This window comes from Poecilia mexicana, unplaced genomic scaffold (assembly GCF_051168715.1).
Source record: "Poecilia mexicana isolate PSO_F unplaced genomic scaffold, ASM5116871v1 scaffold_4, whole genome shotgun sequence".
Classification (NCBI taxonomy): Eukaryota; Metazoa; Chordata; class Actinopteri; order Cyprinodontiformes; family Poeciliidae; genus Poecilia; species Poecilia mexicana.
The window spans coordinates 2,543,553-2,811,230 of NW_028263373.1; the positions used below are offsets into that span (position 1 = coordinate 2,543,553).

The 267,678-nt window shown below is 45.1% G+C and overlaps 4 protein-coding genes and 1 long non-coding RNA gene across 19 annotated transcripts; 3 read left to right on the forward strand and 2 right to left on the reverse strand.

The window, feature by feature from the left end:
- Positions 1-10,892: 10,892 nt before the first annotated feature.
- LOC106924188 (hydroxycarboxylic acid receptor 2-like) lies at positions 10,893-13,412 on the forward strand. Its single transcript, XM_088004765.1, has 2 exons — positions 10,893-12,191; positions 12,970-13,412. The coding sequence occupies exons 1-2, from the start codon at positions 11,436-11,438 to the stop codon at positions 13,174-13,176; spliced, it is 963 nt and encodes a 320-aa protein (XP_087860891.1). The 5' UTR covers positions 10,893-11,435; the 3' UTR covers positions 13,177-13,412.
- Positions 13,413-24,868: 11,456 nt separating this feature from the next.
- pde4dip (phosphodiesterase 4D interacting protein) lies at positions 24,869-99,456 on the forward strand. 5 transcript variants are annotated; one of them, XM_088004769.1, is made up of 41 exons: positions 24,869-25,140; positions 26,651-26,703; positions 28,671-28,738; positions 56,473-56,583; positions 58,924-59,000; positions 59,531-59,654; positions 59,739-59,884; positions 60,017-60,131; positions 68,520-68,657; positions 68,742-68,861; positions 69,374-69,451; positions 70,083-70,292; positions 70,368-70,526; positions 71,369-71,464; positions 71,545-71,682; positions 71,789-71,968; positions 72,267-72,461; positions 72,946-73,197; positions 74,556-74,679; positions 75,880-75,968; positions 79,101-79,234; positions 79,368-79,674; positions 80,507-80,678; positions 80,884-81,000; positions 81,417-81,789; positions 82,643-82,878; positions 82,954-83,002; positions 87,747-88,012; positions 88,346-88,477; positions 91,834-92,085; positions 92,175-92,306; positions 92,520-92,636; positions 92,705-92,912; positions 93,476-93,591; positions 96,171-96,281; positions 96,366-96,452; positions 96,524-96,681; positions 97,213-97,344; positions 97,417-97,570; positions 98,076-98,122; positions 98,229-98,440. In XM_088004769.1, exons 1-41 carry the CDS (start codon positions 25,115-25,117, stop codon positions 98,325-98,327), a joined length of 5,898 nt encoding a protein of 1,965 aa, XP_087860895.1. In that variant the 5' UTR covers positions 24,869-25,114; the 3' UTR covers positions 98,328-98,440. The 5 variants fall into 5 exon arrangements, with proteins under 5 accessions (XP_087860895.1, XP_087860896.1, XP_087860894.1 ...); XM_088004770.1 differs by lacking the exons at positions 24,869-25,140; positions 26,651-26,703; positions 28,671-28,738; ... (3 more) ...; positions 59,739-59,884; positions 60,017-60,131 and adding exons at positions 60,606-65,034; positions 88,552-88,686; positions 98,451-99,456 and having other exon boundaries at positions 98,229-98,300; XM_088004768.1 differs by lacking the exons at positions 24,869-25,140; positions 26,651-26,703; positions 28,671-28,738; ... (3 more) ...; positions 59,739-59,884; positions 60,017-60,131 and adding an exon at positions 60,610-65,034 and having other exon boundaries at positions 68,520-68,609; positions 98,229-98,442.
- On the reverse strand, positions 80,223-82,649 carry LOC148159883 (uncharacterized). Its single transcript, XR_015762632.1, has 2 exons — positions 82,487-82,649; positions 80,223-81,840 (listed from the first exon to the last, which is right to left on the reverse strand). It is a non-coding gene; the product is annotated as an uncharacterized LOC148159883 (long non-coding RNA).
- Positions 99,457-101,745: 2,289 nt separating the features above from the next.
- mast2 (microtubule associated serine/threonine kinase 2) lies at positions 101,746-179,234 on the forward strand. 11 transcript variants are annotated; one of them, XR_015762633.1, is made up of 33 exons: positions 101,746-102,554; positions 117,615-117,765; positions 118,234-118,400; positions 146,185-146,216; positions 154,999-155,090; positions 158,826-158,901; positions 160,091-160,111; positions 160,551-160,629; positions 161,061-161,215; positions 163,511-163,586; positions 163,734-163,943; positions 166,539-166,640; positions 166,714-166,846; positions 166,931-166,998; positions 167,072-167,172; positions 167,252-167,460; positions 167,747-167,885; positions 167,955-168,087; positions 168,184-168,349; positions 168,425-168,526; positions 169,039-169,161; positions 169,243-169,349; positions 169,838-169,992; positions 170,524-170,666; positions 171,698-171,874; positions 173,121-173,336; positions 173,405-173,631; positions 174,134-174,256; positions 174,382-174,518; positions 175,097-175,284; positions 175,354-175,859; positions 176,348-177,602; positions 178,271-179,234. XR_015762633.1 is itself a non-coding variant. In XM_088004771.1 (33 exons), exons 1-32 carry the CDS (start codon positions 102,474-102,476, stop codon positions 177,233-177,235), a joined length of 5,283 nt encoding a protein of 1,760 aa, XP_087860897.1. In that variant the 5' UTR covers positions 101,746-102,473; the 3' UTR covers positions 177,236-177,270; positions 178,271-179,234. The 11 variants fall into 11 exon arrangements, 10 of the variants coding, with proteins under 10 accessions (XP_087860897.1, XP_014822637.2, XP_087860900.1 ...); XM_088004771.1 differs by having other exon boundaries at positions 176,348-177,270; XM_014967151.2 differs by having other exon boundaries at positions 176,348-179,234.
- A 19,978-nt stretch (positions 179,235-199,212) lies between these two features.
- Positions 199,213-211,772, reverse strand: pik3r3b (phosphoinositide-3-kinase, regulatory subunit 3b (gamma)). The gene is made up of 9 exons (XM_014976865.2): positions 211,300-211,772; positions 206,554-206,671; positions 204,350-204,448; positions 204,086-204,266; positions 201,970-202,095; positions 201,560-201,888; positions 200,822-200,896; positions 200,588-200,749; positions 199,213-199,842 (listed from the first exon to the last, which is right to left on the reverse strand). The coding sequence occupies exons 1-9, from the start codon at positions 211,403-211,405 to the stop codon at positions 199,644-199,646; spliced, it is 1,395 nt and encodes a 464-aa protein (XP_014832351.2). The 5' UTR covers positions 211,406-211,772; the 3' UTR covers positions 199,213-199,643.
- Between the last annotated feature and the right edge of the window lie 55,906 nt (positions 211,773-267,678).

Consider the following 267,678-nt stretch of genomic DNA (forward strand, 5'->3'; position numbering starts at 1 on the left):
ACAGTGTGTGGTTGGAGCGAGCAACCAGAGGAATGTCCCAAGATGTGGAGTTTCCACGCAAACTGCAGTTGACTCAGAGGTTGCGCTGTTTGTGTGATTAAGTCACTATTTTCACCAACACAGGCTGCGGCCTTCAAGATGAAACTTTTCTCCAGGAAATCTGAGCTGCTGCGGAGCGTTTGGCCCAGAAACGTCCCGGAACCACGCGGACGGACCGGGCTGCCCAGCCGGAACGTCGGCTCGGATGAGGAACCAGAACCTCCCGCTCTTCAGCGGATAGAAATACAGAATAATCTCTGCAGGAGTTCAAATTAAACACTGCTGCTGTTCTCTGAAGATAAACGTTTCCCTCTGATTCAGATCCAGATTTCTGACAGCGGATCTTTTTGCAGGTTTTTCTGTGGATAAAAACGATGATTTTACTCAGTTCCTCAAACCAACAGCGAAAAAGATTCAGAACCAGCTGGTTTAGACCCGGAAGCAGAAATCTGGGGGAAAATATTTGTAGCATTTTTATATTTCAGTAACAGAATCCAGAACTTTCCAACATTAATGAAATACTCCAACCAGGAGCTGATTTTGGCCACAGAGTTACATAAATTGAAATTCTGAAAATAAATTTACTTGATGGAAACAAACAGGTCAATTTTGAGACCTTTCTAAAGCAGGAAGTGGACTACAGCACAGGGCATTCTGGGTAAATCAACCAAAGCTAACGTGCTAGCCTAGCGCTAGCAGCAGAAATGGCTCCTGGTCTTTAGAGAAATCCTCCAACACTAAAATCTGAGCCTCCATCTTGTTTCCATCTGGTGAAGAAGGAAGTTGCTCTCAGTGTCTTCAGAGGTTTTTGTGTCGTTTCCTTCAGTGGTTCTTGGTGCAGCGCCCCCACAGGCCAGGAGGGGAACAGGTTGCTCAAAAAACTTCCGGGTAAATTACAAAAACAAACGTGAGTGTTCAGCCGAGCGGGAGAAATGGATTGTGGGTCCTGGTACAACATTTTCCTCGTGCCTCAGCTGTAAGTTGTTCGCCATATTTTGTTAAATAAAATTGAATAAAACGTCTGTGAAGCAGGAAAGTTTCAGCCTTTCTTCAGACTGAATGTTAAATACTTTCTGCGCTGCATCCACAGGCTTGGAATAGGCCGGTTGTGTTGTTTTTCAGAGAGTGGATGGATTGTTTTTGGTGACAGAGCGAGTTGTTAGCCTGTCGCCATGGCGACAGGCGGACATGATGAGTCTGAGTCAAAGCTGTAAGTATTCTCAGATCCAGCTGGTTCGAGTCTCAGTGTTGCGTTCCGACTTCATGTTTTCCTGATTTGTTTTCGTCTTCTTCTGTTTCAGCTCCAGACGGCAGTGCTCTGTTTTTCAGCTGCCTGGAACAGCGCCACCTGCTGACCAAGGTAACTCGTTTGGAGGATGATCAGCAGACCCTGATGGTTTTCTGCTTTATGAACTGTAAGACGTTGTCATCATCAAAGTGTGCAGTAATTAATTTGACTAAAAGTTTAATTTTGCCTCTGGTGAGAGAAAATGTGTTTCCTGGTTTGTTTAAACTTGCTGATAAATCTGTAAATGACAGCCTTCCAGAGAGCGAGGTTTAAAGTTTCGGTCTGCCTGCTGCAGCCTTAAATTACACGTTGACTTCTCTCATGCAGACCGACATATTTTTATTTTTGTCCTGGAAGGAAATTAAATCAAAGCCATTTCTGGTTGGGCTGAAATAGCTGCTGCTGCTGCTTCAGCTTCTTGAAGCAACCAAAGCAGCCATCACGCTGAGCGACGGGATGCTGCCGTGTAATCATCATGACCCGGACCGGTCCGAACCTCCCAGCGTCACGGCCGACCTGGGAAAGACGCAGGAAGTCATTTCAGAGAACGTTCCTTTGCTGAACTGATTGGAAGAAAGCAGCGAAATAACAAGCAGCTCCACTTTGAACTTTAAATTTAAATGTTAAAGTTTCAAATTAACTCTCAGCATCAGGTCAAATTAAAACTTTAAAGCTTTATTGGAGAAATAAAAGCTGAATCTGGTTGGTGGTCATTGGGATTTTCCCTGTTGCTTCCAACTGTGGAACAGGAATAAGGTGATGTTTTACTCCCCCTGCTGGACGCTGTGAGAACTTGCAGCTGCGCATCAGAACATCTGTCAACAGCAGAAAACTAAAAACCACAAGATGATTAAATTCACAAGCAGATTTACAGCCACTGACAGAGAGCTGAACTAACGTGTGAGTTTTTACAGTTTTGTTTTGGTTCAGTGATTTTGAATGTTTCCATTAATCTCTAAAAACGATGAATATTCAGTCTTGTTTAATCTGCTGACCCAGTCAGCATTTTCTAATATTTCTTTTCTGGATCAGCAGTTTTCCTGCTGATTTCCATCTCAGCTTGTTGAACCATTGAACTCTGATTTATGGATCATCCAGGCAGAAATAAAACCTGAAGCCGATTATCAGACGTCCAGATAAAAACGGTTTAATGAAGTTCAGTTCAGTGAAATCGCTCATAACTGAAGTTAAAACTAACAGATCCAATTCATTTTAAATGTAATTACATAAAGTCCAAACCAATCAAACTCAGAACCACTGACTGGTGAAAGGATTCAGTCTGGAAGTTCAGCTGAGCGCAGCTTGTTGCTGATTTTGTTGTTGGAACCATGTGGTGACAGGAAATATCTGAACGGAGGCAGTAGGAGAAAGAAGCCGAGTACAGGAAACCTGGTTTTAAAGAATGAAAAGAAAAACTCAGCTGCTGATAAATTTAGATCAGTAACAGGAGCAGACATCTCTTCCTGAATCTCACCCAGACGTCTGAATGGACACCTGTCTTTACCAGGCTTTTTCCTTCCACTTAACTTTCCATGAACATATTTGGACTACTGTGCGAACAGCTGAGTTCTTAAAGGCTCGACTTTTTGTTGCTCCTGCTGCTTGTGTAGGAAATCAGCATCAATCTGATTAGTTTGAAGGTTTCTGTGGTTTTGTAGAAAACTTTTGTAATTTTAGCCTGTAAATGGGATTAATTTAGCTAAATATTCAAAGTAAATATTTAGCTTTGTAATGAATATTTAATTAGAAAGCTAAATATTTACTTTGAAACTATTTAGATGGTAACCTAAATATTTTGTTAGCAAGCTAAATATTTAGCTTCAAATTAAATATTTAGTTTGAAACTAAATATTTAGTCTCTAATTTTTATAGATTAATGGAAACATTAAAAATATTAAATATAAATATTTAGTTTGAAACTAAATATTTAGTCTCTAATTTTTATAGATTAATGGAAACATTAAAAATATTAAATATAAATATTTAGTTTGAAGCTAAATATTTAGCTTGCTGGCTAAAATTTGACTTTGATGGTAAATGTTGTAGTTATTTATGAAGCTGAATATTTAGCTTCAAAGTAAAAATTTTGTTAGCAAACAAAAAACTCAGTTTGAAGTTGAATAATGTAGTTAGCATGCTAGATATTATATTAGGAAGCTGAATATTTAGTACAGACTGTGACATTTATTAGTAAATGAATGATAAAAATGCAGCTTTGAAAAATAAACTCCCATTCTTCCCAGTGACGACAGAACCAGAATTATTTCCGTTAACTTCTGACTCTGTAATCTGCACCCATGTTGAGTCTCAGTCGATATTAATTTAATTAAAGTCACACTTGAAGAAATGACTGAAGTCTCTCAGGTCGTCTGCTGACCTGATCGTGTTTCTTCCTAAAGGTTTGAAACTCCTGAAGGTGGAGAAAAGTTTCAGCTGGTCGAACGCAGAGCAGCGACGTCCAGACTTCAGTCCAAGCTGCAGATGTTTCCTGATGTTTCCAGGTGATCCGATCAGGTGGGTTTTTTGTTTATTAAGGAATCTTGAGCAGAAACTGTTTCCTGTTTGGTCGGCTGAAGCTGCTGCGATGTGGAGAAGGTGTGAGACGACCAGAGAGACGCTGCACAGCTGGAGACCATCATGAGGAGAAACAGGACACTGCACGGTAGAGCTGTGTGTGTGTGTGTGTGTGTGTGTGTGTGTGTGTGTGTTGAATGAGAAAGGAACATTCAGTCTGAGCCTTTTGATCAAAGTCAAAACTTGAGGCTAACAAGAGCGTTTCTTTTCCTCCTTTGAAGGCGGTTTGAGTTTTCTCTAATAGTCCCGTGTGTGTGTGTGTGTGTAGGTGAGTGTGTGTCTTTGTGCCCTGAAATGAATCTCATTGTCACATCTTGTGCCAGAGCAAATTCTCCGTCCAAAATGAGCAATTTGGAGCTGAGCCTGCTGTGGAAAATCTGCCTTCAATTTTCCCCCCGCTGGTGGCTGAGTGCACTCTGTCCCACTCACACACACTCACACACACACACACACCCCCACACCCACTCACACTCACACACACACACACTCACACACACACACACACCCCCACACTCACTCACACTCACACACACACAGGAGATCCTGCTCCATGTGGACCCCACAGTTTATTTTTCCCCCAATTATCCATTTAGTGTAAGTGTTGGCGGCGGAGGAAATGTTTGTATTGTCTTTATTTAGCGATGCTGGTTAAGCTAATACCTGATTAGTGAGTCAGAGCTGGAAGCAGCTGCTCCACTTGTTTCTTTGTTTTTCCAGTCCCACTCGGTGTTTTTCTGCGGCGGTGACACCTGGATGTGATTCTGCTGCTCCGTGTTCAGATTTACATCCCCACTGTTTGGTTATGATGGATGGCAGAGAGCAGGAGCAAACCGGGTCTGACCTTTGACCCTTAATGGCTGCTCTGCTGCAACAGCAGCCACAGATTTTTGATGGTTTTAAAGAGTTTTGTTTGAAAGTTTTTGGTTTCTGACGTTCGTCCTGTTTCTCAGCAGGAACGCTGACACTTCACTCAAAAACGTCTTACCAAGTCATTTTAGTTTAGTTTTTAGTTTCATTTTAAGCTCTAAGGTGAGAAAAATGTCTTGTTAGGTTGGCAGACTATTTCACTTGTAACTATACTCTCTCTTTAGTTGCTGAAAAGTTTTTTAGTCTCATTTAAAGTGTCATAAAATACTTGGACTAGATTTTAGAGGAAAATTGTGTTTTTGCAGTGATTTGACATTAAGAGCTAAACTGCTTCTCAGTTCTTATTATTGTTGCAGGTTTATTTGTAATGTAATCATTTCCAGAGTTTTAAAGTTGCAGTTTGTAACTTTTTCTAAAATATGTTTTTTTTCCATGTTTATAAAGTTTTTCACCATGTTGAGACAGATAATCTGTGAAGAAATGCACCAAAAACAACCAATCAGAGCCAGTAGGCGGGGCTTAACGCTGTCACTCATCTTCATGTACGCGCTGCTAAATGTGCTAATGGAGAGAAATAACTTACCATTACAGAAAAACCGTTTAAACAGTCTTTGGTGGCTAGGCTAACTAGCATTAGCATTCAACATAGCAGAGACCAAGACAAGGTGTGAGCATGAGGATGATTGACAGCGCTAAGACCCGCCTCCTGGCTCTGATTGGTTGTTTTCAGACAGCACAGGGTGAAAGCAGAGGAGCTGGATGTTTTTCAGATTATTTGTCTTATATGATAACATTTCATCAAATATGTAAAATATATTTTTAGTAAAGTTTCATACTGCAGCTTTGTTGTTTTGTGGAAGCCTGCCTGCACTGCAAAAACACTAAATCTTACAAAGCCTTTTATATTTTCTGGTGTAAATGTCTCATTAATCTGGAAATATGACAAAACTAACTGAAATGTGACTTTTCAGCAACATATGGGAGCTTGTTTTAGTCAAGAATTACTTTATATTTATGAAATATATCATAGTTTCACTGGCAGATGATTTAACTTAACCAGACATTTTTGCCAAGTTAAAACTGAAACTACCTGCCAGCAAAACTGTGATATATTTAACCAGTTAAGGAATTATTGATTCAAACAAGCTGTTTTGTCATATTTCCAGGTTAATGAGATATTTTCCCCAGAAAATAGAGAAAACTTGGTAAGAGTTTGTTTTTTAGTGTGAAGTTTATTTTCTAACCTCACAGAGAAAACAAACTTTAAAAATGTTAAAATCAAAAGTTTCCTTGAAGCAAACAGAGAATGAGTGAAGTGTTTCAGGCCCAGTGTAATTTATGGAAATCAAAATATTAATACCATGATAACTTTATCCTTAATTATCTGAACCTAGAGAAGTTTTAAGGATAATCCCTAATGTGTCGAATGTTTCTTTTTATCCAGTATGAATTATTACAGAGTGGAAGTCTGGTAGAAATCCACTTCATAACTTTGTCTTTTTAAGAAGATCCACCAAAACAAGGTTTCTACCCGACCTTTCTTCTGGACAACAGAAACCTCCCAGTGAAATTTAACTCGTCATCTGAGTTTCTGCATTTCTGTGTAAAATCATCAGAAAAAGCAGAAGTTCAGTTTCGGTTTGTGTTTCTTCAACGGAGCCGGTTTCGTCTCAGTCATGCTGACTTATCACCAGGTGCTGACAAAAATCATTTTCAGAGTTTTTACAGTGAAGATACGACAAAAGTAAGTTAACTGGGAAAATATGGAGTTACCCAAAAACATCGTTTAAAAACTGCATCATCACATGGACCAAATATAAAATTAAGTGGAAACTTTGGTATTTTAAGAGGAAAACGAAAATTATTTATATAAAAATGTGATGACAAAACAACATCAAGCAAAAAAAACAATTTCTTTCTAAACAAAACGCAGAAAAACAAAAACTGCAGCCGTGTGTCAGAGTTTGGTGAATATTTGGTTGTTGGTGGGTATTTTACTCAAGAGTAGAAATACTTCATAATAAAATCATTCAAGCAAAAGTACATATTATCCAAAAAGTTACTGAAGTAAATATGACCAGTTTCTACTGACTTCTGTTTTTTTAGTGTTTATAGTCATATTTGGCCTGAAGGACTAAAATATGGAGGTTTAACCTGTAAACTCTAAGTGCTGTAAAGTCCTGATTTTAGCTCGTTGCCTGGTTGTGGCTGTTTCAGAGACGAGCCGCCGGACCGTCGGCGCGCTGCAGCTCATCCTGCAGCCGGTTCTGTTCTGCTCCTCCAGGTTTCCAGGACTGAAACCAAACTGGAACATGACGGTTTTATCTGATTCAAACAGCAACAAAACGGCCTGATGACGACCTTATCATCAAACATCTGGATCCTCCGTGTCTCTTCATGAGACGCCGGAATAAAAATCCGTCCAGGTCTTTATTTTCCCCTCTGCGCTCGTTATTCGTGTTGCATCGCGGAACATCTTCTTTCTCCAGAGAACGGTTCGTTTTCCTCCTGCGTGTGTCGGGCTGGCCGGCCTGCAGACGTCTGAACTCTTCAGTGACAGCAGGAATGAAGCGTGACGGCCAGCAGGCCAACGAGGGGAAACCAGAATAAAACCAAACCGTTAGCATGAGGCTAAATTCACATTTAAGTAAGAAAAATCACCGATTTATTTTTACCCTTAATGCAAATTAAAGTGATTCTGTTGTACTTATTTCTGGTTTTGAAGGTAATTGTGGGATTTCTTTTCTTTAAAACTGCAGTAAACTGATAAAGTTTTTCATATATTTGTCCAAAGTGTCACCATGTTGTAACAGTTTATGAGAAAAGATCAACCTCCTCCCTGAGCGACGGTCTGACAAACAACCAATCAGAGCCAGGAGGCGGGGCTTAGCGCTGTCAGTCACCTTCATGTACTCGCTGCTAAATGTGCTAATGGCAGAGAAATAACTTGGTTACAGGAAAACTTTCTGTAACTTATCCACTGGTTAAATGATGATAAAGAACTGCTTAAAAACATGTATCACTAGCTAGTTAACTTAACTAGCTAGTGATAGTTAACTGTCACCAGCTAACTAGTGGTAGTTAACTATCACTAATAGTTATAGTGATAGTTATATCACTATAACTAGTTATATCATCCCCCTCGCCCTCTCCCAGTCGGCCGACTGGGAGAGGGCGAGGGGGATGAGCAGCGTCACATGGAGGGTGATTAACAGCGCTAAGTCCCACCTCCTGCCTCTGATTGGCTGATTGCTTGTTTCTGGTTAGCACTGGGAGAAGGTAGAGAAGCTAACTTCTTTCCCTCACAGATTATCTTCCTCAGAGCTTCAGCAAATATGTAAAAAATATTTCTTATAAAGGTTACATGGCTGCTAACAGTGCTAATGCTAACGGACAGAATGAGAGTTAAATATTAATTTCCACTCTGCGTGTTTTTCCTGTTACTAATCATCCGCCCCGGCCTGAAAACCCCCAGACCTGTCAGCTCTTTCTCAGATCCCCTGGTTTGTCCTGCCTGTCGTCATTCTGAGTCTTTATTTGCCGTTTCTGGTAATCCTCATGTTCTGCCGTTTATGGTCCAGTTAAATCCTTAGTTATTATAAATCCTGCTCATGTTGGGATCCTCCTTAACCTCAATGCATTCTGGGATATTCATCTCTCATCTCGAGCCATTAGCTAATATTTACCAAACAAAAGATACTATCTGTGTTTTCCAGGTATTTTTGCAGTTTGTTGCGTCAGAACTTTACGTTGCCATGGCGTTCTCAGGTGTTCTGGACAGGTAGATCCTTAAAGCTGCAGTATGTAACTATTATGAAAAATATTTTTTACTTTTTAGTTGAAATTGTCACCATGTCGTCCCAGTTTATGAGACAATTTGTAAAAAAAAAATTAAACTCCTTCACCTTCTCCCAGTTCTAACTAGAAACAACCAATCAGAGCAAGGAGGCGGGACTTAGTGCTGTTAATCACTCTCTGGAACGAGGCGAAGAAAGACGGTCCTGCAATCTCCTCTGGAACTGAGCGATCCGGTAACGTGTGCTGGTGGTTCTCCTCCAGAGCCAGCAGGCGTGTTCGGCTCAGCGCCGCTGAGTGGTTCTGGCCGACCCATCCCACTCAGTTATGACAGATCCAAACAAACAGAGCAGCCGGGCCGGGATGTCTTCTGCAGCTGAAGCGTTCATCAGCCAAACATCACTCATCTGCGCACTAAACCTGCTGAAGAGCCTCCAGATTTTCCCAACAGGCCGTTCAGCCTGAAGCCGCTGATTTCAGCTGCAATAAAACGTCTTTCACTGGATTTAGTGGGAAAACCTCAGAATCCCAGCCTTCCTGTTTTACTAAACCATCTGAAACACAAACGGTTTCTAAAATGCATCAACCAAGACATTTAGAAAGCAGGTAAATGTGACACAGCAGACTGAACGACCCAAAACGTCCAATCTGCTCCACTTCCACTAAATCGTATCCGATAGTTTTCAAAGCGTCGTGTCGTATTTTACTTTTCCGTCATTGATGTGAGACATGTTTCATAATTCAGCAGCAGAAGAAGCCAGACAGTAAATTTGGACGTAAACAATGTCTGAAAATGATAAAAATGAAAGAAGAAATCAGTCTGAGTCAGTGAACACATCCCAACCCCACCACTCCTGGTCCGACTCCACATCCAAACAGAACCGGGTCAGAGCTATCAGCTGTTCTGTTTACCATCTTTAGTGCCAGAGCGCTGCTGGGGAGCAGTCTGACTGCGGTCGGGTTTAATCAGCAGCATGAACAGAAAATCCAAAATAAAAATCGGAGTTGAGCACCAAGACCTTCTCTGTTAACGAAGTCAAAGACGAACTGGAATGGATGGAAGCTACTGATCAGCCACCTCCTCCAGTAAGGACCGGGCCGTCACACCTGATGGTCCGGTCGACCCGGTTCTACTGGAACCAGAACATCTGCTCCACCTCCAGCTGCTGTGGCTCTGAGTCAAACCAACCTGTTCCCCTCCTGGCCTGTGGGGGCGCTGCACCAACAACCACTGAAGGAAACGACACAAAAACCTCTGAAGACACTGAGAGCAACTTCCTGTTTCACCAGATGGAAACAAGATGGAGGATTTCTCTTTAGGCTAAAGACCAGGAGCCATTTCTGCTGCTAGCGCTAGGCTAGCACCTTAGCTATGGTTGGATTTACCCAGAATGCCCTGCGTTGTAGTCCACTTCCTGCTTTTGGAGCGGTCCGCTTGGCGTTCACATTCAAACTGAACCAGAGTTCACTTCAACCGAACCCAGACGAGGTCTGGAGGCGGATCGGAGTTTAATTTGGAGTTTGATTCAGTCGATGACGTATTCCCGCCTCCATCCAGGGAGTGATTCAGGCCTGGGGAAGTTCAGATCACGGCTCACATGCAACACTTTAAATGAAGAAACTCATTCAGGACCAGAAACATGCACGTTCATTTCCTGGTTGTTTTATTCTGTGAGCTTAGAGAAGAACCGCTCAGATCAGCCCCACCCAAAGCTACGTCAGGTCGGTTTATCTGGGCTTTGAGACGATGCAGATCAACTGGGAATCAATAGACCTGAAAGAAGAAACCTCAGAAATGGACCGTTTTATCAAGTTTCCTCAGATCCATTCTAACCAGCAGAACCAGATCTGCTAAGTGTTTAATGCAGGAACTGTTCCAGTGGTTTTCACTGCAGATTAAATATGACACACTGGAGATGAGAAGCCAGAAATGAATTATACTGGGATTGTTTGGAAATGACCTCATAACTCCTGCCAGACTGATGGGAGCAACAGTTGCATTAGATTTATTATTTATATTCTAGAACGGCGGCGCTCATGTCAGAGACTCGTTAGTTCTGATTTATTCTTTGTCTGGACTTTGGTTCGTCGTTTGGTCGTTTCCTGTTTGGAGAATGAATCCTTCTGGTTCTGGATGGTGGGAGGATTTTTACTCGTTCTTTTTCACTTTTGACTGTTATGATGTGTAACCATGGCAACAAGGTGTTGCTTATACAACTCTGAGCAGCTTAGCATCTCAAAAGCTCAGATAACATGGAGGAGTTGAGCGGACGCTCCTCTCTCTGAGGAGGCTTCAGAGAGAAACAGGAAGTTCAAACCGACACTTCCTGCCATCATGGCGGACAATAGAAGATCTTTGGCAAACAAAATGGATGAACTTCAAACCCAGCCAGGGTTTTAACGTTACTATGGATACAGGATCAGATCCAACATCTCTAACCATAAAACCAGACAGATTTAAAGAGGAGCGGCAAAAGCAAAGGAGGTGGATCAGCAGGTTGTGCCAGGACAGGTGAGAGCTATCATGGCTATGCATGGTAGGACTTCCCTCTGCAGCTCTTCTTCTCCTCCAAACAGGTTTGCTGTGAAACCCGTCACTCTGCAGTGGTTGAGTCCTGGAGTTGGTCTCCCATGCAGACAGCTGTTCTGTCAGGTTCCTCTGGTTCCAGCTTCACTCTGATCTGGGTTCAGTAATCAGACAGGAATCTGCTGAAGCTGTTGGTGATGAAACACTGCAGCTGTGCTGATGTCAGAGGAAGCAGAGAAAGTTGGAGGATATAAAAGGCCTGAGAAGGAAGCAGTGAGCAGCTTCCTGAAAGCTGAGGTGTGACTCCAGAGCGGTTTCTCTGCAGGCGCTGCGTCGTCCTTCAGCATGCTCTGCAGCCTGAACGCCAGCGTCCTGATCAGCGCCCTGCCGCCGCTCATCCTGACAGAGTTTGCGTTCGGGTTCCTGGGGAACGGCCTGGCCCTCTGGATCTTCTGCTTCCACCTGCGGCCCTGGAAGAGCAGCACGGTTCTGCTCTTCAACCTGGCCATGTCCGACTTCCTGCTGAACGTGGCGCTGCCGCTCAGGGCCAGCTACTACTTCTCCGGGCTGCGCTGGAGCTTCGGCCCGGCGCTCTGCAGCGCCTGCCTCTTCATGCTGGCCATGAACCGCAGCGGCAGCATCTTGTTCCTCATGTTCATCGCCGTGGACAGGTACATGCACGTGGTGCATCCCCACCACCCCGTCAACTCGCTGAGCGTGACCAAGGCGGCGCTGGGCGCGCTGGGCGTCTGGCTGCTCGCCATCGGGGCGGACGCGCCCATCTTCGCCCTGCAGCACGGCAACGGCAGCCACTGCGAGAGCTTCAACACGGAGGTGGACGAGCGGCACAGCCTGACCTGGCACGAGTTCGTCTTCCTGGCCTCCTTCTTCATGCCGCTGCTCGTCATCCTCTACTGCACCGTGCACATGGTGCTGCAGCTGCGGCGGCGCCAGCTGGCCCACAACGCCAGGATCAGGAAGGTTCTGTGCTTCATCTCGGTGGTGGTGGTGGTCTTCTTCGTCTGCTTCCTGCCCAGCAACGTGACGCTGCTGATGATCTGGATCAGGTCCAAACGGGCCGCCGGCTCCTCCAGGACGCAGGTCCAGACTTCTGTTGGAACCAGAAACGTTTTGGGAAAAATGCCCCTTTAGGAGTATTTTTATTATGCTACGGAAGACCATTAGGGACACTGAATCAATTAAAAAAAAATTCTGATTATTTTCAAAATCAGAATTTTGAGTTTAAAGTACAAAATTTTGAAAAAAGTAAAAGTTTTGAGAAAAAAATCACAATTCTGAGAAAAGGCAAAAAATTCAGAGGGAAAAATTAATTTCAAACTTCTGGGATTAAAGTCATGAATATATATTCTTTCAGTGGCTCTAATCCTAGTTTTTTTATGAAGGTTGCTCCTCTTCAGTAACATTTCTGTAAAAGTTCTGGAGTAACTTCACTGAATGAGGAACAAACTTGTTTTAACCAAAGATTCACCTGCAGGTTTTATTGACATTTTATCAGTTTTATATTGAAAAAAGTCATTTGGATATATTTTGCCTTAATATGAATTATTTTCCTTTTAGCTCTCTAAACTGCCAAAATTTCCACATAACTTTATATCATAGTCTGACACAATTATTTAGTGATTTTGTGAATTAAATTTTTTGATAAAAGGAATAGTGCATATTAATGAAACATGATGTAAATATGCCAGGTTTAGTCTGAGGCAGATTTTCATTTGTAAAATGATGGAAGGATTTAAAAAAACTTAAAATGGAAAGCTAAAAATAGTGAAAAAATTACATAATTGACGTTATGACTCTGTCGCCTTCTCACCAAAAACTTCACTTTGACTATAATCCTGTCGTCTGTCCACCTGTGCAGGTGTGTCCTGCGTCGGAGGAGCTGGCCATCGCCTTCTACGTCTCCATCACGCTCACCTACCTGAACAGCGCTCTGGACCCGGTCGTCTACTACTTCTCCAGTCCGGTCTTCAAGAACTTCTGCAGGAAAACTCTGCGTCTGTCTCCGGAGGAAACAGCCGAGAAGCGGACCAGGGAGACGGCGTCGCAGTCCATCAGTCAGCTCTGATCCCAGAACCAGAACCAGAACCAGGGAGTTGTTATCCTCACTTACATACAAGAGAAAAAACTGTTTTACTCAGGGCAGTAAAAAAAAGTATAAATAAAAGCCTTAATTTCTTTATTAATAATGAAAAAATAAAATCGCTGAATATTCAGAAAGACTCGGAGGAATCGTAACGTCTTTAAAAACAAAAACTGTTGAACTTATTCAGATGTGAAACTTGTGGTAGTTTGTGATTTAGTTGTGATCTTTTATTATGTTTTATTTTTTAACTAATGAGGCTAATTTTGTGTACTAAAGATTATTATTATTATTATTCTAAAATAAAACAATGCAGAGGAAAAGAATGAATTTTTTCTAAATATGTTTGGAAATGTCCTCAAAACATTCAGAGCCAAAGTTTATTCACTTCACGATCAACTAGTTGATCAAATCCACTAAATTTGTTCAACTATTTATCAGTTTAGGATCAACTAGTTTGTCAAATAAACTAAATTCAGCTTTTTGTGCATTTCCAAGAGGAATGTGTTTTTCTTGTGTAAGCTCTAATCACCATATTTAAATAAAAAGGACATTTAGTCAATTTTAGTGAATTTATGTCACGATTTCTTTTTGTGATTTATTCAATGTTCAGATGAATTAAACTTTACAAACTGCAGCTGTTCTAAAGGATGTTTCTAGTTTTATTTTAGTCACTTACCAATGACATGCTTTCACAGGAAATGCTCCATCTATTCAGGGAGTTTTTAAGCATCACTTTCATTTCCGTTTCTAAGTTTGATATTTTTGAGTCTAATTATTTCACCTGAACCAAAAATAAACCTCCTGGGTTAGATGGGCTGATTTGCTTTTTCCTGTGAAGGATGAACTCCGGTTCTCTGATGCAAAGAAATGATGTTGCAATATGTACACAGAAGTTGTTTTGGGTTCCTGAAGAAGTCCAGATGAGTCGGCGCGTTCAGAACCAGAACCAGCCTTTCAAATGGAAACTTTCTGTTTTTGGTTCTGAGTGACGCTTCAACTGGAAAACCAAGTTTAGAAGATGTGATTCATGAAATACAGTAGAAGCTAAAAGGAAGTAAAGAATGACTCAGCAGGTCAGTTCAGATAAGTTCAGTTCATTTTCAGCGACGGAGCCAAGTGGAAACTCAGTAAAGTACATTCCCTACAGGGAAAATCTGCATTAGTATGGGAACTGGTCCAATAAGTAAAACTGGTCTGATATTAAGGCGATTCATGATTAGCTGTAACCAGGGGTGGACATTTGAAATTTTCTCTGCCTGACAGAGAATTTTTTTTTTTACCAGTCACTGTTTTTTTCTTTTGATTACAAACCCCACCAGTACAAGCAAATTATATAAAATACATTTTTTATTCTTAACTCTATGAAAACCAATTTACTGACAAGAAGTTTACCGTACATATGTACGTATGCAGACTAATTCAACTTAAAGCATGGATAGCTTAGAGGTTTAACTACACAGCTCTAACATTCTTGCAATCATTTCCTATGTTGAACATTTCCACATTTTGGCAACAACTCCCCCAGACAGTAATTACTAAAGATGTGTCCAGTCATTTTTAAATGGTATGAGTAGATGGTTTCTAACTGTTGTATTTGTTTTCCCTTACTTATTACGTTTTTTATTGAAATTCAGAGTTTTTCAGTCTGCCTGCTAGCTTAGTGTTAGCTTAGCTTCCTCCTCCCGGACTCACTCTCACACACCTGCCCTCCTTCCTGCTTGAAACGCTCTTCCTTCATGAACATTTCCACTCATCATCCTGACGGTAATGAATCCCGCTCCTGAATCTGCTCCAGCGGGGAAAGTTTGTGTGATAAGTAACATATCGGTTAGCTTGACATATTTTTCTGAATGGGCTTATGCGCTTTTTAGCTTTTGTAGTTTTTCTCATATCCGCTCACTTTTCTCCTGTTGGCTAAAATGGAGAGGAGGGGCGGGCCAAGGAGGACCGAGGGTTTCATTGGATAAGCCCAATGTCCGTCAATAAAATCAACCAATGGGCTGGTTATATATATATATATATATATATATATATATATATATATATATATATATATATATATATATATATATATATATATATATATATATATATATATAGATATAGATATATATATAGATATATATAGATATAGATATATATATAGATATATATAGATATATATGGGTTTTTTTTTTTTTTTTTTTTGTGTGTGTATCTGAAGAGAGCTCTCTGCAAAAAGCGAATAAAGTGGTACAACTTCTCTGAAAGACATTTTTTGAGCTTTCACGGTGTCCGTAGTTCGCTAGATTAGCGGCTGACCAAGCACGCGCGTATTTTGCCTCCCGGGAGGTGCGGAGCGGCGAGCAGAACCGGAGCGGCGAGCAGAACCGTATCTGAGTCAGTCTTTTCAGCCCTGGAGCGCATTGAAATAGAAAAAGTGTAGAAATGAGATGACAGATGAAGATTAGGAGGAGCAAACGGAGGAAAAGGAGAGAGTCGGCTGAAAAATCTGGAGTTTGCTTTACTGTTTGGGAATGCTAACCCAGGAGTCGCTGCTAAACGCTCCGGTTTCTAACTCCAGCTGCTAACGGTTAGCATCTGGGTCAAAACATTTTCTCCTACATATCGGAATGGTTTGTTACAAAGACTTATTCATTGCCTTCCAATTTGTCTTGATTTTGCGTTAATGCTTGCTAATTATGTTCGCTCTCGCTAATTTTGTCCGCTCTAGCTAATGGAGTTAGCTCGTGCTAATGGTGTTAGTTAGCTCCTGCTAATGGAAAAATTACCTCTTGCTAATGATGTTTACTTCTAGCTTATGGTGTTAGCTCTTGCTAATAGCATTATCTCTAATTAATGGTAGCAATAGTAATGCATCCATAATTCCCAACGTTAAAGGGGCAGCATCCTGTAAAATTGACTTTTTTTTTTATCTTTCCATGATGTTATGTTATTCCCTCATCATAAACAAACTTGCAGTGTTGCTTTGTTCATGTTTGAGGAATCCTTTAATCTCCATGGCAACCATTCAGCTATGTAAAATGCCTGGCTGGACCTAGCCCAGCCCCCAAGGTGCAGCTCTTCCCCCACTCAACTCCTTCAGACTAGCCAGCAGCAATTAGCAAACACCTGGTGGAACTGCTGCTCAGAGCAGCACTGGTAAAAAAACGTTAAAGGGTTAATAGAGAAGCCATGTTGGGATGACTTCCTGGAGGCGGAGCTTCAGAAACTAGGAATTTTTAAAGAGACAGAGGCCCAATTTCAAGGAGTCAAAGCAGAGAATAAAGTTTCTTATAAGTCATATTTAAAATTGATAGCATTTTTATAATAGCTGAAGGTAACAGTTACTTTATTATGCTGTAAAATGGCACAATGTGCTGGAAAACACATGATGCTGCGCCTTGTGTTAGCAACCAGAGTGGGAAGGAGAGTTTATTTATGTCATCATTATGTTAGCTAAAGCTAATCTGTTAGCTAAAGCTAACGTGTTTCCTCCTCTGTGTGGGTGCAGGGTGCCGCTGGGAGGCAGGCTGCACATCTCATGCATGTAAATCTGCTCTGCCCCGTGTTGCACTGTGGAGGGAGATGATGAAGAGGAGGATGAGGAGGGGGGTTCCCCTTCACGTGAAGCAGCCAATCAGCTGGAAGCGGAGCAGCGGCGGTGAATTGTGAGCAGCAGCAGCATCCCTCTGCCTCCAGATAGAGGTGATGCTCAGGGATGGAGCCGGACTCCTGGATCCGGACCAGCATGGCGGATCGGGTCAGGCTGCTGTAGACGGGACTGGAGTTGGACGGGACTCCCAGCAGGAAGTGAGGTGAGATGTTTGAGCTGAAGCTGCTTCAGGGACAGACATGTTCTATAAATATCTCAGCTTCCTGCAGACTGTCTGTCAGAGCTGGTAGAGTTGGTGATGAAGAGGCAGCACAGCGTCGCTCCTCTTCCTCCTCTTCCTGTCTGGATGCTGCTTCCTGTTCACTATTGACGTATTGCAGTGGGAGCTGTGGTTCCCAGTTGGCCCTGTTCGCTCAGGTTGAGGCTTCCTGTTTGTTGTATTTGTGTTTGTTTGCGTTATTCTGTGTTTTCCAGACTGAACTTTGTGTTCGCTGCAGGTTCTCTGACTCACCATGCTCTCTGTCATCACTTCCTCTCCTCTTGTTTTCTGCTTTTATTGCTTCGGGTTGATTCTCTGGTTCTGGATTTAAGTTGCAATTTTTTTCTTGTTCCTGCCTGGAATCGTTGCGATTTGTTTTAATTTATTTCACTTTTGAACCAGTTGGGATTGTCCTCCTCTCTGTTGCTTGAATATTTGTGTGAACTATCTCTGGATGTTAGGAAAATGGAAGCGGATCATTTTGATGATATTTATGTGCCGTCTGATTGGTCAGTGACTCCTCTGTGCGCTGAGGAAGCAGAGTGAATGTGTGTGTCAGCAGCTGGCCACTGAGCATGCTCAGTAGCATCCATTCAGACAGACATGAGGTCTGCACTCTGTTTGAGACCTGTTTTATTTTTTAGCTTTTCATTCTAGTTTTTGGGGGTTTATGGTGCAAACATTTGAGTTTAACATCAAAACGCAAAAACAGTGAATTATCTAATTAAAACTACTGTAGTACTTGCAATTAGTAGTCTTAATTTAATTGCTTCCCTTCTGTTTCCATGGCAATTGTTTCCTTTTTCTGAGTGTCAGGGTGAAGTCCAACAGATTTACTTTCACTAGTGGAGAGTTACAGCATTTTAAATGATGCTCCACCTGATATAAATATAAACAGCTTTATTAGAAATTGCTTGTATTGTAATTTTAAATGTAACAGAGACTGAAAAGAAATCAGAAAGAACAGGAGAAATGTCCGAAGGAGAAGAGAAAGAATCAGAGAGAGAATACCAGCTGACGCCGCAGAAATCTGCTTCTACACCTGCAGAGAGAGAGAAAAACCAAACCAGACGTTTATCCTGATGTTTCCTGCTGGGTTTAGCGCACAGCCTGTCCTGTCAGGGTTACTTTAACCTCTAAGGTTGATTTAGACTCAGCGTGTCGATGATTGCAGAGGAAAACCTGAAGATGGTTAAACAGATTCATGTTAAATTGTCTCGTCGTAGCAGCGTTCTGAGATATTTTACTGACTTTAATCTGTAAATCATTTATTTACAGTTTATTATGAAGTCAGTTAAATTGTGCAGTGATGATGGAAGAAAAGTGAGAGATTGTAGCAAGAGAGTGAAAACATTTGGAGGCGAGTTTTGTGCCATCTGCCCAGATGTTTGGTGACAGAAAACATTGTGTATCGATAAGCTGCAGTCGGTGCGTCGTCTGTCCCCTGGTAGCAGAATGCGACGTAAAGACCCGCCTTCCTCCTGCAGGAAGTGAAAGGTCAGATCAGCTCATATGAAAGAGCTGCAGCTCCGGTCCAGAACCAACGCGGCCCTGACCTTTGACCCCACCAACACCAGTAAGCCTAATGCATTAAATCCAACCTGATGTTTGTTCCTCCCTGAATCAATCGGATGTTTTTCAGTAACTTTCCTCCCAGACGAAGCGTTTGTTTCTGTCAGGACACTGAATCAACACCACCGCAGTCTTTAAAGCTATTATTGTTTCTCACATATTTTTCTTTTAATGTTTTCACTGAAAACAGCTAAAAATCGTCCATGTGTTCAACCTTTGCCCTCTTGCTCAGTTCTTATTACCCAGAAAAGCAGAAAGAGCGAAGCTAACCCCGCTAAGCGCTCAGATCCAGTTTGGACGCAGCGGTTTTGCTTTAAATAACTCCATTTATGTCGCTGTATTTGTTCCCTTCCTGTCTGAAGAACGCGTCTGGCTGCAGATTCGTGTAATCTGAGCCTAAACTTCACTCTGAGTTATTGATTATTTGGGAAAAGTGCTCTTTAGTAACGTGAGCCCTGGACGGGGGGGTCGTCATGACGCTTATTAATAATGCATGCTTGGGCCTGCTGGGATGCCGGAGTGGAAACACATGCAGCCCGGTAATAAAGGCCACATGGTCCCACTGAACCGAACGGAGCTGCAGAAAACTGCAGATGCATTTTAAAGATGGAGACTTTTACAGTGAAGTCATCAGGCCTCAGGTTTCTGAAGGTTGATGTTTCCTGGATGAGAAACAAACGGCTCTTCAAACTCCTTACAGCAAAAACAGGCAAAGTGTCTAACATGAAAGAGCAGAGCTTTATTAACTGAAACTACGATAAAGATAAATTCATCTGACTGTGTTTCCACGGAGTCTCATTAAGTTACACAGTCAAAACTTAACAGCAAAGATTTGATTACTTAGCCTTTAAAGAAAAAATGGGTTCATTCTGCAAAGTCTTATTTTCAACATCCAATGTTTAGCTAAAAGCTAATTAGCAGCTAGCAAACCAACTCATTTATTTAAGCAAGCTAAATATTTAGTTAGCAACCTCAATATTCACTCACCAAGTTAAATAGTTAGCAAGCTAATCATTTAGTTTATAAACTAAATATTTGCATCCAGACTAAATGTTTAGTTAACAAGCTAAATAGTTATAAAGCTAAACATTTATTTTCTAAACTGAACATACATATTAAAGCAAGTCTTCCCAAAGCAGCCCAGATCATCACTCTGCCACCACCATGTCTGACTGGTCCTGGGATCTTCAGGATCCGTTTTGATTTCTGAACATGTACATTTTTCTAAAGACAAGTTATTTTATCCCCAATGTAATGTTGTATTAATTTAGAAAAAACATTTTTTATGTGTGAAACTAACAAAAAAGTAAAATTAATATTAATTCAGAAGGTGAAAAATTGAACCACTGTTTGTACTTGCAGAAGAAGTTGGCTGTTTATTTTCATAAAATATAGATATTACATATCTATGTTGGCCTTTAATACAAGTCATTTAATAACATTTTAATGCTGTAATATAGAAACAAAAGTAAAGGAAAATGTAACAAGTAATAGAAAAAATGGACTTCAGCTGCTTTGGAGGGAACAAAAACCATCTTCTGCATCTTTAAATAAAACAATCATCAATGATTTTCTTGTATTCAGGGCTGAAAATCAACATTTTTCTCCACCAGCCAATTTTTAGTTAAATTCTGACAGCCTGGTGCCGCTGCGGTACGTTCATCAGTCTGGACTCCAGACGGTCAGAAGTTCAAACTGGATGCAGTTTTTATTTTTTCTGTTCAAATTGTCAACAGTGCGTTGCTCCAATTTACGCGCCACTTCAGATTTTTCCTGCATTTGTCCAGTTGCAGCTGCTAATTTCTCCCCTGATTGTATTTATTTGAAAATAAGTAAAAATAATTTTAAATCAAGTAAAGATAATAACTGTTAACGTGTTTAGAGCAATAAAATAAAGCAAAGTTGTAATAATGAACGACTGACTGATTTTGTTCAGAGTAAAGAATGTGTTCAGAAGAATCTGTTCAGAAGAATCTGTTCAGAAGAATGTGTTCGCTCGTTCTGCATCATGACGATTCGTTGCTTTTTGAAATCCTTTGGCCTACTTCGTGTTGTTAGTCCTTCACCGGTTATCATCAGCTGATTTCCATTTCCACACAGGTTGGTTTGGCCTCAGTAATTTAAAATGAGATCATATTTGTTGGATATTAAACTTTTTGTTGTGATGTTTATTTTGAAAGGCGTTTCGTGCCTCAGATGGAGCAAAGGCAGAACGTGTCAGCAGGATAATTACAGGGTGTAACTCTGACTGCGGCTCCTCCTTCCTGGGCTTTCCTCAGGCAGAGGAGTGAAATAACGACTCCATCCCACCAGGCGCTGGGAAACCAGCAGGACATAAAGTTTTCACGGCTGATTTTAAACCCTGAGCAAACTGAACCGTCCCTCAGAGCATCAGCCGTCTGGAGCAGGAAGAAAACCTGGGCTGAGTAAATCTGACGGAGGATCCGGGCTTCCAGCCGCAGCAGGGAGGGATGGTCATTAAGTTCATACAGGTGGTTTATTACTGAGCCGTAAAGAACAGAACGGAGCATCCAGGAGGAATCGCGTCTCGTGTCTAATTTATTCACGGAGAGTCCAACAACAAGATGATAAAATATCAAACCACTAAAATACATAAAACCTTCAACAGGAGGAGCAGACCTGCTGCTGCTAGGAAACATGTTGGGTTGTTTCTGTCGGAGCAACTGCTGCAGGCGGCCCAGAGTCTGGCAGACGGTCCGCAGATGGCCCAGAGACCTGCAGACGGCCTTGAGTCCGGCAGGCGGTCTGCAGACGGTCCGCAGATGGCCCAGAGACCTGCAGACGGCCTTGAGTCCGGCAGGCGGTCTGCAGACGGTCCGCAGACGGCCCAGAGACCTGCAGTCGGCCTTGAGTCCGGCAGGCGGTCTGCAGACGGTCCGCAGACGGCCCAGAGACCTGCAGACGGTCTAGAGTCCGGCAGACGGTCCGCAGACGGCCCAGAGTCTGGCAGGCGGCCTAGAGTCTGGCAGGCGGTCTGCAGACGGCCTAGAGTCCGGCAGACGGTCCGCAGACGGCCTAGAGTCCGGCAGACGGTCCGCAGACGGCCTAGAGTCCGGCAGACGGTCCGCAGACGGCCTAGAGTCCGGCAGACGGTCCGCAGACGGCCTAGAGTCCGGCAGACGGTCCGCAGACGGCCTAGAGTCCGGCAGACGGTCCGCAGACGGCCTAGAGTCCGGCAGACGGTCCGCAGACGGCCTAGAGTCCGGCAGACGGTCCGCAGACGGCCTAGAGTCCGGCAGACGGTCCGCAGACGGCCTAGAGTCCGGCAGACGGTCCGCAGACGGCCCAGAGTCTGGCAGACGGCCCAGAGTCTGGCAGACGGCCTAGAGTCCTGCAGGCGGTCCGCAGACGGCCCAGAGTCCTGCAGGCGGTCCGCAGACGGCCCAGAGTCCTGCAGGCGGTCCGCAGACGGCCCAGAGTCCTGCAGGCGGTCCGCAGACGGCCCAGAGTCCTACAGGCGGTCCGCAGACGGCCCAGAGTCCTGCAGGCGGTCCGCAGACGGCCCAGAGTCCTGCAGGCGGTCCGCAGACGGCCCAGAGTCCTGCAGGCGGTCCGCAGACGGCCCAGAGTCCCGCAGACGGCCCGCAGACGGCCCAGAGTCTGGCCGACGGCCCGCAGACGGCCCAGAGTCTGGCAGACGGTCCGCAGACGGCCCAGAGTCTGGCAGACGGTCCGCAGACGGCCCAGAGTCTGGCAGACGGTCCGCAGACGGCCCAGAGTCTGGCAGACGGTCCGCAGACGGCCCAGAGTCTGGCAGACGGTCCGCAGACGGCCCAGAGTCTGGCAGACGGTCCGCAGACGGCCCAGAGTCTGGCAGACGGTCCGCAGACGGCCCAGAGTCTGGCAGACGGCCTAGAGTCCGGCAGACGGTCCGCAGACGGCCTAGAGTCCGGCAGACGGTCCGCAGACGGCCTAGAGTCCGGCAGACGGTCCGCAGACGGCCTAGAGTCCGGCAGACGGTCCGCAGACGGCCTAGAGTCCGGCAGACGGTCCGCAGACGGCCTAGAGTCCGGCAGACGGTCCGCAGACGGCCTAGAGTCCGGCAGACTGTCCGCAGACGGCCTAGAGTCCGGCAGACTGTCCGCAGACGGCCTAGAGTCCGGCAGACTGTCCGCAGACGGCCTAGAGTCCGGCAGACGGTCCGCAGACGGCCTAGAGTCCGGCAGGCGGTCCGCAGACGGCCTAGAGTCCGGCAGGCGGTCCGCAGACGGCCTAGAGTCCGGCAGACGGTCCGCAGACGGCCTAGAGTCCGGCAGACGGTCCGCAGACGGCCCAGAGTCTGGCAGACGGCCCAGAGTCTGGCAGACGGCCTAGAGTCTGGCAGGCGGTCTGCAGACGGCCCAGAGTCCTGCAGGCGGTCCGCAGACGGCCCAGAGTCCTGCAGGCGGTCCGCAGACGGCCCAGAGTCCTGCAGGCGGTCCGCAGACGGCCCAGAGTCCTGCAGGCGGTCCGCAGACGGCCCAGAGTCCTGCAGGCGGTCCGCAGACGGCCCAGAGTCCTGCAGGCGGTCCGCAGACGGCCCAGAGTCCTGCAGGCGGTCCGCAGACGGCCAAGTAAACATTTAGCTTGGAAGCTAAATGTTTTATTAGCAAGCAAAATATGAAGCTTGTTTTGATTGTCCACTTATCTTCAGCTGAAGTTTCACATTAGTTTAATATTTAGCTCAGCTGTCTAAATATTAATTTGAAGCTCAATATTTAGTTTCTAAACTCTAATGCAGAAAACCTGACATGTTTATGTTTGTGATGGTAGGAGAGCCAATCAAGAAGCTCATGCACAGGCACATTTTTACGTTTAAGGTACAATAGTAGTTCTAACGGCCTGGCGTCGGGGTCTGTCTGTTCAGACCTGCCGGCCGCCTGCGGCCCACGCCCCTCATGTTTGGCCTCTCCTCATCTTTCCTGCATGTGAGGAATGTGGAGCCGGTATTTGAGCGGCTCCAGCAGATTCCTGATGTTGGACCAGGAGGCAGCGGGAATGTTCGTGAACGGAGCGAACACCCCGTCCTGAACCAGGAATGTTCCGGATCAGAACCGCCCGGCTGATTGAAGCTGCTTCTCCTTGTTTTGTGTTTGGCCTTCATTTCCTCTGAGCGGCTCCTGTTATCCCAGCTGGGCCCGTCGGCCTTGTCGCTCAGCTGCTTCACTTTGTTTACTGTCCTGGTTGATGAGGGAACTTTACGCAGAGCGCCATGGTTAACTTCAGCTCCACGAGGTCCAGGTTTCACTCGGGACGAAACTGTTACTCCAAATTTGGGGTGCCCAAAGTGCGGCCCGGGGGCCATCGGTGGCCCTTTGAACGATTTTTTGTGGCCCCAGAAAGCTACAAATTTGTCCTCCAGTGGACAGTTTGGTCATTTTTTAGAAGGAAAATTTCAATAACAAATTTAATTCTTCTTTAAATTATTAGACGCAAAGTATTTTAGTTTTAACATCCGTGATTTAAAGTTGCAGTAAGTAGAGCTGTAAACATTCAGCCTCTCTTCACTAAAGCAAACCAAAAATAAAACACATTAATTCTTCTGTTAAACTTGGTTGATAATCGGTTCTCATTTCATTGCTGGGAAAAGACGAAAAGATTTTCTAGACCAAATAAACTCGGCAGTTTTTACCCAAACAGTTAGCAAACGGTTCTGCCGTTTATCAAGACAAAAGAAATCCAGCTTTTTTATTGTAATTTTTCTATCATGTTCTAATTTTATTTCCTTATTCTCTAATTCAGGTTTGGGTTGATTTAAATCCAGTGACTGCAGGAAAACTCTGAGTCATAAATGAGATGATTTTATTATTATTTTTGCTTTGGGCGTTTTGTTTGCTGGAGCTCCAGTCCAGCCCAGTTCCTCAGGTGAACTGGGCTGGACTGGAGCTCTGATGTGGGGAGCCACACCTTCCTGTTTGTGGAAGAACAGAGGAGGTTCTGACCCGGTTCTGATCCAGTCAGAGCAGAAACAATCGAGTCTGTTTGTGATTCTCCTGCACGACTGCCAGCCAAAGATTAAAGACATTCCAGCTGGTACCTGTTCAGACAGGTACACACACACCTGTAGGGGTGGGGGGGAGCAGGGGGGAGGAGGGGGGGGGGGCTCCACCCTGCATTCAGGATGAACCACAAGCAAACAGTCTGACTGTCTCAGAATCTGAGTGGAAAGACGTTATGGTGGCTTGTGCACATGTTGACTCACACACACACACACACACACACACACTCTCTCACACTCACACACACACACACACTCACTCACACACACACTCTCTCACACTCACACACACACTCACACACACACTCACTCGCCCCAGTGAGGCGCTGAAACAGACCGCTCTCTGTACCTTTTGCTCCCCGGAGCCGCTCACCTCCTCTCCGTGCCGCTGCTCTGCCACGTCGGCGGGAAGCTCCTCGCTGCTGCTCCGGGACCGGACCGGACCGGGTCAGGAGTCCAAACCAGCTCAGGTGTTCAGGTGTTTACCTGAGGAGACATGAGTGGATTCCTCTACAGGGGCCGGTAAGCTGCTGACTCTGGACCTGTGGGGATGGAGGTATTTCTGCGCAGTGGACGGGTCCGAATGCGGCTCTCTGCGGCCGTCCTGCGTTAGACCGGCCGCTAACGGCTTTAGCTCTGCACATGTTCTGCCTCTTCAGCTCAGAGGTTCAGGCGGCCGCAGATGATCCTGTCAGGAAATCATCTGGGTTCAACTCTGAGCTGCTAGAAATGAGCTCAGGTTTTATGACAGAACCACAGTAACAATGTTATTAAAGAAATAACTTTCATGTAATGATAATAAATGTTACTGTGTTACATTTGTTATTATTATTTACATGCACTGTGCCTTTACAGTAGTGGAGTCCAACGTTTTTGCCAAAAGTGGCAAATTTAAACAGCAAGCAGGGAACAAACATTATTAAATTAAAAATACAAAAACTTGTTTTTCTGTGATTTTTGTTGTTTTGTTTTGCCTGCTGGAAAACAAACATTTATCAAATCTGTACATTATTAAAGACCAAAAACATGAACTGCTTCAGACTGCTAATGCTAAAGCGCTATATAAACTGTTTAGCGTTAGCTAATGCTAAAGCGCTATATAAACTGTTTAGCGTTGGCTAATGCTAAAGCGCTATATAAACTGTTTAGCGTTGGCTAATGCTAAAGCGCTATATAAACTGTTTAGCGTTAGCTAATGCTAAAGCGCTATATAAACTGTTTAGCGTTAGCTAATGCTAAAGCGCTATATAAACTGTTTAGCGTTGGCTAATGCTAAAGCAGAAGCCTAACATGGTATTTTGTGGAAGCTAATGCTAAAGCGCTATGTAAACTGTTTAGCGTTGGCTAATACTAAAGCGCTATATAAACTGTTTAGCGTTGGCTAATGCTAAAGCAGAAGCCTAACATGGTATTTTGTGGAAGCTAATGCTAAAGCGCTATGTAAACTGTTTAGCGTTGGCTAATGCTAAAGCAGAAGCCTAGCATGGTATTTTGTGGAAGCTAATGCTAAGCTGCTGATTTGAACCATACTGGTATGGATGTGTGTGTTTGTCAGGCTCTGGGTTTTTGTTCGTGTTTCTTCTTTTCATTTGTTTTTTCAGCAGAATAATAAATGATTTCATTATGAAGATGCTGCATCAAAACAGACTGAAGAAACGCTGAAGCTAGTTTTTACTCTGTTCATATGAGCTGTGCTGATTTCTGTATGAAGTCCAGTTAAAGTAATCCAGAACCGCTGCTGAGGTTCTGAAGCGGAGCCTGCAGTCTCCTCTGGATCCAGCCGGTAATGAGCGGTTTGGGGAAACTCCTCTGACTGGAGGATCTGTCTGTTTACTGCGTCTTCATTGGTGAGTGACGGCGGTGTGACCTGAGGCATGCGCTGACTCAGAACCCGCCGCAGCCTGACGGGTCGGCGCGGCCCGCCTGCTGCAGCGCCTCTGGAGGGTTTCTGCTCCAAACCAGGAGCGTCTGGACGATCCGCGTGAGGAGACGGGTTCTGGGACGGCTTGGCTGATCCTGTCTCTGGTTTCAGGCACGGCGCTGCAGAGAGACCGGCCCGGCCCAGGAGCCTCGGACCCATGATGGGTAAGAACTTCCTGAAACTTTTCCCTCCTCGCTGCGACGCCCTTCACAAAAAGCAATAAATCAATGAATCGCATCGTAAACTAAAACAATCACTTCCTAGTCAAACTGATTGATCATTCTTTGCTTTTTTCTCTTTCTAACAAAACCTGGATGGTAAAAGTTTCAGTCTGGTGTTTTGCTCTCATCTAAACTTTTCTTAAGGATAATTTTGTTTACAGAAACTTCATAATTCACTTAGTTTTTCTGTTGCTTTATTTATTTATTTTAGATCTTTAAAATGTTTTCCAGTTCCAGTGTTAAATATCCATCAGAATTTAAAGTTTGTAGATCTTTGAGAATGAGTTCTTGTGCTACTATTATCCTCATTACCATCAAATTACTGGAAATTTGTCTCAAAACAATATTATTGTTTATTTCAGTAACTTCTGGGTCGATTCCAGTAAAACTTATCATGACAGAGCGACTCGTTGCTGCAGCATCAACACCTGATTTCAGTTTGGCTCTGGAAACTTTTTTCCTTATTTAAAGTTAAACATTATCATATTTTACTTGTTCACATCTAAAATAATGTTATTTTATGTTAACTAACAGTTTCTGTTTCTGGTTTATAATGATGTTAAAGACAAGCACCAGGTGCACAGCTGCTCTGATCTGCATGGCTCATAATTATACATACAGAATCTAATATGGAGGTAAATTTGGTGCAGCTGCTGGTTTCTGGTCGACCAGCAAACAGAACAACTGGAAGGTCCAAGAAACTCAACAGTTTATCACATACGTTTGTAAATATTTCAGATTTCAGATGTTCTTACCAGAAAATGCCAGCTACTAAAATCCACTTTGTCCAATAAAATAATCTTCCTGAAATCTCATGAGACTTCATCATGAACCTCTTTCATAAATGTGTCCAGAACCGTCGGACCTTTAAACCAGTAAAACCCAGATCCTTCCTGTTGCAGATCTGCTGCGTCTGTAAGCGTCATGTGGACGTATTTATTCACAGATAATCACTTTATAAACATATGAACGAGTCATATGTTCCTCAGGAAGCTCTGAGTTTTCCAGCTTCAGCAGCACTAATATCAACCTGCCAATACGGAAGCCCAGATGTACCAATATTCTAAAAATAAAAACTTTTAAAATAAAATTGTAACAAATACATGAAAACTGTTAAAAATGCTGAATTTGCATCATAATTATAAACTAGAATCATGAAAATTCCCCACAAATATTTTTAATATTTCTCAAAATATTTCACATTTACAGGCCAACATGAAATAATTAAACAGCTTATTTGATTGGTCAGCCTTTCCTGGGTCAGTCCGTTAGTCCCGCCCACTTCTCTATATAGGATATATGAGTATCCTCATATATTTATGAAGATAAATAAATTAACAGTGTGTTCCCCTGTTACAGCTGGTTAGCCTGAAGTCGGGTTGTGCTGATGAACATCTGAACCTTCAGAGTCACAAAGACGGTTACAAAGTCGGCCTTCTATCACCCTAATGATAGATTCAAGAGCTGACGTTGTTTTTAGATAAATCAAATCTAAAACTTGTTTAGAGCTGCTTTTGATTCATAATAACTGGATTATCATTCATTTTAATCTGGATTACATAATTTTATGACTTTTGTTTATGTTACTACTGTAATGCAGCACTTGTAAGTTGTTTGTTTTTGTCATGTAAAGCTCTCTGAACTGCCTTGTTGCTGAAATGTGCTGCAGAAATCAACTTATTTAGCTCTTTTAGAACATGCTTCATCTCAGCAGATGTTTCTAGATCACAACATTCCTATTAAAACGGGACAAATAAACAGTTTGTTTTCATCTTTTCTTGCTTTTCATGACATTAATCTAAAATGTTAGAGTTCAAAGATCTGCTGGAAGCTCGTAAGACAAACTAAATGAAGAACCTTTGAAACTTTGTAGTTAAATTGCAGCTTGTTTTTCTTCTGTCTTCCTTCAGATTTCTCATATGATGAAACAGGAAAAGGTCCTCCGGTCCAGATGCACAGCCTCAGAGAGTTCGAACAGGTAAGAAACATTTCATGAAACATATCTGCGTGATGCAGGCAGCTGAAGGTTTGGCCTTCTGCTGCCTGTCAGAGGCGTTCAGGCTTGTCTCTGCTCGCTCTTAATCACTGGTTAGGTGTGTTTGGAAAGATGAGGTGGCAGCTGGAACAATGCATGAGTCTAAACGCTTCCCTCTGCAGAAGCGCCACTGTAATTTCACTGCTGACGTCGTTTTCTCCTCAGCGTTTCACCATCCAAACACATTTCCATGTAGCCCTCAAATTTACCGTCTTCATGCTTTTCTAAGTGAAGTATGGTTTATTTATAGAATGCTTTTCACAGACAGAATCACAAAGCCTGGGAAAGTAAAAGTGTTTTCAGTTGCTTTTTAAAAACCACCACAGAGTCAGCAAAACAGAGGGATACGCACACAAGCTAAGCTAAGCTAATGTCAGAGGGGTGAGAGGAGCCAAAAATTAGACTAAATTAGCTCAACATTTTTACTCAAGTAAAAGTAAAAAAGTATTTTGTAAAATGGCTACTCAAGTACTGAGTAACTGATCAAAACATTAATCATTTAATATTTAAAATTTGCATAATCAGATAGACCAAAATCTAAAGTTGTGTGGAATTTTTGATATTTTAAAAATTAAAATTAAAATAATTCATATAAATTAACAAAATTAGAAAATAACAAAATCAGGCAAAGGAAAAAAAATGTTTCAAATAATTTTTTTTCAATATAAAAGTTATGAAACTTTAACAAAAACTGAAGTTTGTTCTTGATTCAGTAAAGTTTCTCCCAGTGGCTAGAGGATCCAGAAATTTTAGTCAAGTGAAAGCTACAGTAAAATTACTCCTAAAAGCACATTTCTTCCTCAGAGTAAATGTAACTAGTAACTACCCAGCTTTGGCTAACGCTACTGCTAAAGCAGTATAGATAATTTCCCAATGAATATAAACCTGTTGCTGCGTGACATCAAGTGCGCTGCAGCCCGCGCCCACCTCTCTGCTGGAGGGCAAAAAGCTGCTTGCTAACGATGACTAGCATTGAGTTTAGCTATTTTAGCTACATAATGCACAAAATCTTAAATGTATGCCTGATATATAAAAGAAAAAGGGATGCATTGCTTTGCTACTAATTGTCAACACTAAGACAATTAGACAACAAGGTCAGGAAAAGTTTTAATTAATAAAAAAATAGCGAGGGAGAGGGAAGTAGTTCATTTATGCTAGCTTGACTATGACAACTTTAACATGTAGGTGTGCTGTGGAATTCTGTGTGTTTTGGTTCAATTAAAATAAGAAAAGGCGACCTAAACTCCCCCTCATCAGTAGGGCAGGTGTTTGATCAACCACTGCTGTGTTAGCTTGGCTAATGGCAGCAGTAGCTAATCTACCACAGTGTTCTGCTCTTTGTGTGGGAAATTTTTGAGTGTTTTTTTTGGGTGTTGAATCCTGAAACATAAAGCGGCGTTGTTAGTTGCTATGGCAGCGAGTCCGTGTGTAGCGTAGCCGATTCAGGGATAGGCCTGTCACGATAACAAATTTTGCTGAGCGATTGTCTAAAAAATTATTGCGATAAACGATAATATTGTTTCAAGACCTTTTGACACTGATTTAATGGAAATGACGTAATAATGTCTCTGATTTCCTGCCATAGATGCACTTTATTTTGAAAAGAACACATAACACTGGAACTGATAAACTAAATAAACTAAACAACCAAAAATAAAATGGATTCTCAGTCTCCATTAACAAGAAACGTACTTGAATAAAACCTAAACAACATGAAGCCAAAGTGGGAATAAATACTACATTCAACCAAAAGAGTGCAGATTATGAAGTCTGTATTGCCCTTCAGTAATCACTAGATTTAAATAGAGAGGACGGGCACATCCGACCACCTGATGCAGTAGTTCATACTTTACGATTTTCTGCCCCCATTTTCCCCTTATAACAATCTTGGATCGTTGGCCGATCTAAGATTGTCGCTGGTGATTTCGTAACCGATCATCCTGCAGCGTGATGTAGATCGTTGTGGCTCCGATCTAAATCAGGGGTTTTTCCCCGAGTTCAACGCTGAATGTGACAGGTAGCCAATCAGAAAGCCGGATTAACGGAGGGGAATCCCAAACAGCTGACACGGCGCAACACGAAGTCCAGCATCGGAGATGATATGTGGAAACAAGATTAGTATTTATTCAACATTTTGTGCAAAGAACATAGAAAAGACAAGGAGAGGAGTTGGAGCCAAATTGCTACCGCAGCTGATGAACCCGGTAGGTTTTCAGCTGTTCTTCATTAACGTGACATAAATAGGTTATAATGATTTTCATTCAGTCAGAACTTCACGCTGACTCTAGCCACATGCATCACAGGTAGATTCTAGTAAAGCATTGATTAATGCCTGGTTTTAAAATTAGTTAACTGGACTTGTAGCCATTATTTTGTGCCCATGTGGCTGGAAACCACACGGCACGACGAACCCGATCGAACGTTATACTCAGGATTTCTGTCTGCTAATGTGTCTCTCAGGTTTAGAAAATGGGCCGACAGTCGGCAGACAACTCGTGTGAGCTGGACATTAGACTGAGGAAATGAGAAAGGGAGGGTCAGTGGAGAGACCGGAGCTGAGCCTGTTTTCATTCAGTGTCATCAACAGAAAGGAAAAAAGGCAGGAAGAGACGATAAAGCCGATAATTAAAATTAAGTCGATAGGTTTAATTTATCGTGCGATTAATTGATTTATCGTTTATCGCGACAGGCCTATTCAGGGAGCAATCAAAGTGGTTTTGAGTTGTTCTTTAATGGTTTTTCTGCGTTGTTTTTCCTTTGCTGTGGCGCAGTGCCGCCATGGATGGCATGTAAGGAATCATGTTTTTGGCCTCCAGCGTCAGGCGCTAAATTTCCTGACATGTCCCAAGAACATGAAATGGATCTATTTGAGCAGATTTCTTCAAACCGGGTGAAATGTGCCTTTAATTTCACCCAGAATAACTGGGTTATTAACTGTTTATGACCTTATTATCTAACTGTGCTCATATTGATGCAGGGAATCAGTAGAAAACTTGTTGGGGTTTTTTATGAGCCTCCCCTGATGAGGTGGAGCCCTGGGCGGTGAGCCATGTAGTCCAATCAAAAACAGCCGTTTATAGCGAACAGGCAGGTGGGCTGTTACCTTTAAACTTTGTCAGCTCTAATTAGGCCGGCTGAGGTAATTACTGGGGGAGTGACTCACCTCCTGGACGCCTGCGAGGATTTTCTGGAAACGCAGGTGAAAAAATCTGGACGGCGTCCTGAGACTGGCAGCTTTTAGAGCGGCTCCGGGTCTTTAACCCGGGGTCAAACCGTTTCTAACGTTTAATGGCTTCAGAAGGCTGAGTCATGCCTTTAATGCATCCAAACGGGCCGCGTGGCGTTTCCATGTATGAGCTGTGACTTACGGAGCGGGTTTATCTGGGTGACTGTGACTTTAAATCAGGACTAGAAGCAACACGAGTTTAATGCGCCTGCAGGATCACACAAATGTTTTTATTAAAGTTTACAAAGAAAAAGATTATTTTATTAAAAATTAGAAACATCAGATTGAAAACATTAAAAAGCTTTGAAAGTTATTTTTATGTATCCTTCCATATTAAAAACATGAAATATGCTGCGGTTGATTTGGTGACATGGAGTCAGAGTGTTGGACTCTGACCAATCAGAGGCCAGGGTTCAGAGGGACACGACCACTCTCATTAACTCCCATTATATTCCAGTGAATGGTTCTGGAGAAACCGGACCTGAAGGTTCTGTTTGACGTCTCAGATCTCCCACTGGAAACATGGAGGTTCTGATTCTCTGAATTATTTTCACTCAGCTCTTCATAAAGCTCCTTTTTGTTTCCTGCTGTTTGTTTCTCTTCCTGTTTGGGCCTAAAAACGATGCAGATCACCATAGCAACCAGTTAATTGATTACCAGGACCTTTACCGTGATATAATGTAAAACACAATTTGTTCATGATACTGACGGTTCTGTTATTTTACATTGGAGCCTTTTTTCTTTCCACTGCAGTTTTTCTCTGGATTTTTAAAATGTTTCTGTTTAGTTTTTCTTTTGTTCACCGGAAATTTCCCCACATTTTCCATTGGAATTTATTTTGTTCTTTGTTTTAATTTCACTGGGATTTTTGTGTTTTTCCTTTTATTTCTTCTCAGGCTTTTCTTGGTGTTTCTCTGGGGTTTATTTTACATGCCTGCTTCTCAGAGCAGATCATCCCAGCAGCTCGGCAGTAGAAATGAAAGCCTGAGCTCTCCGTCGTTATGGCCGCGTACCGAGGGAACCGGCTTCCTCCCGTTCCGACCCGATGACGAAGCGGTTCTGCTGGTTTCCATCAGCGCAGAAGGAAAACCAGCAGAGATGCTGGGATCCAGTGTTCCTGAACGCTGGAGGACATCGGGCCGCAGTGGTTCTGCTTTCCTCCCAGGGCCGACGGGTTCTGGGAGCCCAGCCAGGATCGTCACAGTTCTGATATCGCTCAGGAGGTTCTGCCCATTTACAGAACCAAAGAGGACAGGGTTCTGGTTCTGATGAGCTGGGACTGGTCTGGGAGAGTCCGGGTCGAATCACAGAGGAAGATGAACAGATGGGAAACCGGAGCAGAACCTGGACTTTGATCCAAACGCCGGTTTCCTCCTGAAGAACCAGAGCTGGTTCTGTTCGAGTCAGAGAATCGTCTTCTGAAGAACCTCACGACGTTTTTCACACGGATCCAACCGCGAAGCACAGAGACCACACGTTGTACAGATGGGATATTTTAGCCACCAGAACATCTTCTAACACGCAGATCATCCCGACCGGGTCGGGCCGGAGTCAGGCCGGGTCGGGCCGGAGTCGGGTCGGATCGGATCAGATCGGGAGTCGGATCGGATCGGATCGGAGTCAGGCCGGGTTGGGCCGGGGTCGGATCGGATTGGAGTCGGGTCGGAGTCGGGTCGGGTCGGATCAGATCGGAGTCGGGCCGGAGTCGGATCGGGTCGGAGTCGGGTCGGGGCAGACTGAACAGTGTTGGTGTGAATGCAGCCTTACTGGTGTGAATGCAGCCTTGTTGGTGTGAATGCAGCCTTACTGGTGTGAATGCAGCCTTGCTGGTGTGAATGCAGCCTTGTTGGTGTGAATGCAGCCTTACTGGTGTGAATGCAGCCTTGCTGGTGTGAATGCAGCCTTGCTGGTGTGAATGCAGCCTTGTTGGTGTGAATGCAGCCTTACTGGTGTGAATGCAGCCTTGCTGGTGTGAATGCAGCCTTGTTGGTGTGAATGCAGCCTTACTGGTGTGAATGCAGCCTTGCTGGTGTGAATGCAGCCTTGCTGGTGTGAATGCAGCCTTGTTGGTGTGAATGCAGCCTTGTTGGTGTGAATGCAGCCTTGCTGGTGTGAATGCAGCCTTGCTGGTGTGAATGCAGCCTTGCTGGTGTGAATGCAGCCTTGCTGGTGTGAATGCAGCCTTGCTGGTGTGAATGCAGCCTTGTTGGTGTGAATGCAGCCTTACTGGTGTGAATGCAGCCTTGCTGGTGTGAATGCAGCCTTGCTGGTGTGAATGCAGCCTTGTTGGTGTGAATGCAGCCTTACTGGTGTGAATGCAGCCTTGTTGGTGTGAATGCAGCCTTGCTGGTGTGAATGCAGCCTTGTTGGTGTGAATGCAGCCTTGCTGGTGTGAATGCAGCCTTGCTGGTGTGAATGCAGCCTTGTTGGTGTGAATGCAGCCTTACTGGTGTGAATGCAGCCTTGTTGGTGTGAATGCAGCCTTGCTGGTGTGAATGCAGCCTTGTTGGTGTGAATGCAGCCTTGCTGGTGTGAATGCAGCCTTGCTGGTGTGAATGCAGCCTTGCTGGTGTGAATGCAGCCTTGCTGGTGTGAATGCAGCCTTGCTGGTTGCATCCTCACCAGTAAGGCTGGTTAGTATGAGTCTGTCCCCAGAGCCTCATATTAAGTCATTAATCATTTAAGCGCTAATCTTTATGAATAACCAAAGAGCCACTGGGCTGAAACATCAGGTTGGACTAAATGTGAGAAGGTCGCCTGTTTTCTGAAACGACTCGGCTGAACGCCGTCTGACTCCCGTCAGGACGCTGCTTTGTTTACAGGTTAGCGTCTCGAGGCGTAACCAACGGAAACACGTTGATTTCTGACAGGAAGCAGAGTCCCAGCGCTGTGATGGCGCTCATTAAAGCCGCGGCGGCGTCATGCTAACGTCTCCTGACAGCGGCGGCGCGCTGCTCCCCTCAGCCGAACAGGCTTATTGGATCCAGGCCGCGGCCCGCTCTGTTTGTCCTCCGTCCACATTTGGGTCGGGTTAGAGAACCGGCTAACTCGGGTGAAACGTGAACCTGCCGGAGCTGCTTTTGGAGCTGTCAAACATCCAGCGGAGGTTCTCAGAACTGAGAGGAGAAAAATCACCCAGTCAAAACGCCCGCCGCCTCAAGTGGTCTTTATTAGTCCTCAGGAGAAATTGGAAGCACATGGCTGCCTATAAATGTGAAATCAAACCGACCACGGAAACACTTAGATTGATGGAAGATGGGGGAGGATTGCATATAATTTCAGCCATTAAAACCTCAGGACAAATTAGGGTTGCTAATCTGTTATTCTGCCCTCAGTGTCGGGGCTGACTCCTGAAAAGCCTCACATGGTTTGAAGCGTCTGTCAGAGATGGATTACCGCTTCCAGAAACAAACGTTCGCGCCAAACGCATCCTATCTGCAGAGGTTTCATCTCCTCCAGCTTCTCCTGGATCCCACAGCTTGTTGAGGCGTATTGAATGGGTCAGAATGAGTGTGTGTGTGTGAGTGAGTGCGTGTGTGTTTGTGTGTGTGTGTGTGCGTGTGTGTGTGTGCGTGTTTGTGCGTGTGTGTGGGGGTGTATGTGCGTGTGTGTGTGTGTGTGTGTGTGCGAGTGTATGTGCGTGTGTGTCTGTGTGTGTGTGTGTGTGTGTGTGTCTGTGTGTGTGTGTGTGTGTGTGTGTGTGTGTGTGTGTGTGTGTTTGAATTGAGCCCTGAAGCTGCTGGCTCTGATTTGCTGCTGCTGAATTAAAAAGCGATAAAACACGGAGTGTGTGACGCTGGAGCTGAAGCAGAGGTCCAGTTTTCTCACACGGTGCAGAACCTCAGGAAGTTCTGCCAGGTGACTCCATGTTGGAATGTAATTATCGAGTTAAAACAGAGTTTAAGTTCTCTGTGACACTTAAAAGGTCATAATTCCTTTAGAAATGGTGAATCCATTGTTTTTTTGTTTTGTTTTGTTTTTACCTATGGAGGTCTCTATTTTGTCACCTGTGCAATGCATGCTGGGTCAACGGCGTGGGCAGGTCAAAGTGGACCTAAAGCCTCCAAACAAAACACAAGTCAAGGTGGGGAGGAGGGTGAAATGTCTGGATTGATTGGAAAGTTTTCATGTTTTGCTATAGATATCGACTGAAACAAGCTAACATCATCGACTTGTGATTTAGTATGTTAGCTAGAGCTAACACAATAACCAACAGCTAACTCCACTAGCAGGAGCTAATTAATTACCAGGGGCTACCACAATTAGCAGATGCTAACACCATAGAGAAGAGCTAACACCATTACCTTGAGCTAACATCAGTAGCTAGAGCTAACATCATTATCCTGTTAGCACCTGTCATTAGCAGGAGCTAACATCATTAGTAGGAGCAATCACCAAATCAGAACACAGATAATTTGGGGAAATGTTTTGATCCTGACGCTAACCGTAAGTATCATGAGTCAGGAACTGGAGCTGCTAGCAGCTATGCTCTCCTTCTGGCTAGCATCGCCAAGCAGCTACATCAGCTATTTCAGTGATGGTCTTTTCTCTTCATCTGTTTGGTCCTCCTCATCTTCATCTCTCCTTCTCATTTCTGTATTAAATTTTATTTCAGGGTGCTCTGGTTCAAACTGGAAGGGCTAAATGTTTTTCATTTGCAAAAAATGTGTTGTTTTGGCTAAATGGAGCTAGCACCTAGCATGTGTCATCTACCCAGGATGCATTGCAGCATAAACAACATGGCGACGTCCATGTGAAAATATTTTATTTAAATTTGTAAAAATGAACCTAAAGTATTTTTACTGTGATGTTTTTAAATCTGAAATGTTTCTGAAATATTATCAAATGTTTACAACTCTTCTAGATTAGTCACCAGATTACATTTTTTTCTCTATTAAAATTGTGAGAAGTTATGAGTGTTGAATTAGCGCCTGCAGCAGACTGTGGCTTTTTGAAAGGAGGACATGTCGGTGCAAATCAAATCCTCACCACTGGCTGACAGAACTCACTGTTTATTGTATGTATGGACTGGAAAATTCAATAAATCTGTAGAATAAAGTATTCTGCTTGTGGATTTCAAGACTGATCAAAATAGCACAAAAGAAATGTCATTTTGGACATGTTTATTTATGAAGATCCACAGGTGTTGTCCAAGTGTGCCATTCGGAGACTCCAAATGGCACACTTGGACAACACCTGATATAACTAACTCCTCAGAGCTCCAACATGCAGTCATCAGTGAGGCTCTAATGAAAGATAATGACCAGAGGAATCCTCAGGTAGATACATTGCTGATAGTGGAAATTACTTAGAATTATATAAATAAAGCATATCTGGAGGGGCAGGGGGCTTAGCGTACAGTCAGACCTCCTCTCCCTTCTGGCAATACGCTGTCCGTCCCCCAGCACTCAACGGTACGCTAGACCCCCCCACCATCCTTCTTTGCCTCCCCTCCCTTCTAACGGTGCGCTGCCCCCAGAATTCCCCCTCCCCTGCACCACAGCCCACCACCACCTCTCCTTCGACCCCCCACCCCCGGTCCCCTTCCTTCTTCGTCCCCTCCGCCCCCAACCTTCTAACTATACGCTAACCTGCCCTACACCTTCTCTCCTTCTTCTTCGAACCCCCACGGCCCGTTCCTCCTGCGCCACCGTTCCCTCGGCCCCCGTCCTCACGCTTCAGTTCGCTCTACCCGCTCGCTCCGACTGTAACAGCGGGCGACTAAAAGCTTCCGGTATTCTCAAACCCAAAACTTGTCAGCTCTTACGGCCATGATCATCCACTCCCGTGAGTTGTGAAGTTCTGCTGAAGAAACACATCCAGTTTTGACACGTTCTGCCAACGTGGCTCTCCGTTGGAAAAAGTCCTGTAAACACCATTATGCATGAGGGCGCACAGAGCGCAACAAAGGCGCACACATTACGCGTGGCTACGCATGCAGCTGGTGGATTCATGTAAAACAAACCTCAAAATGCCTTATATCCTTATGACAGGACACGTGTTGGCTACACATCAGTGGCTTTAGATTTGGTTTCCGAGTTGACCAGTCAGAAATATTCCAGAAAGAATACGGGCATGTCAAAACGAGCTCGAGTCGCTCTCTGGATATCATTGGCTCGGGAAAAGCCATTTCATAACATTATTGGTTGAATGCGGTGTCAATCAAAGGGGGAGGCTCTAGGCTGCCCAATAAAAGCGTCATAATGGACACCGGCAGAGTTTAAACCCTAAAATTTCAGCCCTTCAAAATACAATGGAAAAACGGCATGTGGGTTAAGGGGTTAAACAGAAAAGCAGAGATCTGAACAGCAGTGCTGAAACATCAGATCAATGAACCCTGATCACTAATCAGAGAGAAGAGAGGAAATCTATCTGGGTTTACAGAACTCTGTGGAGGATCCAGCAAGCATCCCCGCCCCAACCCAAACCCCAGCATGCAGCGGCTGAGTGAATCTGGTCTGGACTCTGTGCAGGAGAGTCATGGTCTTAGAGACGCTGTAGAAGGACAGAAGACCTGCTCCGTGATCCAGGAACACTCCCACTCTGGAGGAAACTGGACCTGAGAGGGGGGTCCAGATGTTGTGACCAAATCTAAAACTGGAACAACTCAAGATTTGTCATTACATCCAAATCCACATTCTTTTCCACTTGCTACTCTGCTGATGTTCGACATAAACTCTCCCGTTCCGCCTCCCAGTAGCATCGTCCAGTCAGACTCTCTGCTCAGAACCTGAATCTGTCTGGATGACTAGAATGACACTGATGCTGCTTCATCAGTGTCACCTTCCTGTTCCCCTCTGATGGTGTGTGTACTGTCTTTGGGTCCAGGGTGATTTCACAAAAATATTCTAAGAATCCAGCTCTGGTTGTTGGTTCTGGTTCTGTTATTAAATCGTCCGGCCCCTGGTAAAGGGTTTGTTTTACCCGGCGGATGGGCCTTAATGGACGTCCGGTCGGCAGACGGCTCGGCTTTCAGCACTCAGAGCGGCGGATCGATACGCAGCAGCTCAGCCAACCAGCACATCCGAAACACCAGCACACACAGAAACGTTCTGCTGATTCCACCTGCAGTCACTTCACCTGTCCTGCATCCAGTTTGCTGTAGAACCGTCTGTGTCTTCACTAATACGAACTCGACATACTTTGGTTGTGAATCACAGGAGATCATTTCCCATCTGGTGACCTGAGTCCCAGCCTGGATCGATCCTCAGTGGAATTAACCAAACCTATTCAGAGCATTTCTGCTTCATCCTCAGACGTTAACGTGTTTTATTCATGGAAAATTATCTTCTCCAATCTGCTCTCCTTCCTCCAGTTTTACTTGTAGTATCTCAGATTTAGGTTAGCAGAAGGAAAGATTAGCATCTGGTAATCTATTCAAAAGTTTTAAAGTATTTCTGAAAGATCTTTAAGTGTTCTCTTCAGAGATTTACAGCTTATTAATTAACTCAGGTTTAGATCAATACTTGAACATTTACTAAAAATAATTCGAGATTAACACTATTTTAAATAAAAACTAATTTTGATCTGCATTTTCCAAGCAGTTTGTAATTAATTTGTCCTATTTTTTAGATTATTCTACGTAAAAATTCAGAATATTAAGACATTTTTTGCATTTTGTAAAATTCAACAGAATCATTCATGTTAAATGGATTGTACTTAATTTTCTAATTTCACAGATTGAATCGAGTGCAAGTCATTGATGTTTGACCAAAAAGCAAATAAGAAACAAAGTAATGCTTAAAATACAGCAAGCTAGTTTAATTTAGCTTAGCTTCTTTTTAGCTTGAATTTGTGTAATTTGATTTTCTGCTGTTTAGCTCAACTTAGTTATAACTTCAGTAGGAAATTCATCTTATTGTAACTTGGATTACTTTAGCCTTGCATTGATGTTGCTTTGTCCTTTCTTGACTTAGCTTAGCGTAGCATAGCTTAGCTTACATTAGCTACAACCCTTTTAGGCTAGAGAAGCTAGCTTTAGCTTAGTTTAGCTAAGTTTGCGTTAACTTTATTTAGCTTTGCTTTGTTTAATTTACCTGATCTCAGTTATTCTTCCTTTAGCTCATCTTGTCTTGGTTTCATTGACTCAGAACCAGTTTGAAATCGGATCTTTGAGTATTTTTTACTGGAATCGTTTCTTAAAGACGCTTCGTTGTTTTGACCTATAACAGATCCAAACCGTGAACTGAAGCAGTGTCTCAGTTTGATGCAGGTGATTTCTACAGAGTTTGGTGGAAACTCTGCGTTCATCAGATAACGGATGAAGCTTTGCTCTGGTTCTGTTCATGTTTGGTTCTAAAACTCCTTGAGATTTGGATCAGAACCGAGGCAGATGAAGCACCGAGGCAGTTTAAAGGTTTTCAACATGTTTGACTGAGAATACGTTTTCTGGTTTCTGCTTTTCCACTGAAACTGTTTGTTAATCATCAGCTTTGTGTCCGTCTGGCTTCAGTTGTGCTCAGACTGCCTTGTGTTCTGGTTCTGGTTCTGGTTCTGTGGGTTCTGTTGAGTAAAACAGTGTTTGAAGCTGATGAAGCAGAAACGTTGGAGGCATGTGTTTTCGCTGTGCAGCAGTGCAGGTGTATTCCTGGAGCATTCTGGAGGATGCATGCATAATGCAGCAGCAGTTCATTAGGCTCCGCAGAGCTGCAGCAACGCAGCTGCAGCAACGCAGCTGCAGCAACGCAGCTGCAGCAGCAACGCAGCTGCAGCAGCAACGCAGCTGCAGCAACGCAGCTGCAGCAACGCAGCTGCAGCAGCAACGCAGCTGCAGCAGCAACGCAGCTGCAGCAGCAACGCAGCTGCAGCAGCAACGCAGCTGCAGCAGCAACGCAGCTGCAGCAGCACAGCAAAACTTTCCCTTCAGTCCAGATTTCTAGCCATTAACGAATAAAATGATGACTGTTGTTCTTACATCTGTCAGCTCAGAACCGCATAACGTCATCTCTGACTTTAGCATCTGTGGAGGATTCATGGAGCGTCCGGCTGCACTGAGCTGCTCTAGCGCCACCACCTGGACACGCAGCGCATTGAACTGCTAATTGCTTCCAGGTCTGTGCAGTAAATTTGCAGCCCTCTTCAGCGGGTCAGAGACAACATATTGACTTGATCACAGCGTCGGTCACGGATGATAATTGTTAAGTTAAAGTGTCCAATAATCTGCTGCAGTTGTATGAATATTAGAGCCTGACAGGCAGACAGACAGACTTTGATTTTAAAATCTAATGATCTTCATCACCTCGCTGTGTCTCTGTTGCTGCTCCTTCTGCCTGCATGTAAAACGTCTCTGCATGTTTATGAGGTTAAAGGTTTTTTAATGTGATCTATTGAACAGAGATCATATGGAACCAGTTATAAACTAAGAAAAGTCTTTTACTCTGCGGCTGCTTGGATCCTGCAATTACCCTGACAGTAATGTCAGCCTTTAATAGCCGCGTACAAGACGGCATTTATTACAGTGACATGACTGAAACCGCGAGTCATGCAGCTGGTCGAGGAAAACGGCTGGAGGTAAATCTGAAACATCGGCTTCCTCCGTTAGTCGCTTGGTTTCCCTCCACATTCTGGCTTGGTGGTGGCAGGATGATGCTCGGGGATCGAGTCCATCAGCAGAGGTTTGGTCCAAACTGAGAAATGCAGAAAGCTCCTGTATGTTTGTCTGAACTATGGAGACATTTTGTACCTGCATGTTTCTCTTAAACGTCTTTATTCTGTTAATTACGGATTTATAACGAGTTTAAAATGTTTTTCACATCGTTATTAAACTACCAGGTGGGATGGACGGCTATTGTCGGCATGCTTTTATTTAAAATCCATTTATTTATTTATAGATCCACTGGAGGAAATTCTTTGTTCTGAGAAATAATTTTTACTTCCCAAAAGTCCAAACTGAACTGGAAAAAATGTTTTAGGTTTCTGCTCCGTCTTCTGGGAACCATTTAAAGAAAAACCCATCTAAAGATGCTCCTCTACGCGTTTTAACTTTTAACTAGTTCATTTAATGTTCATGTTTTCTGTAATCTCAGTTTGTCCAGGATTGTCTTGTAAAAGAGATTTTTAATCTCAGTGAAATAAATGAATATAAAAGTAGGACAAACGGCTGAAACACTGAGTTCCTTTAAATCAAGACTAGAGACGTTTGAGCTGTTTAGTAACTTTTGAACCAAAATAACTGGAACAATCACCAACATATTTGAGTTTCTGAAAGACAAAACATAAAATCTGCTCCTGAATGATGTTTATGATGTTTTTAGGATGTAAACGCTTTGATGTGCCTTGTTGCTGAAATGTTCTGTACCAGTGAACTTTACTGGAAACTTTGGGGAAAAAGCAAAAGAAGCAGTTTTTTTTCCCGGTTTTGTTTCCTTTTCCCGGTTTGGAGCGAACCAATCGGGTGACTCAACGTGTGATGTCATCAGACGTTGACGCAGGAAGTGGAGGAGTCCTTCCCTCTGGACGCCTGAACTTTGATGTCTCAGGGTTTGGTGCCTCTGGTAAGGCACAGAGTCACAGCAGAGGGGAAAGTTTGACACGTTCTCACTTGTTCCATAAATTTCCCCTTTTCTGTTTTGGAAAAGCCAGTTTTTTTTAAAAACCGAGAAGGTTATTTTGGATTTCACCTTTTCTACAGAAAACGTAAATGGACATATGATTAGCTCTACAAATGGTCTAGTCAAAGTCAGCAGTGGTGTCCGTGTTGGATCTGGTGTCTTTGCGTTCCTCAGAGTTTCTGAGTTTTCCCTGTTGGGATCAGTTATTGTGAAAGAGGAACATGTGCGGCGCAGACCTCCTGCTTTCCTCACATTCCAGAGAAAAATGGGAAGAAAAACTGACTTGAGGAGAAGAAGGTCTCAGGCTGCGGCGCGTCCACGTGGCACCGCTTACTCTGCAGCTTCCAGGAACTGCCACTCTCAGGGTGCAGCGCTGAAACTCGTGTTGTTTTGCTGAGCTCCAGGAGGAACAGGTGCTTTTCGGTTAAATCGTCTGATTTTTCTCTAATTGAGGGAACGATAAAGTGGAGTAATTGTTAGCAGAGGACAGAGAAGCAGCAGCTTCTCCGTCTGAAACCTTCGGACTCTTCCAGGTTCGGATTGTTTCTCCAGTTCCTGTTTCTAACCCTGGTCAGGTTTTAGCGACGCGGAGCCACGTTTGTACTGACAGAAGCTTCATAATCTTATTTTTAGTGAATATTTTTGCTGCTTTGTGTCTGTCGGGAAGCAGAAACATAGCCAGAGTCTCCTGCAGGCTCATCTTTTTCTTCCTGTGGATCTGGAATGGCAGCATTCCCAGTTTACGTTTTAGTCTCAGGCCACCCTGGAAAAATAGTTCCTTTTGCCAGAGAAACGTTGGTACTGAACCATCAAGTTTAATGGTACAGAACCTGGAGCTGAATGAGGCCGAGTCTTATTATTACTGCGTCAGTTTCCAGTAAAAACCTTGAACAAAAAACTCCCTGAACACATCCCTGTCTGTTTAACGCTAATCCTCCTCTGAATGCCCCTAAACACATAAAAACACAGCTAAACTTTCTCCCTGTTTCTCACCATCCTGTAATAACAAGCAGCTGTGCTGTGAGATACGACTCAAACAGGCTTCAGCCGCGAAGACTCAACACCTTTAAAATGGACTTTTTACACTTTTATAAGCGTAGAATAAATTTGGATAGTTAATTTATATATTCAGGTCTAATTGTTATGTTTAGGATTTAATCTATCTTGTGAATTCTGTGTCCAGAAGATTAAAACCTCCAACTAAACGTCAGAGAAACCTTTTGATCGTTATTAGGGAACAAACATGTGAGGTTCATAAAAGTAAATGACTACTTCTGTGGAGGAGCTACAGAAAGTAACTGATTAGTTGTGAAACAAACTGAATGTTCCAGAAAACAGTGAGACACAGAAACCTGGAAACTCCAGAAAGTTCCTCTCTAATTCTGCAGAAGTAACACGTGACTTACTCAAATCAGATAACTAGCCGTGTGGCTAGCCATCTGTTCAAGATAGGTGGGTAACTATTCATCTAGTTAGATTAATAGGTAACCAGCTGGCTAGCTAGATGATTTGTGAAGCTTACATGTGACTTTTTCAGATGTAATTAGTTTTCTTCTTGAATTTACGGTTCCTCTCCCCTGAATTTTCTAAAAACGACTTCCAATAACAGCAGATAAATAAATAAATAAAGATGCAGCTGCGCTTATTGCAGCTTCTGTAGAGAAATCTGTTTTAAACGCCGCTTGATGTGGGAACGGTGGGATTGTGATGCGATCACAGACTTCTTTAATAAACTCATGTTTTATGTTTCAGTTGTTTGCGTCAGGACTCACCGCCTGCTTGTTCTGGTGCAGGATTATGAGGCACGTCTCACGTCAGTGACGTAAACGTCGGATGAATGCGACTTGAGCGTTCAGACTGCAGACGCTTTGGGAACTGTCGGGCATGTATTTGACTTGTTCTGCGTACAGAAGTGAAAAGATGGTAGTTGTGCCGTTTGGTTCTCGTCGGGCTGCTGGTGAACGCGGCCACTCTCATGTCAAGGTCTCCTCAGCGCGCCACAGCTTCAGCTTAAATCTCATCTTGAAAACCATATTTTTCAGTAGAGCTGCCAGGAACTGAGTGTACTCGAGACGGGAACAATGCTTCAGACAGATATATGTTGCCATGTGGGTTTTTAGATGGAGGAAAGTTGACCTTTCAGGAGATCTGAAGGCTTTCTGCAGGGCGCACGCACTTGGCAGGTAAATAACAAGCCTGAAAGACTGAGCGTACCCTTACTGAGTAATGCTGTGAGTAAATACCAAGCCAATTACTGCTAACGAGGGCCTAATTGGAGCCAGATGAACATTTATTGAATTTGTCAGAGAAAGGTAGAGGGAAGATGGCTAATGAAGTGCAGCCCAAGCCCAGGGCCAGACCGCCAAGCGCTGCATAATTCGCCTGGCACCGGCACAATGTTTTCCAAATTTGTTGGGCTTTTTTGCTCATTTCATTCAACTGGGGAAATTTCAAACTAATAAATGCAATTGAAACAGGCCCTTGCTTGCCAGTTTGATGTGAGAATGTGTTTCATTTAGGCTCCAGTGCCTGAAATCTTGACATACGATGTTTGGAAACGAGCGGTTGACGCGACTCTTGATGTAAATTGAACCCAAACAGTTTTAGAAGCTTAAAATGTAAGAGATGGAACATGTTCACACGATGCGGAGCCACAACGTGTTGAGCTGATGTCCCAGCCTGACCTCAGCATAATTAAAGGCTTGGCTGCTCCACACAGAGAGGCTAACACTGTGGTAGCTGTCAGTAAGGCTGGAGTATGTTCAGCTGGTTTTCATTTCACAACATTATCTCAGTTATAACATGGGACATAAAAATAGCGACAGAACATTAAAATAATTCATTTCTTGCGTTCAGGAAGGAGTCATGTTTACAGCACATCCACCAGCCAACAGTAAACAGATTACTACAAATAAAACACAGCAGTTTGTTTCCCGTTTTACTGGAGCAGGATCCTTTTTACCAGTTCTGTCAAGAAAATGATGCCAGAGGCTGGATGGCTGCAAAACCTTCAGATTAAAAGTTTCCTTTTTGGTTCCTACAGCCAGACAGATCTAGATGAACTAGATCAGACTCTTACATAGACTCTAGGTTGGATGCAGCTCAAACAAAACATAAATTCAGGTGTTTAAAATGCAAATTAGCATCATAACTGTTGGATTAAGACTGTTTTAATATGACCTTTGGTATGTGTAGAAAATGCATCATCAGGTATTAGTGGAACACATGAATCACCTGGGCAATTTAACAAGAAGTGAAGCAAATATTACAGGAGCTGTATGTATATATCTGAGCCTGTAATGAAGTAAATTCAATCTTTTGCTCCTAATTATTGTTTTTATAACATCTATTAATTGGTGCCGTTTGTAAAGCTACAGTCAAAAATTAACAATAATCTGGATTATTTGGTCTAAGACAAAGATGTCTGGGTTCATTTCTCAGTCACGCTTTCACCATGTTAGTAATTTATAACGGTCAGTTTCAAACTAAATATTAGCAAGCTAAATATTTAGGTTGCTAAAATTATTTAGTAAGTTAAATATTTAGTAGAATACTAAATATTTAACTTCAAACTGAATATTTAGTTAAATACTTAGCTTGCCAACCAAATATTTATTCACTTAGCTACAATATTTAGTTAGAAAGCTAAATATTTATCTTACCATATAAATATTTACGTCCAGACTAAATACTTAGTTTGGAATATTTAGCTCACTAACTGTCAGCAACATAAATATTCAGGTTGAAGCTAAAAAGTAAACTAAATATTTTGCTTGCTAAATAAATATTTTGTTAAATATTTAGCTCCAAATTAAATTTAGCAAATTACATTCATCGGTGAATTAATAACAATGTGAAACATTAACGCTCATGTTTATCTCCAGCTCTGATTCTGTGGCTCAACCAGAGGAAACTGTCCCACATTCAGGTTCAGGGTGCCATGACCTTTGACCTCATTCCTTTCTCCACTGCTCTTCCATCCTGATTCATTCCTGGTTCTGCCCCGTTGCCCCCCTCCTCTTGCTCTCATTATGCCGTCGCTGTTCATCCTGCCAGCTGATGGTTGAGTGCAGCGGCCCTGAGGCTGCGCTGACCCGACGCTTTGATTTCCATCCAGAGAGCAGAAACCAGGGCAGATAGCTGACACCACATGACTGTTACAAACACTGCTGCACCGTGGAGGCATCATATCGACCGTACGCGATCCCACGACGGTTCCTCCGACCGTACGCGATCATATGACGGTTCCTCCGACCGTACGCGATCATATGACGGTTCCTCCGACCGTACGCGATCATATGACGGTTCCTCCGACCGTACGCGATCATATGACGGTTCCTCCGACCGTACGCGATCATATGACGGTTCCTCCGACCGTACGCGATCATACGACGGTTCCTCCGACCGTACGCGTTCCCACATCGGTTCCTCCGACCGTACGTGATCATACGACGGTTCCTCCGACCGTACGCGTTCCCACGTCGGTTCCTCCGACCGTACGCGTTCCCACATCGGTTCTTCCGACCGTACGTGATCATACGACGGTTCCTCCGACCGTACGCGTTCCCACATCGGTTCCTCCGACCGTACGTGATCATACGACGGTTCCTCCGACCGTACGCGTTCCCACGTCGGTTCCTCCGACCGTACGCGTTCCCACGTCGGTTCCTCCGACCGTACGCGTTCCCACGTCGGTTCCTCCGACCGTACGCGTTCCCACGTCGGTTCCTCCGACCGTACGCATTCCCACGTCGGTTCCTCCGACCGTACGCATTCCCACGTCGGTTCCTCCGACCGTACGTGATCATACGACGGTTCCTCCGACCGTACGCGTTCCCACGTCGGTTCCTCCGACCGTACGCGTTCCCACGTCGGTTCCTCCGACCGTACGCGTTCCCACATCGGTTCCTCCGACCGTACGTGATCATACGACGGTTCCTCCGACCGTACGCGTTCCCACGTCGGTTCCTCCGACCGTACGCGTTCCCACATCGGTTCTTCCGACCGTACGCGTTCCCACGTCGGTTCCTCCGACCGTACGCGTTCCCACGTCGGTTCCTCCGACCGTACGCGTTCCCACGTCGGTTCCTCCGACCGTACGCATTCCCACGTCGGTTCCTCCGACCGTACGCGTTCCCACATTGGTTCTTCCGACCGTACGCGTTCCCACATCGGTTCCTCCGACCGTACGTGATCATACGACGGTTCCTCCGACCGTACGCGTTCCCACATCGGTTCTTCCGACCGTACGCGTTCCCACGACGGTTCCTCCGACCGTACGCGATCATATGACGGTTCCTCCGACCGTACGCGTTCCCACGTCGGTTCCTCCGACCGTACGCGTTCCCACGACGGTTCCTTCGACCGTACGCGTTCCCACGACGGTTCCTCCGACCGTACGCGATCATATGACGGTTCCTCCGACCGTACGTGATCATACGACGGTTCCTCCGACCGTACGCGTTCCCACGTCGGTTCCTCCGACCGTACGCGTTCCCACGACGGTTCCTCCGACCGTACGCGTTCCCACGTCGGTTCCTCCGACCGTACGTGATCATACGACGGTTCCTCCGACCGTACGCGTTCCCACGTCGGTTCCTCCGACCGTACGCGTTCCCACGACGGTTCCTCCGACCGTACGCGTTCCCACGACGGTTCCTCCGACCGTACGCGATCATAGGACGGTTCCTCCGACCGTACGTGATCATAGGACGGTTCCTCCGACCGTACGCGTTCCCACGACGGTTCCTTTGACCGTACACGATCATAGGACGGTTCCTCCGACCGTACGCGATCATAGGACGGTTCCTCCGACCGTACGCGATCATATGACGGTTCCTCCGACCGTACGCGTTCCCACGTCGGTTCCTCCGACCGTACGCGTTCCCACGACGGTTCCTCCGACCGTACGCGTTCCCACGACGGTTCCTCCGACCGTACGCGATCATATGACGGTTCCTCCGACCGTACGTGATCATACGACGGTTCCTCCGACCGTACGCGTTCCCACATCGGTTCCTCCGACCGTACGTGATCATACGACGGTTCCTCCGACCGTACGCGTTCCCACGTCGGTTCCTCCGACCGTACGCGTTCCCACGACGGTTCCTCCGACCGTACGCGTTCCCACGACGGTTCCTCCGACCGTACGCGATCATAGGACGGTTCCTCCGACCGTACGCGTTCCCACGACGGTTCCTTTGACCGTACACGATCATAGGACGGTTCCTCCGACCGTACGCGATCATAGGACGGTTCCTCCGACCGTACGCGTTCCCACGACGGTTCCTCCGACCGTTCTTCCGATCGCACGATATTTTATTTGTAATGTTTGCATGAACTCTTCTAACTTTATTAGGTTAGTTTTTATCCATAAATATGTGAAAATGCAGCAAACATCAGATGTTTGGTCAATGTAAATAAATCAGAACTATTTCCAACCATTTTAACGGTAATGTGTAACTACTGAGTAATAATTATTGAGAATGTTTGCACCATGACCAGAAAGCTTTCATGAGTTTTCAACATCAGTCTCATTCTGCTGTCGCCACCCAGTGGACACATTATGAACCGCAGGCTCGTTAGAAACTGCACAGCATGAAGACGTTAGGAGATGTTTGGTTCAGACTGTTTAGATCCGGTTTTGGATCTGGATCCAGAACCGGAATGAGTTCAGGTTTACATGCACACACAGCCCAGAAGTTCAGATTCTGGATGTGTTTGTCCGGGCTTTAACTGGGACGTTTCCAGCAGCTCTTCCTCTGAGGAGTGAAGGTTTTCTCTGAAGGTCTGGGTTTGTTTTTCTCCCTCTTCCCGTACGGCCTGCAGTTCAGAGAGGGGTAGCGTTCCTTCCCGTCCCGGCCTGGAAGGGAGGGTCGGCCATGACAGTCGGTTGGGTTTTGGGGGAACCTGATACCATAATTTGGATCTGCCATAAACAGCCGGAATGAGATGCAGAGCCGCTCTCTGTGAAGTGCAGCGGTGGGAAAAGCTCAGCGCTCTCCAGTGAAACGCATGCTCTTATGATTGCATGTAAAGTGTTTATCATTGCTTACACAAACTGATGGAAAGTATTCGCCCGGGCTGGCCTGCAGCGCCGGGCCCGGCCCGGTTCTGTTTACGCCTGCAGATTGGGCCGGCTCTCTCTGGTTTCCATGTTTCCTCGGCGGGCCGGCGGGCGCGTTTGTCTGAAGATGAATGGTTCGTGGTAAATATTGTGCTCTGGCTGTTTGGGCCGCGGCACAGAGCCGTGCTTGTCTTTGCGCTGGCTCATTACGGAGTGTGTACGCGTGTTGACGTCCGCTGATTAGCTCTGGCACTGCAGCGCACACAAAAATTAACTTAGCAGGACGCTTTCCTGTCAGATCTGCACAAATCAAGTGTTTCCACGCCGAGCGCCAACAGGCAGCAAACACATGTCGGGCCTGAAGGATGTTTGACACTGTGGACACACGCTTTCTGCCAGTAATGATGCTGTCAGGCCGCCAGGAGCCGCCTGCGCTGCCACCAACGGCCACTAGGGGGCAGAGGAAAGCTCTGCTCACAGCTCAAATGATGGTTCCTGGGTTGGAGTCAGGATGTCTTCAGGGCTCTACAGGAACTTTGGATCAGGTCAGAGAAAGTTGCACAAGAATTGACTGAAGTGTTAGAAAAGGACCTGCTGGGCTGCCTGAACGGCTGCCTGACGGTAAATTAAATAAATTCTGTGAAAAACGACGAGAGGCTTTCTAAAAAAATCAGAGGTTTCTGTTCTGGTTTAGGGTCTGATGTCAGGTTTGCTCAGCCATGTGGAGAAAAGAAGAAGCTTGATGGCTTCAGAACCTTCAGATTAAATGTTTGACCTCTTTGTCCAACCAAACAGATCTAAATAAAATAGATCAGACTCTGAACCAGATTATTGACTGAATGCAGCTCAACCCAAACACAGAGGTGGTTAAGATTAGAATTAACATCGTAAATCTGTTCGATTTTTTATATGATCATTTGTATGTGCAGAAAATGCATCATCAGGCATTAGTGGTAAACCTGCATCACCATGGCAACTTAACAAGGAGTTAAGCAAATGTGTATCTTATGTCTTTAATTAAATAAGTGAAATCTTCTGCTCCTCATTATTGTTTTAATAACATCTGTTTATTCCACCTTTGGTGTCTCTGAAGGGTTTGATGTTTGTAACGTTACAGTCAAAAATTTATATCAATACTGTGATTTATTTAGCCTGTTATGAGGATAAATGGGGTTAATATCTCAGTCTGACGCATCAAAATTAAATGTATCGGGTTCTTAATGGAACAGATTCCTGCCTGAATACTGCAAAAACTAAACACATAAATTTAGATCTTTGAAACACAAACTGGCATCATGACTCTTTTAAATACTAACTTTCTATATCAATCAATCCATCCTATTTATTCAGACATAATTAAGGTTCATAAAAAAACATACAAACATTTTCTATTTGATATCTGTACAAAATGTAAAACCAGAAGTTTCTATAAAAACTGGGCTTACTAAAGTTTAATAGAACAATAAATGTTTTTTTTTGCTTTTAGTACAAAGTTTCTGGATGTTTATAATCCTACTTATAAAGTTAAAATTAAAAGAAAACGTCTGTTAAAATAAAAATACTTTGTCTAAAAATTTCCATTAAAGAAGAATTAAATGTACTATTAAAATTCTCATTACTGCCAAATTTGTAGCATTATTGAACTGCAACATTCTTCCAGGGACCACAAATGGCCCCCGGACCACATGTTGGACACCCTGGGTTACAGTGAAGGTCTCAGTGTTTCATCCTGAAAGGTATTTATTTTAACAGAATGATCTCCAAACCAGACGTGTTCCAGCTCATCGTTTTTATTAAAAATAATATTTTCTGAAGAAGAAAAACTGAAGTAATTCCTAAAATAAATCAGCCGAGTTTTTCTGGCCACACAGCAGGTGAAACGTCAGCAGGGAAACCGGGAAACATCTGCTGCAGTCCGCTTTACATTTACCTTTTTTATTTCACTTTCTGCTTAGTTTTAATTAGTTTTTAGAGTGTTTGTTAGTTTTTATTAGTTATTACTAGTTAGATATTATTTAGTTGTCGTTTATTCTCTAGTTTTAGTTTTTTTATACTTTGGTTAATTTTTAGGAGCAGAATTGGAAAAGATCAAAGTTTTGTATTATGATTACGTTACAGATTTTCTCCATTAATTCCCGTTTTCATTTATTTTGGTGAACATAAATGTTTTTATCTGTTCCAGTTTTTATTATTTCATTAGTTGAAGCTACAGTAATCCTGGTTCTGGTTCTGGATGTCCTGGTGACCCTGGTTAACAGCAGAGCGGCCCGTCTCGCCGTCGCCCCCTGCTGGCCATTTATCAGCGATAAATGACCCTTATGGTCTGAAAACGGCTGAAATCTTCCGTAATCTCTGGTGAACTCCTCATATTTCTCTCATCACAACGAGCAAAAGGTTTTTATTTCTGCAACAGATCCCCTCCTGCTTACCGGCTCCATCGTGACTTCCTCTGGTTTCACTTTAGAGTTTTAGAAATTTATTGGAAAACCAGTGAGTCAGTCTCACTGTTCTTTGTAGAATTTAAAAAAAAAAGTTTTTAAATGATAAAATCAAAGACGTAGGAAATTTTTCCCAAAAGTCTGAAAGAACTGGTGTTTTACTCTCAGTTTCCTGAGAAATCAGAATCAGTCGGTTCTCATTGGCTGTCACATGACATGGACTCTGCTTCTGATTGGCTGGTGGCATCCTGGTGACGACTCCTCACCAGGAAACGGTTGTTCTGACATAACAAGTTCCTCTGACTACGCTGAGTCAGCAACAGTTCCCTGGTTCAGTTCTTTGGTTCAGTTCTTTGGTTCGGTTTCCTGGTTCAGTTCCCTGGTTCAGTTCCCTGGTTCGGTTCTCTGGTTCAGTTCTCTCGTTCGGTTCTTTGGTTTGGTTCCCTGGTTCGGTTCCCTGGTTCGGTTCTCTGGTTCGGTTCTCTGGTTCGGTTCTCTGGTTCAGTTCTTTGGTTCCGTTCTTTGGTTCGGTTCCCTGGTTCGGTTCTCTGGTTCGGTTCTCTGGTTCGGTTCTCTGGTTCGGTTCTCTGGTTCAGTTCTCTGGTTCCGTTCTTTGGTTCGGTTCCCTGGTTCGGTTCTCTGGTTCGGTTCTCTGGTTCGGTTCTCTGGTTCAGTTCTCTGGTTCAGTTCTCTGGTTCAGTTCTTTGGTTCGGTTCCCTGGTTCGGTTCTCTGGTTCAGTTCTTTGGTTCAGTTCTCTGGTTCCGTTCTTTGGTTCGGTTCCCTGGTTCGGTTCTCTGGTTCGGTTCTCTGGTTCGGTTCTCTGGTTCAGTTCTCTGGTTCAGTTCTCTGGTTCAGTTCTTTGGTTCAGTTCTCTGGTTCAGTTCTCTGGTTCAGTTCTTTGGTTCGGTTCTCTGGTTCGGTTCTCTGGTTCGGTTCTCTGGTTCGGTTCTCTGGTTCGGTTCTCTGGTTCGGTTCTCTGGTTCAGTTCTTTGGTTCAGTTCTTTGCGGTTCTTTCATAATAAACCCAATCAGTTGTTTGGACACCTGGAAAATGTCAGGCTGTTACTGGAAAACTCCAAGGGCCATGCCAGTCCACACACACACACACACACACGTTTGTGTTGCTATCTTTGTGGGGACTTTCCATTGACTTCCATTCATTTCTACAGCCTAAACCTGACCTTTACCCTTTTCCTAACCCTAACCAACCAAAACTCAATTCATACCTTAGCCCTAACTCTGACCCCTGACCTAAAAACAGGGTTTCCCCTCATGGGGACCAGGCTCCGGTCCCCATGAGGAGCGATTGGTCCCGACAACGTAGCATATGTCAGGAAAATCGTCCCCACAAGGTATTACAAACAAACACACACACACGCACACACACACACACCTACACTTGCATGTCTATCTTTGTGGGGACTTTCCATTTACTTCCATTCATTTCTACAGCCTAAACCTCACCCTAACTCAATTCACACCTTAGCCCTAAATCTGACCCCTGACCCCAAAACAGCGTTGCCCCTTGTGGGGCCAGGCTTCGGTCAGCCATGAAGATCCTGTGTGAGGCTCAGTGGGGTCTCAGTGTTCCTGGACAGTTTGGCTGATTTCATTTTAATCCCACTTCCTGTTCTGATCGTTTCTCCCTGACCTCTGGACGAGCCGCTGGCGTTTCGGGTTTTCAGGTCCTGGACCCGAGTGACTGCGCTGAAGTTTCCACTTCAGTTATTCAGCACTGCTAACAGTCTGACAGGAAAACCTGGAATCGTCTGGCAGGAATTTCACTGATGTTTGGGTTCTCTGTGGAAATGAAAGTTTTTCAGTGTTTCTGGTTCAGTTTATATTTGTTTAGCTCTTTGCTGCAGTTTGAACGTCTTTCTGACTGAAAACCCAGAAACAGGAAGTTCTGCTCATAAGTGCCATCCTGATGTAATCTGACCTGAAGCTTCTAGAGGAAATCTGTCAGAAATGAACAGCAATAATCTGGATTATGTTGCCTGTCAAGGTCATAGTTTCACCATGTTAGTAATTAGTTTATAAGTATCAGTTTCAAACTAAATATTAAGTTGGTTAATAACTAAAAAATAATTAAGCTAGATATTTTAGCAAACAAAAAGAATTAGCTTGGTGTGTTTATTTAGTAAATATTGAGCTTGTTTCTTAATTTTTAGATAGTAGATAATTATTTAGTTTGTCCAATGAAATACATATTGTGTCTTCACTAAATATTTAGTTTGGAGCTTTATATTTAACTTGCTAACTAAATATTTAGCCTGACTCCATTTATTTAGTTACAACCTTTGACATTTATAACTGAATGAATCAGACAAACAAACAAATGTTTTTTAAATATCTGAAATTATTGCTGTTAACTTGTGACTGTGTAACTTTACAAACTGCGTCCATTTCTATGTAGATTTAATAGAACCAGAGCGACAGCGCCACCTTCTGTTGGTCTGCTCTGTTTGTGGCAGATTGTATGAAAATCCTGCCGTTAGCTAAAAGCTGCTAATTCAGACGGAAACGGGTGAAATTCAGCAGAACTGTGTCGTGTTTTTCAGTTTGTGTTTAATATGAAATGTTAAATGAGGAATGCAGCAGTGCAGCCAGAAGCTGCAGCTGTCTGAGGAAATTCAATCCGTTTTTATTTTTAGGTCTCTTTATGGCCGAACAACCGCAGCAACCTGAAAATGATCCTGCAGGTATTTATAGTGATCTGCTTTGAGATGAATTGGTTCATAACTGAGGAGTCAGAAGGAGCAAAAGGAGATTCTGATAAAATCATGAGAACTGGTCTCTGGGTCATTCAGCTGCTGAGCTGCCCACATTGATAAGTCCCTGCAGCTCTTAGCGCAGTTTGTTCGGGTTCATCTGAAGAGAGGCGCTGAACGCTCTGCATGGTTCCTGTGCAGCCGCAGCCAGGCCTGCTGGAGCCACAGCGCCTCCCTGTGGCCGGATCATAGCGGTGGTTAAACAAGCTTTCATTCAGAGACGGGAGGAAAAACCCAAACGCTGCTGCAGCTGAACTCACCTGAACGCTGGCAGAAACACGCATCAGAGGTCAAAGGTCACGGTCCGTGTCTCCAATCAATGTTTCTGTTGAACTGAATCCTGTGCTGAATGTGAGTCATTTAGTTTATTTGATGAAATTTAACATTTACGTTGTGAGTCAAATTCTTCGTTTATCCACAAAATCTTTGCTACTAACGTTGATTATATTTTAGTTTAATTTTGTGCTTATTTACAGTTTGATCCTTATTGCCAGAACACTTTTGTTGTTTTGTTTTAGAATTATTTATTTGGAATTTATTTATTGTCTTTACATGAAACATTCAACTTAACATTTGTAAATATAAAATTGTATTTTAGGAATCCCTAATATATTTTATTTTCTTTTGTACGTTTATAGTGTTTTATTTTTAGTTTTTAATGTTTTTTATTATTTATTCCTACAATGTACTTTAGCAGGCCTGTTGCAATAAATCATTGAATCGCATGATAAATTAAAACGAGACCAAATGAATCCAGGTGATTGATCTTTGACCTCTGACCTCCAGGAAAACCAGATCCGGTTTACTGTTAGCCTCAGTTGGGTAGTAACTAGTTACTTTTACTCAGTTGCGAGCAGTTGGCATAAACCCAGCAGTAATTATTTTTCTGGACGAACCATTTGGTACCAGAGCTGCTCTCCTCTCCCTCCTTGTTGTTGAGCTTTGTTGCGTTTCCAGACACGATGGAAGAGCGTTTCCTTGTCCGCGGGTCTGGGACGGCACCATCGTCTGCATGAAGCTGTCCTGGCGTCACAAACGTCCTCAGTAGTTCTGCTGCAGGACTTTGAGGCTGGTGGTGCTGGAGGCAGGTTCTCCTAGACATCCTCCCTCCAGACTCAGAGGATCCCTGCGCTAACATGCTATGCAGTTTGGAGATAATTCCTTTTCTAGATCAATCGTTGTTCATGTAGATTTCCCAAGTGGATTGGTGTAACTTTAAAGTATTAAATGATTGATAATTTGATCAGTTACTCAGGACTTGAGTCGACTTTTTACCAAATACGTTTTACTCTTGCATGATTTTTCTGCTCTGCCTCCTTCTGTTAGCTGCAGTCAGTCAGAGCTTCTGTTGGTTCTCATCAGACGCTCTGCTCTCACATTCTTCATCTCTCTCTCTCTGGGGGTAAAACAGAAGCCCCTGTTGCCCCTCCCAGCTGATCCCACCCTGACCAGACTGTCTTAGCGTTAGCGATAGCTTCATTCAGCTGTGCTGCAGTTGCTCAGCTTGTGTTGCGTTTCTTCAGGACATTTCGGTAGTTTCTGGTGTGATGGGGTCTGTAGAGGCCCCCGCGGCGCCGCTGCTCATGGCTAACTCTGGTTTCCGTGGTTACCGCACCGTCTCACAGCACCTGAACGACCTGAAGAAGGAGAACTTCAGCCTGAAGCTGCGGATCTACTTCCTGGAGGAGAAGATCCAGCAGAAGTTTGATCAGAGCGGCGACGGCGTCCACAGGGCGGTGAGTGGCAGAACCCAGAGAGACTCACAGCAGACTTTAACTAGGACATCTGTGGGACCGGGTGACCTCTGGAGACATTTGTTAATATCTTTGAAACCAAATGTTTATTTATTTCAAACAACTAAAATATCAGAGAAAAAATAAGGAAAAAGAACAAAGGTTATAAAAATCAAATATAAAACCTTATTAAATCCTCCGTCCAATTTATTAATATCTTTGATATAATAGTAGCATGAACAAAAAAGTGTTGCTGCAAAATTAATTTATAAAACTGTTGAAATTATCATATGAACATGTGATTATGATAAGTTAATTTTTGGCGTTTTTGTTCTTGATGCTAGTTTTGCTTTTTGTTGAATTTGAATAAATAATGGTTGTTCATCCACTGTTTAAATTAAATATGTTAAATATGGTTTTCTTGTTATGATCATGGATGTTTCATGACGGCGTTAGGACCGTTGGAGACAGAAAAAAATAAAGTAAATCAAAAACTTCTGAGTTTCAAAAGTCAAAATTTTCAACTTCTTGAAATTTTCTTTTTTCTTTCTTTTTTTTTCTTCAAATTTCTGAGAATTATTTCAAATTTTCTGAGTTTTTTACTTGCAAATTTTGAACTTGTTGGAGCTCAGAAATCTGAGTTTTTTCTAGAAAACGTCTGAAATTAATGAGAGTTTCTAAGTTTTGGACAGAAATGTACTTGTTTTCTGTCTACTGGCGCTAATGTGTCGTCATAATTATGAGTGTAATAACTGGTGGATTATTGATAATTTCATGTTTCCATTTACTTCCTGGAATATGGAAACCAAAAGTTTTGACTCAGTATTTTTTTTTTTTTTTAAAAACATAATTTGTCACCAGTTTGTTGAGATTTGAAGGTGAGCCCAACGTCAGTCAGATCTGTGGAGAATAAAATCAGAAGGTTAAAGAGTATAAACTCGTCGTTTCTTTGTAAAATATTAAAAATAATCTTTTTATTTTGTGCGTCTGCAGCCCATTGACCCACATTCTGCCCTGCTCCATTTTTAGCCCTGCTCTGGATCTGAACCGGACACCTGTGTCTGTGTGTCAGTGGGTCAGTGACCTGCTGCACGTGAGCAGAGCCGCTGGTCCGGTCCGGTCCGGTTTGTTGCTGCAGACGGAGAGAGGGGCTAAAAGTGGAGGCGCTGCTGGATGTTGTTACAGACGCAGCAGGTGGAGGAGCCAAGATTAGACCCAAACAAACACAAACCCAGAGGAGAGGTCGCTGGTTCTGGTTCTGGTTCTGGTTCCGTCATTCCTCCACCCTGGAGAATGGCTGGAAAACGTAGATCTGTATCTCAGATCTAACAGAACTGGTGTCGAACGTTTGTTTGTGCTGCTTTTGCTTTGAAGATATTAGTGAAAGTTTAAAGGTCAAAAGGTCAACCTCACATCACCCAAATCCAGAACTGGGGTCAAATGTTTGTGCAGTAAAAACTTTTTAAAGATATTATTTAAAAAGTTTCCAGAGGTCATCAGAGGTCAACCAAAATTTGGTGTCAGTCAACTCACTGCTAAAACTTAGACTGTGCTGCTTTAGCTTTAAACATATTGATGATGACCTCTGACCTCTGGAATCTGATCCTGAGTCCAGGGAAAGAAACTCTGAACCTGCAGGAAGTAAACAGGAAGTGGTCAGGATGTGAGCAGGAAGCAAGCAGGAAGTGGTCAGGATGTGAGCAGGAAGCAAACAGGAAGCGGTCAGGATGTGAGCAGGAAGTGGTCAGGATGTGAGCAGGAAGCAAACAGGAAGTGGTCAGGATGTGAGCAGGAAGTAAACAGGATGTGAGCAGGAAGCAAACAGGAAGTGGTCAGGATGTGAGCAGGAAGTAAACAGGAAGCGGTCAGGATGTGAGCAGGAAGTGGTCAGGATGTGAGCAGGAAGCAAACAGGAAGTGGTCAGGATGTGAGCAGGACGCAAACAGGAAGTGGTCAGGATGTGAGCAGGAAGTAAACAGGAAGCGGTCAGGATGTGAGCAGGAAGCAAACAGGAAGCGGTCAGGATGTGAGCAGGAAGTGGTCAGGATGTGAGCAGGAAGCAAACAGGAAGTGGTCAGGATGTGAGCAGGAAGTAAACAGGATGTGAGCAGGAAGCAAACAGGAAGTGGTCAGGATGTGAGCAGGAAGTAAACAGGATGTGAGCAGGAAGCAAACAGGAAGTGGTCAGGATGTGAGCAGGAAGTGGTCAGGATGTGAGCAGGAAGTGGTCAGGATGTGAGCGGGAAGCAAACAGGAAGTGGTCAGGATGTGAGCAGGAAGTAAACAGGATGTGAGCAGGAAGTGGTCAGACGTTTCTCATCGTTCTTCCTGTTTGTCCTGCAGAACATTGAGCTGAAGGTGGAGGTTGAGAGTCTGAAGAAGGACCTGCAGGAGAAGCAGGAGCTTCTTGACCGGGCGCTGTGAGTAGCCGACCCACTTCATGTCTCCCGCCTGCTGGGTGCTCTTAAAGGGCCGGCGTCGGCTTCATTTCAGCTGAAGAAAACCTTCAGACCAGGCCGAATGTCTGCACAGAGACAACGTTTTAAACCCACTGCTTGCTAAGCTGAAGCTGATGGTGATCCTGTTTTACGTCAAATATTAAATCCTCAGCCGGGGTCACAGATTTGGGGTTTTCAGATATCTAATGAATTATAAATTTGTATTTTGTGATCAATTTAAATGTAAGTTTTTTGCTTTTTAAACTAAATAGAGCAAAATGTGTCCCTTCAGCATGACTTTCTTAAAGCATTTCTGTCTTTTTTACTTCCTGGTTTTAAATCCTGTTTGGAGGAAAAATGACTCGGATAATAACCGCCAGAAATATCCAACTACAACAAGAAACATGTTTTGAGATTTTCTCTTTCTAAATACAAGAGAATCTTTGATGTTTAGGAGCTGAATTGTTTCTGCCGCCTCGCTGAAACAGCAGCTGATGTTCTGACCCACTCAGATCCACAGCCGAGGTTCTGTCCAATCAGAATGAAGCAGAGCTGCAGCGCCGCCTGCTGGAGCGGCAGGACGAGGTCAGACACATGCAGGAGATGCTGGAGGACAAAGTTCAGCTGCTGCAAAAGGTCCAGAGACTCTTCCTGATTGGCTGATATCCAGAAACGGTCATCATGAACTGAACACCTGAGCGTTGTGGTTGTGTGGTCCAGGAGGCCGAGGCGGCCCGGAGCGAGGCCCGGCGCATGGCGGACGCCGAGGCCCAGCGCTGCCTGGCTCTGCAGAGGGAGATGCTGGAGAAGATGGAGGAACACGGAGACTCGGCTCGAGTCCAGACGAGTCCGACTGACGCAGACAGGTGACTGGAAACCTTTTCACTCTTCCTCTTCAACACAAACCCAACATCAGTTCACCACAGACTTCATGTAGATCTGGTTCTGGGTGAGTTCTGCCCTCAGACCTCTGAGCTTCGCTCCACTTCCTGTTTCAGGCTGATTGAGGATTTGGTGCAGCAGAAACAGTCGCTAAGCCTCCAGGTCGAAGAGCTCCAGGTCAAAGTTCATGACCTTTCATCCTCGCTGGAGAACAGAGAACGAGGCGCTGAGGTATTTTTACCCCCATCTGTCTTTCCTGACGGCTAGAGCAAAAATAAAACTTCACACTGAAGATTTTAAACTAATGAAAAATGTGAAAATATTTAATAAAGTCTGTGAATAATTAATCAGATTTTAATCTGAATCTTTATCGACTAAACGAGCCAGTCCACCGTCAGAGAGACGTGGCTTCATCGCCTGTTGCTGTTAGCGAATGTAGCTTGTGCGTCAGATATACTGGTGTACCTGAAACATGCAATTACAAAAGTTCCAACTGGAACTTTTATATAAAAAAGTGTAATTAATCGTACAAGAAAAGGTTTTAATGCAATAAATCCATATAATGAATTAATCAATACTAATTGAAACAAATATTTGGCTGAAATAATTTTATTCAGCTGATCTGATTAAACACAACAAAAAACAGCTTTAAGCTTTTAAAGTGCAGTGGATTTAATTATTCCATAATTAATGAGGCTTTAAGAATATTAAATAAACTTGATGTGTATATTTAAAAAATGTCTAGTCAAAGTTGAAACATATTTAATATTTATGTTTTTCTGTAATTTATTTAACTTTTCTGGAGTTGGAGTTTGAACCCCTGAGAGATTTCCTTCATGTTAATGACTGAAACTAAGAACAAAATGTTAAATTAGAAGCATTTAAACCACCAGACGTCTGAGCAGCTTCTGCTGAAACGATGATGGAATCCCACAGGGTCGTGTGTTCGGACCTCTGATCTTTTCTGTTTTGTCTCAGTTGGGTTTCATCATGGCCGCTGAATTTCCTCAAACATGTTTGATGAAGGCAATCGGCTGCATTAGGGAAGTTAAAGTCAAAATGTTTCAGCCTGAAATCTTCCTGAGGTTGACCAAAATGTTTGGAGTCATTCCTCTTCCTCCTGAAGGTAAAACCAGCCTCATAAAACGACACACAGTTGGTATTTACTGCTTTTACCGCACTGAATAAAACCCCAGAAACTCCTATAATCTGTTTATTTTTAAAATGAATTCCTGCTGTTTAATATGTTGTAGCGCCACCTACTGGTGCATCAGGATAAAATCTGCTGTGAATGATTAATCTGGTTTTTATGCACATTTTATCTAAATAACCAGAATTTATTTTATTTTTCTGTTTTCTTTGCGCCTTGCAGCAGACAGATGTACTTTATAAAGTTCATTCAGTTTTTAAAATGTTACATTAAAACTTCTGTTTGTAATAAAACGCAAACATTCGTCAGTACATTAGTTTGTAATCGCAATCCGCTGACCGTTCGGAACAATGAGGAGCGGGAGAAGAAACCATGGCGACGGTCGTCCGTCTCCGCCGCCGTCAGTCGGCCATGTTTGGCACTTCCCTCTGATTGGGATTAATTGATCTTTGATTGCGAGCCTCGTCCCAGACGATGGATGGTTGCCGTGGCGTCCGGACGGTGACGGATGTGGATCCGGCGGCGGTCCAGGAAAACAAACCCCACATGGCCGTAGATCTATCAACATAGATGCTGCTCGCTGTGACGGATGGAGACGTTTGGTTTATCTGTGAGGCGGTGAAACCAGGCGCTCCGGTTGCCCCGGAAACGGGCATGAACCAGTTAATGGACGGGATGTCATGGTGCGATTCTGTTGTGATATAAATGACTGAGTGTCACAGCAATAAGAGCCCCACAGAAACTGATCTTTAAAACGTTCCCACTTGCAGCGGGTTCATTTAGGACACCAGTCTTTACCTTCACGTTTCCTGGTATTTATAGAAGATAATGAAGCCAATAATCCTGAGACTAAGGTCAGTTTTAGTGGTTTTTAACATCATTGTTTGGAATTTACTGTGACAAAATGATCCTGTTAAGAAATTTATCACGATAAATGATAAACGATACGATAAACTTCCACCCTTATATGGCTCCCTGTGTTCTGCGATGTGGAAACAAAATACCAAAGCAGCTAAAACATCATTAATATCAATAAAATAGAGTAAAAGAAGAGCTTTAGATATTTATTCATGCAATATTTTTTAAACTTCTTTAGATTCTGAATCCTTAGATTAGCATTGCTGATGGCGGCACCGTTTTCTGGGTCGAGTCGTTTCCATGCTGTTCAGCTGGAACGATTTCCGTCCATTTTTAACTTTCAGGGTTGCGTTACCATGGCAACAATGTGGGATATTTTTTTTACAAATAATACCTGAACTCTGACTTGAAATCCCAGAGGAACTGAAAAGGAGAAGCAGGAAGTTCGAAGCGTCTCTTCCGTCCTTCACGATGGGAAATAGAAGATCTTTGGCAAACAAAATGGATGACCTTCAAGCCCAAACAAACACCCAGCCAGAGGTTAAGGATCTGATCCCCAACTCCGTCTCTCTGTCTGTAAAACCAGACACATTTAAAGAGTAGCGTCAAAAGCAAAGGAGGTGGATTAGCAGTGATGATGTCATCCAGGAAGTGTTGCTGTGGAGTAATGGATGTTGGCGTGTCGTAACGGTCGTGAGACTGACATAAAACCGCAGAGGCCTGTTCAGGAACGTTGGTAGACTGCTACTGCTTGTTGTGTCTTCCCATCACTGGTCCCAGTCTCTCTGCTGGGGAAACTTTCCTCTCCCAGTGAAATATTTCCGCTTATTCTGAGGCGTACTGTCCCTTTAAGACAACAGGCTGAGTGGAAGCTTTTCTCCAAAACTGCAGCAGGAGATTCTGTCCTTCAAAACCAAATCCAGTCCAACCTGCACCAGAAAAGCTTGATGTTTTAAATCCAGAGGATTTTTATTTCCAGATTCTACCATCGGTTGCCACCGGTAACCAAAAGCTCGCTGTGGGGATACTTTTTATTTTCCAGGAGGAAGTGATTAATTTCTGGAGGACATTTCCTGGTTGTGTGCAGACAGTGAGGTGAAGACCAGGGCAGAGAAACCGCTCTTCGTTTTCAAGAGGTCTCACTCCTCCACAAATTCCAGATCAGAACATAAACATCTGCTTTCTGATTCAGTAGCCTTTAAAGTCTGCCTCATTTTTTTTCTTGGGGAATTTCATGAAGTATTTGAATTTTTTTCATGTGAGTGTGCAGAGTGTTTAATACATGATGCTAAATACTGCAACAGATTTATTTAAATGGTATTAAGGACAAAAGTCCATTGATATCAAAGTAAATAAATATCAGTTTGTGGAAACTGATATTGACTCAAGTTACACTTTTCTCTCAGTGAAGGCATTTTACATATATTAAACATTTTGGGGGAAATGAAATGTTATTTTTGAATATTTAATCATAAAAAGAGGAAGACAGGGTTGAATTTTTGCAGCTACGCATAAGTAATAAAAATAGTTGAGTTTCTCCATGTCTCTGATAAAAGCTGCATTCTCCGACCTGGCCACGTGGTGGCGCCACAGTCACAGTACAGCCATTCATCGGGGAGTTTTGTAGTTTTTGGAGTGGAGCATCTTCCTTCATACATATGATCTTTGGTTGCGGAGTGACGCATTCTGTCTGACATAGAGGATCTTTGTGTTCCTCTCCGTCGCCTCCTCGCAGTGAAAGCAGCGGTTCCGCTCCGTCCGCGGCCGGGTCTGCCGTTAACTGAGACAGGAACCAGAACCGGAACCGTAAAGATTCTGACCCTGGACAAGGAAAACCGGGATTTATTTTCTTTGTCATGGGAAGATTTAAAGGAGCCGCGTTTTCATTTCCATGAAACCTTCCGGGGAAAGAAAAAAAAAATCACAGCCCAGGAGGAGAATCTGCGTGATTCACGACCCGCCTGCGGGATCCGGCGAGATTTGCCCCGCAGCTTCTTCCATCTGCATCTCCATCAGCCCGCGGGACTCTGCGGCTTCATTCATGATTTAAATCGGATTTAATTAAAGACCTGAAGACCAATCGTGACCTCTGACCCCTGCGGGATGCTGGACGCGGTGAGGATGAAGGAGGCCTGCCGGATCTGCGCCCGGGAACTGTGCGGGAACCAGCGGCGCTGGATCTTCCACCCCGCAGCCAAGCTGAGCCTGCAGGTGCTGCTGGCCCACGCCCTGGGCCGCGGGCTGGGCCGGGACGGCCGCGGGGAGTTCGCCTGCTCCAAGTGCGCCTTCATGCTGGAGCGGATGTTCCGGTTCGACACGGTGGTGGCCCGGGTGGAGGCGCTGTCCCTGGAGCGCCTGCAGCGGCTGCTGCTGGAGAAGGAGCGGCTGCGGCTCTGCATCGCGGGGCTGTACCGCAGGAGCAACCCGGGGGAGGCCGGCGGGGAGGACGCAGACCTGGACGGCAGCTACTCGGACCTGATCCAGGACGACCTGGTGTTCTCCGGGTTCGAGTCCTGGGCGGATCGGGAGGACGCGGCGCCGGACCAGCCTCTCCACCACTGCACCGGAGCCGAGGCCGGCCACAAGCCCCGCAGGTGCCGCGGCTGCGCGGCGCTGCGGGTCGCGGACTCGGACTACGAGGCGGTCTGTAAGGTTCCGAGAAGGTTCGGGCGCAGAAGCACCTCCTGCGGGCCGTCGACCCGCTACTCCGCCTCCGCTTTGGGGGTGGAGGACCTGAGCAGAACCGCCGAGGCGGACAAACGGAGCCACAGCCCCGCATCCTCCGTGGAGTCTCTGGAACTCCACAGAACCAAGGAGGAGCCGAACCCGAACCCGGAGGAGGCGGGTCCCTTCTGGAGAAAACCCCAGACTGGGAGCTCCCTGTCCGTGGCGGAGGTGCTGCTGGGCCTCCTGCGGGGCTGGGAGTACCGGCCGGTGACCCCGCCCAGGGGCAGCAAGCTTCCGGTTCTGGTCAAAGGCAAGCTGGATCCGAGCCTGTCCCCCCACCCGGCCGTCCCGGAGGTGGTGGTGCTCTGTCCGGAGGAGGAGCTGCAGGCGGAGCTGGAGGAGCTGGAGGAGCAGTGGCTGGATGATTACCTCCAGTGCGGCCCGTTCCGCCTCCAGCAGGTAGATGGAGACCAGGAGACCCCTGACCCCAGGCAGGTCCCCATCAGGGCCGGGCGGCGCAGTGGCCGGAAAAGTGGGCATGCGCCAAGGGGCGCCGCCTGAAGAGGGCGCCACATGTTGGGGAACTGAGCATTTCTAGTTGACTTTTTCTGGATTTAACATCTGTTAATGTGTCACATAGTTCACTAAAAAAGTAGCAACATAGGTTTTTGAATAATGTTCCGATATAGCTACAAAACATTTTGATTAAAATTTTACACCCGTGATGTCGCCCATCTGTTAGTGGGCCAGAAAAATAAAAATAAAAAGAACTAAAATCAAGCAAATACAGTAGTTAATGTTTATGTTTAGGAAAGGGATGATTTGGCTGAAATAGCAGAAAGACATTTCACACATTTAATATTTAGAGCGCATTTACTTCCAGTTATATTTTAAGACACTAATATTTAACCATCTTTAATAAATTAAATAAATTTACTGATTTGGGTTCAGCAAAGTTGGCTTTTCAGTAAAACTCTGGATAAACGAGGTTTTACTTCTTATAAAACGGTGAATACTTTGTGCTTTACATTTTCACTCGTAAGAAAATTATCTCTGTCATAAATGTATAAAAAGTAAATCTGCATCAACCACCTTTGATGGACTGGATAAATTTGGGGGGCCACAAAAATCAGCCTAAGGGCCACAAATGGCCCCCGGGTCGCATGTTGGACATCCCTCTCTGGATTTAAAATGGGAACAGGAGTTTTTCCTTTTCTCCTCCATTACCACTCCCCAACGTCCGTATCCTAGCAACCCCTGTGTCGCCTTGGCAACAGTCTCCACGCGGTGGCCCTCATAACTCCCATTGTGATGTAAATGACGGGCCTGGATGTGGCAGAGAGCTCCCAGTTTACCCAGTTTACCCAGCGGAGCGAGGAATCTCCAGGCAGATTTCAGCGAATCGGAGGCGGCGGCTGCTGGAGCCGAAGGAACGAGGAAAAGAGCTGCTCCCAAATCAGTTTCCCTGTGGAAGGCAGCCAGAAATCCAACCAGTGAAACCAGTTAAGATCCAGGATCAGCCGGCTGAACGTTCACCCGGAAAACGAGCAGCTGAAGCAGGCTGGCCAAAAAAAACATTTTAAAACTAAATTCAACAAAGATACTGCTTCTTCAACAACAAACCATGAACTGTTTTAATTTAAAACATCTGATTTTGTTTTTGTAGGATCATAAATTAAAAACTTCAAATCGTTTTGACACAATTTACTTGTGAAAATAGTGAAAACGTGTAAAAAGGCTCCAGTTTGAGTTTTCAGAAGAAAACCAAAACATTTCACCTTTTCTGAGCAATAAAAACATTTTCATTTACAACCTTTTCTGTATTCAGCTTCACGTTTTAACCGAGCAAAGCAGAACCAGGATCTGAGTCCCAAAAGCAGGAAGTTACAGGAACCACTTCCTGCAGGGACATCAGCCGACTTTCACTTCGTCCTTCAGAACCAGCAGCAGCGCCGCGTCCTCCATGTTGGAATTAGTTTCACTGTGCGCTCGTAGAGCCATGACGCAAATGAAGTCAGAGGTTCGATCAGAAGCAGCCCGCCGTTTCCTCCAGCAGCTTTTCTGCTTTTTAAACTTTGTAAAAAATGGAAATGAGATTCGGTCAGAAAAAGTCTGACTTTCTGAGAGTCGTTTAAACTGAAACATTTCTGGGGTTTTACCAGATTTCTGCTCCTGATGCGCTTCCTGTTTTCCTGATGCGCTTCCTGTTTTCCTGATGCGTTTCCTGCTTCCCTGATGCGTTTCCTGTTTCCCTGATGCGTTTCCTGTTTCCCTGATGCGTTTCCTGTTTTTCCTGATGCGTTTCCTGTTTTTCCTGATGCGTTTCCTGCTTCCCTGATGCGTTTCCTGTTTCCCTGATGCGTTTCCTGTTTCCCTGATGCGTTTCCTGTTTCCCTGATGCGTTTCCTGTTTTTCCTGATGCGTTTCCTGTTTTTCCTGATGCGTTTCCTGTTTTTCCTGATGCGTTTCCTGCTTCCCTGATGCGTTTCCTGTTTCCCTGATGCGTTTCCTGTTTTTCCTGATGCGCTTCCTGTTTTTCCTGATGCGTTTCCTGTTTTTCCTGATGCGTTTCCTGTTTTCCTGATGCGTTTCCTGTTTCCCTGATGCGTTTCCTGTTTCCCTGATGCGTTTCCTGTTTCCCTGATGCGTTTCCTGTTTCCCTGATGCGTTTCCTGTTTCCCTGATGCGTTTCCTGTTTCCCTGATGCGTTTCCTGTTTTTCCTGATGCGTTTCCTGTTTTTCCTGATGCGTTTCCTGTTTTTCCTGATGCGTTTCCTGTTTCCCTGATGCGTTTCCTGTTTTTCCTGATGCGTTTCCTGTTTTTCCTGATGCGTTTCCTGTTTCCCTGATGCGTTTCCTGTTTCCCTGATGCGTTTCCTGTTTCCCTGATGCGTTTCCTGTTTCCCTGATGCGTTTCCTGTTTTTCCTGATGCGTTTCCTGTTTCCCTGATGCGTTTCCTGTTTCCCTGATGCGTTTCCTGTTTTTCCTGATGCGTTTCCTGTTTCCCTGATGCGTTTCCTGTTTCCCTGATGCGTTTCCTGTTTTTCCTGATGCGTTTCCTGTTTCCCTGATGCGTTTCCTGTTTCCCTGATGCGTTTCCTGTTTCCCTGATGCGTTTCCTGTTTCCCTGATGCGTTTCCTGTTTCCCTGATGCGTTTCCTGTTTCCCTGATGCGTTTCCTGTTTCCCTGATGCGTTTCCTGTTTTTCCTGATGCGTTTCCTGTTTTTCTTGATGCGTTTCCTGTTTCCCTGATGCGTTTCCTGTTTTTCCTGATGCGTTTCCTGTTTCCCTGATGCGTTTCCTGTTTTTCCTGATGCGTTTCCTGTTTTTCCTGATGCGTTTCCTGTTTTCCCTGATGCGTTTCCTGTTTTCCTGATGCGTTTCCTGTTTCCCTGATGCGTTTCCTGTTTCCCTGATGCGTTTCCTGTTTTTCCTGATGCGTTTCCTGTTTCCCTGATGCGTTTCCTGTTTCCCTGATGCGTTTCCTGTTTTTCCTGATGCGTTTCCTGTTTCCCTGATGCGTTTCCTGTTTCCCTGATGCGTTTCCTGTTTCCCTGATTCGTTTCCTGTTTCCCTGATGCGTTTCCTGTTTTTCCTGATGCGTTTCCTGTTTTTCCTGATGCGTTTCCTGTTTTTCCTGATGCGTTTCCTGTTTTTCCTGATGCGTTTCCTGTTTTTCCTGATGCGTTTCCTGTTTTTCCTGATGCGTTTCCTGTTTTTCCTGATGCGTTTCCTGTTTTTCCTGATGCGTTTCCTGTTTTTCCTGATTCGTTTCCTGTTTCCCTGATGCGTTTCCTGTTTTTCCTGATGCGTTTCCTGTTTTTCCTGATGCGTTTCCTGTTTTTCCTGATGCGTTTCCTGTTTTTCCTGATGCGTTTCCTGTTTTTCCTGATGCGTTTCCTGTTTCCCTGATGCGTTTCCTGTTTCCCTGATGTTTCCCAGCGGCTGATCGGTGAGCAGCATGATCAGCTCAGTCGGTACCAGAGCGCCGCGGGTCAGTGTGTGGCAGAGCTGCAGCAGGCCCAGAACCAGGTCCGATCGCTGCAGGTCAACATCAGGGAGAGCGAGGCTCGGAACCAGGTACCAGACCCGGCTCCGGGCCGGAACCGGCTCCCGGGCCGGTCCGGTTCCGAGATGCTGAGGATGTTTCTGTCTGGTCTGCAGAAGCTGCAGGAGCGTCTGGCTGCCATGGAGCTGCAGCTGCGCTCGGCGCAGGATGAGGCGCAGCAGCAGGAGAGGCTCATCCAGAACCTGACGGACGGCGTCGGCTCCAAGGAGACGGAGGTGAGAGCAGCAAAACGCGCCGCATGCTAAAAGCTGCTGGCTAACAGCTAACACTGCTGCTAGCTGCTATTAGCGTACCTCTGATATGTGAAAGGAAAACAGACGCAGTGCTTTGCTACCAAATGTCAACACTGACAGATGATAAGGTCAGGAAAAAGTTTAAATTATGAAACAATAAGCAGGAAGAGGGACGTAGCTCAGTTATGCTAGCTTGACTTTGACAATCGTAACATGTAGATGCTGCAGAATTTAAAAACGATCAGTTATTAATAATCACAAAATAAACATCAAGCCTGAAAACATGGATCTGTGACGGACTGAATGTAATGATCGTCGTGTGGAAATGTTTGAGTGTTTTTGAATCCCCATTCGATAGTGGAGCTGTTGTTGCTATGGCAACGGGCCTGTGCGTAGCGCAGCCGACACAGACAGAATAAAGAGGCTTTGATTGTTCAGAGTTTGTTCCTGCGCTGGATGAGTAACGGCTGCACCTCCGGGTTCATGTGTTGCAGGTTTCTGATCTGAGCAGAGTCTTGGAGGAGCAGAACCAGGCGCTGCGTTCCCTCAGGGAGGTCGCTGACCGCAGCCAGGTTTGAGCCGTCGTCTGAAACCGTTTCCATCAACCAGAGTTACTGCAACCAAAATCACCAACAGAAATTAGCAAATTTCATAAAAACTCCCGTTTTGATAGAAGCCTTCTGCGCTAAGATATCATTTTTCAGCCGTATGGGAATAAAATTTCACAAAACTCTGATGGAAAGATTTATTTTCACATCACGTCACATGATGAACATCCGGCTGTTACTGCTGGAGGAAACGACAAAGAAGACGACAGGAAGTGGTCTGTTGTTGTTTTTCCAGTGCGGTTCACAGCATCACAGAAAAAGTTTAGTTTAATTGAAATGCGTAGAAACTGAGAGGCTAATGTAAAATGGCCGACCATAGTTTCCCCAAAAAGCTGCTCCAAGTGGGCGGGGCTTGTTGCTCTGACTCAGACGCAGGCGTCTCCTCTTATTGGCTGATAGATGATGAGCGCTAGCGCCACCTTGGCTGAATTATGAGTTTATCTCATGGTTACTTCAGTGCCTTATGTAAACAGAAATATTTGGTTTAATTTTCTGTTTTTGCTTCATGTGATCTGTGGAGACGCCACAGCTGCTTCTTTGACGTTAGCAGAATGCAGTGCAGCTAACTGACCTGCCGCCCCTCCCCAACCCGTAGCTGTCCGGCACCGAGGCGGCTCCGGGTCAGGGCGAGGTTCTGGCCCTGCAGGGGGCGCTGTTCCAGGCTCAGCTGGAGCTGCAGGCGGCCCAGCGCGCTCAGCGCCGGGCGCACCGCGCTCAGGAGGATCAGAACCGGGCTCTGGAGAGGCTGGAGAGAGACCTACAGGGGGCGCTGCAGCACCGCAGGGAGACGGAGCGACACAACCGGGTCAGCAGAGCCGCCGACTGACCTGGCCGGACGCCGGCGCCTGCAGCAGAGGTTCTGATGGGTTTCTGTGTCCAGGAGCTGCAGCTGATTCTGCAGACGGTCCGATCCGACCTGCAGGCGAGGGAGGACCAGCTGAGCGAGGGCGAGCAAGAGAGACGGAGGGAGAGGGAGGAGAGAGAGCGCAGCGTCGCGGAGCTGAGGGCCGACCTGCAGCTGAAGGAGCAGCTGCTTCAGGTCAGAGGTCAAACTGCAGCCGCAGAGCGGAGTCACTGCAGCGACCAGATCAAAACATGAAGGATCCCGAGAGACAAAGTTTAACGTTTTATCATGTTATTTATTGTAAAAAGACGTATTTTTGACCGACATGTTACAACAAGAGGCTTCAGAGCCACAAACAATAAACTGAAGGAAACTAACCAGGACTAACCTGAGAAACAGGAAACTCAAAGAGTTTAACCGACCAGCAGCGCGAGGCCGGTGGAGGTCAGGCAGGAAGTCAGCAGGCCACCAATGGGACGTCTCCGTCGTCTGCTGGAGCCAATCAGGGACGGGCTCCTGCACACAGGATGAAATTTCTGTAGCTGATCACTCAGCTACCTGTGGAAAACACAACGTACTTAAAAAACACAGAATATGAAGACCAAACGGAGAGCTGGGAGTTTCTCTGATTCAACCACAACGTTGAAGACGATCAGCAGTTTGAGCTTCAGGTTCATTTATAAACCAATCGTCATAAACATGGTGTGAAACAAACGGCTGAAAACGACATCAGTTTAAATATTATCAAGATTTATTTTATTCATTTCAGTGTTGTAAAAAAAACAGTTTGAACAAAATTCTAGATTTAGGATTCATGTTCATTAAATTATGAACAGTTCCTTTTTGCTTCAACATTTAACTTTTTCAAAATTTACTAAACAAATATTACATTTTCTCTTCCATGTTAATGTATTTCTCTCATGAAGCTGTTTTCATCATTTTCTGTATTTTATTCTAGACTAATATAAAAGTCTGTAAAGTTTCTCCTCCTTTTCTTCCATTATTAAATAAACTAATTGATTTGATCTGTGCTGCAGGAATACGGTGAGATGTTGAAGGAACCGAAGGAGAACAGAGACTCTGTGCTGCAGAAACTGCGGCAGCGAATAACGGAGAGAGACCGAGCGCTGGAGGTGAACGCAGACCCTCCGATTTCACTTCATTATCTGAAACTAAAACCTGACCCGGTCCTGCTGGTCCTGCCTCCCTGCAGCGAGCCGTTGACGAGAAGTTTCGCTCGGCGGAGCAGCGAGACGCGGCGAGTCGGCAGCTGCAGCTGCTGCTGCGGGAGAAGGAGCGCGACCTGGAGAGGCAGCGCCGCGTTCTGGCCAACAACGAGGAAACCATCGCTGTAAGTGTTCGCTGCAGCGAGGCGTGGGCCGGCTCCGGTTCTGGTTCTGGTTCCGGCTCCGGCTCCGGCTCTGGCTCCCCGCCCACCCTCTGTGTGTCTGACCCAGAGCCTGGAGGCGCTGCTGAGGGGGAAGGAGCTGCAGCTGCAGCAGCTGGCCGACGCCTGGACCGGCCTCCAGCGGCAGCAGCGGGACGCAGACGAGCGGACCAGTCAAATCCTGAAGGAGAGAGACGGCGTCATTGAGCAGCTGCAGGCGGCGCTGCTCGCTCGCACGCAGGAGGCCCAGGTGATTTAAACGTTCCTGGAATCGTCCCAGAAGTTATCCCGATGAACATTAATGTTGTTTTGAGACCATTTTCAGCTAATATGACGCTAATAATAAAGATCAATAAACGTTAAAATTAATGAATATTTAACACTGGAACTGCAAAACATTTCAAATGTCCAAAATGAGTAAAAAACTGCTTAGCACAGGTTAGCTTCTCTTGTCTAAGTGAAGGAACACAGTTAGCCAAGTCCAGCTACATGAAGCTAACAGGCTACATGTTGATGCATACATCATATATTTTTCCTGCTTCCTGCAGGACCTGCTCTGCTCTCTGCTGCCTCAGGTCCAGTCGGCGTCGGGTCAGGTTCTGGAGGAGCTGAAGCTCCGCCTCCAGCTGAAAGACCGCCTCTTCCAGGAAGTGATGTCAGACCGGACCCGACAGGCCCGGGAGCACCAGGAGCAGGTCCAAGACCTGCTCAGAACCATCAGCTCCAGGGACCAGTACATCCAGGTACAGCCAGACTTTAAACAGAGTGGACAAACTGGAGGCCCGGGGGCCAGCTGTGGCCCGCCCAAGCTTCTCATGTGGCCCTCCAGACTCCAGAAAGAGATTACAGCTGTTAAATATGATTCTAAAAATCAAAGCAGTTTTCACCTGTTTGCTGCCAAATCAGATCAATCAGCAGAAAATCAACAAAATGACTATTACACAAAACTGTCACAAACATTGGATTTACGTGATACTACCTCCCACCTGCAGGTGGCAGCATTTCCTACTTAATGTCAGGTTGCAGTTTGTGGTCAATGTCAAGCAACAAAAGTCGCATTTTCCTTGAAACGTGATAATATTGCAAAACTTCCTGTGAATATTTCAAAAATCACAAAAACAATCATGGAATCCATCAGAGAGAAAACATGTTCAGTAATAATTAGTTTAGGATGCAAGTTTGACGCTTTAGAGGTTTCGGACTCTGACTCGCTGCCGACTCCCTCAGGACTCAGCGGCCCGACTCACCGAGGTTCTGGAAGAGCAGACCCACAGAGTGCAGGAGCTGCAGCGGCAGCTGGGCTCCAGGTCGCAGCCAGACGCGGCCGCAGCGCTGCAGCAGGAGCTGCAGCAGGAGCTGCAGCAGGAGCTGCGCCTGGCGCTGAAGAGGGAGGAACAGAACCAGGAGGAGACGAGGAGTCGGGCCGAGCAGCTGGACCATCTGAGCCGCAGTCTGAGCCTGAAGGAGGAGATCATCAGGGTGAGACGCTGCAGCTAACCGGGCTAGCAGCTAGCGGGGCTAGAAGCTTACCGGGCTAGCAGCTAGCATGGCTAGCAGCCAGTATGTTCTGCTGCAGAACATATTGCTAAAAAAGGAAATAATTAGGGCTGTTGTAAACGAATATTTTAGTAATCGAGTAATCTATCGATTATTCTTACGATTAATCGAGTAATCGGATAAAAAAAAATCTAAAATGAAATATTGGTAAATCTGGCATAATACCGGTGTTACTATCAGATATCAATGTCAGTCCAATTTTTCATATTTGAGCATCCCTAACAGTTGCTTTTTTGTAGTTTAGAAAACTAACCTGTAACAATAATAGCTCACTTTCTAAGTTAACCAGAAGAAAAGTTATAGAAAAATCTGAAATTATATTGAATTTAATAACAAAGAGGCAGGCTCACAAATATGCTTATAAAAAATGTCTACAATCCAGCTTTTAGTTTATGTATTCATCTTCAGTGACTTTAATAGATTAATTAAACTCACCTTGCCACCTAACCTGTCACGCTTTGGGTTTGAAAATACGGGAAATGCCGCCTGGAGTGGGAGGAGAGGGCGAATGAACGAAGATGGGGTGGAGGGGAGGAAATAGACCAGCGGACTGACGAACCGTTAGACCGGGGGACGAACACGGGGGGAAGCAATACGGGATATTTACGACACCTTCACTGGTCACACTCAGAAACTCATCTACCAGCCATGTACGATGCGCTCCGCCACCCGTTTCTTCAGACCGGGATATGAAATTTATTGTGCGGTTCGTCGGTAAAGCTACATTTACACGGTAAGCATCAGCTACTCAGCCGCCCGCCCTGTTCAGGCTATCTGCTCACCTCAGCGCTCTTCCCGCCGTTCGCTTTCAACCAGCAGCCCCGGAGGAGAAATGCTGCCGTACTCCAGGCATTCCCCCAGTCATTTTAAGGATGCTTATTGGTTCCCCAAAAACGATAAAAAGTCGGGCATTATCATCAATCAATAAAATCCCCACGGGCCAATCTTGAAGATTGGACTTTATGCCGCTGAGACTTAGCTTTTGTCAACAACTCAGAGGCGGAAGTGAGAGCTCCGCGCAACGCAAATGAAGTCCCGGCCGGAACACGGTGCGCTAACTAATAAAACATAAATTAACGGAGCTTCGAGGCAGGTAAATTTTCCTCGAGGAATTTTAGTAATCGAGGTACTCGAATCATTCGAGGAATCGTTTCAGCCCTAGAAATAATATTTCTGATATTTTCTTGGGGGATCTCTAGCTTCCCCTAGCTGCTGCTGTTCTGCTGGTTCTGGTCCTGGTGCTCATGTTCTGCTGGTTCTGGTTTGGTTCTGCCCTGCAGGACCTTCAGAGGAAGATGGCGGACCCGTCGGACCTTCCTCTGGTGGAGCGGCTGACCCTGGAGGTCCAGGAGCTGAGGGAGGTTCTGGTCCGGCAGGAAGCCGCCCAGCAGCCTGAGTTTGGAGGTGGGCATCAGAGAAGCTGGTACCTGTAGTTCCCCTCCGCGCCGCCGGGGGCGCTGTTACCATGGTGACGGGTCGGAGCGACGGGCAGCGGCTGCTTGATCTGGGTGGAAATACTAACCTGAAAACCTTCTGAATGTTTGTCAAATAAAATGAAAGTTATAAACTGTGTTTACATGCAGGATGGGAGGATAAGATGGAGAAACTAATAACTTAATGAATCTCATCTTTTATGTGGATTTATTATTATTTTCAGTAAATAAAAATTCTTTATAAATTATAATAACTATGCTTCATTTTGGCATCAGTTTGTGTAAGTACTGTTGTTAAATATTATTAAGCTCATAATTATTCAGTTTTTATTGTGACTAACAGCATGTTCAGACTTTGGGTTTCTGTGTTGAAGTAAGAAGAAAATCTAACCAGCTGCTTTTTTCCAGCGTTTCCTGGACTGATTAATGGGATGTTTTATTGTGTGTGTGTGTGTGTGTGTGTGTGCGCAGTACCTGCCGCTGTTTTCCTGCCTGGAGCCTCGATAATAAATAATAAAGCTGCAGATTTTGCATCGTGTGTTTGTGATTTTAAGCTGCTGACTCCAGATTCCTCCTCTCAGCAACGCTTCCCTCTGGCAACTACAACTAGTCATATATATTTAATTTTACATGAAGTAAAACATCAAAACTCATATTTTTATCTGAAACAATGTGATTATTGAGCAACAACAGTAAAACAAACAAACATGCGTCATTTGAACCTCTTGGCTGCATCCAGGTGGGTTAATTCACAGGTGAAATGCTAAATTTATCCACACAAACATAAATAACTCAGACTTGAACATGAATAATGAATCCATCATGAAGTTCAGTTTTGCTTTGGATCCATTTATCTTCAGACCAAAACTGATTTTCCCTTCACTGGTCATCAGGAAGATTGAAATGTTAATTAAATCAGGCGTGTTGGAAACATGCAGGTCAAAGGTCGCTCATTTAGCTCAGATTTAAAATCGGTTCAGTGGAGCTCAAACTGCAGCAGGTTTGAACAGTAAATCAGTTTCTCTGCCCCAGATTCTCCTGGAAGCTGCGACATGTTGAATGAGCATTTCCTGGAAGTTCCTCTGGGTTTTCCAGGTTTTCCAGTCTAACATTCAGTCAGGAAGCCACAGCTGAAATTTTCCTGCTTTCTCTGCATCTGTTCTCCCTGCAGAGCTGAGCGGTGAAGATGAAGATGTGAAGAGTGAGTTCACTGCTGATTATGATGATGATGATGGTGGTGATGAAGAGTCTGGTACCCGGGTAAGAACCCCAGCAGCAGTCGCTAGCTAACCACAAGCACAGCATTTTTACTAACTTTGAAAAGTTCAGCACACTTAGCTTCCCCTAAAGTAACTTTTCTGGATAAATGATAAAGTCCTAATTTACTTGACTGTTCTGTAAAATGTTGATCTGGTACAGCAGTTTAGCATTAGCTTCAGCTAAATACTGTGTTGGTGTAGCGCTTTAGCATTAGCTTCAGCTAAATACTGTGTTGGTGTAGCGCTTTAGCATTAGCTTCAGCTAAATACTGTGTTGGTGTAGCGCTTTAGCATTAGCTTCAGCTAAATACTGTGTTGGTGTAGCGCTTTAGCATTAGCTTCAGCTAAATACTGTGTTGGTGTAGTGCTTTAGCTTCAGCTAAATACTGTGTTGGTGTAGCGCTTTAGCTTCAGCTAAATACTGTGTTGGTGTAGCGCTTTAGCTTCAGCTAAATACTGTGTTGGTGTAGCGCTTTAGCTTCAGCTAAATACTGTGTTGGTGTAGAGCTTTAGCTTCAGCTAAATACTGTGTTGGTGTAGCGCTTTAGCTTCAGCTAAATACTGTGTTGGTGTAGCGCTTTAGCTTCAGCTAAATACTGTGTTGGTGTAGCGCTTTAGCTTCAGCTAAATACTGTGTTGGTGTAGCGCTTTAGCTTCAGCTAAATACTGTGTTGGTGTAGCGCTTTAGCTTCAGCTAAATACTGTGTTGGTGTAGCGCTTTAGCTTCAGCTAAATACTGTGTTGGTGTAGCGCTTTAGCATTAGCTTCAGCTAAATACTGTGTTGGTGTAGTGCTTTAGCATTAGCTTCAGCTAAATACTGTGTTGGTGTAGTGCTTTAGCATTAGCTTCAGCTAAATACTGTGTTGGTGTAGCGCTTTAGCATTAGCTTCAGCTAAATACTGTGTTGGTGTAGTGCTTTAGCATTAGCTTCAGCTAAATACTGTGTTGGTGTAGCGCTTTAGCTTTAGCTTCAGCTAAATACTGTGTTGGTGTAGTGCTTTAGCTTCAGCTAAATACTGTGTTGGTGTAGTGCTTTAGCATTAGCTTCAGCTAAATACTGTGTTGGTGTAGCGCTTTAGCATTAGCTTCAGCTAAATACTGTGTTGGTGTAGCGCTTTAGCTTCAGCTAAATACTGTGTTGGTGTAGCGCTTTAGCTTCAGCTAAATACTGTGTTGGTGTAGAGCTTTAGCTTCAGCTAAATACTGTGTTGGTGTAGTGCTTTAGCTTCAGCTAAATACTGTGTAGGTGTAGCGCTTTAGCATTAGCTTCAGCTAAATACTGTGTTGGTGTAGTGCTTTAGCATTAGCTTCAGCTAAATACTGTGTTGGTGTAGTGCTTTAGCATTAGCTTCAGCTAAATACTGTGTTGGTGTAGCGCTTTAGCATTAGCTTCAGCTAAATACTGTGTTGGTGTAGTGCTTTAGCATTAGCTTCAGCTAAATACTGTGTTGGTGTAGCGCTTTAGCATTAGCTTCAGCTAAATACTGTGTTGGTGTAGCGCTTTAGCTTCAGCTAAATACTGTGTTGGTGTAGCGCTTTAGCTTCAGCTAAATACTGTGTTGGTGTAGTGCTTTAGCATTAGCTTCAGCTAAATACTGTGTTGGTGTAGCGCTTTAGCATTAGCTTCAGCTAAATACTGTGTTGGTGTAGCGCTTTAGCTTCAGCTAAATACTGTGTTGGTGTAGCGCTTTAGCTTCAGCTAAATACTGTGTTGGTGTAGAGCTTTAGCTTCAGCTAAATACTGTGTTGGTGTAGCGCTTTAGCATTAGCTTCAGCTAAATACTGTGTTGGTGTAGTGCTTTAGCTTCAGCTAAATACTGTGTTGGTGTAGCGCTTTAGCATTAGCTTCAGCTAAATACTGTGTTGGTGTAGTGCTTTAGCATTAGCTTCAGCTAAATACTGTGTTGGTGTAGTGCTTTAGCTTCAGCTAAATACTGTGTTGGTGTAGCGCTTTAGCATTAGCTTCAGCTAAATACTGTGTTGGTGTAGTGCTTTAGCATTAGCTTCAGCTAAATACTGTGTTGGTGTAGCGCTTTAGCTTTAGCTTCAGCTAAATACTGTGTTGGTGTAGTGCTTTAGCTTCAGCTAAATACTGTGTTGGTGTAGCGCTTTAGCTTTAGCTTCAGCTAAATACTGTGTTGGTGTAGTGCTTTAGCTTCAGCTAAATACTGTGTTGGTGTAGCGCTTTAGCTTTAGCTTCAGCTAAATACTGTGTTGGTGTAGTGCTTTAGCATTAGCTTCAGCTAAATACTGTGTTGGTGTAGCGCTTTAGCATTAGCTTCAGCTAAATACTGTGTTGGTGTAGCGCTTTAGCTTCAGCTAAATACTGTGTTGGTGTAGCGCTTTAGCTTCAGCTAAATACTGTGTTGGTGTAGAGCTTTAGCTTCAGCTAAATACTGTGTTGGTGTAGTGCTTTAGCTTCAGCTAAATACTGTGTTGGTGTAGTGCTTTAGCTTCAGCTAAATACTGTGTTGGTGTAGCGCTTTAGCATTAGCTTCAGCTAAATACTGTGTTGGTGTAGTGCTTTAGCTTCAGCTAAATACTGTCTTGGTGTAGCGCTTTAGCATTAGCTTCAGCTAAATACTGTGTTGGTGTAGTGCTTTAGCATTAGCTTCAGCTAAATACTGTGTTGGTGTAGTGCTTTAGCATTAGCTTCAGCTAAATACTGTGTTGGTGTAGCGCTTTAGCATTAGCTTCAGCTAAATACTGTGTTGGTGTAGTGCTTTAGCATTAGCTTCAGCTAAATACTGTGTTGGTGTAGTGCTTTAGCTTCAGCTAAATACTGTGTTGGTGTAGCGCTTTAGCTTTAGCTTCAGCTAAATACTGTGTTGGTGTAGTGCTTTAGCATTAGCTTCAGCTAAATACTGTGTTGGTGTAGCGCTTTAGCATTAGCTTCAGCTAAATACTGTGTTGGTGTAGTGCTTTAGCATTAGCTTCAGCTAAATACTGTGTTGGTGTAGCGCATTAGCTTCAGCTAAATACTGTGCTGGTGTAGCGCTTTAGCGTTAGCGGATCTAGTGAATAATTAGTATTTTAGGGTTATTGATACTTTTTAGACAGCGGTGGCTAATTGTTAGTCTCCTCGTTGCCGTTAGCAGTTGCAGTGAGAATTTGCTCGTTGCTTCCTGACAGGGTCGGCAGCTGGAGGCTGAAGGGCTGATGGAGGTCAAGCAGCTGGTGGAGCAGAAGCAGGTGGTGGACAGAGAGCTGGGGGAGCTGAAGGCTCAGCTGGAGAAGGCCGGCTTCTCCTCGCTGTCCCAGATGAGGTAAGGCGCTCCGTGATCCGCCGAGCAGCGGCTCCAGGTACCGACCCAGTGGGTCCAGGAATCGCTAGCAGGTTAGCTTGGTGATTCTCAGCTGCGCTAGTTAACAGTTTGACTCTCCTGGTGCCTCTTAAAGGAGAGCTTTGTTCAGCCTGCGATCAGAGAACGAAGACTTGAAGCTCCAGCTGGCTGGCGGCAGGCAGGCCGCGGAGGAAAAGGAGGAGCTGGATGTGACTGTGGAGGAGGAAAAGGAGGAGCTGGATGTGACTGTGGAGGAGGAAAAGGAGGAGCTGGATGTGACTGTGGAGGAGGAAGAGGAGAGCTCTGGGATGTGGGAAGCTTGGGATGGAGATCCGTCCCTGTCTGACGTCAGGACTCAGAGCCTCGACGACCAAAAGACAGAGGAGGGCGACAGAGCGGAGTCGCTCACCGGCTCCTCACAGGTAGGACCAGAATACGGTCACCATGGCAACCAGTGGCTTTAAAGGGCCAGCATCACGTTTTATAGCATAATATAGAAACTGTGTTAACGGCAGTTATAAAAACAATAAATACCCTACCCTTACCAAATATATTTTTATTTAAATTTTTCATCTCCAGTCTGAACAAACTTCTCTTATTTACTGCAGTAACTTAAAACTATAAGCTCAGTTTGGTTAGAAATGAAAAACTAAATGACCAAAAATAACAAAAACACAATTTCTCAATACAACAATGGAAAATTGAGCATCGTCATTCATACTGGAGACAAAATGTTACTTCCTGATTCACCACCTTGAAATTGGGTCTCTATCACTTTAAGAAACTCCTGCTCTTTCTGAAGCTCCGCCTCCAGGAAGTCATCCCCTTTAAAGTTTTTACCAGAGCAGCAGCTCCGATAATGAGCTCAGCAGCTGTTTGCTAACTGCTGAATGGGGGAGGAGCTTCACCTCGGAGGCGGGGCTAGGTCCCCCCGGGCGGTTAAAAGATTAAAGGATTTCTCAAACATAAATGAATCAAAACAACACTGCTGGTTTTATTTTTATGAGGGAAAAACATGAAAACATGACAGAAATATACAAAAATTACATTTTAGAATTAGAAGACACTGCCCCTTTAAGGAGCCAGTACAGATACTGGGACTGGTTCCCGGGTTTTCAGGTGAATCTGTTTCTCCAACCTGGAAGGTTCTGGTTAAACTTTCCTACAGAAAACGTCTGAAGTCAGGAATCCTCAGCTGTTCTGTTTGAGAGGAAGGACAGCAGCCATGTTATTTCTCCCCCTGCTTGTATCCAGGACGACCAGTCGTCCAATCAGCAGCGGCGGCCGGACGTCTCGCCCTCAGTGGCGTGTGGGAAGACGGTCCGTCTGCAGCTGAAGAGCCGGGAGCTGCAGGAGAGGCTGATGGTGTCGGAGGCTACAGTACAGGCTCAGGCCGAGCAGCTGCAGGACTACAGAGAGCTGCTGGGTGAGCGCAGACGCAGCAGGCTGCAGACGGCTGCAGTCGCAGCAGGCTGCAGACGCAGCAGGCTGCAGTCGCAGCAGGCTGCAGACGGCTGCAGTCGCAGCAGGCTGCAGTCGCAGCAGGCTGCAGACGGCTGCAGTCGCAGCAGGCTGCAGTCGCAGCAGGCTGCAGACGCAGTGCATCAGGTGACCTGTTTGTCCCTCTGCAGCAGAAACAGCCGTGCAGCAGGACAGCAAGCTGGTGCAGGTGGACCTGCAGGACCTGGGCTATGAGACCTGCGGCCGCAGCGAGAATGAGGCTGACAGGGAGGAGGCCAGCAGCCCAGGTAGGGCTGGGGGTCACTGGGGGTCACTGGGGTCACAGAATGAGGCAGAAGCCCCTCATCCTTTCTTGTAGTACACTCAAACACACAGCAGGGGGCAGCAGAGGGCCTGGTCTTTAACCTGAAGCAGCAGCAGAGCTTCAGACATGTTTTTATGATAAATGATCAGATTTAGCATAACCAGCCTAACTAGTGACGATAACCAACTGGTCAACCAACTGAGCCTCCCAGTTTGTTCTGGTTAGCTCCAGGTTTCTAACTGGGATCACTGGATAATCCACAGCAGAATGTTCAATACAGATTAACATGGATCCAAGCTGGAAAATGTGGTTTGTGAAGCTGAGATAATCTCTGTAATCTGAACTGTGAGTCTTCCACAAGACGCCATGATGCTGATGCTCTGCTGCTGCGTGTTTCAGAGTTCGACGACCTGGAGATGTGCACGTCTCTGGACCTGGGCTCTCAGTGGTGGCCCGGCGGCGCTCAGCCCTGCGGTTCCCCCGGCGACGTGCCGTCGCTGCGGCGCCTGGTGGAGGACCTGCGCTCGCAGCTGTCCCGCTCTCAGGCAGTGATCCGCGGGCTGCAGGGCCGCCTGCGCCGCCTCGCCGCCTCCGGCGAGGTCGGCCGCTCCCCGCAGGCGGAGGACGACGAGGGTTGGCAGTCGTCTGATGGAACCTCGCAGCGTCACCATGACAACGGCCTTCAGGAGCTGACGTCCAGAGTGGACGCCTTGGAGGACCAGCTGAGGAAAGGAGGCAGGAGGGAGGAAGGACCCTCTGCAAACTGGCCGGGGTTCGTCCAGCACATGGAAACATGATGAAACCAGCTGATTCACAATGAAGTCTGGGATTAACACAAAGGAAAACATCAGATTATCCAGAAGGCCATTTTCTTCCACCCGTGTTGGTCTGGGGTTGGGAGGGCTGCTGCTGCCTCTCCAGCTGCCAGCAGGCAAGAGACGGAGTCACCCTGGACCATCGCAGACATCAGATTATATTCAGGATAAATCAATAAAAAAGATCTGAATTAAATCAGATTATTAGCGAGATAGAACCAGCATGAAACCAGAAGAAAATGAAAATACAATCACACAGAAAACACATTAAATGCTGGATTAAAAATGATAAAAATCAAAATGGAAGCAGAATAAATCTGGGATAAAACCTGCTGAAATCTGGAAACGATACATTTTAGCAAGAAGAAATCGGCATCAAACTAAAAAGAGAAACGGAATAAAACCAGGACAGTGGAGAACACGCCTCTACATCAGGGTTAGCTTCAGAGCTAACGCTATTAGCACCACTGGAAGTAATGTTTATTATTCTTGATTTAGCGTTAGCTGAATCTACTGCGTATGATTAGCATTTTAGTGCGAACTGTTAAGGGTTAGCTGACCTAATATAGCGTCCAGTTAGCGGCGCGGCTCAGTGGATCAGGATGAATCCAGACAGAAACTAATTAAACCAAAGAAACGGAACGAAAAGCAAACCAGGATAAAGTCGATGATCTGTTGCTTTAATCCTTTTGTTTCCCAGCTCGGTCGTTGATTAGCTCCGTCAGGTCATGCTAACCAGGCGTAGCAGCGTGGTGTCGTCTGAGGAGAACCCGTCCTTCTGAACCTAACGACCGTTTCCGTCTCCTGCAGGAAGCTGGACTCTCTGCTGAAAGCTCAGGCCAGAGAGCTGTCGCTGCTGCGCCAGCGGCTGCGTGAGGCCCGGGCCGCCTGCGGCCTCCTGCGCCGCCACCTGGCCGACACCACCCGCGCCTTCGAGGAGCTGCTGCGCGCCAACGACGTCGACTACTACACGGGCCAGAGCTTCCGGGAGCAGCTGGCCCAGAGCGCCGCCCTGGCCCAGCGGGTCGGCGCCAGGATCGGCGGACGTGAGTGGCCCCGGGGTCCCGAGGAGCTCAGAGCCAAACGGACCCTCGCTGACTCCGCCTGCCGTTTCCCAACAGGAGAGCCGTCTGAGGACCCGGAGGAGACGACGGAGCTGCTCGCCGTCCGGTCAGAACGCTCTGCTTCCTGTTTGGGTTTCTGCCGGGAATCGATGTTTTTCAGTGGAAACTATCGGCAGGACGTTTCCTCCTGAGGGCAGAACCGACCCGGGTCGGCTGGTTACAATCAGACCTGATGGATCCACCAGATAGAAGTCCATGTCTGAGCTCCCGAACCGGTTCTGCTGCTCATAGAACCTGTTTGGACCCGTCTTCTTCTACTGCAGAGATCACACTTCATGGTGGACCGGATGGTGGCTGGACAGGAACCAGAACCGTCCGGCCGGGCCATCACAAAGCTAGGCAGAGGTTCTGGAGGCTATCAACTGTTTCTCTGCTGCTTTTTAACAGGAAGAAACATTTTAAATCAGATTTAGTGACAGAAACTATTAATTTATTTATTCTGTGGGCCATGAAACCTGAAACTTTCACATTTATGTTGGAGGAAAGAAACAGCTCTAGTTTGAAATATTGTGTTAACCTGTTGGTCTCAGGTTGTCACTCACAATGACAGGGGTGTCAAACTCCAGTCCTCTGCTGTCCTGCAGTGTTTAGATGTGCCACAGGTAAAAAACAGTGGAATGAAATGGCTTAATTACCTCCTCCCTGTGTAGATCGGTTCTCCTGAGCCTTGCTAATGACCTAATTATTCTTTTCAGGTGTGGTGCAGCAGAGGCACATCTAAAAGTTGCAGGACAGCGGCCCTTGAGGACTGGAGTTTGACACCTCTGTCACGAGAGGACCCAAATTTGGGTCCTCTAGTGACAGGCAGGTTAATCAACAATCAATTTAATCAATTATTTTATTTTCCTTGTGGAACATTCGTTTCCCTGCGATTATGGGAGCTAACTGTTTAGCTTAGCACACGTAGCTTTCCATAAATGAATTTCCCAGAAACTGAATTGATTACAGAATCAATTAAACATCAGTTTTTATTATTAACTGTCAAGAAGTAGTTAGATGTTTATAGTCATGCTCTTATTTTGAAGTGGCTGTTATTCAGTAGTTCCATTTCCTCTCCTCACATTTTCCCTCTTTTTCCCAATAACTTTATTTCACACAAAAACAAACAGGAACAAAATAAAACAAACATTTAAGGGCGTCAGAAAATGTAAATGTTAAATTATAATCTCCAAATTAAATTGTTGCTTAACGGCTGTGAGATAGTTGAACTGAAGTTAGCGCTTTAGCATTAGCTTCAGTATGGATGGAGGGATGGATGGATGGAGGGAGGGATGGATGGAGGGATGGATGGATGGAGGGAGGGATGGAGGGAGGGAGGGAGGGAGGGAGGGATGGATGGATGGATGGATGGATGGAGAGAGGGAGGGATGGATGGATGGATGGAGGGAGGGAGGGGGGGATGGATGGATGGATGGATGGATGGAGAGAGGGAGGGATGGATGGATGGAGGGAGGGATGGATGGAGGGAGGGATGGATGGAGGGATGGATGGATGGATGGATGGATGGAGAGAGGGAGGGATGGATGGATGGATGGAGGGAGGGAGGGAGGGGGGGATGGATGGATGGATGGAGGGATGGAGGGGGGGATGGATGGAGGGATGGAGGGAGGGAGGGGGGGATGGATGGATGGATGGATGGATGGAGGGAGGGAGGGAGGGGGGGATGGATGGATGGAGGGAGGGATGGATGGATGGATGGAGGGAGGGAGGGATGGAGGGATGGATGGATGATGGATGGATGGATGATGGATGGATGATGGATGATGGATGGATGATGGATGATGGATGGATGATGGATGGATGATGGATGATGGATGGATGATGGATGATGGATGATGGATGGATGATGGATGGATGGATGGATGATGGATGGATGGATGATGGATGGATGATGGATGGATGATGGATGATGGATGGATGGATGGATGATGGATGATGGATGGATGGATGATGGATGGATGATGGATGGATGGATGATGGATGATGGATGGATGATGGATGATGGATGGATGGATGATGGATGGAGGGAGGGAGGGATGGATGGATGGATGGATGGATGGATGAACAGTAATTGTGTCTTAATTTCTGCTTCAGTCTAATTGTATAAATTGCTGTTAATAATAAAAAGCCTCAGATTTAATCTCTTATTTCCGTTTAATCTCCTAATCTGGCCCAAAGCTTCAGGTGCAAAGCAGCAGAAATGGTTCTGCTCTGGTTCTGCTCTGGTTCTGGTCTAATCATCATAATTCATGTTAATCCCAGTAATCCCAGCACCATGCTCTCGGTGTTTCCAGGCTCTGACCTCTTGACCTCTGGGTTTCCCAGTGTGAATGCAGTGCAGGTCTGGCAGCGACTCTGCGCCGGCGGCGCATCGTTAGCGCAGCTGCTAATCAGGTTAAGCTATTAAAGCCCGGCTGGGGGGAACTGGGTCAGGAGGAGCTAAAGGCGGCAACACGAGGCGCGCTCTGCTGCGGCGCCGCATCAGGAACTCCTCATTATTAAGCTGGAGCTTCCTGTCCTGACATGGAGAGATTCTCCGGCTGCGGTTCCTGAGCTCAGCGCCGTTTGGATCAGAGGATCCACTCAGGACGGATCAGAACCGCCGATGAAAGAGGAACTCTGCCTCTCTCTGGCTGCTGGAGCGTGAAGCCCTGCGGAGTCTGGCCATCGCTGCGTCCGTCGCTGCGTCCCCGCGGCTCGCTGGCGGCTCCAGACTCGGTTTGGAAAGCGGAGTGATTAGAACGGAGCGAGCAGCTGACCGAGCAGCTGACCGAGCAGCTGACCGAGCAGCTGAGCGACCATCTGCGTGTTGGAGAGCCACCAAAGTCTCCCTGGCGGTTCAGACCTAATCAGGATTTGCTGTGCTTTTCACCTGCTCGCTCGCCGCTCTCTTCATCCCTTGGGGTCACGACCCGGGGCGAATGAGGCAGTCGGCGCCGGAGTGCGGCTGCGGCGGGTCGGTAACCCGGCCGACGGGTCGGAAGGTTCAGGATGGCGCCGCTGTGGAAGACGATGCTGTCGAGGAGCAGCCCGCTGTACAGAGACGCTCTGTTCTCCTTCAGCCTGTGGGAGTGGAAGGCGCAGGAGAGGGAGCTGCAGCAGCTGAAGAAGCAGACGGACCAGGAGAGGAGAGCCACGCTCACACAGCTGCACAAGTAAGACGGGCCTGGACCCAGCAGAACCCAGCAGAACCCAGCAGAACCCTGAAACCGAGGCATGCGGTGGTGCGGAAGGGGCAACATGTCAGGATTTCTAATCACTTGCAGCCAGAATCCTTTCATCCTTTCATCCTTCAGTCTAGATCTGTTCTTCATTCGGTGGAAACTTGAAGGCCAGGCAACATGAGGCTCAGAACAAAATGATTAGATTTTTGCCACTGCGACAGACAGAAGGGATTCGGGTCGACCATGCGGTACCCTTCGGTTTGTGCAGCAGGTTCCTTCACCAAACTGGTCCAATTAGATCCAGAGTGCAGAGCAGAGCCGCTCATGCTAACCAGGAGTAGATTTTCCTCTTGAATTAGCAGACAGCGTTATTGTTTAGATCTTCACTGCTGTTTGTGCGCCAGTGAAGCATCGATTCCTGTGACTTTCACCGCGTCCCGTTAATTAAATCAGCTGCAGGCCACACATTTCAGCCGCAGCCGTGCGGTCGGGTCCATCCCGCTTTTATTTTTATCCGGTGGCTCCGTGTCAGAGGCGAGCGCTGCTCCTGTGAACATGTGAGACCTGCGGTCGCTAAGAGGCTTCCCTGGAGCGGCGCCACGCCTCGGCAGGCGACTCACTTCCTGCTGACGCTCATCCAGCAGCCGCTCCGACGTCCAGCTCATTAAAATCACATTTACTTAGTTTTACTATCAACCTTCATCTATAAATACTTAGTAATGTCTAAATATTCAAAATATTTAAAGATTATAGTTACTATTATGATTATTAGAGATTAATATTTATTTAAAATATTTAGACCCTCTTTTAGTTTGACTCTAAGTTACAGGAATGTAACTTGTGATGACTGGATGGAAGAACCGAGTCCAGGTAAAGAAACGTGGCATCTTCAGGAAAGTGTCCAGTTAGCTGCTATAGAGTAACATGTAAGTTCATGGAAAGTAGCAGACAGACCCTATAGCTGCTAGCTGAAGAGTTAGCAACGCTAACGTGCTACACCAGCAGTGGAAGCTAATGCTAAAGCACTATACTAACACAGTATTTAGCAGATGCTAATGCTAAAGCACCAGCTGCAATTTAAATTATATCTTCCTTGAAAGACCACAACCCTTGTGGACCAATTTAACATTTTGCATCTGTGTTTATTTTGTTCCTGTATGTATCTTGTTTTAAATAAAGTTATTGGGGAGAAAAGAGAGCGCGAACAGGAAGAGAGGAAACAGACTGCCGCATACACACGTCAAAATAAGAGCATGAAGACGAGCTGCTAACTGCTTGAAGAATTGTTAACAGTTGATAACCAAACAAATGTTGAAGTTTATTCAGCTTAAAGTTTAGAAAACAAGGAAAGTAACGTTTTGGGGAATCTGAACGTTTTCAAATTTAGCAAAGTGCTAAAGCGCTAACTTAGACATTAGCTCGGCTCTGAGCTAATTAGCGGATTAGCAGAGGTGTGCTCACCAGTGATGTGTTGGTAGCATTTTATTTCTCCTTCAGCCCTTCCAGTGGTTCATTGTCGTGACCTTTAACCTTTGGCCTGCTGGCTGAAACCCGTAGCGTCTGACCTCAGTGTGGATCCGGTTCTGATGCCCGAGGTTTATTTATGTTTCTGCATTTCTGTGTCAGGCTCAGTAAGGAGCTGCAGGAGAAGGATAAAGTTATCGAGTCTCTCCGAGCCAAACTGGACCAGCAGCATCATCATCATCATCATCATCATCGCTCCGACTCTCCCAGCAGCAGCCACGCCCTCTCTGACATCACCGACCAATCAGACCGCATCTCTTACGTGTCGGACGAGCACGGCTCCACCAACGGCGACGTGGAGTTGTGCTGCGACACAGACGGTGCCGGCGGACTCGGACCCGAGGAAAACAGGAATGCTACTGGAACCGGTGAGTCCGACCAGCAGGGGGCAGCAGAACACAAATAGAAACTACAAACCTTTAAAATCTGACCAGCAGGGGGCAGCAGAACACAAATATCTGCTCTCCAGCTAAAAAAATGCTGAAAGTTAGCATCTTTTTAGCTTCAGATTAAACTTTCTGTTGGCAGTTTGTGCTCTAAAACGTTTCTCTTGCATTTAATCATTGGAAATAAGTGAAACATTTTGTTCTCTTCTGTTTTTAGAGAACATCCTGTGGTTTTGCTCCCAGGCTGCGTTTTATCGAAATGAATGAGACCAAATACAAGTGATTTCACTGCCTGCATGTCCTCGTCTGTTTCAGCGTCTCCGCTCGGCGCCACGTCCCGCCGGCTGTCCGTCGGCTCCTCCCAGCGCTCCCAGTCCTGCCTCAGCTGTCCCAGCCTGCATTGCTCCGGCTCTCCGCTCAGACCCGCAGACCTCCAGAGCCAATCAGGTGAGAAGCAGCTGAAGCCCAGCCTTCTTCCTGCTCCTCATCATCGCTCTTCCTCACCCTGTCTCTCCTCCCAGCCCCCTTTCGCCCCCCCTTCCTCTCCTCCATCAAACATGGCGGCCGCTCCCAGAGGAGCGCGGCGCCGGCTTTCTCTCTGGCTGCGGCTCAGCAGGAGCTCCAGACGCTACAGAATCAGCTGAGAGCCAACGGCAGTGAGTCGCTGCAACTCCTTCTGCACGAAGTTTACAACCGAGTGAAAAACTAAAAACCAGACAACTAAAACCTAAAAACCAGACGACTAAAACCTAAAAACCAGACGACTAAAACCTAAAAACCAGACGACTAAAACCTAAAAACCAGACGACTAAAACCTAAAAACCAGACGACTAAAACCTAAAAACCAGACGACTAAAACCTAAAAACCAGATGATTAAAACCTAAAACCAGACGACTAAAACCTAAAACCAGACGACTAAAACCTAAAAACCAGACGACTAAAACCTAAAAACCAGATGATTAAAACCTAAAAACCAGACGACTAAAACCTAAAAACCAGACGACTAAAACCAGACGACTAAAACCTAAAAACCAGACGACTAAAACCAGACGACTAAAACCTAAAAACCAGATGAATAAAACCTAAAACCAGACGACTAAAACCTAAAAACCAGACGACTAAAACCTAAAAACCAGACGACTAAAACCTAAAAACCAGATGATTAAAACCTAAAAACCAGACGACTAAAACCTAAAAACCAGATGAATAAAACCTAAAACCAGACGACTAAAACCAAAAACCAGACGACTAAAACCTAAAAACCAGACGACTAAACCGAAAAACCAGACGACTAAAACCTAAAACCAGACGACTAAAACCTAAAAACCAGACGACTAAAACCGAAAAACCAGACGACTAAAACCTAAAAACCAGACGACTAAAACCTAAACACCAGACGACTAAAACCTAAAAACCAGACTACTAAAACCTAAAACCAGACGACTAAAACCTAAAAACCAGACGACTAAAACCTAAACACCAGACGACTAAAACCTAAAACCAGACGACTAAAACCTAAAAACCAGACGACTAAAACCTAAAAACCAGAGGACTAAGATCTAAAAACCAGAGGACTAAAACCTAAAAACCAGACGACTAAAACCAGACGACTAAAACCTAAAAACCAGACGACTAAAACCAGACGACTAAAACCTAAAAACCAGACGACTAAAACCAGACGACTAAAACCTAAAAACCGGACGACTAAAACCTAAAAACCAGACGACTAAAACCTAAAAACCAGACGACTAAAACCTAAAAACCAGACGACTAAAACCAGACGACTAAAACCTAAAAACCAGACGACTAAAACCAGACGACTAAAACCTAAAAACCAGACGACTAAAACCTAAAAACCAGACGACTAAAATCTAAAAACCAGACGACTAAAATCTAAAAACCAGACGACTAAAATCTAAAAACCAGAGGACTAAAACCTAAAAACCAGACGAGTAAAACCAGACGACTAAAACCTAAAAACCAGACGACTAAAACCTAAAAACCAGAGGACTAAAACCTAAAAACCAGACGACTAAAACCAGACGACTAAAACCTAAAAACCAGACGACAAAAACCAGACGACTAAAACCAGACGACTAAAACCTAAAAACCAGACGACTAAAACCTAAAAACCAGAGGACTAAAACCTAAAAACCAGACGACTAAAACCTAAAAACCAGACGACTAAAACCTAAAAACCAGAGGACTAAAACCAGACGACTAAAACCTAAAAACCAGAGGACTAAAACCTAAAAACCAGACGACTAAAACCAGACGACTAAAACCTAAAAACCAGACGACTAAAACCTAAAAACCAGACGACTAAAACCTAAAAACCAGACGACTAAAACCTAAAAACCAGACGACTAAAACCAGACGACTAAAACCTAAAAACCAGACGACTAAAACCTAAAAACCAGAGGACTAAAACCTAAAAACCAGACGACTAAAACCAGACGACTAAAACCTAAAAACCAGACGACTAAAACCTAAAAACCAGAGGACTAAAACCTAAAAACCAGACGACTAAAACCAGACGACTAAAACCTAAAAACCAGACGACTAAAACCTAAAAACCAGACGACTAAAACCAGACGACTAAAACCTAAAAACCAGACGACTAAAACCAGACGACTAAAACCTAAAATCGGACGACTAAAACCTAAAAACCAGACGACTAAAACCTAAAAACCAGACGACTAAAACCTAAAAACCAGACGACTAAAACCAGACGACTAAAACCTAAAAACCAGACGACTAAAACCAGACGACTAAAACCTAAAAACCGGACGACTAAAACCTAAAAACCAGACGACTAAAACCTAAAAACCAGACGACTAAAACCTAAAAACCAGACGACTCCTGACTGAAATAATCGCTCACTTCTTTGGGTAAACATGCAGAGTTCATGTCCCAGCAGGATATGGATTATATTTACTGTAAAGTCAGAGAGAGAATAACTGAAAGAATAATAATAATAATAATAATAATAATAATAATAATAAACGTTTTAAATCTGTGTTATAAATGAAGGTAAAAGATTTGCTGATTCACCATAAGAGGAAAACAAACTGATTTAAAACGATTTTATTCATTCATTCATAAATTTGACAGTTTCAAACTAAATATTAATAAGCTAAATGTTTGACTTAGTAATATTTTGTTTACTAGCTAAATATTTACAAACTATAAACTAAATATTTAACTGAAATGTAAATATATAGTTCCAACTTAAATGTTTAGTTAGCAAGCTAAATAATTAGCTTTAAGGTAAATGTTTAGCTCTAAGCAAATAGGTTAGCTCTAAGCTAATAGCTTAGCTCTAAGCTAATAGGTTAGCTCTCAGCTAATAGCTTAGCTCTAAGCTAGCCATTCTATAAAGTCCTTGCATGAAGGCAGGACTTTACAAAGAGGTTCGAGAGAGAAAGCTTTTATTTTGATAGTCCACTTCTGGTTGTTGGCAAGAATTTGCATGTTCCCTAAATATTAACCTGTGAGCTTCAGACCAAATATTTGACAATAAATATTGAGTATGGAAAAGAATAAATAACTTGGTGAAAATCTGATGAACCTCATTTTTTCTCTGATGACCAAATAATCCAAATTATTGCTGTTAATTTTTGACAGTTTAACTTTACAAACGACGGCTGCAGATATTGGATGCCTGAGTGTGCTGATGCACCTGCAGCACGCCAGGTGTGGTTGGTAAACAGTGTGTGTAGATGTTTCTGCTAAAGGCTGAGCTGTGTGTGTGTTTCTGGTGTGCTAGCATGCTAACGCGTTAGCGCTCTCCTCCCTGCAGGGTTTTCCACTCCCAGGTCTCTCCACGGTCTCCCCCCGTTCGTCCCTCAGCATCATGCTGACGCCGCCGGCTGCCTGCCGCTCTCCTACCGAGGCTTCCCCCCTCCTCCGTTCAGCGGCCTGGACGTCGCCATGGCGACGCGAGCCGGGGCCGGCCTGCTGGAAAGAGGTGCATTGTGGGAAACGCCGCGCGGCGTGGGAGCCGACCTGTCGTCGGGGTCGTCGGGTTACCAGTCAGGAACCGGACACACAGGTACGGCCGCCGTGCTGCAGGCAGAACCGGGCCGGGCGCTCACTTCCTGTTTGCTTCCTGTTCACTTCCTGCTGGTGTTTCTGCCGCAGGTTCGGACCTGATGAAGGAACACCTGGCAGAGATCCGGAGTCTGAGGCGGAGACTGGAGGAGTCCATCCAGACCAACGACCGGCTGCGGCTGCAGCTGGAGGACCGGCTGGCCCACAGCGCCGGGGACAAAGGTGCTCAGTCCAAACCCCTTCTGGTTCTGGTTCTGGTCCTGGTTCTATGTCTGGGTCTGGTCCTGGTCCTGGTTCTGGTTCTCTTGTTTGTCTCATTGGTTGTTTTTGTTTAGTTTCTAGACTAAATCTCTTAGTTCACTAGAAAAAAGCAAAACTAAGTTACATGACTTTTCAGAACGATATAATTTAAGTGAATTCCCGCTGATTTTCCAGGAGCTCCGACCAACATCTACATCCAGGGCCTGGACTCGGCCGGCCAGCTGTCCGAGCTGCGCCTCCTGCAGGAGGAGAACGCCGCTCTGCAGGCGCAGCTGCAGCGCGCCAGCCGAGGTGAGCCGCATCTCCGGCACCATCAGGAAAACTCTGGACAACAGAATAAATTCAGCGTTTTCCTGCAGAGGGCAGCAGAGAGGCGGAGCTTCGAAGGGAGGCGGAGCATCTGAGGGAGGCGGTCCTCCAGGAGCGCTCCAGGCTGAAGGAGGCGGAGCTGGAGACACAGAGGTGGGCGGAGCTAAGCCAGAGGCTGCAGGCGGAGGATGCAGTTCGCTGCCAGGAGGTGGCGCAGCTGAGACAGGACAGACAGAGAAACCAGGAAACCATCAACAGGTCGCTAGAACTTTTAATTTTACTGAAAGTCTTTGTGCTACAACAATAAGGTTTCTGTGATGTTTTTCCATGTGTCTTACTATTTCGTTATTTCGTTAGTGAGATATTTTACGTTTTGCATCGTTTTCTTTAGCTAAAACTAAAACGGGTCAAACATGGGATTTCCATGTCTTTCCATTCTAAGACAAACAGAAACTTTCCTTCAGAAGGAAAGAAAAAGCCAAACTATTTGGAATAATAAAATCTGACAGTTTTATAGTTTTTTCCCATGTCGGTGTCTGAGGGCCAATAAAGAGCCGTTTTCAGGCTCATCTCCCACATAAACCAGCAGTTAATCGATAGATTTTCTGCACCAAGCAGTTAAAAATGTAGAAACATGTTTTTACTCAGCATCTTTAGAGGAATTTGAATTTATCACTATGACTGTTAGTAAGATAAACCAGGACGTTTTTTCTCATTTATTGTGAGATAATGCAAAAGAAAAGATCTCCACTTGTCCTGTAGGGGGCGCTGCAGTTCTCTGTTGGAGGAGAACCATCAGCGTGACGATAGTTTGTCTCCAGGCTGCAGCATGAGGCGAGCGTCCTGCGCCTGCAGCTGGACCAAAGCCGCAGTTTGAGCCAGACGCTGCAGGAGGCAAAGCGCCGAGGCTGGGAAAACCCCCGACACACACACCCAGGTAGGAATCAGGAACACACACACCCAGGTAGGAATCAGGAACACACACACCCAGTAGGAATCAGGAACACACACACCCAGTAGGAATCAGGAACACACACACCCAGTAGGAATCAGGAACACACACACCCAGGTAGGAATCAGGAACACACACACCCAGGTAGGAATCAGGAACACACACACCCAGGTAGGAATCAGGAACACACACACCCAGGTAGGAATCAGGAACACACACACCCAGTAGGAATCAGGAACACACACACCCAGGTAGGAATCAGGAACACACACACCCAGGTAGGAATCAGGAACACACACACCCAGTAGGAATCAGGAACACACACACCCAGGTAGGAATCAGGAACACACACACCCAGTAGGAATCAGGAACACACACACCCAGGTAGGAATCAGGAACACACACACCCAGTAGGAATCAGGAACACACACACCCAGTAGGAATCAGGAACACACACACACACCCAGGTAGGAATCAGGAACACACACACCCACCCAGTAGGAATCAGGAACACACACACCCAGTAGGAATCAGGAACACACACACCCAGTAGGAATCAGGAACACACACACCCAGTAGGAATCAGGAACACACACACACACCCAGTAGGAATCAGGAACACACACACACACCCAGTAGGAATCAGGAACACACACACACACCCAGTAGGAATCAGGAACACACACACACACCCAGTAGGAATCAGGAACACACACACCCAGGTAGGAATCAGGAACACACACACCCAGGTAGGAATCAGGAACACACACACCCAGGTAGGAATCAGGAACACACACACCCAGTAGGAATCAGGAACACACACACCCAGGTAGGAATCAGGAACACACACACCCAGTAGGAATCAGGAACACACACACCCAGTAGGAATCAGGAACACACACACCCAGGTAGGAATCAGGAACACACACACACACCCAGGTAGGAATCAGGAACACACACACCCAGGTAGGAATCAGGAACACACACACCCAGTAGGAATCAGGAACACACACACCCAGGTAGGAATCAGGAACACACACACACACCCAGGTAGGAATCAGGAACACACACACCCAGGTAGGAATCAGGAACACACACACCCAGGTAGGAATCAGGAACACACACACCCAGGTAGGAATCAGGAACACACACACCCAGGTAGGAATCAGGAACACACACACCCAGGTAGGAATCAGGAACACACACACCCAGGTAGGAATCAGGAACACACACACCCAGTAGGAATCAGGAACACACACACCCAGTAGGAATCAGAACCAGAACCAGGACTCGCTCCTCTCATCACGCAGAAGAAACTCAGATCTGGACTGAAACCAGATAAATTTCTCAGAGTCTCTTTTCTACGTGAAGGAGAAACGTCTCAGGTTTAGTTCAGGATGGTTAAAATGTTTAGATCAGAGTTTCTGAGACTTTTCAGGTTGAGGATCATTTAACAGACAGGCTGACCTGAAATGACCCACAATATCACGAAGCTCCATAAACAACAAAATGAAAACATCGGTGCTGAAGTTGGGGCTGTTTAATAAAAGTGACTGGAAACAAAAAGCAACAAAAACGAGGCGTCAGACGGTCAGGGGCAGCACTTTAAATCAGAAAATGGAACGAGACGAGACCGTCATTAATTAATCACATCTTAGTCAGAAACTATACATCAACAAAATAAGCAACATTTTCAATTCAAAATCTATTTTTACTGCTAAATTACTGAAGAGACAGAAGAGCAACAAAGATATTTATAGTTTTTAATCTGATATTCAGTTTGTCTGTTTTTTCTTTTAACAAATCCTTTAAAAATTTAACTGAATGCTGACATTAGCGTTAGCTGCTACATGTTAGCATTGAGATGCTATGTTAGGCTAGTATAGCTTCACTGACAGGCTAACTCCCATTAGCACAACTTGAACACATCAGTCGTCTTTTCCAGCGTCCAATCAGATCGTTTAAAGCAGAAATTAAACCCAGAGAAGCGTCTTCGTCCTCCATCGCTGTTAGCGCAGGTAGCTTTCCCGTCAGATTCAGGAGCGTACCAGAAACATGTGAATACAAAGGTTCCAGGACTTTTTTATTTAAAAATGCATCCACTGGAATTATTTAAAAAGTAATAAAACTTAAGCTAAATGTTAAAATCTGTGTAATTAATTAATCAGAATTAACACCTAAGCATCCCTTCCAATCCTCGATTTTAGTTTTAGTAGTTCTTTACAAGCTAAATTTGTCTCTTTCACTGATAGTCCAGACCAGAGTAACAAGAAACGGAAAGAATGAAGTTATAATCAGAAATAACTTCAGGAAATGTGTAACTGGAGAAAGAAGACGAGTGGATTTCATTTTTGTAGATATTTTGAGTCATCTTTGATTTATAACTAGAATGTGTGAATAATCACTGATCTGGAACCAAACGCTGCGTTGGAGCTTCACTAGCATTTTATGCTAATAGCATTAAGCTAACATAAACAGACAGGATGAATCGGACATGATCTGATGTACTGCTTACATCGACTCCCTGTTCAGACCGATTCCCTACACTTTGTGTTGCTGAGCAGATGAGGTGGCTAATGGCGCTCTGCCAGTGACCTTTGACCCCAGAGAGCTTCACATCCAGCAGAAGCAGCAGCTGAGCAGCCAGCCTGCAGCCAGGAGGCGACTCTTCAGCGGTCAGTTCGTCTCCACGCCTGAGTTCATCAGGAAAACGCCAAACCTGTCAGCGTTTTCCGACAGGAAATGTTTCTGTTCTTCAGGTGAAGACGTTTCTCCGCCCGTCAGAGACAGCGGCCCAATCAGAGACAGCGGCCCAATCAGAGACAGCGGACCCGTTGCTGCTCCAGGTCAGGCTGATGTTCAGACTGTAACAGATCTCAGGCCTGCAGCTCTTCATTTCTCCCTGGTTTTCCTGCAGCTGTCTGCGCCCAGCAGGGCGGCGCTCCCGAGGGAGGCCACCAGGCCGTCGGCCATCTTGGAGACCTCCTGCAGCAGCAGCTCCTGGAAGGGGCCACCCTGGCTGCTCAGATGGAGGCCGCCCTCTGTTCCCTGAACGCCTCGCAGAGGCTTCATCAGGTCAGAGGTCACACAGATGTTAAAGGAGAACTGTGATGAAAAATTTACTTTTCATGTTTTTATTCTTCCATTTGAGAAGAATAAAACTTCTAAAACTCACTCGACTGTTTTTAGGCAATAAGTTAATCTAATCCTTCAATAATAAGCAGTAAATTTTTAAATCGCATCATAAACTAAAACAAACTCAATATTTCCGAGTTCCACCCGTTACCTAGCAACCCCAGCTGAGCTCCGCCTGTTACCTAGCAACCCCAGCTGAGCTCCGCCCGTTACCTAGCAACCCCAGCTGAGCTCCGCCCGTTACCTAGCAACCCCAGCTGAGCTCCGCCCGTTACCTAGCAACCCCAGCTGAGCTCCGCCTGTTACCTAGCAACCCCAGCTGAGCTCCGCCCGTTACCTAGCAACCCCAGCTGAGCTCCGCCCGTTACCTAGCAACCCCAGCTGAGCTCCGCCTGTTACCTAGCAACCCCAGCTGAGCTCCGCCCGTTACCTAGCAACCCCAGCTGAGCTCCAGGCTGTTTGCTGTTTCAGCCTTTGGACCGAGGATGCGTCAGTAACCTGCTGTCGGACTCCAAAACGCTGAAGCGGACCCTGCAGGAGGCGGAGTCTCTGCTGCAGGCGACCTGGACGGCGGATCTGAGCGACTCTGAGGAAGCCAGACGGGTAAAAACCTCGTCTGCATGTTTAAAGCAGCTGACATGAAGCAGATCCAAACTGAGCTGCTGAGTTGTCTAGGACGAGTCGCTGAGGGACGAGTCGCTGAGGGACGAGGTCGTCTGTCTCCGGATGAAGCTGTCAGAGCGGGACCAGGCTCTCAGGGACGCCATGGAGAGACTGAAGAGCTCCAGCCTCACCAAGGACAGCATGGAGCATTTCATCGTCAGCCAGCGTGAGTAAAGCAGCCATGACAGCAGAAAGCTGAGAAATATCCTTTAAGCCTCTGTAACAATGATCACTGTTTCAGGATTAACGTTTTTCTTTAAGAGAAAAATGAATCCAAAGTAGCAATCATAGAGTTGCATTAGCATGCTAATGCTATTGCAGCTCTATGAATGCTACTTTCTAATTTAAAGAAAGGTGTGACACAGTGAGAGCATCATTAGCTCAGATATGCTAGTTGTTAGCATCTCTTGCTATGGTTTTAAATGTGCATCTGAACAGTGAGATACAGTAGATATTGAACCTAGATCTGCTAACAATTATCCTCTGCATAGAAATGTCTAATATCAGTTTTAATGTGTGATACAGTGTTGTTAGCATAAAGATGCTAACCATAAGCTAATGAGTGCCAAAGCGATCCAACATGGCCGCTCTGGTATTTGCTCTCTGTTGCCTGTCAGTGGTTTTATATCTGAGGTTTGATGCTAATGCTCTAGTTGCCGTTTTGTTTCCAGTGTCGAGAACGCGGGACGTCCTGAGGAGAGCGAAGACCAACCTGCAGGTGAGCCTCTGGTTCCCATTTCAGTGGTTTCTGTTCAGAATGAGAACTGTTCCCTTCACGTCTCTCCTGCTGGTTCCTTCTCTGTCGTCTTGCTGAGTTTCTCCAGGAGAACAAACTCAGGATCTGCTCCCTTCCAGCCTCTGTCTCTGTCCCCTCCCCCCCCTCCGGCCCAGTAAAGGTACCGTCCGCCTGGTTCCTCTGTTAGACCGCATGCTGCTTCCATGACTTTCCCTTCCTGAACAAACCTGCAGTCTGACTGGGATCCAGAATCCTCTCTGATCCGGTTGAAGATCAGAACCCTGCCTTCAGCTCCTGCTGTGTCTTCCAGGTGAAAAGCCAGGGGGCGCCACTGAGCTCGGCTCCCCTGCTGGTTGGAGCGTCCTGACACCCTGGGGCCTGGCTGCTCACCAGCGCCCCCTGCAGTCTGGCGGCGCGGCTCCTTGCTCCGGCTGAACCCGCCCTCAGTGACCACGGCTGAGACCGACAGAACCTCCAGTGTCCTTCCTCCAGATGGGCGACTTACAGCTGCAGTTTGAAACCAGAACCTGGATCCTCACAGATCCCAGTTTCTGAACCTGGAAGAAAAACCAGAACCTGCAGGTCCAAAGTCCTCATCTGCAGGTTTCCAGGAGGAAAGTCTGCTGAAAACAAAGCAACGTGCTTCCTTGCTGCCAGTTTGTGCTGATGGAGACGAAGCCATTCCCCCTGATGTTACTGAAGGCCTTCGCCTGTTTGTAGTTCAATCACTGGTAAAATCCTCAGGAAGACAGAAAACTAACTTTACCAACAGAAAAGTCACTTATGGCTCTTTTGTTTCTGCTTCTAAAGATTTCACCTTCTGAAGCTACAAAGTATTATTATTATTATTTTAGATACTTGTTCGTGTAAGTCTGAGCTTTTCTCCACTGAAACACTGGAATCCAGAATCTTACCTCCTTCACTCTGGATGAAGGCCAGAAATCAGACAGAACCGGGACGGACAAGCCCTGATCAAGGTCTTGGTAAGGTCTTTCCAGGATCTTTGCAAGGTCTTTCCAGGATCTTGATGTGACCTTTTCAGGGTTTTAGAGTGCCGGTGTGAGAAGGCAGGTCAGGTTTCCTGTTCCCAAGGCTCCGGGCCCGGAGCCTCGTCTCTCGGGTCCTGGGCCCGGAGCCTCGTCTTTCAGGCCCGGAGCCTCGTCCCCCGGGCCCGGAGCCTCGTCCCTCGGGCCCGGAGCCTCGTCCCCCGGGCCCGGAGCCTCGTCTCTCGGGTCCTGGGCCCGGAGCCTCGTCTTTCAGGCCCGGAGCCTCGTCCCTCGGGCCCGGAGCCTCGTCCCCCGGGCCCGGAGCCTCGTCCCCCGGGCCCGGAGCCTCGTCCCCCGGGCCCGGAGCCTCGTCTCTCGGGCCCGGAGCCTCGTCCCCCGGGCCCGGAGCCTCGTCTTTCAGGCCCGGAGCCTCGTCCCTCGGGCCCGGAGCCTCGTCCCCCGGGCCCGGAGCCTCGTCTCTCGGGTCCTGGGCCCGGAGCCTCGATCCTTCATGGCTTCCTGCTTCGTGGCGGCGCTGATCCTGACCAGAAGTCGGCAGAAGTGACGCCTTCAGTGACGGCATAGTCCAATCATTTCCAACATGGTTCTCCTGGTTTGTGGTCCAGCCGTGTTTGGCGCTGTCCCTCCAGGTCGCCGTGGTGATGACAGATTTATTTTTGGGTATCTTAGTTTTCTTCGGTAGTTTCAGGCTCTTCCTGATTTTTCTGTATTTTCTGTATTTTTCTGTTTATTTGTAGTTTGGTGCATGAGCTCCTCGTTAATTTCTCTGAAATATGCAACTTTTGGGTCACTGTGCAATAAGAGCCTTGTGTGGTTGCCATGACGCCTCTTCTAGTTTAAAAAGTAACTTATTTAGCAGATCAAAGCTGTTGACAATCAGTTTTAGGTGCCCATATTTATGGTTGTAATGCTCAGTAGGAGACGTAGCAGCATTAACCTTCACTGTCGTATTTATGGAGCAATAAGGCCAACCAAAGCAGACGGCCTGTTGGTCGGCAGGTTGGGTCCAAAGTGACCCGGTTTAAAGAGCTAACGGCTAATCGGATAAACTTTGGGATGTTCAGAAACCAAAGCTAATGGAGGAACAGCAGCGCTTTTTCTGCTGACCTGCTGGATTTTTATGCATGTTCTCTTTGTTTAACTGTTTTGAGATAAAAACAAAATAATCTTTTCAATAAAAATAATATATCTGGTAGAAATAAACTACAGACTCTTGTTTTCTGTGTCAGTTTCACAGCCACACACTGCTGTCAGAATTAGATTTTTTTTACTTTTTTCTCCATCTTAAATGTTTCAGATCATCAAACAGATTTTACCATCAGATAAATGTAGCTTCAGTTAATACAAAAAGTGCTTTTCGAACAATATTTTCATTTATTAAGGGGAAGATCAGACACTGGAGGAAATTATGTGTAACTCCCAGCAGGGGGCAGCAGACCCCAGCAAACAGCGGTGAGCCGCAACGACGAGTTAGATAAAAATGTTCAGTGAGTGAATAAATGTAATAATATTTAAGTCTCCGCATTTCCATGAGAAGTTTCTGTTTGATTTAGATTTTATTCATTACATTTTTATTTATCAGAGATTGTGTGACGCTGAGCAGCAGAGAGGAAGCAGATTGGACGTCCCTCCAAAATAAAACGCATCTAGTTTCCGCCTCATCTTTTTTTCCTCTTCATTTCTACAGACGTTGATTCAACCAGAATATTCCAGAATAACTGATTACGAAAATTAAACTAACAGATTTAGACACTGGTGCTGCTGGAAGGACGAAAAGAGGTGCGACATGTCCAGATTTACAAACACAAAAATAATTAACTTATAAATAATTATTTTCACTTTTAAAATGTATGCAAAGAAAATTATGAGAAATGAATTTAGTGGACATATGGCTAAACATTAGATGAGTTTTAGAACAGGAGAACACATTTCTGTTTGGCTATGCTTGATTGCTATTTAGTATTTATTTATTTATTTATTTATTTTTAATAGATTTCAGACATATTCTTGTTTTTAAAGAAGATATTTCTTTCTGAGATTCTTAAAGGAAAACCAGGAAGTTTTTTATTGGACACAATCAGGAATTTGGGGATTTAACTGTTTTGAATGCTGTTTTGTTTGTTTTCATCGATTTGTTTTTCTGTTTAATTAAAAAATAAAGTAAAATATCTAAATGTTTTTAAATGCTAACAAGTAGCTTTAAGATTTGTATCTTAAAATATTTCCCTCCTTTTTTTAAAGTTTCAATTTTTTAGAAGCCATGTTGTTTTGGTAATATTTCTTATGTCTGTACATTTATGACTGAGTTACTTCTGTGACCTTTTTGCAACTATAAAATGATAACTTAAAGTAGCTATGGCTAATAAAATTACTACTAGCAATAATAATAATCATTGATATTAATATTACATTGTTATTGTTGCTATAATACTACTATATCATTATTTTTAATAGTAAAAATAATAATTACTAAGCTACTAAAGCAATGGAAACTTTCAAAATTATACGATTTTTTATTCTTTTTAGTTACACTTTAAAAACGTACCACATAAAAGAGAACCGAAACAAATTTGTGGACAGGCTCTTTTATTTTGGTATGCACGCACCGGAAGTGGCTTCATTGCTGCTGTTCGCTTGACGTCGCTTTGACCCGCAGACCGACGGTGTCAGAGTCAGGAAACGGACAGAACCGAGCCGAACCGCCACAGCTCAACAGAGAGATTAGCCGGTGTCCCCGGCGCTGAGCTCAGGGTTTATCCGGGGATGGAAGACCCTCCCCGGAGAACAGACACCGCCTGAACCGGAGCCGCCGAGAAACGGTTTCACCGTTCGTTAGGAACGGGCGGGTTTATCCCCGAGGTTCCGGTCGTTTTTGGGCAGGTAGTCGTTAGCAAAACCTCGACTAGCTGTTCCGTTAGCTGCCCTGGATCCACCAGCCATTAACGGGTTAAGTACGGATCTTACAGGTTCGGGTGGCTGGGTCGCAGCGGAGGGCGGGAATGTGTTTTTCACCTCCCGAACGTTGGATTACACGTGTGAACCCGGTCCGGTTCTTTCCCGGGGTATTGTCTTGAAGGAGATACCGGCGGCTGCTCCTTCTGCTCCCCGCCCCAGATGTGGAGCCACGTTCGCGCTCGGTATGGCAGCTGAGCGGACATGGCAGGCTGGAGGAGACTCCTGACGGGAAGAATCTCGGCTCTGAACCCGGAGGAGATGAGTTTTATTCCGGCGGTCTGGCGTCACTGAAGCGACCCGGGTTCACCGCACCAGAACCGCCCTGATTACCGAGTTTTTAACAGAAACGGTGTTTTTACCCTGCGGAGGAGATGAAGAGGACGGAGAATAAAAACAAGAGGAAGCTGAGCAGTTTGGAGCAGCAGGAGAGCGGAGAGGAGCAGAAAGATGAGGTGAGCCTGTCAGTCCGCGCTCTGGGCTAAAACGCAACGTTTGCTCTTTTAATGAGCCACAGTTGAAGTTCCTACTTTCTTCCTTCAAACGTCAACAATCAGATCAAATTCTGACTTTTTGACATGAGAAATATTCAACAACAATTCTGAATTTTTAATGTTAAAAAATTTAAATCGACCCAGTAAAGCAATAAAGACAAAACATATTTAAGCTAAACTTTTAGTGAACCGAACTAGGAATTTAACATTTTTATACAGAATATAAATGTAAAAAGATTTTTAAATTAAATGTTTTTCATATGGAAAAATTTGAAACAGAATTTTTCATACCCAATTTTTTTTAGATGTTCAGCAATTTACAATGTATTAAAATTTGAGGAAATTTGCTTTAATTTCTAGCAGAAATACTCCATGTTGAAAATTTGAGTCGATATTAATGTGTCTGATAATCAGTAGTTATGATATTCCATACATTTCCTTAAGTTTTCAACACTGTGTGATATTAGCTCAGTTTTACTTATCGGATCAGTATCAGCCGATGCGATGTTGATGCTGATATATCATGCATCACTAATTTTGAGTCGCAAATTTTAAATTTGAATGTCTTCCACTTTAATTGAATAAAAAATTATATGTTTTGATATAAAAATGTTGATCTTTAACACCAATAACTTGTTACTAAAGTTTTGGTAAAATCTCAGATTTTATGTAAATTTCAAGTTATTTTTGTATTTTCTTAAACAGAATTTTGATATTTTAAGTAGGGATGCACAATATATTGGCAGTAACATCGGTAACTTGGATATTAACCAGTGCTTATTTCCATCTTGTTTGTGATTGGGTGTTTAACTGAATAAATATCAGTAAAATATATTTATCGGTCATAACCTCAGTATAAATATCGGATGGTGATATCAGTTAACGTTAAGTCAAAGTTTCAACCTTGTTCTGTAGATTGTAGTTGAGTTGTAACAACAAAGATTGAACTTGAGAATATTATCTTAAAAATTCCTATTAATGACAGAGATCGCTAAGATTCAACATGAGAATGTCTAAAATTAATATTTTTTTAATTTTTTAATTTTGAGAAATAATTCTGCAGCTTCTGCTCAATATGTTGTAAAGATCAATTCAGAATTTTATTTGTCAGATTTTAGATATTGAACTTATTTTTTTATAGTTCAATTATGAATTCTTAAGTTTTTGGTCAGAATTTGAGTTAAGCTGTTATTTTAAAATCTGTTCTCATTTTGACACCAAACCATGATGAAGTTTTGTTTTTGGAAAATATTAAACAGTATTTAACATGTTTTCTTTTTTTATATCTTAAATTAAATGTTAGAAATGTGTTTCTAGTCATTTTTACAGAACCGATCTGGGTTCTGACCCGTTTGTATTCTGAGCTCTTGGCTCTGGTTCTGATCCGCGGCTGGTTTCGTCATACGCCGTCCTCAAGGATTGTTTGTAATTCCTCTGCAGAGCAATTATGTAAGCTGGACACCGAGCCGGTCCGGTCCGACCCGAAGGCAGCAGATTCTGCTCAGTCACTGCAGGTTCTGACTGGGTTCTGACCTGGTTCTGTTGGCCGGTGCTGGTCGTAATGTGCATGGGATCTGTAGAGGAGAAGCTGAGTTGTGCTGTTCACACTGACATAAAATCCGTTGATATTTTTGCCATATTTCTGATTTTAATGCTGATATTTAATTATTAAACAGTCAAAACATAAATTTAATCCTTAAAGAAGTTAAAACATTTATTGATTGATGATATTTGTGCGTCAGATGGAGCGTGACGGGACCCTCAGCTTCATCAGCCCTCTAGCTGCTGCTCAACATTTGGGCCCAGATTGGTTTTTATTTAACTTTTTTTGTTTTTTTCTGCAAAGATGCAGAAACATTCAAACCTGCATCAGGACCCATGTGCTGGGTTCCAGAAGGAAACGCTAAGCTAGGCTAGGCTAGGCAGTGCTAGGTTTTGCGATGCTATGCTAGGTTGTGCTATGCTAGGCTAGGCTATGCTATGCTATGCTAGGCTATGGAGAGAACTAGCAGTAGAGTCCTGACTGGACGGGTTTTGTTTGGTCCAGGTTGCAGTCCATGCTCCTCTGGACCTTTGACCCGGCAGCTTGTTTACTCAGAACTCTGTTTACACTGATGACCCGGTTCTGGGTCAGTGGCCCGGCTCCATGGCAGCAGTAAAGCAGATAACAGGTTGGTTCTGGTGGATGCTGCTAAGTTGTTTTACTTAATGCAGAGAGGAACTGACCCTGGTTCTGGTTCTGGCTCTGGCTCTGTTGACCCACACTGTTTTTTTATTTTTAATCAGTTATGAGGCAAAACCTGGAACTGCTGCTGCGCCAGTTACTCAACAGGCTGTTGCTAGGCAACCAAAGCTTACTCAACAAGTTGTTGCTAGGCGACCAAAGATTGAGTGAGTTAGCTTAGCTAGCCATGAGAGGTTAGTCAGTTAATCTTCTGATTGTTCTGGTGTTTGTGACAGATTCTATTCTGCAACAATAAACAATAAAATCCTAGTTTTCCTAAAGTTACTCCGGCTGGTTGGTTCTGACTGTGACTGGAGACGAAAACCAGCTGAACTGGATCGAAGGAGTTCCCATGCTGTTCGGCGTTCCCTCCCGTTTAGTTCCCATGCTGTTCGGCGTTCCCTCAGCGCCATTGGAGGCGTTGTGTTGCAGCAGGTCCAGGTGGGTCTGTTGGTTCTGATCCGCTGGATGAGTCTCGCTGAAGGTCTCCGGTGCGACGGGTTCATGTTGACGCTGCGGAAATAACCTGAATGATTCTGATTATGGAGGTTTTTAATAATCACATATTGAACCTTTCAAAGTAAAACTCTGAGTTTATGAAGCAGCTGTTTCTGTTCTGTCTGCTCCAGTGAACCAGAACCGGTTCTGATCCAAACTGTGGTGAGACGCATCATGGCTACTCTGTTGGAACGTCAGCAGAAGAAAGACGAATGATTATTAATAATAATAACTGAAAAATGATGAATCTAGACCAGAAATCTGTCATCATAAGCTCAGATGACGTATTTAAAATACTTCCAGCTTTTTATTCCCACATGTTGAATCCCTTCAGAAATTCATGTTTTATTGTTTCCATAAAGTGGAGATAATATTTCCTCTACTGGAAATTTTTACCAAGTAACAAGAACAGCAGCAGAAAACATAAAACTGGCATTTAGAGCGATAACTCTGAATATTCATTCATGCTTGTTATGGAGGATGAAAACTGAAGTTAATAACACCATAAATTAAAATAAGTTTTATGCTTAACTATAAATATTTATAACAGCAGATGTGCAAAGAGTTAAAAGATCAGAGCAAAAACTGGAAGAAACCAGTTTTACTGTTTGTTCCAATATTATTACCAAGAACAACATGTTTCAAATATTAAAATAAAAAATCCATTTCATAAATGAAACTCCAAAAAACTTCTCAGTCAATAAACACATTTTGATAGTAATTTACAATGTAACAGTTAAACTTACATTTATGCAGTTTGGGATCCAACTGATCCAGAATGAAACCTGATGAAGCTCAGCATCAACGTTTAGCCTCACGCTGCAGTCCGAGTCGGGAATCGTCTCTCTGGTTTTAATCTGCTGCAGCAAACTGGACCTGCTTAATCTTAATCTGAGCTGCAGATTAACAGGATTCCTTCTCAGATTGAACTTTGATCTGCTAGGAGCTGAAAAACATTCATCTTCTGAAACATTCAGCTAGCGCCCAGCTAACATTGAGCTAACTCCCAGCTAGCGCCCAGCTAACATTGAGCTAACTCCCAGCTAGCGCCCAGCTAACATTGAGCTAACTCCCAGCTAGCGCCCAGCTAACATTGAGCTAACTCCCAGCTAGCGCCCAGCTAACATTGAGCTAACTCCCAGCTAGCGCCCAGCTAACATTGAGCTAACTCCCAGCTAACCCTGATGTGGCACGGCGTTCCTAAGGAGGGAAGTCCAGTGATGTCACTAAATGCTAACTTCTGTATGTTTCTGTTTGTGCTTCATGCTGAGTTTAACAGATTCTCCTAAAGCCTCCGTCAGTGTTTCAGTCCAGATTCTCACTTCCTGCTGTTCGCTACATGGAACCAAGAAATATTTCTCAGTGTGACGTCAGACTTCCTGGAACTTAGTAACTGACGGCCATCTTGGTAGGCAGTTACTATGACAACAGTGACCAAGCCTCAAGCTTAGAACTAGCTCATCTCGTTCCTATATAACTTATAGACTATATAAAACATTACAACTATTGCTATTAGTTTTCAAATTCAGGAAATTAGTTCCTGTTTTAACTGCAGGTTGTTGTTGTTGGTCTTTTGCAATAAATCAATAAATCACATGATGAACTAAAGTCGGCTCCATAACTGAACCTTATTCTGAAGGATCATTTTTATAATTCATTTTATTTCTTTCTGTTTATTTTGGATATTTAAAATGTCTTCCAGTTCCATTGATTAATGTTTTAAAATATAAACTTAAGTGATCCTTCACAACTTGTTGCATTATTATTATTATTATTAGTTATCATACTTCTCGCTGATCCTGAATGAAATGAAAACTCTTCCAGCTCCAGCAGAGAACCGTGAAGCTCTGCTGCTGCGCTGCGTTGGTCTGCAGATGTGCATCAGGGTGTCACCAAGCTGCACATTCTTCTTCAGTAACGAGCCTCAGAGGTCAGAGGTCAGCCGATCCTCTGGGACTGGTGGATGTGCAGCAACGTTCTCCAGCCGAACAGAAACAAAACAGCTTCAGTTATTACAAACTGACATCATTAGAAACTAGAGATCAGGCTGACCTCTGACCTCTGACCTGACCCTTCAGGTCTTCTACCAGAACATTCAGGCCCAGAGGACGAAAGTCTGAGACCAGAGAAACTCATCCAGGATTTAGTGGTTTGATTCCTGCAGCAGGTCAGACTGACGACCAGAAGCTGCAGCTGGAGACCTGACTAGAACCAGGAGGGTAGAGACACCACCCGGTTCTACGCCACCTGGTTCTACACCACCCGGTTCTACGCCACCCGGTTCTACACCACCCGGTTCTATACCACCCGGTTCTACGCCACCCGGTTCTACGCCACCCGGTTCTACACCGCCCGGTTCTACACCACCCGGTTCTACGCCGCCCGGTTCTACACCGCCCGGTTCTACGCCGCCCGGTTCTGCGCCACCCGGTTCTACGCCGCCCGGTTCTACACCGCCCGGTTCTACACCGCCCGGTTCTACGCCGCCCGGTTCTGCGCCACCCGGTTCTACGCCGCCCGGTTCTACACCACCCGGTTCTACGCCGCCCGGTTCTGCGCCACCCGGTTCTACGCCGCCCGGTTCTACACCGCCCGGTTCTGCACCGCCCGGTTCTACGCCGCCCGGTTCTACACCGCCCGGTTCTACACCGCCCGGTTCTACGCCGCCCGGTTCTACACCGCCCGGTTCTGCACCGCCCGGTTCTACGCCGCCCGGTTCTATACCACCCGGTTCTACGCCACCCGGTTCTACGCCACCCGGTTCTACGCCACCCGGTTCTACACCACCCGGTTCTACGCCACCCGGTTCTGCAGTCCTTCTCTGAGTCCTGAAATCCTGCCAGTATTTATAAATCACTGAACGGATTAAAGATCTGCTGCTGAAGCAGCATTCAGCTTCTATGTGCCACAGATCTAGACTGTTGGACAGGCGTGGCGGCGTCTCGCAGCCAGCCGGGCTGCAGCAGCGCGTGCTGCAGCGTGTTCCGACCTGCTGACAGACGGCGCCGCGCAGCAGCTGATCAGCCAGAAACACAGCTCTGTTTACAACAGGATCTATGGCAGGCCGTTTTATCATAAAATCAGCTTCACCACACTCACATCCCAGACATCTGGATCTGGTTTATTTTATTTTAGTTCATTAGGATATTTCTAATTATACTAATTCACTATTAAATCGCTGAAGATATCTATAATTAATTACTAGTTATCTGAATTTTAATGAAATTGACTAATCGTAAAGTAAATTTAATATATTTAGCTTTTTATTCTGACTACTTAAATAATAAATAAATCTTAAAGAAAGCCTGAAAAGGCCCATTAATGTGTCGACAGCAGCACTTTCAGCTCTTCAAAGCTGTTTTTAAATGCATTTTTTTGTGTCTTGGTAGAAAACAAATAGGAAATCCTTTCAGATTTCTGCAGCCGTCTTCAGATTGTCAAAGTTCTCCTTTTATCCCAACCTGCTGAACTTTCTACATTCTGGCATTTTCTGACAATTTGTGCAGGAAACCCAAAAGAGGAAGTGGCAGCACAAGGAGCCTTACGCAAAATGTCCCAATTCAGATATCTAAAAATGAAATGTTGAGCCATGATTACATCTGATATCTCTTGAATTATAATTACGGATCTTTGACCCTTCACATGACGAATCCGATGACGCCATCTTGAGAGGAATTTCATCAAAAGAATTGTTGCTAGGCAGAATATAAACACAGATACCAGGACAGTATCGATGTGGTTGTGCCGGATCAAAACTCAGTTTTAGAAATCTGGATTGTAATTAATTACAGATAGTTGGGTGAAACAGATTTTATGTTAAAACAGCTTGCCGTATCCAGATCAGCACTTTTCTGGGTTTCCAGCAGAAAGTTCTGGAGTCGGTGAGCATTTCCCATCTGCACAGGAAGCTGCAGCTGCTCAGCATTAGCTCAGCGTTAGCATCAGAGTGACGGCGTTCAGCTGCAGTTATCAGCGCCTCCTCCCTCTTTATCAGCGCCACATTTTCTCAGACGCCCCCAGAAACAAACCGACGCAGCGCATCAGTTCCTGAGTGAGAACGTCTCACCAAATGCTGCAGCCAATCACTTTGCTTCCTTTATGGTTCATGTTAAAACTGCTGATTTTGTCCTTAAACTTTTAAATTTACCAAAATGAAGTGAATCTGAAATCATAGGAATTAGCTGAACTGATATTAGCTGGCTGATTAGCCACTGTAATATAAGCTAATGAACTCGCCATGCTGATATGAGCTAGCTAATTAACTGGGCTAATATTATCTGTCCAGGGTAATATTAGCTGACTCACTAATTGGATTAACATTATCTTGCTAATTAGCCAGATTGATGTTAGCTGGCTAATTTGCTGTTCTATTAGCTGATTAACTGACCTAATAACAGCTGGATCACTAACTGGACTGAGTATTTAGCTGGTCTGTTATTGGCTGGCTAACTAGCTGCCTTGTTATCAGCGGATGCTAACTGTCTGGTTAGCCCGTGTAATAGAAGCTAATGGATTTTCTGTCTAATTTTAGCCGTGTTTACCTCTTAGCTTCTCCTTGAAGCTGGTAAACATGAGGCTGAACCCTGGTGTCTTGTGTCAGGAGCAAGTTGGCCCATAAACCAGACTGCAGAGCTGCTGGTGTTTCCTGTCTGCTCAGGAAGCTGTCATGGCCGAAGCATCAAACGGTTATTGTTGCACTGATTCAGTGGAAGATGTGATCTTATCAAAGTCTGTGTGTTTGAACGTGGCTCCAGCTCTGCAGCAGAGACCCAAAGAACAACTGGTGCAGCGCACCGTCTCTTCCTGCCTCCACCCCCCACCCGTTCTCCACCCGAACCTCATGTTAGCCGTCTGTAGCTGTAGAGAAACAAGCTATTAAAAGATCAGGGAAACATGAGCAGAACATCCTGTTTTGGAGGAAACGTTTTGCTGCAGCACAATCACTCTGAGTTCAGAGTCTGAGAGACGGGAAGGAAACGACTCTGAAGGGTTTCTACAGACGCCTGGAGGAACCCTGAGGTTCTCCAGAGGAACCCTGAGGTTCTCCAGAGGAACCCTGAGGTTCGTTCTCCGGAGGAACCCTGAGGTTCGTTCTCCGGAGGAACCCTGAGGGAGGAACCCTGAGGTTCGTTCTCCGGAGGAACCCTGAGGTTCGTTCTCCGGAGGAACCCTGAGGTTCGTTCTCCGGAGGAACCCTGAGGTCAGGGTGTCCACCTCCTTAAAGGGGCAGTGTTGTGTAAAATCAACTTTTTAAAATATCTTTCCATCAGGTTATATTGTTATTCCATGGAGTGTAGCCTTCAGCTGTGCAAAACGCCTGGCTGGGCCTAGCCCCGCCTTCGGGCTCCTTCAGACTAGCCAGCAGCAATTAGCAAACCGCTGCTGAGCTCATTATAGGAGCTGCTGCTCAGAGCAGCGCTGGTAAAAATATTAAAGGGTTAATAGAGGAACCATGTTGGCATGACTTCCTGGAGGCGGAGCTTCAGGAACAGCAGGAGCTTCTTAAAGAGACAGAGGTGCAATTTCAAGGCGTGAAATCAGGGAGTAAAATTTCTTTAATGTTATATTTGATTTATATAGCAAATTATAACTGAGGGTAATATAGTTACTTGATTTTGCTATAAAATGGAATACTGCCCCTTTAAGAAGTCATAAATTCATATAAAAGTATTTTAGCCTTTAATACGTTATTCGTGGGTCTTAAATTCTGTCTTGGCCGACTTTTTATTCGTGTATATTTGGTGTATCGTTTTTTCTCTCTCTGGACTTTTTTTTCTGTCTGGCAAAAGTTTGAGCCACAAACATCTTCATCGCTCTGACTCACTGCTGACGTAGCCTTGCTAGCTAGCTAGCTTTTTTTGCTTTTTTTTTCTGGGTAACAGCAAATGTATGTCCCGTTGTCCAGATGAACTTTGTATTTGTATATTTTTGTCTGAAGTCTTGAGTTTGAGTCGGTGAAACCTGCTGGGGGTTCATTTTATTTCTACAGATTCTCAGTTACATTTAGATCTGAACTTTGACTAGGCCGTTCAAGCTCCTGATTCAGTTTTGATCTTAACCATCCCATAATGCATCTGGGTCTCTGGTTTTCTGCAGCAGGATTTAGCTGCAGCTTCCCACAGCGTGATGCTGCCATCGCCAAGTTTTGGATAGAGCCGACCCATTCTCTCCTCCCTCTCCGCATGTTTCCATCAGATCTGACCTTTGACCTCTCTCTGACCCAGCGGTTTGAGTTTCCTCTTAAAGCAGTTGCACTAACCGCTGCGGTCGAGCCTCGCATGTAGTCTGGCAGCTGGCCGCCGCCTCCCAGGATTAATGGAGTCCATGTCTGGGTTACGTAACCATGGCGATATGCGGCGCTGCGGCTGATGGCTTCATGAAAGAGCCGAATTGTTGCTCCTCTGTCGCGTGAGAGCAGCCAGAACTGCAGGCGGGAGACTTTCATGATGATGATGTGGTTTCCTTGGTGATCTCATGGGGTCCTGAGGCCGCCTGTTACACACGTCACCTGACCACACGTCAGGTGACGTCTGGTCAGGTGACGTGTGGTCAGGTGGCGTGTGGTCAGGTGACGTCTGGTCAGGTGGCGTGTGGTCAGGTGGCGTGTGGTCAGGTGGCGTCTGGTCAGGTGACGTGTGGTCAGGTGGCGTCTGGTCAGGTGACGTGTGGTCAGGTGGCGTCTGGTCAGGTGGCGTCTGGTCAGGTGGCGTCTGGTCAGGTGGCGTCTGGTCAGGTGACGTGTGGTCAGGTGGCGTGTGGTCAGGTGACGTCTGGTCAGGTGACGTGTGGTCAGGTGGCGTGTGGTCAGGTGACGTCTGGTCAGGTGACGTGTGGTCAGGTGACGTCTGGTCAGGTGACGTCTGGTCAGGTGACGTGTGGTCAGGTGACGTCTGGTCAGGTGACGTCTGGTCAGGTGACGTCTGGTCAGGTGACGTGTGGTCAGGTGACGTCTGGTCAGGTGACGTCTGGTCAGGTGACGTCTGGTCAGGTGACGTCTGGTCAGGTGACGTCTGGTCAGGTGACGTCTGGTCAGGTGACGTCTGGTCAGGTGACGTGTGGTCAGGTGACGTCTGGTCAGGTGACGTGTGGTCAGGTGACGTGTGGTCAGGTGACGTCCGGTCAGGTGACGTCCGGTCAGTTGACGTGTGGTCAGGTGACGTGTGGTCAGGTGGCGTCTGGTCAGGTGACGTGTGGTCAGGTGACGTGTGGTCAGGTGACGTCTGGTCAGTTGACGTGTGGTCAGGTGGCGTCTGGTCAGGTGACGTGTGGTCAGGTGACGTGTGGTCAGGTGACGTGTGGTCAGGTGACGTCTGGTCAGGTGGCGTGTGGTCAGGTGACGTCTGGTCAGGTGACGTCTGGTCAGGTGGCGTGTGGTCAGGTGACGTCTGGTCAGGTGACGTGTGGTCAGGTGACGTGTGGTCAGGTGGCGTGTGGTCAGTTGACGTGTGGTCAGGTGGCGTGTGGTCAGGTGACGTGTGGTCAGGTGACGTGTGGTCAGGTGACGTGTGGTCAGGTGACGTCTGGTCAGGTGACGTGTGGTCAGGTGACGTGTGGTCAGGTGGCGTCTGGTCAGGTGACGTGTGGTCAGGTGGCGTCTGGTCAGGTGACGTCTGGTCAGGTGACGTGTGGTCAGGTGGCGTCTGGTCAGGTGACGTGTGGTCAGGTGGCGTCTGGTCAGGTGACGTGTGGTCAGGTGGCGTCTGGTCAGGTGACGTCTGGTCAGGTGACGTGTGGTCAGGTGGCGTGTGGTCAGGTGACGTCTGGTCAGGTGACGTGTGGTCAGGTGACGTGTGGTCAGGTGGCGTCTGGTCAGGTGACGTGTGGTCAGGTGGCGTCTGGTCAGGTGACGTCTGGTCAGGTGGCGTCTGGTCAGGTGGCGTCTGGTCAGGTGGCGTCTGGTCAGGTGACGTCTGGTCAGGTGACGTCTGGTCAGGTGACGTGTGGTCAGGTGGCGTCTGGTCAGGTGGCGTGTGGTCAGGTGACGTGTGGTCAGGTGGCGTCTGGTCAGGTGACGTCTGGTCAGGTGACGTCTGGTCAGGTGACGTCTGGTCAGGTGGCGTGTGGTCAGGTGACGTGTGGTCAGGTGGCGTGTGGTCAGGTGACGTCTGGTCAGGTGACGTCTGGTCAGGTGACGTGTGGTCAGGTGACGTGTGGTCAGGTGGCGTCTGTTCAGGTGGCGTCTGGTCAGGTGACGTCTGGTCAGGTGACGTCTGGTCAGGTGACGTGTGGTCAGGTGGCGTCTGTTCAGGTGGCGTCTGGTCAGGTGACGTGTGGTCAGGTGACGTGTGGTCAGGTGGCGTCTGGTCAGGTGACGTCTGGTCAGGTGACGTGTGGTCAGGTGACGTCTGGTCAGGTGACGTGTGGTCAGGTGGCGTCTGGTCAGGTGACGTCTGGTCAGGTGACGTGTGGTCAGGTGACGTGTGGTCAGGTGACGTGTGGTCAGTTGACGTGTGGTCAGGTGACGTCTGGTCAGGTGACGTCTGGTCAGGTGACGTGTGGTCAGGTGACGTGTGGTCAGGTGACGTGTGGTCAGGTGACGTGTGGTCAGGTGACGTGTGGTCAGGTGACGTGTGGTCAGGTGGCGTCTGGTCAGGTGGCGTCTGGTCAGGTGACGTGTGGTCAGGTGACGTCTGGTCAGGTGACGTGTGGTCAGGTGACGTGTGGTCAGGTGACGTGTGGTCAGTTGACGTGTGGTCAGGTGACGTGTGGTCAGGTGACGTGTGGTCAGGTGACGTGTGGTCAGGTGACGTCTGGTCAGGTGACGTGTGGTCAGGTGACGTGTGGTCAGGTGACGTGTGGTCAGGTGACGTGTGGTCAGGTGACGTGTGGTCAGGTGACGTGTGGTCAGGTGACGTGTGGTCAGGTGGCGTGTGGTCAGGTGGCGTCTGGTCAGGTGGCGTGTGGTCAGGTGACGTCTGGTCAGGTGACGTGTGGTCAGGTGACGTGTGGTCAGGTGACGTGTGGTCAGGTGACGTGTGGTCAGGTGACGTGTGGTCAGGTGACGTGTGGTCAGGTGACGTCTGGTCAGGTGACGTGTGGTCAGGTGACGTGTGGTCAGGTGACGTCTGGTCAGGTGACGTGTGGTCAGGTGACGTGTGGTCAGGTGACGTGTGGTCAGGTGGCGTCTGGTCAGGTGACGTGTGGTCAGGTGACGTGTGGTCAGGTGACGTGTGGTCAGGTGACGTGTGGTCAGGTGACGTCTGGTCAGGTGACGTGTGGTCAGGTGACGTGTGGTCAGGTGACGTGTGGTCAGTTGACGTGTGGTCAGTTGACGTGTGGTCAGGTGACGTCTGGTCAGGTGACGTGTGGTCAGGTGACGTCTGGTCAGGTGACGTGTGGTCAGGTGACGTGTGGTCAGGTGACGTGTGGTCAGGTGACGTCTGGTCAGGTGACGTGTGGTCAGGTGGCTGTGAAGCAGCCGGGGTGTTGGCTGACCATCTGAGGCAGACAAGCTGTGATGATGCATAAATAACCAGGCGTTGATGTCGGTCAGGTCTTATCGGCTCCCTGACAGTAAATCTGAATCATGTTGAGATGTAAACAGCTGATCCAGGTTAACATGAACTCAGCACAAAGTTACTTATTTATTCATTAAATTGCATTATGGCAGCTTTCATCATTAGTAAAGCTGCACATCACAAATGTGTCGTCATCACAATATTACATAATGTTCATATCACTGCAGACTGTTCAGAGCAGTAGTTCTTTGCTGATATATGTTTTCATTAGAGGTGAGCCGATCGATCGCCCACCGATCATAATCGAAGTGTATGATCGGTGATCGCTGATCATTGTCTCTTGTTGCCGATCACAATCTGATCACCTGCAGCTCACCTGCCTGTGCAGCTGGTCTCTTTCCTTCACACTGCGCAGCAACAAATCCTGGTGTGGAGCTGCGGAGCGAGACGCTGGTTCTGGTCCCGCTGTCGGTCCGATACTGGACGGAGCCGCTCAGCCTCCAGACGGTGAACTCACACTGAGAAGCTGCTCAGAGCTGCAGCAGGGAACTTAAAAAAAGATTTTAGATATGTATTAAAATATGTCTGTTACGTGTAAATTATGTGAATTTATTGCAGATCATTTTATCCATTTTGGCAGATAACATAGTATCATTTATACCTAACATGAAAATCGGCAGAGATCGGAGCATCCTAAGTGACACTTAGCCAGTAGGACATAATGTCACTAATATTTACCAACATTATTGCCATTAAAATATCTACCAGTATTATCACCACTGCAAATTGTTGCTGTCAGTATTTACTAAAATCGCCTTTGCAACATTTTTATATCATGCAGTCCTTTCATGCTTTGTCTTTTCTCATATTTTCCTCAAGTCTTTTAGTCCTGGATGTTCCTGATAACTAAGATGGTCTAATGGATACAAAGATAAAATAATTACAGCGTAGAAAAATTTAAAATTGGTTGTAACTGCAGTAATAATATCAGTTCTATGTTTATGTTTGGTCTTTTTTGGAGCGGCCATCTTTTCTCTCCTGGAGGTTTTTAAATGATTGTAATAAATAACTGAAGGTCTTTTTGCTGGTTAACCCTAACACTTGAGTTCTAGTGACAAACTGAAAAGAAATAACGTTTGTTGTTTAAAAACTCAGATTTGATGTCATTATGAGATTATGTCTTCATAAAAACACTTTTATTTTTTGTTTTCATCCAGTTTCTTCTAAAAATCCCAAACGTGTTTCTGTTTTATTGTTAACCACGTCATTCAGCTGAGCTTCATTTCTCTGGCAGTGACATCCAGCTGCAGCGTTGGTCAGGTTCTGCTGCAGTGACTGGGCCCATGTCCAGCTACAGGCGGATCCGACCGGAACCGCAGCAGAGCCAGTTTGACAGGAGCCCGGTTCAGGTCCGGTTTGGATCAGAAAGCGGTTCCTGGTTCTTCCTCTCCATTGAGCTTTCTGCCGCGGTTCAGCTGGTAAACGCCTGAGTTTGTTTCATTTGACCCAAAGCGTGGCCCAGGGGCCATCTGTGGTCCTAGAACTGATTTTGTTTGGCCCCCTGGACCAAAAGTCAAGAATGGTAAAAATTTGGTCAACAAATTAGAAAACAGCTGATGAGCCAAGAAAGACCTGGAGAAACGATTCTGTCAATGAGGCAAAAAGTCTGTAGAGATCCAGATCACACAGACATCACATGACCAACCAGGAAGTAGAGGCTGATCACATGACCAACCAGGAAGTAGAGGCTGATCACATGACCAACCAGGAAGTAGAGGCTGATCACATGACCAACCAGGAAGTAGAGGCTGATCACATGACCAACCAGGAAGTAGAGGCTGATCACATGACCAACCAGGAAGGAGAGGCTGATCACATGACCAACCAGGAAGTAGAGGCTGATCACATGACCAACCAGGAAGGAGAGGCTGATCACATGACCAACCAGGAAGGAGAGGCTGATCACATGACCAACCAGGAAGGAGAGGCTGATCACATGACCAACCAGGAAGGAGAGGCTGATCACATGACCAACCAGGAAGGAGAGGCTGATCACATGACCAACCAGGAAGTAGAGGCTGATCACATGACCAACCAGGAAGTAGAGGTTGATCCGGTCCAGAGCACTGCAGAACCTCTGGTTCTGTTCCAGTTTCTGCATATGGAAGCATGTGATAAGCAACTGCGGTTCTGTAGAACCCAGCTGGTTCTGGGCTCAGTCTGCCACCTGCTGGTCGCAGCTGGAGCTGCATGGAGCTGGTCGATGGATGAATGGATGAACTGTACTAATCTCCAGGGTGACACAGACATTTCAGTTCATCCAGAGAACTGAAGAGTCCGACTGCCAGGTTCAGAACCATCAGAACGGTTCTGATGGTTCTGAACCTGGCAGTCGGACTCTTCAGGCTGAAAAAACAAAACATGACTAAAAATAAAAAGATGAATAAAATGTTGAAGAATTAAAGAAGAAACTCAGTTTCTAGTTTTTGTTTCTCTGCTGCTGGTTCAGTTCCAGGTTTGGACTTTTTTCTTCTGTTCAACAAAAACAATAAAAACTTTATTTAAAAAAATAAAAACAAAGAGAAACCAGATGGATAAACTCAAACGTTTTGTTTAAATGAATTTTTTATCTTTACAAACATTTGAATGTTTTGATGTCTTGTTGCACATCTTAAAAATAAAAAATAGAATAAATATTCAATAGTGATAATAAAACACCTTTCTGCAGATTTTATTTATTACAGAATCTCAGATAAAACCACCAGACCTCAGGTCAGAACCTTTGAGCCCGGTTCCGGATCAGAACCCGTCTCACCAGAACCGTCTTCTTGTTTCTTCCAGAAGGAGTTTGTGGCTCCGCCCCCTCTGCTCTTCAGGAAGCTGAGCAATCCCGACCTGTCACCCGCGGCAACCAGCGCCACCAAGTCCAAACTGCACCGGCAGCTGAGCCAGGATGAGAACCGGGCCCGGCGCAGCAGCCTGGCCATGACCGGTGGGTACCGTCTGGGTCCAGAACTATAACCAGTGCTGGACAACAACAATAACTATCGCATGTGATCAATAACTATGGATAACACATTGATTAAATATAGAATATTGACTGAACTGCCATCCAGAACTGCACAGCATTCTGGGAGATGTAGGCAGATTAAAGACTGTAGCTGCTCTAGCTACGGCTAACTCACTCCTCTGTGGTTGCCTAGCAACAACCTGTTAGTAAGTGGTGCAGCAGCAGGTCCAGGTTTTCCTCATAGCAGCTTAAAAATAAAAATACGACTGGAAGTGAAAACTGGATGAAACAGGAAATGACATTTCAAATATCTAAAAAATAATCAATAATTATTAAAATTAACTGGTAAGAAAAGCTTCTGATGTGACGTGTTATCCAGCCCTGAACCTAAGCTGTCTGGGTCCAGAACCCGGTCCTGATGGTTCTGGTGGGTCTGGTTCCTCTCCCCAGGGAAGCAGCTGCTGCCTCTGTCCTGCAGCCTCCACGGGGGGGTCAGCCAGCTGCTGGGGCCCCCTGCTGGCCCCGGGGCCCCGGCGGGCGGCGGAGGAGACGGGAACAACCTGGTCCGGATGAGGAGCCAGGTTCTGGGCCAGTCGGCGCCTTCGCTCAGCGGACTGGTCAGTACCAACCCAACAGCTCCTGTGTGTGTGTGTGTGTGTGTGCGTGTGTGTGTGTGTGTGTGTGTGTGTGCGTGTGTGTGTGTGTGTGCGTGTGTGTGTGTGAGGACTTTATTATGGGCTGTATTGATGCTCCGGCCACTTGGTGGCAGCAGAGTTCACATGAACAGAAGGGAGCCAATGGAGGATTAGGACAGATTAGGATTAAAGCAGAAAAACTTTGAGAATAAAGTCAGAATATTTCCAGAATAAAGTCTTAAAATGCTGAGAAAACCGTTTAAATTAATGAGGTGAACAAATGATTGTCAAATAAAAGTTACCAAAGTTTAAATGTTTTTATCGTTTTAAGTCTTAAAGTCTCAGTAAATCATTTTCACTTTTTCTCTTGAGAGAATCATTCATCAGTCTGGATTAAATGTTTCTGATCGAGTTAATAAACTGAACTTAGAAACTGTTTTGAGGTTTGAAATGGTGAAATGAGCTGCAGCAGATTGAAAGTTGTAGTTCGGTTTATTAATATGTTTCATAATAAGATGATAAAACGCTGATGCAAGCAGTTTGTACAGAAAAACAGTTAAATATGATCAGAGTTGCTGCTGAGCGCCACCAGCAGGGGGCAGCAGAGGCCAGTCTGACCTCCAGCAGATTGGATCAGACTCCCGTTTCCTCTGCTGGGATCTGACTTCAGATCAGCTTTTAATAACTTTTAAACAATCAATCGAGTTTATTTGTGTTGCACTTTGAACCAACAGCTCAGCACAAAAACACAGATTCATAAAACATTCAGTCAACAGTTGAGAAAACCAGTAAGCAGTTCTGCAGAGGACTGGTTTAAACTGGTTTCCGGTTTCAGAGCCAAAGCTCATTACATCCTGACTCGACCCGGTCACCATAATCAACGGTTATTATGAGAAACAATAATTTTGGTGCTTTGACATGATTTAAACTGTTTCAGTGGGGCGGTCTGTCCTGCAGTTCTCCATCAGTGGCCTTCCTCTCCATCCTCCTCTTCCTCTCTGTAGTGGTAGAGAAACCTCTGACAGCTTTAAGGCGTTTGTCAGACATGTTCTCCAGTTGTTCCCATTTTGAAGAGTGAGATCAGGTTCTGTTTTCAGCTTCACATCTCATCTGAATCTGGACTGAAACCTTTAAACCGAAGCAGCCGATCCGTCGGCAGCGGCGACTCTGAACGCAGGCGGTCGATGCTAAACGCGTCCAGCCGCATGTTTACCTGCAGCAGTCGCATGTTTACCTGCAGCAGTCGCATGTTTACCTGCAGCAGTCGCATGTTTACCTGCAGCAGTCGCATGTTTACCTGCAGCAGTCGCATGTTTACCTGCAGCAGTCGCATGTTTACCTGCAGCAGTCGCATGTTTACCTGCAGCAGTCGCATGTTTACCTGCAGCAGTCGCATGTTTACCTGCAGCAGTCGCATGTTTACCTGCAGCAGCCGCATGTTTACCTGCAGCAGCCGCATGTTTACCTGCAGCAGCCGCATGTTTACCTGCAGCAGCCGCATGTTTACCTGCAGCAGTCGCATGTTTACCTGCAGCAGTCGCATGTTTACCTGCAGCAGTCGCATGTTTAGCTGCAGCAGCCGCATGTTTAGCCTCATGTTTAGCTGCAGCAGTCGCATGTTTAGCTGCAGCAGTCGCATGTTTAGCTGCAGCAGCCGCATGTTTAGCCTCATGTTTAGCTGCAGCAGTCGCATGTTTAGCTGCAGCAGTCGCATGTTTAGCTGCAGCAGCCGCATGTTTAGCCTCATGTTTAGCTGCAGCAGTCGCATGTTTAGCTGCAGCAGCCGCATGTTTAGCTGCAGCAGCCGCATGTTTAGCTGCCCCTCTACGCGCAGCAGTCTGTCCTCTCTGTGTCTCTTCAGCCCAGTTTTCTCTCCTGGTTTCTCCCCTCAGTCTCTCCAGGCTGACTCAGTGTTTTCTTATCGTCTCTGCCACAGAGGAGGAAGAGTTTTAGGAGCTTTGTCCTCCTCTTCCTCAGCTGCTGCTCTTCATCTGAGGTCGAACCGCTAAGATGGAGGCTTTAGCAGCAGACAGGAGCTTCTGATCGTAGCCGTACCTTCAGATAATTATTTTAGTAATCAAGTATTCAGACAGTTAATCAAGTAATTGGTTCTGCAGATCCTACTAAGTTCTACAAACACACAAAGATAACATTTAAGTAAATAAACTATTTAATTCATTTTAAAAAAGGACAAATTTCTTTGCTAAAAAATGCAGCAACAGAATGCTGATCCTTCATTCAGTGGTTAAATCCTTCAGACAAATAAAACTAAATATTCACTCTAAAAATAAATGTTTCTTCTCACACCATCAATCTATTGCTGAGCTTTTTTATTTGACAGATCTGCAATAAAAGCTGCATAGTTGTTTTGACACAACTTGCACACCGTTAGCTGACACAGCAAACATAAACGATGTCTACTGTCTGCAGCTCGTTTCCTGTTCAGCTGTGCTGCATGGAAGACATGCTACTGTGGAAAGCTAATGCTGCTCTGGAAAGCTAATGCTACTGTGGAAAGCTAATGCTGCTCTGGAAAGCTAATGCTGCTCTGGAAAGCTAATGCTGCTCTGGAAAGCTAATGCTACTGTGGAAAGCTAATGCTGCTCTGGAAAGCTAATGCTGCTGTGGAAAGCTAATGCTACTGTGGAAAGCTAATGCTGCTCTGGAAAGCTAATGCTACTGTGGAAAGCTAATGCTGCTCTGGAAAGCTAATGCTACTGTGGAAAGCTAATGCTGCTCTGGAAAGCTAATGCTACTGTGGAAAGCTAATGCTGCTCTGGAAAGCTAATGCTACTGTGGAAAGCTAATGCTGCTCTGTGCTGTCTTTGGGTTTACTTTACGTGTTTCTACATTTTTTTATCGTTGTTTTCATGTTACTCTGTTTTGTTACTCTTCATCTTCCTCCCTAGCTAAGACAGCACTTAGCTTAGCATGCAGCTAATAGTCAACAGCAAAGCCATTAGCAGAAGTGGGAGGGTTGTCGTGTAACTCCGGACAAGTATCTGTGGTTAGTCGTTTATTCGTAGGGATCAGCTGATATTTTCACTAACAGAACAAAATATACAGGAATAAAAACATTTTGTTACTTGATAAACTTTATGCTCACAAACTGCAGCTGTTCCCTCCCTGCTTTAGCCACCTGTCTTAGGAACCATGAAGACTTCAGGTGTCCAGTTCATTCAGATCTTCCTTTCCTCGACAAACCACAAAGTTTTTGCGACGTAACAAAATGTCACTCAAAATTATTTGCATAAAATTTGTGTATTTTTGTGGAGAGTATCTTAAATATTCTAAAGAAAATGTAACTTGGGAATCTGAAATAGGGCTGCACAGTGGTACAGTTGGTATCACTGTTGCCTTGCAGCAAGAAGGTTCTGGGTTTGATTCCCGGCCCGGGGTCTTTCTGTATGGAGTCTGCATGATCTCCCTGTGCATGGTGGGTTCTCTCCGGGTTCTCCGGTTTCCTCCCACAGTCCAAAAACATAGCTGTCAGGTTAATTGGCCTCTCCAAATTGTCCCTAGGTGTGTGAGTGTGTGTGCATGGTTGTGTGTCTCTGTGTTGCCCTGCGACAGACTGATGAACAAACTGATTCTGGTTTATTTATCTTTACGTTGAGGAGGTCGAGGTTTTGCACTTTAAGGATGAGTTTAAACCGAGTCTGATTTACTGACAGAACGGTGAGCAGAACCCCGGGTTCTGCAGAGACTGCTGGATTCTGTTGAGGTCCGGTTCCGTCTCTCCCGGTTTCATTCGGACCGGACCGGTCCGGTTCTGTCTCTGTCAGCAGTCAGATTTTCACCATGTTAGTCATTCAGTTATAAATGTCAGGTTCAAACTTAGTATTTATTCAGCGAGCTAAATAATTAGCTAAAGATTTAGGTTATAAGCTAAATGTTCAGTTAGCAAGCTAAATAGCGTCTAACTAAATCTGAATTTAGTTAGCTATGCTAGATAAGTATTTAGCGTCGAACAAAGCATTTTAAATACATCTAAATATCTTGAAAATTAAACATTTAACTTTAAATATTTAACCTTCAAGCTAATTATTTTGTTTGCTAACTACATATTTAGCTAAATTTAGTTTCAAGCTAAATATTCAGTTTGCTAATTAGCTGTTTTATAAATTATTCCTGTTAATCTTTAGGTGTGTAACGTTACAGACTCCATGCAGCTTGTTCCATCTTTAATGTGATGCTTGTCCTTTAAATGCGTCTGTCTGCTTTACGAGTCGTTCCTGAATGCACCGTCTGCTGCTGGTTCTACCTCAGGCAGCTGGATTTGGACCTCAGAACCAGACGGGTCACATTCAGCTGCAGGCTGTTTCTGGTTCATCAGATTCTGATTCTGTTTGAGCTGAACTCAGAATAATCTGGATCATCTGTGGTGGATAAAATCTGCCCAGGTTTCTTGTTTCCTGTTCAACTGGAAGAGTCGGAACTCGTTTGAACGCCAAAGTGAAACTGATTCGACGACATGATAAAATAAAAACCTTCAGCCTGGAGCGGTCGATGTGCTCAGACTCCTCCGAGTCGCGGTCCGCTTCATGCTGGAGGCCAGGAGTCTGGGCCTGACGGGTCCAAACGGGTCCAAACGGACCCGGCTGATGGAAACACCCGGACCGCTCTCTGAGGCAGAAGAAACATGAGTTCCTGATTTCCTGTCACATTTCTCAGCAGAAACCTTTGAAAGGCGAAAGATGTTGATTTGGTTCAGATGTGGCGTCGCCATAACAAACCCGTCTGGACGATAAATTCAATTATTGCGATAAACGATAATATTGTTGTTTTGAGGTCATTTTCCAGTAAAATGAGGGTAACTGAATTATAACATCCTCAGCTAATGAGAAACTTTACATCCTAACATTGAAAAATAAACAAATAAAATGAATTATGATGTTTCTGAAGAACTTTGAGCCTTTAGTATGAACGGTTCTTTATAAATAAAACTGACTGACACACACAGTTGGTCGGTCCCGGCGGTCCGGTCTGCTCTGAATCGGTTCGGTTCCTCTGACCGTGTGAACATTCCTGTCTCTGACCCCGGTGACCTTTGCCCTCATTAACGCCGAGGCTCTGAGCGGGGCGGGGAGGGGGCGCCGACGGATCCGCTTCCCTCGGACCGGGCTGTGAACAGAACCGGTCTGAGAGGAGCGGGGAGGAGGAGTCGTCTGGTGACAGACGCCCCCTGCTGGTCTGGAGGAGTTCTGCTCTGCTGCTGGTTTTGCTCTTTGCTTCGTTTCTCCCTTTTGCTGATTGCAGCATTTTTCTGTTGCACTTATTTTTTGTTTTTGTAGTTTTCATCATTCATGTGTTTGCAGCTCGTTTCGCCGATTACTTTGACTTTGCACCTGTCGGCCATCATGGAAAACGCTTTCCTGGCAGGTTTAGCTTTTGTTCTCTGAGTTCCTCCTGCAGCTTCTGCAGAACCTCAGTTATTCTTTACTTTCTGTGGCAACAAGAAACCACAAAATGAAAATTATTTTCTTTTTCTTATCATAAATTCACCCATAAACGTATAAAATTTCATTTAAATCACTTCATTTCCAGGATAAATTATATAAGCCTTTATCTGTGGTTTTGCAGTAAAACCAGGGATTAAAACTTCCCGTTTTGTTCCGATCCAGATGAAACCCGATGTTCAGCAGCCGGTCTCACGGCGCTGCTCAATCCTCCGCAGCCTTTAATCTCTGCTGCCATCATTAATAATTCATCTGCTTGACAGAAACCATGAGCCACACACTCTCTCACACACACACACACACACACACACCACACACACACACACACACACACACACACACACACACACACACACACACACACTGAGACACACACACTGAGACACACACACACACACACTGAGACACACACACACATACATGCGCACACACACACACACCCCTCTCTCTCTCCCTGTGTGTGGGGGAGGAGCGCTCTTCTTCTCTCATTCATTGCGATCGTCTGTCCGTCTCCTGCTGGCTCCTGATTGGTCGCTGCAGCAGAGAGAGAGAGAGGCAGTGTGTGATGAAAGGAAGGGGGCGGAGCCAGAGCGCGACGGCAGGCGAGGGAGGAACGCCACCGCAGCTCTGCTGGAGCGGCACCAGAACCCGGAGCGCTGGCCCGGCCCGTTGGCATGGAAACGGCCGCCGTAGCCGGCCGCTAGCAAACACCCGGCTGCAACTTTTCCTGTTTTCATCCCAGATCCCTCAGGAATCTGGTCCGGAGCGCTGCAGTAAGGCAGAGGGCGGGTCCGGTCCGGTCCGATGAATGGAGCCCCGGCTCCGGACGGAAACACAGGAATGATCCGCATGTCTGCTCATCACAACAAGCCGGAATAACAGGAAGAGAAGCAGGAGAGGATTCAGAAGACGAGACGAGGAGAAAACACTGGATCTGGGTCAGAACCGGGCTGGATCTGGCAGATGGGCCCTTATGTAACTCCTCCCAGGCGGTTTCCATAGGAAGCGTCTGAAGTCGGCAGGAAGACGGATCATGGACGACTCCAGCATCCTGAGGCGCAGAGGGCTCCAGGTAGGGTCTCTGCAGGGGTCAAAGGTCAGCAGGAGGAAGATGACGGGGATGTTCAGGTGTTAACGACTTTCTGGACGTCATTATTGTTCATCTCTGAGTTTCTGGTCCGGTGTCGTTGAGTCAGCACTCCCTCCTGCAGATCCAGGGTTTCTAAACACGCGGGGCGGGGGTGTTGTGACTTTTTTACACTTATGTTGTTCAGTATATTTGCATGATAAGTGACTGATTACAATTATATGTTAAGCATAATTTACATGATGATTATTATTATTATATTGAATATGATTGTATACAATTACAAAGGCGAAGTGAAATATATTTCAGTGTAAGACATGATTTATTTGAATAGAGGAAGTCTTTTATTTTGAAGAATGCTTAAGGATCTGTTACTGTTTAGTCACTATCTTGCTTTGTTGATTTTATTGCTTGGTTACGAGCAGTTGTTGTTGCTGTTGTTCTGTTTTTATCGGCTGAAGCCCTTTTTTTCCTCTTCAATAAATACTGAACAAAAGGGTTCAGTAAAGGAAATACGAGCCTCCGTCTTGTTTGAGAAGAAGCTTTACTCCGCTACAGGGGGTCCATCCAGGACACCAGGCAGCTGGAGCTGACCTGGATTATTTTTGGGCTTCATGCAGGATTTCAGATGAAATGCTTCATATTTTTTAATTTAAGTCGTATTTTAGTTTTATCAGCAGCTTCTGATCAGATATTGATTATATTTAAGGTTCATTTTCACCTGAACAGCTGAGCGTTCTTCAGGACAGGAGATGTTCTCTTTGCTAAAACCAGAACCAGAGAAGCTCTGCGTCAACATCGGTCCCGGTCTGATGCTGACAGCTGAGCTGATGTTTACTTCCTTGTTGTTGCTGTTTGTGTTTTGGGAGCGGCGTCATGGCGTCTGTTTGGTCATGTGACCGTAGCAGGAAGCTGAAACAGCTGATCTTGGTGATCGGTTCATCCCTGACCAGAGATTCTTTTCACTGAACCAATATTTCACTTTCACCCAAAGTTCAGCTTTAAAGTTCAGTTTTAAAATTCTCTATTTCAGTGGTTCTTAACCTTTTTTGAGGTGCCGAACCCCCCAGTTTCATATGCGCATTCACCGAACCCCCCCACCCCCAACACAGAAAATAATTTGCGGTATTCTGATTTATTAATGTAATTATATTAGTTGTGTTACCTCCTCCACGCCACTAGAGGCAGTACCAACCCCAAAAAGATGTGACTAAGGAGCAGATTTAGACTATAGAATTTGGTAAAAACGGTGAGTTTTGCTGAAGTAATTAAAGACACAAGTTCAAATCCATGCTGAGAGGAACTCCTTCCCGCAGCTCTGATTGGCTCAGCAATGTAACGTGATCCTCTGGAGCAAGTGATGGCAAAGCGGGGCGTCATCACGACTTTACACAGTGTGTCTTTACCTCCGCGGCAGAGGCTCCGCCGAACCCCTGAGACCGACTCACCGAACCCCTGGGGTTCGATCGAACCCAGGTTAAGAACCACTGGTCTATTTATCCTAGAGAGGAATTAAATGTTGTCTTCACAGAGTCGTTGATTACCTCCAGTCAGTCTTACAACCAATCTGAAGAGGCCTCTGACTGCAGAATGATGTAAAACTCTGGTCTGGTTCTTTTTGGGCTTGAAGTTCATCCATTTTGTTTGCCAAAGATCTTCTGTTGGATGGAAGATGCTCAATTGCGATTTTTTAGGGGGGGAAAGTCAGATTATCTTTCCGTGTCGTCATTAATGCTACTAGCTAATCAGAGATCTATGTAGACAGTTTCTGACCCCAAAGCGACGCAAAGCAAGCGAAGAAAAGAAATGTAGTCGTTCCCAGCAGCGCTCCGTTTCAGACGGTAAAGATGGCCGCCGCAGCGCTCCGTTTCAGACGGTAAAGATCGCCGCCGCAGCGCTCCGTTTCAGACGGTAAAGATGGCCGCCGCAGAGCTCCGTTTCAGACGGTAAAGATGGCCGCCGCAGCGCTTCGTTTCAGACGGTAAAGATGGCCGCCGCAGAGCTCCGTTTCAGACGGTAAAGATGGCCGCCGCAGAGCTCCGTTTCAGACGGTAAAGATGGCCGCCGCAGAGCTCCGTTTCAGACGGTAAAGATGGCCGCCGCAGAGCTCCGTTTCAGACGGTAAAGATGGCCGCCGCAGCGCTCCGTTTCAGACGGTAAAGATGGCCGCCGCAGAGCTCCGTTTCAGACGGTAAAGATGGCCGCCGCAGAGCTCCGTTTCAGACGGTAAAGATGGCCGCCGCAGAGCTCCGTTTCAGACGGTAAAGATGGCCGCCGCAGCGCTCCGTTTCAGACGGTAAAGATGGCCGCCGCAGAGCTCCGTTTCAGACGGTAAAGATGGCCGCCGCAGCGCTCCGTTTCAGACGGTAAAGATGGCCGCCACAGCGCTCCGTTTCAGACGGTAAAGATGGCCGCCGCAGCGCTCCGTTTCAGACGGTAAAGATGGCCGCCGCAGCGCTCCGTTTCAGACGGTAAAGATGGCCGCCGCAGAGCTCCGTTTCAGACAGATAATTGTCCCAGTTATTAATAAACAATAGTTTTGTAACTTCATTAGGCAACTTTGCTTTATAAAATCTGTTTTCTAGGAGCATCTTTGAATATTTTGATATTATTCAGAGATTTTGAATATCCAAAATCAAACAACTAAAAATGATTAACAAACAAATAAAATTCTGAAACCATAAATAAAATTGAAGTTTCTGTTAACAAAATTTCCCTTCAAAAATATCAATAATCAGAATTATTGAGCTCATGTTAATTTATCATTAATAATTAATTGATTCTTAAAAGTTTAGTCAAAGTAAGGATTCTGTCTGTTCCCGTTGGTTCTGGTACCGAGGTTCTACTGGATCATCCTGCTGGTTTTATTTCTGCTCCTGGTTTTTCTGGGGATTTTTTAAAATGATTCTTGTTCTCGGGTCGGCCCGTTCCTGGGTCGGAGAATCTGGGCCGACAGCTGAGTGGTTCTGGAGGGAATGCCTCCTCTGGAGCGCCGGCTGCTGCTGGTTGCTCACGTTGCCGCAGCAACATCTGGAACCAGCTGGACAGGAAGTCAGGCGTACCGGAGTCCGATCCACCGCGGTCGGACGATCCGGTCCAGGAGCGTCTGCGGCGCTGACGGAGCGATGAGGCAGAACATTTTGTTCTGGAAGGAAAGGTCCGGTCAGGACAGCAGGTTGGATCGCAGCAGGAGCGTCCAGCTGGATTCATTGGCCTCCTGAGGTCAAAGGTCACAGCCCCTCAGATGAACAGAGGAAGTGGAGGTTTACTTCCAGCCAAACAGTCAATCTGACCGATTAGCGCTAAAAATCACGTTTTGCTCATCTGATTCACTGCAGCAGCTGTTTCATCTGAATGTTTTGAATTTTGAACAAAGTTTTAAAACGTCACAGAAAAAGGAAAATCTGAATTAGGCGATTTCATCGCCTAATTGGAGAGAATCAACCGAGCTACGCAGAGCGTGATGTCATCAGATGTTGACGCTACGCATGACTGGAGTAAACGGGAAGTAGAGGTTGCTGACAGGAAGTAGAGATTGCCGACAGGAAGTAGAGGTTGCTGACAGGAAGTAGAGGTTGCTGACAGGAAGTAGAGATTGCCGACAGGAAGTAGAGGTTGCCAACAGGAAGTAGAGGTTGCCAACAGGAAGTAGAGGTTGCTAGTTGGCATGGAGCAAAGCACTCAGAAGCAGGAAGAGTTCAGAGTTTGGTTCCTGTGGTACGGCTCTGGCCCACCAGTGGATTTTGGCTTTAGCTAAAACTTATTCAGCAGATGTTTTCATTTCCCCGTTAGCCTGTCAAATTTCTTTTTGGAAACCAGAACCCACATCAAGCTAGCCATGAAAACTTTTTTGCAAAATTGAGGAAGTTTTTTTCAGATTTTTCCTCTTTCAGCAACCATTTCTAGTTTAATTTCTTACAATGTGCATAAAAAATGTTAATGGAAACAGCTGGGGAGTCGATCAGAGAATCTGTAACATGAAGAATGATCCAGATCAGATTGTACCTCCCCTGACAGTGAAGCCCCGCCCCCCTGACAGCGAAGCCCCGCCCCCTGACAGCGAAGCCCCGCCCCTGACAGCGAAGCCCCGCCCCCTGACAGCGAAGCCCCGCCCCCTGACAATGGAGTCTGTCTCTGAGTTTTTATAAGAACTTCTTAAGAACTTGTGTTGTGGTTGAGTTTCAAAAGCTGTCCCAGTTTCTCTGGTTCCTGTGGTAACTGGTTCCTGTGGTAACTGGTTCCTGTGGTAACTGGTTCCTGTGGTAACTGGTTCCTGTTGTAACTGGTTCCTGTGGTAACTGGTTCCCAGTCAGCCAGACGCCCAGACTGGTTCTGCTGCAGCATGAGAAACAGGATTAGCTCGTCCATTCAGAGCTCTGTCAGCGCCGCGCGGCCCGAACAAAAGGCGTTCTGTTGGCGACCCGATTCGACCCGGAGTCTTCATGGAGGCGACTTGCTGACATCAGCCGTCTGCTTCCCGGTCGGCCCAGACTGGGGCTGCTGGGAGTTCTCCTGAAATCAGCTGACTGCGTCGTTTCTGAACGACTGACAGGAGATGAAAATCTCAGAGATAAAAGCTGCAATCATCGGAGTTTCACTGGTTTCACTGGTTGGACTTTAAACAAACCTGAGTGGATTTAAGGGTTTCCTGCTGGCTCTGGTTCTGTTCGATCAACAGCACAGTTTTCCAAGCTAAAACCTGCTGGTTAAAATAACCCAGTTAGTAACCAGTACTGGTCCAGTTTGGGTTAAACCAACCAGCTTTTCAAAAACGGCGCCCCCTGGCTGCAGCGGTTTTTAAATCCTGTTCAGCATCATGTTGCTTCAATCTGCCTTCTGGACGTGTTCAGAGTTTTCTCTGAACACGTCCAGGTCCGGCAGTACCAGAGCGAATGTGGCCAGAACCGCCTCTCTGGTTCTGAGTCTGTGAAATCTGCAGCTCTGGTTCTGAGCCAGAGTTGGCCCAGTTAAAGGGAAACGGTTAAATGTTCTTATGGGATTAGGAGGCATTAAAGCGCCGGTGCTGCTGGGACCGGGCCTCAGTCCGGCTGCAGGTCCGCCGCGGCCCATGGCCAGCCCGCCGGGGCTGCAGGTTGCCGTGGAAACGGACCGTGACAGGAAGCGCCGGCGGTCGGTCAGCTGGTTTGGTTTGAGGCTGAACATCATGCAGGAGAGCAGAGAGGTGAGGAAGACGAGTCCAGAACCTTCTTCAGAACCGCCAGGTCCGTTTACTGACACCTGGAGGATTTTAGCAGGATCCTGAGTGACGTCGCCGGTTTCACCAGGATTCACCAGCTGACGCAGACATCCTGCTAACGTTTCACCAGGTTTATTATCGACAGGAAAATGTTTCCACTTTATGTTAGAATTATTTTCATCTTTAAATGATCAGCATATCAGCGGTAAATGATCAATGTTTTCATCAGATGCTCTTGAGTCAACTTTCACCAAATACATTTTTACTCTTGAATAATTTATCCGATGCCACTTTTTACTTGATAAAGTATCGCTGACTGGAACATAGTTTCTGGGAACGTTCTGTGATTTTGTGATTTTGTCCAACTGATTTTTTTGTTGCTGTTTCTGAGGATAAACTCTGAAAGGTTTTAAACGTCATGCGTCGTTGTTTTTACAGCTTTTCTTTTTAAATGTTCCTGGTTTTTAGTTCATGGTCATTTTCATGAGTGTCTGAAGCGAAGCTGAAGAGTGATGGCAGGGCAGTGTGTGTGGAGGGGAAATCAGGAGTCCAGCAGCTTGGAGACCTAGCAAACCGGCACCCAGTGGAGAGCCTGAAACGTTCTCTGCTTCAGCACAGGATGAATCATTTAACACTGAAACATTGTCGGCGCTCAGGTGTAACGTAGCAGTTTCTGCTTCATTCGTCTTCCTCCTGTCAGCTGCGTTAGCTTACTTCATGTTAGCGAGCCGTTCAGTGATGTAAGCGCCATTTTCTCCACATACTCAGTCTGGGTTTTACTTGAACATTTTCCTGCACTACCGTTTTTAGAGTAGGATCTGGATATTAACGAGGTAATTTTGATATATTATATGGATTTAAATGCAGTTAATCACTTTTGCTTTATTACATATAAATGCTCAGGTCGGAACGTTTTAATTCACGTGTTTCTGGTACGACCGTAAACTCGACGCTCAGAGGAGAAACCTGCCGTCTGCTTCCTCTGGTCATCCAAGTTCCTCTCAAGCAAAAATTATTGTTCCATCTTTTCCACACATTCCCATAAAAACATCATTTCCAGTCAAAAGCAAATATTTTCTGATAACCGTCAAACATTTCCAGATGCTTTGTCATCATCCATATATGGAAGTGCTTCCTGTTTGTGTTTGGTGGTGCATTTATTTTGAAAGTCGGTACAAAGAGCGGTTTGGGGTTTATTTTTTTGAAGATGTTTACCTTTAAATCCTGCAGGGATTGAAACTGTTAAGGCTGAACAGACTCGTGTTTTTGATGCTCAGATGTTTCTTTCCCTTCTGATGAAACGAATCTTTGCGTCCAGCAGGTTTTCTGCTTTGCTAGAGGTTTTATCTGTCACATCTGGAGCTGAGTGGATTCCTTCGTGTTTATCTCAGTGAAGCGTTTTTCTCCCGCCTGCGTTCATGCTGGATCCTCTCTGCTTGAGGAACGAATCTGTGAAAGAATTACCCAGCATGCCTTGCAGCTGCTCTGGCTTCCAGGGAGAGCAGCTGGCGTTTGGATCGTCCTGCAGCTGGAATGATGGTGGGAGATCGGCGTCCGGCTGGAACAAACGGCCGCCTGTTTTCCTGATGAGTGGGTGAAATCAGAATCCAGTGTGGGAATAAACCGGAGCGCTGCGACGTTCTGGAAGGAAACATTTCTGATCAGAAACCAGGGTCATCCGAAAACAAAACACGAACCCGAACAGAGTTCAATACCAGCAGGGATGTGAAGACTTATTGCAGGAAGGATCTGTGATTAAGCTGCTTTATGCACCAAGGACGCAGCTAGTGATTCTTCACTAAATAAAATCGTCTGCAGAGGAGTCTCTGCAGAAAGGTGGCGCTCTGTGTGGGACGGCTCCGTTAAAACAAAATGGAGAACGGAAAGAGGAAAAGACTGGTTAATGTCTCCATCTGGTTCCGCCTGCAGGCCGTTAGCTTGATGCTTCAGCGGGAACCGCGGGTCCATCAGGCAGCCGGGTTCCTGCATCTCACAGGAAAAACATTAATTGGATTTTCCTGGTTTGCTCCCTGCCGATCTAAACCGGAGCTGGAATCAGGAAATCTGAGCCGTTTGTCCAACTGATGGTGATAATTACAGACGTCCTTCGAGGCCGATGCTCATAAAGTTACACAAATTAACACCAATGATTATTTAGCCTCTAAGAAGAGGACAAGTGTGAGTCCATGCTCTCCTCATACATTCGTTCATTTAAAAATGCCACAGTTAGCTAGCTCAGAGCTAACGATTGTTTAAATATGAAATAGTTTTACATTCTAGCTAAATATGTAGCCCAGTGGGTCCAGAACCCCCAGCCCCGTCCAGAACCCCCAGCCCAGTCGGTCCAGAACCCCCAGCCCAGTGGGTCCAGAACCCCCAGCCCCGTCCAGAACCCCCAGCCCAGTCGGTCCAGAACCCCCAGCCCAGTCGGTCCAGAACCCCCAGCCCAGTCCAGAACCCCCAGCCCAGTCAGTCCAGAACCCCCAGCCCAGTCCAGAACCCCCAGCCCAGTGGGTCCAGAACCCCCAGCCCCGTCCAGAACCCCCAGCCCAGTGGGTCCAGAACCCCCAGCCCAGTGGGTCCAGAACCCCCAGCCCAGTGGGTCCAGAACCCCCAGCCCAGTTGGTCCAGAACCCCCAGCCCAGTCGGTCCAGAACCCCCAGCCCAGTCCAGAACCCCCAGCCCAGTTGGTCCAGAACCCCCAGCCCAGTCGGTCCAGAACCCCCAGCCCCGTCCAGAACCCCCAGCCCAGTCGGTCCAGAACCCCCAGCCCAGTCGGTCCAGAACCCCCAGCCCCGTCCAGAACCCCCAGCCCAGTCGGTCCAGAACCCCCAGCCCCGTCCAGAACCCCCAGCCCAGTCGGTCCAGAACCCCCAGCCCCGTCCAGAACCCCCAGCCCAGTCGGTCCAGAACCCCCAGCCCAGTCCAGAACCCCCAGCCCAGTCGGTCCAGAACCCCCAGCCCAGTCCAGAACCCCCAGCCCAGTGGGTCCAGAACCCCCAGCCCAGTGGGTCCAGAACCCCCAGCCCCGTCCAGAACCCCCAGCCCAGTGGGTCCAGAACCCCCAGCCCAGTGGGTCCAGAACCCCCAGCCCAGTGGGTCCAGAACCCCCAGCCCAGTCGGTCCAGAACCCCCAGCCCAGTCCAGAACCCCCAGCCCAGTGGGTCCAGAACCCCCAGCCCCGTCCAGAACCCCCAGCCCAGTGGGTCCAGAACCCCCAGCCCAGTGGGTCCAGAACCCCCAGCCCAGTCGGTCCAGAACCCCCAGCCCCGTCCAGAACCCCCAGCCCAGTTGGTCCAGAACCCCCAGCCCAGTTGGTCCAGAACCCCCAGCCCAGTCCAGAACCCCCAGCCCAGTTGGTCCAGAACCCCCAGCCCAGTCGGTCCAGAACCCCCAGCCCCGTCCAGAACCCCCAGCCCAGTCGGTCCAGAACCCCCAGCCCAGTCCAGAACCCCCAGCCCAGTCGGTCCAGAACCCCTCCCAGTCCGGTCGGTTCCATCCAGACGGTTAAACTCCGGTTATCTTCGTGTTGTTGCCTCGCCGGCGGTTCGCCTCCAGACTGAGGCCAGACGTCAGCCATGTTGGATGGCGGCTCCTCGTCTTGGTGCCTGCAGCTCGTTGTCCCCTCTGAGTGTGTGTGTGTGTGTGAGTGTGTGTGTGTGTGTGTGAGTGTGTGAGTGTGTGTGTGTGTGTGTGAGTGTGTGTGTGTGAGTGTGTGTGTGTGTGTGTGAGTGTGTGTGTGTGAGTGTGTGTGAGTGTGTGAGTGTGTGTGTGAGTGTGAGTGTGAGTGAGTGTGTGAGTGTGTGTGTGTGAGTGTGTGTGTGAGTGTGTGAGTGTGTGTGTGTGTGAGTGTGTGTGTGTGTGTGTGAGTGTGTGTGTGTGAGTGTGTGTGTGTGTGTGTGAGTGTGTGTGTGTGTGTGTGAGTGTGTGTGTGAGTGTGTGTGAGTGTGTGTGTGCGTGAGTGTGTGTGTGTGTGTGTGTGTGTGTGTGTGAGTGTGTGTGCGTGAGTGTGTGTGTGTGTGAGTGTGTGTGTGTTTGAGTGTGTGTGTGAGTGTGTGTGTGTGAGTGTGTGTGAGTGTGAGTGTGAGTGTGTGTGTGTGTGCGTGAGTGTGTGTGTGTGTGAGTGTGTGTGTGTTTGAGTGTGTGTGTGAGTGTGTGTGTGTGTGAGTGTGTGCGTGTGTGAGTGTGTGTGTGTTTGAGTGTGTGTGTGAGCGTGTGTGAGTGTGAGTGTGTGTGTGTGTGTGTGAGTGTGTGAGAGGACTTCTGGTTTGTCTGCAGCTGCAGGGGAACCCAATCAGTTTGGTTCATATTTGAAAGCAAAGTGGACAGATTTAATCCTCTGCATCTGTTTGTAATCCTGCAGCCTGAATCATTCAGGAAACTCCACCTGCAGACATGATTGGAGGCTTTCAGATGTGCTTAACATGAAAACAAGTCAAAGGATTCCTCTTTTCTGATTCCACAGTGAACAGGACCCCACATACCCGAATCTGCTAATTTATTGTCTTTTTTATGTGTTAGATCTGGAACAGTTTCCAGATCTCTTGTCCTCAGTTATTGCATGTGTGGTTTATAGTTTTGCCCTTTCGACTCGATGATTTCGGCCCATGTGGCGAAACGTTTCAATGCCTCTGCTTCAGAATGAATGCTCCGCTTTATTTTTCCTTTCAGAGAAAAAGGAAATCCAATTTTTAGGCCGGTGATTTGAATTTAATTACCTCTGTTCCAGGAAACAGGAAAATGTTGAGCAGCTAATGTCATGGTCCAGCCTTCAGTTCTATGATATGAATTTTCCCTCCAACCAGCCAAACGCTCTCATGTCCTCCTGAAGTGGTTTGGACTTTAGTGCTCCAGGATTCATGAAGGTTTTGGAAAACTTGTCCAGGTTTCTTCTCACTGTTGCATAAATGCTGATATAACTCATTCAAGGTTCTTCAGTTATTGTTGAAGCTGATCATTCAAAGTAAACAGCAAGACTGTTAGCAAACATGTTAGCATTAGCATGTTATAGCAAACTTAATCTTTGTTGCTAATTTTAAGCTATGTGCTACTGTAAAACTAATAGCATTTTAGCTAATTACAGCCAACATTGTTTCGTTGGAGGTGGAACAGAAAGAAAACACATTTCTTCTAACTAAATAATTCCACATGAAGCATCAAATATTCAGCTGCTTAATTATGACATAACCCACACAGAACGAGTGTTTGCTCACCTCAAAGATCCACATTTCCTCATCTCTGGAGGCTTTTATGTTGGCGGGTCACGGCCGCTCTTCCTCCCACGGCCTCGTCCCGGCTAAGAGCCCCACTTCAGTCCGGCGCGTTAATGATTGGAAACGAAGCCAGTCTCAGCAGCCCGGCCTGTTCTCAGAGCCTGGCTGCCATTACAGCTGCAGACGTTTCATCTGCTCTGCTGAAGATTAAAAGCTGGACACAAATGGATGTTTTCTCCTGAAGACACACAAACATTCAGCCTGCGGTGGACATCAGGCGTGTTAATACAACCCAGAGTGTGTTTCTGTGTCTAACCAGGACAGCCTCCCAGTGCTCCCAGTAGAGCCATAACTGGTGCGGGTCGTTAACCAGCAGCTACGAGGCGTTCATTAGGACACATCAGCGGATGCTGAGGTCATCCGCCACGGCGGCTCTCTGCTAGCTTTAGCAGGGCTTTGTTTGGCTGACGGTTGGTTGGAACAGAAAGTTCTGCAGGATTTGCTGCAGGAACGTTGTGAAAGCGTTCCGGTTTCAGTGAACTGACCTAAACCGGAGTTTAATTAGATTTATCTTAAGATGGATTATAACACAGGCAGCTCTTTATTCCTGAAGGTTTCTTATATAACTGCGGTTAATTACGTCTCATTTGGAAAACTTTGATTTCCTCAAAGCAAGATGCAAGAAAATCCTGAGGATGGATCTGCAGATCAGCGTTAGATCAACCTGCAGAGGACACGCATCATCATTATTATTATTATTAACAGACGGTTTAATTTCCATATGGTTGTTTGTGTTTCTGGAGGGAAGGGGTTGGTCATGTGACGGTGATGCAGCAAAGGATTGTGGGTCGTCGATTTGAACCAGAGAAGCTGGTCGTGGTTTAAAGTGTCACCAGTGGCAGACACACTCCCGCTAATGCGCTAACAGCTGAGCTAATTATTCCTTTGGCGCATTAGCTAACTTGGAAAATGTTTAGTGCCGTTAAATTATTCTTTCTAGCACCAGGAAACTTTCTGTTTTTACTGCTAATAAGTGATTGTTATTGATGATGTTGATGTTAGTGGTGGGCAAACAAGTTTTAGATTTGTGGTTTAGCACTTTCTGCTAAGTGTGAAGACTTTAGCTTAGCTTTCCCAAAAGTAATTTTCCCAGATAAATTCTGAAGCACTAATTTTCTTGGCTGTTTTAAAACTTTCAGTTGAATGAAGTTGGACATCTGAGTTGAAGATTTGTTTGTAAAATTAAGAATTTTTAGAGAAGTTATCCGTTTATATTCATGCTTTTATTTTGAAGTGACCGTTTACGCAGCAATTCTGTTTCCTCTCCTCACATTCTCTCCTTCCTCCCCTGTCCTGGTTCATCAGAGGTCAACTAGTCGTTAGGAGATGACCTATGACCTTTCCCAGGTTGATGGTTGATGTTGTTCAGGGTTCTGGCCTGTCATAGTAAATATTTCTGGATGATAAATCGTCCCAGACGTTATCACGATAAATGATAATATTGTTGTTATGAAACCATTTTGACTGATACGATGGTATTAATAAAAATGCAAGAGGATATTCTGAAAGGTGAATAAACTTTAGATTCTAGTGAACAATTATCACTGGAACTGGAAGACATTTAAATAATATCAATCAATAAATAAATTTCTCTGTAAACACATTAATCCGTCATAAAAAGAACCGACTGAGGTCTAACGTTGAAACGATGAATCATCCAAATGGAAATTATTGAGCTGGTTTTAGTTTATCATGCGATTAATTAATGAATTGATGAATTAATGAATTGATGAATTAATGAATTGATGAATTAATGAATTAATGAATTGATGAATTAATGAATTGATGAATTAATGAATTAATGAATTGATGAATTGATGAATTAATGAATTAATGAATTGATGAATTAATGAATTGATGAATTGATGAATTAATGAATTGATGAATTAATGAATTGATGAATTGATGAATTGATGAATTGATGAATTGATGAATTAATGAATTAATGAATTGATGAATTAATGAATTAATGAATTGATGAATTAATGAATTGATGAATTGCCACAGGCCTGATGATGAGTAAATCCCTGGAGTTATGAGGCTGTACTCTCTTTGTGCCGTTGATTCTCTGTAAATCTGTTTTCTGTTTTGTCAGAACTTCTCCATTAAATCGCCTTCGTCTCTTCGTCTCTTCGTCTCTTCTCGTGTTTTTCTCCATCAGCGCGTCTCTGGGGGCTGCGCTGCCGATGGCGGCCTTTGTTTGAGCCGCTTTGTTGTCGCCGTTTCCTCATCAATATTCACCGAGTTCATAATGGATCCGCTCCCCACCAGCCTCCTGCTAATTACTCGGTTTTAGCTCAGCTAAAGGCTGTTATTATGATCAGGCCCCCGGTGGAGAACCCCCGATACACACACACACACACACACACACACACACACACACACACAGAGACACACACACACACACACACACAGACACACACAGAGAGAGACACACACATCTTCCTTAGTCTGTTTGCTGAATTATTGCTGCTAAATGTCCGTTTTATACTTTAATATATTTATTTTTTTAAATACTGAATGTTTTAAATCAAAACATTTCATCATGTCAGAAGATAAAATTTTTATTAAAAGCCGTTTTAACATTTTGGTTTTTCAGTTGAAATATTTTTTCCAGCTGGATATTTAGTTGTTTAGCAGCATTTAGTTTAAATCATGAATAAAAACCAAATAATTAGACTTTTAGTAGCTTTCATCTTAAATCACGAATGTAAACAAGTTAATTTTTCAGAACCTTTTAGGTTAAATCTTTGAAACATAAATGTGTTTTTATGTTTTGCTAATATAACTCAGAAATGTTTTTTCAGCAGCTTTAACGTTGATCAGTAATATAAACCAGAGCAGTTTGTTTTTCTGACCTGTGAAAATATCCACAGCTCAGTTTAACGTCAGAGTTAATCAAACATATTGATTACCTTTGTTTCAGGCCTGTTAATCAATCACAGATTGCCTTGGATAGACCTTGTAGATGGCACCAAGCTGTGAGATTGATTTCAGGCTAAAGTTAGCTGGTCTGTTTGGCTCTGAATGAAGCCAGATGGAAAACGACCCGCCTGTTAAGAACACAGAAGAAGAAACGGGTCCATGTGAGGCAGACTGAGGGGATGCTGCCAGTTTCCCCGATCAGCTTTTGTAACTGAAGGACGGCTCAGCCGAGTCGGGCGGATCGGTGGTTGAGGTTGAAGTTCTCCATCGTCTTTAACGATCTGACATGATTGTTGGGTTTTTAAGTCAACAAAATGTTCCTGAAACTCGAAGCTCAACCTGAAAGTTCAGAGTTTCTCACCAATCAGGAATGATTGATCTAATGCAGCTGGAGGGATGAAAACAGACGGATCCGCCTCAGTCTAACGGTCTAATCCAGGGCTGTCAAACTCAATTTAGTTTTGGGCCAAATTAAGATCATGAATTCTCTTAAAGGGCCGGTTGTGCCAAAATGTTGATAAAACTTGTTCACAAACTTTAAAATATCAATAAATTCTTAAAATTAAATATTATTGAACATTTTTCAGTTCCTCCAGGATTTCGTGATACTTTTTGATTTTTTTTTTTGCAATAAAAATTAGTGTTTATGGTACTAATTTGGAAATATTTGTGCGTTTTGTGTTAGATTAGCTACTGCTGCTATTAGCTAATCTTCCAGCGGTGGTTGCTTAGCTAGTTTAAATCTACTGATCTGTCAGTCGGAGTTTTGGTCGCCGTTTTTTTATTGAACCAAACACAGAATTCCACATCACATCTAAATGTCAATGTTATCAATGTCAAGCTAGCATAACTGAGCTACTTCCCTCTCCCTCGCTAATTTTCTTAATTAAAACTTTTTTATGAGCTTATCTGGTTGTCATAGTGTAGATATGGTGTAGCAAAACACTACGTCCATTTTTCTTTTATATATCAGACGTATATTTGAGACTTAGCTCATTATATTGATAACAGCTAAAAGCGATGCTAGCCCTTGTTAGCCAGCAGCTTTTTGCCTTACAGCAGGAAGCTGGGGGCGGGACATCGCCCTGGAGCTTTTCTATATCGAGTTTATCTGGAGAGTCCATCCTGATGAAGCTCTGGGAGCTGCTGATGTCTCCCCTGCAGCACTGCGCCTCGTTTTCCCTCCGTCTCCGTAATGACATTAACCCCTCCCACTGCGTCTCCATCAGCCATTAAACATGAAGCATGTTACCAGATCCTGCTCTGCTACACGTCATCTGGATCAGCTCATCTCAGCTGGAACAGCCTGACTGAGTCTGACCACAGGCTGCACCGCCTGGGGATGATGATGGGGGTGGAGGTGGAGATGGAGACGGAGGTAGGGATGGAGGTAGAGATGGAGGTGGAGATGGAGGTGGAGGTGGAGGTAGAGATGGAGGTGGAGATGGAGGTGGAGGTGGAGACGGAGGTGGAGGTAGAGACGGAGGTAGAGGTGGAGGTGGAGGTAGAGATGGAGGTAGAGACGGAGGTGGAGGTAGGGATGGAGGTAGAGGTGGAGGTGGAGGTAGAGATGGAGGTGGAGGTAGAGACGGAGGTGGAGGTAGAGACGGAGGTGGAGGTAGAGGCGGAGGTGGAGGTGGAGATGGAGGTGGAGATGGAGGTAGAGATGGAGGTGGAGGTAGGGATGGAGACGGAGGTAGAGACGGAGGTAGAGATGGAGGTGGAGGTAGAGATGGAGGTAGAGATGGAGACGGAGGTAGAGACGGAGGTGGAGATAGAGACGGAGGTAGAGGTGGAGGTGGAGATGGAGGTAGAGACGGAGGTGGAGGTAGAGGTGGAGGTAGAGATGGAGGTGGAGGTAGAGACGGAGGTGGAGGTAGAGACGGAGGTAGAGACGGAGGTAGAGATAGAGACTGAGGTAGAGATGGAGGTAGAGACGGAGGTAGAGGTGGAGGTGGAGGTAGAGATGGAGGTAGAGACGGAGGTGGAGGTAGAGATGGAGGTGGAGGTGGAGATGGAGGTGGAGGTAGGGATGGAGACGGAGGTAGAGACGGAGGTGGAGGTAGAGATGGAGGTAGAGACGGAGGTGGAGGTAGAGATGGAGGTAGAGACGGAGGTGGAGGTAGAGGAGGAGGTAGAGGTGGAGATGGAGGTGGAGATGGAGGTAGAGATGGAGGTGGAGGTAGGGATGGAGACGGAGGTAGAGACGGAGGTGGAGGTAGAGATGGAGGTAGAGACGGAGGTGGAGGTAGAGATGGAGGTGGAGGTAGGGATGGAGACGGAGGTAGAGACGGAGGTAGAGACGGAGGTGGAGGTAGAGATGGAGGTAGAGATGGAGATGGAGGTAGAGATGGAGGTGGAGGTAGGGATGGAGACGGAGGTAGAGACGGAGGTAGAGATGGAGGTGAAGGTAGAGATGGAGATGGAGGTAGAGATGGAGGTAGAGACGGAGGTGGAGGTGGAGACGGAGGTAGAGATGGAGGTAGAGATGGAGGACGGAGGTAGAGACGGAGGTAGAAGTGGAGGTAGAGATGGAGGTGGAGGTAGAGATGGAGACGGAGGTAGAGACGGAGGTAGAGACGGAGGTAGAGACGGAGGTAGAGACGGAGGTGGAGGTAGAGATGGAGGTAGAGATGGAGATGGAGGTAGAGATGGAGGTGGAGGTAGGGATGGAGACGGAGGTAGAGACGGAGGTAGAGACGGAGGTGGAGGTAGAGATGGAGGTAGAGATGGAGGTGAAGGTGGAGATGGAGGTAGAGATGGAGGTAGAGACGGAGGTGGAGGTGGAGACGGAGGTAGAGATGGAGGTAGAGATGGAGATGGAGGTAGAGATGGAGGTGGAGGTAGGGATGGAGACGGAGGTAGAGACGGAGGTAGAGATGGAGACGGAGGTAGAGATGGAGGTAGAGATGGAGGTGAAGGTAGAGATGGAGATGGAGGTAGAGATGGAGGTAGAGATGGAGGACGGAGGTAGAGACGGAGGTAGAAGTGGAGGTAGAGACAGAGGTGGAGGTAGAGATGGAGGTAGAGATGGAGGTGGAGGTACAGATGGAGGACGGAGGTAGAGACGGAGGTGGAGATAGAGACGGAGGTAGAGGTGGAGACGGAGGTAGAGATGGAGACGGAGGTAGAGACGGAGGTAGAGATAGAGACGGAGGTGGAGGTGGAGGTGGAGATGGAGGTAGAGATGGAGGTGGAGGTAGGGATGGAGACGGAGGTAGAGACGGAGGTGGAGATAGAGACGGAGGTAGAGGTGGAGGTGGAGGTGGAGATGGAGGTAGAGACGGAGGTGGAGGTAGAGATGGAGGTGGAGATGGAGGTGGAGATGGAGGTAGAGATGGAGGTGGAGGTAGGGATGGAGACGGAGGTAGGGACGGAGGTGGAGGTAGAGGCGGAGGTAGAGACGGAGGTGGAGGTAGAGACGGAGGTAGAGATGGAGGTAGAGATGGAGGTGGAGGTAGAGACGGAGGTAGAGATGGAGACGGAGGTAGAGATGGAGACGGAGGTAGAGATGGAGGTAGAGATGGAGGTGGAGGTAGAGACGGAGGTAGAGATGGAGGTGGAGGTAGAGATGGAGGTAGAGATAGAGACGGAGGTAGAGATGGAGGTAGAGACGGAGGTAGAGGTGGAGGTGGAGGTAGAGATGGAGGTAGAGACGGAGGTGGAGGTAGAGATGGAGGTGGAGGTGGAGATGGAGGTGGAGGTAGGGATGGAGACGGAGGTAGAGACGGAGGTGGAGGTAGAGATGGAGGTAGAGACGGAGGTGGAGGTAGAGATGGAGGTAGAGACGGAGGTGGAGGTAGAGATGGAGGTAGAGACGGAGGTGGAGGTAGAGGAGGAGGTAGAGGTGGAGATGGAGGTGGAGATGGAGGTAGAGATGGAGGTGGAGGTAGGGATGGAGACGGAGGTAGAGACGGAGGTGGAGGTAGAGATGGAGGTAGAGACGGAGGTAGAGACGGAGGTAGAGATGGAGATGGAGGTAGAGATGGAGGTGGAGGTAGGGATGGAGACGGAGGTAGAGACGGAGGTAGAGACGGAGGTAGAGACGGAGGTAGAGATGGAGGTAGAGATGGAGGTGAAGGTAGAGATGGAGATGGAGGTAGAGATGGAGGTAGAGACGGAGGTGGAGGTAGAGACGGAGGTAGAGACGGAGGTGGAGGTAGAGATGGAGGTAGAGATGGAGATGGAGGTAGAGATGGAGGTGGAGGTAGGGATGGAGACGGAGGTAGAGACGGAGGTAGAGACGGAGGTAGAGACGGAGGTAGAGATGGAGGTAGAGATGGAGGTGAAGGTAGAGATGGAGATGGAGGTAGAGATGGAGGTAGAGACGGAGGTGGAGGTGGAGACGGAGGTAGAGATGGAGGTAGAGATGGAGGACGGAGGTAGAGACGGAGGTAGAAGTGGAGGTAGAGATGGAGGTGGAGGTAGAGATGGAGACGGAGGTAGAGACGGAGGTAGAGACGGAGGTAGAGATGGAGGTGAAGGTAGAGATGGAGATGGAGGTAGAGACGGAGGTAGAGACGGAGGTAGAGACGGAGGTAGAGATGGAGGTAGAGATGGAGGTGAAGGTAGAGATGGAGATGGAGGTAGAGATGGAGGTAGAGACGGAGGTGGAGGTGGAGACGGAGGTAGAGATGGAGGTAGAGATGGAGGACGGAGGTAGAGACGGAGGTAGAAGTGGAGGTAGAGATGGAGGTGGAGGTAGAGATGGAGACGGAGGTAGAGACGGAGGTAGAGACGGAGGTGGAGGTAGAGATGGAGGTAGAGACGGAGGTAGAGACGGAGGTAGAGATGGAGATGGAGGTAGAGATGGAGGTGGAGGTAGGGATGGAGACGGAGGTAGAGACGGAGGTAGAGACGGAGGTGGAGGTAGAGATGGAGGTAGAGATGGAGATGGAGGTAGAGATGGAGGTGGAGGTAGGGATGGAGACGGAGGTAGAGACGGAGGTAGAGACGGAGGTAGAGATGGAGGTAGAGATGGAGGTGAAGGTAGAGATGGAGATGGAGGTAGAGATGGAGGTAGAGACGGAGGTGGAGGTGGAGACGGAGGTAGAGATGGAGGTAGAGATGGAGGACGGAGGTAGAGACGGAGGTAGAAGTGGAGGTAGAGATGGAGGTGGAGGTAGAGATGGAGACGGAGGTAGAGACGGAGGTAGAGACGGAGGTGGAGGTAGAGATGGAGGTAGAGATGGAGGTGGAGGTAGGGATGGAGACGGAGGTAGAGACGGAGGTAGAGACGGAGGTAGAGACGGAGGTGGAGGTAGAGATGGAGGTGAAGGTAGAGATGGAGATGGAGGTAGAGATGGAGGTAGAGACGGAGGTGGAGGTGGAGACGGAGGTAGAGATGGAGGTAGAGATGGAGGTGGAGGTAGGGATGGAGACGGAGGTAGAGATGGAGACGGAGGTAGAGATGGAGGTAGAGATGGAGGTGAAGGTAGAGATGGAGATGGAGGTAGAGATGGAGGTAGAGACGGAGGTGGAGGTGGAGACGGAGGTAGAGATGGAGGTAGAGATGGAGGACGGAGGTAGAGACGGAGGTAGAAGTGGAGGTAGAGACAGAGGTGGAGGTGGAGGTAGAGATGGAGGTAGAGATGGAGGTGGAGGTAGAGATGGAGGACGGAGGTAGAGACGGAGGTGGAGGTAGAGATGGAGGTGGAGGTAGGGATGGGGACGGAGGTAGAGGTGGAGACGGAGGTAGAGACGGAGGTAGAGACGGAGGTGGAGGTAGAGATGGAGGTAGAGACGGAGGTGGAGGTAGAGATGGAGGTGGAGATGGAGGTGGAGATGGAGGTAGAGATGGAGGTGGAGGTAGGGATGGAGACGGAGGTAGAGACGGAGGTGGAGGTAGAGGCGGAGGTAGAGATGGAGGTAGAGATGGAGGTGGAGGTAGAGATGGAGGTAGAGATGGAGGTGGAGGTAGAGACGGAGGTAGAGATGGAGACGGAGGTAGAGATGGAGACGGAGGTAGAGATGGAGGTAGAGATGGAGGTGGAGGTAGAGACGGAGGTAGAGATGGAGGTGGAGGTAGAGACGGAGGTAGAGATGGAGGTGGAGGTAGAGACGGAGGTGGAGGTAGAGATGGAGACGGAGGTAGGGATGGAGACGGAGGTAGAGACGGAGGTAGAGACGGAGGTAGAGATGGAGGTAGAGATAGAGACGGAGGTAGAGATGGAGGTAGAGACGGAGGTGGAGGTAGAGACGGAGGTAGAGATGGAGGTAGAGACGGAGGTGGAGGTGGAGACGGAGGTAGAGATGGAGGTGGAGGTAGAGACGGAGGTAGAGACGGAGGTAGAGATGGAGGTGGAGGTAGAGACGGAGGTAGAGACGGAGGTAGAGATGGTGGTAGAGGTGGAGGTGGAGGTAGAGACGGAGGTAGAGATGGAGGTGGAGGTGGAGGTAGAGATGGAGGTAGAGGTGGAGGTAGAGATGGAGGTAGAGGTGGAGGTAGAGATGGAGGTAGAGGTGGAGGTAGAGATGGAGGTAGAGATAGAGACGGAGGTAGAGATGGTGGTAGAGGTGGAGGTGGAGGTGGAGTTAATCTCTCTCAGCATTCAGCATCTGCAGAAACCAGAACCTGGTAATGCAATAATGTGTCTGATGAGGATCAGTTTCTCTCTCTGATCGATGCTAAGAGCAGAAAATACTCGGAGCCTTCCTCCTCTTCCTCTTCTTCCTCCTCCTCTTCCTCCATGTTCCAGATGTTCAGGGACAGAAGAGACCGTCTGTCCTGACAGTTTGTATCCGATGAATCAGCTGCACATTATTAACCCGTCGCCACATATTCTGACTCTTAGGTTGTACAAAAAAAAAGGTAATTTTGTAAAATATGATTTTAAATGTTCAACAACTTTCAGCCGAAGTGTTTTCAGTTTCTCAGCAGCAGCATAAAGCTGCATGTCATCAGCACGTTTAGATGTAACAGCCTCATCTGGGGATGGAACCACACAACCAAGTCATCAGCATTATTATTGGATGGTGAAATTCTGATGTGCATTTTAAATGATTTGGTTTGATGTTGACGTTGGGTTGACGTTGGGTTGACGTTGGGTTGACGTTGGGTTGACGTTGACATCACAGCAGACCTCTGATCAGCCAGACTACATTTTCTCCATTATCGTCTCTGAAAACACATGAAGAGATGTGAGCCATTTATCAGCCTGAAGCACTCAGTGTGTGTGCGTGTGTGTGTGTGTGTGTGTGTGTGTGTGCGCGCGCGGCATTGGAGAGCTTTATCTCTGCACATGCTCAGTCTGCACCGCGGCTCTCTGACTCCCTCCAGCCTCATTCAGTCTTTATATCAGGACTGACGATGTTTCTGCTCACTGTTAGAAACTTTATTAACTCTTAAAATAAATCATGTTTAGTGAAATTTGCTGATTTTCTGTACTGTAAAACAACTGAAGTCGTTTTACTGCAGGCTGGATCTGATGTGCTGCAGCGACATCTGCTGGTCAAACTCCTGCACTGTTAAACCATTTATGACCAAATAACTTTTGGTCATTTCTTAGTATTTTTAAAATAAATGTTCATCTTATTTTTGTAATAACTATGCCTTCAGTATTTTTATTAAGCAAACCAAGAGTCAATATTTTGTAGTAAATTGATGGAAAAATCACTTTTTTTGTTTCAAATTGTCTTTAAAAATTTATAAGCCCCCAAATTAGCTCCATAATATCTTTTTAATTTTTATTAAGCTATTTTTTAGTCGTTTCTAAGAAACATGACCCCAATTCAGCCGCCCTTTGAGCACCGCTGTATGAAACGCTCTGGTTGATGGTTTGAATCCAGAAATTGACAAACTGCTTCTCTGTTTCCTCTGTTTCAGAAGGAGCTGAGTCTTCCCAGAAGAGGCAGCTTGTAAGTACCTGAAACCTTTCATCCAATCAGAGCCGAGTTCTCACCTGGAGAGAAGCAACGAGCCAATCAGACTTCGGCTTTAGGTGTCACTGGTTAATCTTTGCTGCTTGTTCAGGTCGCCTCCTGCTGGAGGTTCAGGTGAAGCGCAGGAACAGCTGCAGCTCCTTCTGCAGGTCTATTTATATCAGGTTTGTGTGTGTGTGTGTGTGTGCGTGCGTGCGTGCGTGCGTGTGTCGCTGGTAAGGTTCTGTGTGTTTTGGACCTGCAGGATCCAGATGGTTTCCAGGAACGTTCCTGGCTCTGTCTGAAGTGATTCCCATCATGAAAAGGATTTAATTTATTTTAGGATTTTAATAATCTGGAAACAAAACCAGACTTCCTTTGCTCTGTACTTCATTCATTCACCGTTTCCTCTCTTGCTTCCTTCCTTCACTCCTTACTTCCTCATGTTTTCTCTTTCTTTCCTTCCTGCTGTCCTTCCTTACTTTCAGCTTCCTGGTTCTTCCAGATTTCATATTAAAAGCCTGTATGGGGCTAAATCAGGGCCAGAAAGTCTGCTTTAACCCAAAAGTCCTGTTGGTCAATCTGAACTTCCTGTTGGTGAAGCTGAACTTCCTGTTTATTTCAGGGTTTCTCCCTGTTAGAGCTGCTGATGTTGTAGCAGCTACAGGGGCCCCTCAGTCAGATTCTGCCCCAGGCCTCATCAGCCTTGGACCGGCCCTGCATGATGATTTAAATCTGCAGAGATGAGCAACAAACAGGAGATTTAATTCAGTGCTGCTAATGTGGCTTTAGCAGCTCTGACTTTTAGTTTCTGTTGAGTTTTAATAAGAATCACAGAAACTGTTTTGGTTGCTGGAGTTTATGGGACGAGTTTTTCTGATCTTCATGCGTCTTACCTCTGACTGACTAAGTACACAAAGCATTTGATACAATTTGATGCTTTGTGTAACGGGGAAAATAATAATAAAATAACATAAAACCAGCGATAAGCGTGACTACAAGGCTAAAGCTCCTCACCGGGCTGCATGACGAGGTTAGCACTGGTTCGTTAGCTGCTAACGCTCCGACCAACCGGGACACAGACATGAACTTTACAGGGCAGACAGCGCCACACGCTGGGCAGCGAGTTGAGATGGAAACGCTGCATAATTCTTTGTTCACAAATATAAATCAGTGAAGCATGGCGGGCTGCCAGGCTTAGGATACACTGGGAGAAACCCTGTTGTTTTGATACTTTTGGTACCATTTTATCTCCACTTTTATATTTCAGGCATATTCAAACTATAATTTTACTGCAGCGTAAATGTAGCATCTTTTTATATAAATCCAATGCAGTCCAATAGAATCGCTTAAGGACTCCAGAACCATCCAAAACTTAATTTAAAAAAAATTATTAAATTTAATTTTGATTTCTAAAAATGAGAATTTGTAGCCAACAACTAATATTAATTATCTTTAAAATAGATAAAATAAATTATGCCAAAAATATCAAACCATGAAATAACAAACTGGCTATAATTTTTTTAATACAAGTTATTTTTATTAAAAAGAAAATAAACACAAAAATATTAACATATTTGTCCCAATAATTTCCACCAGCTCTGTTGTCTGTTTTACAGTGTAATAAAACTTTCACAGTAAATTCCAGTTAAATAACAATAAATGTAAATGTTTTTAAAGACTTTCTTCAGATTGTTAAAGCCAGATGGTTTCAGAGGAAACCTGTTGGACCCGACCCGGCCCGGCCCGGCCCCCCTCCTCTCTCTGTCCTCTGGTCGCTGCAGACAGCAGAGCGTTAGCCGCTAGCAGAGGGATTAACCTGACAGCTGCAGCAGGATCGGCGCTCCGGTTCTGGGAACATGAAGGGAACCGGGTCGGCGCTGCTCCTCTCGGTCCGGACGTCTCCTCCATGAAGGTTTTGGGTCGGGTTTTGCCTTCAGGGGAGGAACCGCTCTCGGATTTTATCTGACGTTTGGAACAGGATGTGGATTATTCCAGAACAAACGGGGAAATCCGAAATGGGATTCATGGAGCAAACTGGCTGCTGAGAATAATCTGCTGTGGATACAGGTTCTGGATTAGGATTCAGAAACCCAAAGGAACGTTTCACCCCGAGAAGTGTGTGTGTGTGTGTGTGTGTGTGTGTGTGTGTGTGTGTGTGTGTGTGTGTGTGTGTGTGTGTGTGTGTGTGTGTGTGTGTGTGTGTGTGACATAACTCTGAGGTCATCCCTTTAAACGGAGATCAGGACGGACAGATGAGCGGCTCCACGCTGCTGGATTATCACAGATTACAGCTCAGCCTTTTGTCCCAGAACACGAGATGAAGAGGAGGAAGGAGCGCTGCGGAGCGCCTCACCTCCGCCTGCAGTAAGACAACCAGAACCAGAACCATTTACACCAGAACCACAGACACCAGAACCAGAAGTTGGATAACTTGAGTTTAGTGGGAAGTAGAACCAGAGTTTAGGTTCTCTTAATGCTGATTCTGGTCCTGGTTCCAGCCTTTTGTCCCAGAACACGAGATGAAGAGGTCCAGGTCCAGGACCAGGACCTGGTTCTGTTCCTGGTCCTGGTCCTGGTTCTGGATTTGGTCCTGGTTCTGGTTCTGGTCCTGGTTCTGATTCTGGTCCTGGTCCTGGTCCTGGTCCCTGTCCTGGTCCTGGTCCTGGTCCTGTCCGTCCATCTGATCATCTGTTCGTTATGCATCCATCCAGTTTTGGTCCATATTTAATGAATTTCTCTTACTCATCTCACGCTTTTGAATTAAATAAATCATTGAGTTAATTATTAAATTAGCGTAAAACGGACAGAGAACTCTGGAAACGTGAATCTAGAAAACTCAGCAGTGGTTTCTGGAAGCGGTCGGGAAGAGCAGACGGATTCTCCCGTTGAGTTGGTTCCTTCTCGCAGGGAAACGGACCAGAACCGTCCACACAGCCGCTCTGGTTCTGGACGGTTCTGGGGAAACCCAGTCTGGATGCGTCATGGCGGATCCGGCTGAGTCACTGAGGCTTTAATTAGAGTCCAGTAAGTCCAGCGGTCAGACAGAATGTCCATGGAGATCCTGTGGGAAGATGGCGGCGCTCGCATCACGATGAGCCGACCTGAGCTGGCGAACGTCTGGCAGACCAAACGGCCTGTGGAGACGGACGCCGACAGCCGGTCGTCATGTCACCTGTCTGCAGTCGCCCCGATGACAGAAAAGTTTTATTCTTGCTTTAATCCAGACTTGTGAGGGTTTCACGTCTCCCAGACTCTCAAACTCGTTTAAGTTCATTAGAGCTGATTGATATACCTGGAGGTCAGTGGACGGCTAGAAGCTCGGCTAACAAGAAACCCACAGGGCCTGAAACGCAGCCTGGAGGAACGCCACAGGAAATGAACCAAAGCCGTCCTGTTTCAGGAAGTTAAATTAGTGGGCCAATCAGTGGCGTTCATCTCTCGTTCCTACGCTAAGATGGCGGGGAGTCTGTTTGTCATGTAGCACAGCTAAAGACTAGTAGCAATCAGTTTGGTTGTTTAGCATGAGAGAGTAAATGGAGGAGCACCAAGTCAGACTTTCAACATGTTACTTATTCATTTGTAAATGTCAGTTCCAAACCTAGAAAGTAAATATTTAGCTTGCTATCTGTGTAATTAATTTAGTAAGAAAATATTGAGCTAATAAGTTCGGTATTTTTGCTAGGAAGCTAAATATCTAGCGTTAGCACGGCACCTAAATACTGAGCTTTCTAGTTGAATATTTATCTTGCAGTTTAAATATGTAGCTTTAGATGTTTAGCTAGCTAGCTAAATATTTAGCTTCAGCAAGCAAGTATTTTGTAAGCTAAACATTTAGTTTCTAAACTAAATATTTAGCTAGTGAATTAGATATTTAGTTTGAAGCTGACATTTATAAATGAATAACATGCTGAAAATACTCTGATAAATAAGCCCTTTTCCCCTCTGACAGGCTAAATAGCCCAAATTGTTTCTGTTAATTTGACTCTTGGGGTTTCAGAGTCGGTGTGGAGAGCCTCCCAAGCGCTGGATGTGGCTCTGATTGGACCCAGAGGTTCTTCTGGGTCCACATTAAGGTGTGTGGACAGCAGGGGTCCGGTCCCACCCAGCGGGGGGTGGAGGCCTCCACCCTGCAGAGAAGCTTCTCCGTCCCTGGATCCTTCATTCACAGCTTGAACTGAAGGCAGAAAAATTCAAACTGAAACCTAAACTAAAACATTTCTGTCTAAAAAGCAGCAGAATCTTTTGTAGAGCTGAGTTTTCTGAGGGAAAGCGAACGCATCGTGATTTGAGAGCAGTTAGTGTTAAGTTTATTAACTTGTGGATTATTTACATCTCAAATCTTTGGATTGAGTTTAGGATAATAAATCTAAGTTCCAGGTGTGGAAACGGATAATCATGTAGCTGCAGTTCCCACCAGGCACCACTAGAAGGCTCTGCAATCCTCTCCACTCTTCCCTACTCTTCATCCTCTCTTCCTCCTCCTCTCTTTCTCTCTCTCTCGTCAGAATCTGGTCACCGGCTCAGCTGCGTTGCCACGGCAACAGCAGCTTCCTCCTTCATCACCTGCTGTCCCCCACCTCCTTCCACCCCTCTGTCGACCAGCCTTCCTCCTCCTCCTCTCCCTCTTTTCCCTGCGATGGCCCTCTCTCCGCCCCTGCTTACCTGCGAGGAAACCCCTTCCTCTGGAGGTAAGCCCCGCCCCCTCCCACTTGTAGCACTCCTGATTGGTCCAGAGGGCCGCCTGCAGACATGCTGGTGGGGAAAAATGCTTTCAGGTCAGCATAGCAGGAAGTGGACTAAAGCGCAGGGCATTCTGGGTAACACTAGCGTTAGCTTAGCGCTAGCAGGAGAAACGACTGGTGGTGTTTTACCAGAAATCTGACGTCTCTGTTTCTGTTTCCATCTGGTGAAACAGGAAGTTGCTCTCAGTGTCTTCAGAGGTTTTTTTGTCGTTTCCTTCAGTGGTTCTTGGTGCAGCGCCCCCACAGGCCAGGAGGGGAACAGGCTGGTTTGACTCAGAACCACAGCAGCTGGAAAACGCAACGTACCGGGCTGTCAGGAGGAAAAACGCTACGATTGTTTCCTATTTCGGCGTCTGGTGACGTTAACAGTGATCAATGCTGGGATGGTTTTGATGTCTGAGCAGCAAAATCTGCAGTTCCAGTTCAGCAGAAAGAGTAACTCTCAGAAAACTTAATCCAGAACAGATTTCTGGATAAATTTATCAGATCTGATCTGAAAATCCTCCTGAACGTCTCTGCTCATGAACTGCTGCACGTCTTATTTTATTGTTCTGTTACAAACAAGGAACTGAAGAGGTTCCATGTTATAAATAGGAGTTCGATAATTTCACAAAATCTATTTTCTGTTTACTCAGTCGGTGTTTAATGCAGCCGACACAAAATAATAATTAATAATGTAATGATGGGTTTTTTAAATGTTAAAAAATGTGATCCTTCGTCATGAGAAGACGGCCAGTTCTTTTGATAAGAGAACTTATCTACTTATCAATTAATCAATAAAATTAATCAACTTTAGATTATCTCATTAATGATTACATGCATCTGTAGTCAGAACCTGAAGGTGGCGCTGTTTCCTCTGAGTCTGCTGCTCTGAAGGGTCTGGTGTGTGTGTGTGTGTGTGTGTTGACGTCACGTCGGCTGCTGCATGTCGGGAGGATTTTGAGGTTCTGGAAGAATCATCCGGTTCTGATCGGGGAGAAACGGACCGGGGGGAGAGGGGAGGAGACGGTCACCACAGCAGCAGCTTTTGCACGCGCTCAGTGCGGCTGCTGACGGTCGTCGTCATAGCGATGCCGCTGGAGCCTCAGCATGTCTGAGTCCTGGACGGTTCTGTCCAACTTCTCACTGCCAGAGAGAAACATGCTGCGGCGCTCCGAGAGGTAGGGCTGCATCCATCCGTTCATCCAACGTCCGCCGCCCTCTGAGGCTCTGGGTTTCTCGGGGATTTGTGTCGGCATGGCGACGGGAAGCTTCCTGTTGCTGTTTGTTGAGGAGCTGCGTTTCATCCCTTCTTCTCATCTGACAGGAAGCAGGAGATTCAGAGCAGCTTTTCCTGATTTCTTCTTCTCTTCTCCTGCTGACATCTGCACAGATTAACTGTGCTCTACCATCTTGGATCATGCAGGAAACTTGCACTGCACCGATTACAGTTTCTGACCTGCTGATTCTCAGTTTGGTCGATGCTGTTTTATTGGATTTTTTGTCTGAATGTTGCGTGTTAGTAGCTGTGGTTGATTTTTAGACCTGTGCAGAGGTAGATAAGATCGTTTGATAAGATCAGCTTCAGATGCATCGGCCGATCCTGATCTCCTAATAAAAGGAAACCGCGGCAGATTTCTTGGTGCACGCCTACAGGATGTCATATCACGCCGGTAAATTAAACTTTATGGTGATGTGCTAATTTCATGGCGTAAATCCGTCACCAGATGTAGAGATGAAGGCAAACGGGTCAGGAAGCGTCGCAGCTGAGAGGCGCCGTGCGGTGATGCTTCCTGTAGCTCAGCTGCTTTCCAGTCTGGACTGAGTTTCACAGAATCAGCTGATATCTGTGATACGGAAACGATGCACATGGTTTCCCCCGGTGTATTATAAGCCTGGCGGGCCACCAGGCTTTACTTGTGCTCCCACCAGGCTAAGCATTGCTTGTTTGTTTAGATTTGGTGTTCAGGTATTAATGTTACAATCTTTCAATAACACATAATTATCAAGTGATATTTTCAAACTCAAAAACACGACTGCCCTAGCGCCCAGCCACCGGACTGACCCGGTTTTCTGGGGAAACCTTGCATGCAGCGTCTGCAGTGTTTTGGCCACTGCAGCTCCCGTACCGCCGTTGCCTGGAGAACCGGAGCTCAGCTCTGCGTCAGCTTGCCTCTCCACAGAAAGAACAAACCGATCAGCCACGGCGAATAAACTTCCTGAAACACCGACGACTTCCACAACATAACCAGATAGCAGAAGCTTCAGGGCCACCGAGTTTCATGAAACGGGAAATATTTCCTTCCTGACCCGGAGTATTGGGGCTCAAAGATACGACAAAGAAACACAGAGAACAAGCTAGCTGCAGCTAGCCACGTCTGCTAGCTCTTTAGCATTTCAGTTTGTTTTGTTTGTTTGAGATGAAACTGACATCGTTATTAAAAAAGCAATGTAAAACTGGGCTGATTTTTATAACCTCAGACCTACTTTAAGCTCTGCTGCGTTCAGGAACCCTGGTTTTTATCAGCTTCTGCTAGCGGTGCATTTAAAGGCTGCAGGAAACCTGAGTTCTGATCTGCATCCAAACCCAAAGCATTGCTTTCTCCATCTGGAGACTTTAAGCTGTCCAACCTGGCAACCCACGGCTCAGCCGTCCAATCTGGCAACCCATGACTGAGCCATCCAACCTGGCAACCTGCGGCTCTGCCATCCAATCTGGCAACCTGCGGCTGAGCCGTCCAACCTGGCAACCCGCGGCTGAGCCGTCCAACCTGGCAACCCGCGGCTGAGCCGTCCAACCTGGCAACCCGCGGCTGAGCCGTCCAACCTGGCAACCTGCGGCTCTGCCATCCAATCTGGCAACCTGCGGCTGAGCCGTCCAACCTGGCAACCCGCGGCTGAGCCGTCCAACCTGGCAACCCGCGGCTCTGCCGTTCAACCTGGCAACCCACGGGTCGCTTCTGATTCTGCTCCTCCCGGTCGGACCGGCCGTCAGTCAGCAGAAAGGAGGCCATTTTGTTTCAATACTGGTGGTGGCAGCATCATGCTGTGGGCCTGCTTTGAAATACAAACCTGCTCAGTTAAAGTTTGGCTCAAATCAATTCATTTTAATAAAAAACTTGATTTTTGCTCAGATGAGCCGTTTGGAAAGATACAAAATTAATATCAATAATTTGGGTTGTTTATTTTTTCCTATAAGAGGAAAAAATTAGTTTATTTTTCAAAGTTATGTTATTTATTCATTTATAAATGTCAGTTTCAAACTAAATATTTAGTTTGGAAGTTTATATTTAGATAATTTACTAATTTAAAAATGTCTAGCCTGTTAATTAAATATTTAGTTCTCTAACGAAACATTTAGTTTGGATCTTAGTAAAAAGCCTGTGACGTTTAAATAAATGGATAAAATGATGAAAATGTCTGTTTATCTCTGACTGTAACAGCGCCACATGTATCACCTCGGTGTATGTAAATATTTGAGCTGTACTGAAGCAGGAACAGAGTCCGGCTGGTTCTGGTTCTGGTTCTGGAGGCGTTGAAGCGTCTGTAATGGCCAACATGGAGGCTGTTCTTCCTGTCGGCTGATTACAGCGTTCAGACAGGACAATTACCGGATCACACACCGTGTGTGTTCTGACTGGTTCCACCAGAACCGGCAGCCGGGTCCGGGTTCTGACTGCTGCTGACGGTTTAATAAACGAGGTCGCACGTCTCTGGTCTAACAGCAGTAATTGTCCTGTCTGGGTTTCCGTAGCCGCGGTGCGGATCAGGCGTTCCCGTCTCTGTGACGGTCCGCCGGGTCTGTAATGTTTCCATCAGTAACTCTGACCTGCTGGTGCTGCTGCCGTCACCATGGCGACGTCGGGGCATTTCGCAGCAGCTGCGGTCAATCAAATCGCTGGAACCAGCGTTGTGCTGGAATGGCGACTGGGAATCAGTCAGGAGAAATTAGGAACTCTGATTGGCTCGTTGCAATGGCTCCTGCAGGTGGGAGGCGGAGCCACTCACCTGTGCTGACCTGCTGCTAACCTGAAGCTGTGTGTTTGTGTCCACAGCTGCCGGGCCAGCAACAGGAAGAGTCTGATCGTGACGTCCAGCACTTCCCCGACTCTTCCTCGGCCGCACTCCCCGCTGCACGGACACACAGGTAACACCTGCACCGCCTCCGACCAGCAGGGGGCAGAGTGCTTTTTATCATCACTGGATCATTTCTTTCGAGAAACCTTCAACTAACAGCTTTGCTACGGTAATAGTTGTTTCTCTGGATTAAAAGTTAAAATATTAATATTTAGGAAGACAAAGGAAAACATGATTATTGAGTGATGCGCCACCTGCTGAACAGTAAAGAGAAACATCCTTCAGACTAAATGTTTGCTCGGTCCTTGATCGGCGCCGGTTGGTAACGCAGCAGGGAGGAAGACTCTGGTTCTGAGGAGATGAAGATCAGTTGGACCCAGAATAGATCAGGTTCTATTTTCAGCTTCTTTCAACATTAGCAGGAAGCAGCAGTGATATTCTCCTCCTCCTGCATCCTTTGATGCTGCGTTGCCGTGGTAACGCTGTCATGTGTCCTTGACCCCAGAAGCAAACATCCTGAGAGCAGCTGATTCGAACATCTGCCCTGAACCCAGACTCATCCAGGACGTGGCGATCCTATTCAGTAGGAGTAATGGGGCTGTTGAGGTGACCTTGAGGTGACCTTAGTGGCTTTACTATCGACCTTGAGGATCCTGGTGCTGACCTTGACGGCCTTATGAGTGACTTGGCATGACAACAGTAACCTGAACATGGAGCGAGATGGTAGAACCAGGACTTTATGTCTGATTAGTGACCTCAATGCTCCTCTGGTTGACCTTAATTTTCCTGCAGATGACCTCAGCAGCCCTAGTAGACTACTAGTCAACAAATTACTACTATGTAGTGACGGGTAAATGAGGCGTCATGAGGCGTTTCGACTCATAGCAACACTGTATTGATACTGTGTCGCTCAATACTGACACCTGCTGGACATTAAAAATTCCTACAGGCAACGTAGTGATTTGATGACCTAGTCTATACAATAAGATTTAAGTCTTTGTATTTTATTGAATATTATATGTTGTATTATGTCATATCTTCAGTTACATTTAAAATATATTTGATATACAGTCAATAACTAATGTGAACATGAACCATAAAGTGAAGATTTAAGTGAATGTGTCTGGATGAGGATGCTTGGACTGTTTTTTCCCACACATTTTTATTTGGAAAAAAAAAGTTTTTACAACCTTTTGAAATTTAGCCTGTTACGCTTTTTTGACAAAACTTCTGCTGTAGAAAAAATGAAGTAAGAACTACATTTACAGCGAACCCTTGTTTTTCTTAGGGGTTGCTTTCCGAAAATAACCGTGAAGTAATTGCCTTTATTTTTTACAGTTATTACACAGCATAAATAAATACTCTACGTTGAAACCAAAGAACAAAACCTGTTTTCAGGTCAGCGGATGTTCATCCATCGGGCCTTAATGTGATCCGGATCCATTAAAGGGTCTCCTCCAAGCTGCCCAGAGATCCACAGCTGGATCTACGGCAGAGCGACGGATCTGAGCCTCCGGTCCGGTTCTGCTGCCTCTGGCCACAGCTTTTTTTTTTTTCTTTTTCCAGCAGACATTGAAAGTTTCAGTTTCCATCTCCTGAGTGGCCAATCTGTATTAAACACCGTAACGTTATTGGCACTGAGGAAGCGCAGAGACTGTTTTTACCAATCATTCGGTCAATCAGGACGCAGAACACTGGGGGGAAAAAACTGCACACAAAAATCTGCGAAGCAGCGAAACCGTGAAAGGAGAACCGCGTTACAGCGAGGGATCACTGTATGTGAAATAATTTATAAAAAGCACCTGAGTCATTTGTGGAATGGCTGCATATCTGAGTTTATCTGGGGCTTCATTCTCATGATGCCTCAGCATTGAGGAGGTGGATTTATTTAAATAAGACAGTTTAGTCAAACAAATGCGACATTTAACCTGCAGAACATGATATGAAAGTAAACTAAGAGTCAGTTTCAGCTGAATTTGGGTTCAGATCAAGTAGAAGCTGACAAGAACCGGATGAAACAACAAAAATGAAAACAAATTTATTTTCCAACATAAGATCAAAATGGTCCCACAGTGAGCAAACCTTTTGTTTGAAGCTGCTCCATAGATGACAATGTAAAAGATCAGGAATTTATTTGGCTAATGCTTTTGACAGACTGACAGACTCGCTTCCTTATAAACACAGTTTGGCATCCAGTGTCATTTCGAAACAGTTCCTGTATGGGTCACGTGACTCGCTGAAACCAATACGCCACCGACCCGGGTTTGGTCTGTGGGCTTGATGCATGCGCCGGTGTTGCTGGACCCATCACTACTACTGTGGTAGTTAAACAGTAATGTGTCGACCAGTTAACATCAGTGGCCCTGATGGTGATCTTAATTTGCCTGCTGACCTTAACGGTCCTGTCGCTGTGATTGTTTCGACTCTTAAACTCGTTTCCAAGCAGCCGCTCTGTTTGATCGTGGTTTTTATTTTCTAATAGAATAATCGTTAACATTTATCTGATGGGTTGGTATGAACTGGTTAAAGCCGTTTGGTTTTCATGTTTCTGGTGAATGAAACCAATAATCCAGGATAGTTTTCTGCCTTCACTGGTTCCTCTTTGCGCTGCTGCTGTGCCAGTAAGCCTCCTGCTCTCCTACTGGTTTCCAGCAGGCTGTTCCTGGGAAAAGGTCAGATGATGACGGCGTCTCTGCCTCTCGTCTTCCTGACAGCTCGCTCCTCCTGTCAGTCGCTGCGTTTCTCTGGTTATTTCTGTGTTTCCTTATCTCAGCCTCACGGCGTCAGCGAGGCTTTAGCATGCGTCTCGTTTGCAGGAATAGTTCTGAGGTTCTGCTAAAGTAGGTCACTGTCTCTTCACTTCTAACACAAAACACTGAAAATGAAAAACAGCTTCTGTGTGTTTCCATGGTTACCCTGTATACTCGTATAGAGGCTGCTTCACAGGATGAACTTTATATTTCTGCTGCTAATGAAGCCAGTCTGCCAGTTGGTGTTACTGGGGGGCTGTTTGAGGTCACCACTGGTCACCACTGGTTACTGCTGGTCACCACTGGTTACTGCTGGTCACCACAGGTCACCACTGGTTACTGCTGGTCACCACAGGTCACCACTGGTTACTGCTGGTCACCACTGGTTACTGCTGGTCACCACAGGTCACCGCTGGTCACTGCAGGTCACCGCTGGTCACTTTGGGTCAGTGTGTTGCTGAGATCAGATTCTGCAACAGTCCAGCTGCAGCTGTAAGGCTCAGACTCTCCATTGTTGGATTAAACCCAACAGAACCAGATTCTCTGTTTTGCCCTTTTACAAACTTTTTGTGAACAATAAACATTTTGACATGCAAAAGGTTTTTTGCATGTCACAAAACCTGCAATTAATATATAATTAATATAATTATTAATTACAATTAATAATTATAATTCACATAATTATTAAATGCACATAATTCAGGTAAATCTGAAGAAACTACATTTAAAACTAAAATCTTCAGGATTTTAGTTTTAAATCTGGATTTTTCACAGATTTAAAGTAAAATATTTTCCACTATTTTTGCATGTTTTTAGCTAAATACTGTATGAAACAATATTCAACATACCAGAGATTATGATTACATTAAAGCTGCTGTCAGTCTGGATCAGACAGGAAACTCATTTTTGTTCTTTATTTTCTCATTAGTTTAAATCTGTTAATTCAGTAAAAAAAAGATAAACTTTGTTCTGAAGAATGTTTCAGGAGAAACTAGAGAGATGGATAATGTTGGACTGAAGCAGATTTAGTTTTTTGCCTTTTCTGTGTCTTGCAGGCACCAGCCCACTGGACAGCCCTCGTAACTTTTCCCCCAACACAGCGGCGCATTTCTCCTTTGTTCCGGCTCGCAGGTGAGATCTTCCTTCACCTGAACAGAAACGCTTCAGAGCTGCTGGGTGTTAAACCGCAGCGACCTGCTCCGGCTCTCTGCAGGAAAAACTGCTGCATGGAAATCAGTCTGGAATCTGCAGCAAACAGAGAGAGGCGCTGGTCTGCAGCTCATCCTGTGAAGAACGTCGTTAAAGTTACTGCTAAAAATTTAACTGCAATAACTTCTAGTTTAATCTGTCATGAGAGGAAGAAATGGAGTTTCACTTCATAAATATTTTCACTGTTATTCATTGTTTTTATAAATGTTACCTTGAAAAAAATCTTTAGGAACAAGCTAATTATTTAGCTTCAAGCCAAATATTATTTAGCAAACTGTCTAATTTAGCTCCATACTTAATATTGAGTTAGAAAACTAAGTATCTAGTTTAACTATTTATTTAGCTTGCTAACCAAATATTTAGCTTCAAATTAAATCTTCAAACTAAATATTGAGCTAGCAAGCTAACTGTTTAGCCTGCCAACTAAATATTTATCTGCACTCTAGAGTGACGGTCCTTGCTAGCTCTGAGTTAACTAAATATTTAGTTTAAAACATTTATAGATGAATAAATAACATGGTAAAATATCATTTTGACCCCCATTCTGTTTGTTGTATTACAGGCTAAATAACCCAGATTATTATTATTGGCTGTATTTTTAAAGATGGCTGCCCCGTCTGGATCTGCAGCCAAAGATGCAGACAATCGCCGGGAGGCGTCACTCTGTCTGGGATTAATAACTCTTATCTCTCTGCTCTCCTCCAGTCTGCTGACAGCTTCCAAATCTCAAAACTTAAGATCAACTTTCCCCACTAAAAAGAAATGATAGTGTTTCCATGGAAACGCCTCATTTCCTGATCTAAATCGCCCCGGGTATTTCCATGACAACCCGTCAAACATTTCTGGCTGCAGCAGAGGCAACGAGCCGCTGATTTAAAATGGAAATCCATTTGTGTCCCGCTGCTGACCTCTGCTGCTGGGCGCTGGGACTGCAGCGCCACCCTGTGGCGGAGCTGCACATCGCACACAGCACTTCAAACACTTTTATTAATATTTTATTGTTGATTTAATCAGGGAAACATCTGTTTGATCCTGGATCAGGATGAGACCTGATGCAGGATCCTCCAGCTGTGGAGAACCATGAAATAAAAATGTTTTGTTTTCCTCACAGCCACGGACACAGAGCCGACAGGTAACTGACACCTTTCCTCTCCGTCTGCATCAAACCTCATTTCCACTCAACCTCTGCTCACCAGCCGCGTCTCCATAAAACTACACTAATTTAAATAAATTCAAATGAAACATTTTCCGGTGGTCAGAAGCCCAAGTAGGCGGGGCTTGTTGCTCCAACGCCTGAATCAGACACAGACGTCTCCTCTGATTGGCTGGATTATGAACATAATTTCTAATGATTTATCTCGTAGACAAACTTATTCACAGGCGGCTTAATTAAATTTATTACTTCAAAGATCTTTTAGTAGGATATAAAGGAAACTTGGCTGGTGGCGGATTCAGCCAGATGATGAAGAACATCTGGCTCTTCATCAGTCCAGCTGCTCATGCTTCATCTTCTCTGTTCTGATTGGCTGTTTAAATCCTGAGGTTCTGATTGGTGGATGTGTTTCCTGCAGGACCGATGGCCGCCGCTGGTCTCTGGCCTCGCTGCCGTCATCCGGATACGGAACCAACACGCCGAGCTCCACCGTCTCCGTGAGTCCGCCGCCCCGCAGGCGGGGTGTGTACTGCTGCCCCGTCTGCAGAACCGATCTGTTGGACTTTCTCCTGTTCTGGTCTCGTTGGATTTGATTCTGGGTTTTTTCAGGATTCGGTTCTTTTTGCAGGCCAATTTTCCCCGGATGTATTTTGGATTTGATTCAGTTTCATCTTTAATCTGGTTTTCTCTGCTGGTTTCAGTTTGGTTAACTGGTTTCATCCCAGTTTGAACTGGTTTCTGTGAAGCAGCTTCAGAGTTTCCGTTTCCTCCTGCCATCGTTTGTTGTGTATCTTAGCTGGAGTTCATTCCTGCCTCTTCCTCCTTCTTCTTCTGTGGTTTATAGCCTTGAAACGCAGCCTCCCCGCCCTGCCCCCACCTGTAGCTGCTGGTTGTAATCTGTGCTCCCTCTGTGCTCCTCCTCTCACAGTCCTCCTGTTCATCTCAGGAGAAGCTCCACCAGCTGCCCTTCCAGCCCACGCCGGACGAGCTGCACTTCCTCACCAAACACTTCAGCTCTGAGAGCGTCACCGACGAGGAGGGCCGCCGCTCGCCCGCCATGAGGCCGCGCTCCCGCAGCCTCAGGTACCGCCGCCGCCGCGGGGAGGGGCTACAGGTGGCTACACTTGTAGCTGGCCCCGTTTTCAGAACAAAAGGTTGCTACATCGATGGCGAGTCAGTTTTGCTGGAGTTGTTCTCATCAGTAGTTGCTGGTTGCTTTTGTCACCAAAAGTCTCTAAAGGATCTGAAAAGTCGCTAAATGTTACGACATAGTTGCCAAGTAACCGTTCCCCCCCCCCCACGTTCCCCCACCTGGCCACGCCCCCTGTGTCTCTTGGCTCCGCCCACTTGGACATTTCTGGATGTTTTCTGGGGGCTTTAACTGGCGATCTGCTTGTTGTTCAGTAATCTGACTCATTTCTCTCTGAAGTTACATTTTCCTACTAATTTGAAAGTTAAAGCGTAAAAACCAGAAAACGGTCCAGTTCAAGTTTCTCTCCTGTCCACCTGGAGGCGCCGCCATCGCTGACGGATCAGACATTACTGACCACAAGCTGCCTCTTCATCACCTCCTCCTCTTCATCAGCCAACCTGATGATGATGATGGATAACTTGACTAAGCTGTTATCGCTCTGCTTTATGTTCCCACGCTCTCTCCTGGTTGGTCGGTTTCTCTGCGGGCCGTAGCCAGGCCGGGGGAACCGGGCCGGTTCCGGAGCGGTTCTGCTGGAGCCTCTAACCCTCTTGTGTCTGAGCTGATGCCTGTAAACCACAGATTCTCTTTAGTTTTGTTTCCTAGCGAGCGGCCGGCGTCCGTCCGGCGCTCTGGGTTTGATTAAATCTCCTGATGGCGGCGGATCGATTCAGAATAATATTTATCATCATCTGATATTAACAAGTAATGGGATTATTTCAGACTAATAATTTTCTATTTTCTGTCTGAATTTATTTTATTTTTGCTATTCTTCTTTTTTATTAAATTATAATGTATTCTTAATTTTATTTAAAGTATTATTAAAATATATATTTTTTATAATTATTACAAATAACAATAATTAAAAATGGCTCATTAATTATTCTATTTATATAATAATTATTTAATATTTGTAATTTCATATATTTTTTAAACAATTATTGATTTTAATAATTTAATATCTTATCATTTTTAATAGCAATAATAATATACAGTAAAGTTAAATGTCAGTTCAATTTATTGCCAAGTAAATTATTATGTACACTATTTAATTTTCTCTATGCTATAATATATATATATATATATATATATATAAATTTTATAATTTGTATTAAGTTGTATTTATCATATTTTGACATTTTTAAGTTTTATTTCTATTTTGTCAGTATTTTTTGTTACTAGTTCAGCCTGGAGACGAGGTGACGTAAACAAACCCCCAGGTGTGTGTGTGTGTGTGTGTGTGTGTGTGTGTGTGTGTGATGACAAACTGCATGACATTTTCTGTCACCTCATTAAGCAGGTAATTGGAGTCTGAGCTGCTGATAAATGACTTCAGGCTTTACCTCATCGCCCACATGGTCACATGATGTGTGTGTGTGTGTGTGTGTGTGTGTGTGTGTGTGTGTGTGTGTGTGTGTGTGTGTGTGTGTGTGTGTGTGTGGATGACTCATCCTGGATCTCAGTCACCCAGTGTTTTTTTTTTTTTTTACATTTAGCCATTGACTTTTGTTTAAGCTGCAGATATTTTATTTTCTTGATCATTTGCAGATTTTTAACCTTTTAAAGCCAAAACCTGAAATTATTATGAATCCAGAATCACCAGAATAAATTAACAATTTGTAATTTTATTGTAAAATCAAATTTTCTTGTATTTTCCTGCTTATTTTGTGTTAAAAATATTCCCACTCACCACACCAACATATTTAGCTTAAGCTAACGCTAAGCGCTAGCTTAAATTTAATTTATGTTAATTTATGCCAACAGCCCAATGCCAGATTATAGATTATAATTTGCATGTTCTAAAACTCTGTCATATTTATGTTTATCTCTTGTTTTCTACTGTCCCTGTTTCATTTTGTTCTGCTACGTTTCTTGATTTGAATAAAATTATTGTGAAAAAAAGATCAAACATAAACTTCTCACAATAACCAAAATTTCAACTCACATGTTGAACTTTATTCACATGGATGTTTACAGCCAGTAGATCAGCTTTGGAGGTGATTTAAAAACAAAACGTTTGAACATTAGCAGGAAGCGCCAAACCGCTAAGCTAACCATTAGCTCTGGTATTAGCAGCAGTGCTCTGACTGCTGATGTTAAATATCAAAATAATACAAAATAAAATTCATGTTCATTCTTTACGGTTTGTTATATTTCACTCCGGTTGATGTTTCGTGTGTCTGCAGCCCGGGACGCTCGCCGGTTTCCTTCGACCACGAGATCATGATGATGAACCACGTCTACAAGGAGCGCTTCCCAAAGGTCTGGAAAACTTTAATTCCTCCATGGCAGAAATGATCCGATTTACAGAAATGCTGCTTCAGATATTCGTAGTTCATAATCCTCTAGTTCACTGTTGAATGACGTGGAGTTATAAGTCCCGCCCCCTCTGCGTGACTCCGCCCCCAGGCCACGGCCCAGATGGAGGAGCGTCTGGCCGAGCTGCTGGCCTCGGCGGCGCCGGAGAAGGTGCGTCCGCTGGCCGACGGGGTCCTGAGCTTCGTGTTCCACCAGCTGATCGAGCTGTCCAGGGACTGCCTGGACAAAAGCAGAGAGGACCTCATCACCTCCAGATATTTCTACGAGCTGCAGGAGAGTCTGGAGAAGCTGCTGCACGACGTGAGTCTGGAGTCTGGGCCGGTTCGGATCGGTTTGGACCGGTTCGGATCGGTCTGGACCGGTCTGGGCCGGTTCAGACTGGTCTGGACCGGTTTGGACCGGTCTGGATCGGTCTGGACCGGTTCGGATCGGTCTGGACCGGTTTGGACCGGTCTGGATCGGTCTGAACCTGTTCGGATCATTTAAATCAGTTATAATATTCATCTATGCGCATTCAGCACCTGCTTTAATATTTACATTTATTTTATTTTGCCTCTAAGAAGCTGATTAAAACTCCTGATTGGTGCAAAATTATTATTAAAAATCAGATTTCAGCTTTAGAGTTTAATAATAACCAAATATTATTACATTTGCTTTACTTAAGAATAAACACTAAAGTAAATTTAACAAATAGAAAAATAATTTATTACGCCAACTGACTGTAGAAAAAACATTTAAATATAACTAAAAAATATAGAATAAATATAATTACATTCACTAATTAAGTTCTCCAGCTGTTTTTACCTGTTTTTTCTTATTTAATAATTTTTTTAAAATTTTTGCAGCAAAACTAATAGAAATCAATAATAAAGTGTATTTAAAGAAAATGAATCAGATTTGATCACATGAGGCTTAATGAAGCGAAGCTGCAGTTTATTGTAGAAACAGGAATTAAAATATAAATATTTCTGTTTCTTCTGTTAACGTCTCTGAAGTGAATTAATTAGTTGTGACTCCATCTTGTTTTATCGTCTCAGAAAAGTGTAGAAATTAAAAATTAATTGAATATTTAAATTTATGGCGTTTCCCCTAAATGGATCCACCAGAACCGTCGGACCGGCCCGGTTTCGCTCCGTTTACCTTCCATCGGCTCAGCGTGACGCAACGCTCCGTCACCTTCATCGTCTCCTTCATCTTCATCGGCGTGATGTCACCAGCTGTCCGGTTCTAGTCCCGACGCTCCAGACCGTTTTCCTGTTTCTGGGCTGGGGGCGTGTTTCCATGGCGACCGGTGGGAGACGTCTCTATTGGCTCAGTGAGTGTGTGTGTGTGTCTGGGAAACACACACACACACTCCTGGAGTTAATTTCACAGCCTGCCGGTCGCCGCCGGCTGACGGACGGCCTCCTCGCCCGGCGGGGGGCCGGCGGTAAACGTGGGCGGGGCTTGAGGGGATTCCTCTGGCCGTGATTGGCTGTCTGGTCCGGGCTCAGTGAGGAAGAGGAGGGTGAAGCTCGTTCTGAAGCTTTAGCAGAGCTGAGGAAGAGGAGAGAACATCTGTCTGGATGACCTCAGCGGCTCCCCGGCATTGGGCTGTGATTTGCTCCGGACAGCCTGGAACCAAAACCTGAACCGGGACCAGAACCGGGACCGGTTGGCCGATGGGAGATCTTCATCCTGCTGAACCTGGAAGCATGACCCAGATGAGGCTGGAGGAAGAGGAGGAGATAAAGAGGAGGAAGGCTCGCTTCACCGTTGAGTTGATGTTCCGAGTTTTGTCCAGCGGTTCTGGTTCTGCTCTGGCTCCAGGTTTGGACCTGCGGTTCTGATCAGCTGCTGCTGTTCTGTGCAAAAGTTGTAAGCCACAAACTGGAGGAGAAAAAGAGGAAAAAACTTCAGGAATCCTGAAGAAACGTGGAGAAAAAATCTGGATGGAACCAAACAGAAGAATGGAGTGACCCAAGACTTTTGCACGGTTCCGGACTGCTTTAGCGATTCTGCTTCCTGTTTCTTTAGTGTCTCTGTCCAAGCGGAGCTGCATCATCTCCTCCTTGCCTTCATCTCTCCTCCTCTTCCTCACCGGGTCGTGACCTCATCACCTGCCTGGCAGGCGCCGCCTCACCTTTCATCCGACCCGGCGGTGGTTACCATGGCAACCTGCATCCAGGTCAACACAGCATCAAACAGGAAGAAACACAAAATATGATTTAAATGATCCAAACTCATTTATAAGGTCTGGATGTTTAACTGGATCAGATTAATAATCTAAAATAAACTGGGATTAAAAATAAAACTGATGACGTTTTATTTACATTCCTGTAAGCCGCCGTCTCCTGAAGCATTCTGGGAGTTTCTGGAATGAAAGTTCTAAAAAGTAAAAACTCACTTCTCAACTAACTCGTCTGCTGTCGGGTTTAAAACGGAAAATGAATTAAAAAATTAATTTTAAGATTGTAAACTAAATGTTTCAATAAAGGCGTCCCAGCAGAATGCCTGATGGAAAATATCTGTACTCACCATCATGTCGGCTTCAATAAGATACAGAAACGGTCAGTGCATGGGACCGCTAACCAAGTAGCTCTGCTAAAGCTAAGGCGCTACATTCACATGGTTTTAGGCAGAAGCTAATGATGAAGAAGCATTTACAAAAACTCTGGAAAGGTTAGCTTAGGGCAAGCTAAGTGTGCTAAACATGTTCAAAGTTAGCTTAAGCTAAAACTAGCTCTGCTGTTAGCGCATTAGCTAAAACAACACCAAACAGATCGGGTCGATCAGAACCAGAACAGTATCTGTCTCTGCTTCTGATTCTTATCCATCCATCCTTGTGTTTTTTTCATATCTGACCTCTGACCTCAGCTCCGATCCGGTTCGCTGACCCGGTTCTGTGCATTTCAGGCCCATGAGCGCTCAGAGAGTGAGGAGGTGACCTTCGTCACCCAGCTGGTGAAGAAGCTGATGATCATCATCGCCCGGCCGGCCCGACTGCTGGAGTGCCTGGTAGGGACCGGACCGGACCGGCCAGACCCGTTCTGTTCAGAACCTTCCTCCTGACCTTCCTCTTCCTCTGCAGGAGTTTGACCCCGAGGAGTTCTACCACCTCCTGGAGGCGGCCGAGGGCCACGCCAAGGAGGGCCAGGGCATCAAGTCCGACATCCCGCGATACATCATCAGCCAGCTGGGCCTGACCCGCGACCCGCTGGAGGGTAAACCAGAACCTCAGAACCTGGGTGTGATCAGAACCGGTGTCTCTAGCCTCATTCGGGTCGTCGCTGTGTCTCTGCTTCCAGAAATGACCCAGCTCAGCAGCTACGACAGCGGGAACCCGGAGACGCCCGAGACCGACGACTCAGTCGACGTGAGTCAGCGCTCAGAACCGGGCCAGTTCCCGGGTCGGGTTCTGGTTCTGACGCCTCTCTGGTCCGTTTCAGAGCCAAAGCACGGCCATCCCTCCCGCACCGCAGACCAAACCCAAAACGCCCCGAGAGGAAGACTTTGAGAACATCAAGCTGATCAGCAACGGGGCATATGGGTACGGCGCCGCCGACTGGGCCCGACTTGGTCCGACTGGGCCCGGTTCCATCTGACTCTCGGCTCTCCTGTCCGTCCAGGGCCGTGTATCTGGTGCGGCACCGGGAGACCCGGCAGCGCTTCGCCATGAAGAAGATCAACAAGCAGAACCTGATCCTGCGGAACCAGATCCAGCAGGCCTTCGTGGAGCGGGACATCCTGACCTTCGCCGAGAACCCGTTCGTCGTCTCCATGTTCTGCTCCTTCGAGACCCGGCGCCACCTCTGCATGGTCATGGAGTACGTGGAGGGTAAGAGACCTGAAGGTTCTGGTTCTGTTCAGTAAGACCCACATGTTCCGGTCCGAACCTGAAATATTTAACAAAGTGTTTAGCTAGCTCAGAGCTACATATTTAATTTGGAGATAAATTTTTAGCTTTCAAACTCAGCATTTAATTAGAAAGCTAAATATTTACCTCAAAACTAGCTAGCTAAGTGTTTAGCTGCTTCAGGCCAGACTGTTTAATTTGCTTGTAAATAGTTAGCTTGCTAACTAAGTATTTAGCTGACTATCCGCCTGCGGCTTGGTCTGTCCAGGTGGAGACTGCGCCACGCTGCTGAAGAACATTGGCGCTCTGCCCGTCGACATGGCGCGGATGTACTTTGCTGAGACCGTCCTGGCTCTGGAATACCTGCACAACTACGGCATCGTGCACCGAGACCTCAAACCCGACAAGTAAGACTCCCGGAACCTTCCAGAACCTTCTGATCCAGCTCAGGCTCATGCTGTCTCTGTCCTCCTCAGTCTTCTCATCACGTCTCTGGGACACATCAAGCTCACGGACTTCGGCCTCTCCAAGATCGGCCTGATGAGCCTGACCACCAACCTGTACGAAGGCCACATCGAGAAGGATACCCGGGAGTTCCTGGACAAGCAGGTACCACTCCAGGCCCGGTCCGGATCAGGCTCGGTTCTGGTCCGGTTGGGTTCTGAGTTTCCATGGTTTTTCTTCTTCTGCGTGGCCCGTCTGCAGGTGTGCGGCACGCCGGAGTACATCGCCCCGGAGGTCATCCTGCGGCAGGGCTACGGCAAGCCGGTGGACTGGTGGGCGATGGGCGTGATCCTGTACGAGTTCCTGGTGGGCTGCGCGCCGTTCTTCGGAGACACGCCGGAGGAGCTGTTCGGCCAGGTCATCAGCGGTGAGCCGCAACCAGAACCGGACGCTCAGGATGGGGTGTTCCCTCTGACTGACTTCCTGTTTGCTCCCCTCCCAGATGAAATCGTGTGGCCAGAGGGCGACGAGGCGCTGCCTCAGGACGCCCAGGATCTGATCGCTAAGCTGCTCCGCCAGAACCCGCTGGAGCGGCTCGGGACAGGTACCGGCTTTATTGTTCCTGAAACCGGTGTTTCTCATTTCCATTTCTTCATTGCCAAGTGTCGATAAAAAGCATCAAACCCCAAAGTTAGAAATAACTTTTAGAATTTTGTTCACATGTTGTTTATTTTGTTACATGTTGAAAACATTAATCCTCCTAACTCTGTTTTTATTGCACAATATTAGCTTAAAGTTTAGATTTAGAAACCGACAGGCGTATTACACAGTCCGACCACTAGATGGTGGCAAAGCACTTCTAAATAAATCAGCCAACATTTGAAAGAAGGTAGTTAGTTTTGATCGGTTCTGATCCTGGTTCTGGTTCTGATCCTGGTTCTGATCCTGGTTCTGGTTCTGGTTCTGATCCTGGTTCTGATCCTGGTTCTGATCCTGGTTCTGATCCTGGTTCTGGTTCTGATCCTGGTTCTGATCCTGGTTCTGGTTCTGGTTCTGATCCTGGTTCTGGTTCTGGTTCTGATCCTGGTTCTGGTTCTGGTTCTGGTTCTGGGTCAGGAGGAGCCTTCGAGGTGAAGCAGAACCCGTTCTTCACGGATCTGGACTGGAACGGCCTGCTGAGGCAGAAAGCCGAGTTCATCCCTCAGCTGGAGTCCGAGGACGACACCAGCTACTTCGACAGTACGTCCCTGAGTTCTTCCAGCCCGGTTCCGTTCTGGTTCTGTGGAGCTCACTGGCTGACACTGTGCGTTTGCCCGTCAGCTCGTTCGGACCGGTACCACCACGTGGATTCAGAGGAGGAAGACACCAACGACGACGAACACGTGGAGCTGCGGCAGTTCTCCTCCTGCTCACCGCGCTTCAGCAAGGTACCGACCCGATACCCGGTTACCTGGATACCTGGATACCAGTTAACCGGGTATCCAGGTACCTGGATACCCGGTTAACTGGATACCTTGTTACCTGGTTACCTGCTTACCTTGTTACCCGGTTACCTGGTTACCTGGATACCTGGTTATCCCTCAGGGTTGCCAGGTTGGATGGGTTTGCACCAAACTGGGGCAGAAAAATCAGTTCTGAAATTTGAGCTTCTTTTCTCGTTTGTTGGTTTTAGGAAATGTTCACCGTAATTCTGTGGCAGAAAACAAAAGCATTTCCATAAATCTCCGTGTCCTTGGACTCTTTTTATTCTGGTCAGAATACAATAAAGAACAAACAAAAATGTTATGAATTGATGGATATAAATGGCTGCATTACCATCAGATTTGGGCTGGGCGGTTTTTCGCTGTTTGTTTGGGCTGGAAACTATCGTTCAGATCTGGCAACCCCGGTTTCCATGGCGACGATGTCCCTGCAGGTGTACAGCAGCATGGAGCGTCTGTCTCTCCACGAGGAGAAGCGGACGCCGCCGCCCACCAAGCGCAGCCTCAGCGAGGAAGGAGGCGACCGCGTCGACAGTCTGAGCGGACTCAAGACCCGGGACCGGTCCTGGCTGGTCGGATCGCCGGAGATGTGAGTCGCCGTCGGTTACCGGGGAACCAATAAACCAACAAACCATTTAAACCAGTAAACACTGACCTCTTTTCCACCAATGCATGGCTTTGGTTTCCATCATTCTGTCAGGGCGGCCATCTTGTTTCACAGCTTCTGTTTATTTACCTTTTTAATTTAGGTCAACAGTTATTAACATTAGAGACTTTTTATTTATTCCAACTATAAAATCATAATAAAGTCATAACATCACCAGAATGAAGTTGTAATTTTATGAGAACTTCTGCATTAAACGTAAAAACAGACGAATGTTTTGAAGGAAGAACCACAAACTGAGCTGCTGACTGATCTTTATTCTGCTGCTTTTTTGACTTTATTCTCGTAATTAAACAACATTTCCTGCAGCCTGGAGCTGATACTCTGTCATAAAATAATGACTGAAATTAAAGACGCTTTGTGAGAATAATTTCTGTCCTTGGTAACTTCGTAGCTAGAGAGTAGATCAGGTCTGGTGTGAGGTTTTATTTTCCGTCGTGCCTCCTGTCCTTCCAGCCTGCGGAAGCGTCTCTCCGTCTCCGAGTCGTCGCACACGGAGAGCGACTCCAGCCCTCCGCTGACGGTCCGCAGGCGCTGCTGCTCCGCCATCATCGAGATGCCGCGCTTCGCCATCTCCGCGGAGGAGGAAGGAAGTCCAGGTGAGCGCAGACTGTCCGTCGGATCAGCTGCAGAACGGCTCGCAGGAAACATCGGATGCTCTTCACTCAGTCTCTTCTACTTGTTCTTAGGGTCGCTCCTTAAAAAGTCTTAAATTCATGTGTCTAAAATTAAAGCCTTAAAACGTCTTAAATGCGTCATAAAATGTAAGTTGGCCTTAAATACGTACGTTTTGTTGCGGCAGGAAGGTTTAATGTACTTTTTTATCTCATGGTATTTTTCTGTAAGGCAGGTCTCAGAAACATCTTCATTACGTTCTGTGACTCAAGGTGTTTGAGGCTACCGCTAATAGCTGCTAACATACCCGCACTAGCTAGTCAGCTAAGTTTAGCCTCTATCATGGACACACAGCCGTGTTCACTGTTTTGGCTCTTTGTTGTAGGTTCCCAGACCCATCCCTCATATTTATAGATTTAATTCCAGGTGGCATTAAAGAAAGGTCTTAAAAAGTCTTAAATCTGATTTGCTGGAACCTGCAGATCTCCTGCTTATCCAGGAGGAATCAGGTTCATCACTGTCAGAAGTACTAGTTAGGCTTCGAGCCCAACTCACTGACAGTTTGTTGTCATTCCTTAAAAACAGGAAGGACAACACACACCCTCAACAAGTCTTAAATTAATTTTAGTTTTGTCTGACTGGATGGTTTAATCTTATATATTCTTCATATTTTTATGTATTTTCCTGTCAGGCAAAAGTTTGAGTTGAACTCAGAAATGTTGCTTTTTGTGACTCGAGGTGTTTGAGGCTAACGCTAACTAGCTGCTAATACACCCTGGCTAGCTAGCATTTCTGAGTCTCTCATGGGAAGTGCAGATTTATCGCTAGTTGGCTGGACGAAGTTCATACTTTTCTGTAGAGATACAGGTATTAAATTTTATTCTTAAGTCTTAAAAAGTCTTAAATTTGATTTGGTGAAACCTGCAGAAACCCTGAACAAGCTGTCCAGGCTGCAGCTCGGGGTTAAAGGTCAGTCTGACAGATCATAACCTGCTGCTGTGTCTGGTCGGTCCAGCAGGGGGCGCCGGGAGCAGGAAGAGCCCCAGCCTGCTGGGTCCGGCCGCGGTGAGGGGCCCGCGCTCCGAGGAGCTGCCGCTCTCCATCCCAGAGCTCCCAGTGGAGCTGAAGCTGGAAGAGTCTCCCACCACGCCCAGTTCCACCAGCAGCCAGCAGAGCAAGGCCACGCTCACACGTCAGTACACACACACACACACACACACTGTGTAAACCTGGGTGAAGGTCAGCATGTTTCTCCAGTGTCTTTCTGGTACATTCAGCTGTTAGCCTGACTGATTTATTAGTGATGAAACACAGTAACCCTCGCCTAAAATTTTTCCTCATAATTGGAGCAAAACACTAAATATCTTGGTTGAAACAAAAAACAGACTTTAGACTTTTAAATCCACATCTTAACTAAAACTTTAGTGACTTCGGACTGACTCAGCAGAAGTGTTTTTGCTCCACGAAGGTTTTAGTGAGAGATGAACCGATGTAGCAACCGGAGCGGCCATTTTGGGCTAATTGGACCAAAACATTATGAATGTGGGTTTTTTACCTCCTAAAAGTGAATCTGGTCAAATTAAAGCTCTGCTTTATGTGGCAGGACTCTGTCTTAGCACCCTATTGTGAAATTCACCCTGTTTATCATCACTTTGGACGTCATAAAGTTGAAATAAAATAAACTGCATTGGATTGTTTTGAATCCAACTGGAGGAATTTTGCTGAAAGTTTCACCCAGATTTCTTCCAGATCGGTCAAGTTTCTAACTAGTGAGAAAAATCACTTCTGTAGCGAAGAAATACGAAGGTGTGCGTAGCTTACGCTGATGAGTTGGGCGAGACGTAAAGCTGAATCAGAAGCTCCATTTGAACAGAATTACAACTTTTCCTTTTAAAGAAAGAAAAGTTTTAAGTTATATAATCAACACGTGTCACCTGAGAGTTAGAGCTAATAAATGTTTAAAAAACTCTAAAACCATAAATATTTGGGTAAAATTCAGCCCCTACAAAGTTTTTCTGTATTTAGCGTTAGCATAGCTAAGATCCTTGTTTAGCGTATTAGCAGCTAGTGAGGCTAAACTGGTACTCCTGTTGGTTTTACAGCCATGGCGGCCATTTTGAAAAATGTCCACCAGAAAACAGAAACGCGAGATAAAGAAAATATATTTGATTTCTGTGCTTCAAAATATTTAGGCTGTGATTTGACACCAAATATGTTCATCTGCTTGATTCTGTTGGTTAAATTATTCATGATTTTCACCTGTGATAGATTTTGGAAGATTTAGTGAAAAATAATTTTCTCTTGACAACCATAGCGGCCATCTTGAATTTTTCAGTGGTAATTTAGCTGTCAGTGTCGCCACGGTGTTCCTGATCCTCTGACCATCAGTCAGCTGACCGTCAGCCTCATTAATAATAAAGATGGCCGACTCTTTGCAGCAGGAAGCTCTGGAGACGGCGGCGCAGCGACCAAGGCGGCGGACGGCGACTCTCCGTCCACACCGAGGGCCATCAGCGACCTGGCGGCCCGCCGCGCGCGCCATCGCCTGCTGTCCGGAGACACAGACAAACACGCGGCGAGCGGCGGCGCCCGGCCGTTCACCAAGGTCATCAAGTCGGCGTCGGCCAATACGCTGTCGCTGGTGATCCCAGGAGGTCGGTTCGACTCCCCGAGCCGTCGGCGCCGCAGGACGTTCCTCTGACTCGCCTCCGTCTGTCCGCAGATCACCACGGAGCGTCGCCGTTGGCCAGCCCCATGTCTCCACACTCGCAGTCGTCCAATCCGTCGTCCCGGGACTCCTCGCCCAGCCGCGACCTTTCCCCGGCCGTCAGCAGCGTCCAACCCGCCATCGTCATCCACCGAGCCGGGAAGAAGTACGGCTTCACGCTGAGAGCCATCCGCGTCTACATGGGAGACTCCAACATCTACAGTGTCCACCACATGGTCTGGGTCAGTACCGGGCCACCGGAACCGCTCCCACATCCGGTTCTACAGAGTTCTGCCTCCTAAAACAGTAAACACATCAAGCTTTCCAGTTTCCAGGAACTTCCAGGTTGTTTTTCCAAAGTTCCCAGGTTATTTTCCAGGATGCATTTCCATAAGGTTGATTGACAGCGATAAGACCCGCCTCCTGGCTCTGATTGGCTGTCTCTATCCTTTCAGGTCCAATCCTAGCATCTTAACATTCAGCAAAAGATGAAAATGTTTCACCAACTTCAGACGATGGACAAGCAGATTCTGTCCTGGATTTAGTTTAGTTTCTGGATCTGAAACTAGTTTCAATTTAATAAATCAGAGACATTTTTCTTTTAACTCTTTAAGTGCCTTGAAAGCAGTCGGTAGGTTTGAGGAACAGTGCTTTAAGTAGGACATTTTGTAAAACTGAAAGCAGGAGGTGCTGACCTTGGCTGGGGTGTGAACTTTGACCCTAACTGACACTCTCCCCCCTCAGCATGTGGAGGAGGGCGGCCCGGCGCACGACGCCGGCCTCAGGGAGGGCGACCTGATCACCCACGTGAACGGCGAGCCGGTCCACGGCCTGGTCCACACCGAGGTGGTGGAGCTCATCCTGAAGGTAAGGACGGCTGCAGCCAATCAGAGCCCTCCGTCTGCGTGCTGGAGGCAGCCAATCAGAGCCCTCCGTCTGCGTGCTGGAGGCAGCCAATCAGAGCTCTCGTTGATTCTGCTGTGTTTTCTCAGAGTGGAGCCAAGGTGTCCATTTCTGCCACGCCGTTTGAAAACACGTCCATCAAAGTCGGCCCCGCCCGCAAGACCAACCACAAGTCCAAGATGGCGAGACGCAACAAGAAGACGAAGAGCAAGGAGGGACAGGACAGGTGGGGTCAATGTGGGGTCAATCTGGGGTCAATCTGGGGTCACAGCAGCTTTAGAAACTGCCACCATGAGGAAGAGATGAAGGTTTCTGAGCCATTAGCTCATGACGAAAACTGATTTGGATCAATAAATATTTTTTCATTTATAAAGTTAGTTAAAATGAGCAGCGATATTTCGAGTTATTTAACTTGTGATGAGAGAAATAAATCAGAGTTCATGCTTCAAAGTCAAGTTTTAGTTTTTCATTCATAAATGTGACGATTTCAAACTAAATAATTGGCCAGTTAAAATCTTTAACTTGTACAGTACAGACTCATCTGGCTGTCTACACAGGATAAATGCTGAGCATGCTAACTGAACATCTACCAAGCTAAGTATTTAGCTTGTAAACTCCATGTGCCACCTGAATATGTAGCAGGAGGTGAAGTTTCCAAACAGAGCTGAACAATCTGTGGTGACTTTCTGTAACGTCATCAGAATAATCCCTGAAACGGCAGCAGCAGCGCCGCTTCCAGATTATTTGGGTGAGACCTGAAGTGGGCCGGGTTCTGGACCTTAGCTTGCTGATGTCTGTCTGCAGTAAGAAGCGGACGTCTCTGTTCAGGAAGATCACCAAGCAGGCGTCGCTGCTGCACACCAGCCGCAGCCTGTCGTCGCTGAACCGCTCGCTGTCGTCCGGCGAGAGCGGCCCCGGCTCGCCCACCCACAACCTGTCGCCGCGGAGCCCCACGCAGGGCCACCGGTCCACTCCGGACTCCGCCCACTCAGGTGAGTCCTCCGCACAGAGTCCGGGTCCGGTGGAAGGTTCTCCTCTTACCGGGCCGCTTCTCGTCCCAGTGGGAGGGAACTCGTCCCAGAGCAGCTCGCCCGGCTCCAGCGTTCCCAACTCCCCGGCCGGCTCCGGCCACATCCGGCCCAGCTCTCTGCACGGCCTGGCCCCCAAGCTGCAGCGCCAGTACCGCTCCCCCCGCCGCAAGTCCGCCGGCAACATCCCACTGTCGCCGCTGGCGCGCACGCCATCTCCGACGCCGCAGGGCAGCTCGCCGCAGCGCTCGCCGTCTCCGCTGCCGGGCCACGCCGCCGGGCCGGCCTTCCCCGTCAAGCTGCACTCCTCCCCGCCGCTGGGCCGCCAGATGTCCCGGCCCAAGAGCGCCGAGCCGCCGCGCTCGCCGCTGCTCAAGAGGGTGCAGTCGGCCGAGAAGCTCGCCGCCTCGCTGTCCGGCTCGCCGTCGTCGCCGGCCGCGGTCGGGGGGGCGGCGGCGCGGAAACACAGCCTGGACGTCTCTCACTCTGAGTTCAAGAAGGAGATTCTGCAAAGGGAGCCGAGTCTGCAGAGCCTCCAGGTAAAAGGTCACCGGGGGTCACCGGGGTCGGCGTAGCCACCTTCACCATCGAACGTTTCATGGTTATTTAAACAGAAACACATTAAAACAAATCGGGCCTAAAATGTAAACAGCAGAAAATTAGAGAAGCAGCAGCGTTTACAACGGGCCGACGATTAATTTACTGATTATGGTTTATTGGATTAGATCGGCTCCAGCCCCTCAGATCTCCCTTCAGTGTTGTAGTTTAACTTCCATCCAGCAGAGGGCGCCGCTGGCTCAGCCAGTTTGTACAGGCCGGCGGCACCATATCGGAAACGGTCCAAACAAAGTCTGATGGGAAGAGTGTATAGGAAACAGTTTTCTGTGGAAACGGAATCAGTTTTTTAGAATGTAAAGATCGATTTTAGCGATCGCTTTACACAAATCAATATTTGCACATTCAGTAAATAATCACATATTTATCGGGTGAATTCTATTACAGCTCATCATTTTAACTTTCTGGCCAGCAGGAGTCGGGCGGCGAACCGATGCTGGCGCCCGCCGGGCGCGGCGTCGAGCACGGCAGCCTCCACAAACACGCCTCCGCCTCCAGGAAGCTCGGCCGCCAGGAGGGCGAGGGCGCCGTCGGCATGGCGACCGGGTCGCTGGGCCTGACCTCTGGGAAGAGCAAGCTGAAGGACAAGCTGTCGGCCATCCGGCAGGACCGCGCCGAGCGGCGGGAGTCGCTGCAGAAGCAGGACGCCATCCACGAGGTCGACTCCTCTGAGGACGAGACGGACGACGGCTCCGAGGACAGCCAAGATGGCCGCCGCGCCGCCGTCTTCACGCCACCGCCGCTGCTGAGGCCCACCTCTGTCCGGACGGGCCCGGCCGGCACGCTGCCCTCCCTCTGCCACCTGGGCCACGTGCCGCCGGTCGCCAAGGCGATGGCGGACCGGCCGGCTCAGAGCGCCGCCACGGGAAAACCGGACAGGAACGCTCCGGAACCGAGCGGACTCGCTGGGCCCGGCCCGGTTCCCTCCAGCTTCTCCACCCCCGGCAGCGCCTTCATGTCCGTCAGCAAGCCGCCCCCCCAGGCCGACGCCCAGGGCCCGAAGCCCACGGCGCCCCCTGCAGGCGCCTCCCCCGGCGTTCCCAAAGAGCAGAAAGAAGCCGACAACCGCCGGCTCTGCGCCGCCGCCGCGACCGTCCCGGCTCCTCCTACCGAGTCCGGAATGGACCGGGTCGTGTCTCAGATCGCCACCGTAGCGAAGAGCGTCCTGGGTCCGGTCAGAACCGCGCCACCCGGCAGGGCCGCCTCCAGAACCTCGACCCAGTCCGACCGGGCCGGACCGGAACCGGCCCACGCCTCAGCCGACCCGCCTGCCGCCCCGGCCTCCGGCAGGAAGACGTAGCAGCAGAACCGGAGCTGCAGAACTGTTCTGACCCGGTAGATCCATCCGGCCCGGTTCTGACTGCTTTCTGTTACTTCAGTGTTCCGATTCCCGCTTCAGCCAAAACGACCCGGATTCGGGGCTGTGGACCTAACGACGGCCTGGTTCTGGAGTCGGTTCTGTGACCCAGAACCATCCGGACCTGACGCTGTTTCACTGCGGCCTAACCGGAACAGAACCCCGACCCGACCCGATCCGTCATTTAAAGGTTCTGTTCCAAACAGAACCGACCCGAAGTTACGATAAAAAGCTTGGACCGGCGCCACCTGCAGGCCGGACGTCGACCCGACGGGTCAGAAACGTTTAAACGTTGTGAGGCCCCCTGCTGGTGAGTCTGAGCTACTGCAGCCATTTCCTCAAAAGCTCCCAGTAAATAAAAAATGTTTTTATGTCCCAATAAATATTAATAAAAGTTTAAAATGCTGAAATAGAAAAGTCAGACTAAACATGCAGAACCTCCTATGGCCACCAGGGGGCAGCTCTGGTAAATAAGCAATAAAATGACTTCCTGGTTCTGGTGGAGGTGTTCGTTTGGATCCAAGCTGAGCAAACAGGAAGTTCTCAGACCCGATCACCAGGAAGCTGCTCGACAAACTGTCACCTGCTAGCATGCTAACATGCTATGCTAACTGAAGTTTTCGCTAATCGTTTGTTAAAATTCAGAAATGCTTGAAGCAACAAAACCCAGCAGGATGAGGAGATCCGACTCGCCGCGGCGCCACCTGCTGGGGAAAATCCACTGTTACCTTCGGTTCTGGGAGCTTTTGATGCTAACGTCCCTCTGGTTCTGATGTGGTCCAGTCAGTCGCCCTGTTCTGGACTCTCAGAACCCAGAGCGCCCCCTGCAGGCCGGACCTCCACACCGCCGTGCGTTTGGTCTCCAGCCCCGCCGCGGTTTCCTTTGGACCAACTCGCTGTGTTGCTGCCTCCAGTCCTGTGAAGTCACTTCCTGTGTGTGTGTGTATTTAAGCAGTTTTTACCCTGTGTGTGTTTTAGGGTCAACGTGTCGAGTTCTGTTCGGACCAGAGCCGGTTCCGAGTCGCTCTGCTTTTCCTCGCGTTCCGACCCGGCAGTCCGATGTTTACATGTCCTTCATCTCTTCCAGCGGGTTCTTTACGGCCCGTTTGGCGCCATGGCGACCCCTGTGGGCCGGTTCTGCTCCAGACCCGGTTGTTGAACGGAGCCGGTTCTGACAGGCTGCAGGAAACGGGACGACACTGGACCTGTTTTTATTTTCTTTGTCACGTTTGCCTCTCTGTGTGGAAGTTTCTGCTCAGAGACGGAACCGAACCTGAGATCCGGTTCCAGAGTCCAGACGCTAAACGGTGCCGTCTGACCCAATCAGCTGCAGAGAACCTCGCCTTCCCCTCCAGAACTTTCATTCTGATCAGATATCAGAATAAAAACTTTAATAAAAAATTAATCAAACCTGCAGAGAAAAAATAAAACAGATTTTATTCTGTTTTTCACTCAAACAGGATTTTATTTCTTTTGTTTCCTCCAGAATCACCGGGTCGGGTCGGGTCGGACCTTCCTGTCCGGATCAAGTTTTATTACAGAGGAAAGCAGGAAATGGAACCAGTTTGAGTGTTTTCACCTCTGCAGCCGGGTCTGGATCTGATTCTGGTCCCAGTTCTGGATCTGATTCTGGTCCCAGTTTTGGGTCTGGTTCTGGTTCTGGTCCCAGTTCTGGGTCTGGTTCTGGTCCCAGTTCCGGATCTGGTTCTGGTCCCAGAGCGTGGAGGAGCCGATGATCTGATCCGCTGAGGTTCTGGGAATGAGAAGAACCCGTCTCCAGAACCGGAACCTTAACTTGGGCTGGTACCGACCGGGCCTGAGAGCCGCGGCGGTTCTGACCCGTAGGAGTGAAACCAGTGCAATACGTTTTTATTTTCCAACGTGGTGAAAAGCATGTTGTTGTCCGCCGAACCTTGCAGTAATAAAGTTTTTTTTATCAACATGGCGGCTCCTCCTTCGTCTCTCAGCCGACGTCTGATGACGTTTATGGTTCTTCAGTTGTTGCTGTACGTAACCATGGTAACAAGGTGTTGCTTTTACACTGACAGTAGCTGTTAGCATCCCAGAAGCTTGAACTACGACCCCAAACCCAGAGGAGTGAAAAAGGAGGAAGTTCAAACCGACTCTTCCTTCCATCATGACGGCCAATAGAAGATCTTTGGCAAACAAAATGGATGAACTTCAAACTCACAACAGAGCTTTAGGTTTATGATGGTGTTTAATGGAAAATGGCTGCAGGATCAGATCCCCTACTCCAACATCTCTAACCAAACGATTAAGAGTGGCAAAAGCAAAGGAGGTGGGTTAGCAGTGATGATGTCATATATCAGACATGTAACTTGGCATGTGATGAAACTGACATACAGCAGCAGTCTTCAGTCAGAGGCTCCCTCAGAAACGCTGGTAGGCTGACTGCTACTGGAGATGCTTACAGCGACTCCACATGAAATTATTTCAGCTACAACATTTAATTAAAGAATTAAATTAAGAGCCTAAAATGTTCCAGGGCTGTGAGTAATGTTAGTATGAACTGAAACCTGGAGATGCTCCTGAATGCAGGAATAATGTTTCACCCTGATGGCCACAGTGGTCTAGTCCAAGCCCGTTGAGCTGCGGGTTTCCCTCCGAGATGAATAATTTGTTATAATTTGAATAATTTGTTCTCTTGAAACCTTTCTATAGAATATTTGTTTAACTGAATTTGTAGCGTTGATCATATTTATCAATGTTTTTGGCAGTTTTGGGGAGAAGTTTGATACAACTAGATTTATAAAATGATATGATGTTCAGGTTAGACCTTTCTGCATGACTTGGTTAAACAAATAATTTTGAATTATAGCAAGAGAGAAGCAGCAATCAAACAATTTAAAATCTTGACATCATTGTTAATTTTCATGTATTCAATTCAGAATATTCAGTATCAGTTTAGAAACCCATTCGAGTAATTAAAACATTTGTGAATTTTGATTTAACCTCTTTTATAACTGATTTCTCAATTTCTTAGATTAACTCAGAATTAGCTTGAACAGAGTAATTCCATGCATCTCCCCCTGTTTCTGTATCAGACACTGTTTAGTGTTTCGGTACAGAAACTCCTAAGAAACCCACGAAAATCATTTAGCCCAAATTGGCTTTCACTGCTAACTGTAACAGTTGGATGTAATTTAACCAGGGTGTTTACACCTCAGTGAAAGAATTTAATAGTTGATCGAAAAAATGTGCAGTAAACCCATAATTTGGCTGAGTAATTTTCCAAAGAGTAGATTTTCCTAAGATTTGAAATGGATTCCAAATAAATTTAAGTCATAACTTGAAATAATAGTCCTTATATTTGTAGCCACTGTAATTTTAGCCAACTAGAACTGAGACCATCCTCTTTTGTATTTGAAGTGTGGTTGGTTGTGCTTTTGTAAATCAGGAAATTAACAATTTTACCGACTTTTATCCTGTTTCAATCATTGTCCTGCTGGAGGAGAGAAACACATTAGCCAGATGTTGGACAATCAGAGTTATAATCATTCAGGCAAACAATATTTCTGTAAACTGCAGAGAGTTCTAACACCCTGCTGCACCGTTAAACTTATCCTGGGGTCAAAGAGCAGAGGTCAGAGTGCAAAGGCAGTAGATAATGAATTTGCTGTAAAGAAACTAAAGGTGAGAAAAAGTGGCATCACATAATTCAAAAATTCTAGAAAAACTATTAAGAGCTACAAAGTTTTGTTGGCAGCCATTTTGTCTCCAACCTGTAGACTGAGGGAAATCCCAGGACCAACCATGACAACAGACAGGACCGCCTCCGAGTCTCAGTCCGACTTTACATGTGATGTTCCATTTGCCCCATCAGAATCTGTCCAGGGCAGCATTCAGTCCCGCTGTGCAGAACAATCTGGACAAAGTATGTGGCCCCCCTTGTGTGGGAAGGGAGAGATACAGCAGATGAATCATTGTTTTCAAACCTCCGTCTCACGTTGGGCAGAAGCTGCTGGTCTTTTCTGCCATAGGAGACCCTCAGAAACCACGCCTGGGTCTCGGCCTTTAGCCAGGTGTTTCCTCAGAGATCACAGTCAGACATCCAATCTGAGATCCTGTAAGCTGCAATCCGCCTTCAGGTGACAACAGGAAAAATCAGTCCAACCTCACTGACCTCAGTAGAAGGTGTAAGAATCGTCCAGCAGGTCTTTGCTCTCAGACAGCAGTCCAGCAGAAGATGGTGCAATTCATGTGTAGAAAGTGCAAATGTCCAAGTCAGCGTGGCTAAGAACAGCGGAGGCCCCTACAAAAACCCGGTCCCTACAGTCCGTCAGACCACAGGAAGCAGAACTGCTAGAGTAAAACACAAAGTAAATTAAGAAAATAAAAGTGTATGCCACCTTTTGCTCACATAATTATAAATTAAATGTCTTTTCTTTAGCTTGTGACGTAGATGAAGAGTTGGCTCTTTGTTTCCTTTTTTTGTTTCAGCCAGGCTCAGGGTCACTGGAGCTGCTCAGATAAGGGCCACTGCCTCAGGCTCTGAGCTCCAAAGAGAGAGAGAAATGTGTTAAGATGATTCACCCTCAGATGTTTCAGAATTAACCGATTATGGAATCAACTCCTATCAAAATTTAGACTAAAAAATTATTAAAAATTTAAACAAAATTTAGTATTTCAGCTACATACACTTTTCATAAATTGGTTATTCAAATGCAATGTAAAATAATTAATTCAATAGTGTCCAGTTTTACACAAAAGCATCCTTGTGATAATGCCACGCTTAATGAAAATGTTACCATTATCCTGATATTTTTCAAAACAGCTGAGTGTTGTATTTATGTATGGTTTTCTTTTTAGAATTTAAAAGTTGTTCACATTTTATCTGAATTTTTGCCCGTGTCCCCTCAGGGGCTCCGTAAAAGTTTATAGTACTTTTAACCAAAGTTTTCTTACTGACAACAATTACATCCAACTGTAACTTTATAAAATTAAAATTAGAGGTGATGCAGGAAATTCATGAATATTTAAATAAACATGGCATAGATACTGATTGAAGCTGTTCAATTTTAAATTACCGATTTCAATTTAGTAAGAGCTTCTATACGACTCTGTATTTCAGTCATGCAGGAAGGCCCTGTAAGAGCTCATTAAATAATGTCAAATGAATAAATTCATAATTAACCATATCTATAAACCGACTAGGAATTAGAGTCTATTTCTTCTCCACCCCTGTTGATATAATTTAAAAATTTGAAAGCAATTTTGCATGTTACTTTCTCCAAAACTAAAATATTCCAGGGTGTCACAAGTTTTCCAAATCTTCTGTCTAGAATTGAAAGTAAACTATGAGATGTTCTAAATGTAAAGATTTATCAGAAATGTTTTATGTTTATAATTTATCATTTCCCCCTTTTGTTTTCTTATGTAAATAGAAAACAAACAAAATATTGTTCAGATTCTCTTTTTTTTACATATGTCTAAAATGTCCAACTGAAACTGAACTGCAAAGGCCAAAAGTTTTATTATTTTAAAGAGTTCAGATCAGAATTTGGATTGCTTTCCTAAAAAGCAGTGTCAACGTTTATTTTGGATTGACAAGAAAATTTGATCAATTTAGGCAGAGGAGCAAAAGATGTAGACAAAGATTATGCAGTACTGTAAGATGTCTTTGCGTTTCAAATCAAATGTTTTGTTGGACTTGGATTCATGTATCAATTCAATCAAAATTTAAGGCACACAAATGTTGTGAGCCATTTGTTATCCAATCAGTTTGTTTTTACATAATCAATTATTATCATATCCACTTTAAATGTTTCATCATGTCCAATTTGTGCCTTTCTACCAAGACACGCATGTGTTTCGAAATTAGCAGTTAGTTAAGTTAGTAAATTAGTTAGTTGTTAGAAAAAATAAAAACAATAATATTAATAGAAATGAAAAGAAAACAAGACATGTCAAACCAAATGAAGCAGTCTTGTAATAAATGCTGTCTGGTCTTAAACCAAAGCTGAAATGTGATTACTCCTTTTCCAACATATTATTTCCCATTTTGAAGTAAGGTAACCGAATTATCTGGATTTAGAATCATAAATTGTCTTTGAGACAAGAATATTTTGTAATGAACCTTAATTGAATCTGGAGCTGTTTCATAATCACCTTTTAATTCATACAAATATTCATATTCATTTACCAATCCTGTTCCCTCTTTAGACATTTTAAGGTGACCAAGTTTCACATAAAAATAAATCCTGTTTTTGATAAGATAATGAGAGACAAATATTGATTAGTCCATGATAAAGTTCAAGTCTGGTATAAACCTCATTTTTAAAGTTTCATCAAGTTCAAATTTTAACCCATCAACAGCTAAGCAAAAATTTCTAGAATTTCAACACATTAGATGTCACTTTATTGTGTTTACAATTTTACCTGTTATGTAATTTCGTTCATCCTTCATACAGTTAATTTTACCACATGTGAATATAGTGAATTGTGCAGGATTAGTTTAGTTTCAATAAGTTTCCCTTAGTGACATTTATTCCGTCCAGCCAATATTTCCCCAAAGGCTGTTTAACAGGTCGCCTCCTTTCTGCACCAGGTATTCTAGCCCCCCCTTTTTTTTTTAGTTTTTCTCTTTCTCCCTTATTTTCATATTCATCATGCTTTGACAAATAGGTTATTAATGCTTCTATTTGCTCACCGAGCGCAATCCATGGCCCGATGCCCCACTTTGGATCATATTTTTCCTTTTCAAATTCACCCTCCATCTGTTTAGGCTAAAATTTAGGCTCAAAAATCACCTCTTCTCTCTTTTCTTACAGTTTTAAAAATCACCTCTTCTTCCTCTCTCTCTTTTTTTTTTTTTTTAGCAGTTTTGCTCGCACGGCGGCGAGGAAATCAAACACAGCAGAAAATCAAAAACCTCCCACAGATTATAATTTCCCAATGTTGACCGTGGTTTTAAAACACATTGCAATAAACATAAAATAGTACATTTAAACACATAACGTCTGCTCAGCGGCAGAAGCTTACACACACAGCTGACGGACACACACACAGCTGACGGACACACACACAGCTGACGGACACACACACAGCTGACGGACACACACACAGCTGACGGACACACACACAGCTGACGGACACACACACAGCTGACAGACACACAGAAATGGATCCACGCTTTTCAGCTCCTATTTTTGTCCTCTTTTAACACTTATTACTCTACAGAGGATCAGATCGCGATCAACCTTCATCTTATTCTCTTATCTTTTTTCCTATGGTGGACCCCTCTCAACTCTTTTGTGTTTCTTGAGCAAGTCACAGATTGGCTAACGCGTTCTTTTTAGAGGGCAGCACTCCCCAAGGATAAAACCGACAAAACCTAGTCTTTCCCTTCTCCGCGTCCGGGGGAGGTCGGAGACGACCAGTTCTCACTACAGAGCCAATCGACCTTTAAACCTAAAAGCTACTTTTTCTTTAAACCTAAATTTACTTTGTCTTGTCTATACTCCTATGAACAGTTAAACATGTAGACAGGCCAGTGGAACACAATTTGAACAGAAATGTAAAAGCAATATGAAATTTAGACAAACCTGGGAAAAGCAATATGAACTGAAATTTATACAGACCTGAGAAACAGTACAATGGTGTATATTAAGGAACAAGTGTCCTTACCTTTCATGTGGGCCCTACACCAGAGTACTGTTCCGGAAAGTCTGCGCCTAAACGGCCAGTCCAATCTCTGCTCATGTGTCAACACAAAACCATCCTCTGCTACCAACTGTTGAGAACGAGAGTCTCAATCGATGAATCATAATTTGTATTGACACACGGAGCATAAAATCAGCCAACAAAAGCATTCAGACTTTACTTATTTTATTAACTTTCAGCGCTGAAAGGAGACGCTTTACCATTACATCCGAGAAGAGTTTCTAAAAAAGTCTGTGCAGCGTCTGAGGAGAAAGAGGAGGGCAGCTGATTATATGAACTGAAGACACTCCCTGAAATCACACCATGACTCTGTGGCCTGATAAGTTTCTGTTTCTCTGAGAAATGGACCTTGGTGTCTAACAGAATCAAAAATGTAACTCTTTACTATGGGCCCTTTGTCTAACAGCGTGTGACTCTTTCTCGGCCTTGGTAAAGCATCTCAACACATAATAGTAATCATAATGATTTAACTAATTTACTAATCTCAACACTACTTTGCTAATTTAACCTGCTAACTAAATATTTAAATTTATTTAGAACAGGCTAGCTAAATATTTAGCTTGCTAGCTAAGTATATGTTTTTAGCAAGGTAAGTTTTTAATTTGGGAAATAAAGGTTTATTTTGACAACTTAGCTTGCTGAAGGCTAACATGCTAACTAAATATGTAACTTACTAATTTATCTCTAGATAAACATTCAGCTAGGTCAGCGTGAAAAAAATGCAAATTTAGCTTGCTTAGTAAATATTTAAATAGTTAGCAAGTTAAATATTTTGTTGGGTAGCTTTAAAAATTAAGACCAACCTATATATTAGCTCAAAAAATAAATATTAATTGGTGAGCTGTGATATTTATAAATATTGCTGTTAGTTTTTACTGTGTAACTTAAACAGCCTGCAGGCTGAAACGGCTTCATGTTCTGCATTTTTACTGCATCAGCGTTTGTTTCCGGTCAGCCCGGCTGCAGGTTTCCGGTCAGCCCGGCTGCAGGTTTCCGGTCAGCCCGGAGCCTCCAAACAGCTGTGAGGACCGAGCTGCATGTTGGTTCATCTGGTCTACAGACAGAACTCCATGTTTTCTGCATCTCCGTGTTTCAGAGCGACTGCATCGGATGTGACTGGAGGAAGAGTAACATTTGAAATAAAATAAATCCTCAGGCTTTAAACTGTATAATCTAACAGCTAAATAGATTCCAACAGAAACATTTATCATTATTACTATTTGCATTTTTCTACTCTGCAGCTTACTGGCTGGGAGGAACAAGATTATACTAAAAATGTGATAAAGACATTTATTTTCATTGACCATCAGAAGTTTCTGAAATCTAATATGTTGCAGCTGAAATTACATATTTTGCTAAAATAATTAGTGTGAAAATGAAAACATTTACTTTCAGTCCTGGAGAGCCTGGCGAACCACAGGGCTGAGTTCTGGCCCACTTCTCCTTCAGCTCAGACGTTTCCCCAGTTACTCTGCACAGCTGAAATAATATTCATAGTCATACATAACTGAGAAAGTGAAACAATACTGAAAAGTCCGTTTATTTTAATATACAGATTTATTACCCAGACTGGCGTTTTCCACCTTTTATTCCTGTTATAATTTTCTGCTTATAGTTAGTTGAAAACATGACTTATAAAATTAGAACAGTACATCTTCCTCTCCCTCCTCTCCCTCCTCTCCCTCGTCTCGTTATCTCGGTGGCCTCCAGATGAACCCTCCTCCATCACACCAACATGTTTCTGTTTCTCCCGCTGGTGTCAGTTTCTCTGAGATGAAATGAAACGCAGCAGATCGGATTTGCTCTGCTCTGCTGCCCCTCCCCCACCTGCTGCTGAGCCGATGACCGGAGTTTGACTCCTACGTTCGTCAAAAATACCCGAGACGAAAAGGCGCTAACGATCAGCTGGTTGTTTGGAGGCTTTGAAGCTCTTTTGTTGGTTAACATGACGATGAAAGCGAACATGGCGGACGGAGGAACCGGGTCGAACCGGGTCGCTCTGCAGAGCAGAAATCAGATCCACAGACGGAGAGCAGGAGTGAGAGAGTCGCTGCAGGAAAGTTAAATATTACAGCAGGAAGAATCCAGGAGGGAGCAGAGCCTGGAGAAAACAGGAAGAAATGAAACATCTAAAGAAAAACAGCAGCAAATAAAAACACGCAGAAACGTTTAAAACCAATAAAAACATTTAAAACGAATAAAATCGTTTAAAACGAGTAAAAACGTTTAAAACGAATAAAATCGTTAAAACCAATAAAAACGTTTAAAACCAATAAAAACGTTTAAAACCAATAAAAACGTTTAAAACCAATAAAAACCTTTAAAACGAGTAAAAACGTTTAAAACCAATAAAAACCTTTGAAACGAGTAAAAACGTTTAAAACCAATAAAAAAGGTTTAAAACCAATAAAAACGTTTAAAACGAGTAAAAACGTTTAAAACAAATAAAAAAGGTTTAAAACCAATAAAAACGTTTAAAACGAGTAAAAACGTTTAAAATGAATAAAAACGTTTAAAACGAATAAAAACGTTAAAACCGATAAAAACGTTACAACCAATAAAAACGTTTAAAACGAGTAAAAACGTTAAAACCAATAAAAACCTTTAAAACGAGTAAAAACGTTTAAAACGAATAAAAACGTCAAAACCGATAAAAACGTTAAAACCAATAAAAACCTTTAAAACGAGTAAAAACGTTTAAAACGAATAAAAACGTTAAAACCGATAAAAACGTTAAAACCAATAAAAACCTTTAAAACGAGTAAAAACGTTTAAAACGAATAAAAACGTTTAAAACGCATAAAAACGTTAAAACCAATAAAAACCTTTAAAACCAATAAAAACGTTTAAAACGAGTAAAAACGTTTAAAACCAATAAAAACCTTTAAAACCAGTAAAAACGTTTAAAACAAATAAAAAAGGTTTAAAACCAATAAAAACGTTTAAAACGAGTAAAAACGTTTAAAACGAATAAAAACGTTTAAAACGAATAAAAACGTTAAAACCGATAAAAACGTTACAACCAATAAAAACGTTTAAAACGAGTAAAAACGTTAAAACCAATAAAAACCTTTAAAACGAGTAAAAACGTTTAAAACGAATAAAAACGTTAAAACCGATAAAAACGTTACAACCAATAAAAACGTTTAAAACGAATAAAAACGTTTAAAACGCATAAAAACGTTACAACCAATAAAAACGTTTAAAACGAGTAAAAACGTTAAAACCAATAAAAACCTTTAAAACGAGTAAAAACGTTAAAACCGATAAAAACGTTACAACCAATAAAAACGTTTAAAACGAATAAAAACGTATAAAACGCATAAAAACGTTAAAACCAATAAAAACCTTTAAAACGAGTAAAAACGTTTAAAACGAATAAAAAAGGTTTAAAACCAATAAAAACGTTTAAAACCAATAAAAACTTTTAAAACGAGTAAAAACGTTTAAAACCAATAAAAACCTTTAAAACCAATAAAAACGTTTAAAACGAGTAAAAACGTTTAAAACCAATAAAAACCTTTGAAACGAGTAAAAACGTTTAAAACGAATAAAAAAGGTTTAAAACCAATAAAAACGTTTAAAACGAATAAAAACGTTTAAAACGAATAAAAACGTTTAAAACCAATAAAAACCTTTAAAACCAATAAAAACGTTTAAAACGAGTAAAAACGTTTAAAACCAATAAAAACCTTTGAAACGAGTAAAAACGTTTAAAACGAATAAAAAAGGTTTAAAACCAATAAAAACGTTTAAAACGAATAAAAACGTTTAAAACGAATAAAAACGTTTAAAACCAATAAAAACCTTTAAAACGAGTAAAAACGTTTAAAACGAATAAAAAGGTTTAAAACCAATAAAAACGTTACAACCAATAAAAACGTTTAAAACGAGTAAAAACGTTAAAACCAATAAAAACCTTTAAAACGAGTAAAAACGTTAAAACCGATAAAAACGTTACAACCAATAAAAACGTTTAAAACGAATAAAAAAGGTTTAAAACCAATAAAAACGTTTAAAACGAATAAAAACCTTTAAAACCAATAAAAACGTTTAAAACGAGTAAAAACGTTTAAAACCAATAAAAACCTTTGAAACGAGTAAAAACGTTTAAAACGAATAAAAAAGGTTTAAAACCAATAAAAACGTTTAAAACGAGTAAAAACGTTTAAAACGAATAAAAACGTTTAAAACGCATAAAAACGTTAAAACCAATAAAAACCTTTAAAACGAGTAAAAACGTTTAAAACGAATAAAAACGTTAAAACCAATAAAAACGTTTAAAACGAGTAAAAACGTTTAAAACGAATAAAAACGTTTAAATCGAATAAAAACGTTTAAAACCAATAAAATCGTTAAAACCAATAAAAACGTTTAAATCGAATAAAAACGTTAAAACCAATAAAAACGTTTAAAACCAATAAAAACATTTAAAACGAGTAAAAACGTTTAAAACGAATAAAAACGTTTAAAACCAATAAAAACGAGTAAAAACGTTTAAAACGAATAAAAACGTTTAAATCGAATAAAAACGTTTAAAACCAATAAAATCGTTAAAACCAATAAAAACGTTTAAATCGAATAAAAACGTTTAAAACGAATAAAAACGTTAAAACAAAAAAAAACGTTTAAAACCAATAAAAACGTTTAAAACGAGTAAAAACGTTTAAAACAAATAAAAACGTTTAAAACGAATAAAAACCTTTAAAACGAGTAAAAACGTTTAAATCGAATAAAAACGTTTAAAACCAATAAAAACGTTTAAAACGAGTAAAAACGTTTAAAACGAATAAAAACGTTAAAACCAAAAAAAACGTTTAAAACCAATAAAAACGTTTAAAACGAATAAAAACCTTTAAAACGAGTAAAAACGTTTAAATCGAATAAAAACGTTTAAAACCAATAAAAACGTTTAAAACGAGTAAAAACGTTTAAAACCAATAAAAACGTTTAAAACGAGTAAAAACGTTTAAAACGAGTAAAAACGTTTAAAACCAATAAAAACGTTTAAAACGAGTAAAAACGTTTAAAACCAATAAAAACGTTTAAAACGAGTAAAAACGTTTAAAACGAGTAAAAACGTTTAAAACGAATAAAAACGTTAAAACTGATAAAAACATTTACAACATGCAGACACGTCAGAAGGACGGCCGTCTGGTTTCGGGTCGGAGTCGTTTTATCGCCTCGTTAGGAAACTGAACTTAAGTTTCACACATTTTTCATTTCAAGTAGAAATAAATAAATCATTTTTTCTTCCAGCTCATATTAAAGCTACATGGAGATGAATGAATGAATGAATGAATGAATGGATGAACTGAAAAGAAATGATTCAGTTAAGAAGGAACTTCAAAATAAATCCCACAAGAATTAAATATTTAATGAAAAATAAATCAATTCACATAAAACTGAAAAGAAAAAATAACCAAATATTTTAATTATTAGTGATTCAATGAAATGTTTTAATCAGGTTAATTGTCTTTAAATGTATTTTATTCAAACCAGTCTAAGTTTTCTCTAGATAATCATATTTCTATGTCCATTCATGTCATATTTAGGTTACAGTGTCTGACGTGTGTAAATTTTTCAAAATAAAATTTGTATTAACGGTTATGTGGAAGGAGGAGCTTTGCTCTGAATGATCCGTTTCCCTTTTGGGCAGTTAGGTTTTTTATTAAAAACAGTTTCAGCTGATAGGTTATTGCATTAATAGCCATATGAGATCAATAACATATTTATATATTTTAATTTATTTTTCTGATTGGAGAAAAATGTTAGAAAATAATTTATGTACTTTAAAAATTGAACCATAAACCATTACGGTAAAGTTGGTCTTGAGATAATTTGGTGATTATTTAATCTGAGCTTTATGTAAACTGTCAACATCTCAAATCCTAAAATAAAAAACTAAAACAGATTTACAGACTTTATACACTGCAAAACAAAATCTTACTGAGTATTTTTTTTTAGTATTTCATGCAAATATCAAAAACGATGTTACATTTTTCAGCAAGATGTCGAAGTTGTAATTCAATAATTCCTTGATGTTAATAAAACGTTTAACTGGGAGATTATTTCTACTGTTTATGGATATTAATGTTTTATTGACCAACTCGGCTGAGTTTAGTGTTGGATGTTTGGGAAACGCCGCGGCTGCAGGAAGCGTGTGAGGCGTCGGGGCGTCCAGCCGCCCGGGGGCCCCGGGCCCCCTGGGCCCCCCGAGCTGTAATCAGGGCGCCGGCGCCTCCCAGTGGAGCCGCTCTAAAGCTCTGATGGAAACAGAATAAAATATTTAGAGGCTGGCAGCTGCAGAAAGATTAAGATTGACATGAAAACTCGTCTCCATGGGTTTTTTTCCATCGCTGACCTGAATTTGAACTGCAGCTCATTTGCAGCTTCTGCTTTGGGCCAAACTGGAAAGTTTAGAGGCGAGGAGGTGAACTTTAGTTAAACTCAGAGAAATGAAAAAATGTCTGAATGGAAAACATGGAGCTAAAATAATCGTCTGGAACCAGAAAGTCCAGCTGAGATTCTGTTTTCATCGCTCTGCTCCCGTTTCTTCTGGTCAAATATTCAGCTAAAATCCATGTTGATCTGCTAACTGATCAGGACGTTGGATAAAGGTTTCAAACCGCGGCTCGTTAGCAAGGCCCACATCGACAGGTAACCGTTTCCATGGAAACATCCAGAGCAGTTGTTGCTTCATTTGTTTTCAACCAGAGGAATAATTTCAGAAAACATGAAGAGAAAAAACTCGTTTAACTGGCAGGAGGATCAGAATCGACGATCGGTTTAATAATCATCTGGTTGTTGTTCAAACCAACCCACATCATCATGCGTCCTCCACCGTGCTTTACAGCTGTTGTTTCAAACTGAGAAAACATTTCCATTAACTGAAATAAATTAACAGTATTGTGCATTTATAAACTAAGACAAACTATTATAGACATATTGTTGGTTTTCATGTTTATGAATTTAACCTTTCAAACTGACGTGAAATAAATTTTTCCCCTCAAGTAGTTCACGTCAGCAAATTACAGCACTGCATAATCCTAACAGCAACAATATGCTACGATAAGCTAAGCTATGCTAGCCTCTGATATGCTACAATACACTAAGCTATGCTAACCTCTGATATGCTACAATACACTAAGCTATGCTAACCTCTGATATGCTACAATACACTAAGCTATGCTAACCTCTGATATGCTACAATACACTAAGCTATGCTAGCCTATGATATGCTATGAAACGATAAGCTACGCTAACCTCTGATATGCTACAATACAATAAGCTATGCTAACATCTGATGTGCTACGATACGCTAAGCTACGCTAATCTACAATATGCTACCATACACTAAGCTATGCTAGCCTGCAATATGCTATGTTATGCTAACCTACAATATGCTAAGCTATGCTATGCTAGCCTCTGATATGCTACGATAAGCCAGTGTTTCTCCATCCTGCTCCTCAGACCTCCTCCATGTTTCAGGTGTTTCCCTTCTGCCACCTGGATTGTGTCTCTGGGTGATTAACAGGATCTGCAGCTCCTGATGGTCCTGCAGTCATTTGGATCAGCTGTTCTGGAACAGAGGCTCATCTAGAACATGCAGAGCGGGGGGGCTGAGGACCAGGTGGAGAAACACTGCGCTAAGCTACGCTAGTCCACAAAGTGGCGCCAGCAAAAGTTTTGCTAAAACTGGTTGTTCAACAATAACTGAAAACATGTTTTGATATTTTCTTCTGTTCACAGTTAACCGATGTTTACATAATCACATTTTAACCTATTTAAATTCTGCACATAAAAAATTAACCAAAGTATAAAAAAACTATAACTAGTACTATAAGTAAAACTAAATGATATTTAACTAATAACTAATAAAAACTAAGATTTAATTAAAATGCACCAAAACATCACAACAAAATAAAACTAAACTGATGAAAAACCCAAGCAGTAGCTGGAAACGTTTTACTATGAATAAATATTTATAACCAGCAAGAAGATCAGAAACGAGGCGTTCAGGGACCGGCGTAAAGCGGCCATGACGAGGCGCTCAGCTCTCTCTCGGTTCTGATGGGTTCTGGTGCCGGACTGATCGGGTCTGGGCTGTGAAACGTTCAAAGCGGCCGTCCTCTCTCGTTTTTTACATCTCTCCGTTTTTCTTTTCCTCCGATCCATCGGCTGCGTCAGCACTTCCTGCTGCGTCTGTCCGGCTCCTGAAACCGTAGATTCCCATTCCCAGCCAGGATTTGAACGCAGCCTTCAGCTGCAGCTGAACAGAAGAAATGAAACTTTACTGTCATGTCAAAAGCAGCGAAATGCAGTTTGATGTTTTTCCGAGTTCATACAGTTTACAGCTCCTCCATGTCAGCAACTGGTGAAGAAATGAAGGTTTTGCAACATAAAGTTGGTTTAGTTTTGATGAAAACATCCTTTAAAAACTGCAGTTTGTTCTCAGCAGAAAGGAAACAAACTTAGCCCGTTGTCATGGCAACAGCCTCCACAAACTGATGTTCCTGTAGCTGGAAACGAAAAAACCTGACAGGTGGCTGAAACAGCCGACAACCTCAGTCATCTCTGACCAATCAGGACGCAGCAGCTCACTGAGCGCGCTCAGTCCGAGCCTTCAGCACGGAGGCGACATGATGACGAGTCAGAACGGTGGACTTCCTGTCTGACAGGAAGCTGACCTCCAGGTTTCCTTCTTTACACTTCAAGGTCGCCTGGAGGTCACCAACAGAAATCCTCCAAACATCCAGACCCAGGTTAGGCGTCCATGTTGAGCAGAGTTGGGTCCATCAGAACCGTTGGCGCCTCATGTTGGGTCCATCAGAACCGTCGGCGCCTCATGTTGGGTCCATCAGAACCGTCGGCGCCTCATGTTGGGTCCATCAGAACCGTCGGCGCCTCATGTTGGGTCCATCAGAACCGTCGGCGCCTCATGTTGGGTCCATCAGAACCGTCGGCGCCTCATGTTGGGTCCATCAGAACCGTCGGCGCCTCATGTTGGGTCCATCAGAACCGTCGGCGCCTCATGTTGGGTCCATCAGAACCGTCGGCGCCTCATGTTGGGTCCATCAGAACCGTCGGCGCCTCATGTTGGGTCCATCAGAACCGTCGGCGCCTCATGTTGGGTCCATCAGAACCGTCGGCGCCTCATGTTGGGTCCATCAGAACCGTCGGCGCCTCATGTTGGGTCCATCAGAACCGTCGGCGCCTCATGTTGGGTCCATCAGAACCGTCGGCGCCTCATGTTGGGTCCATCAGAACCGTCGGCGCCTCATGTTGGGTCCATCAGAACCGTCGGCGCCTCATGTTGGGTCCATCAGAACCGTCGGCGCCTCATGTTGGGTCCATCAGAACCGTCGGCGCTTCCTGTAGGTCGCTGTCGTGTCACCGCTCTTCATCAGCGTCTGCTGACTCATCCCGCCTCCTGCTTCGTCTCAACGACTCGGTAAAAATAAACCCGGCTGCCTGTCAGGCGGTTCTGATGCCGAACCGGCTGCCGGGCCTCAGGGTGACTCAGCAGAACAGCAGAGCTGAGTCACAAAATGGAGCCGAAACTCTGGTGCAAAATATCAACTCAAACAGGGAACTTTCTATCAAACTGCAGTTTACCACGTACTTTGCTTCAGTGCACGTGTGTGTGTGTGTGTGTGTGTGTGTGTCATGAAGGAGACCAACAGGCCTTACATGATCTGTTATTAAATCTCCTGAGCAGATTGGAGCCCAGAATCTGAAGGTTTCTAGTTGAGACGGATTTCTAAAGGATTTTTCTATGAATGAACTTTCATCAGTTCCTGGACTTGATGGCATAAAACACACCAACACAGATGTTTGCTTTTCATCAAAATGTTTTCTTTATTCTGCAACAGAAGCCAAGATGGCGGCGCTGCACTGCTGCCCGAGTTTTAACCAATTCAGAATTTACAACCAACTTCTGCAACCGAAACGAGAACCAAAGTGAAACAGGAGGAAACGGCGAGAATCGTTCAGGAATAAAAACAGATAACAGTTCAGATTTTTAACCGTTAAATTTGCTCATAATTCAATTCAGATCAGAAAACACCAAAAACAGACACATAACAGTTGTTTTCCAAAGACATCTTTTAAACATTTCTTTACACATAAAACAACAGTCAAGTACCAAAGATGCATGCTGGATCTGTAAAAGGGGAAAGAACGGGACGGGCGTCATGTAGTTTTAAAAACCTGTTTTCTTGTTTTTTCTCTTAAAATGTGACATTTCTGGGCGGCGCCGTCCGAAACGCAGCTGGTAAAAACGCGACGCGACTCCGTGAGAATCAAACTCGTTCAAACCGTCGCTGCAAATAAAACTTTGCAGTTCTGCTGAGAGGAAACGCCGCTGTAACAGTCCTGTGATGGTGGAGCGCCGGGACGCGTCGGCGACCGGATCCGACCCGACGGCCGACGTTCCAGACAAAAGTCAAGTTTTCCAAAAAGTGGAAACTTCAACCAAACAGTCGGTGAAAAGTAAACTTGGTTAAACTGATTGTTTTGGCTTGATGCCCAAACTTCCTGTTTGCTTTTAGCGCCATGAGGGGAAAAGTCGTCCTGATGGGCGGAGCTTCATGCACGAAGCCCCGCCTCCCTGACGGAGGAACAATCCGGAGAGAAACGTTGGGAAATCATCCGGCAGAAACTGTAACTGCAAGTCCCGCAGGTAAAAACTGGATCTGAACTAAAATTTCCTTCAGTTCCAGCTAAAAGTTTCTTAGTTTCAACTGAATTTACAAATATTCAGAAAATCGTTAAATAGATGATTTTGAATTTATTGGAGCCGTTTGATGGAGTATTAGGACCAGGTTAAAAATATACAAAAATAAGGTCGATGCCTGAATAAATCGAATGAATTAATTTGTAATATTATGAGAAATTATACTAAGAAAACGTCGTCGTAATGCGACAAACTTGAAATAAGTTTGAAATACCAGAATGAATCATGTAACATCGTCTTATTCTGAAATACTGAGTAAAGCTGTAACATGTGGCAAACATGAAATAAGACAAAGTTTAAAAATAGTACAAGAATAAATAAAGTTATTACACAAAGTCATAATAATGTGCAGAAGTCCCAGAGTGAAGCTGAAAGACGTCACAATGAGTTAACATGTAATAACACATGAATAAAGTCGTAATACTTTGCAACATATTTTCTCTTAATTACGTTTTTGTTCACCTGGCTGTAATACGCCGTAATATTTCAGCTGCTAATGACTTGAAAATTACAGGCTGTGCATGAAATACAGGGCAAATTTTAAAAAAACGTCAAAAACTAAAAAGAATCCGACATTAGATGGACAGGCTCAGGTTTTATTTATGTGAAAATAGTTTCCATCAGCACGTTTTCCATGAATTTTGATGGAAGCTTGAGAACGCGCTCAGTGGTTGAACAGATTCTGGACTTTTAAACTTGTTTTTCTGCAGGATGATTTTCCCAAACGGATTCCTGCGTTTTGTGCAGACGGATCCGCTGGCCGTTTTCTGAAATCCAGACACAAAACAGATTTCTGTTGCGATCCACAAACTGAAGGCTTTTTTTGCTCTTTACATCTGGAATGTAAACAAACCAGGATTTTACAGATTCTTCCTGATGCAACAAAAAATCTTTTCCAAGTCGTAAAAGCAAATAAATCCTCTGACAAACTAAAATCTTTGGTTTAAATGTTCCAGGTGTGAAAATCGAGCTTCCAGCTGTTCATATAAACTGTAAATATAGATCTATATCTGTAGATCAGACATCACAGGGAAACGTGTGCAGCTCCATCCAGGGAAACCAGAAACTCAGACGACTCTGCTTAAAACTTTAATAAACTCTCAGAAACACATTCAGCACTTCAAGTAGTTCCCATGGAGACGGTGAAGAGGTCAGAGGTCACAACAAACTGACCGGATCAGAACCGGACACAAAAACAAAAAACCCTGATTCGCTTCGTTTTCCCGCTGCTGGCTCAAAAACACCTGAGGGGGGTGACCTCCCGACCCGACCCGGTCCGACCCGGTAGCACCTGCAGAGGTCAGTCAGTGTGTGGAGGGTAAACACGGATCAGAACCCGTCTCTGTACATTCAAACGGGTTCAGAGAACCAGAGTGGAGGGAAACGGTGCAGCAGAACCGGGTCGGTACTTTGTGCTGCTGGAGTTCTGCCTGGTCCGGTCCGGTCCGGTGTTCTGTCAGCTTCACTCAGCATGAAATAAATAAACGCTCACAGTTCAGCTCCTTTGCTGTGGTTCTGAAGGGTGGGGCGGCCCGACCCGGTTCCGACCCGCCTGCCGGGTCCAAACGGGAACAGTTTCAACATGGATGGCTTTCAGCTCCAGACGGGTCCAAACACACACACACACACACCCCTGTGGCTTTTTGTGGACTCGCTGCAGAAGGGGGAGGAGCCAGCAGACCCAGTCATCAGCCAATCAGAAGCTCCACAGGAAGGAGGCGCCGACCAATCAGCTCAAACGGCCCATTTAAAGTTTAAAATGCTAAATTAGTTTTAATTAATTCATGGAACTTTAAACATGCATTAAATATTTTAACCATAAACAGAAAAATTTCACTTAATGGTCAAAATGTATTAGTTTCTTTTAGAAAAGGTCCTGCTCTTTGTTGCAGTTTTTAACTTAACCACTAGATGTCAGTAAAGTTCTACGGAAACGATCTGCTGGAAATAACTTGAGGAGCAGAATCTGTTTTTAAAGATGTTTACATCTAAACTCAAATAGTCTGTAAGAAGAAAAGTTGGAACAATAAAAAGTTCTGCATATTTTAAGGAATTAAACTCATTTTGTTAAACGAGGTAAAATCGTTTCATTGTAAAGTTTTAAATCTCATGAAAACATTTTCTGGTTGTATCAACAATCTGCTCTATTAAAGTCTTTGGTTCTGATTGTTTTGTTAAATCTAAATTTCCCTTCATGGATCAAAACGTTTCAGCAGCTGCTGATTAAATTCACAATCAGGTGGATTAAGACTGTAAGAGCTGCTCAGAACCGGAACCAGAACCAGAGCTGGACCCAGAGCCGGAACCAGAACCAGAGCCAGAGCTGGACCCAGAGCCGGAACCAGAACCAGAGCCAGAACTGGAACCAGAACCAGAGCCAGAACTGGAACCAGAACCAGAGCTGGACCCAGAGCCGGAACCAGAACCAGAGCCAGAACTGGAACCAGAACCAGAGCCAGAACTGGAACCAGAACCAGAGCTGGACCCAGAGCCGGAACCAGAACCAGAGCCAGAACTGGAACCAGAACCAGAGCCAGAACTGGAACCAGAACCAGAACCGGAACCAGAACCAGAGCCGGAACCAGAACCAGAACCGGAACCAGAACCGGAACCAGAACCAGAGCTGGACCCAGAGCCGGAACCGGAACCAGAACCAGAACCAGAACCGGAACCAGAACCAGAACCAGAGCTGGACCCAGAGCCGGAACCGGAACCAGAACCAGAACCGGAACCAGAACCAGAACCAGAGCTGGACCCAGAACCAGAACCGGAACCAGAACCGGAACCAGAACCAGAGCTGGACCCAGAACCAGAACCGGAACCAGAACCGGAACCAGAACCAGAGCTGGACCCAGAGCCGGAACCAGAACCAGAGCCAGAACTGGAACCAGAACCAGAGCCAGAACTGGAACCAGAACCAGAACCGGAACCAGAACCAGAGCCGGAACCAGAACCAGAACCGGAACCAGAACCAGAGCTGGACCCAGAGCCGGAACCGGAACCAGAACCAGAACCAGAACCGGAACCAGAACCAGAGCTGGACCCAGAGCCGGAACCGGAACCAGAACCGGAACCAGAACCAGAGCTGGACCCAGAGCCGGAACCGGAACCAGAACCAGAACCGGAACCAGAACCAGAGCTGGACCCAGAGCCGGTACCGGAACCAGAACCAGAACCGGAACCAGAACCGGAACCAGAACCAGAGCTGGACCCAGAGCCGGAACCGGAACCAGAACCAGAACCGGAACCAGAACCAGAACCAGAGCCGGAACCAGAACCAGAGCTGGACCCAGAGCCGGAACCGGAACCAGAACCAGAACCGGAACCAGAACCGGAACCAGAACCAGAGCCGGAACCAGAGCCAGAACTGGAACCAGAGCCGGAACCAGAACCAGAGCCAGAACTGGAACCAGAACCAGAACCGGAACCAGAACCGGAACCAGAGTTGGACCCAGAGCCAGAACTGGAACCAGAGCCAGAACCAGAACTGGAACCAGAACCGGAACCAGAACCAGAACCGGAACCAGAACCGGAACCAGAGCTGGACCCAGAGCCAGAACTGGAACCAGAGCCAGAACCAGAACTGGAACCAGAACCGGAACCAGAACCAGAGCCGGAGTGAATAACAAGCTGAAGAACTTTCTGAATGGTTTTAATTTAGAGTAGATGAATAATATTTCGCTGCAGGCGTTTCTGATCAGGCTTCAGAACGGACGCCTCCTGTGGATCTGCTGAAGCCCAGACTGGAGGCCCCGCCCCAACATGGCGGCCCGGCAGGCCGAATGTTTCCAGACGGAGTCGATCGGGTCGGCGTTGAACCTGAAACGTTTTTTCTCTTTACATTCACTTCTTGTGCAAATCAAGCAGTCTAGATGTAGAGCGCCGCCCGGGAACTTCTAGAAGAAATAGATCTAGTCCCGCCCCCTGGGTTCACCTGCAGAGGGGGGGCGTGGGGGCGTGGACGGGGTGGGCGAGGCGCACGTTGAGCGCGTCGTTGTGCTGCACCAGCGAGGTGAGGCGGTAGTGGAGGACCAGCTCCTTCAGGCTGCCGTACAGGAAGTACGGCTCGGCGAAGCCGAAGCCGCGCGGCGTGCTGTAGATGACGCAGTGCTTCACCGCGCCCGACGCCCTGCGGGGACGACACGGGGGTAAACTACCAAACTACACACAGGAGGAAATTGGTCGGGTTCTGGAGGATCTGGCACAAACTGTTTCAGATTCTGCACTAGTAAGGTCTGGACTTTGACTAGGCCATTGCAGCTCCTTGGTTTTCCTGTCCCGTTTCAGGTTTAGGGCCGAAACAAGTTGAATAATTTGGATTCCTTGGCTACTAAAGAAGCTCAGGCAGATCACCCGCCTGAATGTTCAGCTGCTCTGCAGTCTGGGACAGAAGGTTGCTAGGCAACACTGCCACTTCCACTGCGACGTGTTCATTTTGTTTAGATGTTATAGTGCTAAAATTTTAACGCAATTAAAAACTGTTCTTATTTCATTTTCCATTTGAAGGTTCCGGTGTTGCATGTTTCCGGTACGCCCATAAATGTGACGCACGGCTACATCCGCTAGCAGCAGCAGTGAAGCTGCTTCTAAACAATCTGAGTGGACAAGACTGTTGTGTTCAAGTTGTGCTAAAAGAAGTTAGCTTATCAGCAAAGCTATGTTAGCCTAAAATAGCATCTCAATGCTAATCATGTAGCAGCTAATGCTAATGTCCTGAAACTCTTTGCTCCAATCTGGTGGATGAAGAACAGACAGATACGACCCTTGGCCCCACTATGGTAACCACGGTAGTTTAGGTAAGCTAGCTCCCTCTCTGCTCCAGACCCGACCCTCCCTGATTGGTTCGCGGCGCCCTGGGTGTGTGGCGTACTCACACCACAGAGCAGGCGTAGCAGCCCTTCTTGCTGCTCTCCCGGATCAGGAAGGCTCCGTCCGGCTTCCCGCCCAGCAGCTCCTCCGCCTGCGTCCGGCTCACGTCTCCTACGAACCAGCTCTTCTCGTCGTAGTGAGGCAGGCTCTCCTCTTCCTCGCCGCCTCTGCAGCAACAGAAACTCAGTGAGAACGCCACGCCACAAACATGGCTGCTTCCAGCCGAGGCGGACACTCACTCGTCGGCGGCGTGGTTCTGTATGCCGAGCCAGTCGTTGATTCGTTTCTGCCGGACTCCCTTATGGCTCAGCCAGCTGGAGGAGGAGAAGAAGAACGTCTGATTACAGAGGAAGACCCGGTCTAAAAACAAAGTTTTCATATTTATATCACTGAACCGCGTTTCTGCTGAAACTCACTGAAAAACCGACTGCTGCAGCCAAATCAGCTAAAATCAGGCTAACTGTTAGCAAGCATTTTAAAGAAAGTGACCCAAATCCTGTTCCTACTGCGAAAAGTTGAATTAAATGTGAATGGTTCAGTTGAAAAAATATTTTAAATAATAAGTAACAATGTTATTTTGCACAAAATCAAACTGACGTCATGAACTGGTTGCCAGAAGTTTGTGGACTGTTGCGTTGATATGACCGAGTATCTTTGAATAATTAGAGATGATATTGAATGTAACGGCCATCATACCACGTGATTCACCAGAGTCCAAAGGAGGCAAGAGGACATGGCTGGAAATGCTGGTCAGAAGTGGAGCAGAAACCATGTGAACCTGAAGGCTGTCAGGATTTTAGTTTTCTGAATCTCTATTTTGTCCCCACTGTGGGGTATCACTGCCACCAACAAAATGCTTTTAAATGTCCAAGGAGGGTGCTGGTTTGTTACGTTTCTAAACTTTGCCGACTTCCTCCTACAGTCCCCAAGCTCAGTTTTCCAGACAGGAAGCCGCGATGCGCCTCCTGCCTACTTACACCAGGTGCTGGTCGCGGATCTTGCGTAGCTGGATGAGGTTGGGCTTCAGGCTGTTCATCTTCTTGTCCGTCTCGCGGTTCTCTGTGGCGTGCGTCTTCAGCTCCTGCTCCAAACGCACCTTGCTGTCGTGGATCTCCCCCAGGCGGGACTTGAGCTTCTCGAAGTTGACCAGGATGCTCTCCACGTCCTTGTCGCCGCTGCAGCGGCTGCAGCGGCTGCAGCGCTCCACGCAGTCCTGGCTGCAGCGCTCCTGCGTCTGGCACTGCTCCTCGAAGATCTTGATGGTCTCGTTGAAGGCCTCGATGGCCGTACGATTCATCTGGATCTCCTAGGAGATCAGGAGGAGGAGGTTGGGGGCAGCAGAACAACGTGAATCGATGCCATGCTGGTTGGAAACCAGGACGTTTACCTGGGAGGTCTTGGTGAATTCCTCGTACAGCCGGTCGTACTCTTTGCTCTTCTCCAGGTACTGGCTGTGGTATTCCTGCAGCTTTTTCCCCACAGCGTCAATGTTGTCCTCCTTCACCAGCTGGTCCTGGTCAGGACAAGAGAGGGGAGGGAGATGGAGGGACAAGTTTAAGGTCAAACATTTACTTCAAGGTTTACAGAGAAACACAACTCAAAGCTGGAAACCAGGCAGCACAGAACCAAACCGGATTTGTTAAAGACACTCAGTGAACCGAATCTAGCTACAGCCCCTGGTAGGCAGGGTGGGAAACCCCTGGCCTTCACCGCCCTGCTGTAGCTACAGCCCCTGGTAGGCAGGGTGGGAAACCCCTGGCCTTCACCGCCCTGCTGTAGCTACAGCCCCTGGTAGGCAGGGTGGGAAACCCCTGGCCTTCACCGCCCTGCTGTAGCTACAGCCCCTGGTAGGCAGGGTGGGAAACCCCTGGCCTTCACCGCCCTGCTGTAGCTACAGCCCCTGGTAGGCAGGGTGGGAAACCCCTGGCCTTCACCGCCCTGCTGTAGCTACAAGAGACAGAAAATACAGAACAGCCGAAAACAAAAACTGCACACCAGGAGACACCAGGGGACCATGATATCCAAAATTAGTCCCGTCACGCTGATGTGTCCATTTTGTCCTGGCGTTGCTCTTCCTGTGTCCTCTGATAGAATCTCCATCTCAAATAACGAGTTCAGTCTGAATCCATTCCTTTGTGGTAGGAGGTTCAGACTGGCACCACTTCCTGGTTATCACCTTTCTGCTGCCACCAGCAGAATTTTAAACAAATAATCATCATTAAGTCCAGCATTTCCAAAAGACCAAGATATGAAACCGGACCGGTCTCAGGTACTGTGTAGCCCAGTACTGGTACAGTCTCTGTGTCATTCTGGGACACAGCCAGAACATGTGTGGTTCCCATTAGACGCTCCACAGTCTCTCCAACATGGTTGAACTCCAGATCTGAATTTACTGGTAATTCTGGGTGTTATGAAGAATCTGGTTCTATTCCTCTCAGTGTTTTCTCCAGATTCTGGAAGAGGATGTTGGGTCGTCCAGATCCTCAGATCTTCTGTTAGCATAATTCCCATTCAGTTTTAACATCCTCTGTTTTCTAATGCAGATACTGCTCGGTCCTTTTTACCCCATTTTTGGTTGGGTCTATTTTATGTTTCACCCATTGTTTAAATTGCATAAAGTATTTATTGTAACTGGCCACTGCATCAGACATAACGGTTTCTCTAATTTGGATTATATAACCATTTACCCAGTGAGAAGCCAGAGACAGTTTAACATTCCTAAGTCTATTCTTGGTTGCCTCTGTATCTCCAGTGATGCTCTAATTATCTTCCATGGACTCTGTTCAATATTTTTGGTATTTATATTTAGTATGAAGTTATTTGGGCAGCATGATAATATCCTCTAGTCAGGTACAGCCATACCTCGTAATATTTCACATTTTATTCTGGGTTTTTTGCCGTTCCATATGAATAGATATAACCTGGTTCCATGTTTTAAACCGTCTGTCTAGGATTTCTATAGTAAATGCCAGGAAGAGACACAATAACTCGTTGATTTTTATAGCTTCAGTCTCGAGTCAGAGCATCTCCCCGTCTGACGTCAGCTCTACATGTTTTTGTTCATGTTATTCCCAGGCATGTCGTCATATTGGAGTTCCACTTTAAATGATCATGGTGTATAACTGAATATCAGAACTCGAGTCTTTTTCAGATGTAGTTTGATCCAAACGTCTGATCAGACAAGGCCGCGAGTTTTCAGGGTCTGATGAAAAGCAGATTACATCCATCTCTGCATTTTCAATTTACTGGAAGAGTTTAAGGTTCAAAAATTACTAAGAGAAAAACAACATGAAACATTGAGAAAATAAATGTAATAAAATGCGATAAATGCACATTATTTGGATAAAGTAGGAAACTAATAAAACAAAAAGATTGAAATGAAACTGTAAAATTAAATAGTGAAAAACTGGATCTTCAATCTGCTGCAGTTTGGACAAAAACAGGAGAAATTCATCTGAAACCTTCTCAGTGGGCTGCAGGCTGTTACCCAGCATGCACCTCACCTGCTGGAAGCGGGACACCGGGTAGGTGAGGCGAACGTCCAGCTTGGTGTTGTACTGGGCCAGTGACTGGTGCCGGTAATGGCCGACGAGCTCCACCACCGAGCCGAAGGTCAGCGGCTCCGAGAAGCCGAACTTCCCGTCTCGGTGGTAGATCTTGATCAGCTTGTTGTTGCCTCCCTTCCTGAACAGAACCAGAACCAGAGCAGAGAGTGAGCCGGGTCTGAACCAGAACCCGACCGGCAGGTCTGGGCGGCGCCGGCGTACCTCAGGGTCAGGGTGTAATCCCCCTGCATCTTGGTGGAGGCGTCCCGCACCAGGAAGGTCCCGTCCGGCGCGTCCCTCAGCTTCTCGTTCACCTCCTCCCTGTAACCATGGCAACAGGCCGATCAGACAAACAGAACCGAGTAGAACCACTGCAAGCTAACGCAGCTCACACACGCCCCCTGGTGGCCGAACCTCCAGCTGGATCCGTCCATCAAGATATTTGCAGCTTCAACTTAAACTTTAATATCTTCACTGAACTGAATGCATTTCATTTGACTTGGTTGGTTTTTTATCAGTAATTAATTTCCTTTCTCTTGACGTTTCCTCAGTTATTCAACTTTTAATGCATCTAATTATTCATATGTTACTCTAGTTTATTTCTGATGATTCTTATGTTGATATTAATCTGAAATAAAACTATTTTAATTTAAAATCAAAATAATTTAATGTGATTACAAGTGAAATCAGGTTAAAACTAGGATTGTTTCGTTGTTTTAAACTGAATTAACTATTAATCAGAACCAGACAAGAACAATTTTATTATTTAAAATTTTATAAAGTTTCTGAATTAAATATTCATCCCAGATTTAACCACTTATTTTTAATAATTAATTATGAACAGAATCAGTTGGGCTTCATTAATGAACTCCAACACGATGAATATTATTAGCCATGAATAGTTGGATTATTGGATGCCTGTTATGATTATTATGGGATGTTCTGAGACATCAGCAGACACATGATGAATCTACTGCTGGGATCCCTGAGGTGTACGGAGCGCCAAGAGGGACAAAATTAAACAAATACACAAATATGCCAGTAAATGTCTCAGTACATAATGTACAGTAACAGGGTTTCCCCACTGTATTATAAGCCTGGCTGCCCGCCATGCTTTACTAGCCCCCCCACCAGGCTGAGCGCTGCTTGTTTATGTTTTTAGGGACATAATTAAAGAAAAAATATTTTTTTTTTTTTGCATTTAATCCGGATTGAAAGCATCTTTGTTGCTCTGAATGTTTCACTGGCAGTGCAAACTTATTCCTAAATTAGAAGTTTATAGTTCATGCATTTAAAGCCAGGAGAGCCGACTGATCACACAGCTGCCTCGCACTGCTGCTTGATCTCTACAGTTTACCTCAGCATGGATCACGCTCGCCTCCTTTCACTCAAACTGGACACAGGCTGACGGGTTATTTACATCAACCTCCTGTGAGGAATTATGTTTCTTTCCAGAACTCTGCATTGAGGTAGGAGTCTAAACCCGCCATGTCAGCTCTGGTTGAGCAGCTCTATGTGAACCGCAGGAATAACTTGTAGTCGCCTTCAGAGGAGAGTTGAGGATGATTTATATTTGTGAACAAAGAACTATGCGGCGTTTCCATCTCAACACGCTGCCCAGCGCTGTGATTGGTCTGCTCTCCGGCTTTAAAAACATCAACTATAAACTTATCTTTTACGAATCTTCTCCGCCAATAAGACGCTGAGAGCAACAAATACGCTTGCAATTCAGCTTGAATTAAAAATAAATAAATAAATAAAATTTAATTAGAAGCTATTTTTTTCTTTCAATTATTAATTTTTCTGAAAACACAAATCAAGGAACACTTAATCTGGCGGGTCGCTAGTTAAGCTTGGTGGGCTGCCAGGCTCATAATACACTGGGGGAAACTCTGCAATTATATATAATTAATCACTTTTATCCAATAAATTCATCAAAAATACATATAATTCTATATATTTTTAAAAAGGGAAATAATTTTATGCATTTTTTAAGCAGTTGCCAGGTTGCCAATAGGGGGCACCAGGTTGTGGTGCTGTTATTTTGGGGTCACAGGTTGAAAAGCTTGGGAACTCGTGCTGTGCACTGCAAAAAACACATACCAAGTAAATACCTACCAAGTATTTCTATCTAGTTTATAGTGCAAATATCTTGGTAAACTGAAAATAAGACTAAACTAATTTAAAAGTAAGTTTTCTGCAAGAAATAGGGGATTGTTTTAAATCCATAATTAGTAAATAATTATAAAAAATAGTACCAATTCCACCAGTACATTTTTCCATGTCATAAGTGGAGGCCTGATGCTGAAATCGCCATAGCAACCATCAGTAGCAGCAGATTAAAGAAGATCATTTTGTTCCCGTGGTTCAAAGAGCTGAGAGAAACCAGAACATTGTTCCAGAGGCGAGTGATGAGGCGGATCTACCTGGAAATGTCTCCCCAGTACCACTCTGCTTCCTGCAGCGAGTCGCCATCGTCACCTCTGACCCCGGAAGAAGAAGATGACGACGGCGGCTGGGGTTTGACTGGCTTTGGAGGAAGAGCTGTGAGAGAGAGAGAGAGAGAGAGAGAGAGAGAGAGATGAGACAGCTGGGAGCAACATGGGAGGAAATCAGCAACTTCATCACAATATCCTACATCGATTTGCTTTGATGACAGTGCAGTGTTATCCCAGGAGATGATTTTGATTCCATCTGCCTTCAATATGGTGCAATAATCAATATATCAACTTATAGAAACAACTCAAATAATCTGATAAATAAATGGTTGTAGCTCTGCTCCCTTTTCCTGAACTTCTTACAAGAAACTTTGAGATTGACTGAATTTATCTCGTTTAGAGCTTTTACCTTCCAACTAAAAGTTCTTGAAATTAAAAATATTAAAAATTAAAAATGTAATATTCAGTATTTGGATTTTTTGTATCTGAAAAACAAATAATATATTCATTTGTTTTAGTCTTGAGAAAATATGTTAAATAAAAAGGAAATGCTAAAAAGATTCTTCCTAATGAATAGTAAATAGATCATCTGTTCCATATAGTCCCACATCCGTCGTGTTTTAGTGGATTTTAAATCAGGGTTTAACTGATCAGAAACAAAAACTTTTGTCACTTTTTAGACATCAAAGCAGAATTTAAACTTTCTACCTTTTCTCTGGAGTTCAAAGTTCAAACCTGGTTTTATCTTCTGCATCGCCCTAAAGACGATGTGGATCGATTTTTCTGCGATTAATAATCGGTATTGTTGCATCTCGAAGCAACATGGCCGCAGCGCTGCAGACGAGTTCAGCAACTAAACAAAATTCACAAGTTTTTCCTCAAAGCAGCTAGAAAACAGCAGATATCAGGTCAATAAAGTCACATTTTAGCACACAGTAACTGCTTCCTTTCAATTTTCCATCTACTCATTTGGCCTGTCGTAATAATCAATAAATCAATTAATCGCATAATAAATTAAAACACTCAATAACTTCTATTTGCATAATTTATTGTTTTTTCTTTCTACCAAAAACTGGATGATAAAAGTTTCATTCTGCTGCTTTGGTCTCAACTGAACCTGATTTTGAAGGTTAATTTTGTTCACAGAAATTTCATGATTTATTTTATTTCTTGTTTCTGGTTTGTTTGTTTATTTTGGATATTTAAAATGTCTTCTGGTTCCAGTGTTCAATTTTGATTAGAATTTAAAGCTCATTGATCTTTGAGAATATGATCATCATTATTATTATTATTATGCAAGAAGCATCAAATAACTGGAAAATGGTCTGAAAACACCAATATAATGGTTTATCGTAATAACGTCTGGGAGGATTTATTGTCCAGAAACAGTTACGACAGGCCTGGGCTGGAGCCAACCAACCAGGCGACACAAAGCATGATGTCATCAGATGTTGACGCTACAGGAAGTAGAGGTTGCTAAGTAACATGGACCAGAGACGACCTCCTGCTGAGCCAGAGGTTTGGACTGTGATTTCTCAGGGTTTGGTTCCTCTGGTAAGGCACCGACCACCAGTGGATGGAAACGTTCACAGCAGCTCAGTGCTGTCGTTTCTCCTGTGGCTCTTTAATTCGTCCAGAAAAGCCAAAAGTATCATCATTAAAATGATACATTAAAAAAACGTTTTGAATTTTTGCTGTTTCCATCAACCTCTTCTAATGCAACGCCTCAAAATAAAAAGCCGTTGATGGAAACAACCCGATTTGTTGTGCATCTCCAAGTCCCACCGGTTGCCTAGCAACAGCCTGTTGAGTAACTGGCGCAGCAGCAGTTTCAGGTTTTACCACCGGGCCTCGTGGGAAAACTATCTGAATAACCGATTCCTAAAATTATTTTTTTATTGTGTGTGTGTGTTTATATCCATCTGTGTACTCATTTACCAAAGAGCAGGTGACCTCACTGGCTGAAGCTGTAATAAATAATAAAATATAAATATTTCCTTTTCCTGCTCAGTTTTCTCCAGTTTCTTTGTCTGCAGCCGACAGAAAATCTGACGATTTAAAAAAACTGAAGAATGAAAATGTTTCAGGAAAATCAGCAGCTTGTAAACTTCAGAGGAAAACAAACTTGGAGTGAATGAATGAATGGATGGATGAATGAATGAGGTGAAGCTTGTTGACTGGAGGATCCGTCCTGCTGCTCTGATGGAGTGCCGACCTCTGATTGGCTGCAGCTGCTGGAACATTTTGTCTCTTCCACAAACAATAGTTCAGTCACAAAGTAAGACGCAGCCGCCGCTGCATCACCAGCTGCATCACCAGCTACTGCAGCATCTGGTCCTGCATCTCCTGCAGCAGCTGCAGGTGAAACCAGGAAGCTGCAGCTCAGCTTCCATTTAAACTCTTAACGGGTGTAAAGTTTTCTGCAGTCAGGAACACGTGGCTCACACACACACACACACACACACACACACACACACACACACACACACACACACACACACACACACACATGGATATAAACACACACAGTAATTCTAGTTGAATAAAGTGGAAATCTCTAACTAACTGATCTGAGGTTTGATCAGGAGCAGAAAACAGATGAACCAGAAACTGAACCCATGTTTCTGTTAGATCAGGTCCAGAACCAGAACCAGATCATCCTGCATCCAGACCAGAACCGCCCAAACAAAGAACCACTGAGGAGCTGGAACTGCTTTCCAACCGGACCACACCGAGCCGAGGGAACAAAGGGGCCGACAGGCGGCAGACAAAGGAGCACAATACACACCGAGACACACACTGAGAGACAGCGTCCACTAAAAGGAGTCGGACCCAGCAGAACAGCTGATCAGAACCAGAACCAGTTCAGGCTGCAGCTGATCAGACTAACAGGTCAGAGCAATCAGAACCTTGATGGTTCTGCAGCAGCTGGAGGAACTGGACCTGGTTCTGCTGGATTGAAGCTTCAAACTGTCCTGAGCCCAGAAACACAAGAAGTTCTGAAAGAATCGGGATCACATGACACTGGACCAGAACCAGAGCCGCTGGAGGAATGAAGGTCCGAGTCCTACCGTCCTGCACGGTGCCGTCCATCAGCTGCATGTTGCCGAGCAGCCGGACCTCAGCTGCTCCTCCTCCTCCTCGACGCTCTGTCGGACTGAGGAACGGACCGGGCCGGCCCGCTCCTAAACCCGAAGCCTCAGCCAATCAGTACGCAGCCTGGCAGGAGGGGGCGGGGCTCTGAGGAGGAAGAAAGGATGGAGGAGGAGCTGGACGAGACCCAACAGGTGGGAGCAGAACCGGACCGGTCCAGACCTGGAGCAGAACCGGACCTGGAGCCAAACCCGTCTACTGACTGGGTTTGTTGTGATATTTGCAGCTGATGGAGGTTTGATCAGCTGATTGAAGGAATGCAGCAGAAATGCTTCGGCTCCTCTAACCGGGCCTCAGAGGTCCAAACAGAGCTGAGCAGCATCACGTCCTCCTCCGACCCGATCGCAGAGGTTCTGTCTGAAAACCATCAAACCAACCAACCAGAACCAGAGAAGATGAGGAGCAACAAAACGCTGCAGAAACTCAGCCGAGTCGTTTTCCTGCAGCATCAGGATGATCATCAACCTGCAGCTCAAAGGTCCAGGAACCCGACCCGGTTCTCCCCGGACCTCAGCGGGTCCGTGGTGATTCCGACACAATAAGGAACGAATGAGCGGAGGGAAGCAGGAAGACGCAGCGATCCGGTGACAGGTGCTGAAATACTCTGCAGAGAAGACGCTCAGATCGGAACACGGACAGAGGATTTCATCCGGGTTTTACTCCGTCTGAATCCCCATCCCCCCTGAACGCAGCGCTGAGCTCAGAAAGATCCAGAAATAAAGAACTAAAGCTGCTGATTCACAGGAAACGCTGAACTATTTCACCTCCAATCAAACATCATCCAAATATTAAAGATTATTGCATAAAGTCCTGTTGAAGAGCTGCTAGCAGCTGATAACAGACGGTTTGTGTTAGAAACCCAGAATCAGTCTGCAGGGAAACAATCTGTCGCTTTAACAAAGAGAAGCAGATCTGCTGCTGTAATTTATGTAATATGTGTCTGAACAGACAAAGATCAGGCAGAGGAAACATCCAAGCAGTCAGAATTTGCAAACAAACTCAATATTTATGGTCTGGAAACCACATAGCTTTTATCTGTGAATCTAATAAGAATAAAAATTAGGATTTTAAAGCATCTTGGGCCTCTCTACCACCTTAATTCAGGTAAAAATGACAACATCCACTAAACATGGGTTTTTTCCACTGGTGAAACCTGCAGGCTATTGGGGAAAGTTCAGGTAAAAGCTAAGTTTTACCATTTCCTTTACCTCTGATGTTCAAGAATTCAGTCTTTAGACAAACCTGGGCTGGTTTACAGATTATTCAATAAAGTTTGGGATTTAGGGCAGCTAACGTAGTTTACGTCGTTTAAAAAAAAAAAAAGCTCTGACATAATGGTCAGTTTATATAAATTCACTCCAAGTTTCTTAATCTGAAATAAAGCACTTAAAATGTGTGTAATATTCCTTTAAAAATCCCTGATTCAGAAGCTACCTCCAGCATTAATGGAGTCCACCGGGACGAAGCTGTTAAAACCTTCCACTGATTCCAGGGGGAACCAAACCGAACACAACACCACCTCGCCCCCTACAGCCAGATGGCCTGCTCCCGTGTCTCGTCCCTCCCGGTACCCCCGCCTACCTGGAGGCTGATCCATCTCCAGGTAGAAGATCAGCTCGGTGGAATAGGGCATCATCACGTCCCGCCAGTCTCCGTCTTTCTCTGCCGTCAACACCGTGTTGTACATCGCTTTCAACAGGACGGGTGAAAACGGCCGAAAATAACAAACCGACGGGTATAATTATAATAAAATCTGTTTAAAGTATAAATTAGTCTATCTATAAACCTGCAAGTCGTCAGTCTGAATGCCTGCTTCAGAGTAAAATAAATAGATAAAAAGCGAAAAGCGAGCTCCGGGCTTCGGCTGTTTTCTCACACATGCTAACAGCTCGGGGCTCTTCATGGAGGCCCACTATGCCTGAACAAAAGTCCGCTCCATTAAAGCACAAATTGAAATGGGGCCGTTAGCTCCAAGTCTATCAGCGGTCTCCTTTCCGTCTCCTCCACACAAACCTCCGTCCTATCGGCTCCATTTTTAGACGAGTAGTGAGCAATGGAGGCTGGCCTGGCGGAGTCAGACACCGGCCGGACCGTACCACTCCACCGAGGAACACTACGGGATGGACGGTGTATTTTAAACATAGAATCTTGCTGAAAAAAGATTGCAGCCAATAAATTCTATTATTTTAAGACTTTAAAAGGAATGAGAACTGAAGTTGTGAATTTATTTGTCCATAAAATTGAAGTCTTAGTTGCGGAAGTGTTTTTAAAATCAATCCATCACCCCTAGTTTACAAATCAGAGTGGGAAACCCCGTATCCTCCCGCCTCCTGACATACCAGCCACTGCGCGCATGCTCAGAGCTGCAGGCTCAGGAGGAGAATGGCTTTCAGTCGTTAACCTCCAGTTCTCCTCAGAAATATATCTATTGGTGGATCATGATGAATCAGTTTAACTGTGGTTTTCCAGAGAGAAATTAAAACACTTCTGGTGTTAGGTTATTTCCAAACTGTGGAGTCTATTAATTTACAGAAAGAAAGTTTATTCCCAAGAGGAAAACATCTCAGGTAGAGCCGATCTTAACATGAGTAAATATCCCGGCAAATTCAGCCCAAGTGCAGAGGATGAAATTCAAAAATGACCAGAACCCCTCAAGAGCTCCAAGACTCCTAGGATGGAGTCTCGGAGTCCATCTTAAACTCTGTCGGCCTCAGTTAGCAGGTTAGCAGCAGCTAATCTACAGCAGAATGGCAACAAGTCACATCAAAACAGAGAAGGAACATGCTAATGCTAGGCTAACATAGCTGCTGAAAATACAAAAGTCTGTTTTGGATGTGGAGTGGGAGTGGTGGGGTTGGGATGTGATGTGTTCACTGACTCAGGCTGCTTTTATCACTTCGACATGATCATTTTCAGCCATTGTTTACGTCCAGATTTACCGTCTGACGTCTTCTGCTGCAGAATTATGATGCATGTCTCCCGTCAATGATGGATAAAATGTAACCTGGTTCAGATGCCTGGAAAATGATTGGATGTGATTTAGTTCTACATATAGAAGTGGCACCAATTTGATTTATTTTTGAGTGAAAACATCGGAATCGGGCTGTTCAGGCTGCCATGACAGCCTGAACAGCCTAAATTAAATCATAAATTAAATCATTGCCACATGCTGTCTTTATTTTTAATTATGTAAAGCACCTTGAAATGCCTTGCTGCTGAAATGTGCTATACAAATACAATTTGATTGATTGATTGATTGATTGATTGATTGATTGATTGATTGATTGATTGATTGATTGATTGATTTAGTTTGAGTCCTGCTGAACATAGCCAGAGTTTGTTGATCTGAAACATTTTGGTATGACAAAACTAAAAAAAATCTGAGGGGGTTGACTTTACTACATGTATGAAGAATTGGACCTTGATCATTAAATAACTTGGAATGCTATCAAGGACACAAATGTAGCAAATCCTGATGAGTCCATCCCTAATTCAGATCAGCAGGTTTACCACATGTCGACATGCATGGCGCTGCTTCGTTGCTGCGCTTCAAACGGTTACATTTCCGTGTGAATCAGAATACAGAAATAAAAGGAAGCATATCAGGTTAAAATGAGTTCTCTGTGTGCTTCACAAATGGCTAAAAACATTAAAGAGAGAAATTAAAGGATATTTTCTTGAAAAATAATCTAATTTTGCAGAAAAATCCAAAACCAACATCTATTTCTTTCATCTGTTAGAACAGGAACTGGACCCAGTTGGTGGAGAACAACAGGACCCAGACCCAGACGCCCCCACATGGTAATCTGCAGCTGATGGCACAATATCAATAAAATATCAGCCGGCATCAGTAATTACAGCTGCTCAGAGCATCTGTGGCGTCCCACTTCAGGATGAACAAAAGCCTCCTGGTCCGTCCGTCTGAGGACAGCAGAGGAAGAGGAGGAGGAAGAGTGAATGTGTTTAAAGCTGCTGTATTGCGTTTTCTCCCAGATGGCTCGTGCCGGACCCTGAAGTGTGTCAACCAGGTTTAATTGCTGCTGCCGCTGTGTGTGGCGCAGATGGAGCCCAACAATGACACAGGAACTGACTCTGGGCTTCGTCACACAAAGAGGGGCGGGGGAATTAATCTGCCCCGTCTGCAGCCGTTTAACTGCCCCGACAACAGCAGACCGCCCCGCTCTAATTACCCCCCAGACACCTGGGTCGGTGCATTCTGAATGAGATGCAAGCACAGCAGGAAATGCATGACCCAGCCTAAGGAACTGGATTGGGGCCATAAATTCATAACTTTAATCTTCTGAGGTCAATAGCATTAGCTTCTGGTAAATACCATGTTGGTGTGGAGCGACAGCATCAGATTTAGCTGCATATCATCTTGGAGTAGCACCTTAGCTTAAGGTTTCACTAAATATCATGTCAGAAAAATTTTTAGCATTAGCTTCTGCTAAATCCCATGTTAGAGTGGTGCTTTGGCGTTAGCAGAACTCATCTTTATGGTTAGCACTTTAGGTTTAGCGTAGCTAGCTTTTTAGCTAGCAGTGCTCACCACTGTTAGCTGATAGTTGTTCTTGAGTCGGCCTGACTCCAGTTCCTGATCCTCACAAGAAGCTGCAGGATTCTGGCAGATTTTCTGGTCAGACGAGACGAAGACAAACAAAGAGGAGAGGCTCGTCTGGTCAGCACGGTGGTGGTGGTGTTATGGTTTGGCCTTCAGTGACGGCGGAGCTGCTGATTATGGTCAACGTCTCCAAACTCTGCAGACGTTGACCATCAAGGTTCCTGGATGGATGCAGGAGTTTGGGATCCAAAAACCCAAAGAATGTTCTAGACTATTCCTGTTTTCATTCCCTAACTGACAACTGTTGGTGTGTTCACAGAGTTTTTAGTGTTGATGCATTTAATGACCATTAAAAACAAACAGATTTTTCATTCTTGGGCCTGCTGATGGAAGGAAAACTGACCTTCAACAGATTGAAGTGGTTCTGGTGAAGGGTGATTGAAAATGTCTCTCCTTGGAGCGACTGCTCTTAGCTCTCAAAGTGTCACCTGAATAACAAGTGAGGGGTCAGATGTCCACCAGCAGGTCCTGAAGAAACACTGAAGATAATTGATTCCAGGTTTACGCATCAATAATTCAACATGTTTTGCATTTTTAAGCACATCTAAGTGATGAAGATTTCTCACTAGTGACAGAAATGAATATGCAGATGACTGCACATACCAGCATGGAGAAGAGCTGAGATCCTGCTAAAGCTGCACCTGTTAGCCTGTCAGCTCGCTCCGCCCCGCTGCACCTGTTAGCCTGTCAGCTCGCTCCGCCCCGCTGCACCTGTTAGCCTGTCAGCTCGCTCCGCCCCGCTGCACCTGTTAGCCTGTCAGCTCGCTCCGCCCCGCTGCACCTGTTAGCCTGTCAGCTCGCTCCGCCCCGCTGCACCTGTTAGCCTATCAGCTCGCTCACGTTTCTGTTCAAACTGTTGGATTCCAACAACACCGCTGTCCCTGAAAAAGTAGCTTTGTTTCTGAAAAACCTCAAACCTCTGCCGTTGTCCCAGAAGAACAAGCCGTTCAGCTGTAATCAGGCCGTTATCTCTCTGAGGTCAAACACCACCTGCAAGCCGAGCCAAAGCTACAAGCCGACGGTTCGTCCAACAGAAACGTTTTACGTTTTTCCAGAGATAGAAGCCGACCGATACAGCCGGCTCTGATGACCCGCCAACACCTGGTGACCACCGGCTTATCGGCCGCAGCTCCCAGTCTGTGACATCAAAACGCCACGAGGACGACTCCGCCTGGAACCAGCTGATTAACCAGGATTCATCAGACAACCTTTGACCTCAGTGACTGCAGAAGACCCTGCAGGATTAGGGAGCATCTGAGCAGGAAGTGAAGGCAGCAGGAAGTAAAGCAGCAGGCAGCCGCCGGCTAACAGCTGATCGCTGCATCAGAAGGAACCAGGAACTCATGAAAACAAAAAGTTTCAAAACTTTGTCCTACTTCTGAAGGTCAAACCAACGACCTTCCTCTGGCGCCTCCAACATCACCAAACACCACAGCGTCTCAATGATCCTCTCTAAAAGGGGCGTAGCCAGCATCTTCAAACTGACTCAGATCTTGCCACATATTCCCAATTGGATTTAGGTCTGGACTTTGACTAGGCCATTCTAACCCATGATTATGTTTTGATCTAATCCAGAGTTTAGATCAAAACACATCAGGCCATGGCGTGTCCTGGAACATCACGACCTTCACGTTTCAGGACACATCAAGGTCATGACTGTCCTCTAATGGTAAAACAAAGGATGAACAAACTGTGAAGATATAATAAATATCTGTTTGCATTTTATGAGAAATTAAATATTTGCTCATGTTGGTCTGCTCTGTATCCAGAACCAAACATGGAGACATTCAGCTTCTATGCACCTCAAATCTAGAATAAACTTCAAGAAAACAGCAAAACAGTCGAAACACTGAGATCCTTTAAATCTGGGCTGCAGACCCAGCTGGTAAGAGCTGCTTCCAAACCATAATACATGGAATATGATCGACATATTTGATGCTCATTGATGATTTTGATGATGGCAGTTGACAAAATGTAATGTTTGTTTTCAAACTGGTGATGATTATATGATGGTGTGATAACTTTGTATTTTTATGAAGTAGAGCACTTTGAACTGCCTTGTTTCTGAAATGTGCTGAACAAATCAACTTGACTGATGATGCAACTTGGTGGTAAACGACTGCGACCTGGAAAACTCTACAGTAAAACGGTTCATTTATCAATTTATTAATTATAGATTTGCCTCTTTGATAACAGTAACAGAAATCTTTATGCCAAAAATAACCAAACTCAGTTTAAGGTCTGAGCTGGACCTGATGTTTCACTTCGCAGGAATCACAGTAAACGCCTGGTATTCACAGGGGTCAGAGGTCACAGCTGCCACCGAATAACTACAGTCTGAAAATACTGGAGACAACAGAGTCACAGGCTAAGAATGATTTTAAAATGATGAGAATAAAGTCATAACAATGAGAGAAAAACACTGAAATAATGTGAGAATGAAGTTGCTGTCCTCTCTTATCACTAGTTTTTATCCAGGCCTCATCAGTCTGTTGTCTGTCAAACTGCAGATGTAACTCCATATGAATTAACCGTGCTAGCGCTGGAAGCTAACAGCTACGGACATCCTGTGTGTGGTTTGGGTCGTCAACAGAACCGGACTGGTCCAGACTGAGGGGAACCATCAGAGCTGACCCTCCCTCCATGCAGGACCTGTACAGGTCAAGGGTCAGGAGGTCAGCTTGCAGTTAGGAGCTCTGCAGACCCCACACATACTGGACTTGAACTGTTTGGTTTTACCTGCAGGGCGGCGCTACAGAGACGGATTCTTCCTTCAGTTCTGGATCCGGACCGTTCATCCTTCTCTTCCTGAACTGTAATTATTCATATTTCCATGAATAACATAACTACAGCGAGATCAAAGTCAAAAACGTGTTGTTGTTTTTTTGCACAAACTGTGTGAATGAACTGGATGACCTGCATTCAGGTGTAAATGTGTAGCTGTTGGTGAATATCTGTTTAAAACAACGAATCATTTCCCAACATGTCTGACTCTCTGTGCAGCAGGATGTGAGCTCAGCGCTGCTCAGCGGCCAAATGTAGCTGTGACAGGAAATATGGCCTCTCTGCAGGCTCACTGCAGACGCCGGTGCCGCTGACGCCCGGTTCCTCCTGCAGCATATGCTCCGGCTGTGAGCGCACACAGCCGCCCTGATTCACCCACATCCTGGTCCTAACGCCATCATGAAGCATCTTCTCTGCCTCCAGCGCCACAGAGAGGCGTCCAACCGTCCCACCTGTTCGAGGAGAGCGGACGCTCTCTGAAGCCTGGTCCCAGTGGAAACAGATCTGCAGGGGAAGATTCAGCTCAGACAGGATGATTCAGATCACAGAAACGGCTGTGATCAGGATTCATGGGGATCAGGGGCCACAACGCGTAAAATGCTTCTAACGGTCAATTCTATGGATGCAGGAAACGAATAAATAATGCAAACTCCAAAACAGACAAACACAAAGACAGATGAAAAAGAAAAATGCTGCAACAGCAGGAAATAGAAGCAAATAGGAAAATAGCAAAAACAACAGAAACTTTCCAAGCCCACGCCACAAGACAAAGTCCTCCAGACCACTAGGGGGAGTCGAGCCAAATCTGACAGGAACTGACCATCAGTAAAGATGGGATGTTCAGGATAAAGTTGTAGGAAGAAAGAAGAGTCACATTCTTTACAATTTTACAGAACAGCAGCATGTTTAGTAGGTAATATGAGCTACCTGGCTCCGCCTCCAGCTAACTGGCTCCCCCTCCAGCTAACTGGCTCCGCCTCCAGCTAACTGGCTCCCCCTCCAGCTAACTGGCTCCGCCTCCAGCTAACAGGCTCCGCCCTCCTCTGGCTCCGCCTCCAGCCAACTGGCTCCGCCTCCAGCTAACTGGCTCCCCCTCCAGCTAACTGGCTCCCCCTCCAGCTAACTGGCTCCGCCTCCAGCTAACAGGCTCCGCCTCCAGCTAACTGGCTCCCCCTCCAGCTAACTGGCTCCGCCTCCAGCTAACTGGCTCCCCCTCCAGCTAACTGGCTCCGCCTCCAGCTAACTGGCTCCCCCTCCAGCTAACTGGCTCCGCCTCCAGCTAACAGGCTCCGCCCTCCTCTGGCTCCGCCTCCAGCTAACTGGCTCCGCCTCCAGCTAACAGGCTCCGCCTTCCTCTGGCTCCGCCTCCAGCTACCTGGCTCCGCCTCCAGCTAACTGGCTCCACGTCCAGCTAACTGGCTCCCCCTCCAGCTAACTGGCTCCGCCTCCAGCTAACAGGCTCCGCCCTCCTCTGGCTCCGCCTCCAGCCAACTGGCTCCGCCTCCAGCTAACTGGCTCCACGTCCAGCCAACTGGCTCCCCCTCCAGCTAACTGGCTCCGCCTCCAGCTAACAGGCTCCGCCCTCCTCTGGCTCCGCCTCCAGCTACCTGGCTCCCCCTCCAGCTAACTGGCTCCGCCCCCAGCTAACAGGCTCCGCCCTCCTCTGGCTCCGCCTCCAGCTAACAGGCTCCCCCTCCAGCCAACTGGCTCCCCCTCCAGCTAACTGGCTCCGCCTCCAGCTAACAGGCTCCGCCCTCCTCTGGCTCCGCCTCCAGCTAACAGGCTCCCCCTCCAGCTAACTGGCTCCCCTTCCAGCCAACTGGCTCCGCCTCCAGCTAACAGGCTCCGCCCTCCTCTGGCTCCGCCTCCAGCTAACTGGTTTTGAGTATCGGGTCTGGTTCACAGAGTATGAAGTTACATTTTTTTCTCCAATTATTCAATGAAAAACAAGAAAATTAACCTCAGTTAAGTAAAATAAAATTGTAATCCAAACTTTTGGAATTGACACGATTCCTTTTTTTAAAACAAAAAGTTTAGTTTAAAAAACTTTTTTAAAATTAAATAACTCATTTCTGTCTTGTGAACTTAAAAAGTTATTTTCCAAACATAAACTTTTATTTGCACACATCAGAAATCTTTTGTTGCTATTTTAGGCCCCGCCCCCGACGTCATGTGAGAATCACAAACAAAACTTTGAGTCACAAACAAAAACTTAGAATAGCAAGAAAAGATTTATGACATGAACAAATAAGTTTGTTTTGCAAATAATTTTTTCACTTCATATTTTAATTTTTAAAAAAGTTTTTTTTTAAGCTAAACTCAGTAGGCTTTTCTCATGGTGACATGCATTAACAATTCAAATTTTGTTTTTTTCTTTTTTCCGCAGTTCCACGTTAAAGTTTGATGCAGCTCTGCTTTCCTGAATGGACCATCTTCATCTCCACTGCAGCAACCAGGCAGCTCTGTTTTATAGATTACAGTCACTAAAAGGTTGCATTGTTTATATTTTTAATAGTGTAATTCTGTAAAGACAAAATATGTCTGGTGGTCCAGCTCTGATTTACATTTCTTGGTAAAATACGGGTTTGAATATTGCAATACTTTCCTATAACAAAATAGACCTGCAGAAAGAAATGACTAATAAAATATCTTACATTTACATAGTGTCATAATGTGTGGTTGAGGTGGTGAGGATGAGGACGCAGAGACCCAGGTAAGATGAAGAATGATGAATTTAATGATAATAGTCGGAACAATGGAGAACAGCACGGAGGAACAACTGATGGCAGAAGGAAACAGGTTTCACAGGGAGCAACGGGGAAGATAGGGACGTCGACACGACAGCACAGAGAAACAGACTTTAGCCGCCATAACATGACGACAACATTAGACGAGGATCCGACGAGAGACAAGGACAACAGGTGGGTTTAAATACACACGGGGTAATCAAGGGGATGAGACACACCTGGGAACCAATCAATGGGAGGACAGGACAGAGACTCACAGGAAAAGCAGGACTGAACACAGGAAATCTCAAAAATAAACACACAGAAACACGGATCGTGACACATAGTTGTATGCTCTGTATAGAGATTTTCTTAGCTTTGATTGTATCTCACAATTTTGTAATTTATCATTGTTTATTAAACTCTGAAAGCTGAGTGGTTTTGTTAATATTCTATCCTAGAAGGCGGTTAGATGTGCCCTCTTTTTTTTTTGAGCACCTGCCCCTTTAGTGGTCTCTGCACGGCCCTGGGTGATGTCATCCTGCAATGTGAGCGTTCCCATGATGCAATGCTCTGGAGACTGAAGCAGGTTTGACCTGCTGCGTCTGAAATGCTGAGCAGCATCTTTATTTTTCCTCTGCAGATTTCTGGTGACGTCTCCAGTTTGGATCTTTTGTTTGGGTTTCTCGTCGCCCTCCTCCCCCTCGCTGCTATATTTGCTCTCGGCCCACACACCCCTCCCTCCCGGTTGCCATGGCAGCACCATGGCTCAGCATTATCCGCGCAGCAGCAGCCAGTCGGCAGCGCTGGAGGACCTGCGCTCTCCAGAACCGGGCCAGCAGGTCCTGGAAGGGTCCAAACAAAGCTCAGCAGGGGCGTCCAGAGCCTTTCTTTGCTCTACACCAATATTTTATGTTGAAATTAAAGATTTTCATTCAAGCTGAACTGATTCTTGTGGCATAAATTCTGTTTTTAGTTAATGGTTTAAAAAAAGATTAGAAAGATTCTTGATCAGTTCAAGACATCAGTAGATTTTATTTCCTGTAAAACTAGAGGTAGTCAAAATGTTTTCAATGTTAGCAAAAGCGCTAAACAAAATATGTCTCTGTTTAAAATCAATAAATCTGTTTACTGTAGAACTACAGGCTGCTGTTCCACAGCAATGCATTCTGGGTACAGAATAATCTTAATCTGCTGCAACACAACACGGGTGGAGAGAGTGAGGAAGGAAATGGTTTTAAATTTAGCAAAGATGCTAAAGCGCTAAATGAAAAATTAGCTCCTCTATTAGCACATTAGCTCGGCTCACATCTGGTTCTCGTCCGAAGCTTTAAATTCAGAAATGGGAAAATTTTCATTTAGACATTATCTAGTAAATGTTGTGGTTTTGCTTTGTAGACTTTTTCAAACTAAACACTCATAAAACTCAACTGGATTGCGGTTTTCCTCAGGGCCGGGGAATCGGTCCTGTGTCGTTTTATTCCTTTCTTTTAATGAAAAAACAGATTCATGAGGAGCATTAAACTCCATAACATCATGGTTGGAAGCAAATAACATATACCAACATAAGTTTAAGAAATTTATTTTCAGTTCACCTGGAGTTTATCCTGGAATACTGGAGTTTATCCTGGAGTTTATCCTGTCCCTCTTTGAGTTTCACAGCATGAAGCTGAATGAAACGTTCTGTTGGAGTTTATCTTGCTGTTCCTTGGTTCCTTGCTGAGCTACAAGTTCATGTTCTCTGTTGGGAACATGGAGCCGTTTGAAGTCCTGCAGCTGCAGCTTTTAAAGCAGAGTCAGCAGATTCAGGAGCAACATAAAGGTTGCTTCATGATATAAATACTTGTTCCTGTCATCTGAGCAGTTTAAGGCCAGTTTGTTTATTCTAAGTTCTGTTCTGAATGGAATGAAGAGCGTCTGAACTGAGCCGGTTCCTCTGCTGGCTTCATTCTACATAAACATGAAAAAATCGTCTTGATGATGGAAATCAGCTTTGATCGTTTCTAATTTTGCTCAGGAGAAAAATAAAGCAGCTGATCTGTGACCAGCAGCTGGCTAAGGGTTAGAAAACAACTCAGAACCAAACTGGACCTGTTCTGAAATCTGTAATAATGAAGGGAGGTTGGCTGTGCTGTTGTGGCGCAGGGGGTTCAGCACAACCCACATATGGAGGCCTCAGTCCTCGACGCAGCTGTCGCAGGTTCAATTCCCGGCCTTGGTGACCTTTGCTGCATGTCTTCCCCCTTCTCTCATTACCCACTTTCCTGTCAATTAACTATCAAATAAAGGCCACTAGAGCCAAAAAAAATAATGAAGGGAGGAGCTGCTCAACATGGCGGTGTCATGTGAAATCTTTTTTATCCTTCCATCATGTTTTAATGTTTTTCATTAAAAACAAACCTGCTACTTTGACACTTTCATGTTTGACAAATCCTTCAATCTCCATGGCAACCATCCAGCTGTTAAAACGCCTGGGTGGGCCTAGCCCCGCCTCCCCCATTCTGCTCCTTCAGACTAGCCAGCAGCAATTAGCAAACAGCTGCTGAGCTCATTATAGGAGCTGCTGCTGAGAGCAGCGCTGGTAAAAACATTAAAGGGTTAATAGAGGAGGCATGTTGGTACGACTTCCTGGAGGCGGAGCTTCAGGAAGAGCAGGAGCTTTAAAGAGACAGAGACACAATTTAAAAGCATTAAACCATGAAGTCGAATTTTTTTGAGTCAGATTTGATATATGTAGTATTTTTAAATCAACTGACTAACATAGTTACTTGATTGTGCTCTAAAATGGAACCATGTGCCTGGAAACACACGATACCTCTGCTTTGAGGTGAGAGTTTGTACCCGAGGCCAGAAGTCCTTCTGGCATTAAAACAAAATAATAGAGAAACTCCTAACATCTTTAGCCTGGATGATCCAGACGATTGGAACCTGCAGGTTCTAGAAGCCCGTCAGAGAAGATGAGCGCGCTCAGTGTGAGCTGCAGGTGGATGTAATCCCCTAACAGGATGACGGCAGATTGGACCGCATTAATGAGACCAGCAGGCAGGAGGAGTCCAAGGTCCTCGTCCGTCTCTTCAGAGTAAATGTTCTCAGATAAGAGGCTCTGCACTGAGACAGAGATGGAGGACTTAGCTAACAAGCTAATGAACGGTCCAATTACAAAAGATCACAGAGTCCTGGAGCCACTCATTTATGAACAGAACCAAGTTCCACCGGACCCGTCAGAACATCACATTCATTTGGGGCTTTTCATGATTCATATCAACCTTTTTCTTCCAGGATGAGATGATCCACAGAACCGGGAGCATGAGTTCACATTCAGGACCAGAACCACAAACAGCCGCAAAGATACACATGAACAGCAAAACCCGAGAACGTCACAGAACCAACCGGTTCTGGTGAGTGATGATGACTGGGTCTGGACTGAGCAGTACCTCATGGAAACGCCCTCAACATCTAAAGGCTGGGATAGTCATGAACCAGGAAGACTCAAACTGTCCTCCTCAGATGACAGGAAACCAGGAACCACCGGGGTTCAAATCAGGAACGTTAATCTGAGGAAGGACGGCGTGAAGCTGAACGGAGGTCTGCAGACATGGACAAACAAAATGTCTTCTGGAGAAACAAACACCGACAAGACGAGACTTTAAAACTAAAAACAATCCACCACGTGTCAAATGTGGTAGAGGCAGCATCATGCTAGTAATATCAGAGCTCTGGACAGAAAAGCAGCTTTTTGTAGCAAAAAACGAGTAAGATTTGCAGCTACCTGTTTTTGATAAAAGTTGTAAAATTTGTAGCTAATATCTTTTTGATAAAAAAAGGCAGACTTCTAGCTTGTCGCTGTTTTGAAAAAAGTTCCTAAGTTTGTGGTAATCTTTTGAAGTGTTACCAGAGTTGTAGCTAGCTGCTTTCTAGAAAAAAGCTGCTAGTTGTGTTTTTGAAAAAAGTCGCAAAGTTCTGCTCATCTCCACACGTGGCCACGCCCCCCAGAGTTTATTGGCTCCGCCCACTTTGGTGCAATTTTCCAGAACTCGTCAGGGTTAGGCTTTCAAAGAGGGATTCGTTTAAATATGAGAGAATAAAGTCAAACTATGAGACATTTAAACTTTTAGCCTCCCTGCTGGTACAGAAGCAGCAACATGAGAGACGCTGTGCGTTCACATGACTTTATGAATATTATTACATGATGTGGAATAATAACCAGGAAGACCTAAAACTGTGTGTGGTTCAAAGTGCGACTGACTGGAAATCACAGGCTAGCGCCTGAGCATTGTTCAGACTCCCTGCAAACGAAGCTCAGAGAGGTTGAGGCGAGACACGCCAACCACGCTTCATCTGTCACCTCAGCCTGCTCCGTTACTGCAGCCCGAGGCCGGCCGGGTCAGAGGTCAAATGCTGCCGAGGATGAACCCGACACAGTCCTGAAATATAAGCCTGGAAAAGCCCAGATCCGTGTCACATCATCAGCTTCCGCTGCCAATCTGAGCCACAGCGATGAGAGAGCGGCGCCGCGCCGATGGAGACATCCGCCAAGACGACACGCTGACCGCTTCGTCTTCTTCATACATCAATCAATCAATCAATCAATCAATCAATCAATCAATCAATCAATCAATCAATCAATCAATCAATCAATGTTTAAAAGCTTGAGGCTAAAGTAGCATCTCAATGCTAACGTGTAGCAGCTAATGCTTCATGTTAGCCACAGTAAAGAAGCTGAATAAATGATCAGAACTGTAAATATCTTTGTTGTTGTGTTTGTTTATGCAATAATTTATGAATGTCGGAAAATAAATCAATGTCAGTTTGAAAAGATAATAAATAGATTAAAAAACATGAAAACAAAGGATATTATATCTGTAGTTTTTTAGTTAGCTTTATAAACGGAAAATATAATTCACATAGTTAGTTTTTCCCCAATAGTTTTTATCGCAGTTAACATTTTTTTCTCAATTTCAGTTTTTGCTATTTTGGTAGTTTTAATTAAAAATAATTACCTTTGTGTGTCTGTATGTGTGTGTGTATGTGTGTGTGTGTGTGTGTGTGTGTGTGTGTGTGTGTGTGTGTGTGTGTGTGTGTGTGTGTGTGTGTGTGTGTGTGCGTTTGTTTGTAATACCTTGTGGGGACGATTTTCCTGACATATACTACGTTGTGGGGACCGGAGCCTGGTCCCCACAAGGGGAAACCCTGTTTTTGGGTCAGGGGTCAGAGTTAGGGCTAAGGTATGAATTGAGTTTTGGTTGGTTAGGGTTAGGAAAAGGGTAAAGGTCAGGTTTAGGCTGTAGAAATGAATGGAAGTCAATGGAAAGTCCCCACAAAGATAGCAACACAAACATGTGTGTGTGTGTGTGTGTGTGTGTGTGTGTGTGTGTGTGTGTGTGTGTGTGTGTGTCTGTGTGTGTTGCTCATCTATGTATCCAAAACTAACTCGACAGAGTTTCTGTTTCCCGTTTCTCCAGGAATCTTTATTTTCCATCATTTGTTGATTGTTTTAATTATTTTAATTTCTCGTTTCTTTGCTGACATTTCATGGATCCAGAATCCAACCAGCCTGACTCCATGTTGTCTTCGGTTTGCAGCTGAGAAACTGACAAAATACTCTGCTTTAAGAGAACTTAAAATTTACATAATTTAGATTATTAAGTCTAAGTTAGCTTAGAGCCACGTTTGAAACAGACCTGCAGGTTGAAAACCAAACCTTCATAAACTCTGATTTCTGCCTTAGACATGTTTGAGGACAGGTTCACCTGTCAGTGGCTGCAGATTAAGGAAGAGGAATTTTTGATAATCTCTTGTCAGGTTTTGCCAAACATTTGATCAGATGAAATAAAAAAACACCTGATTAAATCATGAACCTGCAGATTCTCTTCATCAGAATCAAATCTGATCAGAAACCTGAGATGAACCAACAAATAAACGTCTAATCTAAAGAGCAGAGTTAAAAACATCTCTACAAACATTAATGTAACATTAAATTTCCCAGAATCGTGGATCTAAAAGTGCATCAGAATAAGTCGGTGCCATTTATTCTGTTTCTGTCCTAAAATATGGATCAAATCTGCTGAAACAACCAAATCCTGCTGCAGAAATGTATCATTTCTGAGTATTAAAAACCCTGCAGGGATTTTAAACACTTCCGTTCAGATTAACATAAAAGTTCATGTTTTATTGCTGATCTTCAGCTAAAAATAATCATCAGGGTGATTACGCCTCCGTCATGCTGAACACTTCGTGATTGAAATAAATATTTGATCCAGAATGAAACACAAGAAACCACCAGAACATCAGCAACAGAACCGGGTCCTGGTTCAGTTTGAACATCTTAGTGCAGCAGGTTGGTTTACAGCAAACGGCTCCGTCTGATCAAACTTCATTCAGTCATCATTCATTCAGTCATCCAGACCGTCCAGTCACATAAAGCTAACCCCGTCTACAGGAACATGATTAAAATGTTTTCATGCTCTGTGGTGTTAGCCATTCAGTTCACATTAGCGGCGCGCTAAAGGTTTTAGAAGAACAACGACTGGAGGAAGGATTGTTAAAACAGGGGAAGCTGCTTCCCTTTGGCCGACCAAACGGTGTTTCTGTAAATATTCCTGCTGCCGGATCCGCCTCTCCTTTGGTTTTGTCTGCAGCGCATTAATTTTGCGTCAACGTTGTGAAAAGCAACATGCAGCTGAACCTGCGCGGCGCATGGTGGGATAATTAACGCTGGAGAACAACGGCAGCGACCGACAGGACCGCCAACAGCAGCGTGACGCGATGTTGGCGACACAGACGGAGGACAACGCGCCGCCAGGCCACCGCCCCCCACGCCGCCGCCGCCCTGGTGTTATCGCCAGGACACAGGGAGCCTTTCAGCAGCTCGGTATCAGCGATCCTCACCAGACAGCCGGCTGCAGATAGGGCGGGGGAGGGGTCGGAGGCGAGGCCACAGATTTACATCCGCTCTGAGTTGACCTCGTGACCTCTGCGAGGGGGGGTCACATATGGAGCTGCGATGGTGGTGGGGGTTAATGCCGGGATGCAGACAGTTCCTCGTTTAAATTAATCCAAGGATCAGATTTTGGGATTTTCAATTTGCGCTCTGACCTCGGCGCTTCATGATAACATCTGCAGCTCTGATGGCGGCCGCAGGACGGCGGCGAGGACGCAGCCTGCTGATTGGTTCCTCCAGAAGGTCAGCAGTCTGAATGCCACATTATCACAGAGAGCAGATCTGCAGTTAACAGAACTTTATCCAGCTCACGCTTCCAGGACAGAGGCGGAGATTCCAGATCTGCTCTACTTCAGAGAGACGTTTCTCTGGTGAAACGCGTCATGAACCTGACCCTGAGGAACGCCACCGTCCAGCAGGGCGCAGTCTGCTCCTCCATGTCAGAACCATCATCATGTAGGAGGATTCACAAAGGAAAGAGGTTTCCAGAGACTTTCTCCAGACTATCTGGGTTCAGACGATTTCACACCTGACTTCATGTGTCCGATGGTGTTCCACCAGGTTCTGTCCCAGCTCCCCTCCTCTTTATAAACAGCTGATACGCTAACACTGATGACCCAGCACCAGCAGAATCACATCAACTGGTAATAACAAAGCAGAACTGACCCAAAGCTAACCCGGAACCGTCAAACTGGGATTGGACAGAAATCTGGTCCACAGCTTCAGCAAGAAAAACAAGAGGTAACCCTTTATTTGAAGGGGGTGAATAAGACTGACATGACACTGTCATAAACATGATATAACCTGTCATAAACATGACATGACACTGTCATAAACATGACATGACACTGTCATAAACATGATATAACACTGTCATAAACATGAAATAACACTGTCATAAACATGATATAACACTGTCATAAACATGATATAACATGTCATGAACATGAATAAGCCTTCATGAATATTTATGACTGTTGTCATAAAGCGTCATTCGGTAAATTATGACACTTTTAATACAAAGTTGACATTATTCAAAATGTCTGTTATGACAACTTGACATTAACCAGGAAATCATTACTGATTAAACTTTACCTTTAATAACATAAAGTTACCTAATTTTTAAAGTGCAATCAGTAAAACTTTTATAACAAATTTGTATTTTTGGTAAAAAATAAAAATAAAAAAACAAAGTTGGGGGATTTATCTGTAAAGGATTCTGGAGTCAAATATTATGCAGAATTTCACAAAAAAAATCTTTTTATCAAAGCCGTTTAACTTTTGAAGGAAATATTTCGACACAAACATATAAAGAGAATTAAAAATCATGTTTAATTTAGACAGTGAGATGTTTTAATGTTTCTGACCAGGCTGAGTTTTGCTGCGATGTCAGTGCTGGACCGTCGTTACGCTGAGTTTTAATTATTAATCCATTCAATCAGAGGACAGATCCACATAATTATCAATTCCCTTTTTCACATATTTCATCCTCACTTCTCAAACAGATTTATTAAAATGATTTTTTAAGTACTTTAACATCAATCTGTCTGAAGCTGAATAAATTATTCGGCGAGTTTATAAAGTGTTTGTGAGTTTTAAAGTTTGCCTCCGAACCTGCAGCTCAGGGAGGAAGGCTGTGATGAAGAGGAGGAGGAAGGCTGGAGGTTTTCGTCACAGACGCCCCCCTCCATGACCTCTGACCCCAGCAGCCCTGATGGGTCCCTTCGGCTTCAGCCTCGGCTCCTCCTCATTCTGACGAATGAAACCGAGGAAAATCAGGAAGGAAACAGAAACATCTGAAGCTCTGATCCGTCAGTTTCAGAAACTTTTCAGTTCAAACTGGAACCAAGAACGTTTATCAGGATGAAAGTCTGGAGGCTTTAAAGGGAATCTATGGTAAAAAAAAATCATATTCTGGATGTTTTTATTCTTCCATTCCACTTTCTACTGCCTCAAAAAAACAACCAGCTGGTTTTAGAATAACTTCATGTTTTTTGTGTCTGGAAAACGAGTCACTTCAAAAACCTGCAAAAAGTAATGTCACCACTGGTTGGTTGAGCAGAAGGCTCTACTTATGCTTTTCACAGATGTACAGTTGTGTAATTGCTCATCTGTTTGCAGCCATTTCCTAGTGTGAGTGTAAACGTTGAGTTGGGGGCGTGGCCAGCAGCAGCTGTTTAGATTTAAAGTGACAGAGACCTTAAAACATCTCATCTGAGTGTTTGCGTGCAGAACCAGACGGCTAATGACTCTCGCTAATAGAGCTTAGCTCAGCTTTCTGCATTACACCGTCTGGCCTTCCTCTAATCCTTGTCTTCCTCCAGTCAACATGGAGGCAGCAGCTACAGAGAGAAAGTTGGAGAGAGAGGAAGACGGATGAAGAGACGGATGGACCGGAGGAAGAGGAGCAGTTAGAGCTCTGAGCAACGAAGCTGCTGGTTGGTTCAACGATGAAGAACAAAGAAAATCACTCTGCAGAAACACAAAATCTCAAAGTATTTTTTGTCTACTTTCTTGATCATCTGATTTATTTCCACACATGGAAAAACTTCAGAAAGGAAACGTTTTATGATAATCTTTATGATAATCAATGACTATCAGGAGCTCTGATCAGCTGATCAGGTTCCTGACATAATGAAGGAAATATTCAACTGCAGCTGATCAATCATGAAAATCCGTCAATAAACTCTGATCCTGAAAAAGCTCAAGCTTCTCGCCTGAACCAAACGGACAGGAAGCGACGCAGTTAGAACCAAACGGACAGGAAGCGACGCGGTTAGAACCAAACGGACAGGAAACGATGCGGTTAGAACCAAACGGACAGGAAGCGACGCGGTTAGAACCAAACGGACAGGAAGAGACGCAGTTAGAACCAAACGGAGAGGAAGCGACGCCGTTAGAACCAAACGGAGAGGAAGAGACGCGGTTAGAACCAAACGGAGAGGAAGCGACGCCGTTAGAACCAAACGGAGAGGAAGAGACGCGGTTAGAACCAAACGGAGAGGAAGCGACGCCGTTAGAACCAAACGGAGAGGAAGAGACGCGGTTAGTACCAAACGGAGAGGAAGAGACGCGGTTAGAACCAAACGGAGAGGAAGCGACGCCGTTAGAACCAAACGGAGAGGAAGAGACGCGGTTAGAACCAAACGGAGAGGAAGCGACGCCGTTAGAACCAAACGGAGAGGAAGAGACGCGGTTAGTACCAAACGCGGTTAGAACCAAACGGACAGGAAGCGACGCCGTTAGAACCAAACGGACAGGAAGCGACGCGGTTAGAACCAAACGGACAGGAAGAGACGCGGTTAGAACCAAACGGAGAGGAAGCGACGCCGTTAGAACCAAACGGAGAGGAAGAGACGCGGTTAGTACCAAACGCGGTTAGAACCAAACGGACAGGAAGCGACGCCGTTAGAACCAAACGGACAGGAAGCGACGCGGTTAGAACCAAACGGACAGGAAGAGACGCGGTTAGAACCAAACGGAGAGGAAGCGACGCGGTTAGAACCAAACGGAGAGGAAGCGACGCAGTTAGAACCAAACGGACAGGAAGCGACGCAGTTAGAACCAAACGGAGAGGAAGCGACGCCGTTAGAACCAAACGGAGAGGAAGAGACGCGGTTAGAACCAAACGGACAGGAAGCGACGCAGTTAGAACCAAACGGACAGGAAGCGATGCGGTTAGAACCAAACGGAGAGGAAGCGACGCCGTTAGAACCAAACGGAGAGGAAGAGACGCGGTTAGAACCAAACGGAGAGGAAGAGACGCGGTTAGAACCAAACGGAGAGGAAGAGACGCGGTTAGAACCAAACGGAGAGGAAGAGACGCGGTTAGAACCAAACGCGGTTAGAACCAAACGGACAGGAAGCGACGCGGTTAGAACCAAACGGACAGGAAGCGACGCGGTTAGAACCAAACGGACAGGAAGAGACGCGGTTAGAACCAAACGGAGAGGAAGCGACGCGGTTAGAACCAAACGGACAGGAAGCGACGCGGTTAGAACCAAACGGAGAGGAAGCGACGCAGTTAGAACCAAACGGACAGGAAGCGACGCCGTTAGAACCAAACGGACAGGAAGCGACGCCGTTAGAACCAAACGGACAGGAAGCGAAGCGGTTAGTACCAAACGGACAGGAAGCGACGCCGTTAGAACCAAACGGAGAGGAAGCGACGCAGTTAGAACCAAACGGACAGGAAGCGACGCCGTTAGAACCAAACGGAGAGGAAGCGACGCAGTTAGAACCAAACGGACATGAAGCGACGCCGTTAGAACCAAACGGACAGGAAGCGACGCCGTTAGAACCAAACGGACAGGAAGCGACGCGGTTAGAACCAAACGGACAGGAAGCGACGCCGTTAGAACCAAACGGAGAGGAAGCGACGCAGTTAGAACCAAACGGAGAGGAAGCGACGCAGTTAGAACCAAACGGACAGGAAGCGACGCGGTTAGAACCAAACGGACAGGAAGCGAAGCGGTTAGTACCAAACGGACAGGAAGCGACGCCGTTAGAACCAAACGGAGAGGAAGCGACGCAGTTAGAACCAAACGGACAGGAAGCGACGCGGTTAGAACCAAACGGACAGGAAGCGACGCCGTTAGAACCAAACGGAGAGGAAGCGACGCAGTTAGAACCAAACGGACAGGAAGCGACGCGGTTAGAACCAAACGCGGTTAGAACCAAACGGACAGGAAGCGACGCCGTTAGAACCAAACGGACAGGAAGCGACGCGGTTAGAACCAAACGGACAGGAAGCGACGCCGTTAGAACCAAACGGAGAGGAAGCGACGCCGTTAGAACCAAACGGACAGGAAGCGAAGCGGTTAGTACCAAACGGACAGGAAGCGACGCCGTTAGAACCAAACGGAGAGGAAGCGACGCAGTTAGAACCAAACAGACAGGAAGCGACGCCGTTAGAACCAAACGGACAGGAAGCGACGCCGTTAGAACCAAACGGACAGGAAGCGACGCGGTTAGAACCAAACGCGGTTAGAACCAAACGGACAGGAAGCGACGCCGTTAGAACCAAACGGACAGGAAGCGACGCGGTTAGAACCAAACGGACAGGAAGCGACGCAGTTAGAACCAAACGGACAGGAAGCGACGCCGTTAGAACCAAACGGACAGGAAGCGACGCCGTTAGAACCAAACGGACAGGAAGCGACGCCGTTAGAACCAAACGCGGTTAGAACCAAACGGACAGGAAGCGACGCCGTTAGAACCAAACGGACAGGAAGCGACGCCGTTAGAACCAAACGGACAGGAAGCGACGCGGTTAGTACCAAACGGACAGGAAGCGACGCCGTTAGAACCAAACGGACAGGAAGCGACGCAGTTAGAACCAAACGGACAGGAAGCGACGCAGTTAGTACCAAACGGACAGGAAGCGACGCCGTTAGAACCAAACGGACAGGAAGCGACGCCGTTAGAACCAAACGGACAGGAAGCGACGCAGTTAGAACCAAACGGACAGGAATCGACGCCGTTAGAACCAAACGGACAGGAAGCGACGCAGTTAGAGTTACATCTGCCGTTAGAGTAGCTGTGCATCAGATTTACAGGCGTACCAGAAACGATTCCACCGGGAACGTTTCTATGAAAAAAAAGTTAATTAATTGCCTTAAAACTTTTAAGGTGTCAAAATTAATGTATCTAATTGATTGAAATCAATGATCAATAAACGTTTTGCTCAGACTCAGAACGAGTGCCGTTGGTGTTTTGGTGTTTTGAGTTACCATGGCAAAAGCCACACCAGAAAACCCCACAGTTATGGGTGTGTTTGACAAACGGACCGGAGTCGGGTCGAAGCGGACCGGAGTCGGGTCAAAGCGGACTGGACTGTTTTGTTGGGTGTGAAGCTTTAAAGTTTATTGGCTCTGGTTTGTGAAAACAGCAGAAAGAGCTAGCATTAGCATAAGCTAGCTAATGCTAATTAAGGTCTGAGATGGTTTTCTATTAATTTTGGATTGAGTTGCGTTTAGGAACCTGCAGACGGTTCCAGACTGACAGGAGGAGAGTTTATGAATGAAGTGATGGGGCTGCAGTTCAGACTCATTTAATCAGATTAGTGAGGCATTCCCTGCAGCCAGTCCCATTGACCCGCTGTGACCTCTGATGCATCGGGGAGATGCAGTTGATCCGCCTGCTGAGCCTCCTGGAGCTGAAAGCTCACAGATCAGCTGGAATCTGTCCAGACTCAGAGAAACGGTTTGTTTTTTGTCATGAACGCGTCGGAGCATTAAATTCCCACAGAGCCTGAACGCCCCACAGAGGAGCGGTGAGCAGCGAACGCCTCCTGGGCTCAGAAACGATGGATATCAGCGAGTCTGGACCACATCCAGAACCTTCTCCTGCTCTGGTACCAGAACCGTTTCCATCGCTACCAACCAACCTGCGAACATCACAGCCGTCTGATCGACGTTCATCTGCTGTAGCTCTACGTAGCGCCGCGTCACGATGCTGCTGTCGCCTTTTACTCTAAGATCATAAACATTAGCTTCAGCTTCAAAATAGATATTTAGGTTGAAGCTAAATATTGAGCCTTGCTAACTGAATATTGGTTTTAAGCTAGATATTAGCATCCTAAGTAAATATTTAGCCTAAATATTTAAGCTAAATGTTTAGCTTATGTAGTTTGTAAGCTAAATATTTAACTTGCTCTTTATCTGTTTAGTTTGAAACAGTGACGTGCGGTGAGGTTCATTGGTGAGACGCTGACTTACGACTATAGACGCCATGTATGTTTTTTGACGTACGGAAAGACTAACCTTTTACATGTCATCCATAGCCGCGTTAACTCAGTGAAACTTAGAAATGTAGGTATTGTTTTCGTGCTACGATCCACAGCAAAGGGAAAGAGGTATTCTCCACGCTACACGCAGACTCGTTGCCATAGCAACTGCCAACATGTTTTAGGATTTAACACCAAAAAAACTAGATTAGCTACCGCCTCTACTTTACTGAATTACTTAGACATACAAACTGTAGCCCACAAAACGCACATTTCATTAAAAAACTAAACAAAAACATCTTATTGCTGTCTTACCTTTATGTATCAATGAAATCCATGCACCGCTAATTCTGCACAAAAATCTCCATTCATCCAGAGCCAAGTCTATCCTCGGCATGTCTTTTCTGCTCCGTTTGAGAATCATCAAACTGTCTCGAAGCAAAACTTTTGCTTCGAGACAAAAGTTTTGTCTCGAAGTGGATTTTCAGATTTTCAACTGAAAACCCACTTTAGAAAACTGTTTAAGTGTAGAAATGTAATCTTTCATGTTGACGTCGGAAGAGAAGAGAAAACAAATATATCGCTGTACTTTACTTATTTACTGTGTGGCTAGCTCCATGGCTAGCTCACTGTGTCTTACTCTGCAGTTGTGGAGTCACAATATCTGGGATCATGAGCGCCCCCTGCCATGAGGCCAGAGAACTGCCTGCCTCCCCTGGAGTCCGTTTCTGATCGATCCTCCGCACACAAAACACGATACACACACAATTAGTGACAAAAAACACTGTACATTATATACATAAGTTAAATTATGGAAGATCAGTCCATATATTAAATGTTTTTTAGCCATTTCATTGCCGGCGTACAGACAGGAGGAGCTGCTCTCACAGAATGGCAGCCAGTGCAGTTAGCCAGAGGTTGATCAGTCCAGGTGAGGCTCAGCTTCCTGCTGCCTCACCGGCTTCGCTTCTGAGCATTTGAATGGGAAAATGCGAAAATCCAGCGATTTTGAAGAAAAAAATCATCAGAATTGGTTAAGCTACGTAAAAAATAGATACTTTATAGTACAAACCACAGGGTGAAAATAGCAATATAAATGGTTTTATTATTATATATTATTTTTCTATGACCGCACGTCACTGGTTTGAAACTATGACATTTATAAAAGAATGAATAAAATAGAAAGAAGCTCTGAACCATGAACCTCCATTTGTTGCTCTTCTGACTAAACAATCTAAATTATCGCTGCTAATTTTTTACAGTGTTAGTTTATAAACAGAGCCTGTTTATAAACTAACTGTAAAAGAGCATCTGTAGATCCAAACCATGAAATATATATTTCATTTTTATGTTTCTTTACTCAGACTATCTCTAAAATCGAGTATTTTGTCTCTGGCGATTCATTAAATGTTTGCTGTAACTTTTGTGGTTTATTTTTTTTCTCATGGTAATAATTGATCTGATTGATCTGCTTCAAGGTGGGATTGTTTTTTTTCCTCACATCTGATGGTTTTTCAGTGTTAATAAAGTTGGACTAACTTCTGCTGCCACTCAGAAAACCTCCTGGCGTTCTGACATCTGCAGAACACGGAGGCTGAAGTCGCTGACCTCTGACCTCTCCTTGTTTGTGCGTGCAGACACAGCTGGAAATCTGCAGCTCTGACACGCAAACATCGGTGTCAGGAGCCACCGCTCCCTCCATCTGACATGGAAAGGGACGAGAGTGAGACGTAGCGTGACAGCAAGAGGACACGCAACCCCGTCCAGAAACACGGCGCCCGGCCCAGAGAGCCGCTCCGCCGGGGGCCACGCAGCTCCTCCAACGCTCCGCAGCCAATCAGGTTCCAGCTCTCCACACACGGAAAGCGACTCCGGGGAGACGGCAGCGGGATGACAGCAGATCTCTGAGCTGTCAGGAGCAGCGGCTCCCACAGGACGCCATGACAGACGGACAGGCGGGACGATGGCGGGGAAGACGAAGCAAACAGGAGAAACGGGAGAAAAGACTTCAGGGATCTCCTGCCTCGCTAGAGCAGCCGAGTTTATCCACCGAGTCTCACTCTGACACGTTTCCAGGAACGAGTCGACTCGTTTCAATCTGAGACTCGTCAGGATTCGTACGCAACAGGACAACAGCTTCTTGTCTCCACAGGAAACAGGAAGCTGCATCCAGATGATGGTTATCTGGCAGAGTCCAACATCGCCTGGGTGATAAACCTGAAAATTAACCAAATTTATGACACTAGCTGCTTTTCCGTCGACTATCGAACAAATTGGAATTACAAAAATAAATCTGCTAAATGACAACATGCCAATTTAGAAAAAAACTCAAGTTTCTCCGCTGTGATGAGATAAAGATGTAGATTTATTTTTGCAGAACTTTAATAGAAACACTTTTTTGCATCACAAGAATCACATGATCAGCAGCTGGATCTTACTACTGCTGGAAATGACAAAGAAGACGACAGGAAGTACTCTGTTTTTTCTTTTGGTTAAATAAATCTGTCCTTTATGGAAGAACATCAAGAAGAAAGTCACATGAAGTTGTGTTTGCGGTTTCTTAAATCCAGTAGGAAGAAACCGTCTGCCTGTCGGACTGTGGGAACACGGCCAAACGCCTTTTGGTTCTGGGAGATTTTCAATTTCAAACGACTTAAAGATGAAGATTAAAGAGAAAATTTCAAATTAAAACAACACAAACAAACCCAGGAGGATCAGAAACCATTTTATAAAAGTAAAAATCTTTTTTATATCTGCCAAACTTTTATTGGCGTTGTTGGTAAAGAAATGTGAGTCCAGTTTCTGCTAAAGGATTGAAAGAACTTTTTCTTTTTCCATTTTAATCAGACTGTTAACTCAAACTGGAACTTCCTGCTTGTTTGTTTTCTTTCATTTCCAACATCTCAGTCAGATTAAAGGTCGATTATGAAACTTGGCCAGGATTTGATTTAAATTTTTATTTATAAAATGTTTTATTCTCTAATTGTAAATTATGTAGAACAAGAGATATGCATTTTGCGTAAATTCTCTACTTCTGTAAAGTTTTAGTTCCTAATTTTTTTCTTTTATTGCTCCAAAAATAAAAGTCAATGTTGTTCAGTTTTGACCCAGTCGAGGCTTAAATACAAAAATATCGCACTTTGCATATTCTATGTTTTACCCTTCAAAAATGTGATTTCTTTGGAGAAAATGGGCATGAAAACATAGAAAAGTTAAAGAATATATAAAAAACATCTTATATGAATAGGTCTTAAATTTAAAGATTTGATGCAGGAAAAAATAATGGCAGTAAAGGATGGCAAGGTCCTGTCAACAGCAGTATTTATTATTTAAAGATAATGTATAAACTAACTGCAGTAGCTTCATCTGTTCAGTGCTGAAACTAACAGAACCGTGTTTGACGTGTGGAACCCGTCCTGGTGAAAACAACAAACGCTCGGCCTGGTCGGCTCTCATTACTGTCAGAAACACGACAACGCTGCAATATTTATTCTCCTTACAGTTATCTTTTATTTACACGTTATTCTGCTGTCAAACAGACGTTTTCTCCAAACTCCACAGGTAGATGAGCTGAGAAACAAAACTTATCCTCTACTCCAGACATCTACCTGCAAACCTGCTCTTAAAGTCATCTTCAGCTCAAAAAGTTTCATTTTACACTTTAAGCAAAAGTTAATAAATAGCTCCGTATATAAACCCTTTTATTTTGAAAGTAAAACTTTATTCTGATTTCTGTTTAGTTAGCTACATCGGTTGCCACATCTACAGCTACATATGCTACCTCAGCCATATTAGCTGCAGTAGCTAATAAGTTAGGTATGCTACATCTGCTAAATTAGCTGCATATGCTACATCAGCCATGTTAGTTGCTTTAGCTAATAAACTACATTAGCTACATGCTATATCCGCTACACTAGCTGCATCAGCGACATTAGCTACGTATACAAGATATGTTAGCTACTTTGACTTTCTGATGTCACTTCCTGCTCACGCAAACAAAAAGCAGCGTCTTCTAAAGGACATCGGCGCTCCGTCTTCAGGTGCAGACATCCACATTTAGTCCAGGATGTTTGAAGTGGTGAAACTAGCTCTGCAGATTCAGAATCAGATTTATTGGCTGAGTTTGTTCAAATTCAAACATTTTCTAATAAAAACATCTGAGCAGAAAAAGGAAGAAAACAGCACAAAGTTTTTTCATTAAACCAAGTAAACATCTTTCCGTTCCTATTTGAACTTTTCCGACAGACTTCCTTTTTTCTCACGTTTCTCCATCTGCCATTTCATTTGAGGATAAAAACTGAACAGAAAAAGAAAACGATGTTTCTCTTCATGGACTGTTTGTGTGGTTCTGGCCTTGTTAGCCTCAACAGACCTGCTTCCATCTCAGGTCCTGATGCAGGAACATTTCAGCAGATCCTTCCTACCACACAGAGCCAGTTATCCACCAACCAGTGAGCAAACATGGAGGTTCTTCTTCATCCTGAATTCTGCAGCAGCTCTGATTTTATTCCCTGATCAGGGATGAAGCGATTTGTCACATTCTGATGCGTCCTGGTGGCCAGCCAACATGGAGTCACGTTGGCCTCATTCTGCTGATCCGGAGCAGATTGTTATGAATGTTAGCTCCAGCATTAGCATTACTGGTCAGACGTAATATTCAAATTTTAAGAGTCATGATTTCATCAGCTGGACATGGAAGATCATCATATTTAACAGAAACAAAAGTTAGTGAATCCTTTTAATCAGGACTCCTGTTCTCACGGAGTAATTAATGAGCTCTAATCGTCCTCAGAGAAATGAATCACATAAAAACTGATCTGCTGTCAGCTGGAATGCATGACGAGTCCAGTTAGTATTCAGAACCATCCAGAACCGACCTCCTCCTTCCAGAACCGACCTCTAGTTTCATGATCTCTGATGAGAACGCTCTTCTTCACCAGGCAGGTTTCATATCATGTAAGTTGATAGTATTTAGCTGCTGCGGTCGTTAGCGCCTAGCTGCTGCAATTGTTAGCATTTAGTCGCTGTGGCTGTTAGCGTTTAGTTGCTGTGGTCGTTAGCATCTAGCTGCTGCGGTTGTTAGCATTTAGCTGCTATGGTTGTTAGCGTTTAGCTGCTGCGGTCGTTAGCGGCTAGCTGCTGCAGTTGTTAGCATTTAGCTGCTATGGTTGTTAGCAGTTGTTAGCGTCTAGCTGCTGCGGTTGTTAGCATTTAGTCGCTGTGGCTGTTAGCGTTTAGCTGCTGCAGTCGTTAGCATCTAGCTGCTGCAGTTGTTAGCATTTAGCTGCTATGGTTGTTAGCGTTTAGCTGCTGCAGTCGTTAGCATCTAGCTGCTGCAGTTGTTAGCATTTAGCTGCTATGGTTGTTAGCATTTAGCCACTGTGGTTGATAGTCTTTAGCCACTGCAGTTGTTAGCGTCTAGCTGCTGCGGTCGTTAGCATTTAGCCGCTGTGGCTGTTAGCATTTAGCTGCTATGGTCATTAGCGTTTAGCCGCTGCACTCGTTAGCGTCTAGCTGCTGCAATCGTTAGCATTTAGCCGCTGTGTTTGATAGTGTTTAGCCACTGCGTTCGTTAGCATTTAGCTCTTATGGTCGTTAGCATATAGCCACTGTAGTCGTTAACATTTAGCCACTGCGGTTGTTAGCATTTAGCTGCTATGGTCGTTAGCATTTAGCCAATGCGGTCATTAGCATTTAGCTGCTATGGTCATTAGCGTTTAGCCGCTGCGGTTGTTAGCATTTAGCCACTGCGGTCATTAGCATTTAGCTGCTATGGTCATTAGCGTTTAGCCGCTGCGGTTGTTGGTGTTGCATCAGGGAAAACAATGTAAAATTCGGATCATCTCCAGGAAGAGGAGTCACTCGGTTTCACCTCATTCTGGATCTGAGTGGACCGGTCGGCCTTCAGCTCTGATCCATGGAAACTGAGTTTTGAGTCAACAGGAGGAATTAATGATGAACAAGCAGAGAAATGTTTCTGCCCAGGAGAAAAACAAACGTTCCCTGTTTTCATTCCTCATGAATTATTGATAAAATATCGAAGGCGTCTGCAGTCAGAAGGTCTTTAAAAAGTTTCCATCCACTTAGGATCAAAGATCTAAAGTCTTGATTTTCTCTCTTTCCTTTTTGTCTCTTAGATGTTTTCCTTTCTTCATCCATCGTTTCTGCAGAGGAGATCCTGGTTTACTTCCTGCTGCATCAGTTTAGTTTTTCTCTGCCATGAATCTGCAGTGAATTATTGTATTTATCACAGAGGAAGAGGAGAAAGGGGAGGAGATGAAGAGGAGGAAGAGGAGAAAGGGGAGGAGATGAAGAGGAGGTGAAAGAAGAGGAAGACATATGTGTTGCTCTGCAGGGTCTGACTGGATGCCAGTGATGATGTCAGCGCAGCCTGAACACAAACAGACCATCAGGCCGACCCGATCCATCAGAACCTGAGGAACGCTTTGGACTGGTTCCAGTTCTGGTACTGGTTCTGGTTCCAGTTCTGGTACTGGTTCTGGTTCCAGTTCTGGTACTGGTTCTGGTTCCAGTTCTGGTACTGGTTCTGGTTCTAGTTCTGGTTCTTCAAAATAAGGGCTGGTTGAGAGCAAAGCAAACTGAAACTTAATCATCCGGTTTTTGGTAGAAAGAGAAAAACCATAAATTATGCAAATGGAAATTATTGAGGTTGTTTGAATTTATCATGTGATTAATTGATTATTGATTATTGATTACTGCAACAGGCCTACGCAAGGCTTCAGAAACATTTATAATGTTTCTGTAATGAATGCATGTTTTACCTTAAAGTAATAATAATAATCCCTTATGATCTGTGTGGCTTTAATGGAAAACATCTGAAAACTGGACGTATTTTGATCACCTGTTCAGGTGGTTTTCAAGCCGCTGACGTGAAGATCGGCCTGTTAAGGCTGATTGTTTTGTTTTTGGGGGTTAGGGTTAGCGTTTTTCCAGTTGTGCTGGTTGCTTGTTTGGTACCGAAGTAATAAATGATTAACTGTAAAATGTGAATCTGCAGCACACAGCAACCTGGCTACAAAATAAAATGTATTTATTTATAAAGGTAAAGACTCAGATTTTCTCCTCAGGCCACAAAATACAGCTGAAACCAGAAGTTTACATAAATCCAATCAAAAGATATCCAGGTTTTTTTCTCACTGTTTGAACCAAACTTCTCCTGATTCAGTCAGTTAACATTTATTTGCTAAACGTCCCAATAATAATAAGAATTTATTTATTAAAGTTCCAGGCTGCATATCACGACGAGGCATTTATAAACTTCCTGGTTGTCTTATAGGAACCTGCCAACCATTTCTGTAGTTTTTCATTTTCATGACGGCTCCTAGTAGTTTTATTCACCTAAATTTGAAAAACTCAATGACAAACTAGAAAAATTGCTGTTCCTAGCGAAACAGCCGGGTGAATGCATATTTGCAGAATGTTTGCAGCAGAAGAAAGCTACAGACATACATGGTAGACACCTTTGCTAAAGACTGAAATTTAGCCAAAGATACAGCACAGATCAACAGAAGCAGAAATTAGTATAAAACCTGAAATAGTTGAAAAAGTTGAATGAAGTGATGCATTATGGGTATGATGGCTGCTGGTTCCGGCCGTTCGGACCTCAAGGTGGAACTGACCGAACTCCTCCGGTTCTGCACTGACCCCCCTGTCCTTGTGGCAGGTGGAGGGGTCAAAGGTCACCTGAGGTCACGCTGGCTCAGCTTCAGAGGATGAAGCTGCTCCTCTTCTTCAGCCTCTCTGAACTGATCGTGTTTCATTTTTCATGATTGGATTTACAAACGTCAGGCAGGTTGTTTCTTTGTCTCAACATAAATTATTTTTTTCCTCTTTGCAGAGTCGGCGTTTGTTCAGCTCAGAGACGCAGCTGCTCATGAAATATTCATGATATTCATCTCCAGTTCGGTCGGGATCAGTTTGGAGAAGTTCTCACGCCCCTTCGCCTCTCATCAGCGACCCGGTTCTGTTCACCCAACATTAAATCTGATTTCCATCTGTGACATTAATCTGTGTTTGGTTTTCTTCTGATCTGGATTCATAATTTGTTTTTCCAACATTTCCTAATCTGTGGAGAAAAAGACGACTTCCATGTTTTCTGCTTCAAGATGGAGGAAATTCTGACCTTTGAACTCACACAGTGCTAACAGAAAGTTAGCATGCGGCACACAGTGTAATACTCTTCAATGTGCGCTAGGGGGAGCTGTGGAATAAAAGTGTTTTGAGAACTCAGCCTTGAGGAACTCCAGATGTGACTGTTCTGGTTCTGGTTCTGGTTTGGGATGCTCCGTATGAATGAGGATATTTACGGATGTGATCCATATCCGACTTTTCCCGGCAGTTTGACCGGCAGCATTCCGATGTTTTTCATTAATCAGCAGAATGAACGAAAAAGTCTGATTTCACCCAAAACGTCTGACAAGCTACACATGCTCAGCTGAGATTAGACCTGGACTTTGACTAGGCCACTCTAACCCATGTTCCTGCTGGAAGCTGAACTCAGATCTTCTGCTGCATCCAGCAGGTTTTCCTGATCTGGATTTTTCTCCTGTCCAGAACCAGAACCAGAACCGCTGCAGTTCCTCTCTCAGGTGTTTTCTACAGGGAATCGTTCTCCTTTAGTTGGGGGTATCAGAGTAAAGGGGCTGAATATTTGTGAATGAATTTTGTTTGTAAATGCAAAGCGTTTCATCACCATGTGAACATTTCTGAAAGACATCAAGGATTCACTGATGAGCAGAAAAGTTTCATTTGGACCCAGAACGTCTCGGTTAGCGACTCGGTTCTGATGCTCTCATCCTTTTGTCCCCAGCTGGCTGCTGATTGGCTGCTGGCAGGACGCAGAGGAAGACTGTGACATCACCTCCAGCCAATCAGAGATGGAGAGAATCTGGGTTCTGCTGCAGACGATCGGGTCGGTTATCAGAACCGAGCCGATGAAGGACGACAGGATGGAGGAGGAATGCTGCAGCTAAAGAGAAAATGAGGCCAGAACAGAACCAGAACCAGAGCAGAACAGAACCAGAGCAGAACCAGAACCAGAACTAGAACCAGAGCAGAACCAGAGCAGAACAGAACCAAAACCAGAACCAGAGCAGAACAGAACCAGAACCAGAACCAGAGCAGAACCAGAACCAGAACCAGAGCAGAACAGAACCAAAACCAGAACCAGAACCAGAACAGAATCTGAACAGAACCAGAACCAGAACCAGAACTAGAACCAGAGCAGAACAGAACCACAACCAGAACCAGAACCAGAACAGAATCTGAACAGAACCAGAACCAGACCAGAATCTGAACAGAACCAGAACCAGAACAGAATCTGAACAGAACCAGAACATAATCTGAACAGAACCAGAACCAGAACAGAATCTGAACAGAACCAGAACCAGAGCAGAACAGAACCAAAACCAGAACCAGAACTAGAACCAGAACAGAATCTGAACAGAACCAGAACCAGAACAGAATCTGAACAGAACCAGAACCAGAGCAGAACAGAACCAAAACCAGAACCAGAACTAGAACCAGAACAGAATCTGAACAGAACCAGAACCAGAACAGAATCTGAACAGAACCAGAACCAGAGCAGAACAGAACCAAAACCAGAACCAGAACTAGAACCAGAACAGAATCTGAACAGAACCAGAACCAGACCAGAACAGAACCAAAACCAGAACCAGAACTAGAACCAGAACAGAATCTGAACAGAACCAAAACCAGAACCAGAACCAGACCAGAACCAGAACAGAACCAGAACCAGAACCAGAACCAGAACCATGAAGTGACCAGCTCATCCATCATGACATTTCCTACCTGACCAGGTTTCTCCTCCATCTTTCAGGATCAGCTCAGAAACCAACTACAGATTAAAAACTGGCTGTGATTCTCCGCCGTGCTGCAGGTGAATCGTCACACGGCTTCATTTCGGATTCGTTATCAGGACTCTAGAAAGTTTGAACTGCTTTTATCCCAACAGTTTGTGGAGATCAGAGCTGCAGCTGATCAGATGTTTCAGTTTCAGTCGTTTGGAAACGAAACCAGAAAACTTCTGGATGTTTGGAGGAAAGCAGCAGTCCAGCCCGGTGGTGGAGGCATGATGCTGCGGGCTGGTGAGCTGATCAGTTAGTCTCGGATCATTTCTGTCTTAAACTGGAACGCAGCAGCTCTGGTTGTCTGTGACTCAGAAAGAAACTGAGTTTTTCCTGCAGACATGAGAAACGACGACATGAATCCTCCAGAATCGTCCGATTCATGTTCTCGGTTCGTAAAACGCAGTTTGTCTCATTTCTGCGTCCAGTCCTCCGAATCCCCCGCTCTTCATCGTCCTCCTCTTCCTCCCAGACAGAGCAGAGTGAGAGCGCTCTCTGGTGGAGCCCCGCCTGAACTTCAGCAGCTGAAACTCGGCCGACTTTCTTCTGCTGCACTCTGACAGGATTCCTCCATTGAGTGGCCTAGTTAAAGTCTGGACTCAAATACCTGACATTAAACAAGCTGCTGATGCTGGAAAGCCTTCTGGCTTCTTAAGGAGGAGGTCAAAGGTCACCAGTGTTCCTGCTGGTGGAGCAACCAGTCAGGGTCTGAATACTTTTTCAGATCCGATCAGACAGATTTGATCGTTTTTCCTCAAACATCCATCGCCATGGAAACCCAACAAATCAATAAATAATAAACTCATCCAACTGTAATAAACAGGATATTCATGGTTCTGCTGAATTAAAGATAAAAATTATATTTAAAAATTTGAATTTGTGGAAGTCAGCAAAAAAAAAGACGACAAAGTGATTTGAGTCGATTTATTCTCAATGTCTTCCAACAAAAACAAAAAATGGAATGAATGGCACCTCACCTTCTCCCCTTCACAATAAAAGCATACATTCTGGTATGAAAACATTGTATCCGCCACAAAATTAAATTTAAAAAATAGCCATTTAAAAAGATCTTAATTATGAAAGACTCCAAAGAACATCAGTAATAAATAAAACAAAAATAAAGTCAAGCACACAGTGAGTCAAAAACTCAATTCAAAATGAGAGAGAGAAAATAAAAACCAAAAAAATTAATAAAAATTAAGTCGGATTCACTGTCAGTCAATAAAAATAAGTTTTCAAAATTCTTGAAATTTCCTGGAATTTGACGTTTTTACAAAGTAACAAATTCAGGATGTAAAAATTCATGAAAAGGTCCAAACCATAGAAGAAGAGAACCTGCTCCCTGTTGGGCCAAGCGGGCTCACTACTGCCCCCTATCGAACCGCCGAAATCCAGAGAAGAAACTTCCTGACATCAAATTATATCTGAATGTACAACAGAGTGTCGTCTGAGAAAACCTCCCTGAGGAACGCCACCGTTCATCTGAGCTTTAAAATGTTTGAGGAAAGTTTCAGCTCAGAGGAATGAAGGAAACAAAGAAGCAGATTCAAACCTGAAGGTTTGAACCAGGCAGGAAGTTTCTGATCCTTTCAAATTAAAAACTAAAAAAACTCACAAATTTTCACTTTCAAGACATTTCTGAACGTTTCTGTTGATCTCAAAAGACTCACGTTAGGACAGACTCAGATCTGCTGAACCTGGAGGAAAACTCAAAACATCAGCGAGAAGGAAGAGCAGGAAGAAGAGAAGAAGAACAAAAAACAAGAGAAGAAGAAAAGATGGTCGTCGTTTTCCCTCATCGCTGCTTCTATTGTCCATCAGAGACAAAATAAACCAAGTTGCAAACCTGATTCTGATGTCTGGTTGGTGCAGCGTCACACGCTGTGTGTGTGTGTGTGTGTGTGTGTGTGTGTGTGTGTGTGTGTGTGTGTGTGTGTGTGTGTGTGTGTGTGCGTTTGTTTGTAATACCTTGTGGGGACGATTTTCCTGAAATATGCTACGTTGTGGGGACCAGTCGCTCCTCGTGGGGACCTGAGCCTGGTCCCCACGAGGGGAAACCCTGTTTTTGGGTCAGGGGTCAGAGTTAGGGCTAAAGTATGAATTGAGTTTTGGTTGGTTAGGGTTAGGGTTAGGAATGTGATGGTTAGGGTTAGGAAAAGGGTAAAGGTCAGGTTTAGGCTGTAGAAATTAGTAGAAATGAATGGAAGTCAATGGAAAGTCCCCACAAAGATAGCAAAACAAACGTGTGTGTGTGTGTGTGTGTGTGTGTGTGTGTGTGTGTGTGTGTGTGTGTGTGTGTGTGTGTGTGTGTGTGTGTGTGTGTGTGGCATTGAGCTGCTAAATGTTCAGTTAGAAAACATCATGGATGAAATGATTCAGCCACAGGAGAGGAGAGATAAAAAGACAGGAACAAAGAAGAAGAAGGAAAGATGGAGGAAAGAACAAAAGAAAAGAAACTGGAGGATAAATTGGAGGGGAAAAGAGATGAAGCAAAAGAATACAAAGAAATAAAAAACTGAAATAAAAAGGGACAAAAAAGAAAATCTGTGGAAATGGAGAGAAAAGGATGGAAGGAAAAAAAAGTCAAGAAATGAAAGAGAAATACTGAGAAACAAAAAGAGAAAAACCAGAGGAAACGACGGCAGAATGATAAAAACAGAAAGACAGCAAAAAAGAACAAAGGATGAAGAAACAATAGAAAAATAAACCAAGAAGGAATAAAGAACAATAAAGGGAATCAAATTTACAAAGTGGGGAAAAAAAGAAGAAAGAATGAAAAGAACAGAAGTGAAGATGGAGAACAATGAGCTGCTGCAGTGACTCTCACAGACAGCAGGGGGCGGCGTACTGGAGACCGGACAGCTGGTCTGATCAGAGAGAAATACTTTAACTAGGACAAAAGTCCAAGAGCAGGAAGAAAACTAAAATATGATGGATTTAATTTGGGAGTTTTTGCAGCAAAAAATCCTAGAGGCAGATAATCGAATCAAGGAGGACAGGAGGACAAGAAGACAGGAGGACAAGAAGACAGGGGGACAGGAGGACAAGAAGACAGGAGGACAAGAAGACAGGAGGACAAGAAGACAGGGGGACAGGAGGACAAGAAGACAGGAGGACAAGAAGACAGGGGGACAAGAAGACAAGATGACAGGAGGACAAGAAGACAGGAGGACAAGAAGACAGGGGACAGGAGGACAAGAAGACAGGAGGACAAGAAGACAGGAGGACAAGAAGACAGGGGGACAAGAAGACAAGATGACAGGAGGACAAGAAGACAGGAGGACAAGAAGACAGGAGGACAAGATGACAGGAGGACAAGAAGACAGGAGGACAAGATGACAGGAGGACAAGAAGACAGGAGGACAAGATGACAGGAGGACAAGAAGACAGGAGGACAAGATGACAGGAGGACAAGAAGACAGGAGGACAAGATGACAGGAGGACAAGATGACAGGAGGACAGGAGGACAAGAAGACAGGAGGACAAGATGACAGGGGGACAAGAAGACAAGATGACAGGAGGACAAGAAGACAGGAGGACAAGAAGACAGGAGGACAAGATGACAGGAGGACAAGAAGACAGGAGGACAAGATGACAGGAGGACAAGAAGACAGGAGGACAAGATGACAGGAGGACAAGAAGACAGGAGGACAAGATGACAGGAGGACAAGATGACAGGAGGACAGGAGGACAAGAAGACAGGAGGACAAGATGACAGGGGGACAAGAAGACAAGATGACAGGAGGACAAGAAGACAGGAGGACAAGAAGACAGGAGGACAAGATGACAGGAGGACAAGAAGACAGGAGGACAAGATGACAGGAGGACAAGAAGACAGGAGGACAAGATGACAGGAGGACAAGAAGACAGGAGGACAAGATGACAGGAGGACAAGAAGACAGGAGGACAAGAAGACAGGAGGACAAGATGACAGGAGGACAAGAAGACAGGAGGACAAGATGACAGGAGGACAGGAGGACAAGAAGACAGGAGGACAAGATGACAGGAGGACAAGATGACAGGAGGACAGGAGGACAAGAAGACAGGAGGACAAGATGACAGGAGGACAAGATGACAGGAGGACAAGAAGACAGGAGGACAAGATGACAGGAGGACAGGAGGACAAGAAGACAGGAGGACAAGATGACAGGAGGACAAGATGACAGGAGGACAGGAGGACAAGAAGACAGGAGGACAAGATGACAGGAGGACAAGATGACAGGAGGACAAGAAGACAGGAGGACAAGATGACAGGAGGACAGGAGGACAAGAAGACAGGAGGACAAGATGACAGGAGGACAGGAGGACAAGAAGACAGGAGGACAAGATGACAGGAGGACAAGATGACAGGAGGACAGGAGGACAAGAAGACAGGAGGACAAGATGACAGGAGGACAAGATGACAGGAGGACAGGAGGACAAGATGACAGGAGGACAGGAGGACAAGAAGACAGGAGGACAAGATGACAGGAGGACAAGAAGACAGGAGGACAAGATGACAGGGGGACAAGATGACAGGAGGACAAGATGACAGGGGGACAAGAAGACAGGAGGACAGGAGGACAAGAAGAGAGGAGGACAAGATGACAGGAGGACAAGATGACAGGAGGACAAGATGACAGGGGGACAAGAAGACAGGAGGACAGGAGGACAAGAAGACAGGAGGACAGGAGGACAAGATGACAGGAGGACAGGAGGACAAGATGACAGGAGGACAAGATGACAGAAGGACAAGAAGACAGGAGGACAAGATGACAGGGGGACAAGAAGACAGGAGGACAGGAGGACAAGAAGACAGGAGGACAGGAGGACAGGAGGACAAGATGACAGAAGGACAAGAAGACAGGAGGACAAGATGACAGGGGGACAAGAAGACAGGAGGACAGGAGGACCATTTTGTTCCACTTTAGAGTTTTTCTGATTATTCTAACTCATCTTCTGCCCCCAGTCCTTTAGAAAGTTGTTTGATAGAAACATAAAATTCAGCGTTAAAGAAGTAAATAAATTCTTTCATCTTTGTGAACATTGCAGCACCTTCACTGGTCTGATGATGAAATACCTTCCAGAAAAAACACATAAAACATTTATTTACGTGAATATTTAATGAAACTTTCTAAACATCCATTTCTTCCTTCATTATCTGTTTCTGTTCATTTTTCGGTTTTCCCTCAGCAGCTTTAACTGCTGCAGAGCCAGACGGGTTCTGGGCTTCCTGAGGCCCAGAACCCGTCTGGGCTTCAGAACCAGGTCGGCTCTGATCACAGAATCGGCCTCGGGATTTTACCGCTGGCTGAACTCGTCTCCATCATGGCGGTCTGCCCGTCAGACAGAAACGAGGCCGCGGCGCCGCAGAACTTCAACTTTTTACATCTGATCTCATTAAAACCCTGAGGACTGTTCAGACTCCAACCAACAGGGGGAGCTGAAGGATGCAGGTAGTCCAAAAAAAGTTCCTTCATTTTCCCAGGCATTTGAACCAGAAATACATTTTTATAGAACAAAAAGTACATTTTACATTTCACATATTTTAGGTTTAACATAAATTATTCCTGCTGTTCACTGAGACGAATCTTCCTTCGTTTAAACAGATCCGAGTTTTTGGTTTAGTTTAATCCTGTACAAAGAGAAGAAGACACCTGGAAACGGCCTGCAGAGTGTGTGTGTGTGTGTAGGTGTGTGTGTGTGGTCCATTATGAAACAGAAACATTTCGACCTTCAGCTGATTTCTGTTTTCATGAAGGCGTTCAGTGTTTCACGTTCTCCAGATTTATGATCCGCTGCAGGTAACAAACTTATTCACAAAATCAAAACCAGGAGAAAAACAGAACAGAAACAAGATTCAGATTTTTAAATAAAACATTTCAGTGATAAAGCCAGTCGGTTTCACTTCAGCAAAACTTCAGCTCAGTCACTTTAATGCTTCACTTTCCTCCGAATCCAGAATTTATTTCACATTCAGTTTGATGTTCTAGTAAAATTGTCTCGTTCTATTTCTATATTTCTGCGACTTTATGAGTTTAACTGTGGAGAACCAGAACCACAGCAGATCCACAGTCAGCCTGGATTAAAACACAAACAGAGATTATTAATCTGAATAAGAGACTCTGAACACATTTATTTATCCTGGGTTCAAACAAATGAGAAAAAAGATTCTGTTTATATTTCAAAGGATTTAATTTATCAAATGATAAAAAAATTAACAACAAATTATTAACCTGTCTGTCACTAGAGGACCCAAATTTGGGTCCTCTCGTGACAGAGGTGTCAAACTCCAGTCCTCAAGGGCCGCTGTCCTGCAACTTTTAGATGTGCCTCTGCTGCACCACACCTGAAAAGAATAATTAGGTCATTAGCAAGGCTCAGGAGAACCGATCTACACAGGGAGGAGGTAATTAAGCCATTTCATTCCAGCGTTTTTTACCTGTGGCACATCTAAACACTGCAGGACAGCAGAGGACTGGAGTTTGACACCCCTGTCATTGTGAATGACAACCTGAGACCAACAGGTTAAGGAGTAAAAATTCAACTATTATACGTATTTAAATGTGACAGCCTGATGAATCCCAGCAATGGCAGATATGCAAAGGTGAGCATCCGGGCTGAACCGGGCAGAACTGGGCAGAACTGGAAAGAACCGGGCAGAACCGGAAAGAACCGGACAGAACCGGGCCGAACTGGTGTCTGTGTGACTGGATGAGGCGCGACGTGGAGGCGTGATAAACTCGGATTCAGAGTTTATTAGCGCTGTCCCCCAGCCAGCGCTAATCCCTGGCTGAGGGACATGAGGACATGAGGACAGGAGGACATGAGGACATGAGGACATGAGGACAGGAGGACATGAGGACAGGAAGACATGAGGACATGAGGACATGAGGACAGGAGGACATGAGGACAGGAAGACATGAGGACAGGAGGACATGAGGACATGAGGACATGAGGACATGAGGACAGGAGGACATGAGGACAGGAAGACATGAGGACATGAGGACAGGAGGACATGAGGACAGGAGGACATGAGGACAGGAGGACAGGAGGACGCAGCACCAGATCTGGAAACTCTTTTTCTTTGTCATTATTTGGTTGAAAAACAAACTGAGCTCTTTTGGAGTTTGGATGGATAAAAATTGAGAAATCTTTCCAAAGTGATTTTTTCTGTTTTCTTTTTAAACCTCCTGATTGTTTTGTGATATTTGTGTGAAATAATCCTTTGAGTAGCAGAAGTGATGAGGTTCCTCCTTCATCGTGAGGATGATGATGAGTCGTTGCGTGCTGCTGCTGCATCAACACTTCAGTGAGATTATGATGATAAGCAGTCAGAGATTAGCATGAAACATGAGATTAGGAAGCATGCGATGGATCCATCTGCAGCCAATCGGTTCAGTTTCTGCTTCAAGGTCAGCAGAGACAGCAGCTTCTTCTGTTAGCCTCAGCTAAAACATGAAAACATCTTTCAGGCTCCCACATTTACAGGCTGGTTTCCCTCCTTCAGTCTGGTCGACCCGGTTCTACTGGAACCAGAACATCTGCTCCACCTCCAGCTGCTGTGGCTCTGAGTCAAACCAACCTGTTCCCCTCCTGGCCTGTGGGGGCGCTGCACCAACAACCACTGAAGGAAACGACATAAAAACCTCTGAAGACACTGAGAGCAACTTCCTGTTTCACCAGATGGAAACAAGATGGAGGCGTCAGATTTTAGCGGTTAGAGGATTTCTCTAAAGACCAGGAGCCATTTCTGCTGCTAGTGCTAGGCTAACATGTTAGCTTTGGTTGTATTTACCCAGAATGCCCTGCGCAGTAGTCCACTTCCTGCTTTTGGAGGAGTCTCTGGTTCACATTCAAACTGAACCAGAGTTCAAACCGAACCCAGACAGAGGTTTGGAGGACCAGAGGTCAGAGGTCAGAGGTCGATTAGCACTCACACCTCACCAACCGAACCGGACTTTATATGCAGACGGACTGGAGTCGTGATAAGGCGGACTGAGCCGGGCTGATTGGAGCGATGAGTCCTGAGGTTCTGTTACTGTTCTGACCTGAAAGTTGTTCACAAAACCAGCTGGTCTCCAAACGGAGGCGTTGAAAAACCAAATCCATCAGTGATCTCACATCATTTCTCCACTTCAAGTTTCAAACTGTTTTCCCTCCAAGGATGTTTCCAGCAGCTCCAGTCTCCTTAAACTGGTCCTGCTGGGAACATTTACAAAGTCAGAAACATGAATATCTGCAGCTTTCATGAGAGCTGAACTGGATCCAGCCGGCTGCTCAAACTCATCTGCTGTTTCCATGAAGGAGTTCCTCTGGGTCTGGACTTCTAAATTTGTCCTACAATCTTCATCATGCTCCTCTTCCTCCTGCGGGCTTAACTCGTCTTTCCAAGCTGCAGCAGCGAGTCGGGCTTTGATGTGAAGCCGTGGAAAAGCTGCTGGGAGATGCAGAGACGTTTAACTGGAGGAGTTAAATAACTTCAGCCTCAGAACGTCAGACACCAACTTCACAGTTCCAGAAGTAAAAACCAGGAGAGGAATTATAGAAAATATAAACACGTCTCTGAAGCATCGATACAACCAAAACACACCAACAGTGTTTACCTGAAACCTTCAGTTAGAAAACCAAACCCTCCATGTCTCCATCCAACCCACAAACTAACAAGGAAATATTACCAACCGACAGCCAGATTATTAATGACCGACAGCCAGATTATTAATGACCGACAGCCAGATTATTAATGACCTACAGCCAGATTATTAATAACCGACAGCCAGATTATTAATGACCGACAGCCAGATTATTAATGACCGACAGCCAGATTATAACCGACCGACAGCCAGATTATTAATGACCAACAGCCAGATTATTAACGACCGACAGCCAGATTATTAACGACCGACAGCCAGATTATTAATGACCTACAGCCAGATTACTACCAACCGACAGCCAGATTATTAATGACCGACAGCCAGATTATTAATGACCGACAGCCAGATTATAACCAACCGACAGCCAGATTATTAATGACCGACAGCCAGATTATTAATGACCGACAGCCAGATTACTACCAACCGACAGCCAGATTATTAATGACCGACAGCCAGATTATTAATGACCGACAGCCAGATTATTAATGACCAACAGCCAGATTACTACCAACCGACAGCCAGATTATTAATGACCAACAGCCCGATTATTAATGACCGACAGCCAGATTATTAACGACCGACAGCCAGATTATTATCGACCGACAGCCAGATTATTAATGACCGACAGCCAGATTATTAATGACCGACAGCCAGATTATAACCGACCGACAGCCAGATTATTAATGACCAACAGCCAGATTATTAACGACGACAGCCAGATTATTAATGACCGACAGCCAGATTACTACCAACCGACAGCCAGATTATTAATGACCGACAGCCAGATTATTAATGACCGACAGCCAGATTATAACCAACCGACAGCCAGATTATTAATGACCGACAGCCAGATTATTAATGACCGACAGCCAGATTATTAATGACCGACAGCCAGATTATTAATGACCAACAGCCAGATTACTACCAACGACAGCCAGATTATTAATGACCAACAGCCAGATTATTAATGACCGACAGCCAGATTATTAATGACCAACAGCCAGATTACTACCAACCGACAGCCAGATTATTAACGACCGACAGCCAGATTATTAATGACCGACAGCCAGATTATTAACGACCGACAGCCAGATTATTAATGACCAACAGCCAGATTACTACCAACCGACAGCCAGATTATTAACGACCGACAGCCAGATTATTAATGACCAACAGCCAGATTATTAACGACCGACAGCCAGATTATTAATGACCAACAGCCAGATTACTACCAACCGACAGCCATATTATTAACGACCGACAGCCAGATTATTAATGACCGACAGCCAGATTATTAATGACCAACAGCCAGATTACTACCAACCGACAGCCATATTATTAACGACCGACAGCCAGATTATTAATGACCAACAGCCAGATTACTACCAACCGACAGCCAGATTATTAACGACCGACAGCCAGATTATTATCGACCGACAGCCAGATTATTAATGACCGACAGCCAGATTATTAATGACCGACAGCCAGATTATAACCGACCGACAGCCAGATTATTAATGACCAACAGCCAGATTATTAACGACCGACAGCCAGATTATTAACGACCGACAGCCAGATTATTAATGACCAACAGCCAGATTACTACCAACCGACAGCCAGATTATTAACGACCGACAGCCAGATTATTATCGACCGACAGCCAGATTATTAATGACCGACAGCCAGATTATTAATGACTGACAGCCAGATTATAACCGACCGACAGCCAGATTATTAATGACCAACAGCCAGATTATTAACGACCGACAGCCAGATTATTAACGACCGACAGCCAGATTATTAATGACCGACAGCCAGATTACTACCAACCGACAGCCAGATTATTAACGACCGACAGCCAGATTATTATCGACCGACAGCCAGATTATTAATGACCGACAGCCAGATTATTAATGACCGACAGCCAGATTATAACCGACCGACAGCCAGATTATTAATGACCAACAGCCAGATTATTAACGACCGACAGCCAGATTATAACCGACCGACAGCCAGATTATTAATGACCGACAGCCAGATTACTACCAACCGACAGCCAGATTATTAATGACCGACAGCCAGATTATTAATGACCGACAGCCAGATTATAACCAACCGACAGCCAGATTATTAATGACCGACAGCCAGATTATTAATGACCGACAGCCAGATTACTACCAACCGACAGCCAGATTATTAATGACCGACAGCCAGATTATTAATGACCGACAGCCAGATTATTAATGACCAACAGCCAGATTACTACCAACCGACAGCCAGATTATTAATGACCAACAGCCCGATTATTAATGACCGACAGCCAGATTATTAACGACCGACAGCCAGATTATTATCGACCGACAGCCAGATTATTAATGACCGACAGCCAGATTATTAATGACCGACAGCCAGATTATAACCGACCGACAGCCAGATTATTAATGACCAACAGCCAGATTATTAACGACGACAGCCAGATTATTAATGACCGACAGCCAGATTACTACCAACCGACAGCCAGATTATTAATGACCGACAGCCAGATTATTAATGACCGACAGCCAGATTATAACCAACCGACAGCCAGATTATTAATGACCGACAGCCAGATTATTAATGACCGACAGCCAGATTATTAATGACCGACAGCCAGATTATTAATGACCAACAGCCAGATTACTACCAACCGACAGCCAGATTATTAATGACCAACAGCCAGATTATTAATGACCAACAGCCAGATTATTAATGACCAACAGCCAGATTACTACCAACCGACAGCCATATTATTAACGACCGACAGCCAGATTATTAATGACCGACAGCCAGATTATTAATGACCAACAGCCAGATTACTACCAACCGACAGCCAGATTATTAACGACCGACAGCCAGATTATTAATGACCGACAGCCAGATTATTAACGACCGACAGCCAGATTATTAATGACCAACAGCCAGATTACTACCAACCGACAGCCAGATTATTAACGACCGACAGCCAGATTATTAATGACCAACAGCCAGATTATTAACGACCGACAGCCAGATTATTAATGACCGACAGCCAGATTATTAATGACCAACAGCCAGATTACTACCAACCGACAGCCATATTATTAACGACCGACAGCCAGATTATTAACGACCGACAGCCAGATTATTAATGACCAACAGCCAGATTATTAACGACCGACAGCCAGATTATTAATGACCAACAGCCAGATTACTACCAACCGACAGCCAGATTATTAATAACCGACAGCCAGATTATTAATGACCAACAGCCAGATTATTAATGACCGACAGCCAGATTATTAATGACCAACAGCCAGATTATTAATGACCAACAGCCAGATTACTACCAACCGACAGCCATATTATTAACGACCGACAGCCAGATTATTAATGACCGACAGCCAGATTATTAATGACCAACAGCCAGATTACTACCAACCGACAGCCATATTATTAACGACCGACAGCCAGATTATTAATGACCAACAGCCAGATTACTACCAACCGACAGCCAGATTATTAATGACCGACAGCCCGATTATTAATGACCGACAGCCAGATTATTAACGACCGACAGCCAGATTATTATCGACCGACAGCCAGATTATTAATGACCGACAGCCAGATTATTAATGACCGACAGCCAGTTTATAACCGACCGACAGCCAGATTATTAATGACCAACAGCCAGATTATTAACGACGACAGCCAGATTATTAATGACCGACAGCCAGATTACTACCAACCGACAGCCAGATTATTAATGACCGACAGCCAGATTATTAATGACCGACAGCCAGATTATAACCAACCGACAGCCAGATTATTAATGACCGACAGCCAGATTATTAATGACCGACAGCCAGATTATTAATGACCGACAGCCAGATTATTAATGACCAACAGCCAGATTACTACCAACCGACAGCCAGATTATTAATGACCAACAGCCAGATTATTAATGACCAACAGCCAGATTATTAATGACCAACAGCCAGATTACTACCAACCGACAGCCATATTATTAACGACCGACAGCCAGATTATTAATGACCGACAGCCAGATTATTAATGACCAACAGCCAGATTACTACCAACCGACAGCCAGATTATTAACGACCGACAGCCAGATTATTAATGACCGACAGCCAGATTATTAACGACCGACAGCCAGATTATTAATGACCAACAGCCAGATTACTACCAACCGACAGCCAGATTATTAACGACCGACAGCCAGATTATTATCGACCGACAGCCAGATTATTAATGACCGACAGCCAGATTATTAATGACCGACAGCCAGATTATAACCGACCGACAGCCAGATTATTAATGACCAACAGCCAGATTATTAACGACCGACAGCCAGATTATTAACGACCGACAGCCAGATTATTAATGACCGACAGCCAGATTACTACCAACCGACAGCCTGATTATTAACCACCGACAGCCAGATTATTATCGACCGACAGCCAGATTATTAATGACCGACAGCCAGATTATTAATGACCGACAGCCAGATTATAACCAACCGACAGCCAGATTATTAATGACCGACAGCCAGATTATTAATGACCGACAGCCAGATTACTACCAACCGACAGCCAGATTATTAATGACCGACAGCCAGATTATTAATGACCGACAGCCAGATTATTAATGACCAACAGCCAGATTACTACCAACCGACAGCCAGATTATTAATGACCAACAGCCCGATTATTAATGACCGACAGCCAGATTATTAACGACCGACAGCCAGATTATTATCGACCGACAGCCAGATTATTAATGACCGACAGCCAGATTATTAATGACCGACAGCCAGATTATAACCGACCGACAGCCAGATTATTAATGACCAACAGCCAGATTATTAACGACGACAGCCAGATTATTAATGACCGACAGCCAGATTACTACCAACCGACAGCCAGATTATTAATGACCGACAGCCAGATTATTAATGACCGACAGCCAGATTATAACCAACCGACAGCCAGATTATTAATGACCGACAGCCAGATTATTAATGACCGACAGCCAGATTATTAATGACCGACAGCCAGATTATTAATGACCAACAGCCAGATTACTACCAACCGACAGCCAGATTATTAATGACCAACAGCCAGATTATTAATGACCAACAGCCAGATTATTAATGACCAACAGCCAGATTACTACCAACCGACAGCCATATTATTAACGACCGACAGCCAGATTATTAATGACCGACAGCCAGATTATTAATGACCAACAGCCAGATTACTACCAACCGACAGCCAGATTATTAACGACCGACAGCCAGATTATTAATGACCGACAGCCAGATTATTAACGACCGACAGCCAGATTATTAATGACCAACAGCCAGATTACTACCAACCGACAGCCAGATTATTAACGACCGACAGCCAGATTATTAATGACCAACAGCCAGATTATTAACGACCGACAGCCAGATTATTAATGACCGACAGCCAGATTATTAATGACCAACAGCCAGATTACTACCAACCGACAGCCATATTATTAACGACCGACAGCCAGATTATTAACGACCGACAGCCAGATTATTAATGACCAACAGCCAGATTATTAACGACCGACAGCCAGATTATTAATGACCAACAGCCAGATTACTACCAACCGACAGCCAGATTATTAATAACCGACAGCCAGATTATTAATGACCAACAGCCAGATTATTAATGACCGACAGCCAGATTATTAATGACCAACAGCCAGATTATTAATGACCAACAGCCAGATTACTACCAACCGACAGCCATATTATTAACGACCGACAGCCAGATTATTAATGACCGACAGCCAGATTATTAATGACCAACAGCCAGATTACTACCAACCGACAGCCATATTATTAACGACCGACAGCCAGATTATTAATGACCAACAGCCAGATTACTACCAACCGACAGCCAGATTATTAATGACCGACAGCCCGATTATTAATGACCGACAGCCAGATTATTAACGACCGACAGCCAGATTATTATCGACCGACAGCCAGATTATTAATGACCGACAGCCAGATTATTAATGACCGACAGCCAGTTTATAACCGACCGACAGCCAGATTATTAATGACCAACAGCCAGATTATTAACGACGACAGCCAGATTATTAATGACCGACAGCCAGATTACTACCAACCGACAGCCAGATTATTAATGACCGACAGCCAGATTATTAATGACCGACAGCCAGATTATAACCAACCGACAGCCAGATTATTAATGACCGACAGCCAGATTATTAATGACCGACAGCCAGATTATTAATGACCGACAGCCAGATTATTAATGACCAACAGCCAGATTACTACCAACCGACAGCCAGATTATTAATGACCAACAGCCAGATTATTAATGACCAACAGCCAGATTATTAATGACCAACAGCCAGATTACTACCAACCGACAGCCATATTATTAACGACCGACAGCCAGATTATTAATGACCGACAGCCAGATTATTAATGACCAACAGCCAGATTACTACCAACCGACAGCCAGATTATTAACGACCGACAGCCAGATTATTAATGACCGACAGCCAGATTATTAACGACCGACAGCCAGATTATTAATGACCAACAGCCAGATTACTACCAACCGACAGCCAGATTATTAACGACCGACAGCCAGATTATTATCGACCGACAGCCAGATTATTAATGACCGACAGCCAGATTATTAATGACCGACAGCCAGATTATAACCGACCGACAGCCAGATTATTAATGACCAACAGCCAGATTATTAACGACCGACAGCCAGATTATTAACGACCGACAGCCAGATTATTAATGACCGACAGCCAGATTACTACCAACCGACAGCCTGATTATTAACCACCGACAGCCAGATTATTATCGACCGACAGCCAGATTATTAATGACCGACAGCCAGATTATTAATGACCGACAGCCAGATTATAACCGACCGACAGCCAGATTATTAATGACCAACAGCCAGATTATTAACGACCGACAGCCAGATTATAACCGACCGACAGCCAGATTATTAATGACCGACAGCCAGATTACTACCAACCGACAGCCAGATTATTAATGACCGACAGCCAGATTATTAATGACCGACAGCCAGATTATAACCAACCGACAGCCAGATTATTAATGACCGACAGCCAGATTATTAATGACCGACAGCCAGATTACTACCAACCGACAGCCAGATTATTAATGACCGACAGCCAGATTATTAATGACCGACAGCCAGATTATTAATGACCAACAGCCAGATTACTACCAACCGACAGCCAGATTATTAATGACCAACAGCCAGATTATTAATGACCAACAGCCAGATTATTAATGACCAACAGCCAGATTACTACCAACCGACAGCCATATTATTAACGACCGACAGCCAGATTATTAATGACCGACAGCCAGATTATTAACGACCGACAGCCAGATTATTAATGACCAACAGCCAGATTACTACCAACCGACAGCCAGATTATTAACGACCGACAGCCAGATTATTAATGACCAACAGCCAGATTATTAACGACCGACAGCCAGATTATTAATGACCGACAGCCAGATTATTAATGACCAACAGCCAGATTACTACCAACCGACAGCCATATTATTAACGACCGACAGCCAGATTATTAACGACCGACAGCCAGATTATTAATGACCAACAGCCAGATTATTAACGACCGACAGCCAGATTATTAATGACCAACAGCCAGATTACTACCAACCGACAGCCAGATTATTAATAACCGACAGCCAGATTATTAATGACCAACAGCCAGATTATTAATGACCGACAGCCAGATTATTAATGACCAACAGCCAGATTATTAATGACCAACAGCCAGATTACTACCAACCGACAGCCATATTATTAACGACCGACAGCCAGATTATTAATGACCGACAGCCAGATTATTAATGACCAACAGCCAGATTACTACCAACCGACAGCCATATTATTAACGACCGACAGCCAGATTATTAATGACCAACAGCCAGATTACTACCAACCGACAGCCAGATTATTAATGACCGACAGCCCGATTATTAATGACCGACAGCCAGATTATTAACGACCGACAGCCAGATTATTATCGACCGACAGCCAGATTATTAATGACCGACAGCCAGATTATAACCGACCGACAGCCAGATTATCAATGACCAACAGCCAGATTATTAACGACCGACAGCCAGATTATTAACGACCGACAGCCAGATTATTAATGACCGACAGCCAGATTACTACCAACCGACAGCCAGATTATTAATGACCGACAGCCAGATTATTAATGACCGACAGCCAGATTATAACCAACCGACAGCCAGATTATTAATGACCGACAGCCAGATTATTAATGACCGACAGCCAGATTATTAATGACCGACAGCCAGATTATTAATGACCAACAGCCAGATTACTACCAACCGACAGCCAGATTATTAATGACCGACAGCCAGATTATTAATGACCGACAGCCAGATTATTACCCACACACACCTGGACTCAATATAATTGAAATTAAATAGAAATGAATTATTGAAATCATCGTCAACTAATCTACTAATCAATTAATAATTCACTGCAGCATCCAGACTCATTTTCTGGACATTTACACTGAAAGCAGAAACTAAACCAAAACTTAGAGTTTAGCTGCAGATTCATCTTTTGCTGGAAATGATCAGGATTCACTAAAATAACTTATTAACCTTTAGGCAATAAAATATTATTTTTATTTAATATAGAAATTGATTTGCATCTTTTTATGTATTTTTAATATTGTATAAAAAAGAAGGCTGAAGACGTTAAATGAAAAACCTGCACTGTGTCTTTTTTACCTGATTAATCAGTTAGTTGTCAGAATAATCGATTAATATAATAATCAATAGTTGGAGCCGAACGCTGATGAAAGGAAGCAGAAAACAGACGAAGGTTAAAGAAGCAGGTGAGTTTTATCAGGAAATATTCATGTTCACTAAAAATAAAACGAAAACCTCAGAAAGGTTGTAGTTTTACCTCTGGATGTAACCATGGCAACCAGCATCCTCAGCCAATCAGATCAGATTTCATTTCCTCTTTGCCTTAATCTAGACACCAAACCATTAGAGTTCACCTGGTCAGAACTGAATCCAGGTAACTCCGAGGCTGACCTCTGACCTCTGAAGCTTCAGAGCGAACAGCTGGAGCTGAACTCACCTGGAGGCTGCAGGGCCCCCTGCTGCTCCTCCAGCCCGGCTGCAGAGCCCCCCAGTGGCGCGGGGTCCGCCGGCGGGACGCACGGCTGCAGGTTCCGGTCCTCCCCGCTGAGTTCACGGAGCCTTCGGGTCCAGAAACTCCCAGCAGCCATGACAGAAACGGATTAATCCTGAGATGGAAGAGACTTCCTGAAGTTCCAGAGGTAAAGCTGGAGGTGCAGCTGGGCCAATCAGAAGGGCCTAGTCAAAGCCCTGAGGTGGAAACTGAGGTCCTAAAAGTGAAAAGAATCTTGAGAGCGGAGGAAGGTTTCCTTCATCGTTGGTCTGGTCCAGATGGAGAGGCTCCTGCAGACTGAGGAGGAGCAGGAGGAGGAAGAGCGCCGCAGTGCAGGATGGGACTTTCCTCCTCCTGAAAAGATGAAGTTCAGATTTCAGCCGGTCAGAGTGACGCAGAGGCAGGAACCGCACCGCAAACACAGCGCTAAATCCGCAAACACACCGCGGCAGCGCCTGCAGCCCCGACTCCACGCTGGTCCGCAGACTGGCAGCCCGCTCTGATGTCAGAGAGTCCCTCCTCCTGTCTGCGGGAACACCGGCGGCTCGGGGCGGGACGGCTGCAGCATCTCACTTCATCCCGCAGCTGAAGGGTTGGAGCTGCGGGGTCGGGAGGAAATGCGGGGAAAGCCGCTTCCTGTGAGTCCGCAGCGGCTCGGATTTTAGGAATAAATCCATTAAATGTAAAGATGGAGGATCGGAAACGCTGCGGATTGGACCAGAACCGCGGAGGCTCCGGGAAAGTACCCACCTGATGACGCAACAGCTGCGTCATCAGGTGGGTACTTTCATCCTGAATCTGCAGAAAGAAAAGAGGAGGAAGAGGAGGAGACTTCCGCTTCAGGAGGAAGGATTTCCATCTGACAGCTGGAAATCAGACTGAACCCATTCTGGGGGTTTTCAGCTGGAACCAGAACCAGACCAGAACCAGAACCGGAACCAGAACCAGAGCAGAACCAGAACCAGAACCAGAACAGAACCAGAACCAGAGCAGAACCAGAACCAGAACCAGAACAGAACCGGAACCAGAACCAGAACAGAACCAGAACCAGAACCAGAGCAGAACCAGAACCGGAACCAGAACAGAACCAGAACCAGAGACGTTTATAAAACTACACTGTGAAAATTAACAGAAATAATACGGATATTTAGCTCATCATGAGTAAAAAAATGGAACTTTTCAAAGTCACCATGTTATTAATTAATTTATGAATATCAGTTTTAAATTAAATATTTAGCTTGAAGCTAAACGGTTAGCTTGCTACCTGGTTTACTTTGGAATCTGGTTTGCTAACTATCGGTTCGCCAACGTTAGTTTAAAATCTGCGTCACATCAACTTGGATTCTCTTCATCAGCGATAAACTTGGGCATCAATATCATGTGTCCTAAAATGGCCAGTTGTAGAATCTGTCGATAAAACCATTATATTAACAATCTGCATTCGATGATTACTTCTTAAGCTAAAATAATACTGAACATCTCTTCATATTTTGTAATTCGGCAGCATACAAATAAATAATGATTGATCGGATTGAGAAAATAATATTTAAGCACATTGTTGTCATCTTAAATCTAGCCATTAATTAACTTATAGGTGAAGGACAAAAAACAAGATGGAGAAACCAGAGCCAGGTTTTGACCGAGTCCGAACCGGACTGACGGTCTGCTTCCTGGGTCTCAGCTGTGGCGATCAGAACCGGAAACAGAAACCTGAAGATCAGGAACTGGTTGACATATTGAATCTGTTCTCTGTTTGTAATGTGAGGCAACGCTTCTGGTAAAGCAGTAATGTTTGACTGAAAAGCTAATTAAGCACATTTTAACCTAAAACTACATATAAAAAATAAGAAACAATTTAAATTCAAAACTCTTTCTTGCTGTTAAATTACTGAATGGACATCTGAGCTCATCAATAAATATATTTATAGTTTTTAATCTGATATTCAGGTTCTTCATCCATCAGATGATCAGAAGTGTTTCAGGAAGTCCTGATTCATTGAGTGTCTTTAGGAATGTGGACTGTGAACGCTAACATTAGCTTTAGCTGCTACACATTAGCATTGAGATGCTATTTCAGGCTAGCATAGCTTCAGTGATAGGGTATCTTCCAGTGTCCAATCAGATCATTTAGAAGCAGAAATAAACCTTCAGCTTCGTCGTTCATCGCTGGATGTTTTTTGTGCGCCAGGTTTACTTTTGTTCCAGAAACATGAATTAAAAAAAAAAGATTAATTGTAATAAAAAATTTACCACATTAAAGTTGATGCAGTTAATTGATCGAAATTAACAGGGTCCTAGCTTAACTGAAGGACACATTAAGAAATGGAAAATAAGTTAAATTAAAATCACATATATGATACATATAACAGAAAATGCAAATAATCAACAATGAGCTGGGGGCAATGTTCCTTCCATTAACAAGGTTTCTATAAAGGGGTGGAGTCTGTGAGAGTGGGCGGAGCTTAACACAACCAGACTAACAGAAGCTCAACAATAACGAGATTAAACTCATCAGATTGTTTCTGTGGTAAAACAGCAATCGATCAATTTGTGCACTTTTACAAAGTAGATTTGTTAATTCCTTTCAATTTTGAACAACGTAAATCCTTTAATTTATTGATGTGAAACTGTTAAATTAACAGGATTGTAGTTTTTCTCTGTTTTTTGCTAAAAGTCCCTGATGCTCTTAGCTGACTCCTGCCTGGGGCCGGCTCTGGCTGGGAGGAATAACTGGCCTTCATCGTGGCCTTTCTGTTCACATGCCTGGAAAATAAGAGGAGGAATAACAATCGTCTGGGTGTTTGAGTTGTGACGCACAGAGAGAGCGGTGAGATAACGAGCTGAAGCTGAGCTCTGCAGAGCCATGACAGGCTGGAGGCGGCATGGAAAGCTCTCCGTAATTAGTGGAGAGAAAACACGTCATCTATAATTCACAATGTTTTCTGATACTGTAACAAGGTTTCCTCTGAGATCCGACAGCTGGAGAAACTTCCCAGCTGATGCAGAGCCGCTAGCGGTGAACTCCACAGATCCAGCTCAAAACATCAAACATCTTTACATCATGAATCAAAACAACAGCAGCTGAAAAAAGATTAGCTACAGGTCACGACACTGAACCAGAAGTGTTGAAGAAGAAAGCCTCTTGTCTCTAGAAACAAGATGGTGGCGAGGCTGAGGTTCACCGAGCTGCTTCTGCACCAAAGACAAAACTTCTAAGAATTTATTTGCATGACAATGATCCAATGAAAATGGATTTTCCCCCTATTTCTGTTAACAAATTTACATGAAGACATTCTAATTACATTCTTCGTTTACACATCGAAAAGGTGTAATGCCCTCGCCTCAGCACTAGTCACTGCGAGGTTCTTTGAAACTCAGTGCGCATGCGTAAAAAAAGCTTGGATGAGTAACTGTAATCCGATTACTGGGTTGAAATGGATTACTTGTTACTGAAAACGGGGTCTAATTAAAGTAACGTGCTCCTGACAATACCACCAGTCAGGAAACAAGACAACCAGCGCGGATCTGGACCTCCATCCTAACTATTTTTGGTCTCTGGAACCAGAACCAGGAGGTTCTGTTGTTCAGGTCCACTCAGCCTCCTGTGTCCCGGTTCTAGTGGTGACTGGAACCGACTGAAACAGTCTGATGTTTTGCCACCAGGTCTTCGCTGATCTAACTGGGTTTTTCTCAGGAAAACAGGTCGGAGAATAAAATCAACCTGCTGCTCTGAACCGGATCAGGTCAGATGTTCCAGAACCTGGAAACCAAATGATGAAGAAGGTCCATTTGGAGCAGCAGAACCTTTCCAGCCCAGTTCTCCTCCACTACATCTGAGTGACATAAAGTGAGATAAACAGAGAAGTTCTCCATCTCACATTGAAGACGTGTTGCATCATTTACAGCCTGAAGACGAGGTGAGGAGAAAATGGAGTCCAGTTTTTGAAGTGGAGCGACTTCTCCTTCATCCTGAGATCCACTTTCATCTCCTCCATCTCCTCTCAGCCTCCTGCTGCGTCCGGCGCTGCGTCTCCATGGTGCAGATCATTATCACGGCTCCATGCTGGGCCCAGATCACAGCTTCATCTTCTGACAGGAATGCAGAAACAGGCAGGAAGGAGCAGAGAGACGGAGGAGCTGCAGCTGGTGGAGAGTTTAAGCGTCACAATTTATTCTGTCAGAGCCAGAAACCTTCAATACAGAGAAGAATCAGCAGAACGTCAACAGGAAGCAACTCTCTGGGTCATAAACACTTCTGGAGGAAACAAGATGGAGTCCATCAGTCACAACAAACCTCCACTGGATTCCTCTACCCAAATATCAGAAACCTCAAAAACAACTGGAAGAAACCAGAAAACACAAGATGGAGTCCATCAGTCATGGCCTGGATGAAAACCAACCTCCACTGGACCCTAATCTGTAAAACTTCCTGCTTCCTCATAGGTAACGTCTAACTTCTAACCTTAAACAACTTTTAGGTTTCATAATTGAATAAAAATCCACCAAAAAATAAAATAAATAAATTACAAAGGTAGAAAAACCATAATCTTTAAAGCAGAGCTGTCCAAACTTTTTGTCATCGGGCTCGAAGCTGTCAGGTTCAGAGCACCTGAGGGCCACTTTCCTTAATTAATATAGAAAAGATTTATTTTTAAATAAATTTGCTGTTTTTATCCCTTCAATGATATAATAAATAGACGATACTTTAATAAAGGAAAGTAGTCTGATTTTGGTGGGAATAAAATCTGGGAAATTTGCTTAAATGACAGGTAAATATTTTCTAACACTGTTTTAAGGGTTTTTCTCCTTTTTGGAAGAGGAGAAAAACCTCTCCTCTTATAATGTTTGATATAAAAACATTATAATCAATGTTTTTATTGATTATAATTTATCAATAAAAACATTGATAAATGTTTTTATTTATCAATGTTTATAATTGATAAATATAAAATTATATATAATTATAATTTATAATTCATAATTATAAATTATAATTTATAATTTATAATTATAAATCATAATTTATAATTATAATCAATAAAAACAGAAACATTGTTAATAAAATACTTTGTCTTGTATGTAAATATATAAATGTTTATTTGTCTTTAAAAATGTGGAACTAGTTGTTAATTTCCTCCCTTCTTAAATTGTATTCTGAGGGGCCAAGCCACATCATTCAGAAGGCCACAAATTGCCCCCAAACCACACTTTGAACATCGCTGGTTCACAGGAAAACAGTAGAAAACATTCAAGAAGACCCGACATGCTATGAAAGTCGTGTTCGTCTGAACCTAAACCAGAAAACATCTGGAACTGAAGGATTATGAAAACATGCCCCACAAAGTTTCAGTCTCATTTGGTTGATTTCAATGCAGTTTTTATATTTGTAGAAATTAGAATCTGCAATCACAATAATAATAAAAAAAAATTACATTTCATTCTGTTTTTGTCACAGAACAAATAAATCGGACGTCTGCTGCTGCGAAGGCAGGTTGTTACTGATGAAGCTGCTGATAGTGAACCGGGTCCAACCCGAGTCTGGTTCTGCTCTTCTGGTGATCAGATAAATGGGAGCAATAAACACGTTTGTCCCAGCGCTCCCTGCATTCCTGCAGAAGCTGTAATAGAGTTTGGATGGATGAGAGGAAGATTGCATCAAAAACAGGTCTGTGTGTTGCTGTTCAGCAGAACCAGGAGTATCTGAGGAGGAGAAGCAGAGATGAAGGGCATCTCCTCCAACATCTGGCCCAATTTGTCCACCGTAGACCAAGATATCATCAGCCAGTAATCACTCAGTATAAAAGAAAACCTCCAAAATTAGACCAGACCCTGAAGTCTGGAGAGAGGACGGTCTGGGTGTCTACCAGGAGCAGAACGAATGTCAGATTAAAAAGAAAACAATAAACTTCTTCAGTTTAATAATTAATCCAATAATAATCTGAAAAAAGTCCAGCAGGTGATTTCTGACACTGGCCTCTTACTACATGCTGCCGCTTGTAAAGCCGGAGTGAAAAATGAACAGCAATATTTAGTCCATCATAAGAGAAAAAAATGAGGCTTCATAATTTCACCATGTCATTCATTCAGCTATAAATGTGACAGTTTCAAACTAAATATTAAGTCAAACATTTAGTTTACCATTTAAATACTTAGCTCCAAACTGAATGTTTAGTGAGCAGGATAAATATTTAAATCTAAGCTAACTAATAGCTTGTAGCCAATATTAAGCTAATATTTAGCTTAGAGCTAATGTTTAGAGTAATATGAAAATGTACAATAAGCAGTATCAGTCTCACCAGCAGAAGGTTATACACAGTTTTGCAAAACC

Excerpts from the sequence above, each read along its gene's own strand:
- LOC106924188 (XM_088004765.1), top strand. The coding sequence starts at position 11,436 with ATGCTCTGCAGCCTGAACGCCAGCGTCCTGATCAGCGCCCTGCCGCCG. Across the intron at positions 12,192-12,969 it reads CCGGCTCCTCCAGGACGCAG|GTGTGTCCTGCGTCGGAGGA; the intron begins GTCCAGACTTCT and ends CCACCTGTGCAG.
- pde4dip (XM_088004770.1), top strand. The coding sequence starts at position 64,012 with ATGCTGGACGCGGTGAGGATGAAGGAGGCCTGCCGGATCTGCGCCCGG. Across the intron at positions 69,452-70,082 it reads AGGTCGCTGACCGCAGCCAG|CTGTCCGGCACCGAGGCGGC; the intron begins GTTTGAGCCGTC and ends CCCAACCCGTAG. Across the intron at positions 71,969-72,266 it reads CTCGCACGCAGGAGGCCCAG|GACCTGCTCTGCTCTCTGCT; the intron begins GTGATTTAAACG and ends TGCTTCCTGCAG.
- mast2 (XM_014967151.2), top strand. The coding sequence starts at position 102,474 with ATGAAGAGGACGGAGAATAAAAACAAGAGGAAGCTGAGCAGTTTGGAG. Across the intron at positions 168,527-169,038 it reads GCTGGAGCGGCTCGGGACAG|GAGGAGCCTTCGAGGTGAAG; the intron begins GTACCGGCTTTA and ends GTTCTGGGTCAG. Across the intron at positions 173,337-173,404 it reads GTCGCTGGTGATCCCAGGAG|ATCACCACGGAGCGTCGCCG; the intron begins GTCGGTTCGACT and ends GTCTGTCCGCAG.
- pik3r3b (XM_014976865.2), bottom strand. The coding sequence starts at position 211,405 with ATGTACAACACGGTGTTGACGGCAGAGAAAGACGGAGACTGGCGGGAC. Across the intron at positions 201,889-201,969 it reads AATTCACCAAGACCTCCCAG|GAGATCCAGATGAATCGTAC; the intron begins GTAAACGTCCTG and ends CTGATCTCCTAG. Across the intron at positions 199,843-200,587 it reads TGCTACGCCTGCTCTGTGGT|GGCGTCGGGCGCGGTGAAGC; the intron begins GTGAGTACGCCA and ends TCGTCCCCGCAG.